General features: G+C 37.5%; 7 protein-coding genes across 7 annotated transcripts; 5 read left to right on the top strand and 2 right to left on the bottom strand.

Annotated features, from left to right (window-relative positions):
- The first annotated feature begins 34,668 nt into the window (after window positions 1-34,668).
- On the top strand, window positions 34,669-37,719 carry lingo1b (leucine rich repeat and Ig domain containing 1b). Its single transcript, XM_087794427.1, has one exon. The coding sequence runs from the start codon at window positions 34,700-34,702 to the stop codon at window positions 36,539-36,541; it is 1,842 nt and encodes a 613-aa protein (XP_087650553.1). The 5' UTR covers window positions 34,669-34,699; the 3' UTR covers window positions 36,542-37,719.
- A 41,441-nt stretch (window positions 37,720-79,160) lies between these two features.
- On the top strand, window positions 79,161-140,813 carry kcnq1.1 (potassium voltage-gated channel, KQT-like subfamily, member 1.1). The gene is made up of 17 exons (XM_087794429.1): window positions 79,161-79,415; window positions 94,693-94,783; window positions 103,754-103,880; window positions 104,244-104,322; window positions 105,269-105,365; window positions 116,400-116,528; window positions 118,297-118,407; window positions 120,289-120,384; window positions 120,487-120,588; window positions 122,566-122,686; window positions 130,861-130,914; window positions 131,091-131,175; window positions 134,928-135,003; window positions 137,265-137,359; window positions 137,461-137,507; window positions 137,597-137,658; window positions 139,325-140,813. The coding sequence occupies exons 1-17, from the start codon at window positions 79,177-79,179 to the stop codon at window positions 139,523-139,525; spliced, it is 1,812 nt and encodes a 603-aa protein (XP_087650555.1). The 5' UTR covers window positions 79,161-79,176; the 3' UTR covers window positions 139,526-140,813.
- An 896-nt stretch (window positions 140,814-141,709) lies between these two features.
- On the bottom strand, window positions 141,710-143,049 carry cdkn1ca (cyclin dependent kinase inhibitor 1Ca). The gene is made up of 2 exons (XM_087793246.1): window positions 142,674-143,049; window positions 141,710-142,592 (listed from the first exon to the last, which is right to left on the bottom strand). The coding sequence occupies exons 1-2, from the start codon at window positions 143,047-143,049 to the stop codon at window positions 142,498-142,500; spliced, it is 471 nt and encodes a 156-aa protein (XP_087649372.1). The 3' UTR covers window positions 141,710-142,497.
- A 5,611-nt stretch (window positions 143,050-148,660) lies between these two features.
- On the top strand, window positions 148,661-177,946 carry trpm5 (transient receptor potential cation channel, subfamily M, member 5). The gene is made up of 24 exons (XM_087793244.1): window positions 148,661-148,763; window positions 148,826-149,006; window positions 156,496-156,662; window positions 156,777-156,954; window positions 158,508-158,572; window positions 158,971-159,156; window positions 161,721-161,820; window positions 161,946-162,064; window positions 163,695-164,042; window positions 165,107-165,250; window positions 167,159-167,282; window positions 167,394-167,539; window positions 168,357-168,469; window positions 168,545-168,655; window positions 170,616-170,874; window positions 172,927-173,045; window positions 173,108-173,240; window positions 173,307-173,481; window positions 174,925-175,093; window positions 175,172-175,350; window positions 175,459-175,591; window positions 175,672-175,744; window positions 177,724-177,814; window positions 177,879-177,946. The coding sequence occupies exons 1-24, from the start codon at window positions 148,683-148,685 to the stop codon at window positions 177,944-177,946; spliced, it is 3,462 nt and encodes a 1,153-aa protein (XP_087649370.1). The 5' UTR covers window positions 148,661-148,682.
- A 143-nt stretch (window positions 177,947-178,089) lies between these two features.
- On the bottom strand, window positions 178,090-183,102 carry traf6 (TNF receptor-associated factor 6). The gene is made up of 8 exons (XM_087794426.1): window positions 183,045-183,102; window positions 181,958-182,283; window positions 181,711-181,861; window positions 181,380-181,538; window positions 181,242-181,313; window positions 180,921-180,998; window positions 180,357-180,668; window positions 178,090-179,867 (listed from the first exon to the last, which is right to left on the bottom strand). Exons 2-8 carry the CDS (start codon window positions 182,281-182,283, stop codon window positions 179,262-179,264), a joined length of 1,704 nt encoding a protein of 567 aa, XP_087650552.1. The 5' UTR covers window positions 183,045-183,102; the 3' UTR covers window positions 178,090-179,261.
- A 1,125-nt stretch (window positions 183,103-184,227) lies between these two features.
- Window positions 184,228-197,205, top strand: ttc17 (tetratricopeptide repeat domain 17). The gene is made up of 25 exons (XM_087794428.1): window positions 184,228-184,405; window positions 184,798-184,887; window positions 185,779-185,948; window positions 186,018-186,129; window positions 186,680-186,811; window positions 187,021-187,130; window positions 187,239-187,386; window positions 187,621-187,760; window positions 188,271-188,431; window positions 188,604-188,716; window positions 188,818-188,967; window positions 189,089-189,204; window positions 189,300-189,456; window positions 190,143-190,214; window positions 190,500-190,724; window positions 190,910-191,129; window positions 192,894-193,013; window positions 194,233-194,522; window positions 194,597-194,750; window positions 194,835-194,955; window positions 195,113-195,272; window positions 195,355-195,438; window positions 195,584-195,703; window positions 195,781-195,924; window positions 195,984-197,205. The coding sequence occupies exons 1-25, from the start codon at window positions 184,244-184,246 to the stop codon at window positions 196,113-196,115; spliced, it is 3,603 nt and encodes a 1,200-aa protein (XP_087650554.1). The 5' UTR covers window positions 184,228-184,243; the 3' UTR covers window positions 196,116-197,205.
- Window positions 197,206-209,119: 11,914 nt separating this feature from the next.
- Window positions 209,120-225,646, top strand: hsd17b12b (hydroxysteroid (17-beta) dehydrogenase 12b). Its single transcript, XM_087794424.1, has 11 exons — window positions 209,120-209,404; window positions 215,333-215,379; window positions 215,513-215,588; window positions 216,921-217,028; window positions 217,173-217,237; window positions 217,870-217,914; window positions 218,894-218,928; window positions 219,106-219,187; window positions 220,493-220,558; window positions 220,669-220,818; window positions 225,411-225,646. The coding sequence occupies exons 1-11, from the start codon at window positions 209,227-209,229 to the stop codon at window positions 225,516-225,518; spliced, it is 960 nt and encodes a 319-aa protein (XP_087650550.1). The 5' UTR covers window positions 209,120-209,226; the 3' UTR covers window positions 225,519-225,646.
- The last annotated feature ends 45,316 nt before the right edge of the window (window positions 225,647-270,962 follow it).

Genomic DNA, 270,962 nt, shown 5'->3' with positions numbered 1-270,962 from the left:
AGAAAAAGAATGGCATTTATAGATTTTCAACATTAGTGAAAAGATTAAGCCAAGGTTTTGTTGGCAACATACATGCCGTTAAACAGAAGCTCACGTAGTTTGAGGTTCTCCAATTAAGCTTAAATCCTGCAGTCAGACGGACACGAACATACTGAAACTAATCTAGATTTTTTTTTTTTCCCACAGCACATACACCCTTAAGTAAGCCAGGATAACATTGAGACAGCTATAAGTACATTACAGCTTTAATCTTAATGAACCATGAAGCCTTAAGTTCTCACTGAGGGAATTTAACACTGAATAGCCACTTTCAGGATTCATGACAGATATAAAAGTGAATTTCACAATATCAGCGATTGTTGGGACCAGAGTACTTAAGGTTCTATGTTCTCTGTGAGAAGTAGATACTCCCAATTGTATGTCATTTGATTCAACCAGAGCATCAGAACACCATGTCATAATAAACATATTATTGTTTTCATCAGCTGAATACAAAGAAACTCCTTGTTTTGTTTTTTAAAAGGATTCAGGCAATGCTTGGATTTATATCATTTCATTATCTGGTGTTTATTTTCATTGTGTGTCATCATTGAATTGAATAAACATCAAAAATGTAATGTATTGCAATACCATGGAAATGCTTTGTGTGCTGGCAGCAGCATCCACACTACAATTCAAAAGTGTAAAAAGTTATTATTATTTCTGCCAGTGATTATTGAACCAAAAGAAGTCTGAATTATGAACAGAAGTATTTTCCTGGAGCTAGATCCATTACCTCTGTTGCCCTCTAACACTGAAGGACCGACCTTCAAATTAAATGTAGAGGTTGTTGCCTGCTTGTTTTACACAGAAAAAAAGAATGTATTGGCCCCAACAATAGAGTGCAGGTCATATCACCTCGGTGTGATATATTATTCCCATTACGGCTTTAATGGAGGTTGGCATCTATTGTCCTCTAGGAGGAGCCTATTCTCAGTGGAGGAGGTCAATCAGCAATTTGTTGGGTTTAATATGAAGTTCATGCATGGTAACGCATTGTGACCGGACGTAATGAGTGTGCTAGACCACAGCTTCCTCCGGTTAGTCAGCAGAGACCCCTCAGTGGAATCCCGGTAATGGATCACATCACTTACCGGCTTAAGATGAGATAAAACGGAAACAGGATTTTGACGAATACCATTTTCCAAAGTGTCGCCAATATGTTTAAAGATGTGCTCGATTAATTCTGCCCGTTTGTTGCTTTTGTTTCAGTCGTGGCGCATCATTACTTTAAAGCAATGACCCGTCGCTCTTTGTCTTTTAATGATCTTCACATTTCCAAATTGCAACGTTGATTTGACTCGCCCATTAAGTCATCAGCAGACGGTTTGTGTCGACACAAGGTGGATTTGAAGACACTATTATGCACATTTACTTTCTGATCATCAATCTGTCATGCTAAAGTGGAGTCGGATAAAATAGTGATTTGTTTGCCCAGATGGAAAATAACATCATCGCCTGAAGCAAAAAAAGTGTCTGAATAATCTGCCATGATGGATGCAAGAATTATACATTTTTACTTGGACAAAAAAAAAGTTGAAATGCATTGAAGAGCGTGTTTCTCAACTGTCAATGTCTCATTGAAGAAGTAGTGATGAAGCATTTTGAAGCAGATGTTCTACTTTCTCACCAAAACGTTACAGAGCACTGACCTGACTGATCAGTCCAGTGGGCGATGAAAACGAACGCACTTCCTGGTGACGCCTCTTCACTCGTGGTTGGAGCTGCAAGTGTCCTCATACCAGTCGTAAGTGCATTTGGTTGTCAAGAGGCATAAATAGTCCTCCTTAATATCATGAAATATGCACGTCGTTGTAAATGACTAGGCAGGGATTGTCTCGGCATGACTTGATAAAAGAAGGGAGGAGATGTTTCCATCCCATTCATAAGCTGTTTAGTTTCATTCTTTGTATTCATTAATTCATCAGTGGAGCTTACATGTTACACCATTTCTAATTGATGCAGCCTCATCCTCAACATCGTACGACTGCAAGCAGAATACACCCCTTTTTTCTATTTATTTATTTGTGCATGCATTCCCTTTGGAATACCTGCATATTTGATAACAGGCCATTTTCCATTGTAGCTGTCCTAATAATTCACAGTGAGATCAGAGAGCTGAAAAAAGACCTAAAAACCCTGTTACACACTCATTTTTCAATCATAAAAAGAGGCATTTTGGTGATCTCAGAGACATTTCTACCCAGGAAGATAAAGGCACTGATGTCTGTGTACTGTGTCTTTTTACATGAAGACTCACAACGTCGTACAGAATTGGATCCATGGAAAAGAACATTTAAATTTAAAAGATAAAAGGATTTCCCATGCCCACACTAAATACTCAGTGTTATGTCTGACATGTTTAGTTTAGTCAAATTTCAGTGACTCCTAAAAGATGTGATCTATCAAGAAAATTCAAGGATCATTTTAAGTAGGGAACCGAGGCACATTCTGTTTAAGCCACAAGAGCTTCTCAGGACCACAACCATTGTGGTGCTGTAAAAAAAAGAGTGTTTATTGAGCTTGAAAGAGTTAAAAAGTGATTTGATAACCAATATTATTTGCAGGTTAGAAACCATTTAATTCTTACAAAACCTGCTCAAAACGTCTGGAAATTGACGATTTTATTTTTCGTTACACACTATAAAATGAAAAAAATCTTATTATTTTTTTTATATTTGTTGCAATGAAACTGTTAATAATTGTAAGATCTGTAATTGTTTTACATTTTGATAATGTTTTTCTGCAATTCAATAGCAATACAATTGAAATAAACTAAGTCAGATCCATGCTCACGCCACAAACACACTTTTTTTTTTTAATGTGAATGAATTTGTCGTAGAAAGAAAACATATATTGAGATTTATCTCAACAGCTATTCTTAACCAGAGCCGTCACAGAAACTTCATACTGTTGATACGAATCCATCCCATAATTCATAATCGCACAGACAGATAAGGTAATTCTGGTGCCATGGCTGAGGGGAATAGACATGTGTTGATTTAATGTCAAAATATCGCACTGGAAGAGCAGTTTTGTGAACAATGCTGCAAAGAGAGATAGAGAGAAGAGTCACATAATATCAGGGTGAGTCACAAATAAGACACACTTAAACCCCGGGCAGCATCTTCAGTCAAATGTTAATCACACAGGATTCTCGGTTAGAAAATGGGTCAAACATTGTTTCCACGAAATCAACATTTGTTAACTAAGTAACACAGCAAAACTCATTTCCTGCTGGCAACACTACATGCTCGGAAATGTACGAAGAATGCGTTCGGAAATAGAGCTCTGATGAAGGTGTTGGATTGTTAACCAAGAAACTGTCGCGCGTTTTCGTTCAGATTGACTTGTCAACAAGGCCTGTTGTGTCATCACGGTGAAGAGACTATCAACAGCAAAATAAATGCTGCGAACCTGCTGTGTGGTTTGACAGCCCATTGTGTGATTACGCAACGCCCTGACAACAGAAATAGAATGGATCTCACTCTAGAATGGACTCACTGGTTGGAGATGCAGCATGTTGAAAAATATCTTAAAACAAGTATCTCACTTGGAATTAATATCAATGCTTATTAAAGGTTCTTCAGGATCATGAAAGATCTTACATTTTCTCTTGTAAACCCTCAATGTAACAGGTTGTTTGAATTGACCTGCTCTGCGGGAGAATCAAAAAAGAAATCAATAAATGAGAAGTTTCATTTCAAATGCCTCCTTGAAGTCTATAAACCTCCATTGTCTCCTGTTATGAAATAAAGTTCATATATTTAACACATTTGAACAAAAGATTAGGATTTTTCACCTTCTTCTGTGAGGAATGTTGGGTGCATTTGTGGCCCACTAGGCTTGACATTTTGGGTCTGTATATATTGGTATAATCCATATAGCATCCAACTGTAGTAGCCCATTGGGTGCAATGGGAGCCCAAGTAGGACTCCACATAGCATTGGATGGTTGGTGTTAACGTGAATAACAGTCTTGAAAGAAAAATGTAAGCAAATTTTTGGCAGACAAAAAAATGTGTCCTGAGCTTAAAAACTTTCTCACTGGACCCATTTTGTATAAAGGAAAAACCACGAAAAAGCCAAAGAAATACTTTGAATTAAACTTGTCAAATCTAAAGAAAACTTTGGAAAAGAAGAAGCAAAAGAAAAAAAAAAAAAAAAAAAACTTTACTTGTAAGAAATGTAGGGGTGTTATAAGTTAAAGGACGGAGGATATATGTCAGGTATCGAGAAGAAGAAATGAGAAGTAAATGGAAAGAGTATATGTCACAGTACAGATTGGAATCAAGTATAATCTGTAATCCTACTAGTGGATTCCAGGAATTACAATCTACTGTACTAGTAGGATTCCAGATCCTACTATTAGAGATCGGAATTCCAATCTGTACTAGTACAGACTACTGAACTGGGATCTGAATATTGGTATTCCAATCTGTCCTAGGAGGATTCCAGATTCTACTAGTGAATTCCAATCTCTACTAGGAGAGATTGGAATCCTAATACTGTTTTGGGATCTAAATATTGGAATTCCAATCTGTCCTAGGACAAATGGGAATTCTACCAGGAACATTTCCAATTCTAATAGGAGAAATTCAGATTACATCAAAATGTTTTGTAAAATAAACTGAATCGTTTCACACCTAAAATTTCAGCAAAGGTAAACCTACATTCACCATTACTATTGTAGGTGAATAAAGTCACAGTACAGATTGGAATCAAGTAGGATCTGATATCCTATAAGTACAAATTGGAATTCCAATCTGTACTTATATGATTCCAGATCCTACTGGATTCCTATATGTACTGTGACATATACATTGTTATTTAAAAAAAAAGAAAGAATTCTTTATGAAATTCTGAGAAAAGAACGATAAAAAAGACGGACTAAAACCAAGAAGAAGAAAAAAACAACCAGCAGCTATGCAATAGAAGAGGTGGACATCACCTCAAAAAGTGATGCAGAAATAGAGTAGAGCAGTTAAAACCACTCTCTTAATTACCTGAATATTTAAGAAAAACGTGTACAAAAAATTTGTGCAATGCAACTTATTGGGCTATATAGCGCTTATGGAAGATATGATATAATGCGTTAATAGAGACAGATAGGGAAAAAGAACAGAAGTGACCAACCAGCAGCAGCAGAACACCCACATTCAAGGGCAAAATGCCAGGTCACCCTCTTTAGAGCCTCCACATTTGCTGCCTCCCACATGGAGCTGTTGGAACACCAGGAGAGCAGAAAGGCATATGTTATGGTGAAATACAGACACACAACTGGTTGACTCCACTGCTACGGTACCACACACAATATGGAAATCAGGAGTCAATTCAAAGCCATAAGGAATACTAGAAGCATTGTTCTCAAGTATTGTTGACTCTGGTACATTGGCGTGTTCCAACAGCACCCCAGAGCCCAGAACCACATTGTTGCTGCCATTGGAGAAGAGCATTTGTGGGGGATTGTGTCTCCGTTTTATTGTAATTCAGTAAGTGAGCTACTTAGCCACGATCCTCTGAGTGAGGGCAAAACCGCTCAACGGCATTTTTATTAAATTATTCATCCGGAACTGCTGAGAGAATTATTTCGTTTATTTGCTTAATTGTGCATTATCAAGTCTAATAGCTGCTTATTCTTCACATTTAGCTGTGGTTGATTGAATAACTTGCATCAATTTGAATCCGTCTAAAAGTATTTCAGCCTTTACTCCAAGGTAAATCTCACGCCAGTCTTTTTTTCTACTTTCACGAGCTGAAGCACCTTTGCCGTATAACTATTTGCAATCTCACAGCAAAACGTATTGAAATTAAAGACACTTATGCTCATGAGTACGATTTAAAATGTCAAGTTGCTCTTTGAAGCTGTGTCCTTATTTGTTAGAGTTCATGAGATGGAACTCTCCTTGATAAGCTATATTCAATGAAATATAAAACATTATTAAACATTTTATTTTAAATATCAAATTTTAATAGTTAACTCAAGAAATGTTCTAATTTTGAACTACACTTTGTATAAATCCCAGCGACCACAATAAGCAAGCATTTTTTTACATTTGTCTTTTAGTACTTTCATTACATCATGCTTTATTTTTCATCTGTCGGAGATGCAACAGAAAAATAGTAGACACTTTGTGGGAAATCAATATTTTCAAACGCTTTTGATGTCAGTTCTGGCAAGAGAGCAATTTGCTAAAAGCTATAGGGTGGTCATCTCTGGAATAAAAGCCTTGGTTTTTTTCTATGAATAATAATTGTCTGTACCTACAAAAAAAACAAGTGAAAGTGGTTGTGTTGATGCGAAGAGATTATATTCATGAATTAATATAGTGTTGATTTATGCTCCACTTTTTATCCAAAAATGAAATGCACTGCTAAAAGTGTTGCTTGAGCCAAAGCTGGTGAGAGAATCAGTTCATTTTTCACTTCTTACCTCTAATTGTCGCACTTTCAACAGGGCTGTTCTGAAAAAAGGTTGTGTTAATTCACTACTCCAGAGTGCTGGGAACACTGGAGTGCTGGAAGAATTCAGACTTAATTGGCTTTTTCATTTTTTCTTGTGTAAAATAATTCGAGGTATACAGTGGGCGAGATGCTGGTTATATCTACCAGTGGACTTTTACTACCATCTTCAGGTCAAGTATTACAATTGCAGTACGGTGTATATGAAACAATTGGATTTAATTCAAAAGTATAACGTCTAATACACGTCGTATATATAATATACGTCTTTAATACAATATTATTTTCGTAAATGCCATATTATGGAATAGCTATCTGGTAATAAGAAATATGATACAATCCACTTTAAATGTCTATACTATATTCGGTACTGGTGAATTAAAACACAATACGAAAATTAAAATGAACACACGCTAATTTAACATTAATTTATCCCTTTATCTTTACAAATTTTAAGATTCAGGACAGGATTAAGACCAAGTATTGCCGGTGATGGAGAAAACTGATTTACTATTGGTGCACAGAGTCTAACAAGAAAAAAGGAATTCAAATAAAACTAATTTAGAAACTTCCTTTAATGAAACCACACATTTTAACGTACTCTTTTTTAAATATAAAAGCAAAAACGCTCCAAAAACGAGGCGCCATAAAGCGTCATCAGCCCATAACTACTTTAACTAGCTTTTTAAATCTATCGTAAGCTAGTTCATTTGAACTTCTAAGTAACTAAATATCCACTTCAACTACATAAGTACAAATGTCAAAACTTTTAAACTGAAACTATTTCAACCCCTTAATTTTATTAATGCCATCAGTGCATTATGAATGCGGTGTCAAAACCATCTAAATAACCATGTTTCTTGTACTTCAACAATCTCCCAGCCTGACAGGGCTACAGGGTGCGTGATGGGGTGTCATTAACGTTTCATAGCTCCTGGACACGCCTCATGTAGCATTTCCATAATGCAGCACGTTGAAAGAGTTTGCTTCAAAGTCAGCACCAACAGCTCTCTGCTGTGTTTGGAAACTTTGAAAGTTCAATTTTTATGGACGATTATACGACGCTTTACATTATTAAAAGGAGGTTCGTTTCATGTCACCTTGGTTTATGCTAGTTCGGGAGACGAGGGTGCATCTGGGGATACGACCTTTCCTTTACGACGAAACATATATAATTCAGATTTAACTTATACGTCTGATGTATATACTTGGCGAAAGATTAACTATTAATTGGTGTAAGAAATGTGTCAAAACAGAGGAAGGATTATTGGTTCTTCTATCGTTAATTTTTCATTCACCGGGTCTCAGAGGGGCTTGAGTCTATACCAGCTACATAAAGCAAGCCTGTTATAACTAGTTGAAGATTCATGAAGCAGGTCATGGTGTAAGAGACGCTTGTGAGGCCAGACCTGAAGAGTGATCCAGGTACATAGACATTATTTTGTTGTGATGCCATTGTTCCTAAATAAGCACACCAATTTTTTTATTTAATCCAAATAAAAGTTAATCTCCAGAACGGCTGGTGATATTCTTGTTTGAAACTAGTGCACAACTATTCCTGTCCTTTTCGCCTTCCAATAACATCGGCCATTCAGCCTCAGCAGCTGAAAATAAATGACTAATCTATATGTTTATGAAGAGGAGACTATTCATGTTTTCCACTTTCCTGTTTCCTCCAAACAGCACCAAAGGCCATTGTGCGGTGTTTGGGTTTAGAGCTATGTTCTGTGAATAACTGGGGAATTGGTTTCTGGTCTTGGGGTGGGCAGTCATTATATGATTAACGACAAACACAGAAAACTCAACTTTTTAACAAGGTTCAGTCAAATGTGGCACCTTTTCTATCACTCTGTCATTGTTCTTTGAGGGTTTGTGTGTTGGGGCGACGGCATGATCACGTGAGACAGTAACCAGCTGGACAGGCTGATCAGGAAATGTGTGTCTGTGATGGGGAAAAGTGTGGGAGCAGTGCTGTAGAAAAGGATAAAGGCTCTTATGCAGGTCATCCGAACTAACCCTCGATACCCTCTGCATGTCACTATGGCGGCTCAGAAGATTAACTACAGCAACAGGCTCCTCTCCATGCACTGCAGAACGGAACGTTTTAAGACATCCTTTATTCCTTCTGCCATAAGATGCTACAACAGATCCCTCATGTTTGGCGTGGACTTTTACTTTTTGTTAGTAACTTTAAATGATTTACTTGTCTTTTTATGTTTAAATGTATTTATTGAATTTATGTTTACATTTGATTGTATTGTATTGTTGTTGTTGTATTCAACTGAGAAAAATCTTAGGAAAATGTTGTCGGAACATGATCTGGAGCTTGTAATTCATGCGTTTGTTTCTTCTCGTCTGGACTATTGTAACAGTTTGTTTTCATGTCTTAACAAGAAGGAGCTGTCTCGTCTGCAGTTGATTCAGAACTCTGCAGCGAGAATTCTGACCAGCTCAAGTAGGAGAACTCACATTTCTCCGATCCTTAAAACTCTTCACTGGCTTCCAGTTTCTTTCAGGATCAACTTTAAAATTCTGGTTCTTACTTTCAGAGCTATTCATGGTCAGGCTCCTCGTTACATCACTGATCTGATCCAGCCTTTCACCCCAGCTCGGGCTCTGAGGTCTGTGGATCAGAATCTACTTATGGTTCCACGCACACGGCTCAGGACCAGAGGAGAGAAATCTTTTCAGGCTGTTGCTCCTAAGCTTTGGAACGATCTTCCTCTCTCTTTGCGCTTGATGGAGTCTACTGACTCCTTTAAGAAACATCTTAAGACGTTTCTATTTGTTCAGGCTTTTCCTTGAATTTCTCGAACTCCTGTGTTGTTCTCAGGATTATCTTGATCTTTAAAGTATGTACTTTTTTGAGTATTGTTTTGATTGTCTAAGCGCTTTGTGACCCTGGTCTCGAAAAGCGCTATATAAATAAATATTACTTACTTACTTACATACTTGTATTGAATGTATTTGTGGATGTTTGTATTTATGGATGCGTTATTGCGGCTGGACAAAATCATTTTCCGCCCGTCCGTCCGTCCATCCATCCATCCGTCCGTCCATCCATCCATCCGTCCGTCCATCCATCCATCCATCCATCCATCCATCCACCCATCCATCCATCCAACCAACCAACCAAGGAATCATATCAATAAGCAAGTAACTGGAACAAGAAATAGATGAGAAAAAGGTCATGCTACAACCAAGTCGCCTGGATACTGAATAGGAACATACACTATATGTGCAGAATAAAACCTGGAGACTCCCAGAGATCTCAAGGGACTTCCAGATACAGTCTGATAAAAATGATAATAGCCAACCAACAGGATATTTTGATCATGGATAAGCAACAGAGGAAAGCTGTTCTAGAGGTAACCATCCTGACAGATAGCTACACCAAGAAAAGTAACATTAGAAACTTGAAATACAACAGGGGCTCAAAAAAGAGCTAGAGAAAACTTTGGAGGTGAAGGCAAGTAGTGACCGGGGTTATTGGAGCACTTGGAGCATTGACACCCACACCGGAGAAGCAGCTCCAACACATCCCTGGAGAAACATCAGTCAGTGTAGAATTACTCCCCGGCTTTTGAAGTATTACTCCATAATCACAAAAAGATTGTGAGTCGTTGCTGTCGAAGTCCACCGTCTGAGTCACACATCACATGACCTAAATACACACACCTCATTGGTCAGCAGCAGCTCTGCCTCACTTTCAAGACTGTGTCCAAAGTTATTGATTTTTTTCAAATGTTCAAGATTTTATATTGTGTAACCACTTACACGTGTACACTTTGACACCCTATACATCTACTGTATATACAGTGCACGTTCATGCAGCAGTTGACCGCAAGCAATGTCTGCAACAAAGACAAACGATTTGTCCTGTATCTAAATCATTTTGAAATTGAAGGTCTTAAATGAATCCAGTTTCATCCACTCGTGCTCACGTCCACTACTCCCACATGCTGCCCACTCACCGCTTGGTCCAGTTACCTTCTATTCTTATTGAATTGCTAAATTTGCCAACTCAACTACCCACCCACACCATCTAGCTGCCACACTAGTGTTCCATTTCTCATTTCCTTCATCCTACACAGCTCTTAGAAGCTTCATATCAGTTTGGTATTTAGCCAATTCCAACTCCTGTCATCTCATGCTCAGTGTTCTTGTCCCTCCATTCTTTAAACAAGAATGTCAGGCAACCACAGAGAAAATATTATTTATTTATTTACCATGACAACCTGCTATTTCTGGACTATTTCTTCCCTGTCCTTTTTTTTGTCCACCCAGTGTAAGGTACATTTTTTCATGACGTGTTTGAGATTCATTAAAAGAGGTTGAAAACATATTTTGTATGTATGTTTGTATTTTTATTTTGAAAAACTTCATTACTTCACAGATGTAACCTGACATTTCATCGTGCAAGGTTGGCTGCTGTCCTGCCCAGAGGAACCACCTCTCTTTCTTTCTTGCCACGCAAATCTCCTGCACAGCTTTCTCCCGCTCTGACGGACATTCTATTGTCTATGACGCTAATCTATCTATCCTGCCTTTTCTACATGGTTGGTGCTGGTAGAGTTATATTAGTGGAGGACATTTTCTTACCACATTCTTTATTCTTCCAATTTAGCATTTTTTAAGTGCTATTGCCTAACAGCAAAATGGTTGCAGGTTCTCAGCCAGCTTGACCAAACCAGAGCACTCAGGGATAGAACAGTTATTCACAAGAGGATTAAAAGTTTCACTAACTTTTTCGGGTAATATTTAGATGGAGGATAATGCTGATGTTGAGATGAAATGCCATGAAGCAGTGTAAGTGGCTGTTAGGCTGTGGCTGAGGCAGGATTCATTAAAGAAACACTATAAACCGACTGTGGCAAAAGACCTCCAAAAAAAAGACAAAAAATATAAGAAAAAATGTTGCTCTCTAATAAAATAAAATGGCAATAAATCTTCTCAGGCACTCAGGCAACAAATCAACTTTGCAACAAAAATCCCTCCAAATAGGAGGAAGAAAAAAGCTATAATCAAAACTACTCTGATCAAAAAAATACAAACAAAAAGTCACTCACTAAGGAGGATCAAAAAAATGTAAAATAAAAACTTGAGCTGTGTCTCAAATCGCATACTTGCCTACTTAAACTTGCAAAAAATGTAGTGCTTTTCTCAGTTGATTTGGTGCTTTTCTCAGATCAGAATGAAAATTCTCATAACTATTAATTCAGCCTCCGCAACATTTAGTTATTTGAGAACATCATAGTAGCAATTTCTTTTTCCTCTGATCACATTGCAAATGCTTTTGGTCACGAATCAGTTGCTTTCATACAATCCTCTGCTGTTTTATAACATTGTCATTTGCTTATGTCATGTCAGTCAAAATGAACTATACTTATGGATGCTGAACAGTCATAAAACTAATAGTCTTCATTTTATTGCTTGAGTCATTACATACAAAACTAGTTATCAAATTCTATCAAGCACATTTTTTACCTGTCTTTATCATTTTATTCTGGAAATGTCTCCTAAATTGAACAATTGCTCTCAGGTGGACTTCAGCTTTCACTCACGAGGAGGTGTGTGGACCATGTTGTCAATCATGGCCTCACAATGGCTGAGGCTGGTCGGAGGGTGCAACCAAATGTTGGAAGAACCACCTTGAATTAAAACATTCAAACATTTCGTAGGGAGAATAGGTATGTAAAGTATTGGACAGTAATCCAACATCTCATAATATCTCATGTGTACTGTACATTACTGTAATTTTACTCTGCACCACATAGGATTGAAAACAACCCTGCAGAGGTGGAAGAGGACCACTTTTCACCCCGCAACAAGAGGAAGCCATTTGTGCAATGGTGATTGCAAACAATGCAATAAGGTTGAAAGACATTTAAAGCGCTGTCAAAGAAGATAACAATGTATTTGGCAATATTGAGTGTGAAACATACGTATTCAGTGTCTTGTACTCACTTACGTAGTTTTCAAATGGCTGTACAAGTAGTGTATAGTGCTGTCTTGAGCATTTTTAGGAAGTGTCACCGACTTCTGACCTTTTTTTTGCATTGGAAAACACTGAGAGAATAAACTGTCATAATGAAAACATGACTAAGTCATTTGACTCTCTTGTTCATAAACTATGGTGTCAAGACTTCTCATTTGGATGACACTGGCAGTTTCATTGACATGAATACGTGATTTTGAGGAATTGACTATCCATTTTGAGCAAGTGACGTACTTTTGCAGGTTATCCACAAGGTTCTGCAGTTCGTACTAATTGTTTTGAGAAATGCAAACTGCTGTGCAAATGTTAATAGTGATGTGAGAAAAGCACCAAAGCGACTGAGAAAGACTGTAAAACACCCACAAAACTGAGTATTGATCGATGGACACTTTCTAACCTAAACGGCCGCCATCTTAGTGACGTTGACTTTGTAAACGGAAGTTACGTCACTACCACTCAAATGGAGGCGGCAAGAGAAAATGTGAAAAAATGTGTGAGCGACGCCCCCTTGGTTAATATTTCATCTTTATACCGATGTAAGTTTTTCATGTCATATTTTTGCACTATTATTGTTGTATAGAAGGCGTCGTTTTTTTATGTGTACTTTGGACGAAAACGCGAATGTTAATGTTATTTCACTAGTTTGCGAGCAAACAATCACTTAACATACGTCATGACATGTACGTTAAGTTTGGTGCTTGTGTGTGATAAGTTGACGTCTGTACTGTAGAAGATTGTGGTTTTAGATGTGTGTTTACAGCCGAAATGCTAAAGCTAGCGTATCAGCACACAGTGAATAAACGGTATTGTTTTTACTCTTCTGATTATAGATATTATTGTATTTATTTTCATTTAATAATTAATTTATTTTTAAGGGGCAGATGAGCCATCACTGGCTATGAGTAAGAGAATGAACCATGTATTTTATCATGCTAACATATATGACACGTTTCATAACTTACATGTTTGTAGACATTGATGTTACTGTAAGGAGTGTCATTGCATAGTTATGTCCTCTTGTATTTCAATCAAGATGTTCATTAATGCTCAGGAGCTGGGGGGAAAGGTGACCCCAGCCTTCTTTAAATAAAGTGGGAAAACCTAAAGCAGGCGTACAAGGTTGGTTTTCATTACCGCCATCACTAAAGTTTTATGTGTGAAGCTGTTTGTGGCTGACGCCAGAGCAGAAATGGAGAGAGATGCAGAGATGAGGAGAAATCAGGGTTCCGAGAAAGAGGAGAGGAGGTCGAGGGAGACCATGAAGAGAGAGGAGCGTATGATGAGGGAAAAAAAAAAAAATTGAAGCTAGTGTAGTGTTGTGACACATTTTAATAAGGATTCGTGACTGCTATGTACATGATTTTATTATATGTAGTCATGCTCAGGTGCACAACAACACAACATTGCCATCCTGTGCCGGTCTTCTGCTCCACAGATGGCACCTGGGGTTGCTGGTTCTGGATGATGGTGGTCTCCTCCTGCTCCTTCCACCTCAGCATCATCTGGCTCCAACTCATCGCCGTTGCTGAGGCAGATGTTGTGCAGTATGATGCAGCAGGCGACCACCTCCGGGACATAGCGGACGTCCACCTTCATAAAGATGGACCTCCACCTTTTCTTTACGATGCCGAAAGGCTCTCTCCACAACACATCTGGCTTTGGACAGGTGGGCGTTGTAGCGGGCATGAGGATGTTTGTGGAGAGGCTGGCGGTATGGTGTCAAGAGGGCGATGGGCTGCAACCAGCTGTAGGAACACTATCGACACCTGCTGGCAGCACGTTTTGCAAATATGAGAAACAAAATATTTACGCTGGTATCAGCACCGAAGACGTGCTGATAAACTTTATTTATTTGAGTGGTAGTGACGTAACTTCCACTGTCACTAAGATGGTGGCCGTTTAGAGTAGAAAGTGTCAATCGATCCATACTCAGTTTTGTGGGCGTTTTAGTACGCCATGGCATGGCGCACTACATTTCGCATACTAAGAATTGAGACACACTTATGCACTAAAAATACTAAGTTTAAGTATGCAAGTATGCAAATTGAGACACAGCCACTGTCACTATACACCGGAAATTACTCGACAGCTTCTTCTTCTACTACTTTTTAACACTGATTGCTAACGGACGCTGAAACACTGTCCCCAAAACTTGACAGCACTTTTATATTAAGTTGTGTTTCATTGTGATAATATTGTTGTCGTGTTGTTTTGTGGTAAAATGTGTGTTTCCTTTTACGACATTTACGCCGGTAAGAAGCATCGTAGCTTCAGTTTAGCGTCATCTTCGTCACTAAGATGGGTGTTGTTGAGGGTGGAAATGTCCATCGATCCATACTCACCTTTCTGGCCATTTGAGAGCACCAATTTAGAGCTCATTGCGCACTGAATTTAAGCACACTGGTCATTTGGACGCACTTGTGCACTCAAGTGTAAGTGCAGGGGGCGGGGCTTAATATTTAAATGAAAAGAGAGTTTTGTACAAACAGACACATACTGATGAGTACAATACAACATCTATTTAAGACACACTTAAATCAACACATTAGTTGCCCTCTGAAACTAATGTGAGGTTTCAATAAAATAGATGTTTAAAGCAATATATAATAGAGCGAGAGTTTCTAGCAGCTCAAACGAAACACCTTTATACCTGCTATGTGTGTTTTGTGAGCGAGTTTACATAATGGTTTGATGACGTTCTGTCCAATTAAGCATATTGCAAATAACATTATTGCAAACCTACACATTTTAACTACATTTTAGATAAATACATTTCTGGCCACAATATTTGGTTAAAATGATTATTATTGTTTAATCTTGAAAGGGAATTCCTGTGCTCTCTTTAGTGCTTTACTTGTAAGTGATTTTGGCAACTGTTTTCTCCAAATATTATTTATAAAGGTTTGAACTATTGTCCGTAAGAATAGTACGGTCACACGTTTCTGTTTGACTATTCATCAGTAGTCTTGCTCAGCCCGGAGAAGGTGGTTTTGGGATCAACCTGTCGGTTTATTTTATTGTTATAATTAAAGTTTATATTCCCCACTTGAACCTGGGGGGTTCAGGCTGTGCGACCATTTTTAATTCTCCACCTAAATCTTCAGCACGGAGATTACATTCTAAAAGAGGTCTTAATCATCCCATTACTCCAATTCAGATTCCTTTTATTTTCCATGTTAAATGTAAAAAATATATATTCAGTATAGGGAGAAATGAACGGCCCTGGAAAAAGTTCAACACCAACCCCTGAAAACAAGACATTAAATCAAAACATGACAAGAAAACCTGTATTTCATGTTGCGTGAAGGAGAATTCTTTTTGATTCGAATTGATAGGCTGGGAGTAGCCCATAGCTTTTTAAGTAAAGGGGAAACACATAAAATCAGTCATGCAGAGCAAGTTTGTCAGTTTGCGATGTGATTGCATTCCCTCCATGCTTCTGGCAGAATTCCTGCTCGAGCAGAGCCCAAAACAGAGGTGGAATCATTCAAGGAGCAGCCATTACCTAAGCCAGTACCTGTCGACAGCACAAGACTAGAGAAAATACCCTGAAAAGTGGTGCTGGAAATGAACAATATTTTGTTGCTTCATATGTACAAACTTCTGCTTCATTATTGTGTTGAAGAAACTGCATCAGACCTCGCTGCAGTCCTAGATGTGTGGAATACCATAAGATTCAGAGGGAGATATTCTCTCAGAGTAGAAGCTGCTGTCATGTCATTTAGCTTGTCTCCGCTTTGCTACGACCACACTTCGCACAAGAGCGATGAGGCAATAGCGAGTCTCTTTGTGCCAACTGAGAGGAAAGAGTCATCAGTTTTCAGCCTTCATCAGAACGCACTGGTGTTTAATCTCTCTAGTAGATCACCAGATACAGTTTCTTAGCTTCATAAGTACTACTCCAACTCAATACAACACATAAGTACAATTACAATTTATACAGCACACAAGTACTACTCCAACTCAATACAACACACAAGTACTACTCCAACTCAATACAACACATAAGTACAATTACAATTAATACAGCACACAAGTACTACTCCAACTCAATACAACACATAAGTACTACTCCAACTCAATACAACACATAAGTACAATTACAATTAATACAGCACACAAGTACTACTCCAACTCAATACAACACATAAGTACTACTCCAACTCAGTACAACACATAAGTACAATTACAACTTAATACAACACACAAATACTACTCCAACTCAATACAACACATAAGTACAATTACAACTCAATACAACAGACAAGTACTATTCCAACTTAATACAACACAGAAGTAGTACTCCAACTCAATACAACACACAAGTACTACTCCAACTTAATAAAACACACAAGTACTACTCCAACTTAATACAACACACAAGTACTACTCCAACTCAATACAACACACAAGTATTACTATAACTTAATAGAACTCACAATAACTACTACAAATTAGTACAACACTTAAAGTACTACTTCATCTAACTACAAGACACACTAACGACTTAATACAACACACAAATACTATTATAATTAATACAACACACAAGTACTACTCCGACTCAATACAACACACAAGTAACACTGACACTTAATACAACTCGCAAATACTTCTACAACTTAATACAACACACAAACCACTTTAACTGAATACAACACACACTTACAACTACAACTTAATACAACACACAAGTACTACTCTAACTTAATACAACACAAAAGTAATATTATAACTTAATACGACTCACAATGACTACTATAACTTAATACAACACAGAAAATACTACTCCAACTAAATACAACACACACTTACAACTACAACGTAATACAACACAAGTACTACTACAATTAATACAACACACAAGTACTACTCCAACTTAATACAATACAGAAAATAAATGCTGCATCTTAATACAACACACACTTACAACTTAATACAAAACACAAGTACTAATCCAACTCAATCCAACACACAAGTACTACTACAACTTAATATAACACACAAGTACTACTAAAACTCAGGTAGCAGTAAAAATTATTTTAACAACACATTCCACCATAAGTCCTCTTTCATTGGAGACACTAGCAAAATAAAAAGTTAGATCATGGTGACGTCAGGATGCGACGCAGCAGTACCAGATGGCTGATGGTAATCTGCTGCTGAGAGACAGAGTGAACGATGGTGTTGACAATGTGATGGTAGAAATCTGTCATGTCTTGTGTCACTGTTTTATTACTGTTTATTTATTTTTACATAATAAATAAACCTGTGTTTTTTTATACATTTGTGTGAACTAAAACTGTGAACTATGAAGTGAAATCTAGATTTATATTTTTGCAATTGATTTAAACTTAAAAAATATGTCTGATTACTTGACTTTTCTGAACAGTATCAAAGGCAGTGAACATACGATGGATTGGTGACTTGTTAGAAAGTGTGACTGTAAATTATTTGTATAATTATGTGATGATGAGTTCACAGAGAGGGAGCAGGACAAAGAGAGGGTTTGGAAAAGTAGTTTTGAGTTGAGATTTAGACAATGAGCTGGACAGTGTAGTGTGATAGAATGGAGAGAGGTAGTCAATTTGGAGATGAATATTGGGAACAGAGAAATCAGGTAAAAGATAAGTCAATCAAAAGATAATGGATATGGGAAAGGAAAATATGAAAAGGATAAGTGCGACTAGAGAGAATATTTGTTAACTTGTGGTGAAGGTTGTCTTGCTCAGGGGGGAATTAGACAAATAATTGCGGAAGTTTACACCAAATACGCTATATTTCCATCATGAAAATAATAATAATAGGTGTTATTTTAAGTAGTAGTAGTTGTTGTTGTTTGAGTAGTTGTCGTATTTACAAGAAAACGTTAAATGTAATTGCATGTATATGCGTGTGCATCAGTGCTGAAGAAGTCTGACTTGAGCCTGAAATGAGAAGCAAAAGATGGAGCATGTGTTTCCGTCAGGTAGGTAGTAGTGCATGCACAGGCTGTTCTTGACATCTCCTCTCTATAGTCAGCATCATTTTTTTCCTCTTTCTGCTGTTCAGGGAGGATTCCCATGAATAAATATCTGCACATGCCTGAAGTGACCCCTGGTGTGAACGTTGTTTGTCCACTCAGCAGCTGGTATTGGATTACAACAGCAGATCCGACAATACAACATTGGACACAAATGGAAGCAGTTTTTGTATTTTATAACATCCGGTAATTACCAGGTTGTCATTGATGTTTGGATCCACTAGATGGCAGCCTTTAATAGCGTTTGGCAAACAACCAATACTTTCCCTCAATTAAAAGAAAAATGTGATGTAATTAAAAAAAAGATTGACAATTAGGCAGATGCTAGTGATTTGTGGACACTTGTGTGTGTAAAAGTGACTAAAATATTTGTAAACCTGAAGCTACTCATTTTGTTCAAATATTCATGTAATTAACCTCCACTGCACAGTTAGTCTTTAACCCTTTGATTGTATAGATAAAAAGAACAGGGTTTATTCCAAAACAAATTAATCTGTAATTACATCTCATAGACGGTAAAGGTAATATAGAGAAATGTATTCCAATAATTCTGTTTTTGCAGAGCTTTTTTCTTTTTTTTTGTTTAAACTTCAGCAATACAGAACCTTCCGACACTGCTGTTATATCTGTCAACAAAGTTGCATTTGGAGACGTAATTTACAAAAGAACAGCTCTTCCTGCTGCTGTGACTTTGCCAGGGAACAGAGCAGAGAAGCCCTGAGGACACTCATGCTTAAGAAATGTCATATTTCTTCTCCGTAATAAGCATGGAAATGCGAATGCTCCTACTGTTCTCTGTGGGTATATGATGACATGATCCGGCCCTCATGTGGGTCAGCTCAGCAGCAGAGCGACACTTCTGAGTTTATTTTTACATGCTGAAGTTTAGAAATGTGTAAAAGGTACCGGTGAATGTATTTGTTACATCACGTAAGGAAACAAATCCTTGAGAGACGTGTCTCCAGTCAGCATACTTGTGTACAAGAAACCAACACAATGCTGTCTCTGGAATGATCATTAGATAAAGAAAGACGTTGATGTCTTGTGTTATTTTATGAGCTGTATATCAAAGTTCTCTAAATATCTTCCTGATTAAAGCCCAGTTGATTCTTTTTCATGTCGAGCAACAAAACACGCTTGAAATGTTCTATTGATTCATGCAAGATCACACGTTATACTTATTATTCGTTTTCAAAACAGACGATTTGCAAGGGAACAATATTAATAGAGACAGCCAATCAGGTTTATTTCGAGGTGTCTCATTCGCTTATTTTTTACTAATAATTACACTTTAATTTTATTTCCTCGTCATCTATCCTGCACTGTTTTTTGGCAAAACAAATATCAAACCTCAGCAGAGAGAATACCAACATAATAGAACATAAATGATTTACTGGTTTTCATCTTTGCAATTTCTCAGTGACACTGTTCTGGGTCTTCCATTGTTACCATGCATTGTTCTTTTTCCTTTAACATATAATAGGCACTTCATTAAAAACATAAAGCATGCATTTATTATCAATAATTAATTGTCTGTTTGTCTTCAGATCATCCACAATTTGATATTACAAAATACAAGATTGCAAGGATTGGAAAAGTAATCCAAGAATAGAGTGCAGAGAACGTACATACCAGGGAGTGACGATGTAATCTGGCGCCTGTTGCTGCAGGAGAGGTTGGATTTAAGCTCTGCTGCCGAGGTGATGATTGCGTGACGAGCTGGAGCTGCTGCCAGAGCAACAGTCGCCGTGGAACTCAGGAAGGACGAACATAACACGTTTCAAAAATTGATGAAAATGACACCTCCTCCTCCATTACACTCAACAATGGCTTTCTTTAGGGCTGTGCGCCTCTCTCCTTCCTGTTCACCCTGGCGATATAAGACTCCTTCGTTCGGTAACCGTGCTGTCATATTGAGAAGTTCGCCGGCGAAACAACAGCTTGCGGAAACATCAATAACAATTACTTTGATTAGAGACAGGAAGTGGAACACTCGTTTTGGATCACCGTTGTTTGAGGGGAAAGAAAGAAGAAACAAAAGGGGGTTATTGTAGACTTTGGAAAAGGAAATGTTGGTCAAACCTTTTGCACGTCAGAGAATTAGTCGTTAAAGTCGTCCTTAGCTAGAAATATCCGAGTATTCACGTCATCATCACATTACCTGGAGCACTAACGCGATCCCGCGCGGCCAACAAGGCTAACCAGCCGCTCGTCTACCTCGGAAGATTGAGGAGTATTGGCCGTGAAAGCTGCTGTCAAACTCCTCAAGCTGTTGTGCAGGGAGTTTGAGTTTCGGAATATAAACACGGCGCTGACAGCGTTTGCACATTCTCAACTTTTTTTAGATAAACTTAATATGTTAAGGTGTCAGGCGACAAACGATGTCGTCTATCAAACAGGTTAACAGACGGGAGTGCTGATGGCTGCCGGAAGGTGGGTTCTGGTGGACTGGGGGTCCTGGTGGACCCTGGTGGAGGTAGGTGGGCGATCAATCAATTCAAGGCAAAGAAGAAAACCAGTTAGCTACAACAATCTGGGCGTGTCTGGACGTCTCAGCCGTGACAGTGATTGAGAGGATTTGATGAACCTCGGCTGTGTCGATTGGAATGGTAAGCAGGTGAGTAAGTCAGGCAGGAGACTGATTATAGACCAGTCCTTCCATAATCACTCACAACCACTACGGAATGTTCCCGAAGACGAATGTTGTTGCAAAGTCCAATTCCCAGCGCTAATCCGTGATGGTGTTCTTGCAGAATCTTCTATTGAGATTGATACTAAACGGCTACATGTTTGTCTCCCTCGGGGTTGTCTGCGTTGAATTGATTCCGAAGTCTGACCGGCGTCTGCTCGGACGGCTCATTAAACGAATTCAAAGTTTGTAAATCAAAAAAAACTTGACGGGTTGACGGGCGAAAAGTTCCGCTCCTGACTAACATTAACGTCAACAAGAATCAAGCGGAAATCATCGGCGCCTTCTCGACAAATCTGGTGTTACACCTCTCTGCCTTCCGTCTAATGGTGGCCGGTGTTTCTCACTGTCAGCTCTAATTGAAACAGAACATATGCTTGTCTCCGTCACTCTGTCAATCTACGGTGCCGCCGCCGCGAGACTGAGGTGAATTAAGCAGCTAGGATTTAATATAATCCCCTGATACTGTTATCATATCACAGAGTCTTGCATTTTTTACTCACCTTCATGTGACTCTTTAAAACAATACCGTCTGGAAGAGTTATACTGGCTTGAACATTAATTGAACATGCATGAGGCGTTAAATATATTTCACATTTTATTGAGGAAATAAAGCGGCAAAAACCATCTGTACAGAACCCAACGCATCACCCCGCTCTGTCCCTTCGCCATCTATCTGCTTTTATTATGTACATGAAGCATACGTCTTGGCTTTTTCATTTGCTGCGTACTGGTCACTGAGCAATAAATTAGCTTTATGTTGTGTTAGTTCAAAGTGAGTCCCATTAAATGTCTTCCTTTGTAAATTATATTTCCCTCATATGTTTTACTGAACAGCAGAGATGTGCCGCTCTCTACATAACCTTACGTTTGACTGTCTTTCCGCGGCAGAGTAATGATAGCCATATGTCAAGAAACAAAGTTTAATTTCAACAATTAATGACATTAAATAGTGTCTTTAGATTCAGTTCGGTTGGCTTTTCAAAGCAGCTATTTGTCATCATCGTCATCATCATCTAGCTTGAATGAACGAACATCATCGTGATGTGTTTACGGACCTTAATTTGTATTTATAGTACCTGGCATTGCCTGGGGGATTTTTAGAAGGCCACGGAAAATAATTGAAATGAAAAATCCAAAGGACAATTATATTAATTTAAAGGTTTTATTGTCTATTTAAAAAGCTTGCGTGAACTAAAGTCGTTACTAGCACATCGCAACAGATTCCTAGAAATGACGCAGAAGCCACTAAGAGTTAAACGAAGGCCAAAAAACGTTGGAGTGACTTTTAAAAGACTGTAATTGGTTAATATTTGAGCTGCAGGGCTCAAATTAAGTATAAACCTTTCTTGGAATAAGATTAATAAAATAATCATGGGCATAGCACCATCGTTTCTTTCCTTTTTGGCTTTTGGGGAGGAATACTGGCGCAGCAGACGACTGGCTTGGTGCTTAGGTTTTGTTTTTCTATTCCTTATTTTTGGCATTTTATTTTGTCATTACTTTATTCTGTACTGCCACGACAAAATATCTAATGTTGTGTTTACAACACTGGCAATAACATCTACTGATTCTGATGAGGCTGAAAACGAAGAATCTTTCTTAGTCCAGACACAGAGCAGTTCATAGCCCAAGAAGATCTCTGTAGCACCTGTGAGAGAACCAAGTTGACTTAAGTGTCTATAAAATAAGATTATTGCTGGGTACACCCAGGCAAGACCTCAAGTCTAAGACCATGGTGGTTAATGGAACGACCTTCACAGATGTGGTCCAGAACGATCATTGGAACAATATTCCAATGTTCCAAGCTACATGTTCAAAATGCTGATCTTCAGATCATCTTGAGGGGTGTCGGTACTCGTCTTGAGTACAAACCTCCTCCAACACTCATTTGAAATGCAAAACTCAATCATCTGGCAACAAGGAATAAGTCGCTCGCCATCCGTGCCCAGCAGGTACCTCCAGAAGGTTATATAAAACATGAATTATCCAAAGTTTAATTTACGTTTTAAAATCCCCCAGAAGTGCCATTGCTCCCTCCAACCCCCCATTAACACCTGCTTTCACTTGATGCTGCTCTCTTACTTGGACATCCTCCCATCCCTCTGAACAACCTGTCTCCTCATGAATCAAATGTTCTCCATGAATCACGTGGCTGAGACAAAAAAGGGCAGACTCACGTTGAAGCATTTTTTTTTTTTGTGTGACTGCAAACCTTGAATATGTCTCATTTCTGTTCCCACTCTTTCCTGGGCTCTGTGCCGCTTATTCTCCCAGAGCACTGCAGCTCCTCCTTCCACCTCTCATCCGCTGCCCCTCCCTCGTCCTCTCCATCTCTGCGAGGTGCAGCATGTATGTGAGCGTGTGAGCCAGCAGATCTGCCCGTGTGTTTACATGTCAGCCTATCAGCGCAGCTGGATTTAACGCATCTGGAGAGGACAGAAGCATTTTTCAAATGCCTCGCCGACGAGGGATTTTTCCGGCACACGTCCCTCCTCACAATTTAAAAAGAGTGCGTCTTCATCCCTGCATTCCTGTCTCCATGCTTTCGGAGGCATTTTGAATTTCCTTGGCAACATGGAGCTGCCTGAATTAGAATTCTCTGCATGACAGTCCTGGTAAGTACCCTTTCTCTATGGTGGTGCTTTGAGCACTGAGGCATTGGATCGGATGTATTACAGTGCAGTGGTGGCATTATGGGATGTCCAAAGATCACATTAACAGCAGGGATAGAATTGTGTTGAAGTAATAACTGGAGGGAATAGAAAGCCAATAGTTTAAAGCAGACTCTTCCTGTCGTTATTACAATGTCATCGAGAGTCATTTTATGTGTCAGACTTTCACACAAGTAGACACACATGTGAAGTGATTTCAACTCACACTATATTTCCTGTTTGCATAATGTATGAGTGCCCCCCCCCCCCCCCTAAACACGCAAACTGCCACTTTCAAATATATATCGGAAGGTCTGAGACTCAGAAGACGGACAGTTAAGCAGCGTCACTAAGATATACGTCCTAATTATTCATATCATTAAGATCGGCGTTCGTACCTCGACAAGAGTCACCTTTTGTTTGTTTTTGAAATGAGCAATGGCTGTTGAGGGATTCATTGCAGGTGTCTCATTTGCCTCCGGTCAGAGAGATGGGTGATGATGGCGGAGGGGGGTGATGGGTGGCAGTTAAAAAGGAGGGAGGTCTCTATTGACAGGGGGACTCTGTGCCATTTAAGAAGGAGGGGGGGGGGTGAAAACAATCCAACACATTTCTTCATCTGCACGCTCTTTGGCGAATCATTACTGCAATGCTCCATCAAGCAGACAGCAACGAGGACACTCACTCACGGAGTACTATTGCAGTATCAACCTCTGCAAGGCACAGACCTTTAACAAGGTCTGAGTAAGGGCTTTGCTCTTCACATCAAGTCCTTTCCTCTGCGATGTCTGAGTAAGATAACTCATGTTCCCGTGCCTGCAGGCCATATACTAAGGGTCTTGTTTTTCTTTTTGAATTAGAAGTCGAACAGATCATGACCCGATATCATAATGAACGTTATCTAGCTGCTACATTTTCGATCTTAATGGGAAAAATCGACACAAATGCTTTCAGGATATCTTTGAATCTGGAAGATTAGGCTATCTAGGATTTACACTGGTCAGGGTGTTGATGTTGTTCATAATCTTGTTTGTTAATCTTGTTTTAATCCGCCATGCGTTTTCTGTTCACCTCCAGAGAGCGAGGAAACCGAAATATAAATGATTTAATTTGAAACTGCATTTAAAGATTGATACGTCGATTTCCTCATGTTTTTTTGATAAATCCTCAATCGAAAAACAGTATTCTATGTATCAATCCATCAAGTTCTAGTAACTAGGGTAACAGCCATAAAGGAAATAACTTCCCTGTCCCTTCCAACCTTTGGCTTCCTCGGGATGTAAGTGTGTCCTCGTTCTAGACTCATCACAGTTAAGCATCTTCATAAACATTTAACGATGGCCTAAAGTTTCTTTGTGTCTTGTGTCAAAGGGCGATGATGCTTCTAAAAATATCTTTAAGGAATCACGTCTAATCGGCGTCACTGGGACCCCACCCTGAAGCCAGGCCCGTGTTACAGGGCTGTAGGCACATACATGGTGGCTGCACTTCCTCCACGGGGGCCTGGCAAGAGCGATATGAATCACTCTGCTCGCGGGCCCACTAGCTATGAGAGGGTTCACGGAGGTCGAACGCTGTGTGGATTAGATGTCGGTCAAAAGGGGAGACCTTGGCGGTCCAATCCTCAGAGTCCACCTTCACTCATTGTACATCAAATATCATCACGGCGATGGAAATCATTACTGGCTTTCTAAGTGGCTATTCCAGCATCTGCTTTTATATCCGCGCGGAAAATCAATCATTTGTTTTGAGAATCGTGAAGCCGTCATGTTATCTTTCAGAAATAAAATGGAACTTCATCATAATGGTTTCAAAGGAAAACATTCTCTAATGGTAAGTAAGTAAGTTATATATGTAGAGCGCTACAGTCAGCGTCAGAGTGACATTGAATCCACTTCAGTTCTTTCAATTCTATTATATTCAAAGTGTCATATCATAACATCTATCCATAATATCTGAATCAGCGTGACAGTGGCGAGGCAGAAGCCTCGAGCAGAACCAGACTCAGTGTTGACGGCCTCCTGCTGCGACCGGATAGGGAGGGTTTGACAGATGGATTCTTGCTAAGGAAAAAAACATTAGACGAATCACGTATAGAGTACACAATTTAAAAGTCTCTAATAATAATAAAAAAGTGTTTTTTTTTAAATAAGCTGTATCAAGTCTTGTTCTGTTAGAGGCAATTAAACTGGCTGTAAACTTTCACAGCACAGCACAAATTAAATGTAGCCACTCTACAGTTAGAAATAAACTCTTGTTCCTTGAGTGTGTTCTCTCGCTAATGTTACCTTGTAATGTGTCTGTTCATCCAATGCACAACTCTTGTATTTGTGTTGGGGAAAAAAAGAAACCCAGTAACGAGCATTCTGGTTCATCCACTGGCTTCTACAGTGACTGCTGATATGTTTCTGGGCACACAATAACAGTTTGATCAAGCGTGATGTGCTTAAGCCCTGAATCTAACATGGAGCAGCAATAATCCAACACTAATATGGGATTTGCTTTTAACGGCATGAGGCCCGATCACACGTGTACAAATGGAATCTGTGGCCGACATTGAAACCGAACATGTGTCGTTCCCTGTGCGTAATACCGACACCTTGTTCTGTTCAAAACATTCTGAGGAAATTAGATTCTTCCCGGTCGATGTCTTTAAATACACCATGCTGCTAAACTGCAGTAGGTGTGATTAGTAAACAAGGGAAATGAAAAAAAAGAGGTAATAATGCTGGGTATGTTTTACCCTCAATTAGGTTTTTGTCAAAGGTATAATAAAAAAAAAGACTGAATCCCAAAGCCCTGAAACATAATGTTCAAAACAAACAAGAGAAAGACATACATCTCTCTGGTAGCTGCAAGTATCAACCTTTTTTTTTTCTTTCTTTTGTTCTCTTAATTTGTTCGCTAGTCTCCCATTGTTTATGTCAGTGCTGCAGCAGAACTCCAAACGTGGGCCAATTTTCCCACAGTAGGGATAAATGAGACTTATCAAAACAAGGTGATGTTTTACCACAGAGCAAATCCCCGCAATTTGGAAACCATAATGATCGAGCTGATGGAGCACAAATTAAAAAGGGGCAATTACTTTAATGGGGGTGATAAGTCACGTTGTTAAAAAAGTGACACATGATCCCTTTGGTGGTTACCCAGCTTTTTCACATTCATTAAAAACAAAGTTTCATCGTAAGAATAGCATCTGAGGAACCTGGGTGCAGTGAGAATCAAACGCTTCATAAATGCCTGAATCAGACAGAGGGTTACATCCTCCACCTCTTAAAAGGAAATGCCGTCGGCATGTTAATATTTTGTCTGCTGCATGGTGAGGTGACAGACGGAGGCGAGTCTGCTACAGGATACTCGCCCTATATAAACGCCTTTCATGCTTTGTGTTCCTAACCTTCGCCGTGACGCTCCAGCATAGACTTTCATTTTCATTGTGTATTCGTCAGGAACACATCCTTGGGTCTGTACCCTGTCTCGTTTGATGGAGGACTTATTCTCATCTGCGACTTCTTGGCTGGTCATAATTGTCTGGCAGCGTGCCCGGCTTTTCCCGAAAATAACTGGAATTATTCAATATTGCTGAACAAATGTTAATGAGCCATTTAAACGCTCCAATAGCGTTAAAGTTAGAGCTTGGTTTGTCGTAGTATAAGATTCAATCTTTCACAAAGTCGGCCAGTGTAAAAAAGGTTTAAATAAAAGGAGGAAATTAGGAGTTATTTATGTCAAACAATCAATTGTGTCAATTTCAATTACAACGAGGCTCAAATCAGGTGACGAACCACAATAAATGTAACCAAGAGCAAACCAAGTATACAATACAATACAATACAATCAAATGAAAAGTCCAGAACAGAAAATACAGCACTGTCCGCAGATATGTAGCAGCCACAAATGGAAGAGGGAAACACTGGAGTCAGCACAGGAGGGAAAACAGTCACCGGCTTCTCTTGAAGAACAAAATGCATTGTGATGGTTTAATTAAAACACAAGAGTACCAGATAAACAAGTACTTATAACATCAGGTTAATACTGGAGGATCTTTAATAGCAGCCAAGTGATCGCTGGAGAAGCTCCAGATGCACATGGTTAAAAAGAAAAAAAGAAGGTATAGTGATAAAAATGTGATGAATTTACATTACTTAGTCTTTTGAAACCGCACCTCCTGTTTGGACTGGAAATGCCATTGATGATGTTTTCCGTTTTAAAAGTTTTTACTGTTTCAGTGCAGTATGACGTGACAGTTTATGACTGGATACGTTGCCAATATCTTCATGGATTGACCTTCAGGTAAAAAAAAAAAAAACAGCAAATATGAAGTAAAGAAATGTTAAGTGCTTGAGTGGTAATAAATCTCAACATAACGCTGGATCAGCGGGAGCTCTTGACAGGTTTCTCTGCAGCAAGATGTTCCCATATATGGTTCATTTGTAAGTTTACAGGGTTTTTTTATAAACCTAACCAACTGTCTTTCACTTTCACTTTTTGAACCTCCTTTTGTCTCTGTTGTCTCATCCATCCATCCATCATGCATTTATATATCCATCCATCCATCCATCCATCCATCCATCCATCCATCCATCCATCCATCCATCCATCCGGCCATCCATCCATCCATTCATCATGCATTTATCCATCCATCCATCCACCCACCTATTCACCTATCCATCCATCCACCAACGCATCCACCTCTCCATCCGTCCGTCAGTCCGTCCGTCCGTCCGTCCATCCATCCATCCATCCATCCATCCATCTATCCATCCATTCATCCATCATGCATTCATCCATTCATTCATCCACCTACCCACCCATCCCCCTATCCATTCAGCCACTAATGCATCCACCTATCCATCCATCCATCATCTATTTATCTATTCATCCTGTCACCCATCCATTCATCCTTCCATCCATCCATCCATCATCCATTCATCCTTCCAGCCAAACATCATCCATTTATATTTTGACTTCCAAAAATACATATGCAGTGGTGGAGATTGTTCATCTTGACCCAGAGACAACACAAGGGATAGCACTAACACATTTGTTTTCAGATAAAACCAACTTTTAGACAGTAATAATCAATACAACAGAAATGAATGAGTGTTAAAATTGTTCTGGCATTAAATATAATGAAATACTTTAGTAGAGACAATATTGCAGGTGCTTATGATATCAAGAACACAAATCAGATGTATCCCATAAACATATTAACACAACTCTATTGCTGCACTCCAAATGCCAAATTAAAGCCCAATTAAGGTATGTGTTTGATACAAGCACTAAACCAAATTACTCTTGGGAGTGTGAGAGGGCTCTGGTGCTGCTGAATGAATAGTCATGCTCACAGCCCTGAGCAGCTCTCAGCCGCTCGTACTTAAATGTTTTGGTTCGCTTGGCCGTCTGGTTGATTTCCTCTGGCTCTCAGTGGCTCAAATTGTGGTCAGTGAGAAAGCTTTCAGGCTGAGAGGATCCATGCACCAGATTAATATTGCAATGTGTCAAACCCCTTTAAAACATGTGAGAGAGACAAGGCTTCTCTTTAAATATACAAATGAACAATGATACACAAGAACCCTCAGCTAAATAGAGATTTGAGGTAGGGTTCTTGGGAAGGGGAGAATGCATTAGTCAAGAAAATTAGAGTGTATTAGAGCGCGACACAGATGGTGAAGCATTTGCTGAAATGTACAAGGTGATCTCCCACATGGTCGCGAGAATGTTTGTATTAGTATTGGGCGAGATGACAGAAATTAAAATGAAAGCCTGAATTGTTTAATGAAGGATATTAGGTTTAAGAAACGCTCTTGCTGTCCCACTGTTGTGGTCCAGATTGTATTTGAGTGGACAGTTCCACTGCGGGAAGAAGGTCAACATCTGCCAAATTTAATTAAATCAGGCTTAAGAGCTATAGTAGTCATATCTGGAGGCACCATTGACTTATCTAATTGACTACTTAAATAAATCACGGGGCTTTAAGAAATCAAAGGTTTTCTGACTTTGATGTGAACTCGTCGTTCATTTCGTTGTATAACAGAATTTAAAGTGAAGATTTTCTCTCAATAGACTGATACACGTATAATGTTGTATGAAATGAAACAATGGGGATAGAACATAACACTTATTCAACAAGTATAGGTTGAAACATTTATTCATTCATTCATTCATCATCATGCATTTATCCATTCATCCTTCCACCCATCCACCCAATCCATACATCCATCCACCTATCCATCCATCATGCATTTATCCATTCATCCATCCACCTATCCATTTATCCATCATGTATGTATCCATTCATACATCCACCCACCCATCCATTCATTTTTTCACTCACCCTTCCACCCATCATTTTTCCACTTACCCATCCATTTTTCCATTCATCCTTTCACAAATCCACCCAAACATTAATTTGTTCATCCTTTCATTTATCAATCCATCCATTCATCAATATGTTCTTCCATCAATTTATCCACAGATCCACCCATCCCTCCATTTTTTTGTTTTGTTACCCCTGTTTATTGTAAGCAGATTAGAAAAAACAGCAAAGCTAAAATGATGTTTCAGATCTGATATCTCTAAGCAGAGATAAACTGAGGTCAATAAAAGTTTAATTTCATGAGGGAAACCCAAAAGAGCAAATCATAATAAAGATTTATGTGCAGCCATGTTGTACTCTATCAGCAGACACGGTTAACCTTAATAGGCCTTTTTTTTTCGCTTTTTGAAGTTTAATACTCTCACAAGGGTGAATTGGTCATAAATCAAGAGCAAATCCAAATTCCGGCCCAAGGGCTATTTATGGCCCTGGGCAATGTCAAAATGCATTATTAATGGAGAATAAACAGTGTATGGTAATTTATATTAAACCTTAAAACCAAAATTAAAATTGTAAATCAGCAAAGATTTATGTAAATAGGCTCGTTGTATGTTCTTTTCAAGACTGCCTGTGGTTTTCTCCAAACAAGCTAAAACTGTCGGCTGCTGGGAATGTGGGTGGGAACAGTCAGTCTAGTACTTCTTTCACTTTGAAAATAGTGTGTTGCTATTCTTAACACACTTTGACTCAAATTTGGAAACTTTCAAAGTGCCAAAAATGCCAATTCCCATTCCCCGCTGAGATGCTTGGGTGCATCCCAACTCACTTTTCTCAGCATGGTGATTTACGATATATAATCCCTACAATATTATGATAATATTGTTTATTTTGTGCACTCTGATCATAATGTTAAATATGTGCAACTAATGTGAAACCCACCTCTCCTGACTCACTCACATGTTTCAAATGTTGAAATCTTTCTCTCCAAGATGCAGTAAGTCCCTCATCATAACCATGTTTTGAACTTATTACTTTGTAAAGTTCTCCCCCTCACACCCTGCATTGTTTATACAATGAGTCTCTTGGAAGTGCTTGACCATTTACAGCAGAGTGGGTTTGGTTATGGTAAACAAGAAAAAAAAACAAAGATTTCAGTGGGCGGAGTTTAAGAACATTTTCTAATGTAAATATTTCAATAAAAAGAGAGTTTTTTTGCAAACAGACACATACTGATGAGAACAATAGAGGTCCAAGATCAACTCAAGATACACTTAGATCAACACATTAATTGCCCTTCGATGACATAAGATGAAGATACCGATGACATCTACTACTGTTTGTCTTGCTGAGTCAGCGAAATCAGCTGGTCGACCCATTATTTTTCATTCAGATGAAAGCAGTTTCTCTTTGACCACACTTTTGACCTTTCCATAGTAAGGTAAGGTAAGGTAAAACTTTATTGATCCCTAAGTGACCCTTGAGAAGCTAGTACAGACTCTGAGTGACCCTGGAATAAAGGAAAACATATAGAGAAACTTAATTGATTAGAGAAAAGCTTGTTTGCAACAAAGAAAATGTAAAATCAATCATCATTTTAAAGCCAATGCAATATATTGCTCGTCCACATACTTGTATGGAGCGTGATCTGAATCCCAATCGCATGAATGGCATTGAATCATCTATCACATTTGTTCCTCCCGTATAAAAATCACCCTCTTATTTGCCCCTTTTGATAGTGACAGCATCAACGGCTCGCTTCCTCATTCATATTCCTGACTAGATAAGACACAAATCACAGTGTGTCTGAAACAAACAAGCATGTCACTCACTTTGAGGAACAAAAAAATCATCTGAGCAACATCAATTCTAACAAGGCCGCTCAGCTTGTGTCACAAGGACGTTCACAACGTTGGATGTACGGATCGGAAACAATCCTGAGGGAAATTGAAAAGCGCCAATTCTATATGCCTTTTCAAAGCCCGGATGATGGAGGTCACCGAAGATCAGTAGATGAAAAGTTTATTCCATCTGCTCTCTCAATGCTCCATGCACACTGCTTTACACAATCTGCCTGACATATGAAGCCGACAGAGTGGAGTGGATCAGCAGCAAGTGAAAATAAAAGCTACAATTACAGTTTGACTAAAACTACTGCAACAGCACTCTGAGCTGCCTCGGTCTAATGGCCTTAATTGACTTGGTGGGATGTGTTAAGTGGTAAAAATTTAATAACAATCGGTCTTGTCTTCAGTATCAAGTTTATCATTTTAATATGTTTCCACAGTTTGGTCCCTGAAATGGCTTTTATTACCAGCGGATTGACGACGTAGCGCCCTGTAATCTGAACTATGACTTAATTGAAAACAAGATTACTGATTATGAAGCTGCTGAAAAGGGACTGGATGTCTCAAGATTACCTGAGCGCAGCTTTTATCACGTTTAAATGAAGAAGCAGGAAGAATACTGCTGGAGGTGCTTATCATATATACTGGTTATTATAATATCAAGCTAATTGGGGTCATCGAGGCCTGTTGAATTACTCTTTTTTACAATATTTGACACATTTACGGATTCATTTAGTAGCTTTTAACACTATAAAAGTCTTTATGTGGACATTTCAAATCTGAAATATTTTAGTTATTGCCAATAGGTCTAATGAATTTAACAATTAATGTGTACATTTCAATTTGGTGTCCACGTACCTCTAGGAAGCCCAGATCACTGCAACCTATTAGATGCATAAAAAAAATATATACTGTGCATGTCAATAGGTTTATAAAAAAAACTTTAAAAAAGCGTATATTCACCTGTGAGTGTAACGTAACAGTTTGGATCGATATCTCATGAAGGTCTTGACATGTGGAAGGGATTTTTAATGTGAGACAAGCTCACAACATACTTCACAGATTCAAATCAAGCAGTCGAATTTGTTCTTTTTAAAATGTTTTTTAGTTTGTTTTTTTTCCTTTTCATTATTTAACACAAAAAGAAGAAACAAATTAGGCTCCAGTGTTTTAATAAAGTGAAATCGGTACAAACACTGATTTCATAAATTTTGGCTCACAAGTAGAAAATAAGTTCTCAAAACACAATATTATTACTAGGAAAAAAAAAGGTACTTGCTTTAGAATGTGTGAGAGTGTGGCTGCAACAGTGCTGTGTGTGGTGTTCATGGCTAACTAATCTTCTTTAAAACACATGTTGGAAAGTGTCCTACGTTTACAAACCGCTTATAACAGTTTACTTATAATTCAGAATTCATTAATTAACGCATTTGGTGCTTAAATATGACTAAGATTAAGACCATCTGTGTTTGTGTTTTTAAGGTAGAATTTCAAAAGGTTTGGTGCACCAAGGCAAAGTCGGGCCCCTCAGTATTGTATATATAATATGTCTGCAGCCTAGGAAATAATCTATTTTTTCCAAACAGAGAATAATTAAATACACAATTATAAATGTGGAAAAAAAACACTTTAAATATCACACAAGCTTTTAATGATAGGTTTGTGTGACAACTAAAAACAGCAGAAAATTAAACTTCTTGGCTGACACTAATTCCTGAAAAAGCACATAATGAGATATACAGTAAATTGTATCCAATTTTGCACCACTCATATTCATGTCATCTAGTGTGGCCCTTGGGTTTGAACATCACCACCCTTAAGTGGGCCCATCATTTAGTCGTAAGTAGAAGATTAATTATTTGCACAGCATGTTTGTCCGTCCAATCTTAAGCAGCGCCAGTTGATCAATCAAGTGCCCGACGAAAAGATTGATGGGTTAATTGAAAACAGCTTCACTTTTTAATCCATGCATACAGTGAGTGATTATTTTCATCAACACAAAGTCCTAGATTAGACTTGCTTTATTAAACTGTGGATAATAGCACCCCACTGGGGCACATGGTTTTGAGGGTGACATGCTGAATAAGCAATGCAGCTGCAGTTATCAAATATTAACTACAATAAAGAGTCTTTGATGTTAATGCAGATTTAAGCAACACTTATCTTATTGCAGAATCTTAGAAGCTGTACCTTTTAACAACAAAATGTTGTTTGTTCTAAACTCTACCACCACAACGCTGAAATAAATACAAGCTACACAGTGGTGTGTAGTTGTTCAAGCACAATCACTTGTTTTGGTCTCATCTTTGGAAAAAATACACCATTTATTTTCCTCAATACATTGTTGCAGCTTCGGTCTGGACTTGTCTCAACTCAGAGGTACAGGCGGCTGGTGTGTGGCTGAGCCCTTTTATTGATTGTCTGATTTTGTTACATTGGAGAGGAATGCCACACTAACGTCATTTAATGGAGTGGGAGGAAAGAAGGCTCATAGCTTCACAAATAGCACCAAGACTTTCCAGCCGAAGACTGGGAGATTTTGTCCAGTGTATTATTTCAGTTTGTATATTGTTTGTGTGCATATTTAGATGTTGTAAGATATTGGTTAAAAAAAAAACTGCATTTATTTCAACTTATTTTCCTTTTTTTGTTTTTCTGTAGGTCAACACTAGGATGCTGGAGGCCGGAGGGCACAGCTACTTGATGGCATGTTGGCAGCCCATTCTGTTCCTAATGCTAGGCACAGTCCTATCCGGCTCAACCACCGGCTGCCCGTCAAGATGTGATTGCAATGGACAGGAGCGATCTGTTGTCTGTCATCGGCGGAGACTGGCCACTCTACCGGAGGGCATTCCTACAGAAACAAAGCTTCTGGATCTCAGCAAGAACCGTCTGAAAATCCTAGGCCCCGAAGAGTTCATTAATTACCCGCTTTTGGAGGAACTCCAACTTAATGAAAACATTATTTCATCCATCGAGCCTGGGGCTTTTGGCAACCTTATGAATCTGCGGACTCTGGGATTACGGAATAACGAACTGAAACTTATACAGCTGGGGGTTTTCACAGGTCTGACGAACCTCACTCAACTGGATATAAGTGAAAACAAAATCGTTATTCTACTGGACTACATGTTTCAGGAGCTCTACAACCTGAGAGCTCTGGAAGTCGGGGACAACGACTTGGTCTTCATCTCGCCTCGATCTTTCCACGGCCTCAGCAGTCTTGAGAGTCTCAGCATCGAGGGATGCAACCTACCCTCGGTTCCTACCGATGCTCTCGGCCATTTGCATAACCTGATGTCTCTACGATTGCGCTTTCTGAATGTCACTGGGGTAAGAGATTACGCGTTCAAGAGGCTCTATAGGCTCAGGGTGCTGGAGCTTTCACACATGTCCAGCCTCGATACCATGAGTCCGAAAAGCTTGTTCGGATTAAACCTAACTTCACTGTCGATCACAAATTGTAATCTGACCGCCATCCCCTACCAAGCTATTAGCCACCTCAGATACCTTCGCTTCTTGAATCTGTCTTTTAATCCCATTCATACCGTCGAAGGAAATCAATTGCACAATCTACAAAAGCTTCAGGGTTTGCATTTGGCAGGTGGAAGTCTGGCAGCAATCGAGCCCTATTCTTTCCGAGGACTAAACCATCTTCGCGTACTTAATGTGTCCCGCAATAGCCTGAGCACACTTGAGGAGTCAGCCTTTCACTCGGTAGGAAATCTGGAGACATTGTCCCTGTATGACAACCCGTTAGCCTGCGACTGTCGCATGCTATGGGTTTTCCGTCGACGATGGAGGCTGAACTTCAACAGACAGCAGCCTGTGTGCGCTTCTCCTAAAGTGGTGGAGGGGAAAGAGTTCAAGGACTTTCCAGACGTTCTCCCCGATAACTATTTCACCTGCAAGAAATCGAAGATTGTGGATAATGCCGTTCAAGAGCATCACGTAGACGAAGGGACCACGGTCCATTTTCTTTGCCAATCCGAGGGTGACCCAGCTCCCGCTATAAAGTGGCTTTCTCCTAAGAAAGAATTCATAACTACCAAATCCGCGGGATCGAGACTCACTGTGTCGACCGAGGGAACTCTGGAAGTGCGATACGCCCAAATCCAAGACAATGGCACCTACATGTGCATTGCGAGCAATGCTGCAGGCAATGCTAGCAAAGCGGCTCATCTTTTTGTGCATAGCTACTCCCCCAACTGGCCACATCAGCCCAACAAGACATTTGCTTTCATTTTAAATCAACCCACTGATGAAGGTGCTAACGTCACGCGCACCAATGTTGCTTTTCCATTCGATGTGAAGACCCTCATCATCGCTACTACCATGGGATTTATCTCGTTTCTTGGAGTTGTCCTTTTTTGTCTTGTGATTTTGTTTCTCTGGAGCAGAGGAAAAGATAACACAAAATCAAGCATAGAGGTAGAATATGTACCACGGAAAGAGGAGACGGAAGAGACAAGTACAGGGGAAGATCCCGTACAGTTCAATATGAAGATCATGTGAACTTCTCAAAAAGGCCATAGACTCCAGTCTGGATATCCACCATCCAACTATATACTCCTTTGTGAGGGATTGCAATTGCACAGCAGCCGACGCATCTTGAAACTACAACCCAAGACATTTTTTTTGTACCGAAGAGACTAAATATGTAAAAGAAAAAAAAAATCAATGTATGTGATTGTGTTTTGACAATACTCATTGACTGTGTTAACATGCACATGTTATCCTGATGAATACCGTCATTTTTATCAAAGTGTTTCAGATAATCAGACGGTAAAAGCCTCCTATCAATCTCAACACAACTATATTAATGCTCTTTGCTGTGTTCTGTTCTCATCGATTTAGAAAGCACAATACTTTCTTTGTAAGAGCCTAATTCCTGTTACTTGAAATATTAGCACAGGCATTTTGAACAAGCGCATCAGAGAGTAAAGAGAGGAGCAAACTTAATGAATCATAGATAAGCACAGATATTGAGTCCTATTAAACCTGAAGCTCCATCATCTGCTGATGAAATATTACCACATTTAAACACTCTGGTCTGCAGTCCTCAATGTTTAAATTTCCTAAATTGGATTTTGTTCATTTTCTAATAAATTCTTCATTTATCTGATTACATAAGAGACACATTAATGATGTGCATGTTAACGTACATAAATACATGCTAGGCCTTCTGGGAAGTCTGTCCCTGATGAGGACTGTGAGTAATCTTTCTGTATTATAGTTGGGTTTTTTTCCTCCCTTGTATTATATGCTACAGCACAGTACTATTGCTTTTTGCAACTGTGGGTTTTAGAGACGAAATACAGATAAGAGGAAGTTTTCTGTGAAGATGTTTCTGACGGGAATTAGAAAATCTTATTTTACATTAAGGAAACTGGTCAGACGCAACACTTGGAATTGGTTAAATTGACCCCGTTCTGTTTCAACGCATGAACAAACTGCCAATTTTCAAAGGTGACAATGTCGCAGTGCATCTAAGCAAAGTGAGATTAAAATGTTGCCTTAAATAACATGGTCAGTATCGAACCGAGCAAAAACCAAGTGTAAATGTCTCAATGGGTTAATCCAATTTTACATTTGTAATCTCGTCTTAATCTGCTCTGAATTGTTCATCCTGAAAAGCACTTCAAATTAGTGTTCTGATGGAAATATAATTAAAATAAATATTGTTTTATACATTTTGTGGCCATTTTTGTTTGAAGCCAACCATGTAGATGATGTTTCAGCTTGAATTTCTCCTCATTAAAATGCATCACATTTTTCAAGGCCTGGAAAAAAAAAATCCATAAAAATCCTTATTTCACCTCCAAATTAAAGGATGTCGTGACACAGACCTGCGACCTGGTAAACAGAATATAAATCATTTCTATGAGTCACTCCATGTTTCTCACCTACTGAAGATAAAGTGTTTTCATTTAGTGAAAATAAATGTGATATAATACATGAATCTCTAATCGATCAGATGTGTGTGAAAACGAACATGCCGATGTCTTATTAGAGAGCGGCGGTGAAGAAAAAGCTACAAAATGAAAACATTGGTTCAGTCAGTCCGGAGGAGGTAGAAACAAGAGGTGTTATTGAGGACTAGCATGTGGGAGTGTGATTGTACTGTGAACTTGCTGTTCGGGTCGATAGACGATCCATGTTCAATGCAGTCACAAAGCATTTGATATAGGTAACAGAGAAGGAAAGTGGATCCCCAGAGCTTTTCCTGTTCCTTTGGTAAAACGCACAGGAAGATCACTTTGAATCTCACACAAATTTCACATTTTCACACAATTATAGTGTGAGGAATGAAGCTGTCTTGACAATTTCTTTCCCTTAATAATATGTATGTCATTTGTGTTTGCGTAAAATCAGTACAATTGAGAGGATCATTTATTGTCTTCTTTTAATGGAAATTCTTCTATTACTACTCCACTACTGTAGAAAACGATGAGCCCTCGACTTCCTGTCAAGACACCCGCTATATCCTGCTACATTTTTACAATTAAAAAATAATTAATTAAAATAAGAAGCTATCCAAAAGAATAATAAAATGCTTTACAAATTAGAAATCGATATTATAACCTGATGCGTATCAATAATTGATATGCACCATTTGTAGTGCGATGTTATTTTTTTGTTTTGTTTTTTGTAGAAAATTAATCCATGCCTTTTCTGCTTCAAAGCCAAGAACCCCCAGAGCGCACATCCACTGGATTGAAGGAGTAAAAATTAGATCAGAGAGAACAAGAACGAGTGTGTGGGCGGTGGAGTAAGTTGGTGGATGTGTGGGCTTTTCTTTTCTTTTTTTTTTTGGAGGGGGACTGGCCCATGGTTGGTTACCTTTGCACAGATTTCTCATTGTTTGAAATCAATAATGTAGTTTTAGAAAGTAAGATATGCAGAAATGATTTCAGCCTTAAGATATATGAAGCTACATTTTCAACTAAAATTACAGAGTTAGAAAAGGGGCATCATGATTCTAATAAAAGTTATCAAATGAAAATATGTGCATTGAGGCTGCAACACTAACCATTAAACCGTAATCGATGTAAGATGTTCAAAGGATCCATCTCTTTTTTTGGCCTTAGACTTGATCTTATCTTTAGCTTACGTGGCTAAGCTCCTCTGAAATTGCATCTGAAAATGCTGCCAATGAAAACTGGATCAGGGACAAAGTGCAACCATAGAACCAATTCTCTCTCAGGGTTTCTCTTTTTTTATTTTTGTTTTTTATTTTTTGCTAATACCTTCAACATCATGAGCGTTTTGTACTGATTTTTACACAATGTTTTCCATTAACCAGCAACCATTCAACTTTGAAATTCATTCCCAAGTGTGACATTTCATTTGACCTGGAACCTTGTATCAGCTTTTCTTTTTCAAGATGCGGTAGTGAAAAATAAAATGTCCTCATTAGTTTGAGTTTCTACCGGGAATGACGGTTACATTGCAAGACGCCTCACAGGCCCTTAGTTTGCACTGAAAACTGAGGCTAACAGAACTAATGAAGCCGGGTTGTGGTACAACGTATCTAAATTTGAACATTTACTGAAACAGAAGATCTTTATCAAATTATTTCAAGGATTTTCTTGACAATATCTATGAGATGAGATAAGACTGAGAAAATTATGTAACATCTAAAAAATACATATTTTAACCATGTTACCAAAATGACGTCAATGAAGTTGTTTAAATGCATACTTAGTTTGAGTCATCTGCGCAAATATTGGTTACACTTCTTGACTATAGTGCTGGTTTTGTAAGGTTTTAGGGTTTTTTTGTACCAATTTTCTTCCATCCAGGTGTTGAATCACATTTACAAAGACGTGTTGGATAAATTATGTGTTTGTGTTTAAAGGTTTAACACCACCGGGAAAGAAAAAGGCACTAAGTGTAATTAAGCGTATAGCTTTAGAGGTTTTAGCCACATGAAAATACAATCTTTCCCACCCAGTCCAGCAACATTTAGGATCTCAAAGGAGTCGTTTAAAATGTGATTTGAAATCCTGGCTGTGCCCAACCTAAACATAACAACTGCCGCCGTCGCAAACTATGTTGTCACACAAGGCAAAGAGACACTTTAAGTGCTTTAGTAAAAGTGAAAAAACTGACAGATGCAGCCATGTGTTCTGCTGGTGCCGGCGACTGTGTGTATCTCAGGCTGGCACACAGCGCCATGTACCGTCCACTTCAAGCAGCATTTATAACTCACCACTGACCAGCCACTTGATTCACATGTAGGACAACATCCCCGATAAAGATTGCAAGTCATAACACAATTGAACACTCATAGGATATTCAATAAGACATTGGTGCTGTCATGAATGTCACATTCGCCACTTGTTAATGGAGTTCTATTTAAATTGAAATGCTTTTTTTTATTTCTCTCAAATAAGAAAACGGAAATATTGTGTTTAAAACCCAAATAGATTTTCAATACAGCAAGGGTCACCAACCTTTTTTTTACACCGCAAACCAGTTAATGTCGGCATTATCATTTAAATCCACCTACATATAAAAGCAATACAAATAAAATAGCTTGACACACAACAAAGTGGATGTTAAGTCACATATTTCTTCTGAGCCGAGAAGAAATAAGAGAGGTCTGGGATGGTGTTAAAACCATCACTGGACACAAGACCAAGGCCTCTCTGACTGCAGTGGACACGGTGGATGAGGCAAATGGACTGAACAACTTTTTCAACAGGTTTGAGCAGGTCACCTCACCCTCACTGCTGCCCGCCTCAGGACCTGCCCCACCTTCTTGTGCCCCCCCCAGCTCCACAGAACCACTTCCCAGCTTCACCTCACTCCAGGTACAGGATGTACTTCGGAGGATTCGTCCAGGGAAGGCTGCTGGTCCTGATAAGGTGTCTGCTCGACTGCTAAAGACCTGCGCTGCTGAACTAGCTGAGCCACTCCAGCATGTCTTCAACCTCAGTCTACGGCTGGGGAAAGTACCAACTCTGTGGAAGACTTCCTGTATCGTTCCAGTCCCTAAAAAGATCCGACCGAGTGTGCTGAACGATTACAGACCGGTGGCACTGACTTCGCAGCTGATGAAGACACTGGAGCGGCTGGTCCTCAAACATCTCACGCCACAAGTCCAGCACGCGCAAGACCCCCTGCAGTTTGCCTACCAGCCAGCAGTTGGTGTGGAAGATGCCATCCTTCACCTCCTGCATCGGACCTACTCCCACTTGGATAAAGGAAGCGGTTCAGTGAGAATCCTGTTCCTGGACTTTTCTAGTGCCTTCAACACTATCCAACCCACTCTGCTGCAGGACAAACTGACTAAGATGCATGTGGACCCTGGTCTGGTCTCCTGGATTACGGACTATCTTACTGATCGACCACAGTATGTCAGGCTGAAGGACATCAAGTCTGACACTATGGTGTGCAGTACAGGAGCACCTCAGGGGACAGTACTGGCCCCTCTCCTCTTCACCATCTACACTTCAGACTTCTGCTACAACTCAGAGCTGAGTCTCGTCCAGAAGTATGCTGACGACACTGCCATTGTTGGATGCATCAGGGACAACAGCGAAGACGAGTACAGGAGTCTGATACGTGACTTTGTGGACTGGAGTGAGAGGAATCACTTGCAGCTGAACACCTCAAAAACCAAGGAGCTGGTCTTGGATTTCGGGAGGTCCAGGACAAAGCCACGTCCAGTGTCCATCAGAGGCGACGAGGTGGAGATAGTGGACAACTATAAGTACCTCGGTGTGTGGATGGACAGTAAACTGGACTGGTCCTGCAACACAGACCATGTGTATAAGAAGGTTCAGAGTAGACTGTACTTTCTGAGGAGGCTTCGATCATTTAACATCTGCAAGAAGCTCCTCTGCATGTTCTACCAGTCTGTGGTGGCCAGTGTCCTGTTCTATGCTGTGGTGTGTTGGGGTGGAAATGTGTCCAAGAGGAGTGTCAACAGGTTGGACAGGTTGATCAGGAGGGCTGGTTCTGTGGTTGGAATGAAGCTGGACTCACTGGTGACAGTTGCTGAGAGGATATCATTGAACAAACTACTGTCCATCATGGATGATGACAGTCATCCTCTGAACACTTTCATCAGTGAGCAGAGAAGCAGAATGAGTGCACGAATGCTCCTACCCAGGTGCAAAACAAATAGACTCAGGGACTCATTCATCCCTCGGGCTATTAAATTGTACAATTCTGAGTTCGGGGGCAGGAGTGGAGTGAAAGTATCTGGATGTTCTGTTCCATGTTAGTCTTTGTATCTTTGTCTTTGTTGTTTTTCTTTCCTTGACCTATGTCCTTTGTCTTTGTCTTTAGACTTAGATTGTGTCATCTTGTTCTTCCTCTTTATGTTCTTCTTATTTTATTTTTTATGTATTATTTTTTTTTTTACTGTTTATGAAAAATTGCTGGCTATTGGTAAAAAATAATTTCCCAAAGGAGACCTCCTGAGGGATCAATAAAGTTTTACCTTACCTTACCTTACCTTATATAGATTTTATGTCGAATGGTTTTCAACCTATTTTTGAGAGGTTTTCACTAGAACACATACCACATAACAGTCTAAAATCAAAGTGGTTTAATCACAATAGTTCCAAAAAGAAAGGAATGAATAAAAAAAGTTCTCAAGTGACTAATTTATTGTCCAAAAGAAAAGTGCACCACAAGTCAAGCGGAGAACAAAAAGAAAAGAGAGAAAAAACAAAGAGAGCGATGATTAGAAAAGACACACGCTGAAAAAAAAGAAAAAAGGTTCAGTAACTAGGAGAACCAAAACACTTTGAATGAGAAAAAAAGTAATCACAGAAAAGAGAAATATAGAATGTACTGTACGTACCCAGGAGTTTCAATTATAATCTGACGCCTGTTGCTGCAGGAGAGGTGGCTTTAAGCTCTGCTGTTGAGGTGATTGTTAGACAAGCTGCAGCTGCTGTGAGAGCAACAGGTGCCGTGAAACTCATGGAACCAAAAACGACATAGAAAAGAGGTTTTAAATAATCATGTGAAAAGACAATTCTCTGAGCAAACTAGACAAAAGAAGTGAGACTTGAATCACCGGCTAATGAGTTGGGGGGGAAAGCTGGTCTTCTATTAAAAATAAAACACATTCCAGATAGAATTTATCAAAACAACAGTCGTTAAATAAAACATTTTTTGGATCTCTGTGCTCTCCAGTAACAAATGCATCATAGACCAGCACCAGGCCCTGGCACAGAGGTCGGGGTCCACTGTTAAGGGTCGACACATCCAAACAAACAAGCTATTTTGCCTCTTTGAAAGGAAGAAACTACAGCTCATTTGTATATTTTAACAATGTCTCGCTGCTGGTGTGGACAAAATGGCTTCTTTAGCAAATGTAATGAAAAAGTCCATATAGGCCTTAAAAGAAAGGATGAGTTTCAAATGCAATTCCCAGCTGTCTCTTCAATCTTGCTATGCTGCTTTCAAAATGGCAGCTGACGGTGCAGGTTTTTGCCTGCACCAAGGGGAACTGAAGGGGAGGAGAAGGATGACATGCAAAAATGACACTATTGTTTAAAATTCTGGGGCTCCTTTTTTTTTTGCCAAGATAGGCAGAGCTGCTTTATTTCACAGTCCTGACATCTTGGTCTCCATTTCATATCTACCTTCTCCACTCAGGAATGCTGGTAATTCCACATCTGGATATTGAGTGATTGGATGAATATTACTTGTGACAAAAATGCAGGTCGTTTTCATTTAGGCTGTCGCACTGAGGCTTATAAAAATGTTGTGTGTGTGAGTGTTTGTTAATATGCACCTGTGATGGACCTCAGTTTCCGCTTCTATTTCCAACTATCTTAGTGAACAAAAAAAACAGAGCTTAATGATGTTTTAAAAATTCACATCACTCTGCGTGATGATGAGTGAAAGAACAAGCAAGTGGACTAAATTGCATCAAAGCAACATTACAAGGAAAATAGAAAAACGTTATCCTGACGGAAACATTTAAATTGGTTATAATTGGATCCTAAACTAAAACCTGAAATGCTTGCTGTTAAATTGCGGTTGTATAATTGTTAAGGGATTTCAAACTCACAGAGGATATCCAATGATTTAATGGAGTTGAAATGGAAAAATAATGATAATATTTTAGATATATCCAAATGAAAACACATTGCTGTTTTCAGAGGACCATGACGCATTAAGTATAAATAAATAACAATATTTAAAATCAGGTTTGTTTCGTTTATGATTTAGATATAAATAATTTAAATTAATTTGACCATTTCTGTAGCATAGTTTTATAAGGACAAGAAGGATGTACCGAAAATAAAGTTGTATAACTAGGAGCAGGAAGCAGGTGATGAATGTTTCATGAGTGCTTTTCATGCAGATAATCATTTTTCATCTAGCGTGAGAGTTCAACACTTTTAAATAAATATATCAAAATAAATAAATATAAAGGTTGCTTATATTTTTGTTAACCCCCATTTGTTTTTTACGTTGTTTTTCAATAAATTGACCTTTTAGCGTTAAAAGAAACATTACTTTGAAGCAAACAATAAAAATCTGACAGCAACATATGTTTATACATCTTTGTCCATGAGTCGTTTTTTCCGTTTAGTGAGTTGAAACTTTCTTTCCTTATCTACTCAAAGTATTTTTGAAGAATAAAAACAAAATGTTATGGGGCTGCTTTATAGTCCCGGATGTTCGGTTCACGAACAGATGAAAGAAGTGTGATCATTAAACGATGGTAGTATGAGGCAGAAAGGAGGGACAGATGACACACCAAAGCTAAAGAAAAGTGATAGAGCTTCTCTGGTCAGAATGAAGGGCATCATTAAAAAAACAAACAGATGTTCCGACATAGGCAATCACTTACAGCTCCAGGCTTTGCCCTTGAAAATGACTAAATCAATCTTGCACTAAACAATTATAGATGAGAGACAACATGGCAGTTATAGTAAATATATTCCGTGATGAAAGATAAATAAACCTTCATTTCTCCATTTAAGAACATGTATCAACATCAGCTCCTGTTTGAGACAGATGTAGTGTCGACAAACTAAACAAAAATAAAAAACAACTAAACTATGGTTTCAGCTACAGCATTTTTTATCGCTGCATTAATAATAATTTAATGCTTTTTTTATTTCTCAAAACCAGTCTTGGTCTTAAAACCACCTGGCATGTTGCTTGTATTGGTCTTTGTTTGGAGAGTTGGAACAAAACCCTACAATTGAATTGAAACATTACGGTCTTGGTTATGTCTGTTTCACCTTACCTGGTCTTTGGCTGTAATAGTTGTGGTGAAATATGAAAGGGCGACTTATCTGTTGATTTAAGTGTCTCTTAAATAGATGTTGGACCGCTATTGTACTCATTATCTGTCATTTTGGTCAAAACTGTCTTTTCATTGAAATATCTACATTAGAAAAACTAATTGAAAAAACAAATTGAAAAAGCGTTGTTTTTCCGGAGATTGACTTTGTTTACCATAACCACGCCCTCTGTGCTGTGATTGGTTAAACATTAAGGTCGGTCACTACATGTCACTATCGATGTCTTCACCTGAAAAGCCAGCTGCGTAATGATGGGCTGGGCTCTTGTAACCTCTTGTTTGCAGAGAACTTTATAATAACTTCAAAGTAATAAGTTCAAAACATCATCATGATGAGGGACTTACTGCATCTTTAAGAGGAAGACTTAAGATTTGAAAGATGTGAGTGATTCAGGAGAGTAGTTTAATATTAGTTGCTCTTTAAGGACTTATTTCTGTTGCTTTAATAAAAAAAAGTTTGCACGGCCGCTCCTCAGAGACCAATAGAAAATCAAAATTACAGCAAGTAATTGTGTATCTTATCTAAAGGGGGTTTATGGTTTGTCTCGATATGAACAAGTTTTATTCTCGACTCGGTCTTGGTCTTGTCTCGATCTTGGTTCTCGACTACAAATCTACTCTGAATACAACCAATCAATTATTAGGTTCCCACTCTAAAGAAAGGTAAAAAAAAAACTATTCAAAACAAGATATGTCAACATTGAATGATATACCATAACCAAAAAAGATGCAAGCACAAGAAGATTTGTTGGATTTAAGAGCCAGAAATGTGGTGTATGATATCGAGGGAGGACAGCAAGTACACGTGACTAACAGCTTTTACTGGAGATGAACAACATTAGATACAAGGGAGAAAACAGCCTGTCAGACATAAAAGGGTAAAGAAAATGAAATGGTTTTAGACCTCGAGATGAATACCTCTCGGCTCATTATATCTGCTGTTGAAAGACCATCAAAAAGAAATCCAACATCTTATCACTCTCAGCAGTGATAATGTGTCAGTGAATGAGTCAGCACACAAATTTAGTTGCATCCAATTGCGGCAGCTCACCAGAACCACCACCTCCACTACACAAGTGCATCTCTGCAGCGAGTTTTTCTTTTTCGCCCTGTCTAAAGCGACTGGAAGGTTAAGTACATGCAAGAGGACATGAATATATAACCACCCACAGGACAGAACCCAAGAAGAGCAAATTACCCAGGGAGGATCACACGAGGATACACAAACTCTTACTGACAATCTGCTTATTCCAGTTAATATTGAGGCTTTTTATTCCGAAATAAATGTTTAATTATTTCCGTATGCATTAATGATTAACGGTTTTCGAGATGAATACAACCACCAAATCTGTATTTGAGATGTATTCTCTCCATATAGTCATATACGATACATCACTTCCTGGACTGCAGTGCAAAAACATTATTTTATTCAGTCCAGGACTACAATTAATTATTAGTATTATTATTTAGGGTTTGATCTTTTTGATGTTGATCAAATTGTGGCTGCTCTTAAATACCTGGAACGAGCTGATCCTTTCTGTGAGGGAATAACAGGACCATTCTTACCAGAGCGAACAGGGTATAAGGATTAACCTTTTCCCAGACGTACGCCTATCTTGATTCTTATAGTGTTCCCATAGGCAACAACAATAGTCTTAAGAAAAATACTGGCAGTTATCTGCAGCTCCCGAAGGCAGTGGAGGAGTGGTGTTGTGTGGCAGAATTTGATGCTGAAGTTAGACCAGCGGTCGCATTCTGCATGAGCTCTGACGGTACAAGACGGCAGACGAGCCAGGTAATAGTTGCGGTTGACAAGTCTGTCCATGTCGTTTAACACAGCTCCACAACTACTGGTTTGTTGGGAATGAAGCATATAAAAAATAAATCTATCATCAGCTCTATTGCTAATTCTATTTTGCATTTGCTGTGATTCCTATTAAAACCTGACAAGTTCAATTGTAAGGGTAAATTTGTTCTCTAACTATTACGTCTAGATAGAGAACAAGGCACGACAGAGTAAAGATCAATGAGCATGTTATTTTTAGATGGTTTTTTTTTCTCTCTCCACTGTCACATCTAAGATTTCAGTCAGTGTTCCGAAACCTGCTTCTGCAATCAGCTCAAAAAGTCTCACAGATGACATGATGTTATCTGGCAAAACCACCAATCTTTTTTCCCCCCTGGTAGATCAGGCATGAACTCCAACACAAGGATTTTCGTCGTACCCTTCGGTCTGGCCTAATGAAATCAATTGAAGGCTGTTTGTTTAAATCATTTGGTGTTCTGTCTCTCTTCATTTAACTTGATTAAATCTGCTCACTGAAGTGCAGCAGTGCATGTTAAGTGTTTTGTCTACTTCTTTGAAATCGATTGATAATTATGGAGTAAACAAACTTAAAGTAATTTAGCAATTCAGGGTTTAAAGATATTGAAATGGATATGTGTTTCTGTAAATGAACGTCTAATTCTGAGGTGTAGGTTTGGAGGTTGACTTAACTTTCATATGTGTGAAGGTCTACCTCAAGGGAGATGAGTAGAATGCAGGCTGGGTGGGACATGTAGTCTTTTTAGGGGTGGTCCATTGTGTTATGGAAAGGGTCCGATGTACAACAAGTGTCTGGCCTGTTACCTAATGATGACGTCGCATAATGTAATGAGATAAAGTAATGTGGTAAGAAACATCAGAAAATCTCTGAGTGATTTTAGCGAGGGGAATCAAGTACAGCAAAAACAATAAAGGACCCAGAACAGAACTTTGAGGGACTCCACACAACAGATCCGCCGTTTCAAATTTCATTTGATTGGCAGATACACTGAAACTGTGCCCAGAAAGGTATGAAGAGAACCACTGTAACACAGACCCAGACAGTCCCACTTCATCCCTCAGTCTTCTAAGCAGGATCTGGTGATAAACTGTGTCAAAGGCTGACTGATGACATCCAGCTCTACTGCTCTTTTGATCCAACTGAGCCCCAGAGGTTGAACAGCTTAGTCAATTGTTTGCTAGAAATCAAACAATGAGTGAAAACACTTTGCAGCTAAATGTGGAAAAAACTGAAACTGTGGTTATTGCTCCTGATGATAAGATTCCAGGGTTGAGTCAGTACTTGGGTGACTTAGGTCAGTCTGTCAAACTGAGCCTGAGAAACCTGGGTGTTGTATTTGACAAAGACATGTCTTGTTCAACACTGCAGAAAACTGACCAGAAACTGTTTCCTTCAACTGAGAAAAATCTCTAAATTTAGGAAAATGTTGTCACAACACGATCTGGAGCTTGTAATCCATGCGTTTGTGTCTTCTCGTTTGGACTATTGTTACAGTTTATTTTCATGTCTAAGAAGAAGGAGCTGTCTCGCCTGCAGTTGATACAGAACTCTGCAGCAAGAATTCTCACCCGCTCAAGTAGAAGAACTCACATTTCTCCAATCCTTAAAACTCTTCCCTGGCTGCCATTTTCTTTCAGGATCAACTTTAAAATGGTCTGTGGATCAGAATCTACTGATGGTTCCTCGCACACGGTTCAGGACCAGAGGAGAGAAATCCTTCCAGGCTGTTGCTCATAAGCTTTGGAAAGATCCTCCTCTCCCATCTTTTCAGGGCATATATTTTTGAGTATTTTTTTTTATTGTTTAAGCGCATTGTGACACTGGTCACTAGAAAAGTGCTCTATATAAATTACTTACTTACTTACTTACTTATTACACATGAAAATGTTATATACACAATACATCAATATTTTCCTCAATCTGATCATTTTAAATGTCCGTTCAGTTGGTTCCTGGTCTGACGACACCTCGAGAACTGTAGTTCATAGTGCATTTTACCACGGTCATTTAATAGAACGACAAAAAGACACTCCTCACTACTCTGTAATAAGTGGGGCTTTTAAAAGAAAAAGTCGCTTCACAATTGAATAACGTCCTTATTTTAAAGGCTAGATGACATGGACCGGTTCCGAAGCGTGAAAATAAAGTTCAAAAGGTTTGTTATGTATAAAAATATAACCTGTGGTGCTGACTTGTCTACTAAGAATTCAACACTAATTCATATGTGATGACAATGAAAGAGCAACTAATGTAAGAACCCAACTCTCCTGACTGAAGTTTTTCTCTCCAAGATGCAGTAAGTCTCTCATCATGACTATGTTTTGAACTTATTACTTTATAAAATTCTTAACCATTTTAAATATTGGCAAAGGAGAGGTTATGAGAGCAGAGTCCTTTATGAGCTTCATTATCAGGCCACCCCGCTTAGTTTATACAATGAGTTCCTAAAAGGTGGAGTCATCCTGGATTTATGATGCGTAGTGACCAACCTCGATGCTTGACCCATCTCCATGGGCGTGGTTATGGTAAACAAGATTTAATATCCAGAGATTTTTTTTTTTAAATGGGTGGGATTCCAACACATTTTCTAATGTTAATATTTCAATGAAAAGAGAGTTTTGTACAGACACATACTGATGAGTACAATAGAGGTTCAAGATCTATTTAAATTAACATTATCAGTTGCCCTTTAAACAGCAATAACCCGAACATATCAGCCAATCATGAAGATCAGAATGTGACAAAATCGGCAGTAGATTAGAAAATGATATGATTGTTTTTTTGCTTTGTTCTTTTATATTAAAAATGTTTCATGTTTGGTACAAATAGTCCTTAAATCTTTCATTTGAAAATGTCTGCAGAGTTAAATGCGATACCTTAGCAATCAGTTCTGGGAAGAAGTCTGCTCCCTCCTAATCATAGGGATGTGCTCTTTTGGACTTTGACGCAGATGGAGGCCATTACTCCACCGACGATTATCTCGTTGACCTTTTCCAGCTGGATCTTATCTTTCACACAATTGTGTCACTATGTTGGATACGTTGAGAAGAGGCTGAGCAATGAAAATGTATTTGTGTACCTTGCTTTTGTCCTGCCATGATCTTTATACAGGTGCAACTATTCCATGAGGTCTAGAAACTCACCGTGACAATGAAGAATGTGAGGGCACACACATTTTATGTACTTCTTTGTAACCCTAAAGGGCGCTTTCTTCTGACTCTGAATCAACCTTTCTGAATATTTGAGTATGGGTATGAAATGGAGAATGAACAGGAAGTCCGTGAGGTCTGTGTTTTTAGACAGCAGGAGGTAATTCTAGCTCACTGGGTAACACATCTAGGGCATTAGGTGAAGGTTCAGCATCCTGGTGGTATGCCTCCCACACGCCAACACTTTTCTGTTGCTTTGGATTAAAGTATCTCCTCAGTCATAGCACACACCTTTTAAAGCACATTTTGCTCCAGTTGTGTCCTTTTGGAGCTTTTTTTGAGTCCAAGATAGCAAAAAAAGAAATAATCCACTCTGCTTGACACCATATATAAAAGTAGATTCAGTGATTATACAATTGTATATAACCGTTTTCAAACAGTCCTTGGATAGACAAATGCGTTGTGACATATTCAGGCTTGTGAGAGTGTACACAAAGGTATGCAGAGTTTGTAATATTTATCAAAGTTTCTTTTGATTTGTCATTTTCAATCTGCAAACTCTCAGATGCACAGCTGTGCAGCAAACAATCCGACAAACAAGACAACAGATAAAAATAAACGCACATAAGAACGGAACTCAAAATATAGAAACAGCTCTTGATAAAATGTGTTTGAATTGTACACCCAGTGCTCAAAAATGATTAAATCATGTTTAGTTGGGTAGAGAGGTGGGTTCACGGCGGAGGAGGATGGCGAGATGATAAGCCTGACAGCCTTCAGGAGGAAGTAGCTCTGCCGTCTCCTTATACTTCTCACAGATAGTGATAGGGTTACGGTGATGGCAGCAGCGCTGTGAGAGCAGAACTTCAAGACAATATTGCTGAAACAGAGATAAATCAGTCCGTCTGATTAAAAAAAAAAAGTTTTATAAATTATACTTGTTTTTTTTTTGTTTATTTCAAACTCATCACATTAACTTGGGTTTAAGTTATTCCTGCAAAATGTATATACTGGACAATTGTACTCTTCAGAACATACACAAGTACAATCCTACAATGAATAACTGATCAAACAATGTTTTGTCAAGATTAAAAAGGTTAGAAATTAACAGATTGTATTATTTCCACACCTTTATCATACTACTTTATTTTATTGACCATAATATTGACTTCGATTCTCAATAATATTGTTTTTATTGATGTAACTGACTTAGTCTGTGTCATATGATCATTGCTTGGTCATGTGATTATTTAGATATTACTCATTCTTATTGAGGCTTTTTATTCCGTAATAAATGTCTAATTATTAATTAAAATTATTAATCTTAGTTATAATTTCTCATGTTAAATATTCCTGTTGATTTTGTAACACATTATGTACATTGTGTTTTAAATATTTCATTTATTGTTGTATTTATAAATATTTGAGTATAATTATTATTTAAATGTGTTTAAATGTTTTCTATTGTGTGTTTGGTTAAATATTCATGAAACATTTTGTGATAAACAGAAACTGAACATGTTCAAGATTAATTTTAAATGACCAAAAATCCTTTACATTGAACTTGTCATCAAACACAATATATCCACTAATTCACATAGTTGACGTCTGATCACGGATCACGTGATGTTTTCCAGTGTGTCCCTTCAGGAAAATAGATAGATATAAGGTTGGAAATTTTATTTTCCTGAGATTGGGGCGAGGGTGGAGTCCTGCTGTGCTTTATTGGCAAAAGGGGTTGTGTTGATGGTCGAGGTGAGGTCATCCTCAAGAAGGTAAACATGTTTACTTCCCGCTGCTCTCTCACCACCATGGTCCTGTTAAAGGTGGCGAGGTAATTGTTAGTCTTTACACAACCCTGTGTTGTGACGAGAGTTAGACACTTATGAAGAAAAATACATTAAATCGACATAAATTAGTTATGCATTTGGACATTAAATATGGCTTTTTAGCTACAAAATATAGGTTTTCTGAATCGTTTTGACTTTCAAATGGATACATAAAGTTCTATGAGTGCTAAATATTACCATTAATGCAACAGAAGATATGATGTTCACAAGGTCAGTGATGGATGGATGAATAAGTAGGTAAGTAAGTAAGTAATAAGCTAAGTTATGAGAGGTGAAAGAGATCAGAAGAGACAAGAGAACATTCTGTTGGAGTTGAGAACCGGTCAGCCAGATAATGAAGGTCTGTGAGTCACACTCCTGCTAATGACCACATCCAGTGTCCACTCAAGACACTTGTTCTTGGGAAAATGATGCACCATTTGAGAGAAACAATACTAAAATTGTGTGTAGAAAATGAAGTCAACAGCTGGTTTCAAAACGTTAATACACAAGTGTATTCATCCCATGCATATTGACAGTGTAAAAAGTGAGTTAAGAAAAGGATGATGCTTCTCAATCACTAGTCAACTCCTGTGCTGTCCCCCTTTTTACCTGGGTACACCATGTGTGTGGGATCAAAATAGTGCACCTCAAATAGCTGGATACGTGAGGAAAATGCTGATGGTTAGGTGAGTACTGCACTCTGATGAAAAGTACTGCCCGACTGCCACATAAACAACCCAGGAAACGATAAATTTGAGCTAAAACACGTGTCAGTGAAGGCATCAATGCTCGGGTTGCAAAAGAAATCCACATTTTTCCCACTAGACAAAAGACACTTTGAGAAGCAATGTGGACGTGAGTGAAATAATGACTAGCAAGGCGCATCACAGTGAGACAATTTGACAGCTCCGTGTAATTTGCCAACAACCCGTCCTTTAGAAGAAACTCCCACAGGAACTCAGACTCAAGGCCTGGATGAATTTATAGATAGCTTTAGACTAGCTTAATGCGCAGCCTTCTAAACCAGATTTGATCATCTATTCCACTTTAAGTTGATGGTTTGTTTGGCATGTTGTATGTTGTTTTAAAGCTCAACGTGACCTGCTTTTACAACAGATCCAGCTGTAATGGACCAAATATTTATCAGTCAAATACATGTTTGCTCAGTGACATTTTGTAAGCCTTTACATATTATTCAGGCATATTGTTTATTAGTGAAGCGTGACCTTTACAAACAAGACACATATTCATTCTAGGTCTGTTATCTGTCTTTTTTAAACAGCAAACTATAAAAGGTACTACATAGAGTTTATAAAATGTATAGAAAATATGTTTACTGGTCGTCTCTGTTATTTTATCTGGAATCAAGGAGATTCTAAAGGTTTTTATCATTCACTAGTATAGCTTTTCCTCATACCTACATTTGTTCAGGACTATATTACTCAATTTAATAACTACTATTTAATGTGATGAAAGTCCCCCAAGAGATTGTCCCTGAAAGTGGAATTATTTTACTTAATATAAAGCTTATCAAACAAGCCAATAAACATGTCAGTAATTGATCTTGTAGATGTTCCCAATTATAAAGTGTAATTTATTAACCCTAAAATGTGGATGTATAAAATCACATGAGCTACAATCTAAAATAACAAATTAAATAACTAAAAAGCAAGTATATACAATTTTATTTTAATCTGCAATTGTATAGTTGCACTTTTACTGCTATCTACTCTTGAAGTAGAACATGTAATGGATGGACATTGGTACTGAAGTGTCTCTGTCTCTACCAAATGTTCTTGGAGATTTAAAAACATATTTGACAGAAGATGTTTGGAAGTAAACTTTTGTCAAACGAGCTCTTACAGATACAATTTTTGGATGAAAGAGTACGTAATGTATTTGACGTACAGTGGCAGAGAAATGTAGCGAAGAAAAAGCGAGTTAAGATGATCAAATGTATGCAATCATGATATGTGTAATGTGTAATGTTTCGTCCTTGTTGTGAAATATATTTTCCAATCTTCCACTAGTTTTCATTTCAGTCTCTCAGTGTGTCAGCAATATACTTCCCTGAACTCAGAGTCCATCAGTTCCTTTGAGACTGAATGCTGCAGTGTTTTTGCTTTTGCAGGTATTTTGTTGGTTAATGTTGTTTTGTGGCTTTTCCAACTGTGTCGCGGCGTTGCATTTGATGAGAGCTTTCTCGGCCATCATTCTGACGTGACGTCGAGTACATTTCTATTTTTATATTCTGGTCATTTAATATTCAGCATTCATTCCATTATATGTTTTTCATGATTAAACTCGGTGGTAGACAGTGATGCGACCTTTTCAAATGCTGCTGGCATGTTTTTTTCATTAGCCCAGCCTATTGATAATGGTGGATTTTAAAAAAGGAAACTGTTATCTGCTCTTACCTGAATGCATGTCCCTCTCTTCTTTAAATATATTATAATTACTTCACAGTTCAGTTTTGAGTTACAGGCCACAAATAACAGTTGATTCAAAACTCTGAAGCGAGAATTCTGACCTGCTCTAGTAGAAGAACTCACATTTCTCCGATCCTTAAAACATTTCACTGGCTTCCAGTTTCTTTCAGGATCCACTTTAAAATTCTGGTTCTTACTTTCGGAGCTATCCATGGTCAAGCTCCTCAGTGATCTGATCCAGCCTTACACCCCAGCTCGGGCTCTGAGGTCTGTGGATCAGAATCTACTCATGGTCCCTTGACACGGTTCAGGACTAGAGGAGAGAAATCCTTCCAGACTGTTGCTCCTAAGCTTTGGAACGATCTTCATCTCTCTTTGCGCTTGATGGATCTACTGACTCCTTCAAGAAACATCTTAAGACATTCTTATTTGTGCAGGTTTTTCCTCCATTTTCTGGAACTCCAGGGTTGTTCTCGGTGTTATCTTGATCTTTTAAGTATATATTTTATTGAGTATTGTTTTGATTGTTAAGCGCTTTGTGACACTGGTCTGGAAAAGCGCTCCTATAAATATAAATGACTTACTAATTTATTTACTTACTTACTTACTTACTCAAGTGACTCAAAGCATCCTTATAATCAAATGATATTTCCTAATGCTTAACCCTTTTATGTGTCTGTACACCAGTAACTATAGTAAGCAGTAATAATAATAGAATCAAGATTGTGATTAGTGTATTAGAGAAATATAATTTAACATTCATAATCAACTGAATCAACATTATTTCATTCTTTTATTCTGTAATGACGTCGTAGAATCCTGCGTCATGTTTACAACCCTGGCAATAAAAGATAATAATATATATTTAGTATGGACTATTGCCGCTTCTTGTGTCACGTCCCCCTGCCGGGGACGTTTACTTTGTATTGGTTTTTCCGATCCCTTCCATTTTCTCTCTCTCTATTGACAGTTCCCAGGGCTGCGCTCCGCTTGATCCACAGCTGCTGACAATCGGGCGATCAACGACCAAGAATAAAGCCAGGACACACCCGACAGTCCGCTTCAACAGGTTTCTTCTGATACCCTGGTAAATCTTGCTGCTGCCCGACCTTCTGGATACCTATTTTGTTCTTGTTCCTCGATTGTTGACTACTTTTTGAGTCAGCGTTTTTTTTGTTCTCCTCGGTGAGTTGCCATCCAATTTTGTTTCTCCTCTCCCCTAGTAAGTAAGTAAGTAATATTTATTTATATAGCGCTTTTCGAGACCAGGGTCACAAAGCGCTTAAACAATCAAAACAATACTCAAAAAAGTACATACTTTAAAGATCAAGATAATACTGAGAACAACACAGGAGTTCCAGAAAATCAAGGAAAAGCCTGAACAAATAGAAACGTCTTAAGATGTTTCTTAAAGGAGTCAGTAGAGTAGTGGAGTGCGCGTCTTGCAGCCACACCAACCCTGAACTGTCTTTCTCTTTCTTTTTGGACATTTTGTTGGATATCGCGAACAATTGTTTATGAACTGAGAAACAGGACGCTAGAGCAATACTTTTATCTTGTGAATTTTTGTTGTACTAAAGTGCGTATTTAGTTACCTTGCCGTTGTTATCTATCTTTCTTCCGCAATTGGGTCTTTTGTTAAATAAACCGTAACATATTGGGGCGAGAGGCGGTGGGCACCCCTTAAGTTGACATTGAACTCCACACAGAATGGAGGCAGGTTGTCTTTAAATGAATAATCTATTATATAATCTTTATATTTATTCAACTCGCCACCATTACTCTTCCCATGAGTCAAATTAAGGGAAGCAACAGACGATGTAGTCAAGTCGTTGTAACTGAAATTCAGGAAGCTTCGTGCCAATTATTGTTCCCATTTTTCTCTTCCTGCAACACCACCTCATCTCACCGCTGTGCGTGTGTGTCAAAGAAACACAATGAATAGGACAAAAGTATGTAATTATCAATCCTACCGTCTTTTTTCTGTAAGCCGTGAACACACAATACGATTACCGTGGAGAAAAATAATTATGAGTAGTTCTGTGTCTACCTAGATTAGGTAGAAAATGGAGCACTGCAGTCCAAGCAGTGAATAGATAAAGTCAGTATATTATTATCAACATGAGAAGGTTTTTTTTTATGTAAATGTAAGAATCAAGCAGCAACGAAACACATCGTGCCACAACTTATACTTTATAATTTCATCGTCAAATGCAAATGGACTGGATGAATCATTGTTTTGAATCTCAAGAGGTGTTTTTTTTTTTAGACTTTCCCAAGTAAATGATAAAGTATATACAAGAAAAAAAAGGAATTGGGCTTTAGCAAGCTGTAAGCGATGTCTCATGTGTTGCATAGAAAATCATTTTAGTGACTAAGTTTATAAAGATTAGCCCGTGACCAAGAGACCGTGAATGAAAGCAGCTAAAGCGGGTTTACATGTACGGGTAATAGGCTTCTTTAAGGATTAAGTATGGTGATTTTTGAGAAGAAAAAAAAAAGAATTAATTTGAAAAGAGGTCATTTTTGTTTATGATGGACTGGAGTGTGAGAGCCAAAGGAAATGACTATAGCATAATGTGTTGTGTTCGTCTATCCATCTATATATCTGTAGGATTATGTATTTGTCAGTTTATCCATCTATCTCTCTATCCATCTATCCATTTATTTATCTATCACGATCACTGCTGAAATACACCTTTCGCAGAACAGTTGTCCAGTTATCTCCATTCTGGATTTCTACAGGAATGCTCTTCCCTGAATGACAATAATGCATTCTTCTTTCCAACTTCTCCATTTACAGTACATATGCAGTTACATAGCCCGAACACCTTTTTTATTATCAATATCCTTTTTGCACGGCAATACCAGAGCAAGGCTATACAACCTGCACGATATACAGCATCTCCAGCTATGGATTCTCATGAATGTATTTCCGCCACACTAATGGCTGCCTTGGTGCTTGGTTCTGTTTTTCTGTTGACTTTTTTTGTGTCCTCTCTTGTTTCATTATTTTATTTTTTACTGCCACACTGGCAGTTCAAGTTTTTAAATCTGATTCTACAACAGGCGGTAAATTCGTGCAGTAGTTCTTGTGATTTAAGCGTGACAGTTAATGGTCCAAACTTCAGTGAAAGATCAGTCACAATAGTAAACAGCTGAAATCCTTTTTTGACCGTGGAGGAGCTGGCCAGCTCCTTCAGTGGCAGGCTCAGGCACCCCCAGTGTAGGACGGAGTGTTATAGAAGGTCCTTCATCCCAACTGGTGTCAGGATATTTAACTCTCTACTTTAAGTATCCTGATGCTAATCCGTAGTGTGTTTTTCTTTTTCTTCTTGTGTGTTTTTATTTTATTTTATTTTATTCTATTTTATTTTGTTAATAGTGTTAAATTTCTAATATTGTAAATAATTTGTATATTTTTGAGATCGTTTTATTTTTTTTTATTATCTCTTATTATTTATTTTTTCCTTGCACTTTATTTTTTTCAACTGTGCTGTTGTAAAAGTGTGTTTCCCCTCTGGGGATGAATAAACATATTCTATTCTATTCTTAAGTTAGATCTTACAACAAAGAAACGTGTTTATCCCTTGTGTTAGCTCAGGTTCAAGTTGACCCGAAGACAGTGGTGGAGGGCGTTCGGGTCTCCTTGACCCAGAGATAACAAAAGGGATAAACACATTTCTTTTTATTAATTCATAAATCGCTTTTCGCATCTTTCCATGTTTGCCAAAATCCTGGTTATGAACTCAGCAGATAGCGTGTGTATAAAAAAATAAAAAGTCATAAAATCTTCATATCTTTTAAGGTAATGAGCACATTCACATTTACCATTAGGTAATTTATGACTGTCATCAGACTGCCATGAATTCTAATAGGCATCATTATACTTTGGGAACAGATGGTATCTTCAAATTACAGTTCAGCACATGATGTTATAAAAATTAGAACATTGATAGTTTTTGAGAGTCATGGTGTTGATTTAAGGACTAATGAAACACAGAATGTGTTATTGCCCATTAACAATTGCCTCTAATAGCTGTATAAATGTTGTATATTTGTACATTGAGCCAGTTTCTGAGGTACAGTTGGATTTAATTTTTCAATGTCGTTGGTTATAGATGTTAAAGGATCGGCGTGGATGACACACTAGACGCCTGTGACATTGGACTTTGTACAGCTGCTCCTCTCCTGTCTGCGCAAGGATTTTGAGAATTAAGAGATTATTTCATGGCACTTGAGACAGTTCAACACACGGGAGAGAAATGCAGTTTAATCCTCAAGTTTGTGCTTCGTTTCACATCCAATTTAGCAGTGGCAAAGTTGAAGGTAGTCACATTAGTGACAAGTGAATCTGTTTGAATTGTACTTCATATTTAAGATTCAACATCTATTGATGATTCACTATTCATGCATTATAAGTAGAGCGCAGCAGAAACAGAATAAATTCATATTTTCAGTGTGAAACTTGCTACTTATGCACACTCTTAGACACACACACATTCATTTACACAGCCGCAGCAACAGATGATGTAGAGCCTAGTCAGGGAGAGCACAGTTGTGTCGAAGACCAGGACCTGAACCACCTGAACCTTAAGCGGCATCATGGGTGGCTACTACTGAAAGAACGCCTCGTAATCCTTTGAAAAGGAACTTTAAATGGCAGCTAGAGGATCAAGTTCACGGAGTCCTGTAAAAAAGGGTTAATTAAAACGTTTTCCACATGTCCTTCCACTCAAAGCCAGATTAAAAATGCATGTACAGTTTTCATTTAAAGCGAGTGTGGTGCTTTAAAGTAGGAATCAGACCACTCAAAATTTTCTAAAGCACAGTGCAGTGGCCATCAGGCTGTTCTTTGGTGTGGTCTGCCGAAAGAAGAACGCATCAAAGCTGCAGGGACCAACAAATTTAACAAGTGTAGCAAGGTGAAGAAGGTCAGCCTTTTTTTCTTTTTTGTTGGACTTAACCAGGAATGTGTGGAGAAGGTGATAAATGGAAGGGTGAGGGACAGAATTAAGTGCATGTCCACCTGACAACATACCCCTTTTATTGATGAGCTCCTGCAGATGGAGTGCACCTTTATACACGGACCTCTCACGTAAGGCCACTAATGTACAGCTGATCTCCTTAATGCTCGCTGCTTCTGAAACACTCACAGTGTTTGATGTTTGTATGTTCTTCCCTGCTTGTGAAAGTTTACATCCTGCACTCCGGTTTCCTCCCGCCGTTGAAAAACCCACATAGGTTTTGCAAAACACAGCAAATACTTCACTTACAGATTCACATTTCAATATTTATTATTTGTTAAGCATATTTCTGGCAATCATGGCCACTTTTCCAAAATACTGTAAAGCGAATATTTGATGTATTCTGCATCAAATTTTGGAATACATGGCCATCATATATTAGCTTCTTTTTTTTTACCAGCGTGCAAGAGTCTTGTCCATTTTTTGCATTCTAGCTTGCTACAAGCTACTTGGTCATGTGCAAAAACAGCCTGGTTAAAGGCAACTAATATTTTGATTTGAGTGTTTCTTAAATGGATCTTGGACCTCTATTGTTCTCATCCGTATGTGTCAATGAGATTAAATCTTGTTTACCATAATCACACCCACTCTGCAGTGATTAGTCAAGCATCAAGGTTTGTCATAGCGTGTCATTAATCCCGGAAGTCTCTGGCTCTAAAGGATTCATATATAAAGAAAGAAGCAGGGTGTTCTTTGCAGCTGCTGAAGGAGTGAAGCCCATTATTAAATCATAATAGACTCCGCTCACGTAACCTCTCGTTTGCCAAAATTAGAGACGGGGTAGAACTTTGTAAAGTAATCGATCAAAACATCATCATGATGACGGACTTACTGCATCTTTGAGAGGAAGACTTCTATATTTTAAACATGCGCGGAGAGTTGGGTTTTATAATTAGTTGCAGTTTAAGTACAATCATAAATTTGAGAACCAGAATATGGAGTCAGTTTGCGTGTTGTATGTTTAGGGCAGATGGTTAAAACATATTTTATTTATTATATTTTACATTTTTACTACAACACATTATATTAAATCCATTGTTCAGGCTGTCCCTCGCTTCTCGACCTCAGGAGCTGGGATAGACTCCAGCCCTTGCTAAAGGAATCAGCGACTGAAAATAAATGAATACATTTCTCATCCCCTGGCACTGTGACCAGTCACAGGCCTGCTCAGTGAGGAGCTGGGGTTAGAGACTGAAAAAAAAAGGGATCATGCAGCTCAGGTGTGAATGATGTATGGATTAGACAGCAGGGTTCCACCGTGATCACAGAAGTGTCAACAGATCGTGAGCTCACACGTACATCACTGAGTTAGATATGACGCTTTTCACACATGTATAGCAAATGACAGCGCAACAATTGTAACAGTCAAAAATGTGCATATGTTTAAATGTTAAATATTGAAAAGGAACTCTTGAATATTAACTGGCTAAGCAGTGGGCTCTTGCAATCAAAGAGACACAGAGGCACACAAAAAAAAACGACAAATTGAAAAGGAATATTACACGTGTTTTTACATGGGAATCAAAGGACTTTAATTAGCAACTTAATTAAAAATGAAAAAAGTGCCGATTGATGTTTTTATTGAGATATTTTTTCCTGTTTTGCAGCAAAAGTCTCAGTTGTCATTTTTGAGGTCATTTGAAGAAGCTCAGTAAAAGTACAAATGAAAACGTTTTCAAGAAGAGTTTTATTTGTACACGATAGTTACAGAGTCACTTATTGATAGATTTACTGTAGTAAATCTATCAATAGATCTTGACCTTTAATAGGAGTGATTTGTCATATTGACGCATTTATTCGACTTGAGCTATTATTGATGCAAGTTGACAGATCCATTGACACAGTAAGTTGAATTTCATTCAACACTTCATACCGCAACGTAAAATCTATCACAACTGATCAACTGAGTTCATTATAATTATAACCGAGAAAGGTGTCTTTGTATAATTTTACTTTCCGAATCTTATCTTGGATTTTCCTATCACTCTAAGACAAATTATAATAATTTAGTAGCGGCGATCATTCAAGTGAGCTCGGCTGGCTAAGGGTTGCTGGATAAATTTTAAACTGCTCTATTATAAAAGTTGTTCGACTATGTGTGACAAATTTCAATGATAGTCCTGTGTGTTAAATATATTCCAACAGTTAAATACTGTAACGTATCACGAGCCGTGGAATACTGTGTGTGAGGTCCCACAGCTGCAGGCTGACAGCACCCCCTCTTCAGGAGACCGTGAATCTCTGTCACTGAGGAGGCTGTACAGTGATGTTAGTGACTGTGGCAGGTGGGAAGGGAACTTAAACATGGATAAGTGCTTTGCCGACAAGTCGGTCTGTAACACTTCTGGCCTGAGCGAACTTACCAAACCTGCCTTTTTTCATCACTTTGTTGAGTCCATTCTCACGGGCTGTTTTGATGCTGCTGCTCAAGCCTACTATGGAGGTTGTTTCTGGTTGGAGAAATAGGTTCTAGTCAATTTTACATTCCTGTCCTGAATCCATTGCTCCATTTCTAGGGCGGAATTATACATGATGAAACAGGTACGGAAAGAACAGGTTTAATCCGAAACAAATCAGAAAACAATCTGAATTTGATGTTTTCTTTTTGTGGTAAAATGAGTTTGACACCCCAGAGGTACAGGTAGGTTGCTTTGAGACCAGTGGAAATCCACTTCTAGCTGCCTGGTATTCCTTGCACTCAGTTAAAGGGTATAACATGTTAAGCTGGAAGTATGCGCTGGAAAAATTAAAGTAAGTAAATAAAAGTTATTTGTAAAGTGCCTTTCTAGACCAGGCTCACAAAGCGCTTGAAGAATCAAAAGCAATACACAGTTAAAAATAAATACAGATTTAAAAACTCTTAATGGCCAAGACAACATCAGACAAACACAGCAGTCCCAGAAGATTAAGAAAAAGTCTGCACGAATAAAAATGTCTTAAGATGTTTCTTGAAGGAGTCAGTAGATCGATCAAACACAGGGAGAGGAAGATCGTTTCAAAGCTCAGGAGCAACAGTCTGGTAATATCTCTCCTCTCGTCCTGAACCTTGTGTGCGGAACCATAAGTAGATTCTGATCCACAGACCTAAGAGCCCGACCTGGGGTGTAAGGCTGGATTAGATCAATGATGTAAGGAGGAGTCTGACCATGAATAGATCTGAAAGTAAGAAGCAGAATTTTAAAGTTTATCCTCAAAGAAACTGGCAGTCAATGCAGAGTTTTAAGGATCGGGGAAATGTGAGTTCTTCTACAATAGCAGGTCAGAATTCTCTCTGCTGAGTTTTGTATCAACTGCAGACGAGACAGCTTCTTCTTGTTTAGACACAAAGTGATACATTATTCAAAAATCAAACTTTGCTAATTTTCTACTCACCCTAATTTTGATTAAATGGATTACGCTAACAGAATAGACCTAAGACTGGAAGCTCTCGCGACATTTACCTGGAGTACTTTCTGTCTCTGTAGCTGTTAGCCTTTTAAGTTTTGCTATTAACAGGCCTAAGATATAGACTTGTTTAACATTTTCTGGAACAATTTCTCTTCTTAATCAGGACATTACAGAAGAGCATGGAGATGGAGCTATTTGGATTTTTTTAATTGTGTCTTCAAGGACAAAGGTGAAGACGAAAACAACGGAGAATGGTTTGCTGCGTTAAAATGGACTTAAAATGTTGCCTATAACTCGAAAAAGAAACAGTCGACATGAGGTTGAGTAGAAAATAGTCTTACCCTTTAATAAATGTATTATGGTTAGTTTTTTGCAAATAATTGAAAAGGTTCGTTGAGGGTAGAAATTATAATTAAAAGTAAGTAATAAGTAAATTAAATTTATAGAGCGCTTTACAAAAAGTCTGTTTTAAAAATATAACACTTAACTAACCAATTATGTGCAAACATGTACCATAATACCCAACTTTTTTCAAAGTTTTATTTAGTCAATGTAGGGGGAAAGGACAGGCCAGTTGCATAAGTTATACTTCTCATGAATTCTGAGTTGGCCAAGGCTGATGAGCTCAGGATCTGCTAAAGAGTCCTCAGGCGTGTCCTTCACCAGTATAGACTGGACAAATCTATGAGTAGAAACCACATATATTTAATACTAGTTATATATTATTTAAAGCCTTTTTAACCTCCCTGTGCTTTGATAAACCTCCCACACCTCCTTCTTTCCTTTAACCTGTCAGAGAATCACCTGCTAGTAAGCAACTGCCTCAGGCAGGTTCAATGCCACAACTCTTGGATTACTTTGTCATCGACAGGAAAATAGTTTCACAAAAACACAATCGTGCAGAGCAAGAGCATGTTGTGGTTGCAAAATAGACAAGAAGCTGAAGGCTGAGGCTCCTTGATACTACCGAGCTGAACAAGTAAGTACTACTGAACACCAGCTTATGATCTCACCTGCACGCATTAGCATTAACTCCATGATGGAATTACTTGACAACAGTGAAAAACAGACTCTTCTATGACCCTGTAAAACATTTGACAGTTTGATTGATTGACACATCGTTTTATTATAATAGGGTTGGGATTATTTTTACACTATTTTTTTTTTCCGAAAGAGCTGTAAACAAGAGTTTCCTGCTTTTTCAATTGATGATATACACAAAACTTTTCTGCACCTCTGAACAGAAAATTAAAAGGAATACATTTTCAATACGATCAGCACATTTTTACCTTAAAGCGTTTTATGAAGATTACTGCTGTGGTAGTGAAGCCTTGTTCTGTAACACTGCACGTCACTCCATCATGTAAATGCATCGCAGACAGAGTAGAGTGCTTTTATTTTTTTTGCTGCTTCGTGTCTCAGTCTTACTATCGTTCTTTCCTGCTGACAAAATGAGAACACTTTTTTTTTTGTCTTGATTTCATTGTTCGCTTTTTCTCCTCTATTGAAAAGAAATGGTTTTCATTTCTATTTTTTGCATGAAAAAAGACAATTGTCTCCTTCTGAAATCCTCATCATTTTACAGGAAAATCAAACCCACGCCTTTCTTTGACTAAATGGCTGACAACAAATATCAACTAGAATTAATAGTAATAGATATTTTTTACTTGTGTTTCTCAGCAAAAAAAAAGAGAGCCTGCATATACAGTATTTGCAAAGAGGAATCTTCAGTTTTGCTGAATAACAAATGACTGAAAACAGAAAGAAAAAGTTAAGTGAATCTAAACTTTAGTCATGAGGCTAACTTTAAATTAAAATACCCGATTATTATTAGAAACTGGATTAGTTAAGCCTTCACATTTATATTCCTGTGTGCACACATTATAACAATAAGTACGGGATTCATTTATTAATATTTATTTTCCTTTTCTTTCTTTTTAACATATTATCTTTTATATTCGGCTCATTAATAACTAAAGGGCTTTAGAGTTTTAATCGTTTATTTTTAATAAGTTCCCGTTAAAATGCAGCTCACAATAACGTAAGTTGTTAAAACACCGGAAGAAAGCAATAAGAAGTTAAGAAAAATTAATTTTAATTAAACTGATCTCAGGGAGTATTGTTGAGTTGTTGTTTTTTTTTATCTTAGTTCCTCATCCAATTAAATGCCCACTCCAGCTTAAGGCCAGGAATCACAGGCATCCTCAAGGAGATTAAACCAGGATACATTAGTATTCTAGCTTTATAGTGTTTAAGGTAGATACATCGGTATTATGGCTTATCAGAGACTTCATCAAGCTTTGGCCTTTGATCCTTTTATAGTCTTGATCCAATTAGTTAAGCAGCTCTGTATAAAAAGCTCTTGATCTCAATACACTCACTAATTCAGCTTTCACTTTTTTTTGTACCACACTGTGCTCCTCTGGCTATGTCTTTATTTCTTTAATTTAGAAAAAGCTCTCTTTTTTCTTCATCTGTAAACACTGATTGTCTGTCTTGCCTTTTGTTTGCTTTCCATTTCTTTTATCTCCTTTCTACTCGCAAAAGTCTCCCTCCGCGGACAGGAAGTTGCTGAGTGATGCTGGAATAAGATGCAGACATTTCTGTTCCACAACACAAAGCAAGACAAACACACACAATGCACATCTTTTACAAGCCGAGTATGTTGACTCGGCTTTCCTCACACTGAGGAAGGCATTTTTTTTAAAAATGTGACTGCCAGCAGGCTGAAGCGTTGCCTAAGTCGAAGGCTGGAAAATGGAAAATAAAAAGCTGTAGTAGCCGTGAGAGGAGACAGGACACGACAGCCACCAATGTAGAAACTATTCCTACATGTATCACATTTATTTGACGTTGACTTTCTTTATTAGCTCAAAGCTAGCTCATAGTCAGTGTCTTGACATTGTTGTATTAGCGTCGTGTTTGTCCAACTAATCTGAAGCTAACATCACTAAATCATTTAAACAATTTGCATCAGGATAGTTGTTTGTAATGGTGATGTACTGCTCATGGACACTTTACTATTTGCACCACTTGGAACCAAGGTGTTCTCTTAAAGAATTGTTTACTTGAATGTGTTGACTGCAGAGACGCAGCAACGATCCCCCAGGCTTCTTCCCGAGTCTTTATGTTGGAAATGTGTTCATCTCTTCACAGGCTTGCAGGCTGAATGCGGTCTGGCCTGGTGCCCTTGACAATAATTAGTTCATTTCCCCCTGAGTCTTTGCTATCGAAACGTTTGTTCATCAAATGTGGACAGAGAATAGTGTGACAGGGTAAAAAAAAAAGACATTCCCGGACACAGATAGGTCAGTTTATAAGATGTATAGGTCTCTTAATATCTAATAAATGACAGTGGCCTAGTTTCCCAGATTATTTAATGCTACCTTCTTAAAGGCGACTAAATGATGGAAAAATGTTGGACTAGAGTATGTCTATTAATTTTACTTAATCACATATAACTTCATTATGACTCTAATTCTCTGCTGGTATTGTTTGTCCGCTTCATGTGTGACAATGGAATTTGGGGAGCACAGATGTCTCTAGGAACTGCTAGGAACTGGACTCTAAGGGGTAAACGCCACCTCTGACCTTAAGCGAAATAATTTATTTTAAAATAAATAAATTCGATGCTCATGTTTTAGCGGAAAGTAAGATAATTTACGGCTTGTGAAACCGGAATGGAGATACAACAGCAACCTCACCTCATTGTGCCTCAGACAGAATTCAGACATGCAACCATTGAGACAGCGAGACATGTATGATCTGTTCTCTTTCTCACTCACTGAAATTTCGTTTAAAAAAACACAGCATAGAGTGATTGTATAAATATAAATATAAATAAGTTATAAATAGTGCACTATAATATAAACAGAATAAATAAATGTTTTAAATATTGCATATGATAAATGTATATAAAAGTATAAATGTAAGTAAAAAATAGTGCAATATATATATAATTAGAACAAATAAATAATGTTTTAAATGGTGCATTGCTTGAAGTTATATTGCATTCAGCAGCTGATGGCCAGAGGGAAGAAGCTGTTGCTAAATTTTTCTGTTCTGCAGCGGATACTACAGAACCTTCTGCCAGACGCAAGGAGAGAGAACCGTCCATAGAGGGGGTGGGTTGGGTCGGGTCGGACAGAACTCTGTGGGCTCTGTTCAGGCAGCGTGATTTTGCAACGTCCTGGATGGGGGACGTTAGGATGGGGGACGTTCTCCAAGTCAGTTTAACGCGAGACTAACATACAGATTTAAAATGCAGTAAGTCCGTCATCATGATGATGTTTTAAAGTTAATGCTTTATAAAGTCCTCCCCCGTCTGAAATCTCAGCAAACGAGAGGTTACGAGAGCTGAGTCCAATATGATTTAATAACGGCTTCACTCCTCCTCCAGCGAGCTGTAATCACACCTTGCTTTGTTTATACAACGACTCCCTTGGGGGCGGAGACTTTCTGGAACCGGGGATGCTTGGTGGCAAACTTGACCAATCACGGCAGAGGTGGGTGTGGTTACAGCAAACAAGATTTCATCTCCAGAAAAACAAAGTGTTTTCGTTGGGCGGGGCTTAAGCACATTTTCTAATGTTAATTTTTCAATGAAACGACTACACAATGAAATGTAAAATGAGACAAAATTCTCAGTGATCAAACCACGTCAAGGATTTTTATATCCTCCACTTGTACAAGTACTTTTTTTTTAACAGCTACCACTAAGGGCTTCTTTGGCTTGATCTTAAGGTTCTTCTAATAAGTAGTGTACTAATTGTTAGTATGTGTTCCCCATTCTTATGTGTTACTGAAGGCAGTAAAGAACCTTAGTTATGCTCTTTACCCTTGTGTTATCTCAGGGTCAAGGTAAACGACCTCACTTGCTTCCATACATACATATGCAGTGGTGAAGGTCACTTACCTTAAACAAAAGGCAACACAAGGGATACCACAAACACATTTGTTTTTTGGAGTTCTGGGTCACCTTGACCCTGAGATAACATGAGGGTTAGGAAGAATCAAATCTAACTTTTTTCAGTAGTGGGATGTGGCACATTATATTTGTTGGGTAAATAAAATTCTGTTTGTCATATACAGCAACTTTCACTGTGTGACTGTGCAGTTTATCAAATTTATGTCATCCTGTGTCACAGTCCTGTACGCTTGGGAGCAGATTTACTAAAGATATCCACGTACTTTAACACCAGCCATACCGTTTTAGATCTGTTCTTTGTCCTCTATTATGCCAGATGGCGTCATATGCTTGAGTCTATCTAAAGTCACCCTGGTGAAAAGTAGGAAACAAATCTGATTTAAATAGACGTGTTTGCCACAGTTGAACACACAGTAATGACATATTGGTGTCCCACCATTGTCACAAACGCAGGGAGTGGTTTGGGAGGAGGAGGATTATTCACTCGCATTTGAATCACAATATTAAATGGCATTGCTTGTTATGATAGGAGCAATGGGTTATCCATTCATAAAGGCATAAGTCAAGTATTCAAAGATGAAAATAAAATGTTGAAAGGCAAGAGTGACAAAAGAACTTTCAGCTCTCTCAAAAGTAAGATTGTAAGATACTGATACACCACCTGAAAAGAAACTTTTGCTGCATTTCTATGCTTCTCTATTTAGTCCAACGATGATATTAAAATACAAAAAGAAATAAAAAAGATTTTAAAAAATGATTGATTGGAACCAGTATCAGAAAAAGCCAAAGAGAATACCCATGCCTCTTCAATAGAGTCTGGGTAAGAGGTGGAAATTGATTTCCGACACATTTGGCTCCATATAGTCAATGAAAAGAGCAGATACAGCATCTCATGGTAGTGGGTATGAGTCTTGCAGCAAAACGTGATTTCCACGCTCAAGTTAAGTGTGTATATAGAGGATTATTGTCATATCCTTCAATGGGGCCTTGAATTCCTGGCAGCGCCCCTGGCCATGCTCTGAAGATTTTGCACAAATGAGGATCTAAGTTAATCTTCTCCGACATGCCTTTATATTGAAATGTTGTCGTTAGAATCTTTGTTGCTTAAAAACAAATGTTTATGATTTTAAAGTAAAAAAAAAACCTACTAAATCTTCACATAATGTGGTATAAAGAGTCGCATTTTAAAGATGGTCATTTATCTTTCAAAACATGACCGTAAAATGTAATGCAGACAACGTCATAAATATAAAAGATTGTTTATTCAGGTAAATCACAGGTTGGCTTCCGAAAACACAAAATTATGTTTACAGATAAACTCATCCATCTTGCTCGTCCGACAAATCCCAAATGGCACAGGGTTGGATTTTGAAATAAAGTTACCAGCTGGCAGGCAAGTCGTTCTACTGCAAGGAATGATTTATTGTCCGTGTTTGTTGGGGATATTTTGTTGGCATCATGAAGTTACTGCAGCAGGAGGGAGGTTTATCTGCATTGTTTCAGATTTCTGAGGTCTATCAATTTAGACTGCAAATGTCCGCAGAGGGTTGGTTGGTACTATAGACTCCAAGATGGTCACTATCCGAGTGCAGTGTGACCTCAGCATGAAAATAAGAATAGATATTAAATATATAAGCTGTACCGAACTGTCACAGTTCAGAAACGATATGGTATCCAAAAGTCACTGTCTCTTAATTCAAAACTGAATCCAATTTGGACAAAAAACAAAACGGAGTAAAAAATGCAGGGGCACGGCTGGAGTGGAACTCAGACGACAAACTAAAAAAGAGAAAAAACTCAGTAACAACTACATCAGGAACAGTGTCAGGAATATCCAAAATTCAATTTCCCGAAGCAAACAGGGTAGAGCCAAACCTGGCCGGGAGATGCAATCAACTCTCGATCTCTTCCTGCTTTGGAACACCCAGATCAGAATCAGCTGTGCCCTAACCTGCGCCTTATCCCCGTCTATCACAACCCCTTCAGTTCTAATTAACCACGCCCCTTGGAACTCTACTTAATCCTACCCTTTGTCTGTGTTCATTGTGAGGTCTACGTCTTTCCCTTTGTCTCCCACAAAACCCTTTTCTGACCTGGATTAAAGACTTTGCCATTCAGAACTTTTGCGCATACCTGCTTTTTGAATTAACCACGGAGGTGTTTTTAGTTACATCGTGCTGGACACGTTTGTTATATTTTCCCTTGACAAGTATATTCTTATTACTCTATGCAAGGCTTACGTATTTTGTTTTCTGCAACATTCATTGCGTAAAACATACAGTTTTGCAAACCTCATCAAGTTGTCCGTCTTGAAGTCTGTGACAGCTATTACAACAAGGCAGAAAACTAACCGAATAAGAAGCAAACAAAGATGAACAATTTACAAGGATCATGACACTTTCAGTGCTTTTTTGGTCACTGAAACTGACTCAACAGTCCGCCAGTGTGGACTACTTTATCTCAAATGTATTGACATACAGTCCTCACTGTTTCACTCATCAAATTCTAATGAGGCAGGTTTGGAGCTGACAATCACAGAAAGAAATATAGTTGAAAATTCAAATTATATGACGAGACAAATATTAGAATTTAGATTAGTCAGTTTTTCTGATAATGTCTGCTGTCAAGAAGCAAATGTATCGTGTATCCTGGTAGCATTATTTTTATTTGTCTAAGCTTACATTAATAATATTATAATATTATATTTTATTATAATAGGATTTAGAACCTTGCTCTATCCTCTGCTTGTACCAGAGAATTACCAGATAATTGTCTTATACTTGTGCCAAGCAGCCTTTTAGAAAAAATGTTTATCTTAACCGTTTGTTCAATGCGAGGGGTCAAATTTTGGTTTAAACAAAAATAATAATGTTCAGAAGTTAAAGAGCTTGTTGGACAGATTGCATGCCAAAACTGTTGTCAGGGCGGGATTTTATTAAGCTAAGCCAGCATGGCAAGCAGGGATGAGTTTTTTCTTTGAACACAAGCCAGTTTACAATTCTATGAGTTGAACAAACACGCTAATCTGTGTTTTGATGAGCAGGCTGCAAGCTGAATCAGACAACATTTCTTCACACGTTAAGGCTTCTGACACTGATGTCCGACACTGAAAAAAGGCTAATGCAGAAATGTGATGAGGATATAAACTGTAAATACACTTTTTATTTTCAAGTTGACATTTTCCACTGTAGCAGTTTTTCAATTGAACATAAAATAAAGCATTTTCTATTAGTTGGCTTTGTAGTGCGTTGATGACTAACTATGGTGTCAGAAAGTTCCCTTCAAGGTAGGGAGGGAGACAACTTTTGACCTTTCTGTGTGTGGTTTGTATGTTCTCCCCGTGTTGCGTGGGTTTACTCCGGGCACTCCGGTTTCCTCCCAAAGACCAAAAACATACAGAGATTGATTGGGAACTTGGGGAAATTGTCTGTAGGTATGAGTGTGTGTGTGTGTGAATGGTTGTGTGTCTTTCTGTGCTGTACAACAGACTGGCATCCTGTCCAGGGTGTCCCCCGCCTCCCGCCCAATGAAACTGGCATAGACCCCAGCCCCCCATGACTCCCATAAGGGAATAAGCCGCACAAAAAAGGAATGAATCAGGGCTTAATAGTTCCAATCATGAATCACATGTTTGGTTTTTTTAAATGGAAAGATGTTCCAAGGTCATACCAACCTTTAGATAAAAGCATCAAAATTACATCAGAATGAATGGCACAAAAGGAAAATCCAGTCTTTAATTCAAGCTAAAACCTCTTTCAGAAAGCAATAATCAATACAATAGAAATTAAATAAACTGTGTAGATTAAATGTCCAGGTCATGCTTATGAAGAATGCTTCAAAACAATGAAGATGTTCTCATCCGAGAGGCTTCTTTTGATCGAAATAACTGTTCTGAGAAGCCGGTGTATATCTTAATAGTGGTGAGTAAGAGAACAATTGTGAGGAGTTTGGATCAATGCTAGTTATAGAAACCCATCAACTCAGCACCGACAAAGGAAGTCCGCAGCTTGGAGAAGATCTCTTCTTCTTTAACTCTTTTACTATCTTTCCTCTCTAGCCCGCCTTATTCCTATGAAGCAGTTAAAATAAATAATTGTTTTCTTTATTTCGCTATTTTCTCTACGGTTTAGTTAATTCCCAAATGCAAGTTCACCGAGGATGGTAGTGTTTGCTTCATGAAGATATTTGGAATAAAGATTCCATACACTGCTTGGTTTTATCTGTCTTGTTCATGGTGTTCAAAACACAACCACAGGTTCTGAGACACACAAACCACTTAACTTAGAGGTGGGAATTGTAATAGATCTAGAATAGAATGCATCTGTTTAAGGAGGCTGTAAAATCCCGAATGACAGACCCTAGAAATCACTACAAAGGTGTTGCTTCTCCAGGAAAGCAGTACAGAATAAAAGTGTGTGTAAAAAAAGATGTGAGGACTGTTACCCAGAGAGTCAAGAGATTGTGTGTATCAGAGAAATCGCTCGATCGAGTGTACTTTTGTTGTTGAAAAGAACAATTGTGTTGGATTTATTTTCTTTGAACACATGCGTATTACTTATGCCACACACGTTTACCTTCAGATGATAGTCAATGACACACAAACTCAGAGCGATAGCCAAAGTCACAGAGCAGAAACTATAAAAAAAAGCGTTTTTTCAGGCATTGACTGGAAATCAATGCAATATTCCCCTTGTGTCTGAGCAGCAGCCACCTTCGTTTCAGCTTCAAGTATCTACATGTCAGACTCTGCAAAAACAAGACACTTGTTTAAATCCAGACAAAGGACACTTGTTTAAATCCAGACAAAAGTTGTGCTGTGAAGAATTGTGTCATCTTTGGTTTTGAAAGTCAATGTCGGCAGAAGCATCTAGATTGAGCCATGAAAGGATTTGAACTGAGCCTGACACGCTATTGTTTTTTTTTTAATTGGATTGAGTCAAAAGTGATTGAATATTCCCTCATCCATGAAAACTGTAATGATCATGTTGCTATTAAAATAAAATGAAGGCCGATCCCACCTGATTAGCGAATAAATACTGAAAGGAAATGTCCAGACCCATCTAAGAATAGAAGCAGGGAGTTTTAGACAGACTGGTTCCAGACATGACGCTGTGTCTAAATGAATACAATGATCCAAACCAGTATGGCTTTAAAAAAAACAAAAACTATTTTAACATTTTTATCATTTGAAGAGTAAGTTCACCCAAAATTCCCTCATTTTATATTCACCCTTGTCGACTATGGGTTGGGTAATTTTCAGAGTAATTCTTTCCTTTTTAGAGTTATAGGCAAATCTTTTTGTTCATTTTAATGTAGCTACTTGAGCTCAGTAATCTTTGTCTTCATCTTCCTCCAAAAGGAAACACTTAAAATCATACGAATAGCTCAGTGTTGCTCGTCTGTAACGTCCATCTTGTTTTGACACCTGGACATAAGAAATTGTTCCAAAAAACTTAAATAAGTCTACATTTTGATGTTTTTTTGTAGCTGAAGTTATCAGTATCTCAGTTACTGTCTGACGTCTTTCCTTATCGAAAAGGAGGTTTTAACATCTTCAGTTTAACAAGCTTAAAATATAGACTAGTCTACATTTTTTAGGAACAATTCCCCTCGTTGAGGCTTCAATACAAGATGGATGTTACAGATGAGCACCCCAGAGGTTTTCTAAGTGTGTCTTTTTGGAGGAAGATGAAGCTGATCTAACAGCTAGCCTAGACGTCTGCTACTTTAAAACTGACATACATTTTGCTTCGACTCTGAAAAGGAAAAGATTACTCTGAAAATAATCCCAACCCCCTGACATGAGGGTGAGTAGAAGTTTGAATTCTTGGGTGAACTAACCCTTCAAATGAAAACATATACAATACAATATTAGAAAAATATTTGAGATTGTCTCATTTTCCAACCTATTTATATGGTTCCATATGTATTTTGGACTGGATGGTTAATTTCCACAATCCCAGAATATAATGTTGCCCTTTCTAGGCCGGGAATCCATCTCCAATATTTCTGTTCTCACTTCCTGTCAGCACATAAAAGTCCCTACCACTTTTACTCCCATTCATCTTCCTCCCTAAACCTTTTCTGTCAGGCTCCCTACGTTCAAGATTCCACACTCACATCAACTTCTCCGCCCTTTCCTTTCACCCTCTGCCACCCAATTCTTCTTCCACCTCTTTTGTTCTGTCCTGCTCACCCGACTGTGTCCTGCGGCAAACAACAGCAAAGACAGACCTTGTTGACTCTGTGATGGCTCATCCAGTATTGTTTACTTAATTCTGAATTCAATGCTTGTTTTCTGGCAGACTATCATAGATATCCATTTCTTGAGAAAATGGATGTTTTCGTACGGAGTGGATGAGCTTTAGTTTCTCAAACGGATATTAAACTGAAAAACTGATTCCGCCTGATCCGCACGATGTGATCAGTGAGTGGGATGGTAATGCAGAATCATTCTATCTCGATTAACTGTGAAATAAAAATCTTTAATCAGCTGGCAGGGACACATCTATTCAAATATATTGATATTTCAGATTCTAAATTTAACGGTTTGCTGTTTCAATACGTGCACATTGGTTTCTTAAATTTATATAAAAAGGGAATAACATTTAAATAAAAAGTTAATTACATTCCACGTAGAGGGACTGTTAATGTATGTGTGTTTAATATCTTTCTAATGAAAGAGCAGATGGGAAACCTTTTAATGCTAATAATTAGTTTGGCTAATGCAACATTGGTACCGTGGGAGTCGTTTTCTCCTGTCAAATTATAAAGTTGCATATTCAGATGTATTTAAATTGCAAATTTAAATTGCCAAAGATATCTCACTTGATGAAATGGTAATGTCAAGAAACTCATAAACTATTGTGTCGTAATCCCTGGGACCTCTTGGGACACACACAGAGCTGCTCTGACTTTGCCAGGCTGCGAATGGACTTTCACTGACCTTGACCACGAAAATACTGGCAAGCTCAGAGCAGGGGATTTTAATCAGTGTCAAACGGTGTCCACGTGATGACAGGTTCTGTCGCCGGACACAAATGAAACTACTCACGAGGTTTACGGTGGTTAAAAAAAAATAATTAGGAAGACTTGGAAGTTTTGTTGAGTTTTCTGTCAATAATTCACATAATAATTGTTGAAATATAACAAATAATTGTTTTAATATAACAAAACCAATGGTTTGTGACTTCTTATTTTTAAACCTTTAATTGATTATTGAGCTAATATCAAAATTAGACTATCATTAGTCTACTGACTCCTTCAAGAAACATCTTAAGACATTTTTATTTGTTCAGGCATTTCCTTGATTTTCTGGAACTCCTGTGTTGTTCTCGGTGTTATCTTGACCTTTAAAGTATATATTTTATGCTATTGTTTTGATTGTTTAAGCGCTTTGTGACCCTGGTCTGGAAAAGCGCTATTATAAATACAAATTACTTACTTACTTACTTACTATTAGCATCAGTAATAGTCTAGTAGTTGGTCTGAATGTAGTTCTAGTCAACTCTAGAACAGAAGTCAACTTTTGTCTTTTCTCTCTTGACCTTGTGCTACTTTTCAAACGATCCTCTGGTTTCCTCCCTCAGATCAAAAAACAAACGGGCGCTATTTGATCAATGTGAATGGCCTTTACGTATGTAGGTAAGTGTGTTTAGGAGGTTGTCTGTTAAAATGTGCTTGGTGATGGTAACAAGGTGAACCATGTTCAGTTTTTGCACCATAATTGACTATAAATATAACATACCTGTATCTGTTCTAAACCTGTTCAGATTTTAAACCTTTTTTTGCACGTTTATTTATTTTTTAGGTAAGACACCTTGTAAAAAAAAGTTATTGTTAACCAGACAGCAGAGAACTGGGGAAAGCCAAAAACATAGAGCTGCTTTATCAAGTGATTTGTGTTGATGATCTACCACTTAACTGGTGTACGGGTGTCTTAAGCCAATCCCAGTTAGATAGGGCAACAGGCAGTGGACACCCTTGGCATATCACCAGCCAATGCAGGGCAGAGACAAGCACTTGTTCATGCACACACCTATGGACAATTTAGAGTATTCAATTAACCTGTCCATGTGTACTACTTTGGTCTACAGATACACATTATTTTATAGTGCACTTTGTAGCCTTTTTCTGGTTTTATGTGGGATTTATGTATGTGTGTAGCCACTATTGTGAATAATGAAAGTGTATTAAAAGACAAGAAGATTTTACTAGACTACACATGTATTCTCTGTTTTTTAATTAAATAAATGGTTTTGTTTAAATAAATCTATATCATTTAGCGATGTTAGATATTTGGAACAAGAAAAAATAAATCTTCTTTTTAAATGACAAGAAGTAATAAGGAGCAAGAATAATAACAATTCTTCTCTCTGCTGCTTTTCAATCTAAACATTTTAAGACGTAAATTGTTTATTTACAGTTGAAAATTGTTTGATAACTGTTTATAATTTGATTTACTACATTTTAAAGTATTCAAGAAAAGTTAAATATTCTATGGTTGTACATGGTTTATTCAAAACAAGTATGATTCAAAGTGTACAAACGTATAAATATATGTAAACTGATGTAAAGGACAGGATAAGATGTAAATAAATATATATTATACATAAGAATATTGCCGTTGGATCTGGATAGAATCACATTGTTGGACTCTTGTTAGTCACAAAAGAACACATTCAGAGGAATCTTTTTGTTTTTACCATGTGAGCAGACCGCTGCATGTGAGCAGAGAGAAAGGTATTTGTTCTCTTTCTTTGGAAATTGAATTGAATTCAGAGGCCACTGAGACAAACGGGCACTTGATAGAAAAGCAGAGCAGTTTCATTCAACCGTATCCTAACCCCATACTTAGACAAGATTCACGCAATCAGAGTTCTTAATCAGTACCTTTACATCCTGACGTCTACACCTATTCACAGCAGGCTCCAAAACACTCACCTTTTTCCACTTCTCTTATTATTCTATTATTCTATTATCTTCCTGGAACTGTTCTTATCACAGATAAATGCATCATTTTACATTTTAACACCGCAGAAAAAGTAAAGAGCAAGCATTCTGTTTAGAGAATGAGAATTTGTTATAAGAGGTTCTTTCATTTGCTGTAACAGCATGTATTTCTGCGACACGACTCCCACTTTCGCTGTATCGTCTTGTGTGCAAATGCAGGATTTAATCATCAGTGTGTTTGCCTGTGGTAGTGGATTTTTCTTCTCCAGTTGTACCACAAACCTGACAATATTTCTTGATTCCCAAATTTCCCTCTGATTTATTGAGCGGAGCATATGGTCAAAGCCAAGAGAAAAGTAAATTGGACTAAATCAGAGGAGGTAGAAAACCAAATGATGCAATCGCTTGAGAGATTCCTCAGTGAATAATGTAACTTTCAGAATTTTATCGACTAGAATTAGGAAAACTAAACATATCTATATAGGAGGAGTAAATTAACGTAGAAGCAAGTTAAAAATTGGATGCAAGACATGTGTTACTCTGCAAAACTAGTAAACAGAGTGTAAAACAGCTATGTGTGTCTGCATTATTTACCGACCCTCCTTCCTCTCCAGGGATCAAGGTTCTACTTTCTTTCACCAAGCGCAGGAGAATTATGCAGAGATAATGGTAGGGGGGTAGTAGAGGAGAGACGGGTCTTCCTCTGCGCATCCTTTGCCCTGTAAGACATGTACAGGTATGTGTCTTGTGGTAAAGCAGCACTTTTACCTTGTAATATATGTAGTTTTCTTGGAATTCTCCCTTGTTGTAGAGAAACCTGCCTTATTCTAGGGCTGTGGTGATCGACCAATCTTACGATATGATTTAATACTATATATTCAGCTAATACAATTCGATGCACATACATACATAATACATCATTTATGTAACGATTTTAGCAGTGTTGAATTTTACCGACATCTTTTGATTGTTCCACCCTCTTTTGGATGAGTTTATAGAACTGAAGCCAAAATATACCTTAACATCAGCTTTAAATGCAGTTGGAAAGCATTCTCTTGTCCTCAGTCATCGCTCAGATCTTGCTGGATTTCATTGTTATTCAGCTGCAAAGGACCTAATACCTGCTGCCCTCTAGTGTCCGGAAGTTTAATTGCAACACAGAAATGAACAAATGCATGTTAATTGCAAAAAAAATTAAATTATTTTATTTTACAGACACTTAATTGAATATGAAATAGCCATGCTTAAATGAAACATGATTTGTAAAGTTAATACCTACAAAGCATGGTAAAAAGAATATATAAATATATACAATTGATTTCCTAAATCTCCTACTTCCTACTGGGTTAGGATAGGATTGTTGATATATTAATGTTGGTCGACACTGTTTCACCTGCAACACTTCTATGTATGTTAAAATCAAATAGTCTTGTATTCATACGCAGTTTCTAGAAAACATGTTTCATGCAATAAGACTAGTTAAGGCTATCTGGTTGATTCTGTCAGGGACGCATCACCCTTGCACGACTGGTAGACTCATTAGTCTGCTATATAGGATATGACGATAATAATAATAATAATAATGTCTATTTGTATAACGCCTTTTTAGACCAGGGTCACAAAGTGCTTTAACGGTCACGCGTTCCCCCATTCACACATTGATGGGAGTATGATGTCACCCACAAAAGGAGACTTCAAATTTTTAAAGGCCACTCAGATTTCCTCCCATAGTGTTGCTTGTTTGTCTATATGTGGCCGTTACAGCCTGGCGAACTGTTCAGGGTAGCTGGGATTGGCTGCTAGGGGTCCTGATAAACAGTAGAGAATGAATGAAAATACAAACATCAGCTGCCAAAATGAGAAAATCCTCTTTTTCCTCTATGGTTTCCATCTATTTACGTAATTTCATATTCATACATGACAAGTACTCTTAAGGCCTGTAATAATAATGATTTATAACATAAACATGTGGCTTAGAGATATATCCAGCGTTATTAAAGGGTTAGTTCACCCAAAAATTCTACTTACCCTCATTGTCCACTAGGGGTTGGAAATACATTTTGGGTGAACTATCACTTTAACAATGAGTGAAAAGAGTTGTCCTTTTCTCAATATTTATATATGTTTGTCGTATATATTTCGTTATTTATTTAAATATGCGGATAACTATTGATATTGCAGTTTTCTCACTCCGTGGATTCCATCTAAATGTTGCGCAACAACAACCAAAACAAGGCGTCGGATGAACAGGGTTCGAGCAGAGGACTCAAAGGGGCGGATCCTGGCCCCTCCAGCGTGGAGACACGGTCTTGTGGTCCCGACGAGTGACCATGGAGCTGCGGGAGAGAACTTCTCCCAACATCGACTCCAGGAGAGCGAGGATGGCGGAGGGGAACAGTGTCCCGGAGACCACCGGGGTCTACCTTCACTCCTACTTGTCTCATCCGCGCGCGTCCGTCTACAGCACCGGGGCGCGTCCCCGCCAGAAGTGCGCATACATCCAGGGACAAGTCTACAACTTCTTGGAGAGGCCGTCAGGATGGAAGTGCTTCGTCTATCATTTCCTAGTGTAAGTGATCTTCATTCTATCATGGTTTCTGTCTGTGTCTTTATTCAGAATCAGAATCAGTAAACCTTTATTAGTCCCGCGAGGGGAAATTCGGTTTAACAGCTCTTATAAACATGGAGAGAATGGCTCTGAGTGTAATAACTATTTACCCTTAATACTTATTTTAACTGAAAGTTATACCAGAGTTTAGAAGACAAATCGAACGATGACCCTCACAGATACTAATAACTTTAAAACTTAACGTTCAGCTGTTCCTTGTGCATCTGTTTTCAATTACTTGGCTTGTTGTGTTCGTTTGTTCTTCCATGATCTCTTTAACACATGCCTTCACTTTATGGGAAGTTACCAGTAGGGTGGTCATAGTACCAACATTTCAGTAGTCGATACCAGTATCACTCATTTTAATCATACCTTACAATACAATGATTACTAAAAGGACACAACTATATTAAAGATTAAAACCAACAATCAATAATTTCACTTAAAAAAATATGTTTTCTTATAAAATCCAAACAAACAGCTATTGAAAGTGTGTGATAAGCAGCCTTCAAGTATAATAACAAACTCATTTGTTTTCTGAATATGCAAAAAATATATATACAGACCTAGAACCATCAAATGTTCTAACAGAGATAATGTAATGAGCGGCCTTCAAGTATAAAAAAAGGCTTTTTTATTTTATTTTTCCTTTCAAAGATTCCATTTCTGACTCTCTGCTGCAGTCTGTGACTCTCTCGCTTCTGGTCAGTGTCATCAGACTGATTGTGTAAATGAAAAATGACCTCAGATATAACATAACATCAGCTTCCCTCAGAAAGCATCTCAATGTCACTTTCCATGATGGTCACATTTGCATGGTTAACTATCAATGAAATATAAAGTATTAAAGACGTGCACCTCTGAACTGGCTTGGGCTTCTCACTAAATATGCCATCCTACATGCATACAGCTGCAGGGATGAGTTCACTGAGAGGAGACAAGAGAGCTGAAGGTGAAAGGTGTTAAAATCTAGTTAATAAAAAGAGCTGTCTCGCCTGCAGTTAATACAGAACTCTGCAGCGAGAATTCTGACCTGCTCTAGTAGGAGAACTCACATTTCCCTGATTCCTTAAAACTCTTCACTGGCTGCCAGTTTCCTTCAGGATCCACTTTAAAATTCTGGTTCTTACTTTCAGAGCTATTCATTGTCAGGCTCCTCCTTACATCAGTGATGTGATCCAGCCTTACACCCCAGCTCGGGATCTGAGGTCTGTGGATCAGAACACGCTTCCGGACCAGAGGAGAAATCCTTCCAGGCTGTTGCTCCTAAGCTTTGGAACGATCTTCCTCGCCATCTGCGTTTGATGGAACTACTGACTCCTTCAAAAATAAACTTAAAACATTTTATATATATATATATATATATATATATATATGTATATGTTATAGCGCTTTGTGACCCTGGTCTAGAAAGGTGACGTACAAAAAGAAAAACTTCACTTACTTACTTACTTACTTACTTATTAGACACTATTTATTGTAATAAACATGTATTTTATTTTAATCAGAAGAGTAGTTGGACATTGTTGTTTTCACATCATAGAAACGGCGAACACTTGAACACAACCCTTGGTCCTCATTCCTGAGCAGTATGTATTTGCTTGTATTCACACGGAAAGTTTACTTTAACCATCAGAGCTTCTTATCTTTCATTGGCACGTGTAACAAAATATTAATTAACAAACAACACCAACCTTAAAACCACTTACTCTAATATCTTGGAAAACCTAAATAATACAAGGCCAGGTGCTGGAGGTCTTTTTTCCATTTGAACTGTTGTTACACAATCGGAAGAGTGTTGCTGGAAAATAGCCTTGTACAGAACATTTCGGTTATCATTTTTACAGCCTTGAAGTCGATATAAACGGAAGTGAACTTCACATATGTGTGGTTGGAAAAAGCTTTTAACCTTAATGTAGTTTCCCAATTTTTTTATTTTCTTTGACAGACTGTCACTATAAGCCGATGCTTTAATCACATGGTTTCAACCCTGCAACTTATACAACAACGTTGTTATTCTGTGGAACTTTACGGGTTAACAGCCTGTACCAGGGAGCAAAAGAGTGAAACAGTTAATGTGCTGAGGAAGACGAATCAATTTTGGAACTATGAAGATGATGAAGTTAAAGGAGAGCTATACAGAGAAATATGATGCAGAGTCTGCATGTAAACAAAACAAATGATATTGTTTCTTTTTACCTAGTTGTCTCTATAGTTAATAAATGAATCTTGTGCTTTATATTGTCAGGGATGGATTATATTTGTATATTTCCTATTATGCTTGTATAGGGTTTGTTTTGTTAATGATGCACATCTGCTTACATTAGCTATTACGATCACAGCTGTGGCAATGTGCTTCTCTAAAGAACCACACTCAAGATAAATGATCAGCCCTTACTTGTGGTTCATACAGCTGAAAAGAAAAGGTGGAAGAGGAATTTACCAGCATGAGTAACAGAAGGAAGACCACCAATGAGGTTCATGAATAAAGGACCAAATTAAGGGAATAGGTTTGGTGAGGGATGAAACACTAGATGAAAGAAGCATATTTGTTGTGACAAACCCTGATGTGAAACTTGAAAAAAAAAGAAGAATACAGTACTTCCCTTGGTGGCTCTTGTTTTATTATTCTTGTTATCGTCTGAGACCTGTCTTTGTCATCCAGAACCTTGACTGCTCTGGGTTAACGTGTGAGAATAGCAAGTCAAACCCGATGAATATTTATGATCCTGCTCTTTGATGGTCTGGGATGAAGGCTTGGATCACGGCTGTGTTGCATGATGGGGTGTCACGACGAATGAGCGCTGGAAAAGTAAATGAAGAGTCCTCACTGGATTTCAACATTACCTCTGTGGGGAGAGTGTGGCGATATCACCACTTTTCCTTTAATTAAAAAAAAAAGATGGTTTTGTTTATTTTGTGTGACTCAGTCACAGCTAAAAATATTGGATGTCAAACACTACACTCCAGTCATGCATTTTGCCTGTTATCAGCCACATTTGAAACGTTTGACAGTTGAGTGGCTCTCGCCTGAAGCATGCAGGCAGTGCTCGGGGAATGTGGGTTATGATCTGCCAGCTCACCTCGATGTGTGCTGTCTCTCCCTCTTGCTGGTGGAGATAGCAGACAGCTAAACTTGGATGTGTTCCTTTGTGTGTGTGTGTGTGTGTGTGTGTGTTCGGGGGTGGGGGTTGCACTGCCACCCAGTGACCCTGCTGTGGAGGAGAGCGGCGCAGGGGAATGCAGCCTTGTCGAAGCGGGTTTCATTCTTGGTGAGTCAAAGGAAGAGTCAGAACATCATGTTGAAAGAAAATACTCTGCCTATGTGATGTGACTGGACACCAAATGTGTGTGCGCGCTTCAATGTGAACGGTTAACAGTATGAATGAATGGATAGATTAACCCTTGTGTTTTCCCGGGGTCGAGATGAACGACCTTCCCCACTGCATGTGTATTTATGGTCGTTCATTTGGATACACAGATGGCACATGGGATACCACAAAGAACCTTTTTCTTAGGGCCACCGGGTCACCTGACCCACAAGCAGCACAAGGGTTAACAATATACACAGACGTGGAAACACAGAGAAAATGTTTTATGTAATTACACAGTAAAAGCCCAATGTTTACATGCAAGGCAACACAATAATTCGTATTCGCACCTTTAGAATAATACAACTTGAGATAAACCTTAGAGTTTAATTATCTTTCTCACTAAAAAAGAAGAAGAGAAAAACAGCCGTCCAACCATCTTGATACCTAACAGCAATTAATTATAATTACTAATTAAGGGCAATATGATAAAATAAAAAATTGGATTCACATTTCTTTTCAGAAAAAAATAAATGCAAATGAGAGATGACTCAAAATGATCTTACTTTTTTCATCATAACCTAAAGCTCTAGCTTCAAACAATGCCACAAACATAACTCAATTAATATTGTGATGCATTCATTCTATTATTATTATTTACTTTATTAAAGAGTTATTTCGATATATATCACCTGTCTATTATAACGATATATTATATAAATAATATTTTATTTTTTATCATGGTTCTTTTATGGTTTACACTACAATAAAGTGTGTGTAAAATAAAATGATTTGATTTTTTTATTTACAATTAAATATTAAAATATATTAGTATAAAAGAAATAATACAAATATTGACGACATTTGTTTATTTTTGTGTTGCATTTAAAGGAACTCAAATCTCTTTCCTGTCTAATGAGTTCTGCGCATTCGTTTGATCCAAGGAAGAGTGACATTTTAGAATTAAGACAGTCAATTTATTAATAACAAAGTATGATTACCAAAGTAGGCCTTACAAGACCTTAAATACAACAGTTAAACAAAGAAATGCAAATTATTCAAATTGTTCAAAAATACCACAGTTCCAGCGCTTGGTCCAGTCTCTGTCAGTCATCCTGGCTCACCCAGGTCCTCCCAGAGAGTGGCACTTAATCTTTAGATCGTCTCGTCTTTTAAAGCCCTCAAGACACTCATGACACTCCCAGAACCAAATCTGACTCCATAATGAACATCAGATGTTGTTTGATCTGATCACTAATCTAAACAAAGAATCTCCTGACCTCCTTCACACCTGTTATCTCCAACCAGGTTCGTGGACCATAAATTCTGTGTCTTGATACTTCAAAAGTCGGGAACATCCTTGTCTAAACAATCACGACATTTGTTACCGTGGCTTTATCCTTCCTCACCCAATACATACAGTATGTTATCTTCACAGTCAGCACTTCTAACAAAATGGCACCAAGGTCCATAAAAGTTAAGACACGGATGGCCAGAGCCCCTGAGCCCTGGACCCCTGCTGTGGGAAGGGAGCTGTCGTAAAACACAACACAGGATGTTTAAGATCTGAACAAGAGATGACATTATCAATGTTTAACAATTGATTACACAAAGGACATACATTCAACTCATCAATGGATACACCTATAGGAAAGTAATTTAGAATATGTCTTCACAGTAAAACACACAGAGGCTAGATGGCAGCAGTCATTATGTCTTAGGCATCTAAAGAAACAATGAAATATTTGAGATCACAGAAAGACTGATGACAAGAGGATACAGTCGACTCCGGCAGCTTTTAAAGCTAAGTATTGGACATAATTTGGTGTATAAACAAGTAAAAGCAGTTACGACTTCATCAAGAGTCATGTGGTCAGTAAATAGTCAAGAACTTGAGCAATACTACAAATGTATCCTTGTTCCTAAATAATCAAAATATATTGTTTAGATTATTGACAATACACACCAGTGGACAGACAACAAATGACACACATTGTTAAGCCAGCCTGCACCTTAAGAACAGTATTCATAAACCATATCATATTTAGCAGTGTGAGCTAACAAAGGTACATGGAACAAATCAAAAAGCTGTGTGTTATTTGTATTTAAATTCAATATAAATAATATTTCTCTCTTCTGTCTTTGTGCGTGGATGAGAGATAGATGAGCGACAACAGTAGTGCTTATCATAGATACAATTAACGGTAAGAGACAGAATGTATAAAACAACAACATCTAAATGTCTTTTATACAGAAAACAAGAACAAACAGGTGCCATTAACACATCTAGCTTCGTAATGAAGTCGTAACAACTCAGTGAAGGTCAGAAGTCTTGCTGATTCATAAGTCTCTACTAATTATTCTTTACTATCTGCACCATTATACATTATCTGAAATTCATACATGTGATTTCCTGGATTCCTGTTAAAGACATAAGTCTTGATAAACCAAACAAAAACCCAATAAAGATATAGAAACATTTATTTACTAAGACTTTTAATCTTACAAGGGAATAAAAAGTATCTGATTATACCATTAAACCTTTGCTTAAACCCAGAAATGGCTGCCATGGCTATTATGCGGATGCAAAATAGTTTAATATGCTTCCATACAGCAGTCATTCTTCGGATGAATTACTGCCTTTGATTTATTGTCAAGACAAAGAGCAGTTTGCCATCTGCCTTGCATCTTTCTATGGTGTTGGTCTTGCTTGTGCACGAAGAATCTGATACAAGCTTTTGTCATTTTCTTGAGAGAGTTTGCCGTCTATAACAATACACATGCTTTAATGAAGAGCATGTAGGTAAGTAGACATTTCACAATTTGAGACGATTCACATATTCAAAACAATCAACTTTGTTTTGATGTCTGCTGTCTCAACACGCTTAAATTACATCTCATGTTCAATCCGTGGTTTTTTAAGTGTAAAATGATTCAAGCAGGTACAATTATAAAATTGTGCTTAAATCTTTCAACATTAGAAAACACAGATTCAATTACAGATGTAATGGAAGCTTTTTGAGACCCCAGTACAAAATACAAAACTGTGTATTAAAATATAATAGAATATAATATATATTTTTAATTAATTCAATTATTTAATGAATTCGACCGTTGAAATAAAATGTAATGAATTCAATCATGTGAATATACTTATTTGAAAAATACATAATTGAAAATGTTAAACTCAACTATACTATATTCTGAAGCCACTAATATACTTGTTCAGTCATCTGCTGCTGTCAAGACACAAGATAAAAAAAATACACTTATTCTATTATAATCAATTTATGATGAAATTCAAAAGAAAAACGTAAGAGTTTTATATGTTTTAATAAAAGCAAGTGCTATCATGTCTTATTTAGTGATTTTCAAGGCTTGTCTGTAATTATATAAAATTCACTTAAATCTAATTAGAGGATTATCTAGAACAATTGCCACTATGCACAAACAAAAATAAACATTGTGGCCGTTTCTTTAATGATTCTTAAGGAGTGAATGTGTTTAAAGTCATATTCCCGTTAAAAAAGTGTTGTGTGCACAATGACATTTTGACTTTGTTACCCACATATACCCGAATGTCAAGAGGAATGATTAAAATAACACTTTAAGTCGTGTACTCTGACAGAAACACGTCCTAGTCCGTCTGTGTATTTAATATCAATTTAGATTTTACAAAAGTAGTGCCAACCCATGTACAATGTAGTGCAAGAGTAAAAGTACAAATGTTGTGTGAATACTTTAAGTTTTCAAATTGTACTGTGCAGTGAATTTACATTAGGCAAACTGTGGTTATGGCTCTTCTGCTCAGGAGTATGATGGCAGCTGTGAAAAAATAGTTAAATCTGGAGGTGCATTTCACACTTCTGTACCTCCAGCGTGTGTGCGTGTGTGCGTGTGTGCGTGTGTGCGTGTGTGCGTGTGTGTGTGTGTGTGTGTGTGTGTGTCTCCACTCTGCACTGTGGATGCGGGGGGTCTCGAAGCTGGTGTAGAAGGTGTCGAGTTTGTCCGGTTTGCGATCTGCGGTGCTGATATTGCTGGTCCCGTAATTTGTTGCAGGCCTTTACACATTCACCCGGTGCTTGTGGTGGAAATCAAGAAACTCAGCATCTCTCTGTACGGCCCTTTTGGCCGCTGTGACGTCCCTCCTCCGTCTGAACACCTTGGTCCTTCGCCTCACTGCCTAATCTGCATGCGAGGCAGCGGGCACGCAGCGCGAGGTGTTCCTGACTGTTTATCCAGGGCTTCTGGTTGGGTAGCATTGCAACCCCATAATGTGGGCACGATGTTCTCAACACAGGTGTGATGTACCCAGTTACACACTGTGCTCTGATAGAAACACACCCCAGTCCGTCTGAGCAAAGAAATCCTACAGGATTCTCTTAGTACCGGGGGGTCCAGGGTTTCATTTGTCTGGTGACAGGATTTGTTTGTAAGTAAGTAAGTAATATTTATTTATATAGCGCTTTTCGAGACCAGGGTCACAAAGCGCTTAAACAATCAAAACAATACTCAAAAAAGTACATACTTTAATGATCAAGATAATACTGAGAACAACACAGGAGTTCCAGAAAATCAAGGAAAAGCCTGAACAAATAGAAACGACTTAAGGTGTTTCTTAAAGGAGTCAGTAGACTCCATCAAGCGCAACGGGAGAGAAAGATCGTTCCAAAGCTTAGGAGCAACAGCCTGAAAAGATTTCTCTCCTCTGGTCCTGAGCCGTGTGCGTGGAACAATAAGTAGATTCTGATCCACAGACCTCAGAGCCCGAGCTGGGGTGTAAGGCTGGATCAGATCAGTGATGTAAGGAGGAGCTTGACCATGTTTCAGTCTATGTCCAAAGTGCGGTGGGGTGCATCCCTGTGTGCACTTCATATGTTGTCCAGTGTGTCTGTAAAAAAGGGTGTTATGGTTCACAGTATTTCGGGTAAACATTCTTAAGGCTTCTTTGGTTGGAGCCGGCAGTGATATAAAAGGTCAGGGTTTGTATTGCGCTTATGATGTCATCGAGTTTGCCGGGGGCTGCCGTGGAGTTAGCTCGGAGGGGTATGTAACATCGGACGAAAACACAGCAGTGATCGGTGGGTAGGAGAGGCGGCATTTTCAGCAGTGAAAACTCCACGTCTGGTGAACAGTGTTTGTGTTTGTTCTAAATGACATTCAGAGTCTCGCCGCGCTGTCTGCGAATCACTCTCCCGGGGTCATCATGCTCACTCCAGCTCTGTGCTCCGGGACCTTCCTGGGGCTGATGGTGGTGCTGTGTGCAGGAGCGAAAAAAATAAGTTGAAGCTCCAGTGGCATGAAAACAATGAATTGTGCATGTTCTTGTGAGTTGGCAATGTCCAGCTATGTCGGTCCGTGGAAGTGTGTGTGGCACTCAAGCATCACAGCAGAAAAAATCTGGGAGCAGGTCGGACAAACATGTCTGCCTGAGGGGGTGCTATGATGTATACCATCTGGCATCACTAGTTGGTTACGTACAACAGTGCTTCCCATGAGGACAAACGATGCATTAAAAAGGTACTGGTTATCCCAGACGTAACATTTTGGAGCCGGAAAAGTTTGTCAACATCAGAGAAGGTATTGGAGCCAAAAGCTTGAGAGAGAACTTCATTATCAAGTATATGAGAGTGTGTTTAGTAAGCAGACGAAATTTAACCGTTTTTTGTGTCCAATTTTATTTTAGTAGGTTCAATCTCTTCATAGCTACTAACAAATAATAGACATGCTCCTGATCAATTAAATAGCTTATTGAAATTCAAGAATGCACATTCGCCATTGCAAATTTTATTTTTAATTCATACTGCGCTTTGATATGTCAGCAATGTGAAGACTACTTTGAAAAACATGATATTAAAATAATATAAGTAAAAAATATAGTAGATCCAATTACATTTGTTGCAACAAGCTAGTTTAAAATCCAGTTATGGTCAAAAATGTGAATTTATAGTACCATATAGTAGATTGACTCAATAGATTCCACGTTATTTTTTAACAAGAAAATAAATAATAAAGAATTAGAATATACTTCAATAATGAGCTTAAATAACGACAATATGTAAACGTTTAATGTAATGTGTGTTTTTTTGCTGTGCATCTTATGCATTTCTTTGCCTCCAGTTTCATGTCAACAGTTTACATATCACCTGTATATGTTCGATGTTGTACGAAGGCAGGACCAACAACATCTGTCACCTTCCTCCAAATCTGTGCTTTGCCTGTTCCTGTCACAACACCACTACTAACAGAAGACATTTTTTTATAACTCCAGTTCACTCCTGAAAAGATTATTCTATTTTCTCTTTCTTCATTAGCGTCATGGTCAACATGAGGCATCTAACCCTCCTCATAAAGTGATCACTGTCTAGTCATGGCCACGCTTTAGGGATGCAAAGATTTAATCGATTATCAGGTAATTGTCAATAAGAATATACTCAATTAAAATAAATGAATTGCAATTCATTTTTTGAACCAGTAATTCCTGGCACAAGCGACAGAGAATAAAGAGGGCAAGACGAAATGCCTTTAATTTATTTTAATTTGGTTAATGTTGTCAAAGACGCCACTGACCGACGAACTAACAACAGAGCTAACAGCAGCGGCTCTGCTGCAGTGTTGCTGTGTGCAGATGTTTGGAGGATAAATCCCTCAACAGGATTCATCTCCACTAACTTAATAAGTATCTAAAGAAGAATCAAGACAAAGAATATGAGAAAGACGAAACAAAACAAAGCAGTTAACTTCGCTGTTCTGTAGAGACGAGAGACATTTTCAGTCGACAAAAACAAACGTTCTTGTTAGTGTCAATGTTGACTTTATCTTTGGAATCTGGCTCATTCAACAAATAGTGAGTTTGTGTTTAATACAGTTTGGATAAAAGCTGACGGCGCAGAGTTCCGTGCTGGTGAATGTTTCCAATGTCTCAGATGAGAGATGAGTGTTGCGGATATTTTCTATTCAGAATAGGTTTGATATGCTACCAAAATGTTATTCCCTGCCCTCAAGACAGTCCAGAATAAATATTTGATTATGGAATATGATTTGCATTTTTCATTTATAACATACCGCTTACATAGCGCTTTCATTTTACATATACAGTAGACAGAACCTATTCAGAAGGAAATTCAGGTTCTCAGAAAAAAATGCCGCTCGATACAAGATGAAACAACTATCGATGATGGCATTCATTGATGCACATGCTTTAATGGTTTTCCTGGTGGTTCATTAATCTACAATAGTTTTTTTGTTAGAGTTCATCGCTGCACATACATTTACTCCTCCTCAGCCCACCACTACAATTCACTGTTAACCACTGTATAAAACCCTAATTCCGGATGTCCACCAAACCTGAAAAAAAAACAAAGCTGCATGGAAGATAGAAAACAATCCTTAAACTCACTGGAACACTCACACAAATAGCAGGGGGACAATTTTCTGCAAGATTCAATCCTATTTTTTTTCATCATGTCATCTTGTTGGCACCACTGTTGAAAAAATCGTTTGGGCAGAAAACATGTTAAAAAAGTGATCAAAAAACTATTGGCAGATGTTGAATTACACTTAACTAATGAACTTTGTTGCACTTGAAAAAACAGTATCAGCCAGTATCTCTCATATTTGAATTGTGAATCAACCTTTTTGTGGGTATAGCTCTCTCTAAATGCAGTGTCCAGGGTAGGCATCACCAGAGGGGCACATGTGTTCTGCTGGATATGTCTTTTCTCTTAAATCAGTGAAATGTCTGAATTCGTTGCCCGAAAACCTGGTTAAAGGGCGGGTTATAGTCCACAGACACGTTTGAAGAGGATCAAGACTAAGAGGATAGAGAAATCCAGGATTAGTGCCAAATGCAGGGTGTGATTTTGCTTAGCCGGTGAAAAGTTTCTGAACCACTCAACGGTTAAATGTCTTGAAGTTTTAAGTGATAAAAGGAATTAAGTTGCAGCTGAAGATGTCAAGAATGACATTATAGCAATGATAAAAAACTCTTTTTTACCAAAAAGGTAGAAGGTTTGGGTGAGGTAACCTTTCCTATCTGCAGCCTTTTTATTCAACCTCTCGATTTTATTTAATACAGGTTCAGTTAAAACTGACTCTGTGTTCTTTTGGCAATAACACTTGGCTCCACAAACAAATATTGGATTTGGTTATATTCTGTGACAACAGCATTTTCAGCACCTTAATAAAAATGCTTTGTTCAATACAGTATTACGACCAACCTCTGTCAAGTATGTGTGTGGATCGATTTCAACTCCAAACATCTCATCTGTTCAAAAATAAAAAGATAAATATACGTGAGTGTAATCAATTATTTGAAATACATAAATCTCCACTATCGAGTGAATGTTCATATTAGTTAACAGGATGTTTTTAAGTAATCAGTCGAAAGAATTTCTGTTTGGGATATTATAGCAATACAAGTTGGTTTGTCCACCCTGCAGTCTCGATGAGCTTTCTTGGGTTTCCACAGATTGCTATTGTTTTTGTTCATATTTTCTCGATTTATATACTGAACTTTTTAAAACAAACATATTAAACAATCTTCTACACATTTCTTAGTCCAGCTTTATCTTAGAGATGTTTATTTTCACATGTAATCCTTAACCCAAAAATCCAGCATGAAGTAAAAACAACAACATGTAAATTAACATTGATTGACTGAAGTGAAATTGGAGGGAGCTGCGATGGGTTTTCCACTATGTTCAAGGCTTGTGCCTTCCTGCGGAGCGGGGGAACATCTGACAGCAGGGGAGCTAAACTCTGTTTAGCACTGGTGCACCAGCGCCTCATCAGAGGTGAAGAGTAAAGAGGTCCATTTGCCAGATGACACAGAAGAGTTTTTCGAGTTCTGACTGACTATGTGCCCTACTGTGAATGTGCACCAGTGTAGAAATGGATGGATGGACGGACGGATGGATGGAGAGATAGATAGATAGATAGATAGATAGATAGATGGATAGATATACTATATAGGTTTTGTATGGCATGATAAAGTTAAACCCAGCCTGATAATTTCCTTATTTTATTTCCTATATCCATAATGTTGAACTAGTGAATGCAGTTCATCTTAATGAGTCAAAGCAGTTACCTAGACCCTCTATGATACAACAAAACCTGCAAAAAGAAAATGATCGATTAGGAATCAATCCAGGAAAGACTCCCAGACCTGTCCGATCAATGTGAGCCGTTCGCAAGTCAACTCTCACCCAAGCACAAATATTGAAACGCCAAGCACTTCGGTCCGCCTCTATATTACCGACTCCATGTCCGTCCTCTACCATGACTTTACTTTCACCGCATAGCCCGACTGCAAGGGAATCTGTCCATCAATAATGGATGGCAGAGAAGCTTTGAGCTTTTGTTTAGAGTTCAACAACGCCTTTGTAGCTAAGCCAGTGTATTATTGTGGCTGTTGGTACTCGGAGCCCATGGGTGCCGGGTGTATTATCTATCAGCCGCAGGGCAGGGTAGGGGAGGTGAAATATGGTGGTTCACTTCGCATTGCGGTCGGATATATCCTCAGAAGGATTAGAGATCAAGAAAGATAATGTGTTTAGCATACTAAATATATAAATATATATTACCCATCCTGTTCTTTACCATGACAACATTCCTGAGGAAGTCAAGGATGTTTGTGTTGATGTGTGGCCTCATTGTAGAAACCAGTCCATCCCTAACTAGGCCTCATTGATAAACACCAGCTGGTTGACTTGAGACTAATGTACCTCCTACTGTCTGAACATGTGGTTTACTCGTGTGAGACTCAATGACCCATGTATGTGTGTTATAATGGTGTGTTTAGTTCGAGTTTGTGTTGCAATTTTGGGCCAAAACAATATTGAGAAACTTGTTATTCTGCTGCGCTCATTTACTTAATTCCAACCAAAGTAGATTTATTATTTTTTCATCCATCTCGAATCCCGTCGAGTTAATGTTTAATAATGTTTGCTTGTCATAAAACTGAATGGAAAATAATGAAGCACTGCTGGTACCTTGTAGCTCGATACAGAAGGCAGAGATAACCAATAGATTCACCGAGTTAACAATCAATTATCTTTGTCTGAAGTAATACCACTGATACAGCAGACAACCCGTGGTGCAACTTTAATAGATACTTCTTTTTTTTTAAGAATAATGAGAGAAAATATTGTATGTAACACTAATGACTACATATGCCAAGACAGCTTCTTCTAACGGGGAATATTGTACAATACGGTAAATTAATAAAAACCTTGCTAGTCAATGAAACATCTGCTTATACTACCAATTCAAACGTACATAGTGTTGATATTAAAGCATTAAGATGTTTAAAATTTAATGTAAAATTCTAAAACAAATTATTTATCAGATCCTTTTTTTATTTAACATTACTGAATAACATGAGAAAAAAAAACATTCTCTTTGCGTTTATAAGTTTACCCTGAATAAAGAGTGAAAACAGCAGCATTCATCTCGGAGCTCAAGTGAGTTCAATTATTTAACGTGAAAGAAGAAGCTGCTAGAAGGAAAAACAAATAAATAAGGGGACATTAAATCTTAAAGTCTTTGTTAAAAAAAAAGAGCTTTAATGTGTCTTGTCTAGAAGCTGAATTTTTTTATTAAATGAGAAAAACAAGAATAAAGAAGGTGGCTTATTTAATTTCATTACCTCAAGGTAATATTAGGCAAGTATTAAATCTTAACTGTAAGAAAAACTAATTGGACTAACGAAAAATGACGAAAAACACTCTAGACTCTCACTTTTTATGGTTTAAATTCTTGATTTTTAAGTATCCAGACCGGCTGTATATTAAAGATACTAAATAAAGTTTTTATTATGTTTTTCTGGCAGAATAAGAGACCAGGGGGGGAGACTTGCGCTCCCCGGCTGGAGACTCTGTTCCGATGTAAAACTAATATTTTTCTTCCAATTTCACTGCAGCATATTGTACATTAATAGGAAGGACGCAGGGGATGCTGGAGGGAGTGTCTTTGTCCATTTGTAGGATATCAATCCATTTGTAATCGATGATGAATGTGTACACGTCCTATCTCTTATTAATATGATATTGAAAAAAAAGTGAGGAATTCACATCCTTATACTCTATTTAAGTTTGATTACTATGTCACTAAGTTGTTTTTGTTGTACATAATGTAAATAATAATAATGGTATATACTGTATTTGTAAAATTAAATATGGATCAGCTCCTGATCAATTCATATTTAATGATTAATATGAACTTAGGTGCACAATTTGAAAGGAACAATAGTTTTGAAAATATGTATTTATAGGATGTCAGCAAAATGAATGATATAAGGCCAAAAAAAAAGGAACATCTGTTTTTAAAATGCATGTTTTTCTCTTTTTTTTTGCAGGAGATAAGAAATGTTTTTGACCTTGGTGGGAATAAATTGTGTGCTGGGCAACATTTCTATGGGTCTCTGTGGGTTTGTGTGTGCCCTCAAACGTCGACTGTTGTTTGCTGTTAAATGCATTTATCAACACACTGTTGCCTTTAAAAGGTTAAGTTCAAAAGGTTTTACCACATCTCATCTCTCGTTGGCTGCTCGCTGAAGCTGAGTCAGACGAAGTACATGACACAAATATTAAGTTGTTTTATGCTCCCTCGAAAACTTTATTTTGGAAGTTGGAGTTCAAAACCTGCGCCAGACGGCAAAGCCGACTGAAGTCTTGCTGTTTAAATCAAAGACTGGAATATTGACATAAATATGAAATAGTGTGAACAGGGAATGTGTTGGCGTGCCTTGACTGTCAAATGAGGAAGGAACCAACAGAGTGGATTGCATATTTATCACATCGATTCATGCTTTAATGATGTACATGGTTAAATAAATAAACGCAGTGACCTTTGTTTCAACTCTACCATCATCAATGCAAGAGTGTCTCGGCAGAAACGTTTTCTTTTTCTTCATTTTTTTCTTCTAGGTTCCTCATGGTTCTTGCTTGTCTGGTCCTGAGTGTTCTCTCCACCACGCCTGATTTTGAGGAGTTGGCCTACACACACCTCTTCTGGGTGGTAAGTCCAAAAATTAGGGTTCACTTCCTGCTTCCTTTCTTGTTCTGTTTCACATGATATCAGATAAAAAAAATGTTTTGCAAAAATAATGAATGCATTGTGAATCTGAAGCCACATGTTCTTCTTCTTGTATTATCATTTTTTTATTTGCAACTGTGTCAGTAAGCTCACAACAATACAAGCACAGAGAACCAACTTCCTAGTCCTAGTGCTCATCGCCAAGTAATACAGAGCTTCTACTCAGGCTGTGAAAACATTCTTAAGATTCTTCATATAGTTCATATTTGTCTGACCTTGCTTCACCAAAACATTTCCACGAAATAGTCCTTGAATTGTCCAACTAATGACCAGTTGAAAAGGAACTAAGTACTTGTTCCATTTCGAAACATCCTGCTCGCACAATCCACTTCATTCATTGGAAGTATTTTTCAGCGACCTTCAGTGTGTCACGTCCTCTCATGCATCACGGTGCTGAGATGACATGTGACATGACGGAATGGTTGCAGTTAATAAGTCCATGCTCTGAATACTTTAACATTTGAAGTTGAATTGAGATATATTTTCAAATCCGTCGTTTTCAACCGAGTTAAATGCTGAACCAGCTATAACGATGTGTTTCATGTTCTGTTTTGATGTTGTATGGGCTTGTCGTCAAGGTAACGGGGAGCTTGGTGAAAGCATAATATCGTAACCACAAACACAGTCCCACGCAGAGACACAGAGGAAGACCATCACACACCATTATTAAAACCTGCTACATGAGTTATTACTCCGTATAGTGTCCATCTTATCCAGGGAGGGCAATTTCATTTCTCTAGGGGCCATATTACATACCTTCACTGTCGTGATGGGCCGTCAAGCCGAATAGAATCCTTACAATTATCTGAAAAGAAATGCAGATACAAATTGGGGGAGAAATGACGTCCCAAAGACAGGTCTGCTCTAAGCATTCATTGTAATTCTTTATTAAAAAAATATAAATAGTTTTTAAAATTGGAGTCAGCTTATCTCTTAAGGAAAGTTTTGTTCTAGTTCCACTCTGGGGATTGTAGTGTGGGTTAAAAATAACCTCATTTTCTGACGCACTTTAGCAACGGGCTCCTAAATTATGAACCACCCTTTTTGTTACCTTGCAGATGAGCAAGCATTATGATCAAATTTCGAAATGTATTTTTTTCTATTAGAATTCCAAGTTGTCCTAGTTTCGCTTCTGAGAATTTTACATCATCCATGGTTTTCATTCTGTGTTGTTTCATGTCGAGAAAATAGCGGAAAAATATACAGAATGATATATAAAGTGTGTCGGTGGCCTTGCTATAACTGTAGCTCTGGAGGATTGTGTGTCAGAAAGTGCTGCTCTGTGTGTGTGTGTGTGTGTGCCCTTGCATCATGTCAAGTGCGTCCCTTATCTTTTGATGATTGAAGTTAGGATGAGAACAGCCCGCCTGTGACCCAGAAAACAATTTAATCTATAAACATGCAAATCAAAATTCCAAATATAAATGGAGAGATGTCACGCTGAAATAAAAGTACATAATTTTACAATCTTGAACACTTTTTTCTATGTCAAACTGCCCCTCTTCCAAAATCTTGATATTCAATGATCTTAACCCTTGTGCTGTCTCTGGGTCAAGGTGACCCCAAGCCCTGAAAACCAAAACCCCAAAACAAAGACAGAAGAAAAAAAATCACATTCATGAGCAAAATTAGGTGGTGTCTTTAAACTTTTGAAACTTAGCTAAAAGTATTAACTTTTTCTCCTAAGTTCTCTGGCTTAAAATGATTCTTTATTGTTTGTTTCTAAGTAAACCTCTCATGTGTATGTGTACGTTGAAATTGGGTCAAATCTGTGCTGTGGCAATAATGGGTTGAATCAGTAAAGCACTCAGTGTCACCGTCACTCACTCACACCGCTGCATTAATGTGGTGTTGGAACATCTGAGTTGGCAAATCTCCAGCAAACTAGCAAACCTGAAAAAATGTCAAAAGAACACACATTGTCAACACAACCATATAAAGGTTGTTGATGTGATTGTGGTGATTTTTCTTTTTTTTTATACTCCTGATCACAGCACAAGAACCCTACACAAACAGTGACGAATCCTTCAAAACACTCATCGAATCTAAACCACCACCATATCCTCTTATGAAAATAATAAATGAAATCCATTATCTTCTTTTTAGCGTTACACTGCAAACTTTCCAAGTGGAGTTTGTATGTTCTGCCATTGCCTGAGTGGTTTTAATCCGGGCCTATGGAAGTACTATCAGTGTATCAGTGCTTCCGAATATTGAATTGCTAGTTTTAACATTTAAATAGTGGAAACTTTTTTTTAATTTTTTAATGTTGATGTTTTATAATCATTGAATTTTTATTTTGAACATTTAAATTAAAAAGATTCTATATTAAAAAGTGGATTATCTTCCGTTTTATTTTGATAACCCAATTAAAAAAAGCAGAGCATGTTCTAAATTATATATAAATATGTACATATATGTATATGTAGCTATATTTGATATTCTAATTTTAACATGGCAAAAAATACATTTTCTGAAAATGTTTTTTTAATTTTAAACTTTTAAATTCAATATAAAAATGTTTGTTTATTGCCAAAAGACAATACCAAAAGAATTCCGAGCTACTATTTCAAATTGTCAGCCAATCTAAGGCTAATAATAAAAAATATAAATATAACCTTTGAATAAAGAAGAAGCTGACTTTCAATATATATATTTAAAAAACGAAAAAAACAAAATAAAAAAAACAAACATTTGAGACGTGAAAGTCATATTTCTGATGGCACCAATGTACTGTATAAAGGCTCCAGTTTTCTCCCACGTTTGAAAAACATACAAAGGTTGATGGATAAATAGATTCACAAAAAGAAATATTGACGGATGGATAAAGGCAGAGGTATACTAAAAAAGTGAATATATAGTCCATTTTGTCAGGTTCAAATTATCTGTCAGACTCCTTTATTTAATAGTGAATGAAATCATTTGTTTTCTTTGCGAACGTAGCAGTTAGCATTTCCTCCTCTGATATACGCTGATGAGACATTTGAACCAGAGCTGCAGGTTTGCTTGTCTCACACTGATTTATTAGGCCATTAATAAAAAAGCCAGATACTCGTGGAAAATAGAGAAACAAACATAAAGCAAACGACCACTGTCACTGTTTCCTACCGGGTAATTTAGCGGCGACTATAATCAAAGTCAAACTCTTTATTCCTTTAATTAGTTTCGGGCGGGTTTGTGTGGCTTTTTAATTCCAAAAGTGGTTGAAATCAGCAAAAGTTGAAAACCTTTTAAATAAGGGAATTCATCGTGGAGCTGTCCAATGACAATAAAGAAGACTTTCTGGGTTGCCTACTGGCCCCTAAGAGGGCAAAGGCCCCACGCAGGAATCAATAATAAACGGGATTGACTTAACCCTCAGCCCCGAGCTGCTGAGCACAGCAACTGTTTGGCTGTCGGCTGCATCAGTCAAACTCTGAAAAAGCGAGATGAATGGGACTATAGGATTTTCTCTGCTAAGGACTGGAGTGTGCAGCGTGTGACAAGTTCACCTTGGCCCGAAGATAATGGGATAAAACGGCCACGGTCTTTGTGAAACACTGAAATCTTACCTCCTGTGTGTTCCTCGTGGGATTTAAACAGATTGTGCTGCAGCCAGATGCTCCCACCAATGACTTAAACCCTTTTTAAGGAACAAAAAACAACCATCAACCACAAAATATAAAATAGAGAATCCGCGATTTGAGCTCTGCCTCCAGATACAGTTAATCTTCTTTTTCTTGCTAGATTATAAAATCAATAGTTGCGTGCGGCTGAATGCCTCTTTTACATTATTTAATTATAATCGTCGTAACTTCAAATCTCAAGTACGCCTTGTGTCGTTCGACTCTCGCCACTCTTGCCTTCAGACACTGTGCTCTCAGGTCACTGAACCCACGTAAGCCCCTCTCATACGATTGTGTTTGACTTTAGAGGAAAGTTTTTTTGAGGATGTTTTTTATTTCTTTAAATACAAATGGGGAACAGGAAACTTTAAAACTTTACAGCCTAAAGATGTGGTTTACACGTTCAGATCTACCAATTACCGTATTTTCCGCACTATAAAGCGCACTTTAAAGCGCACTTTAAAGCCTATAATTTTCTCAAAAAACGAACCTGGTGGGTGACTGGTTTACAAACACTTTCATGACTCTGCGCCGACTGAGCCGACACGCCGTGGGCGGGATTACGTCATTGCATCGTCACAGGGTGTGATTAATGATGCACCTCACATCATGGCGGACGTCTATGGAGTGATATTACTGCTACCGGTTTGAGCGAGTGTGTCTTGGTTGTTTTACACTCAAAATCACTCTGCTCTGCGCTCAACCAGTCATACACGCGCGCTCTAGCTGTCATACACGCACTTAACTTCACTGCTGCTCGCTCAACATTTGTCTGCGATCAACACCAGTCTCACGCGCTGATGCTTGAAATTTGAACATCGTTACCGTGGAAGCGAACGGAGTTGTCAGAACACTTATTAAAGTTTGACTTTATCTGACATTCCCTTTAGCACAGTTATATCTAGTGGATGCATAACGCAACCACAGTCAAACGTTTGACTGTATCTTTTATTCCATGCGCCTTATAATCCGGTGCACCCTATTTATGAAAACAGTTAAAAAATAGGCCATTCATTAAAGGTACACCTTATAATCCAGTGCGCCTAATAGTGCAGAAAATATGGTATGTTCTACTCAAGTATGACTCATGTCTAATATTACTGTAACAGAAAAAAAAAAACGAAATCGCTTCCCAGCTGTTGCTGTTCTTTATAGCAGGAAATGGATGCTTGAGAGAGGTTTGTCTGAGGCTGGTGAAACAAGTCTTTCGAGTATTATTTATCCAACATACATATCATATAATTCCTCACTGGAATACCTTTATGAAAAACAGCTTCCACTTCCGTCCACGTTCCGCCAATATAATCAAACATAACGGATGTTTAGCCTCCAGTTATTGGCAAAATCTCATTTATATGCTCCCCCCCCCCCGGTGGGAGTTTTAATGCCTCACAACGTCACGTGACGACACGGTACCTCCCGCTATGTGACTTTCAAGGCTGAGCTGCTGTGTGAGGCTTTTCCTGAACGATGCGAACCAGGTGGATGGTCCCACGCTCGCTCCTGCTTAATGTGATAAAAATTCAAATCATTGTTCCTTCCTGCGAGGATATGAAATTGATTGGTGGGACTCTGTAGGACATACTAATTAAGTTATTCCTCCTCCTAATTTTAAGGTGGGGTAGATGCTCTTCAAAACGGTGTGAAAAAGCTACATTTTGCACAGTTGTACCCTCAACATGTGACTACAAAGTTTTATTTTTGTGTCAAAATGTTGTTAAATGTAAGGATATTAAACAATAAACTTTATATTCAAGTAATTAATTATAGAGCAGAGAGTGCCATCTAGTGGGCTCTGAAAAAAGGACACTGCATCATGAAGGTTCATCAGACTATAAAGCCATGAAAAAAGATTGTACTGATCAAAAGTTTATTTTAGGATTAAGCTTTTAATTAAAAATAAAAGCTAATACGAGCTAGAGTTTAGTTCATTAGCCACAACCGAGGTCAAAAAGTGAACTGACTTGTATTTTAATGAGATAGACAACTGAGCAAGTCTTCAGAATATCATGTGATGCAAGCCTGACAATCAAAGTGAAAAATCTGACAAACCTTCATCATACTGCATTGCTCAAGTTCCACAGCTATTCACAGAAAGGTTGTTTTTGTTTTATTTCCTAACCATGTTAGACGCTACTGTTTTTACACCAATACTTATCTTAAAAAAAGAGAAAAGAAAATGTATGTATTGACTCTAACTCCCTCCAGATTTGATGCTCCTTGCAGAGCGTTCAGGTTTCAATTTCAAATCCATAAAAGATTATTGATTCACTCGAAGTCAGCCTCAATGTAGTGCTTTGGAAAGAGGCGTGTGAAGGTTATTGCGTCCCCTTTCACACTGGCCCATTCATTTCCTCAGAGCTGCAAGTTTTGAGATGCGACTGATACATTTTTTAAATCCTCTTATCCCCCGAACAGATGAAAGGGACTTTTGAAATGAGGCTTTTATATTTACATCGGACATGTGATGCTGCTGCTGGAAAGACATCAGTTGATCTAATTGTAAAACAGCAATATTTTTTGCAAGACAATTATTCCTTTGAAAAACACTTTGTCTATCACAGGCAGTTTCTTTTATTAATGATCCTTCCTAACAAATAATGTTTTTCAAAGGAAATGTTATGATAAATACCAGTGACTGGTGAAAAATGTTCTAAGTGGGGCTTTTCCGCCCTATACTATATATTACATGTAAGAATCAACACTTTAAGTTAATGATGGATAGTAATGTTTATGATGCCCTTGTTTAGATACAAATGAAAACATGTTTTAATTACGCTCTGACGTACATAATACAGAATAAACTTAATTATTCAAATCTAAAGGAAAGCTTTTAACAACTTGTTACCTTTGCATCCGAACACAATATTAAATAAAAACTTCAACATCAGGGTCACTTTTACCAGCGCCCCAGAGTCATAGTCCGAGACAGCGGTTCTCTGTTGCTTTTGTGGCGTGTATTAGCTACAGAAACCTGACGTCACTGATGCTCAAAAAGCGACCCCTAGAGGACACAAACCAAGATTATAATCACAGCGTGAATCAATTCAAATATAGTTTATCAACGTGAAGACTTCTACAAGGAGGGAAAAAGCAAAAATCACACTGACCACTGCAGAATCCCATCGACAACAGTGCATTTGCTGTACAAATTGGACACGATCCCTGCGACCAGAGGCCAACTTTAAAGAGACTTTTTTTCTATTTTTACATTGTCACCTTACTGTGCAAAGCCATTCCGACAGAAAGTCTTCGAGGAACGTTTTTTTTTTTTTGCCCCGGACATCTTTGTTAGCTTAGTGAAGCTTTAAGTCCGGAAGCACAGTTTAGTTCTGTCAAAAGTAATCTAAATCAGTCTGAGCCTTTGTGAGCCAGGAATGAATAATTTGTTTTATTTTTTTTTCCAATCTTTTATCATTCGCTATTTCTTTCAGTTGTCCTTCATCACCGTAGATCATTTGACCTCTTTCAGTTACCAGACTGTTTCACTTTATTTTTCCTTTTTTTTAATGATGACTTATCCTTTCACTGTAGTCTGTGGAGCCACATAACATCAAAATAACTCTATTAATACAAGTAAATGACTTATATTATATTCGACTATACCTGAGATTTTTATTCCTCCTCAGTCATACAGAAGTTTTTAATGCACAGCGTGACATTTATATTAACATTTATGTAGTTCTTAATCATAGATCACATATGTTAAATAAACTTTAATTTGTGTTAAACGAATGCTAAAGCTTCCCTGTCCACTCTGTCTGAAACACACACTGATGACTCTCATGTATAAAGTAGTAATAGTCTGATGAAGCTTCATGAAGCAGTGTGATGTTGTTTAGAGGTCAGTAGGTGGCGCCATCAGTTTAAAAATGATGTGATGTTTCATTAGAACACTTGTTCAAAACAAAGAAAAACAGTGCAGAGACTGCCATCCAATGGACTCTGAAAATAATGACACTGCTTCATGAAGCTAAATCAGACCTACTACTATTTATCTCTTCTCAGCTTGGTTTCCAAGAATATATTCAAACACCGTTCTTCAGCGAACCAGAAGCTGTTATAACTTGTGTTCAAATTATATTTTGCACATCTCTGCTCGACACGTTCGGATCGAAATGTGAAAATTGCAACTTTTATCTCACTGAGAGCCTTCCGCTCCATCTTAAAATACACACAACTGAAATCCACTGCCTATGTTTTAAATTGTTACTGTGACCACAAATCCTGCACTTTATGTTTGTCTAGTTGCACTCTTGTATTTCACTGTTTGTTTTGTAGTTGTTGTAGACTTTGTTCAACTACGCTGTGTGCTACTGCTTTTCTTGGCCGTCAGGACGCCCTTGTGAAAGAGATCCTGATCTAAATGTGTTTTATCTGGTTAAAGAAAGGTTAATTAAATTAAATTAAAGTAGGCACTTGTTTAAATACTAAGTACTAAGTAAATCCTTTGTTAATACTTGGTTGTGGTGATAAACTATGAGGCAACATTTTTTTCTTGCCCAGATAAAATTGCCTAAGCTCCTGAATACAGTTTTCAAAATATATATGGTTTTATGATTATGTAATCACCACCAAATATTACTGAATTATTTTCAGTACTATGATGACTGTGACACTATGCTGATCATTTCAGGGCTTTTTAAAAATATTAGTGTACACAAATATACTCTATATTTTTCATTTTTTTTCATTTTCATCTTGTCCTTTACATCTGTTTTAGTAGAGCTGGTATATTTAAAGAAAAATCATTGATTTAGACAAAATCACATTTAAACATATATTCATAGGATACAACGACAACTACAGTTACATATTGAATCAGTTTTCACCAATTGAACATTAATAACTATACTAATCCAGAATTTTTGTTATATAATCATCAAACAGGTTAAATCATTGAGTTTTCAGCTACACATTGGAACCTGTAATCAACCAAATCATAAACCGAAGTCAACCAATTTTCTACCTGTATTAAAAATTCAGCTGATTAAACATGATATTTTTTTTAAATGTAAGGTAAATTTAAAACAGTATTTTATTATTCTGCCTCCCTAGTCAACCATTCTCTATCTTCATTATGCTAGATAGGGGGGTTAACCATAAATATTATATACGTATAAATATACATATTTATCAATACAAAGTTAGAAATACAAGAAAAAGCCACATCAAAATAATATTAAAAATAAAATGATGAAGTTTTTCATGTACATGAATTGGTACTAGAATCAAAATGATGAAATGTATTGATTCAACATAACTAGTAACACAATTCTCCCGGCAGGAGATCTTCCTTATCGTCTTCTTTGGACTGGAATACTCGGTCCGCCTCTGGTCAGCAGGTTGCCGCAGCAAGTACATCGGCGTGTTGGGCCGAATACGCTTCGCCAGAAAGCCGATCGTCATAATTGGTAAGTGCTCAACATGCGCACACGCAGGAGGGCCATCAGGTTTTTGACAAGAGCCACCTGGGAAACTGAGGCCACTGTCGGAGATGTAAACTAATTCACCGCCGGGCCACAGCTCCTTGAAATATTCTAAATAAGTAACAATTAACTTAACTCTGTAATCTTTTACACACAAATCAACTTTCTTTTTCGAGCTAAAGTCAAGATAATCTTTTCCTACCAAATGTTCCTATGTATGACAGATTGACATTCATTTTTCTCTCCTTTAATCAAACCAAATATGGAACTAAAAGTGTAAGTGTTTTCCATTCTAAATCCAAACATTTTTATCTGAAAATTCTAATTTTTCCTTTTACTCTCTCACAGACCTGATTGTTGTCGTCGCCTCTTTGGTTGTGCTCTATGTCGGATCCAAGGGACAAGTTCTAGCCACATCTGCTGTGAGGTAAGAGTTTGTCTGGTTTTACTGACATGTGTGAGGTATTTTAACTGCCAAACCATTGTTAACAGCCCAGACTTCATGGTGGTTCTATATCACAACGTTTGAGACCTTAAATATCAGTCAAGTATTGGTAGCTTTTATAGGGCTCCTTATCTTGTCATACCATCTTTTTCTGAGTTTCCAAGTGATCATCTAGAAGTTTAGAAGTAAAGTTGTGACCATAGGGACAGATTCATCAGGCTAAGAACCATTTAAATAAGAATAAATAAAACACTGATTTAGGAAGAAAGAAAATAGCAGTAGTGTTGTCATCTCACCATCAACTTTTTAATGTCAGATAAATTTCATGTTTTAAGTTGATAAAATGAACTAATCTGTGTTCATCTCCCTGAAAAAACATTGACTGTTTAACTGGATGTGTTGGGGCTGACTTTTATTCTCCACACAAGGGGTCAGTTTGTAATTACAGGTAACATATTCTTGAAATTAAATCCTCAAATGGCTCCAAAAGATGTTTCTATATGAACATAGTTTAATAAAAAAAATGGGTACAGACTTTGTGTTAGAGTAATAAATGGTGGTGAAATGAGTGAATCTGTGTGAACCGTCACTCAATCGACTGAAATGCAATTCTGACCACTTATGAAATGATTGCTTCATTGGATCATTTGGACCGTATTATGTAACATGAGTTCGCTATTACAACCCACTGCAATGATCATTTCTGGTCAGGAAAAGTTGCATTTACATTTCACTATATTACTCCTGAAAGATGACTTATTCAACTCCAGTTATTACTCGTATGTCTGAGATGGTGTCAGCAGCAGCTTGAAGTCTAGACTGACTGTCTCCATTAGTCTCACTTTAGCGTTTGTAGTTAAAAATGTCTGCTCTCTCTCCGACTTTATTCACCTCACAAGTGAACTTATCGGCTGATTTCTTCCTGCAGGGGGATACGTTTCCTTCAGATCCTGCGGATGCTTCACGTCGACCGTCAGGGAGGGACGTGGCGTCTCCTGGGATCTGTAGTTTACAGCCATCGGCAGGTGCAGACATTTTGTTTTGTTCTTTTGAAATGAATAACAATTGCATAACTTGCCGAAACATTTTTTTTTCATTAAGCTACTTTTTAAATGGTGACTAACATCTGTTTACATGAGATGCTTTGTGTTTTTATTTAAAATACAAATAAATGTAGTCGTTATTAAGATGTTGATAAATAAAAATAAGCTTTAATTGAACTTTTTTTTATTTTATATTTGGTATCTGGGTCAGATTATTCAAATGCTTTTGGCATTAAAGCCTCTAACAAGGAAACATGGACACTCTGAAGGCTTTAGAAAATTTAATTAACTCAAAAGAAAACAATCAGAGGAAACATTTGTCAAATTCTGAATTCAAAATGTAGCTTGTTCACACTGTTTTGAAGATGATCTACCCTGCCTTGCATCAGAATTTTTCATTCATCCTGAAATTACAACCTAAATACCAATATAAATCCCTATTGCATTACATGGGATCTTATACTTTGTCTTGCGTAATAGACTGAATAATTTAATATGTAGTTAAATAAAATAACCACAGAATAACTGGAAAATCATGTCACTTTATTAAATGTTAAATAGTATAACTCTTGAGTAGACTGAACTAAATAAATGTAATGCGATAAAGTCTGCTTTTTCATTCTAGGAGGCTACATTCAGTTTATTCTGTTCCCCATAACCAATGTCGAATCAAAAACTCACACAATAACAAACATGTACTTTCCATCTCTAGAGAATGACGGGTTTCTCTTCTTCTTGCTTTACCCTTGTCTTTCAGAGGTTTCCAGGCTTATTTTTTTAGTAAACTTAAAAAGGCTCATGATTTTGGCAGATTCACAGGGTTAATGTTAGATTATTGATGTTACGGTTAAAAGGGTAATTTTTTTTAAAACAACAAATTGTAATAATAAATACAACAAAAAAAGATACACATTTTTCTTTCGGTGTTGCCCAGTAACAAATGCATTAAGGACCGTTTTTTTGTTTTATTTAGTCTATTGTGTAATTTTTCTACGTACAATAGATGGAAAATTAGCATTGTTGCTATAATTTGGCATATTTAGATCCTCCATTGTTGAAGAACGTATGCATTGTCCCCATCAAATAAATAAATACATAAATTGTAATATTCCTAATACAGAGAAAACTTTCTTAATTAAAAGGCAAAAAAATAATAATAAACTGAGACACATTTATGGACACTAAATGTACCACCATTCATTTAAAGGAAACATTTTCATATACTGTCTGAATAGGGGAAAAGTTAAATAAGAAAAATAACTCGTAACTGAATGATGAATGAATGTTTTGCAAATTCTGCAAATCCTTGAGCCTTTTGCTGTTGTATATTAAATTATATATGTCTGTGTTGAATAGGAAGTTACATCTAAGAATATCCAAGTATATTCATCAGCGTGTCACAGGTCCTATTTCCTATATTGTCGTGTGTTATTGAACCCCAGCTTCAAATTATAAACCCCACGGCAGCGTTTTTAATCTCCAAAGAGGGACGCCCTCCTCAGTGGCCCACATTCAAACGAGTCCATCATTTGAATTGAACAGAACTCCAAGGTGGAAACCCACGTTCAGAGGATGATAAATATGCAGGTGTGAATGTTTGTTGTGAGTCCGGGATTATAAACTCCTCTGTCAAACACGGCTGCTGGTTCCTCCAGGGACTCATTCATCTGAGAGACAGCAGCGTCGGCGATTATCTCCTATGGCCACAACAGTTGTCTCGAATGTTGTCGTACAGAGTGTGATGAACGCCGCACCAATGCATTTGTGCACATGGTGTTGTCCTCCCGGTTGTTTATATCGCCCCTCGCTGATGACCGCGCAGCCCCACGGCCGAGGCCGGTCATCAACCACAGTTGACCTCAGATGTAAGAAAGTGTTGTCCGCTTGGCTGCTGAGCTATTGGCCTCTTTCCCCAAAATGACCGCTGCCGGACATTTCCCCTGGACCATCCATCCGTCAGGTCACTGTCATCGAGTGTTTACCCAGGGCGGGATTTTTTTTGCTACACAATGCTGGTCCTGAAATGATATTAAGTCAATAGTTGTTTTTTTTAATTGACCTAACAAAGGTAACAATTCAAGGCCTCGTTTTAAGGGAGAAACTAGAAGAACAGACGGAGGAGGGAGAGAGTGGGAGGAGAAGGAAACGAATGAAGGAGATAAGGAAGGAAGTGAGATTGAAAGACAGAAGAGATAAAGAGCTGTGACGTGTTCAATTAAGATGTTGACTGGGATGGAGTAAATCTAGACTCTTGGGAAAAGAAGAACTTAAAGCGAGGGAAGAGAGAAAAGGACAGTGACACCAGCTTGTTTTCCTTCAAGGGGTAGAAAATGTATCTAAACAACATATCGTGTGGAAGTTTTCTCTCTGTGTTCATGCAGCCCTCATGAGTAAAACTGTGGAACTGATCATGTTGAATCAATTCTCACAGCAACAATTGTTTAAAATGTCATAGTATGACTTTATTTACTTGTGTTTAGCAAGTTCCCATTTTTGTTCATTTTATGCAAGAAAAATGGCCGACCCTGTCCAAGAGAATCATTTGTATTGCCATGAAGCGTGAATTATACTAGTGTGATAATTGGGAGCCATGATTCCTAAAATGCTAACACATGCATGTCACAATAATAACTCATTAACTGGATGAACCATCTGTTTCGTCCTTGGCTCATTTCAATTTGCTTCTTTTTTTTGGGGCTTTTTCATTCCTCAGCTCTTTCAATTTGTTTGACCTTCATTTTTTAATTGGTCTCTGCTACACTACAAAAATTGATACAGAGTATATTTTTTTTCCAATTTCTAGTCAAAGTATCTCATCACACTATAAGTTAAGACCATCACATAAATATTATCATTTAAGTCAGATAGAGAAAGTTGTTTTCATACTGTGCATCTTGAAAAGTGATTATTCCTTGTTACATTTGCAGTTTTTATTATTTTTTTATTATTACAAGCAACGCAAATCCAATACACTGAGATCATGTTTCATGTCTGCATGTTGAACTTTAAATTATTCTGCAAAGATTTGTTATGTAACTTTTTTTTCAAAAGCTCATGTAGACTGTATTTGAATCCTTAGATAGACTTTATAAATCCCTCTGGAGATCTCTTTCGGGAAATGAGGTTTCCTGTTCACAGCAGATGAGCGAAGGTACAGAGGATTCATAAAAGCAAGAACAATGTTCAAATAAAAAGAACAAAGGGCAAAGATATGACAAAGTGCAAAAGTGAAGAGCACATATCAAAGGATGAAAACTTAAAAATAAAATCAAATGTCAAAAAAAGGATCCAAATGTTAACATAAATTACATCATCTTTTAACTCTGCTCCTGCCCCCAAACTCCAAGTTATAAACTACTAAATCTTGAGGAATGAATGAGTCCCTGAGTCTATTAGTGTTGCATCTGGGGAGAAGCATTCCTGCATTCCATCTGCTTCTCTGCTCACTGATGACAGTGTTCAGAGGATGACTCAGCAACTGTCACTAGTGAGTCCAGCTTCATGCCAACCACAGAGCCAGCCCTTCTAAACCTGTCCAACCTGTTAACACTCCTCTTGGACACATTCCCACCCCAGCACACCACAGCATGGAACAGGACACTGGCCACCACAGACTGGTAGAACATGTAGATGTTAAATGATCAGAGCCTCCTCAGAAAGGACAGTCTGCTCTGAACTTTCTCATATACATGGTCTGTGTTGCAGGACCAGTTTACTGTCCAGCCACACATCGAGGTACTTATAGTTGTCAACCATCTCCACCTGGTTACCTCTGATGGACACTGGACGTGGCTTTGTCCTGGACCTGCCAAAGTCCAAGACCAGCTCCTTAGGTTTTGAGGTGTTCAGCTGCAAGTGGTTCTTCTCACTCCAGTCCACAAAATAACATATCAGACTCCTGTACTCGTCCTCACTGTTGTGATTCATCATTAAAGGCAGTGAGATAAGTGTTACTTTTCTTAAAATAAATGATTTAAAAACTATTTATTCAAATTGTAAGTGTATGTAGTGGAATATCTGCTTTTAACAGTAATAGTCAGATGTTTATCTTTGTAATTTTTACTTTATAAAACCCCCCAGTTTATCCAAGAATCAACTTCCAAATGCAATTCAATAGTTAGATTACAGGCAAACTAAGAACAAAGTGGATGTGCAGACGATTCATCTCTGGTGGCAAGTTAAAGTTTTCCCCCTCATTAGGTTGTTTGAAAATGTTCCCTTCCACTTTCAGGATGTCAGAAGTTTAAAGTCACTTTGCATTTTTTAGACGAATGTAATACTGAATCTATACTGCACATCTCATTTAATACCACACACTAACACTCCCACGCTAGCTGACTATTCCTCAATGCAAAGCACATCACTTGACATTTTAATTTCAATCATGATCTGTTTGTCATCATGAAACAAATGAGCCATCCAGAATATTGAGATGTGTGTGATGTACAGGAGAAAATGAAGAGTAGAATAAAATGCTTTCTTTCAAGATAGTTTTTATTTCAAGGCATGTTTTTTTTCTGCTGTGTATGCACTCCTTGTAGCTATGTGTAAACCGTTGAGACAGGCTTTATGCTTGAATGCGATGGGGTTAAGCACACGCTGCTGCACAATAAGTCTTTACTGGTCTCATGCTGAAGCCGGGCATCCACTAGGGGGTTTTGTGTTGACAACCTCGCAGTTCAAATTTTACTACTCGCATCATCCTTTGATGTAGATCACTTCTGTTGGAATCCGTACCAAAATAATGTCACAATATTAACCTGCAGAAAGTATTTTTCTTTTAACTTTTATTATTTGGAAACAGATATGGCGAGTTCTATATTTTGAAAGCTCTTTTAAGTGATGAAGCTTCATGAAGTCGTTTTTTTTCAACCAGCAGCTTGCGCCCTGAGTTATAAGATTATGTTAAGTTTTAATAAATAGCTGTTTAAAGTAATAGACTTTAGAGAAGATAGTGCCATCTAGTGGGCTCTGAAGATAAATACACTGCTTCATGAAGCTTCATCAGCACATCACTACTTTAGATTAAAATTTAGACGTTAACTTAATCTTTTATTATGGACGCATTTATAAGACATACATAAAGAAATGGTTTATAATTCTAAAAACGGTATTACTCCAGCCTCTATGATGCTTTATCATTTTATGCTAAAATAATTTATTCAAACACAGAAAATGAAGCGTTTGGAGACAACACACCACAATTATAATTTAGTTTACTTATAATATAACTTCTCAGACGAAGGCTTAATGTTCAGTTGCAGAAAATAAATCATGCTTTTATAGCCTAAGTGAAGTGAAAACACTGTCTTAGCCACAGTAAAATAATTTGTGCTCGAAGTGCATCGAACTCATGTTTCAAAGTTTTGCAGAAATTATACTTAATCTTTATATGACATGGAAGCTTCCTGGCCATAAATTTAATCTTTTAAAAAATAGTCACTAAATAAATTGCTGCCTCTAAATCACCTGTTCGTCGTTAAATAAATATAAGTGGACTCTGTAGGCCCTGTGTGTCCTCAAATGAAGCTGGGATTAGATCCAACCTCAGTTGTCACTGCATAACAAGCAGGCGTCTATGAGGGAATAATTGTGGACGCAATGTCCCTGGATATGCATTCAAACTATACTAACTGGTAAACCTCTCCTCTTTATTTCAAGTGGTTTAATCGCAGAACAGCGGCCATCAAATATTTGTGTAGAAGTCCTCCCCGGACCGCAGAGGGAACGGTCAAGCGTGAGACATATGAGATCATGAATAAAAACATGTACACACGAGTGTATAAATATCAAAGTAAGACTGGTTCACCCCGAGTGTTCTCTGACATTTTACTTCTCTCAACTATGTTACTTCTGCTCTTTATTTTATGACTGTCTGCGCTTTCCACTCCGGCTCTGTAGGAATGTTTTTCTCTTTGTCTGTGTTACACCTTTGACTAGAAATGTACTGAACCTTCAATTTTAAGGAGCATGTAGGTGTACACAAGGCTCAGAATCTTGCCAAAAAGTTGTTGCTTTTGTAATTTATAACTCAGAAGTATGCTTGAGGTTGAGGTGATTCTTTTTATTTTTTAATCTTTGGGATGATGGCTTTACTATACTTTAAATAGTAAGTAAGTAAGTAAAGATTATTTGTAAAGCGCCATTCTAAACCAGGGTCACAAAGTGCTTAAACAATATACACAATACACAGTTAAAATATATACTTTAAAAGATCAAGATGCATAAGAAAAACACAGGAATGTTTAAAATGGATCCCGAAAGAAACTGGCAGCCAAGAGTTTTAAGAATTGGAGAAATGTGAGTTCTCCTACTAGAGGGAGTCAGAATTCTCGCTGCAGAGTTTTCAACTGCAGCTCCTTCTTGTTTAAACATGAAAATAAACTGTAACAATAGTGTAAACGAGAATACACATATATTACAAGCTCCAGATCCATGAGAACCAGAACAGTGTTTTTATCCAAATTAGACAATACAATATATATACTTTATTACATATATTTATTATGTACATCTATCAAGAGAGAGTTTTACATTGTATTTAACAGCAGAACAAGACATATTGTGTATTTAACTGTAGAAACAAATATTTGGATTATTTGTTTGCCATTTATTCTATGTGTAATCTAATAGTCCTGCCCAACTATCCCAACCTTTACCAATGCATACATATATTGACACTCAGCACTTTTTTTTAGTAAAATCAGTCTATTTCAAATTACTTTACATCCAAACTGACTTGCAATAGTTTAGGTTGTTATTTACTAACTTGGTGATTAGTTGTGATTTAGTTATTTTATTAACTTTTCTCAGCTCTTGACTACTTGCAACATAGTAGGCGTAGTATGGACGGGTTTAGTGTTTACTGAATCCAAGTGTTTGAAAACAATCCAAAAAGTATTGCCTTTATTTGATTCGTGGCTATGGAAGGAAACTGTAATATAGAAAACTATATGTAAGTACATTAAGTATGGCGTTGTAAGAGGAAATGTAACCCCATCTATATTTTTGGATTTCTGTTAAATCAGGAGCGCTTCATGAAAGGATCTAGATAAGCACGACCGATCAGTGATTTGGAAGCCTGTCGGTCTTTATTTTCTACTCTTGAAAACACTATCTTCTAAGTGACGTCAACGTTCAAATATAAACTCGGCAGCACTCCACGACTTATAAACGTGGAGACTTAGTGCAGCTCCTGGCAGATCCGTTAGCATGTGGGTGGCTTTGACTTTTAAAGGCTGCCAGGTCACAGAAGAAGATTAAGGAGAACACCAATTAAAGAAAAAATGTATATTTATTTCCATGCGTTTACATTATGGTGATACACATGGTTGGTTCTGAACCCTTTATCAATGTTTATATAAACAACAACTGTTGCATTAAATAAGATGTCATTACAACACAATTCAAGAACCATTATATACAATTTCAAACAAGGATTTTGAACTCACTCACACACAAAAATATACATATACGTATATGATCCTTAGCAGTCATTTGTTTTAAGATATGTAGATGTGAATGGACCTTCTTTTTTTTTACATTTAAGTAAATAAAACATCATAAAATACTAAGTTCACTAATTTTGTACTCACTAAGGGTTGAGATTATTTTCAGAGAAATACGTTATTTTCAAGAGTTAAAGACAAAAAAGTCCCTTTTAATGAAGTTACTGAAGCTTAGTTGTCTTCGTCTTTGTCCAAAAAGACAAACTTAAAAACATTCAAATACCTCCATGAGGCTCGTCTGTAACGTCCATCTTGTATTAAAGCATCGACAAGAGTAATACATTTTTGCCTATAACTCTAAAAAGGAACAGATTGCTCTGAAAATAATCCCAACATTTAGTCGACATAAGGGTGAGTAGAAAATGAGTGAAGTTTAAATTTTGAGTAAAATAACTTTAATTATTGAGATGTTTACCTAGTATCATGGGTGAGCCCTAAACCGATACACAATACTTAACTCATGTTACGCAATGAGTGACTCTGAAAAACGAAAATAAACTCTCCATCAATGCTTAGTTTCACTAACTAGCTTATTTGAAGTTACCAAATAATATTGAGAAATGTTTCGACAGTCATGAAACTGATCAGTATGGTAGCGTATAAAAGTTGTTACGTTATATTATCGATAAATATAAGCTAAAAAAAATCTACTTCACCCTTGTGTTGTCTCTGGGTCTAGGTGAACAGAAGGGATACCACAAACATATTTGTTTTCAGGCAACAGGGTTAAGAAAGTATTCAGAGGGCACATGGTCTTGCATAAAAGTTGGGAGTTAGGATATCACTACGCTGCCACGGAGGACAACCTACAGTGCATAGAATTAAATATTCCAATAGTTAATCAAGTTTCTTGACATTTATCGACTTTTCATTCTGGTCCGACTTTCAATCTATCACAGCCCCCATCTGCGCTCAACAATAAATATCTTTCTTCTTAATTATCTGAAGTTCATTCCTGCCGTTGCCTTAAGAGATTAATGGGTTTAATATTTTTGGATCCAATAACGTCTCCGACGTTTAATCCTCACGATCTGAGCTCAATTGCACAGTGACTTACCCGGGGATTTAAAGTACTCGATGGCGCAGCAGGTGAATACATGACCAACAGCGGCCAAGATAGCTTGTTGACAAATCAGCAGCACAAATAAGCGCAGCAGGTTTCCAAAAGCAATTAGACCCTGAGAGTCACCAATAACACATTAATAATTGTATCCAAGCGGCAGAGTGCCTTCGTATTAAATAAGCATCTCATCCCGATTTATCATGATATAAAGAACATGCTGGAGATAAACGGAATGAATCTTATCTATGTAAAAATCCCTGATCAATTATCTCTTTATTTTTAAAAATGCCCTGAATACAATAATGAATTATTGTCTGATTAAATCAAAATGGAATGTTCTGATAATAAAACAATGTGGTGCTTTTCATCTCATCTGCATTTACACTTTATCTGACCGTGCACCTTAGCTTCCCTTATTAGCCTCAATTATAGCCTTGACCTTTTCATGCTGTCAGAGCCACGGATTCATCGCCATAGGTGAGAATGGGACTTGCATAGGTAGGAAAGAATGCTGGTTCTCATCTGTGAGAACACCACTGTAAAATACACTCATTTGAGATTGCCCTGTGACTTACACAAGTTATATTGGGTTCAATTTACAAACGTTATATTGGATTAAATGGCTGCCACATTAACTACACAAATATACAATACTCCAGGCAAACCCACAATACTTCTTTTTCAACTAATCAGAAATATTAAATACCAAAACATTTATATTAAGCTTAAATGTAACCATTGATTACATTTCTTGCTCTGCTTTACGCTCATTAACATATTAGAATACGCTATGATGCTAGCATTGTAGTCTAACCTTTTTCAAGGTATTTTTTAAACAGCACTGAGACAAGACTCAAGTCACGCTTCTCAAATGTATTAAAGATTGATAGGAAGAGCTTGACACTCGATAAACAACATGAAAGTGTAAATGAAAGTACATCAACTGAAGATGATTCTTTTTAAAATTAATTTAAAAAAAGTTCTTAAAAGGTTGCTTGCTAAGATACAGCAGATCTATTTGCAGCCGTAGCCCATTTTCTTTTCTCGTGAAATATCCCACCAGCTTTCCCACGAGTGTTCGGTTGTTCAGATTCTAGTTGCCACCTCATTTTTAACAGCATCAGTGCTTCGACAGCGTCAGCTCAACACACTGAGCTCTGCTTTTTTGGATTTAGAAAGCCATGACTAATAAAGTCTGAATTGAACTTCGTACACATTAGACAGATTCATTCATTCATTTTCTTTACCGCTAAATCACTTATGGCATAGCGGGGGACTGGAGCCTATCCCAGTCTCCACTGGCGTTTTGCGGGGGACACCCTGGTCAGGACGCCAGTCTGTCACGGGGCACCCAAAGACATTCATTCACTCACACACTCATACCGAAGGACGTATGGTGGTGGATTTTGACCAAATTTTAAGTAGTAACTTATCCATGGTTTCTCTCCCTGTCTGGTTTGAGCTCATTATTCAACTGAGTTTGTCGTTACTGCCACCAAATGTCAGGGAGGTGTATTTTAACTGAGTTTCTCTCAAGATATGAATGTATTTTATTCACAGGCAACCATGTTCTTTTTGTGTTAAGCTGTGTTAATATATATATATATATATATATATATATATATATATATTCCCTGCAATATTTATGTCATAAAAAGTTTCTTCTTACTGAAACTATTGGTAACTCTTAAAACAATAATAAACCCTCTAATAAACTCTCCATCTTATCTCAAAATGAATAAACAATGATTTTGGGACCTAGAAGAACTGCTAGACTACAACCTGTAAAGTGTCTCAGGCTACCTTTTAAAGAAATATTCAAAACTGTTGGCCAATAAAGAAGCAACAGCTGGGAACAGAAAGCGGTTCTTCTTGTTATACTCATAAATAAGAAAACATATTTTGCCTCCACATAAGTGCAGACAAACTTTGAAGAGATTAAGATTTGGGTCATTTAAAATCCCATGTTCAATGAATTAGTTAAAACACAGTGTATCACCTTTTAGACATGTACATACATATAGTGTTAAAAATCTATATTACTGCTTCTTTCTAAAACAAGGTTATGTAGGTCATACGTGTCGTCTTCACCTCCGATGTGCATCAACATGTCCTTGTTCTTCCTTTTTCTGTGTTGCTGACACACGTTCATTTGGGACAAGATCTTGCCAGGGGGTGTTTGAGGAGTTCACCACAGAGAGATCCTTTGCAACTTTCTCTGTCAAAAGTCACACTGTAGCCCGAGAGTAATCAGCGTGATAATGTTCACAGTGTTTTTGTTATCGTGTGTGTGAAAACATAAACTTACTTACAGGGGGTTCAATTCAACTTTAAGATCACATTATCACAGACATTGTTAAGAGTCAAGTTGATACTATGTTTCCCTCTATGATTTAAACTGTTAATTCCTTTTATTGTAATAATGTATTCATCTCTGTTTTGCAGGAGCTCATCACGACCCTATACATTGGTTTTCTAAGTCTGATCTTCTTCTCATACTTGGTCTATTTGGCTGAGAAAAGAGGTGGAAGCGAAGCGTTTACAAGTTACGCTGATTCCCTCTGGTGGGGAGTGGTAAGTATTCGTGATTGTTGTTCATCAGAGTGTAATTGTGTTCTCAAAAATATGAGTTGATTGATGACAGTTTTAACTGAAATGTATTCGAACATTTTGAGCTATAGACGGAGTGAGTTCCTCATTTGAGTTGGCGTCATTTTCCCTGATGAAATGTGTTACTAAAATATAAACACTGACTCTGTATTTCGAAATGTTATTATAGAAGTAATAGATTTTATTAAGGGCTCCTTTCTTGGCATTAGTTCACTATTCAAATGCATATAAAATACCAGATCATGTTAAAATATAATTTAAAAAATAAGACACATTTAGTCATTGGAGGCAGCAGAAAAGCCAGAAAAAAATGTTGTCATGATGGTAATTCAAGCCTTTACACATACACAGATAAATAAGCTCCAGAATGATAAATAACATCATTTAGACTAAAAGAAAACGTTTAGAAATATCACTTTTTATTTCACCTAAATGATATCAATCCCTTTTTATTTGGAAAAGTTTTGATAAAATGTTAAAGAGGCCAAAGAGAGATGCATATTGAGCCACCAGGAAATGGAGAATAGGAAGTCCCAGGGGGCTGACTTCCTGTGGCGACTGCAGAAAGAAAAAAAATTTAAATTCAATCTAAACTTATTCTATTTATTTTTTCTTTTGCCTATCTATTTTTTCAAACCCAACTGGGTGCCACACTTTCTTGTGATGACAGCAAGTGTTAAATGTGTTATATGTTTTCCTATTACTCTCGAACTTTTCCCTCCGGAATTGCATGTTTGTGTCCTGCTCATGTCTGCACGCTGACCCAAACAACACACTTGTTGGTGACATTAATACAACAATAATTAAGGTGTGCTTCGGGATTTAAGGCTCATTACATCACATTGAAAATGCTGGTAGTCTCCTCCAGATATTGACTTCTTGTGGGCAGTGTTTAGCAGATAGAAAAGGTCAAATATAGATGTTTTTAACAATCCATCTTGTTCCGGTGGGTGTTCAGTGACAACTCCTGGGTATTTCCTGTGGGCTGCGACCACAAGTGGCGGAATCAGCAGTGTGGGGAAGACAGGATGAAATTATGTTTCAAGATAATAAATCACCACCCACTCTGCCTCTCACCAAGTTTCGTGACACAAGCAAAAGCGCACAAAAAAAAACAAAAAAGAGAAATAAACAATCTGTCTTACTCCCTCTGAGAAATGTCTTCTTTTATGGCATCTATCTTTTTAACGGTGGCAGGGAAATGAAATATATTGTTTAATAAGCAGGTATGTTTTAGCCATTGATTTGTGGAGATGGATTTTAGTCGTGAGGCAGATGAAAAAGACATTTGTCCAAGAGCCCAGTGGAATTGTGGTAACAGTTGTAGCCTCAGAGTTGCAGCCCACAAATTTCATTAAGATTGAGGTTCATGAAGTTCATTTATTTGTAGGGTTTTCCCCTTGTATGTTTTTGGATTTCTGCCAGAATCTCCCAAACTAGATCATGCCAACACAATGATAAAATGATATTTTTATGAAGTCTCAAGAATCTGAGTAAAAGTATGACAAATGGCCCAATAATTCTTGTTACAAAAGATGTTGGCCATGTGAACAAAAAAGAAAAGTGTTTTTAATGAAGTCTAAAAAACCATTTAACTGTCGATCTCTGGGTGTATGTGTCTTTGTCCTGGTTAATCTCTGTGATCCTTGAAAAAGCAACATAACAAAATAATGTTCAAGTATTTGCTCAAAGTCATGGAATACATCAACTGAGATATTTTGTGTTTTTGCAGATAACAGTGACCACCATCGGCTATGGGGACATCATTCCTTATACATGGATGGGAAAAGCCATCGCGTCGTGCTTCTCTGTGTTTGCCATTTCATTTTTTGCACTTCCTGCTGTGAGTATAAAAGCCGACTCTCGTCCCAATAGTGTTCCCTTGATATTCCGCCTGACTAAGAGAAATAGTGTATAAATGATTCACCTCAGAAGAACAACCAAATCAATCTTATTTGTGTATCAAGGACAAAGTGAAATGGAAAGTTGAGCCTGTTGTTATTTGAACTTAAAATCCTCCTAAATGGACCAAGAACGGATCTAAAAGACACATTTACAACTGAACAAAAACTATTTTAATAGATTGAAACAGAGGATTGACAACTATAACAAAATCACATTTATATTATTAAAGCTTTTTTAACTTTTGTAAATGTATTTCTCTGCGACGATTAACACAAAAGTTTCAAACTATATTTCTAAAGCCACTGATGAAGCCGCCGTTGGCTCCAAAAGTCAAATTAAGTGCAAAAAAGTGACCTGCAACCATCATGCTGTCTCCAAGATGAGCACTTCAATCAATACAACTCTAGCCAAAGCAATTATTGTTTCCTTCCGTGCCAGGCTATTAATCATACATGGCTCTGAGCTTCACACAACCACTACTTTTTATTTGTATATCCTCTAAGTGAAGATTGGATTTGAAATGAAACGATGTAATTCAAACCTCAAAATACGTCTTGCAATATTATCAGGATTCAAGACGGTCGTGAACCGATTCTGCTGTAGGTGAGATTCAAAGACGTGCGGTGAGGTTCACGGTTAGTGAGGCACTGACTCCTTTAGTTTCAGTTTTAATTGTTGTGATATGTTGGGATATTATTCTACATCCTCTAGATCTATGGCAGTCATTGGTTGTGGATAAATATTGATTTATAGCTTCATAAACTTGTCATCTTTAACATTGACATGAGAGTCAAAGCTGAAATATTATGTTTTAATTATCAATGTATTTAAAGTTATGTATTCAAAATCTTTAATCTGCTATATTTAATGATCTGAGACCTTTTAATTGGCTGAAAATCTAAATTTGTTTTAAACAATCAATGGAAAAAGAAAAAGATGAGCAAATGTGGATTTAAACAGTATAGACTATAGAGTATGAACGTGATAGTAAAGGATTACAAGGAAGACGCAACTGATTCAATGCTCTTAATTTGAAAGCCGAGCAATTATTTCCACCTATTAAATGGCGTTTTGGGAATTTGATTGGTTAATATTGTGTCAGGCCTAAGCATGAGAAAAACAAATCATATTCTATTAAAGGCCAAAATGTAGTTTTTAAAATACTCTTCTAAATCTCTTTTTTATACACTTGAAATTCAACTGTTCCTGGTCTTAATTTTATCTGTAGATAAAGTCCATGCGTCTTTCCTTCGCCACACAAACTGCCGTTACTTTGTTGTAAAAGTCCACCTTATTTCCTTTAGCTTTAAAAGTCTCTGCCTCAATGGAGATGTTTGTGGAGGCTCATTAGTGTGTGCCTCCAAATGTATCTTTTCACTGCGGTTGTATTTCCGATCAGCGAAACTAAATAAGACCCTTACAAACATTAAACTTTAATGGTTAAAGACATCAGCCAGACCGCAGAAAACCAAGGCAAATAAATCTGTCAACATTATATTGGCGAATAACTGAATCAGTTTCATTCTGAATCTCTGCATCTGAGACACAGCAACCGGCGCGCGTAAATTGCATGTATCAACACAGTTTGTGATGCATTGAGAGGTGAGGCACTGCCTCACCTGCCTCCCCTGACCGCACATCCCTGGTGAGATTCAATAATAGCCAAACGAACTTGTTAAAACAATATATTTTTAAATTCTAACTCATTTAGAAAGAATTCCATCATCTCGCACAATTATTGCTTGATTTGTTTGCATTTCCTCTTTTTGAATCATCCAGCTGTAGGGTTGGAATTAACAAGCGTTCTGTTTATTCACAGGGAATTTTGGGATCCGGCTTCGCTTTAAAGGTGCAACAGAAGCAAAGACAGAAACATTTCAACAGGCAGATACCTGCTGCTGCAAGTCTCATCCAGGTATTTCTAAATAAAATAAAGAAGCATCACAACGTATCATCCTCTGGGCCTGAATCCTGTTAACACAATCATGCCTCTGTACACATGATCCTGCCGGTGTAGACCGCCTGGAGATGCTACGCTGTGGAGAAAAAGGATTCTGCCACGCTCAACTTGTTTTTAAAAAGGAAATTCAACTTATCTGATTCTTCTGCCAAGAAAATGGTGAGTTACTATCTCAACAGAATATATTTAGCTAGCGTTGGGCAAATTGATTGTAGAGGTTGCTGATGCAAAGGATTCAAAAGTTAATGATAGTAGCTGCCAGGAGGGTTGTTGAGTGTGTTAAAAATAATATAACAAATACAAGAGATTGAAGGGTGTTCAAGTTCAGCTGTTCATTGAAGTAAAAAAAGAAGTGTAAAGACAGTGCAGTAGAAAGAGTTTCTATTTAGAAAACACAATATTTTTCAACTGTTTTGGAAAGATTTTCAGAGATACTCAGAGATGGTTTGCTTTAAATGTGCTTGAATGTCTGTCTAAATCTATAATTTAATTCCCAATATTAGCAATTGTTAACCTGGTAAATAAATACAAGTTATAAAAATAATCTGAAACAAATTCGGTGCCAAAAATTGTGCTTAAAGAATGGATGCAAAATATGAACAGAAACTTTAATGAAGAGATGTTGAATGTTTGCGACAAAGAACATGTATATTGAGATACTGTAGGAACAAGGATGTATTTGTAGTATTGCATAGTATTGTATTGTAGTATATACTTGACTCTGGTGTTGTAGAATTTACATACCACATGAGTCTTGACGAAGTTGTAACTGCTTTCATTTTTTTTTAAACCAAAATATATCCAAACAAAAGCATTAAAAGCTGCTGGAGTCTGTCTGAACTGTATCCTCTTGTCCTCAACCACCTCCAGGATCTCTTGGAATTTAATTATTTATTTTGCTGCAGAGAATGCAATGACTGCTGCCACCTAGCAGTCTAAAGTTTAATTGCAACACAAACATGAGAGAACTATGGTAAAACATGTTCATATACAATTTATTTAAAAAGAAGATATAATTTTTAAACTGATGGCGCCACCTACTGACGTCTAAACAACATGACACTGCTTCATGAAGCTTCATCAGAACATTGCTACTAGTTACTACCATTAATGTCTGAACTGGTGTTAGGTTAGGTTAGGTTAGGTTAGGTTAGGTAGAACTTTATTGATCTATCTTGAAATTGTTTCATTATAGTATTGAATATCAATGCCCATGCCAAGTCCTCAAAATCTTTAAAATGTGAAAATCGATATTGAATGTGTTCATGTGCCAATGTTGAATAATATTTAAAAAAAAACAATTGTTTTTAATGAACCTTTAATATATTAAAATACAAATAGCTTTTTATAACATAGGAAGGTTCACAGCTCAGCAGGGGGATCATTAAAGCTTTATTTTAATCCATAATTTAGTTAAAATTCCCATTTCCTTTGTTATCTAATATCTGAATATGTGCTTCGCTCATTTCAAATGAAACTGAATCAGTATTTTCAATGTATTAGAATCACAGCTGGATGCTTTTGATTGAGATGAGTTTGATTTATTCATTATATTTTACAAGTGCACGGTGGGTAATTTCCAGAGATGATTAGGTTTGAGCAATATGTGCCGTAGTTTGACAATATTCCAGAGGATCCTTTTGGCTTATCTATTCCTCTCCATATGCTCACCATGCAGCCTGAAAACCTTTTTCTATTCCTGTTTCACACGCAATCATGTTTAGTTTTTAAAACTAGTCGAGGCCAAAATGAATTAAATAATTCTATTTCTTGCATTGATTGTATGAATGCTTCATGTCACACTCCATGTTGACCTTGGTCTCTGCCAATCCATTTCGAAATATGTGTGTCTAAAGCTCGAGGTCAAAAGGAATGTTGTGTGTGGACTGCATAGGTACTACACAAATCAAGTCAATCTCATGCAATATTGATCGCTACCAACTAAAAGTGCCTTCGCAGTTCTTTGTTGCGTCACCTTGAGAACAAAGACGCGCCAAAATTAGAAGTGTTAAATGTTTCAAGTGCTAGAGGAGAACATCACGAAACTGCTCCTGGGGCACCGAAGTGTAAAACTCAAGTCATGCTTTCTAGGTCACTTTTGTCTTTGCTGATGCATTTGCCTCTTCTCGTTTGCAGGGGAAGTCCAAGAACAAGACCAAAGTGGTTGAAAGGGACAATGGTGCAAACATGTATCCCACAGTTACATTTGACGTTGGATGGGAACCTCAAGTGGTCACCAATAGCTCTATTGGAACAGGTATTTTAAAAAAAAAATATATATATATATATTGTGTTCTTGCATGTTTAATATGGAATGTTAGCAATTGCAATACATTAAACTATTATCAGTTTGGCATGTATTGACATTATTAAGGATTGAGTGATGAAGCAGTACCCTAACTTTTATGGCGCCCTCTAGTGCTGGTCTGATGAAGCTTCATGAATCAGTGTCATTACTTTCAGAGCCCACTAGATGGACAACTGTTCTAATGAAACATCACATCATTTTTAAACATCTACTGACCACTAAACAACATGACACTGCTTCATGAAGCTTCATCAGCCCATCATTCGCGCCCTCAGTTTTAAAACAATGTGAGGTTTCAATAGAATATATTTTAAAATCAATAGATCATAGAGCAGAGAGTGCCATCTAGTGGACTCTGATAATAATGACACTGTTTCATGAAGCTTCATCAAAATGAAGACTATTCTGTCACTGGTCAGTATTTACTTAACGACAGACATAATAAGGATATTTTAATTCATATTATTGTGCATCAATAATAAAATAGCAGATATCAGAACTCAAGGGGGGTGAAGAGGAGAGTGCAGCCAAGGTGGAGCGAGAAGAGACGACTGACAAAAAAAGATAATTTGTTGGAAGTTAAATTGTTGGATAAATACTTTTAGAAATAGAGATTCTAGGTTAAAGGAGAGGAGGGAAAAAAAAACCTCTCAGTTGCTGTGGCAACCAAGGATTCAAGGTGAGGGATGGAGTGAAATTTGTTTCAGAGGTGCAGTGAGGACGAAGCAGCATAACAAACGGTACAAAAAGAAAGCATTAGTTATAATGGCACTAAGAAATGAGATCTGCCTGAAAGCTGCGTTCAATTTTCTTAATGATTCACATATCTATAGGTTTTGGTTTCACCAGTGTGGCATATCTAAAAAACAGACCCACATGCACTTTTTTAGACACACACTCCGAGAAGAGGCACCGCTAGGACATTGCAGTCCGGCTTATATATTTCCACTATTGCTCAACCCTGTCATTAAAAGACACAATACCGCATAGAGATATTTAAAGGCCCCATTCGAGACATTTTAGGGTTGTCATAGCGCAGATGGTAGAGTGGTTGCCTGCAGTCCAAAAGGTTGCAGGTTCAATCCCAGCTCCTGACAAGCTTGTGTCATTGTGTCCCTGAGCAAGACACTTTACCCTGATTGCTCTTGATGGGAGATTCGGCGCCATGTGGTGCAGCCTACTCCCATCAGTATGTGTGAATGGCTGTCAAAGCGCTTTGTGACCCTGGTCTAGAAAGGCGCTATATAAATAGAGATTATTATTATTATTTTCAAGGAATTTCTTTGCCATTCCATTCACCAGAAATGAAGCTTCATCCAATAAAGTTTACAAGGATTTAAATGGAGTGAACATTTAAAAAGTGCGTGAAGAATGAATTAGACATTTTGTATTGCTTTTCAGTCTAGTTACTATCATTTATCAATGTTCAAGTTCATTGAATAAAAGTTCTGAACCCATTCCATGAGGTTGTAGAAATCGTATATTTCTGTGCAGAATTTTACCGGCCACTTTCAAAAAGAAAATCTTTAAATCTATCAGGACTGCAAACACATTACTGCTACTGTGGACTGAATAGACAGAAATACTGCCCCGTTGAAATCTCTAAAAAAGATCATTTTATTGTATTTCAACATTCTTATTTTATTTATTTAGTTTCTTTGAATCAATCATTTTTGCAATACAACTTTTTCCATTTTAATATGACAATGAATCTATTGCATATTTTCAATGTTAAAAGAGATAAACTAACTAATGCCTGGTTATACATGTACTATTGCATTTTGAAAAATAATAGCGTGAAGTAGCTTGTTGTAATAGCAACTTTTGGAATTATAATCTTAACGGAACTTTGAACTAGTTCACATAGAAAAGGGAACTTTCCCAACACGGGGCGCTATCATGGTACAAAGTATTGAGACCCATAAAAGACAGATAAAACTCCACAGGGTAACACTCTTACTGGGCTAGACTGCCTCCTCCAAATAAAGTAAATTCAAGGACCATTCCACTCCAGCATGCGTCCTCTCACGTGTCTACTCAACCACACTGTCTGATAGTCAGTCATGTGTAGCGTTCAGCCCCATGTTGGGCTCCACTGTGGCGAATGGCTACTTTGGTAAAAGTGCTTAAAATGAACATAAATTGTCTCAGAGATCAGTTTCAACACACAAACTTGGGGGAAAACACTGTTGGGATTCCTCCCTCTGGTTCGCCACACATCACTGCTCTACTGCCAACAATGTTCGGTTAAATCTTTGCTGAAGTAAAGTTGGCAGCAAACAGCAGACATTTGTATTTCACTGCTAACGGAGCATTATCTGCTGGAGATAAATATTCCTGGGCATCATTTGCAGATACGGGAAGAACGCAGAACAATATCTGAACCGCAAAGATCGATGAGCAGCAATAAATTTAAGCCTGATGCAAAACGAACTGCACTGAGATGAACTCCACACATCAAAGCAAAACCTGATCGATACCCAGGAGATGACAGTGGTGGTAGGAATCGTACTCCATCATGTGCTGGATACAGTAAGTCAGCACAGAGTGGATGACAGGCCATTTTCTGATAAGCTTCCTTTAAAACACTTGTGTTTATCTGAATCTAGACTGTTACCGCTGCTTGATTTTGACTCATGAGAGCTGTTTACAATCTTCCATATCGGAGAGAAAGTTTTAAATCTGAGTTTATGGAAAATCAATACGGTCTTGATTACACAGCTTCACAGCTGCATTAGATGCTGTGGTTCAATATCACTCTCTGGTGGTTCACTCACTTAGATTTGGATAATAATTGTTGAGTTGGACGGTGTATTAAGCAGCTTTTGTTTCGGTTTATCAATTGTATTTACTGTTTTTCAGTCGTTATGTATAAATCTGCAATAAAACAGCCATACCTGCATCTGTTATGAATTCAGGGAAACTGTCCACAATCTAGTTGTTATTGATTTTCATTTGTTATTTCTGTGTTTTCACAACACCATTGAAAAAGTGATCACTGAAGACATGCTAAATATATTTTAATACCATGTCCAATACAGCAGTTTTGCTATTTTGATAAACAACATTTATTATAATATGTTATTTTTATATAATTTACTGAGAAGTGTGATCATGACTTTGGCCTGACTTTGCCTAATATTGTGGCGACAGCTGGTACTAATGGTCAGTCTGATTTTTAATAAGAAGTTCCCCCTTTTCTTTCATAAGCGCAGCTGTTAGTAGATATTGTGCATCCAGTACCACCCTTTTCCCAGTCCTACTACAAATGTAGATAATAGATATGTTTATAACTGTAATTTAAAATCACCCAACAAATGGAGCCATTACAAGTCTATTTACAGTCCCCTGTAAATGCGGTTTTAGAGGTTCTCCAGGCTGTGTTTGCACATGAAAATGAAATTAATATAGTGAAAGTATACACTAAAAGCATTTCCGAATTGAAAGTAGCTCTTTTGATTTTTTCTTTAAACACGCCTGGAGGAAAGCTTAGCAACTAGATGAAAATGAGTTGAAGCTGAATATCATCCACTCGCAAATGTATTAGGCAAGAGTGCCAATGAATCCCCGAAGAATGAAATGTGCTACGGCGCCTCTGTTGCAACTTCCTGAAAGATGGCCAATGAATGTTGATTAAATCCATAATGCATAAGATTCTCTCCTATGTTTTCAGAAAGGAAGCTTTAGTTTTGAGAGTTCAGAAATGTAAGGAAAGAAATGCCTTTCATGTCCGGTAAATGCGTCCCTCCATCTGAGGTTTTCATCAAAAAGGGAAGAGATTTTGATTAAAAAAAGTAGAGTTTGAGTTCAGTCCCTTTGCTTTGAGTGACAGGTGGGATATTTTCTCACACTAAAATTGGACTGTAATTCTCTGAAAACTCATTTTCTACTATAGTTAGATACAGGTGGTCAGGCTTTATTTTTGATTTTAATGGGAAACCTTGACTGTTTAGAGTAAATCTCTATTCCAAAACCTTTTTTTCACCACTGACTAATTATTTTCAGCAAAAATAAATGACATGACCGCCAACAAAACAAAAGTTAAGTGCTTAAGTAAACATGTCAGAATAACGCTGAGTCAGCAGTAGCTCTGCGCAGGTTTCTGTGCAACAAAATGGTTTATACTGTGTGTTACTCAATTTCTCTAGTTTAAAGGATTATTTAACTTAAACACACGTCCTGGAATCTCAAAGCTTGTTTGGCTTTGGAGAATTCTTGTATTGTGAACCCCAGAATTGACAGGAATCCGCAAAGCGAGATGAACGATTTTAAAATATATTTTCATAAATATTTACAATTACAGACTTTCACTGATACACGTTTAAGATTAGTATGCATTGTAATGAATTATTTCTCAGTTTAACATTTTTATAAACATGTTTTTTTAATGAAACTCATACATTATTAAATTCAATAACCAGGCTTGAAACAGTTTATAGAGTCAAACTAAAACTAGCTTCACATCTAGTTCGCTCTTGATGAGTTCACCAACTGTTCATGCAAAGTGCTGTGCTTTCAGAACCCATTACATTCTTTTAATTGTGCCATTCGGTCCAGACTCGTTGTGTATTCTCTGTGTGAAGAAGAAGATGGTGTGTGTTTGGGCATCAGTACTGCAGAAGTGCTGAGAACTTATGTGTCTACAGATCACACTTATAAACATAAACACACACATTATAAACTGGGCTGATGGTCAGAAAGTCATGCATGGATAGATAACAAGAATGTAAGTTTGTTTCGTGGCGTGAGGTCAAAGGAAAGGGAACATGTGGAAGGAAGAACAGAGGAAGCTTCAGGAATTAATAGCTTGAAGCCAAAGTGCCCTTGAATGCTCCTTTTGGGTTTTCTCACTTGTTATGTGTCAAACAAAACAGATCGCCTCGCCACAAATAAACTACAACTGGGGCTCAGTCATGTTTTTTTTATTTTTTTCAGATTTCTATGAAGATGTTAAAAAAAGACATTAAACAAACTGATATACTCTGTAAAGCTGGTATTACAACAATATTCTTTGATATCGCTTGACTTGACAGGGCGTCATCTGCTTTACTTTGAATGTGATAACACTGTTTATGCATGAATCTGCCAGTGCTTTCATGGCCTCTGAGTGAAGCTGCTGGGATTTTAACATCACAAATGTCTCAGACACTCAAAGACTGCACAAACTTGTTTACAGACTGACAGGAAAGGGATTATATAAGTCACTTTTAATGACTCATTGCTTGTTTGTTTTTGTGTTTTTCTCTCTCCCACATATAAAGACCTAAAATATTGTATATATATATATAAGTGTGTGATAAAAATCTTTACATTAAAAAGCAATGACTGTCAATCACTCATGGGAAATAGGAAACAATATAGATAATCACCAATTATTTATATACCTTTCATTATGCAGTTAAAATGGAAAAATAAACAACATAACATTTGATTAAAAAATCCAAGAATATATATTAATCAAGAAAATATAAATCACATTTAGGTCGAACACCCACAACCTGCTTTCCAGTCTTTACATGATGTGAAAGTGTAGCCTTATGCCCTCATTTTTAAGTTATTGCTGTTTCAATTTATATCGTTCAGGAGCTTTAATTCACTTTTTGGTTTCTGACTTGACAACTATGTGGAGCACATGTGTGGCAACAAGCTGCTGGTGACGCACAAATTGTTCTGCAGCGAGGAGGGAAAAAATAAAGAGATGGAAAATCATATAAATACAGGAAACTTGTAATAATAATAATTGCATAACCATTTAGTAACTGCTGACTCTGATACAGTCTTGTTGTTGGGTTAAAAGTGCTAATGTTTTGATTCAAGTGTGTCTTAAATATATGTTGGACCTCTATTGTACTCATCAGTATGTGTCTGTTTGTACAAAACTCTCTTTTTAATTAAATATATTTACATTAGAAAATGTGCTTAAGCCCCGCCCACTGAAAACATTTTTTTTTTGGGAGATGAAATCTTGTTTACCATAACCACACCCACTATATTGTGATTGGTCAGGCAACACTGTGTGTGTGTCCAAAGTCTCCACCTCCAAGGGACTCGTTGTAAAAACAAAGTGGGCGTGATTAAAGCTGACTGGAGGAGGAGTGAAGTCATTATTATGTCATTATTTGGCGCTGCTCTCGTAACCTCCTGTTCGCCGAGATTTCAGATGAGAGAGAAGTTTGTTAACTTTAAGACATGATCATGATGAAGGACTTACTGTATCTTGCAGAGGAAGACATTTGAAACACGTTAGTCCGTAGAGTGAAGTTTTCACATTAGTTGCCCTTTAATGTTAATTCTTTTCATGTATTTTTCATCATCTATATAATACATGGATGTGAAATCAATGTTATGTTTCAATCTATAATGTGCTTTCTTCACAAAGTAAACACCTCTCTCTGTTCTCTACACCTGGAGCACTCATTCAAACACACAATAAGGCTTCTTGAACCTTAACTATTTCCATTAAAGTACGGATCTTCAAGGGTTAATTTATAGCTTCTAGTGAAGAGATGAAGAAGACAGATTCGTATGTAAGCAATCATGGGAGTTAAATGTAATTTTATTACATACTGTTCCACTCCACTGGGTCAACATCAATTAAAAAAAACAATAATTAACTAAATTAAGCTTTTAAGTTGTGAGAAGAAACCAAAATAACATTTTCGAGGAGCTTACCAATGTTTACATTTGCACTATGCGGGAGTGCCTGGAGGACAACCCACACAAGAAAGAGTGTATGTTCTTCCCAGAGTTGCCTCAGACCAGGGATTTCTGGCTTTGAGCTACATTAGTAATCACTATGTCACCGTGCTGCCTACAGCCAAATAGTCCATCTTCAATTACCGATTCAAAGTTCACAAAAACAGCCCATGGTAGGGCATGTGATGTTTTAATAAACAAACAGAGGCACTAAGAGAAGCTTAAAAAAACGTTTTTATTAAAACAATTTTCTTAAACCTTGTGCTATCTCAGAATCAAAAAAACACATTTGTTTTAAGGCCTCATGGTCCCCTTGACCCGGAGATAAAACAAGGGCTAAGAAAAAATGTTATCCAAGCTCCAAAAAAACTGAACCAGGTGAGGAATTTTATTTTATTATAAATTAATAATTTCAGTATACTTTAAACGAAAACAAATGTTTGGAAATACTCTTTATATTTTAATCAATGCAAAATTATGTTATTTATATATGTTGTTTTAAGTGAGTTTGTATATATATTCTGGAATAAATTATTCAAGTAAAATTAAATTTGTATGTTACATTTAAATTCAATAACTTGCTGTAAAATGACGACTTCAAAATGACATTTTTAAATATTTTTTAATGGGATAAAACATAATAACTTAATTTAAGTAGATGGAAATAGTTAATACAGTTCAATTGAACTCTTTGTTATCATTTTTGAATGTAAGTAAATAATGTTTATTATGTATTATTATTATTAATAATACGCTAGCACGAGATGTTAAATCCGGCTGGATTTACAATGAATATGGACACAAATATTTGGACCATCAATATCAGGCTGCTCACATTTTTCGTATGCTTTTTGAGGAAGATTTCTGTGTCATTTCAAAGGTGCATTATTTACTCAGCGACGGTGCCTCTGAAAGTGAAACCGCAGGGCCGTATTAAAAGTTGAACTGGCTCTCCTCTCCTGCTGGATCCCAGTACAACATCCAGATTTGCATATCGTTTTATTCAAGTTCAATGAAAATCAGTGTCTTTGATTCGATGCTAAATTGAGTCTGTAGGCTCAGCAGCTTATCTCCAACACACCGCTTTAAGCAATGAATCATTTAACTTAATTTCCTCACTGCCATCTGGTGTGTGGTCGGATGAACTTGATGCACACGGCGCCTGTGGGAGAACAGAGAGCCTGTTTTTAAATGTAACGTTAAGAAAAAACAGTCAGCTCCAAGTAGTTTTCTGTTGTCATTTGTGACACTTAAACACAGTTTCACTACCAAGCGAGTGAACATTTAAAAATCATGAAACATTTAGCCACCTGGCTCACGTCGTCCGTTACCTGCCAGCTCTCCTTCTCGTCAAGATCGCTTCGTCAGAGCTCATCCGTGCTCTGTTCCTGGTATCGGATGTTTAATTTTCATTATATATGTTGCAGATCGACAGCAGTCCGGGGTGCCATCGTCTCAGCGGCTTCCACCAACAGCATCTGGTAACATACCGCTGGATTGCCTCTATCGTCGACACTTATCACATCATTTGAGGCACTAATCTGAGTCTGCCGAGACGTCATGTGTTACTTCTGTTATATCAGCCGTCATTAAAAAGAATGGCTTCATGTTAATTCCAGCGATCTGTTCAATGAGTTTGCATCTTTACGTTCTCAAGGACAAATGGAACAGGACTCCCCAAGCCTCTCTGATCAGGAACCGGAGCTTGACAGCCAACTTGTTCCTGCAACACGACCATCAGAGTGAGTTGGATTCAACTGTAATTAACTATTATAGCCTCTCATACCCCGGAGCGCTCTCAGGGATGCTGCGATAGGACCGCTCATTTGGGGAAAACAACACTGTTGTGGCATTTTCCGCAGCATGATAGGATTGTTAAATACAACTCGCTGCTGCACAGCGAGCGAGACTCATCACACATCAGACCTGTTTTGTGTAAATGTTGTGGTGAGTAATACAGATGGAAAAACACATCATTTAACATGTGTTGCTACAGTGGTTATTTGCATCAATACGTAATGTTTCTGTATCAAAATTGAGATGAATTTAACAGGTTTTAGCTTTTAAGTAATGCTTTCACTAAAAGCAGGCAAAAGACATTGACAAAAAGCGACAAAACATTGGCCAACTGAACTGAACAAATGATATACTTGAGCAAAACACCATAGAAGTTTGACGTCACGACAGAGTCTGACAGACAAAGGAGGGTTTTAAACACACAACAATCAAGGGGAACAGGGGTCAGGTGAGACGAAGACACAGGTGACACGAATCAGGAGCACAAGAAGAAGTTAACAAGACAAGAATCAGGACTCCACAATAAAACTAGGAAGTGGGACGAAAGGGAACTTAAATAACAGGATGACTATAATAAACTGGAAATGCACTGAGACAGCGCATACCTCCACCAAGGAGATATATTTTTTATGAGATTATATTAATAAAACACAAGATATATTAAAATCGATTAAAAAAAACAATTTCCATTTCAATTTGTTTTTAAACGATTTCCCCTAATCAGGACCTGATCGAATCCATGCCACTATACTATAACACTATAGCCTGTGAAACTGACATAACAGAATTCATTGAGTTGTATCATGTAACAACCCTAAAACAATGTAGAATTTGCAATAGCAACCACATCACTTTAGGGATTCAATGTATGCTGCTGCTTCATCAATTTTTTTTACTTTTTTTTAATGAATATGTGAACAAAAGTAGTGCAAAACCTTGAGAATTCAATGAAAACCTTCCTAAAGTCAAACATCATCACACGATTTCTCACGATTCACACAAAGTTTTCTTTGTAATATGTTCAGAACTTCTTAATGATACAGACACAGAAAAAAAGAGATAAAATCCGACAGATACACGCCAACAATCACAATAACATCAGTGCTAAAAAATGAATAAATAACTTCGGAGAACAGCTTACAGTGATCCACACATTTGTTCTTGCTGGAACAAAAGCGATGCAATGGCATCAGTCTTAAACACACAATTCAATTTCAGTTCATGAATTGCTATTTGACGGTCGGTTGATATGCTAGGCTATAATATCACACACTTTATCTCCCTAATAAAGGGATGATGGTGAGAGAGGCTGCAGCCGATCAAAACAACAAATCAAAATTACAGCACAGACTTCATTCACCCCGCTCCTTTATATGTTTTAGACGTGCTTAAATAGATTAAAAGTGATGCAGCTGAAATCTAATTCGGTGTGTCAGGTCTAAATGGAGAATGTGGCGAGCAGATCGAGCTTCTGTGATTTAAGGGTTGAGCAGCTGTGTGCTGATGGAACGTTCTTTTAATGTATTTGGGTCTGTTCCATTTCCATCAATTCATTATGTCACGAGGTACCTTTTGAGATTCAATCCTTGTCTGAAAAGCCCTCACTGATGAGATTTTTAGATGTGAGTTATATTCTGTGATATGTATATACAGTATATATATATCACAGAATATCACTCTCATCTATTTGTATTGTGTATTGTATTTTATTTATTTAGATGCAATTCTGACAAGCTAGAATGTGTTGAATAGTAAATTCAGCAAAAGGAGTTGTGAGAATGTGCAAAATGTGGCACACTCTGCTGCAAGTAGAGAGATACTGGAGATTTATTCATTTTTCACTGCAGCTTTATTAATCTGAATTCTTCTGTATGTGTACCGTGAGCTTCACAGCTGAGCCTTCCCCTCAGCCATTACCCATAAAAACAAACATCAATAAAACTCTCTGCAACAAGAAATCTACTCAGCCAGTTGCCCATGAATAGTGCAGATAATTTCCTGCCTTAAAATGCCTCCCATTTTATTTTGACACTAACTCTGGAATTGGTCTTCTGTATTCTATAACCTTGACCTGAAAAAGGAAACACCACCAAGTTAGCCACAACGTAACTCATTTTTGTCTATATTTAAAACTCCCCCTCTAACCACTCTACTGAGGCAACGATTGATCGTAAGACTGGACTCTAATTGCTATTATTTGAAATGCATTATCTTTATTTCATATCATGCATGTCCCTCACCTTGTTAGAGATTAAAAGCTCCAATTAGAACAAATTGTCAGTTTAGATGCACATTAGTGAGGCTCAGATAAATACACATCCATCCTGTGTAATTAAAGTGAAATATGGCGGACGGAAATAAAGTTCTCATTTGATGCGAATGTCTGCATTGAGTTATCTCTATGGAAACAGCAGAACAGTCGTTACTGGTCTTCTGCTGCATACATCATCATGCATAAAACCTAACTTGTTTTCAGCTTCAGGAATGTTAGACAAGTCTTTGAACAATATATTGACCTGAGGTTTCGCTTTAAAATATCAGTCGTGCAGAGTTAAGCAAATGTTCTGTCTGGAAAAGCAGCATATTAGATGTAGTGAAGATTTGTAAAACACATACAAATCCAAGCGATGAAAGAAAAAGAACAGGAGTATGGATGTTCTGACCCATAATGCTGGAACGGAGAAGCAGGTGGCAGATGAACAGAAGAAAATGAACAAAATAAAAGCAAACACAAACGTGTTTCTTATTTAGCTATATTTGTGGTACAGGATAATGACACCATGAATGTAGCTAAAATAGCTTGTAACGTCATTGCCATTGATTAATGCATTGTAAACAATCTATTGATGAACCATTACTGCCATAAGATCTTGGTCGAATAAATCCTCTTCTCAGTATTGACTTCCATTATGTCTCTGATTATATGTTTACATGTTAAGTGTGTTAAAGACTCTCAGTTGTGTTGCCAATAAACCTTGACAAAACATAATTTGATTTACAATCAATAACATCCATCTATCAGCTTTGATCACACAAGTGTTCTTAATTAATAATATGTACTACCTTATTAGATTCCTGCCTGTTTTTTTCTGTCTGTTACCAAATAACTCAAATATTCTTGCACCTTTTTAAAGGAAATGTTGTTATTGGGTTCATGAGTTTACCAGAATTTTGAGGAGATTTGACTGAGATTGACTCCATTCAGAGCCAGCAATAGACAAAGAAATAAAATAAAATAATAAATGAAAAGCATAATTTAATAAAAGAGAATACAATGAATCAGTAAAATAAATCCACATTCAATAAGTCAAAATGTGCTCGTTATAATATGATTCTGTAAATGACAAATAAAATTAGAATGATGTTTTAGAGTTTCACTCATTTGAGCAACGAGAAGGTCATGACTTGAATCTCCAGACAAGCGGTATTGATTTTGATCTTACTGTCAAAACCTAGATTTTATAAATGTGACACATTATCTATACAAATCCTGTGAGGCGGGGGATTTGTCATCATAAGCCAGACTTCTTAAATAACTGTCAACTGCAGGAATGGACTGAAGAAACGTAATAATGATGTGAATGAACACACATTTTTATAGCTGAGAGGTTTTTAACTGAGTCACAGTGGATCTAAGTCGTTTTCAGATTGTACTGGTGCTGTGATCCTCTTCATGTTTATGACATATGATCCACAGGTTGACCAATTCTCATCGGAGAGCGATCCGAGTGATTCAGAGGATTCGCTTTAACGTAGCGAAAAGAAAATTTCAGGTAAAGACCAAGTGTAAGACATGGTAAACTTTTAAACATCTTCCTTATTATTTAAACATAACGTTACGTAACGTTGATTTTTAGCAAACAATTGACTAAGCTGTTCAGCCTCTGGGGCTCAGTTGGATCAAAGAGCAGTAGAGCTGGATGTCATCAGCAAAAATGTGGTAAAAAAAACATCAGGAAATCTTCGATTTTACCCAGGGGAATCAAGTACAGCAAAAATAATAAAGGACCCAAAACAGAACCTTGAGGGACTCCAGAGTGATGCACTAAATGTATCCGTAAGATCAGGTTGTCGCAGGAATAGAGCAAAATAAACGTATTTGAAATTCATAGGATTATAGAGCTTCATGAAAAAACTGTCTTTATTTTCAGAGCCCACTAGACCCCTTCCATAATCTATTAATTTGAACCTGTAATCACTTATACTCTTATAGGACACTTCTTCATGGATCTACACATCACTAGATTTGAAGCGCCCATCAAATTATTAAGACAAACCCAAAGATGGCATTAGGAGACTGATAGAATATTCAAGGCATCCCACTAGTCAGAGTCAAAAATTGCCTTTTATTGAAAAATGCAAAGTCTAAAGTACAGGGTGTTCACAGCTTAATGCAAAAAGGACATTCCAAATAATAATGTGCAAAACCACAATAAATGCTGATTTTGTTACCCTGCAGCTCTCAAAAATGTGTTTTGGAATCCTTCAGAATTCTCTTTCATTATTATACGGAGAACAAAGTGCTTTTGAGGTAGACAGAGCAAGCTGAGGTGAGGAAAGAAATAAACCTCTTATATTTCAACGCGCAATAATTCAACATAGGAATACAGATGAATGTCAAAAGTCCAAGTCTAAGAAATAAACAGACTAGCGTGGTGTTCTTTCATAAATTATCCTTTTAAAAAAAAAGTTTCAATCTAACCTTGTCATTTGTCTTTTTCAGTAGGATTTCTTTTTTTTAAGGCTTTGTATACTTCATACAATCCTGCAATTCACAACAAAAATCTGACGTTTTCAGATTTAAATAGTTTTAAACAATATTAAACTTCAAGTCATTCACAATGATTGTTCTCTAAACATCATACACGTACAATCCTAGAGTTTTAAAACTACCACCTTAATTAAACCAACTTAAAAACTGAAATCAAACTGTTTACATCTGTGTTAAAACAATTTGTTCAGCGGAGAGAAGAACATTTTTTATTATTTCTGATCTGTATTTTACTTTTCTTTTACATTTTGTTTGTCATTATTGATGTTTAATGATGCTATTTTAAGCTATATCTTAAAATCATTTATATTATCTATATTTATTTCTCAAAGTCATGTGAGTATTTTATGTGTAATGTGATCATAATTTGTGCCGTGTGATGATTTATGGGTTTCATGTGAGCAGTTTATGTTCAAATTGAAGATCTTTCAAGTCATTTTTACTTCTCTGGAGTATTATTGAAGTATAAGTGCCAAATGCGTGAAGAATTTCACACAGGTTAGTTTTTTCATTTCAGTAGGTCGAGTGTTTTTACTCCTTTTTCTGAAGTGTTCATCTGCCTCATTGAAGTTCAAATATATGGTAGATTGGAAATTCCTTCTACATCTGTTACGCTCTTCATCGGGTGTAAGTTTAAACAGCATTTGAAGATGATCAGGTTAAACTTGCTCTGCACTCTCGAGACAACGTCTGTCTTACCACATCACTGATGAGCTCTTATTAAATTCACTCTTGTTTATCAGGGGACACAGATTTTAGTTGGCCCAAGTTGTAACAGGAGGTAAATCTCAAAGCGTCGGACGTGATTGATGACAGCGTGTCCTTAAATTGTTTTTCTACCAAAGTAAGTTGGAGAGGTTCCCAAAACAAGCCCCCTAGATTTCACTTTGTTGTTTGATCTGCATCAATTTGGCGACTGTGTCTTCTGTGCTCTGCTGAAAAACAAATGTTCGGCTGAAATGAAGAAAAAAGCCTTTACCTCATGTTTCTTTTAAGTCTATGTTACCCTTATTTCATGTGTCTAGACGTATAGAAATTCAAAAGCAAGATAACAATAGATAAATAAGTGAACGGAAGACGGCGGAGTCAAATAAGTTCACGTAACTTTTCTTTATCAAACAAGAATCTCACTTAAAAGCACGTCTGCTCCAGTTTTCGAGCAGACATTTGGAGTGCAAGTCATCAGCTGGATACTTTTATAAGAGTGTGTTTCTCAGTGCTTCTAAATTATTAAACTGACATGTATACTTTTTGATTGAACAGCGAGCACGGAAGCCATATGACGTCCGGGACGTGATCGAGCAGTACTCCCAAGGTCACCTCAACCTTATGGTGCGAATCAAAGAGGTGCAGAGGAGGTAAAATAATAAAAAACAGTGATTTTGTTTCTTTTTTACTTCTTGGAATTGGTGTCCTTGAAGTACATTGATAAAATATTTATTCCGTCTCTATCTAACAGACTGGACCAGTCTTTAGGGAAGATATCCCTGTTCCAGATAAACCCAGGTAAGAGAAATATAATTCAGACACTCTTTGAAAATATGTTTTCAAGGACAATAGATTCTGATCTTAACGTTCACTCTTTGTTGTTGAAGATCGAACCGGTGATCAAAGCAGCAACTCCATCGGATCCAGACTCAGTCGAATGGAGGACAAGGTTAGTTAATCAACACCTTTATCTTTATCTAAAGTCAAGAAACCCCTCAAATGTATTTTTCAAAAGAAAAAGTCATCATCAGAATATGTTGTTTTGTTTTACTTGTGAATAATAGACACTTGAACACAGAATCATTTTCGTTGGATTTGATATGTCAGAATCACCTCCTGCCGTCCCAACACATGACCAAATCAATGTCCCTGGACCAAGCTAAAAAGAAACATGACAAAAGCTTTGTGGGAGGCAATTTGTTGGGAGTTCTTTCTCAAACTTTTTATTGAACTATGTTCACAAACGATTTTCGTGTTGTGACAGTAAAATGATTTTAGCGTCTTGTAAGTGCTAGAATTAAGTCTATTTGTAACACAGTTGGGGTCGAGGTGCAAGAATGAGCAATGCTGCAGTCTTGGAAAATACTTGCTGGAAATCTCTTTTAGCTGTTCGGAGCAAACAGCCCGAGGATCTCAAAATCCATCTTCAAAACACATTTTGACATTCTCACAATAGATGTTTGGGAAGTAGTTGAATCTGCAATTTATGTTTGCATTTCTTCTATTTACCAACCCCCGTTTTGCCAAACAACAAAAAACTTTACATCTGCGTTATGTTTGTCATTTCAAAAAAAGACCTTGGATTCTCTATTTAAAGGCAACATTTTTCACTCTTGAGTTCAATCTGAACACAAAAATGTTTGACCCTGAAAGTAAGAGTCAGGATGTCTGCGACTAAAAGAGTAATCTAAGAGATGAAAAGGGCTTCAATAACATCTACTTTTTGTATTGAATTTGTCGTTGAGATTCAGATGGTTTCAAAGAGTTTGAATTGAGTGTCACACAAAAAGATATATCGTTGTGTAAATGGCAAAAGGTAAAGAGAGATAATTTATTTTCTTTCAATCCTTTAGAAATTATTTAAATACATTCTTATATATATATATGCATCTTGCTTTGTAGGAGGAGTTAGATAACATAAACGTAGGTAACTGTGGATGCAATATAGACTATTTGATGCTCTAGTTCTAACAAAGACACAATATTTTGTATTAAAAAGTGAAGCCGATGTGGAAGTCCAAAAAGCTGCAGTTCATTAAGTGTCCACTTGAGGCTGACTGCCGAAAGAAAAAAAGTCACAAACTCCCCCATTGAAAAAAAATGACTTTTACGACATTCAAAGGATTCGTAAAGCCTTTTTTCATCGGCCAATTAAAAATTCAAATTCCCAAACTCCGCCTCTTGGACTGGGTCTTGCTAAACCAGAAGACTGCATTTCCAAGATGGCCACGACTGCAGATATAAAGTATATATATTTACACATCTATACAAGGACAGCAGAGTATAGCGACTGATAACAATTAATCAATTGTTTCACACAAATTGTGGAAAGCAGATAAATTATTGTTCATGTTTGTGTTTTAGTAGCACAGCTGCTAAAGCTTACTAAGGCATTAATCTCATAGTATCATTAAAATTTATGTTGCGGTTAGAAATACCAAAAAATAATAAGAAGAATTAAAATGAGTACAGCCTGTGCCGGCAACTGGGTTGGTAATCCCTCCAAAGAATTGAGCAGGAGAAAAATACATTAAGAAAAGAGCAATTAAGCAGAAAAAAGTCGAATTTTCAATGCATGTTTTGGTGATTGTGGGCATTTTTCATGTCCAAACTAGATGACGCACATGGAGAACACGCTGAACAACATGTCGAGATCACTCGCTGCACTGTGCGGCCAAAGGGACATCGCGGGGATCAATGCAGAGGGAAGGACGGGACTCCAGACGCCCGACGCCCATATTCAGGAGAGCCTGCCAAGCTACAGCCAGCTGTCGTCCCTGCCCTATGGCACGGCGGGCAACGGCACCATCCAATAGAACAGAGGCTGATAACATCTGTGTACTGCTGATGTGGTGAAATTGATCAAGCGGCACTGAAATGTTATGGTACTTTTGATATCCTGGATATAACCACTATTGTAGTCCCCTATGATTACTCCAAATATTGAACACTTGTATTAGAAAACCCTTCTAGATTAGATTAGATTCTTATTAGAAAAGTCTTTTTTTTAAAGCTTTGTATAAAGTATAAGCCTTTATAAGAGTCGTGAAGGGGGCGTGGTGTCACTGACTTTTGTAAATGACAAAAAGCATGGCTATTACCCTGGTCTTTAAAGATCTGACCCAGGGGGCAGCAGATGGTGACCCCTTCCTTGGCCGGCCATCCATGGGGTGTCCATACATTCCGTCACACAAGTGGCCGCGTGGATAAAGGCACAAGTGACCATCTGCCTTCTGGTGTCCACGACAATGGACCCCACCCTTCTAAAGTGTGCTTCGTCCACTGGGCCTTTGTGCTGATTTGAGGAGGGGCAGCCATACGACTGGGTAATTGGTGCTATCTGTTGATTGGGAAACCACTGCAGCTGTCATCAAGTTGCACAAGAGTCGACCAAGATTCCTTTGCAACCTTATAAAAGTGTACCTCTAAATGCCTTTAGAGTTTAATCTACCAGCATTATATTAGCTGGTTATAAACTACCCTTAACATACATTCCTTCAAACAATGTCTAATCTTTGCAGTACTTCATCCCCAGAATCAGAAAGAACAGTATTTCCAGTGTTGTCAGAACAAAACAGGATTTTTTGTAAAAACAAATTAGGAATTTATCTTTGTGAATTGGAAAATGTGAGACAATCACCAAGGCTGCCATTTGAGCGCAAATATTAAACTGAAAACTGTTCTTTCTTTTTTCTCATTGAAGTTAAAACAAAAATCTGATTGAATTTAAAATGATTTGTTTTTAAGAAAGAAAAAAAGAATATTTCAAGCTATTGAACGACAATAATTACACTGGAATTTTTTGAAAGAAGTAAAAAGAAATGTTTCTATAAGGTGACAACAACATACTTCTTTAGTTCCTTTATTTAGACAGTATTCTCGTTTTTAAAAGAAAATGTTTGTTGCCCCATAAGTAGAATTAATTTACTATAATCAACTAATTCTTAGTTAGAATTCTATGGTATTTTTGAACAGCATTTATCTTGAAAATGTGACAGTAACACCTGAGTTTCATTATAATATTAATTTCAAGTGTGTGGTTTTTAACATGAATGTGTCTTGGCGTTTTAGTCTACAATTATAATAAAGTCATCAAAGCTGTGATATTTTTCCCCCCACATATATTTTTTTTAATTTACTTTCCTTTCTTTCCTGTCGATGCTGAGAAGTAGCAGCTGTATCATTCCGTGATATCCTAATTGAAATTCATCAGAGCATGATATTGTTTCATTCAGGTCACTAATGGAAGTAAATGCATAAAGACATGGCCAAGTACAAAAAATAATCATGGCTCATTTGAGTTTGCAATTAACATCTATTAATCAATCTGTGATGTAAACCGCCCCGGAGAAATATTGATTTCTGGCTAAATTAAGTCTTCATCTGTGGTCGATGAACTAAGCAGCTAGTCATTTTCTTGTTTTCAGAAAAACAATTGCACCAGGAGAGACCCAAGGGGGCTTTTTCAGACCCTCGGGAGCTTCATCCAAATGCATCGTATTCTTAAACAGTTCGAACAGTATTGATTCCGTGAATAAAGAAGCAGTTTTTGAATATTTCTTATATATTATATCTATTTCTTACTTTGCATAAACATGGTTAAGCTGATGTAAGGAAACAGTAGGTTTGGGTCGGGGCACATGCCATTAACAAAGGAGGCTTAAGAAGTGAATTAAACAAAAGAAACACTGAAAGAAAAGACCTGGTGGGGGGTTAGAAGCCCACGGGCTGATTTGCAGGTGAAATAAATGGCACACTCTGCTTTTGTAGCTATTGTGCTCCTGTCTGACCAGATGGCCTCCTGCGATCCTTCAGGGCACAATGACAAACTATATTCGGGGGGGCGGGGGGGGGGACTTATCGATCCAACATTCGTCATCGTTCAAATTTAGGTGCTTCTGATAAGAGCAATCTCATTTAAACTGCGTTTGCTTTGACTTTTGCATGTTTGCCAAATCAAATAAATGTGTTTATTTATTAACACTTGATCTAGCGTTGAATCTCAGGCGGCCATTTTAAGTCAAATTAGTAATGGTCTTTGTCACAAATGTATTGAGGCGAATCTTTCTTCTGAATAACGTGAAAAACATTAAATTCTTAAACAATGAAAAAAGCTAACAGTAACAAACTAACTGGTATGAACCTCTATATTTCAAACCTTCGACTCAAACTATTATCGTAGATGCGTCTCGCAACAACAACTGTTAAATAACTGGATCAAATATGAAGTCAATTTGTTACCTTATGTAACATTTCATAAATGCAAACCTGTAGAGAGTAATAAGTGCAGACTAAGAGTCTCAAAGCTGAAAATAAATAAGACTTTCAAAAGGTCTGCAACACCTCATTAGTCATTACATCCCATCATCAACACACATGAGAGCACCAACTTCATTTCACTTTTTTTTATTAAAATAGCAACATCTTTTGTTTTGAACGAGACAGAAGATCAGTCCCTCGTGAACATTTAAGAATTCAAAAATAGTGCTTTATATTTGCTCCGAACGAATATTTCACCAAAGGACAAGAAACAAAACAAAGAATTACATTAAACCATAAATAAAAAAATAGTTTAAATAAAATAAATAAAGCAGAAGGACAGACATTAAAGAGAAATAAACATCCAATAATTAACTTGAGGCATATTTTTCATTGCGACAACAAAGAATTAAAACAACTTAAAAAGTAACTCCAGTCAAGGAATCGAGTGTGTGTAGCACGTGGGCAAAATAAGATAGTGCAGTTATTATCACAAGCTCTGGTTTTGTAAAAGAGTCCAATCGGTTTTTCATCTGATTGTTTTGCACGGTGACGTTTCACTGGAGCTCGTGTGTTGGAATTTCATCCTCAGCTCTGAAGTCCTCCTGCGCTTTACGAAGAAGTCTGTCAAGAAAAATAAAACATATATTAGAGTGGTCGGCGATTAAAGATGTTTAGCTAACCGTTGTTGTTTTTTCCTCTTACCTGTAATTCTTGCATTGCTTCTTGACACGTCCAAGGATTTCACAAGCTTCCTCTTGACGCGGACTGGGGTGATTTCTGTGTTTTTCGTCGGTGTGTTTGAGATGCTGGAGCAGTTCTCCTGGTCAGTGCCTTCCTCGCAGCTGACCACACTCTTGCTGGACTCCCTATAGATGCTAGCCGCAGAGTCTTCCTGGATTTCCACCCACTGGAACCGGCCTGGAAGTGGCGAGTCTGTCTGGAAGTTAAAGTTCCAACGATGGTTTTCTTGCTCAGAGATCTCCTTCAGTCTTTGCTTCAGGTCTTGACGCAGACTGTCGTGGTCGACTGGTCCAAACAAACTCCTGCGGGCGGACTCCCCTTGTCTGATGCCGGCCATCTTCAGAAAAGTTTGGAAGGGAAGATGTTGTTCTCTGGGTTTATCCTTGTTGCTCTGGAATCTTTCCTCCTGCAGAGACATTTAAAGGCTGCAAGGCGCAAATGTCTGTTTGTACACAAAAAGAGGTGGATGCTGATTGGCCATCGATGGCTGAATAGGAAGGATAAGGTATGGAGGAGGGGTGGAAAGGTGGGGGTCATTGATTTTGAATGGGAGACAAGTGAGGCCTCAACAAAAGGTCATGTGTTTGTTCTTGTTTGTCTTCAAGCGAAACACCCAGGAAAGCATTTTTTCTCTCAATAAATTCTTACTTTTTTATTAAATATTTGAGTAATAAGCCTGATATATAGGATGGTGTTTTTTCATGTTGTAAAAATTGCTGAGTCGGGTTAAGAAAAAAGGTAGAAGATTTAAGCTACACACTGCTGACATATCATCCAGAGAACCTTGTCTATGTGTCCTTCAATCAATTCACTTGAATAAGAAATAAAACAACCCTTCAGTAAGACCTTGTGTCGACGATGTTTGTACACGTCATCCATCTATTGTAGCCAGTTACCACAAATGCCTCTTCTTGTTCAATGTTAGCACCACTTTCAGACCAATTTACTGTGAATGAATGCAACCTGTCATTTTTTGTTACATGTTCAGATCCCGTTGAGTCTCTCTCTTTATACATTGTTGTGAAATAATCAACATGTTAGCACCTTCGCTGCTGCTGCATAATAATAAAACAGTTCAGATTTAGACTTATTCTGTTTTCTTTAAAAAAAACAACAACGAATTATCCTGCTCTACATTTAAAATCCAAGACCAAGCATCAACCCGAACATTTTAACATAACATTTATGCATTTATCAATGTATACTAAATTAAAGAAATAGACATAGACTTAGAGATTTATGATTTAACCGCTGACATTGTTATCTTTCTTGAGTGCTGTGTGTGTTACAGGAAGTCAGTTAGAGCGAAAGAAAAGCTCATTGTGGTAGAAAGCTAATGTAAATGTTTGTAGGTCCACAAACAGTAGGTGAGTGGGAGGGAGGGAGTGAAGACTAGAACTGCCTTTGGAAGTGTTTATTAAGTATTTGTGCAGAAATTATAATTAAATAAAACATGCCACAAATATAAATATATAGTACTTTATATATTTTTATTTACATTATGATGGTTGACAAAGTAAAATGCTGAACATAATTCAATGAATCTTCATGGAAAGTTTAAATAAAAAATATATTTAGTGTTTTAAATTGATTTTTGTAAAACCTCACATAACGTTTTGAGCTCAATCATAATTAAGGACTTCCAACCTGCTCAAAAGTAACAATAAAATGTCTCTGAAATCACTTATTTTCACTCACAGGAGGGATTTTCTGTGTTATGCTAGAGCAAAATTAGAGGTTTATGCACAATTGGCCACATGGGGAGTAAAAAGAAAAGTTTGATTGAAACCTTTAGTGACGCATGTAAAACTCAGAAAGTAAAATTCACTTTTTTTTGAGTAGATACTAATAAGCAGGGTTGACAACACATCAAACGGCACAAAAACACAAGACGAGAGCAGACCTGTCCTCATTCATCATGAACTCCATCTCATTCCCTTCTATTTCCATCAATAGTTTTACATTTTGGGGAGAATTTTTGACAGTTACAATCTCATCTTGCTAAGGAATTCTATTCATTTCCCCTGTCGCTTATCTTCATGTTACAAACCTCAAAATCATGCAAAATGAAATAGAAATATTTCTTAGAATCATATTGTGCCGTGTAAGTATTTGGGTTCGTCATGCCAGCCCAGTTTAATGACAATCTCTGCAGGGTGACATGGATTTTCCGTCTCAGGCTGAATGAAGTGACATGTGACTGACATGCAAATTACCACGGAGAGTGATTTACCTGACCTCGGTTTTGTCTGAGTAAAAGAGTGTGAGGTTGAACTTTACTTCAACTATGGAGGGGAGACACGACATGGCTCTGGTGAGTGTGCTGTACATTATGGACGCTGTACTAACTATTGAAGTCAGTTATTGTACGTTTTTTTAATATGATAATGACACACTTCTGTACACTCAAGTTATTTACATTTAATGGATTGAACAATATCAGTGTTTTGTTAAATTAGCGTTAAAGTAATTTTCTTAAAATCTCCAAATCCCTAATGACCAATAAGAGGCATTAACGTTTTAAAAGGATTAAGAACGCTAAATGAGGTGGAATATAATGGTCCATCTTTGAAAGGTTACTAAAAATAGCAAAGCTGCTGTCAGATCGAACATGTTCATTTCTGTCAGTAGAATCAAAAGGTCGAACTAACGCTGATATTTTTCAACATGATGTTCTTTTCCTTCAATTGGAACCGTCTCACTCCAGAGGTGAAGGATGTTAAGGGGCTGTCGAAACGTGTCTAATATAGACGTCAAAATCTGGGATCAAATCCAGTGCTGAAAATTATATATCACTTTTTAAAATCCAGTATCATACACATAGCTTCATAATACACATAATATCCATTTATTATATTTACATTCCAACTGCCACATATTTTAATAGTCAAATGTCACTTTATGATTACCTTTAAATGACACATATTCAAAATGTATGAATTGTTTTCCACTATTAATGGTCCACCGTAGGATTTATGAGCCCCCTAATGAGGTCAGGACACACAGATTTTTGCATCCAAACCATCATGTTTGCATGTCAGACGTCCTTCCTTTCCAGAGCTCTAGCTGGTAGTCAAATACATACACTCGCCACAAGGAAGAGGCTTTAACACAAATTGGCTCTCCGTCTGTCAGACCGTCACCAAACACTAGAAAGGTCACTCTGGTTTAATGATCTCATCATGAAAGTTAGGAAGTCCATGTATACACACTCTAAAGCAGTGTTTAATCAAGACAATGACATTTATTTTTGAGATGAGAAATATGTCTACTAGCGTTCAATTATCATGTTAAGAGCTGGAAGTGTTTTTTAGAATTCACTGAAATGACAGATTTCCAGTTGGGTAGTATGTATGAAAGAAGGAGAATAACTCTTTAATCCTCAGCATTGAATTAGAATCATAAACAGCTTTATTGACAATTATATTAACAACACACATGGGATTTTTCTCTGGCTGTTTTTGTCTCCTTAGGAATTTCTATTATTGTATTTTTTTTGTGCAATCAAAACGGAAATAAAAACAAGATTAAATAAATGAATGAAAATATACAAGAAATGTGCACAAACTTTAAACTCTCCTTTTCCGCATTGCATGAACACTTTCATCTATTGTAACCAATTTGTTTTATTGACTTGTTTTATTGACTTGTTTTAACGCGTCTGCCTTCTCATTTTATTTTATTTCATTTTTTGTGTGTTTTATTGTATTGTGTTGTTTTAATGTACAGTTTTGTTTTATTGTTTTCTTTGTAAAGTTAACTTTAGTGCTCAGAAAGGAACTTTTAGATATCATTTATTATTATTAATATTATTAATTAACACTTTGTCTCTGGGTCAAGATGAACGACCTCCACCACTGTAAGTTGACCCTGAGGCAACACAAGAGATACCACAAACAGTTTGTTTTTCGGGCCTTCGGGTCGCCTTGACCCAGAGACAACACAAGGGTTAAAATAGTGCAAGACCAGCCAAGTGCAACATGGAATAACATCTGATCAAAAGTCCCAGAAAACTATCAGCAGAAAGTCCAGGGTTTTGCACCACAAAGACACAATTTCCAAGGACCGCTGTGCCGTTTGCGACGAGATAAGAAGATGCTTGTGTGATTTTAGGGAGCGATGCAGCCTCAGACGAGGTGTTTGAGATGTGGCGAGGTACTGCAGTGGTCCGAGGAGCACAGGTGAGTGCAAATGAAAAACAATCACGACACAGACGGTTGCATTCGTAGTAGACATGAGTCGTCAAAGGTGTTTACACTAGAGAGATGCTTCGGAAAGTAACGTCAGATTGATCTTACATTTAATGACACACACTTAAAGCTCCTTGATTACACCGTCATAAAGCAGGAGCTTCTTGTACTTGGACATGATGAGACACACTTTGAATGGTGCCTCGATTGATGTGCTGGCCTGCAGCATCTCTTGAAGTCAAACACTAGACGTTCACACGAGTGGAACAGAAGGCACCGTTGGATAGAAAACGTTCATCTTGTTCATGTATTAATGTTTTATTTATGCTTAGTATTTAATTTTGCATGTTGTTAAATATGAAATTACTGTATATTTATATTCATAAAAAATGTTATTGGTTGCATTTTATATGTTGACTTCATTGGATTCTATTTTAATTTGCTATTTATATTTAAACACTTCTGGTGTTTGCTCACATAAGAACAGCAACTGCAGTCTGAGTCAGACTAGCCGTGCAATATAAACTAATCAGAAGCAACAACAGGCGGGTCGATCTGTCATTACAGAACCACTTGGGGTTCTTCACTCTTGAGCCAAACTTAAATCGGGAGAGTTCTCGCTAAACTTTACGATAAATTCCCAAAACGCAAATTTAATATGAAGAAATAAACGCTCGGCTTTCAACTTAAGAGAATTGAATCAGTTAAGTCTTCCTTGTAATCCTTTTACTACCACGGTCATACTCTATAGTCTATACTGTTTAAATCCATACCTGCTCATCCTTTTTTAATTATTTATTCGTTCATCCATTTTTCTCTATATCCATTCATTGTTTAAAACAAATTTGGATTTTCAGCCAATTGAAAGGTCTCAGATCATTAAATATAGCAGGTTAAAGATTTTGAATTCATAAATTTAAATACATTGATCATTAAAACATAATATTTCAGAATTGACTCTCATGTCAATGTCAAAGAAAGTTTATGAAGCTATAAATCAATATTTATCCACAATCACTGCCATAGATGTAGAGGATGAAGACTAATATCCCACAACATATCACAAAAATTCAATATAGACTTGTTGAGAAATAATTAATTAAATTACATATTTTTTAAACTTCATATTTGTGTGAAGAATGCTGATGAGATATGAAATAATCAGTAGCCAATTGAATAAGCTTCACATTTGGGTTTATATACTTGTAAAACTGAAACTAAAGGAGTAAGTGCCTCACCAACCATTATAACTCACGTCACTGAGTCTGACTGCTGACTCAGTTCTCCTTATCTCAAATGTTAAGTCAACACTTTACAGATAAAGAATATGAGATTAAGCCGGATAAAGATGAAGAGTAAAACATCTGAAGTCCGTAAAAAACCATATCCTCCTCATGGTTCCTCTGGCTCAGCAGGGAGTCGCAGCAGCGTCGTGATCATAAATGAATGAATGCTGCGAGTTGTGTTTTACTCCACATAGAACCAGTGCCGTGATAAATTAGACGTGAAGTAAACAGAGCTTCTCTGTTGCACATAAATAACAGTGACTGAGTTTTCTATCATCACTGTACGCCGGTGGGAGGTAATTAGACTCAATAATTCTACAATTTTACCCTTTTGGGACAAATTATTTATAGTGAAAACTCTTTCTAATATGAATGTTTTATTCTTATGAGCACTATAAACCGGTGCATTGTCATGTAGTGTTCTGCTGGGCTGCTCATGCTGCTCCACCGAGGATGAGACTCTGGAGAATGCAGCCAGAGGCCTCACGGGCAGAATGAAGAGAGAACGCCGACTCTGGGCAGCTGGACGAGTGGGCGACATTGACTTCGTTGGCCCGACAAAGACACGAGGGAAGGTAGTGGACATCATGTGAGATTCTATAATGGAAAGCCAACTTTCTAAGAACATGTGATGCAGTTCATGAGGGTCGGCAGCGACACGGATCCGGTGCAGATCTTCCAAATGCTGACAGAAGACTGGGGTCTGGCCGCGCCACACCTGGTGGTGGCCTTGGTGGGCGGAGACGAGCTGGCCCAGATGAAGCCCTGGCTCAGAGACACCCTCAGAAAAGGTCTTGTGAAGGCCGCACAGAGCACAGGTGAGCAGTGTTTGAATATACTCAGTCTTTGTAAGTATTTATTCCTTTAAAAAAACATATTTTGTTTCCATTTACTTGGCATCAATAAGTGGCTGTTTTAATGTGCTGCATATCAATCTGATGCCAGAAGCTGGAAGCTGTCAGTGCCAGTTACTCATTCATTTAATTTAAACCATAATTATTTTTTAAAAAGCTCAACATTGTAAACAGCTGTGAAGGACTTTATTTAAGACAATTAACAATTGGCAGATTATGACTTCAGTGACAACTCGACGCAATTCATGTTTAATTACCTTCGCATGATTTACCGTTGACTAACGATGAAAAGTTTCTGGAGCACCAGCTTTGATTTGACATCAGGTCAGAGTAAAACTTTTAAAGTCAGATATAAGTTGTCAGCAGCAGACAAGACAATTAACACCATCAAGCTAATTAGCAGAATTGTTCTTTGTCATTGTTGTAAGACTGATTATAGTTGTCAAAATATCTAAACTGCATCTCTACAATGAAAAAAAGACATTTGTATATGTGTCCTAATCTTATGAGTCAACAGTTTCATTTCAAACTCTTCATTTATAAAGTCCACTCTTATAATGTTGGTGATTGTCTTGTGCTATTTCTTGTAATAGCCTTCTTAGATGCTGCCATTAGTATTTAAAACAAATATTTGTCTCCCTTTTGTACAATATTTGAATTTATGCCCAAATACAATACCGAACTTAAATGTGGAATATTATTCCCCAAGATATTTTCAATGACTTTAGTAATATTTAAGTAAGTAAGTAATATTTATTTATATAGCGCTTTTCCAGACCAGGGTCACAAAGCGCTTTAACAATCAAAACAATACTCAATAAAGTATATACTTTAAAGATCAAGATAATACTGAGAACAACACAGGAGTTCCAGAAAATCAAGGAAAAGCCTGAACAAATAGAAACGTCTTAAGATGTTTCTTAAAGGAGTCAGTAGACTCCATCAAGCGCAAAGAGAGATGAAGATCGTTCCAAAGCTTAGGAGCAACAGCCAACAAAAAGATTTCTCTCCTCTGGTCCTGAGCCGTGTTCAGGAACCATAAGTAGATTCTGATCCACAGACCTCAGAGCCCGAGCTGGGGTGTAAGGCTGGATCAGATCAGTGATGTAAGGAGGAGCCTAACCATGAATAGCTCTGAAAGTAAGAACCAGAATTTTAAAGTTGATCCTGAAAGAAACTGGAAGCCAGTGAAGAGTTTTAAGGATCGGAGAAATGTGAGTTCTTCTACTAGAGTGGGTCAGAATTCTCGCTGCAGAGCTCTGAATCAGCTGCAGACGAGACAGCTCCTTCTTGTTAAGACATGAAAACAAACTGTTACAATAGTCCAGACGAGAAGAAACAAACACATGGATTACAAGCTCCAGATCATGTTTCGACAACATTTTCCTAAGTTTAGAGATTTTTCTCAGTTGAAGGAAACACCTGCCAATATTTCACAATTTCAGCACAGTACCAAAAAATGTGAGCATGAACTACATTGTAAGTAAGTAAGTAATTTTTATTTGTATAGCGCTTTTCCAGACATTGACATCAATTGCTCAAACACGGTTGATCGGATGACAGTTGCCTACTTTTAGTTTTTTGTGTAATAAAGAATCTAATGATGTTTTCACAACAATGTTCAATCCAGATACGGGAAGACATTGTAGATTGTTGCATGTATACTATGTATCCATTCTTTTTGAGAAATATTGATAAAGAACTCCTTTTCCCATTTTTCTTTTACATAATATGTTGTTTTTCATTTGTACCCAGAGAAGGAGCCAAACGCATCCATCTGTTGTATTATTTTTGGAATACTCATTTCTGTGTCACGGGGGGCAGGTCAGAAGGATAGTGGAAACAGTCACAAAAACAAGAGTAATTCCAAAAGTCAGTGTCTTTAATAAATGATATCCAAAAGTGGTAAATCGAAAATGGGCTCCAACATGGGCAAAAACAAAATACAAAATCGGGAACACAGGAGGCAGGGCACGGCTGGAAATGAACTCAGACCGGCTAACTAAAAAAGAGAGAAAAAACGTACTATAACAGTATCAGAAATTTCAAAGTTCAAGTCTTGGGTAGCGATCAGAGTGAAGCAAAACCTTTTGAGGAGACGCCATCAGCTGGTGATCTCTTCCCGCTTTGGAACTCCTTAAGAAGAGGGAATGGACCACCACAAATCAAATACCGCCGTGCACCCGACTCATGCTGAAAGGTTACAAAAAGCAAAATAAAACACTGTACAGGATTCATGACATTCTAGGTCTTGCAAATAATCATCTGCAAAAAAGTCCAATGATTTGTTTTTCATTTTTGATTTCTATACCCTTTAGTTCTTCATTTTGTTGGATTTCTTTGGCCAGTGGTTTGATACAGATGGCAAAAAGAGGTGGTGAGAGGCAGCAACCGTGTCGAGTGGATCTCTCGAATGTAATGTAGTTGGATAAAGATATGCATGGAACGGACAAAGATACCATTTATTCTTATTCTGGCAGTCGGTTTTTGATAGAGGGATCTTATAGATTGTACAAATTTCTCTAGCACAAGATGCAAGAATGGCCAATTCATATTATCAAACGCTTTTTCTGCATCAAAGCTTATTAGGACGGGTGAAGTGTTATCACGATCTACATGATCAATTACATGCAAAGTCCTCCAAATATTGTCGTGAGTTTGAAGTCCTTTAATAGATCCCGTCTGATCGTCATCAATTATGTCCTTCATGAATGTTTCATATCTTTATGCTATAATAGAGAGTAGAGTTTATAATCTAGTTTATATAATGTTTAACCATGATATCGGCCTATAATTGGACTAAAATGATAGCTTCGCTCCAAGATGGAGGGATCACACCATAATTAGAGCATGTGTGTAGTAGTGGAATCAACTGTTCACTGAATATATTATACCATTTATACGGTAAACCGTCACTACCTGCTCTCTCTATTTCCATTTTTGGTGCCATTAGAAGATCATTTTTCTTTTTGCCGATGCATGTTTAGTCAAGGAAAAGTTCTTGTTTGACTTGAGTCTGCAGAAGGTGGTTGTTTGTGAAAGTTTTCATAATCATTTTTAAATTGAGTTTCTATTCCTTCTGGATCAAAAGTAACCTGGTTAAGTGTGAGTATTTTTTTATTATGAACAGATCGATCCACTTTTAAGTCTTTTTACCTAAAGTCTAGTTCCTCACGGCCCCATCTCATAACATGACTTTTTTAAATACTTTTTTTTTCTAATTCTGAATTTAATTGTCTTTGTATGTTGTTCCGACACTTGAATCATCGGAAGTGGAGCGGAATCCTGGGTGTTTTTGTGTTGTTGTTCTTACCTTGATTTGATTTGTCAGGTGATTGTTGTTTTTCCTATTGTTGGATTTATATAATTTACTATTAAATACCACATTAAAGTCTCCTCCGCAGAAAAGTATCCCATCCATTTTATGATATTATATTGTCAAATAACTCCTTAAAAAAACCTTAGCACTGAGCATAAACACAAGTCACATTTTTATTTATTTAGTTTTCCTATTTTTACTATTATGTATCTCCCTCCTTCATCACTTATTTCTTTGGATAAGACAAACTTCAAAGATGTATGTATTTGTATTGTAACTCCTCTCTTACATCCATGTTCAAATGAACTATAGTATGTATTTTTAAATCCGAACTTCTTCAATTTCTCGTGTTCTGATTTTGACAAATGCATTTTCTTTGTAGGAAAATGGGATACGTTTTTTCTTATTTCAATTTTGACCTTATCCTTTGTCTTTTTATACGATTGTTTAACCGTTTACATTAAAAGACTTTTAATAGATTCTGTCATGTGTACGCATGTCCCTAAAATGCAATCCCCAACAAAAATGCAAAAACACACGGATCGAAAAAGAAAACAAAATAACACTCTGACTTCGAAAGGGTTGGGTGTAAAAGCCCAATTCTTGTGTTCCCTGTTGAAGGGAGGAGGAGAATGAGCTCCAGAGCTGTCGTTTCCCTCCCTAGTAAAATAAAAAAGAAAACAGAAAAACCTCTAATCCTATTCTAAAATTGTCCAACATTAGGTACCTAAGTTTTAATTTACATTTTAAACTTTGAACTAGAACTGTCAATTGACCCTTTTTCACTCATCTCATCAACTCTGTCATTGTTCATTTCGGATGTCATGTCTGAACTCATTCAGCTTCTCTTGTGCACGGTGAGCTGCCTCTCTCTCGCCTGATCGCCATGGCAACAAGTCACCCAGTCGCTGCAATTAGGGGGCGGGTCCTCTTCGTAATGGTCACCTGGATTCCACGTTCGTTGAAAGCTTGGGCCGCCTCCTCCGCGCTGTTGCAGTTGTGTAGTCCTGAATCCCAGAAGGTCTTTATTTTGGTGTAGGGCGTGTGGTATTTGATTCCTCTCTCTTGCAGCACCACTTTGATTGCCCCGTATACTTTCCTTTTCTCTACTACATGTGCTGCATAATCGTGGTCAAAGAACAGCCTTTTGCTTTCCTATTCAATTGTTTTCTTTTGCCATGATTTCTACAGGATCAACTCCTTCACATGAAACTGTAGGAAGTTAATAATAATTTATCTGTGCGGCGCAGTTGCTGCCGGCTTCGGAGTCAGCCCTCTGTGAGCCTGCTGGATTTAAACAGTTAGGAAGTGCAAGTTGTTTTTTTTTAAATACAAAAGTTATGCAAAAGTTGGGTTAGATTTATTGACAATTTGCTCTAACTTTATAAAAGATCACAGCAACACGATTTGATTTCCTATAGAGATGAAGACATTTGAGTGTTTTCCTGACAAAAATTATATAGTTTTATGTAAAAAATGGTATGCGCAAAAGTTTGTGCACCCTTTTAATCACTTTCACTTCAAGATCCGTGGGGATTTATCGCTGACAGGTTGCGGCACCAAATTGCTTTGAATAGCTTGTGAGACCTTCAATTACAATAACAGAGGTAATTGCTGGCTGTGCTTGTCCTAGGTTCCTTTTTAGAGAGTGGCAACATGGGGGCATCTAAACAATTTCCAATGACCTAAAAAACACGGTCAGAAATATAGTGCAGAAATAAAAGGCCACAGTAACAGTCCTTGTGAAGGAACAGGCGAAGGACGGTTAGAAGGGTCACAGACAAGCCAAAGAAGACGCCTCCAGAGAACTACAAGAACATCTGGTCTGGCTACTGATGGTGTAGTCATTTATCGATCCACAATCCAGCCTACTTTGCACCAGGAAAAGCTTATTGGACGGGTGATGCACAAAAAGCCTTCCTTGAGTGTTCGCCACAAGAAGAGTTGCATGAGATATGCAAAAGTGCATCTGGACAAGCCAGAAGCATTTTAGAAAAAGAACACTATGGTCAGATGAGACCAAGAGAGAGATATTTGGTCAGAACAAGAGGAGGTATGCATGGGAGAACAAATTCCATTAGAAGAACTAATGGTCTACTGTGATATTTGGTGGAGGGTCCATCATGTTATGAGGTTGTGTGGCTAGCACAGAGACTCTCAGTATTAGCAGATTCTTGACAAGAATGTTTAAGAATCGGTCACAAAGTTGAAGCTACGTCAGGGGTTGCATTTTACAGCAGGGCAATGATCCTAAGCACTGTTTAAAAATCCACATAGGAATTCAAGCAGAAGCACAAGTACACTCTTCTGGAATGGCCATCCCAGTCCCCAGACCTCAACAAACAGTGAAAATGTATGGATTGATTTGAACTGTTTGGTATGGAGGAATGATCCAAAATACCACCTGCCAGACTTCAGGGACTTGTCTGTGGCCATAGGAGGCATCTACAGGCTCTACTTAACATTAATGGAATTATTTCTTTAGGGTGCCCAAATTTATACACACATAAAAATGTTTCGGTTGGACCAAAAAAATGATTTCACTACTGAGATGTATATTTAATTGTATTTGTAATTTATATTTGTAGAGCACTTTTCTCAGACCAGGGTCACAAAGCGCTTAAACAATCAAAACAACACTAAAATATATGCTAAAAGGTCAAGACGACACCAAGAAAAACAAGCTCAACAAGTGACAAAAAGGGGTGCCTTTTACAAACCGCTGTAATTCTTTGACAAATTCCGTCACTGACTTCCCCTCTCTGTCTTCTGGTACTCCCTAGAACTGAAGGTTATGTCTTTGGGAGCGGCTCTCAAGATCAGATCTATTTTCTCCTGCATCTTTACATTTTCTTTAACCATCGCCAGGAGGGTCTCCTTCACTGCAGTGCAATCTGACTCCCGTTTTCCGCTGTTCTGCCTCCGTTATTCTTGCCTTTTGAGTTTGTAAATCCCTCAGTAAGTCTACCTTAAATGCTTTAAGTTCAGCTTTGAGTTGGTCCAGCAGGTACCTCCAGTTAGCACTCGCTTCGGTGTTAGCATCTCGGACAGCCCCGTGGTCTCAATGTCCACAAAGTCCAACAGAATTATCACCTAAGATTTCATTTTAAATTCCTAACCAAATTTCCAATTTTTTTTGTTGTTTTGACCATGCCATTTTGACATGTTTTGATAATAACAAAGTTATCACCTCTCTGGAGTGACATCAACAATGACATTAGTGGAGCAAAACACAAAACATACTGCGGATGAAAATCATGATCACAGAGTAACACTAGAAAAAACTCATTCAATTCAATTCAATTCAATTCAATTTTATTTAAAGTGTCTTTTCATAACAAAGTTATCTCAAGTCACTATACAGTTGAAGTAAGACTATAGTTGATTAAGGAAAAACAGATCCAGCAATTCAATAAGTTATAAGCAGCAGGATGAGAAATACAAGAATATAAAGGGTTGTCAAGGTTGTCGGCACATGAAAGGGTAGATCTGACACCACGTACTGGAACAAGCATGTTTTTGTAGTTTGCAGCTGGAGATAATTACTGATATGGATATATTCATTAGACAGGGAAACTGTAGAAACTGAAGAAAATAAGTGATTTTTTTTCTTCACCTGCATCTTAATAATAAATGGTATACATGCATCCTTAGCTAGTTGAAAGCTATATTTCTGAGTTAAATTGACACCTTAGTAACGATTGTGTATTTGTGCCTTAGATAATGTGAAGGTTTTAAAAAATAATTTTCATCCTGTGAGTGATTTCGTAGAAATGTCCAGGGTGAATAGTATTTACCTTCCTTATATGAATAAGCACAGTGTGGTCGTCTGTTCCCACATAATAATCAGTAAATCCACTGTCAGCTGTTCAGGGCTCACATTTTGCCAAGGTGAGAAAATATTGATTAGAAGTGCATTAGAATTAGCTTTAAATTTATAATGGGTAATGAAAGTGAATTAGAGATTAAGATGGCATTATTGACATTTACACATCGATAAGTCTCTATCTCTGATCAGTAATGAAAAACCTGCTCTCGCACCTACACGAGATGAATGGATTCTAAACGACAATCTTTTAATTTCTCACACTGTGATACGAAAAAAAAAGACTCAAGTGTTTTTCCATCCACTAGGGGCGTGGATCCTGACAAATGGCTTTCGCTTTGGCATCACAAAGCATTTGGGCAAGGCTGTACGAGATCACTCCTTGGCAAGCACCTCTTCAAAAGTTCGTGTTGTGGCCATTGGCATCGCACCCTGGAATATGATCCACAACAGAGAGGCACTGCTGGCGGCCAAGGTTTAAACACAGAAATATTCTATAATAAACTGCAGTCAGCAGAATCTACGTGAAGATGATGAAGCTTCTCTGCTCTACATGGCTTGTGCTTTCCCTCGTAATTAACTGCTGTAGGTGGATGCGCCAGCTGTCTACAAGCCTCAGGATCTGCCCCATGGGTCAGTGTATTCTCTGGACAGCCACCACTCTCACTTCGTGCTGGTAGAGGAAGACCCCAACAGACCAGGAGCCACCAGTGAAATGAGGGTGAAGCTTCTCAAACACATCTCTCTTCAGCGCACTGGCCATGGAGGTAATGATGCAACCAACATAAACAACGGTTTAAAATCAATCAAACCAGCAATTATCGACCAATTCTTAGCTGAGAATCATTTATGCAATAGCCCGTATAGAAATTGAAAAAACCGCCATGTAGTTATATTAGTCGCACTGATGAGTTTTCAAAGGTCTGACTTTTCTTCCCACCAACAGTATATACATTATATGTACTGCCTTTAACAGTCACATAATAGTCACATATTTTACTGACTTGATTGAATATTGTATTTTTATTAAGTCAGACCTTTTTTTGCTAGTAGTAAAAAGTGAGTAAACCTTCAAAATATACCAATCATCGAGATGAAACAAAATTCTATTTTAACCATTTTGAATATCTTATTGAGTTAGTTATGCTTATAAATAAAAACGTTTTCAATTCCATCACACTCATACTTGAACATGAACACGCTGAACGCCACTGCTGTGACCTTCAGTTTTGAAATCAATTTGTCCAATTATGCCATGCACTTGTTAATGAATTGTGAAAAAAAGTTTTTTTTAATGAAAATTGTTCTCTCTTTGAAAATCTGACAGGAGAACAAAACCCAGATCTTAGCTAGTGGAGTCCAAGACTCGAACGTGGTTATCAATTAATAGTGTAATGACACACAAATAGCAAAAGGGAGCACATGATAACCAAACTTAAAAAAACATAAGGGGGAAATCTTAAAGTAAAAAGCATCAGAAATCAGTACAAAACATAATTAAACACACGGGTAGAAAACAGAAAGGTTAACAGAGAAAACCGTGGGGTCAATACAGATGTATTCTAACAAGGACAATAATAAAGAAGCAGCTGACAAAATGTACTGTGGATCAGAATCACAGAGTGACACTAGAAAAGAACCAGGATAAAAAATACACGTATATTAAGGGGGTTCATCATTGCCAGCACATGAAAAGGGTCGATCTGACACCACGTACTTGAACAATGAAGCTTTTGTAGTTTGCAGCTGGAGTTCGTTGCTGATCAGTTCCAGACGGATGTCATTATCTCTTAAGTAAGACACAGAAGGAGCAGAGAGTGAGGATAAAAAAAATAAAATAAAAGATCATGAAACACAGCACTTGACTAAAACATTTGAATGTTTTTTACTAATAAAGTTTAAAGATTATTTTAACAATTGTTATATCTAAACGATTATGTTCTTCAATCATTTCAAGTAACCAAGTGGAAGTAATTTAACTCGTGTAGCACAGTGCACTGGTGTGGTTAGTGCTGTCACCTCATAATAAATAGGTTCTGCGCTCAATTCCCAGTGAAGCCTCTATGTGTTGAGTTTGCATTTTCTCTCTGGGCTTCGTGTTGTTCCCGACAATTTTATCACCACATTCTAAGCACATTGACACAACTTATCATCCTTTAGGTTTGATTCCGATGTCAATGTTCATTTGCTTTGAAACAGAATTGACAAGTGTTCATAGAAATGTTCCGCGGACAGAGTAAAGTTTTTCTTTTATATAAATAAGTGAAGCATCTAAGTGTGTCTTTGCTTCCAACATCAAATTCTGCTTTGTCTCATGAAGGAGCAGGAAGTTTTGAGATTCCTGTCCTGTGTCTGTTGGTCCATGGAGAACCTAAGATCCTCAAGGTTGGTTTTACAAGATTATGCTGGCTCAAAATGTGACGGGATTTAAATACAAAGCTTGAAGAAGAAAAAAAAAATCTTTTGAAGTCACACTCATATTGGCTCGTTATTTGAGCTTTTCCAAAGCAGCTCAGACTTGAGAATTGGGCTTTGAGTCAAATCTTTGTGCCACTTTGTGATGCAGCATCCAAAACAAGACAGAGAAAAACAAATTATTTCCTTTTCTTTTTCTTTCAGTTTTTTCAAAATAATCCTGTTGCCAAATGTTTGATTGGCACAAATGAAATAACATGAAACACGGAATAATTGATGAGTTAATGGACGATGGGCTAAACAGTCTCAATATCTGTGATCGCGTCGATCTGGAAATGATTCATCTGAGTCTGATACTTTCCCCACAGAGGATGTTTAAAGGGATCGGGAATTCAACGCCTTGGTTGATTTTGGCCGGATCCGGAGGAGTTGCGGATATCCTTGTCGCACTGTTGAACAGAGGTTGCTGGGATACTGACTCTGTTCACGAGCAGCTGCTGGACACCTTTCCCAGTGCACACCACAGCAGCGACATCAGCAACTGGGTCAAGCTTGTGAGAGCAAAGAGACACAGACACACACACACAAAGCCACACAGACACACAGAGGCTTTATTATTGGCATAAAAAATGGGGCACATTGAGGAAAATTCTGAGAGGCTTAGGTCTTATTACTTCCAAATAATAAATGATGCCCTACTTAAAAACATTAGCGAGAATGAATGAATATATTCACATTCTTTATATCACACAAGACCTTTTGTTTGCAGAACATAATGAGCATAATGATACAAATCATTACGTATCCACACACTCTCTGTGGATTTGTGTGTGTCTTAAATGTGCTGACAATGAATCCATACGTGATTCGCTTACACATCCAAGTAGAAACCAGTCAAGAAAATGCTTGATTGCTGTAGTAGCAGCAGATAGAGTCTACACGGGGGGTTGGTAACCCGTTGTTCACTACAGACCAGTTTAATGTATGCAAACATTAAATTGACGATACACAAAATAGAAGATATTGGCGTCCGTATATGTGTAAAAAAGTGTAACAGCAATGTTATTGATTTCACTAACACTATTAAATGGACAACATCTAATGTTTGTTCTTAAATAGAGAAAATGGCTTTTTTGTCAGTTTGTAAATGTATCATCTTTTTATCTAATCTCAGTAGTTCATATGAAAACCCTTTCTCCGACGCACTACTCTAAATCAGTTTGGTGGTCACATGACTTCCCCTTTTCGGGCGGGTCGTCCAGACAAAGTTACTGAAGTTAGTTAAGATGATTGTTATTATAATAGCTAGAGATTTAAGATATGGTTGTTCTTTGAAAATAATATTTATGTAATGATGTATTATCACATTTAATGCACAAACCATACAACTCACCATAACTAATTAGAGCGTTCAAAGTCATACATTTAATTAATTCAAGGTAAATTATATAAATTATACTAAAAAAAAGGTTGTTTTCTGAGAAAACTAATTATATTGCCGAAAAAAAAACAACAGGTGCGTATTACTTTCTAACTCTAATGTTCACTCTGAGTTGTTTAACTACTTTATTCAAGGTCCTTTGTATCCTTTTCTTTTGTTATTTTATATTCTTTATTTTGCACTTTGTTCCCTTATTTGCTCTTTTTTCTTGTTCTTGTTTTTATGAAACTATTCTCTGCTGTGAAATGGAAAGCACATTTCTCGAAGGAGATCTCCAGAGAGATTAATAAAGTCTAATCTAATCTAATCTAACAAAAATACAAGAAAACAAAGACATTTCTATGACAAGGGGTTTTAAAACTCTGCCTAAACATACCAAAGAGACGCACTGTACGACCAGTCCTGCCTAAATGCTAAAAGAAAGTTCTGATATCATAATCCAACTGCTCACAGGTTCATACAAAGGGCAGTTAAAATACTATAAAGCAAATGACAGTGGAGGGGTGGAGTTTAAAAACGAAACAAATTACTTACATTAATTGCTATGATAGACTAAACATCCAACCCCAAAATAGTATGACCCCAATTATCGCGAGGATACCAGCAGGAGCCCGAGGCAGCCTGGTTTGATCATAACTGATGAAGGGAACTTGCTCCTTTCCTTTGTTTACCACAACTGCTGCAGGGCCTTGATATATTAAGAAGCTCCGACTACAGCGATGCTGGAAAGAGTAACAGCAGCAGATTGCGTTGAACTGGATGCTATCTGCGGATCTTTAGATGCTGCGAATGTCAAACTAATTTACACCACTTCCCTCCTAGGTGAGAAGGTGCAAATGTATTTAAACCAGGTATTCAGTATTAATCAATGTTCGGATCAGCAATCGTGCGTTCACTTTATCCACCATCTCCATTTCCCGTATCTCCGTTATTTAATTAATTTTCTTATCCACACATTGGAAAGTTTCACAGATGAGTAAACGATAATCAGCCTGCAACATAATTGCATTATGTTTTACATCATTAATCCCATCACGCAGCGGTTCTGTGTGATGAGAATATATTTTTCAGCTTTATTAAAAATATATTAACAATTGATTTAACTTGACCGTTTTTAAAAAGCATGAATCTTTCTGTTATTTATATGTTAAAACAGTGTAAAACTAAGTTGGAAACTCTAAACTAGGTCCTTTTTTCACAAAAGTTGTGACATTTTCTTCAAAATCTTTAGAAATGCTTATCACGTTGTGGTTTACTTATTTTGGACAACAATACCTTCATGATGTACATTAGCCATTTCCTTTTTTTTTTCAAACTTTTTGCAGCAAAATGAATTTAGTACCTCAGAGACAACATTTCTTTAAGGTATTTTCGTTTCTAATTCTTCATTTATTACCAAGACAATAAAAAATGATTGAATTCCATGAAATCTCTTGATCGGGTTATAGCTATAGAATGTACAAGTCATGGTATCTGTGACGTTGCCAGTCTGTTACTAAGCCACAGTTTTTACCGGCAAAATGTATGCAGATAGTGAAACTATGGTTTAAATGTATTTTTAACCATACTGTAAATATGGTTTTTAAAGCCGTAGAAGTCATTTGTTCCATCTTCCCTAAGCTGCTCATGGATGTATTATTCTGATGTTATTATTCATTTTCCTATTTCTTCTCATAGATCCAAAGGATTCTGGATCATGGTCATCTCCTCACGGTTCACGACCCAGAACAGGAAAGCTCTGAGCTTGACACTGTCATACTTAAAGCTCTTGTCAAAGGTACAGTTTGCTTCGTAGTGTGTTACAATGAATGATTAAAGGTTTGAGTGCTGGTGAGACTATTGACTGCTTTTAAACCTGCTCATTCAAGTGTTCATGTTCTTCACATGTCCGCTGCATGATAGCGTGCAAGAGCCAAAGCCAGGAGGCCCAAGACTTCCTTGATGAACTGAAGCTCGCAGTGGCCTGGAACAGAGTGGACATTGCCAAGAGTGACATCTTTAATGGAGATGTTGAATGGAAGGTTAGCACATATACAAACATCATTATTTCTCTCTGCATTTCCCAGATGGAGTTGCAGCAGCCTGTCGGCCTTCTCCACATAACCTCATGATTAGCCTCTCCAGTCACACCTGTCCTCTTCATGTTTTCTTTTTACCACATCCATCAACACCACTGCTTCTCTTCCTACTTCACCCTCTTCATCCATTTTCACATCCTTCAATCAACATGTCCCCTGTTTCTCCTCAGCATGTGTTCAGACCTTTCTGTTCTACCATACCATATGACTCATCATTAATGACGTCATGTGATTACCAGTTGGTTTGCTTAAAGATGGTGTTATATGATATGGTTTTGTGTGAATATTGTAACATAGTTCTATATTTGAAGTATGTCATATATGACATGGAAGAAACTTTTATTGACCAAATGAATTTAGTTTTGATTGTGAAACAACATAAATAACATCATGGAACCCAAACAACGTTAGTATTCTATTTGTATTTTCTTCTTTTTTATACCTGTTTTTAAGATTAGCTTTACATTTCTAGAAGATGGATGGATGAAATGGCTGGATGGATTGGTCGGTATTGGTTTGTTGTTAAGCATCCTGGTCCGTGAAAGGCAGTTTAAAAATAAAACTCACTTACTATGGAGAGAGGGTGTGATGAATGGAAGGAAAGGAGGGAGGGAAGAAAGGAAGGAAGAAAGAGATGTAATGGATTGGTGATAGATGGATGAATGGATGGAGGAAGGTAGTGAGGGAGGAAAGGATGAATGGATGGATAGTACGGTGTATAGATGGAAGAAGGGGTCAAGGAGGAAGGGAGGAAGGGAGGAAGGGATGGATGGATGGTGAGAGAGAGGGATTGTAAAAGTACTTCTCCTCCACAATCAAGCTACAAAAGCTCATAAATACATCAATATTTCTGAATGTACTTTTATGATATACATGGAGCCACTTGAACCAAGAACATTTTAGATTTATAGCTTTAGCTCTTAAATCCCTGAAAGTCATATAGGCCAACACACACACCTAGATGGGGAATAGTAAAAATAGGATTCATAAAAGTTTTTTTTCCCACAACTTTCCTAGTGTATTTTCACGGGTTTCTGAACACCCTTATACAAAGCTTTCAATAAACACCTTGTTTTTACACGTGCAGGATCAAATGATCTACTGGCGTGCACTTCAAGTGAGGCGAGAGACTGATTCACTGAAGTTTACGAGTGTCTTGTTAACATCCTTATATTAATGAATTGTTCCTTTCGTACGTCCGAGAAGCGAAGGTGTTAATGGGAAGTGGTGTTTGCTCGTGTGTGTCTCAGTGTAGAAAGTCAGGCAGATTAACAGTGTGTGTTTTCTTTGTATTTTATTAAAACACAGAAGATGGCTGTTGTACCATTGTTATCTTGCAGATAAAGGTTGTGGTAAATATGAAACCATTTTGCACCAGTTACGATGTGTCTAGACATCTAAAGGACAAAGGAATAATCATGAGCATGAAATGAATAATTCAAACAGCTGTAGAGACAAACAAACTTTTATCTGTTATTTACGGACACCCATGAAGTAAAGATTTCTTTCATGAGTCAAGTTAGGATTTAGGGATTTCGATCATCAGGGTTATAGTTGTGTGTGATCTTTGCAGGCCTGCGACCTGGAGGAGGTGATGATGGACGCGCTGGTCAATGACAAACCCGACTTCGTGCGACTCTTTGTGGACAACGGCGTGAACCTGGGCGAGTTCCTCACCTACGGCCGCCTGCAGGAGCTGTACTGGTCCGTGTCAGAGAAGAGTCTCCTGTTCAACCTCCTGCTGAAAAAGTACGAGGAGAAGCAGCTTCTGCTCGGAGCTTCCCGGACCCACGGTCCTCCCGGTCACCACCCGCCCGAGCAGGGCGACCGCAAGCCGAGATTCACACTGTATGAGGTCGCGAAAGTACTGAAGGACTTCCTCCATGAATCCTGCAAAGGCTTTTACCAAAAGATTCCCACAGTGAGTAACAAACCGCCGACGTAGACGCGTGAATCATTGAGACTTCACTGAAGCACATTTTGTAATAATGCATGTAACTCCCAGTGGTGTACTCTGTTTGTCTCGCTAAACATTAAAGTGATACACAGCCTTCATTACTCAAATGTTTATTAAATATCTGAGTTTCAATCAATTAAATTGTCCATGGATGGCACATTCTTTCATATGATTTAATTATATACCTAAATTTATAATGTCTCTGAGCAGTTACTTATCGTTGTTTTAGTCACTTTTTGTACTTGACTGCAGCACACAAGGGTTCTGAAAGTGTTTTTAAAAAAAGAGAATTCAAGCAGGCTAATGCTAAAATGGCCTTTGTAAGAGTGGTTAGGGTGAATTAGTTTTAAATCTATATTGTCTGGGAAATGCAGAATTAATTTACAAAGTCTCTGAAACAAATTAAAACCAACAGAAAGGAAATCAAACATATTAAACTCGTAATGACTTTAATGAGAACATTTATTTCAGGATTTGGGACATTTCTTTTACAATGTGTATCAGAAAATTGTAAGTCTGTTTCTGAACCTCCCGGCTACAGTGAATTCCAAATACGGTACACAAGATAGAAAAACAGAGGATTGTGAAAGAAAACAGGGGAATAAAAAGAGTGATAGAATGAAGCCAAAAGAACAGAACAAACCCTTGGTTAAATCAGTAAAAGTTTGAAATAAATATTTCACGGTAGATGATTTTAATGAAAGAACACAGCACCGCCTTAAATCACTGTCAGTGTTTAATTGACTGCTACATGCGGTCTGTACAGTACATGAACACTAAAGGTTGGTGGTTGAACTTGTCCTCCCTCTATGTTCTCTTTGTGCTTTCATCTAATGATGGGATCATAAAAGTATTGCGTTGATTGAAGATAAATTGCTGATTATTTCATCAATGCATAGATTACATCAAATGATTAACACGGATCATTTCCGGTTGAAAATAGATGGAATGATTAATCTACAGATCAGCTGTGTATTTGCAACTTTATTTTTCACACTCGTTCATATATGTTTTATGTTGTTTTCTAGGAGAAGCCTGCGAAAGGCAGACTGTTCCACCAACAGAAGAACTTGGCTGATTCCGAGGAGCGATGTGAGCATCCTTGGAGGGATCTATTCCTCTGGGCTGTCCTGCAAAACCGACAGCAGATGGCTAACTACTTTTGGGCCATGGTATGTGCCTGTGTGTAATAGGTCCATGGTATCCCCTGTATCATTCCCTGTGTAGCTGGGCTATGTACACATAACATACTTTACTTTTTGAAGCCTCCAGGATGAGAAAACCAACCCATAAAGAAATAAATAAACAAATGTTCATGACTGACTGTGGTGGGGGACTTCAGTTTTCACAACTAATTCAAACATTGGGTTGAACCAAATCATGACGTGGAAAAAAACATTTTTCTTTTAAATTGATGATTGATTTTAAACAGTCACGCTTCGCTCTTTGACTATTATTTCAGCATTCAAGAAATAGATGTTTGCCTTATTTGTCTGTCGATTCAGCAGCGATATAACAACGTAAAAGAATAACAAAATAAAGGTAATACAAATAATAACAGTGATAATAACAGTTATAAAGACAATAGTAATGTTTATCAGTTTGACAGAAAAGGAAAATAGAGGTATTGAAAATAATAACAGTGATAATAACAGTTATAAAGATTACGATAATGTGCATCAGTTTCATATAAAAACAAAATATAGGTAATGAAATAATAACATTGATAAAAACAGTAATAATGGTGACGATAATATGCATCAGTTTGACAGAAAAACAAAATATAGGTAACAAAAATAACAACAGTTATAATAACAGTAAAAAAGATGATGATAATGTGCATCAGTTAGACAGCCGGGGGAAGGAAGATGTCCCCCTGTTTTGTTTTACTGTGGATGAAGGAAAGTGCGAGAGTGCATATGATGGATGGCTGGAGTCCTTCATAAGTAATTCCGTCTCACAGTCACTTGACAAGTAAACTGCTTTACAGTACAATGGGTCAGGGAGAGTGTTTACAGATAAAGTACTAAAATACTTTTTGAATTCACCAAGAATATAAAACCAGAAACTGACACAAAAATATTCTTTATCTAGAGTTTCAAATGCTTTTTTCAAATGGTAACATCAAAACCGAGAATTGTCATCATTGCAGTTACACTTTTCCAACATTGAGGGAGCCAGAAACCCTTTTTCTAATCCTACGTATTGGCCCTTTAAGCGATTTAAATACAATATTGGATAAATAGTCAAGTGGGCAATACCAAAAACAAGATTCATCGATCACGTCACATTAAAAGGTAACCTGTTCCAAAAAAACACTTGATTCTTGTCGCATCTACAATTTAAAAAGTCATACAAATCAAATACCGTTTTCACAAGCCAGATTGAATCCTTTCACCCACTTTAAATTATATTCCAGCGACGTCTCGCATCCTCTTGTTATTTTCTTAGAAGAAAGTGAGTAACTCCATAGCATATGCCTGTTTATACAGTTGGAATGACACCAATCAGCATCAGCTCGTAGTCCTCAACACTTGAGAGTACTTTAATATGTTTGCCGGAAAAAATTGGAGCTGATTAGTCTCTCAAGTGGTCACCCGGATGTGCCCTGTGTTATTGTTTCTCATATCAAATATTATTTTAAATTATGGTAATTGCATTGAGTGTGTACATTCCTCGCCGCAAATCATTACCATTCCGACCACTGGCGGGGCTGTAGCTGAATGTTTAATGTGATTCTTTGAAGTGTCTCAGTCGATGTGGTCTCCATCACAGCTAGTACGCAGCTTATACCTATAATTGTGATGTACATTTGCATATCCTGGTGAAGCTCGCGCATGGAAAGCGTGCTGTCGTGTGTAATGATCATTGATGATTTGACAGAAGAGGTCTGATTCAAGTGGGATAGACTGGAGATTTTCCTGATTTCACGGCGCTCTTCCAAGCAGCTGTTAGAGATGGATTTGTCATTGTGTCTGGATGCAGCAAATACATTTACAAAGCAACATATTTAAAAAAACGTATCTGTGTTTGTTCACTTGCTTTTATACGACTCCAATATCCCCATATTTATTCTGCAGGGCCCTGAGGCTGTTGCTGCAGCGCTGGCGGGTTGCAAGATTCTGAAAGAGATGGCACGTCTTGAATCAGAGGCAGAGTCAGCGCGAAGCATGAAGGAGGCCAAGTACGAGCAGTTTGCCCTTGGTGAGTAGAAGGTGGCTCCTAGAGACTGAAGTAGGTCTGTCTGAAAAAAAGGAGACCAAAAACAACATGATGTATGTTGTTTATCTCAACGCGACATTTGCATCAGGACAGATGTCTTCGGAGAGTGTTATTCCAACAGCGAGGACCGAGCTTATGCATTGTTAGTGAGAAGAACACATTGCTGGAGCAAGTCCACCGTCCTCAACCTGGCCACTGAGGCCGACGCCAAGGCTTTCTTTGCACACGACGGAGTCCAGGTATTGACTGGCACGAACACAACCCATTCTGTCACTCATAATCACATGCATTTCGATTTTTGATGATACATTTGCTAATCTGGCGTAGTTAAAACTCATCTTCCGCATTTCTTATTCCGAGGATACACATGTCCTTGGGCGAAACTCGGAATGGCATTGTGACAGCCTAGAATTACATTTTCCATTAGGAGATAATTGCTGCTGCTCTTGAACGGTAAATGAATACGTGTAAACATGAGATTAATTGAGAAGTGATTCACCAAAAACACCTGAAGCTCAACAGACTGAGTAGAATTATTGTAAGAAGAATAGTGCCCTCTTGTGGTAGGATCACATTCTAATGTTAATGAATATCTTACTTATAGTCTTAAACTGAAAAGTGTCTTCAGATAAATTGAATTGAATTGAATGGATTTGTTAATATCGGACATTAAAACAAACATTTTAAAACAAACAATATACTGTATAGTGTAGGTAGAAGTCAAACTTATAGGATCCTGTCCCTTTGTTACTTATTACTATTACTATTTTCACCAATATCCCAAGTTGATATTATTAATAATAGGTCATAATTGTATTATAAATAGTTTCACAATAAGTATTAACACTCAAGATGTTATTCTCAACCAAACACATACACTATTTGTCCTTTTTTAATAAACACTTTTTTTCCTTAAGTCAAAACCTTCCTCCATAAAACACTTTTAAATGAATGCAACAAAACAGTGTGTTTGTGTGCTTGTTGCTGCTTCCAGGTAAATGAATGAAAGGAAAGTCTGCTGACGGACACCTAACAAAAACATGTTGTCGAACGCAGGCACTGCTGACAAAGATCTGGTGGGGAGCCATGAAAACAGACACAGCCATCTCCAAACTGGTCGTGTCTTTCTTCTGTCCTCCTCTCATCTGGACGAACCTCATAAAGTTCAGGTGATTTAAGTGTCACAGTTGTGTAACATGTTGTGCAACTACAAGGTGCCTGAACCCCTGAAACTCTTTGTTAAGTGACGAGGAGTTGGATAACCGCAGTGGCAGGGAACAGTTTGTGGAGCTCGACAGTCTGGACACAGAAAAAGCTCTGCTGCTGACAGATGACGATGGAGATGATAACACGCTGTGAGTGAGCACACGTCAACACAGTGAATACACAACGGTACACAGTTGCTTGAATTTGAAGTTTAATAACACCCCCGAGTTATTTTACTTGTAAAAAAAACAAAACATCATTAAACCCATTATTTCCAATGCTTATAATCTCTTAATCTACAGCAAATATAGCTTCAGGATAAAATGTTGTCTGTAAAGCAGAAAAAGGAAATCATTTGAATGTTCATCCACAGAATACAGTCTAGTTTATCTATCTGTCTATTTGTTCAACACATAAAACAAACAGGATGGCAGATAAGAAGAACTAATTCCAAAACACGAAAATGTATTTATCGAGAGTGTGATGGTTTATGTCCTTTAAATGACATTTTGAAAAGTTTGTTATTGTGAAAATGCAATTTTGGTACTATTTTACCAGTAGTAATGGGCTGATGAAGCTTCATGAAGCATTGCTGTCCTTGGTCTATAAGCTTTTTCCCCAAACAATTCGGCCTGGGGGCCAAATACGGCCCTCTTAGTGAGTTAATGCGGCCCTCATGAGGTCACAGATCACGTATAAAAGTTTCTACTGGCTTAAATATTATTACCAAGTCTGGATTGTTTTCTTTTACTTTGCTTTTCTTTATTTGTCTGTTTTTTGGGATACATTTTTGTTTCTAAATGAAATTATAAAATGAAATAATACAAGATTAAATACAAGTGAAAGATTATGGTGTAACTACATGATGTTGTTGTTGTTGAAAAAAACATATTAAGTATAGAATTGATTTCACTTTACTTTAAATAAAATAAATGGGTTCAAAGTGTGTGTATGTGTAACTGTGTGTGGCTTCAGTGGGAAGTAACTTACAAAAGATGAAATAACTGTATTTTGGATTCAATTTTGTTTTGTTTTCTTGTCCTCTAAGAGCTTTGTCTATGACACTTTGCTGTTATGTCAATAAAGTGACTCTAGGTTCAGTAGTGATGGGTTGATGACATTTCATGAAGCAGTGTACTTTTTTTTGAGCTGTAGGTTTTGACCTCATTTAAAAAATGATCTGAAGTTTTAATAAACTAGCTGTTCAAAGCAAAAGATCATTGAGCAGAGTTAGCCATCTAGTTTGATCTGAACTTAAGGACACTGCGTCATGAAGCTTCATCAACCCATCACTACTTTTCAGAGCTCAGTAGGTGGCGCCCTCAGTTCGATGTGAGTTTAAGATTATAGGAGGATCGGGTTTTGAAAAAGAGGTATCTGCTTCAGGAATCTTCCAACATGCTGAGGTTTATGACGCACCAAAATTATAATTTGGGCACATTCAATTTTGTGCTTTTGTCTCCTGAAATGAGTCAGACTGAACAAACACGTGGAACTCTAAATAGAACACCTGTTCCTGCAATCTGAGTAAACCTTCTGCAAATCAAGCTTAAGCCCCAGAGCATGTGAATCTACATTAGTGCACACAATCTCACTCCTGGATAGATCTTGCTTCTTTCGCTTTACATTTTTTTTTATAAATGTAATATATATATAGAAGCAGGCACACACTTTGAGTCACATCATGTTAGAGATACACCCAAATAACATTCAACACATGCATAATTTATTATTTATTTATTATGCACATAAATATACTCCAACAACTTGCAAAACACTTTGTCATCGGAGGAGAAACATTTACTTACACTGTACCAAGCAAGGAAACTTACTTTTATGTAAAACTAGTGATAGGTTCGTGAAGCTTCATGAGGCAGTGTTTTTTTTACCAGCAGGTGGCACCCTGAGTTATAAGATTACATTAGAGAAGATAGTGCCATCTAGTGGTCTCTGAAGATAAAAGACACCGCTTCATGAAGCCTCATCAGTGCATCACTAGTTAAAACATACTTGCTAACCTGATTTAAACATCAGAAAGTAAGTAAGTAAAATGTAAAAATCTTGTGTCTGCAGATAAATAAAATTTAATGTGTTCCGATGTCGAAATAGGGAAAGTCCTGCTGGGGGTCCGGTGGTCCAGAGTTGTGCATCCGTGTGGTGGAGGTTCTTGCTCCGTCGCTGGCGTCGCTTCTGGAGCGCCCCCGTCACCGTGTTCCTCGGCAACGTGATCATGTACTTCGCCTTCCTTTTCCTGTTCACCTACGTGCTCCTGCTGGACTTCCGGAGACCGCCTCCGTTTGGCCCCGGCGCCCCTGAAATCATGCTCTACTTCTGGGTTTTCACCCTTGTGCTGGAGGAAATCCGTCAGGTGAGTAGGTTTTCCACAAACACCTGATGAAGTGGCTCTTTCAAATGATCTGTACTCGGACAAAACAATTGTAAGCTTCTGCGTCTGAATTGGACTTATTTCTCAGGAGCATCTTAAGAACTCTCAAGCCTTGTACCTTTTCTCCCTGATTCCCTGCTTGCAAACTAAGTCTGTGAGCATTATCTTTTATCTCAGTGTTCACAATGAGCTTTACCTCTCCTGGGCACAAAAGCCCCAGATGTGCTCCTGCTCTTCTCCCTCGGCTGACTCAGACCGTCCTCCAGCTGAAAACAAATGGAGCACAGGTACCCCGAAAAAAGAACTGTACCGCTCTGAGCATATTCAGAAGCTAAGCGACGCCTTCAAAGAGATGACCTGAGGATAGATGACTCTCTTCAAAGTGAGACACCTCAGGGGGTGCTGAATATATCCTGCAGAGCGGTTTTGATCCAGAGAGTGTAGGTTCTGATCACCTGGAGATCGTAATTGCCTATTTTACATAAAGGTTGAGGGGCTCTTAAACTCACCTCGCCAACTGTTTTTTTTTGCAGATATCCTGACCTATTTTGGGTGGTTTTGGTTTACCTACTAACAGGATTATGTAAATATACCGCGACAAATTGGATAAAACATGCTTGAGGCGTACAGCAAAGGAAGACCTCATTAGAGCTCGTGGATTTCTGATAACTTAACATATCTCGTGGTAAAGTCCTGTGTCAGCCGTCTCTACGTCTGCTTGTCTAGCTTAGCAGAGTTTGAAAACAAGCCTGGTAGTCATTTTTAACTCAGCATGAAGCTGTGGCACAGCAGCACGGGGCATAAATGCCCTGGTGGGTTAAGATTATCATTAAAAAAAAAATCCAACATAGCATTTAAAATAAATAAAAAAAAGTTGCATTTGTGAGAATTCATTCATTGGTGGGTGTTTTTTATGTGTCTCACTCGCACCAAGAAAGACATTTTTTATTTATTTCTTTCTAGAGCTGTCTGTCAGCTATTTCTATCAATTTGGATTTTATTTTTACCCAAAAAATGCTGCTGTACATTTTTTAAATATTGGTCCTTTTTTTATATTTGCATTTGAAAAAAAGGTATTGATAGCAATGAGTTCAATCTGATAAGAGATTGCATTAGCATTTGAAAAAACTCACCTTTACTAGGGGCGGATGAAGCTTCATGAAGCAGTGTCATGTTGTTCAAAGGTCAGTAGGGGGCGCCATCAGTTTCAAAATGATGTGATCTTTCATTAGAACCGTTGTTCAAAAGGAAAGAAAATAGTTCAGAGACCACCATCTAGTGGGCTCTGAAAGTAATGACACTGCTTCATGAACCTTCATCTGACCATCACTATCCTTTAGAACCCACTGTAGACAAGAGCAAGACCAGCTCCTTCGTTACCACAGAGAGCAAGACATGATTCAGGATTTCAGATGTCGATCCCAGAAAAAAAAAAAAAGGATTTGACAAAAATCTGTTCATAAACATTTTGGTAACAGACAGAAAAACAGAGGTTATTAAAAAGATGTGATTTTAATGCTTCATTTATTTTCCTTACAATTTGTTTTATATTGTCTGTCCGTCTATGTGTAAGCAATAGAATTAAAAAACTGAGTAGGATTTATTTTAGGAAGTGTGATAAGGTTACAGGCTACCATCTTTGTCCGAGAACTCATTACACACATGGAGTGTGAGAACTGAGGCTCCTCACTTCAGCTGTGTGTGTGTTAAACGCTGCCACCTGCTGCCTCGTGTAGCTCATTGCCATCAACAATATTTTAAATTGCAGATTGCCTTATTATAATTATTTAAATAAAGGGCATTCATGTTTGATATAAATTCACAATATGGGTTGAAATGAGTAGTTTTCTAATAATAATTTAAATATTGATTTGCTAAACAAATGTGTGTCGAGTATTTTAGTATTCTTGCTGAGTATTTTCAGAGAAAGTCTCACAATATAAATAAATATTAAGAGATGACAGATTCATGCAAAACCGATGTTTTGTTCCAGGATCCTGGGTCTCTAGAATAAAAAACCTTTTTCCATTTTAGAGCTTTTTCTCAGATGAAGAGATGAACATATTGAAGAAGTTCAAACTCTACGTGGAGGACAACTGGAACAAGTGTGACGTGGTGGCCATCCTGCTCTTTGTTGTAGGGGTATCCTGCAGGTAAATCACAGTTTGTTTGTAATAGGAAATGATGCACTTGTCAATGGGTTTTACCTTGACAGGATGGTGGATGACACATACGAGGCCGGGAGAACCGTTCTGGCCATTGACTTCATGGTCTTCACGCTGCGCCTGATCCACATATTTGCCATTCACAAGCAGTTAGGCCCAAAGATCATCATTGTGGAGAGAATGGTGACCCCCCAACATTGTAATGTTATTTGTCGTCTCCATGTGGTGATTTTCTTGTTTTCTCTTCAGATGAAAGATGTCTTCTTCTTCCTCTTCTTCCTGAGTGTGTGGCTGATTGCCTACGGTGTGGCCACTCAGGCGCTCCTGCACCCTAATGACCCGAGAATTGACTGGGTGTTCCGCAGAGCTCTGTATCGACCCTACCTGCACATCTTTGGACAGATTCCACTGGAGGAAATAGACGGTAAGGTAGCTGATAAATTGTGTTGATGTTTTTTAACATGCGCCCGTGCTGCGCCTTCCACTACTTTTCTGTGAGGGCCCGAGGGCCTTGTGTCCAAAACAGTCTGGCTGCAGACATCTCTTCTCAGGCCCCTCCACACCTCACTCAAGCTCCTATGCTCCAGGCTTCCCTCAGGCCCCTACCTCCGCTCTCAGGCTCCCACCCAGATAGCTCCTACTTATAGAGCATGTTTCTATGCTTTTTTTTTTTTTCGCATACACAATCTCATCAGGAGCTGCGATTGAACAGATAACTTACAACAACTCTACCATCTAAGCCAGACCTGGGCAAAGTCCAACCTTATCTATGTGGCCCGCGTAAGGTTAAAATAATACATTTTAAAACTAACTGTTTTTAAATGTTTCCAATGGCTATCTAACAATTTTCATACTAGTACAGCTGTACATGTAACTTGTTAAAGATCTTAGTTGTTTTTTTCTCTCTCTCTCTTTTCTTGAAAATGTTAGTTTTAAGAGAATAAAAAGCTTTTCTATCACATTGAAAAATTGAATTTATATTAAATGAAATATTACAAAACTTATTTTTAAACTTAAAACCTATTGCATTTTATGGCATAATGTGTTTGATACACTTTATTTTTTATTTAGAAATATATAAAATGTAATTCTTTTTTTTTTTTAATTTTAAATAAAATACATATTAAAACTGAGTGATATACAATCAGATTAACACCAAAACTTATTTAATAATTTCCTTTTTTTTTGTTCTTTCTTTTGGCTTGACGGCCCCTTATAACAGTTACAGTATATAATGTGGCCCTTGAGGATCTTTTTTTGCCCACCCATGATCTAAGCTATGATGCCCGCAGACCCCCCATCTCTCCTCTCAGTCCCTGCATACACACTGCATATAATAGTAGGTGTGGCCATTTGACTGTCCAGGGGGTCCGCAAAGGGAGACTCCACCCCTAGTGATGGGCTGATGAAGCTTCATGAAACAGTGTCTTATTTTGTTTTACCAGCAGGTGGCGCCCTCGGTTTAATAATGATATGAAGTTCCATAAAATAGCTGTTTAAAGCAATAGGCTATGGAGCAAATAGTGCCATCTAGTGGGCTCTGAAATCAAAGACACTGCTTATTGAAGCTTCAAAAGCACATCACTACCCACGCCTACCAATTCAAATAAATCTAATATACTGTAGATACAAACCATGTGTATAAGTGGGAACATTTTGGTCTGTTTTGCTTGTCTTATGACTTGAAGTACTGTTTTTTAAGATCCGGATTTGATTGGACTAGACCTCTACTGTTTAACACACGAATCAATGGACAAAATTAACTGCGACTTGTTGGTGGAAGCTATGTTAAAAATTTTAACATAGTAAGTAAAATAAGTTTATAATATATCTTGTGTCATGTTTATCGTTTTTTTGTATCACAAAGCTGCTAGAATGCCTGAGATGAACTGCACCAACGACTCAGATGAGATCTATATGGGACTGAGACCACCTTGCCCAAATCTCTACGCCAACTGGCTGGTCATCCTGCTCCTGGTCATCTTCCTTCTAGTCACAAATGTCCTCCTCCTCAACCTTCTGATTGCCATGTTCAGGTAAACCGCTAAAAAATCATTCTAGAATCAAATAATGACTCATAATCTCCTAATAAAAACATATTTTTCTTGTTGCAGCTACACCTTCCAGGTCGTGCAGGGCAACACTGACATATTTTGGAAGTTCCAGAGATACAATCTGATTGTAGAGTATCACAGCCGCCCAGCACTGGCACCACCTTTCATCATCATCAGCCACTCTTCCCAACTCCTGCTGAGCCTTGTCAAGCAGCCTGATTCCAAACAGGAGCATCTCGGTAGAAACATGTTTTTATGCTAGTTCAGCTATTTCTTCCCGCCTTTTAGCTGCTATACATGTTGTATCCGAGGTCCGTTAAATTATTTTTTTCCGTACATCTTCTTAGAGAGAGAATTACCGGCGGGACTTGACCAGAAGCTGATCACATGGGAGACGGTGCAGAAAGAGAACTACTTAGCAAAACTGGAACGACAGCACGGGGAGAGCAGTGAGGAGCGACTCAAGAGTACCTCATCAAAGTGATTAACATTGAGACTAAATATAGACACTGACTTTGACGATATTGCTTGATTTATGTGCGTTTGTCTTTGTGTCACAGGGTCCAAAGTTTGCTGAAGATAGTTGGGGGTTTCAAAGACCAAGAGAAGCGACTGGTCTCCATGGAGGCGCAGGTATCACGATTTGTGATTAACTGAAAAAAACTGCACACTGATAGTAATATTTAAACCCAAGTACAACATCTTAATGGGCCGTTAGGTGTCAACTTGCCAAGGAAAGTTTGGCTTTGAAGAAAAGGTTGCTCTGATGATGCCATCATGTCCTCATTTCCGAGCTATGTAGGTGACGCCCTCAGTTAAAAATTGAAGCGATGTTTCATTAAAACCCTTGCATAAAGCCAAAGATTATAGAGCGAGCATTGCCATCTAGTAGGTCCTGGAAATGAGGACACTGGCTCATGAAGGTTCATTAACTAATCGCGATCTCTTGGATTCTCCAGAAGCTCAGAGTGGCTTCAGAGTACACATAAATAATTCCTCTACAGAGCCTACTTATGAACGGAGAGACTCCAGTTATGATGCTAATCCTTGTTTACAGGCAAGTCGATAGCACGACTGTAATGTAAATCCAAGTTAATTGGCTGCGGGGACCATCAGGAGCGTTGACTGACGTGTGGCTCTTAATCCTACACATTTACTTGCAGCACTTTTAGATTCACTGAGAAAACGGTCTTAACTTTTTATTTGCATAAAGATAGAGATGTGTCGCTTTTGAATATAAGTTGAAGCGCTGTATGGTAATTATGTTTATTTAACTCGAGTGTTCAATCCATTCATTTTTATTTATTATTTAATAAGTGGTGAATGGCAATCCTTTTGTTTTTGTTTTGCTGAATACATTTAAATATTGTTAATTTAATGTTATTAAGTATTATTATTATTATGTTATTAAACTGTCAAGTGACTTACAATTTATTTAAACAAAGAATAGAAATCAGATGTGGTTTAAAGTCACACATTTGACTTGTATACAAGTGGGAAAGTAGAACATGTCTGTCCAAATCCTTTCTGAAGCACGGTTGCTGTTAGGTCGCTGTTATGTCTTCACTCCAGTCCCACAAGCTGTTAATTATCTTCAGAGGTTTCCACCAAAACGCAAGCTTGCATGAGTTTTATCCTCAAGGGCAAAGGGTGGCGTTAACTGCTACAGAAACCGGTTCCAGGCGCAAAAAAACATCTCTTACCTTACATTCCTTTCTCACACATGCAGTGATGAAGATACCAGCAGCGATACAATTATAATAATATTACATGTTGTTGGGTCATTTTGATTGATTTGGCTCATAACTTACCTATCAATAATTCAGGTTTTGAGTTTTATTATTTTGGTACGAAAGCATCGCTCTACAGTATTTGTAGGTAAATTCCTTGAGATCATTTCTGCTCTTGTTGCTAAATAACATTATGTAACTGAATGACAAAAAATAAATTTAAATTATATATATATTATAATTATTATAATATAGAAACTGAATCAATCGAACAATGTTTAAAAATATAGATTTCTTTTAACAACAAATTGATTTAATATAATCATATTCCAACGTTAAATTGATTTTAATTACTACTGTCAATAGAAAAAAAAACCTAGTCTATATAAAGCGCTGTAAGTTATCGCATAAAAAAAGTATTACAATATAACATTCACCGGAACAATGTCCACTTCTGGGTGTGACTGACCTTTGTTTTCACGCCGCGAACTGAAGAACAAGAAGAACAACTCTAAAGAAACAGGTAATATGCAAATTAAAGATTAAAATGAGCGATAATCAATGTCAGGGTAATTCTTTGGTTCTACCACTAATGATCTGAGCAATCTAAATAATTCCAAAATTATAAAAGTATTTTAATGAATATTTTAGAAAATGTTTCTATGAAAAAAAACATTTGCGGGTGTTTTGATTTACCATCTTGATCCACAAATGATTTGAAGGGTTTTCAGAACACAACTATCTCCTGTTTAAAAAATGTATCTTATTGGGTAACAATATTTATTAAAAAAAAAATCCCAATACTGGTGTGAATGAGCAGCTTGGCAGAGGTCTGCACTCTATTAAGTGCTTTTCTTAACTTCTAACATTGATTCTCACTAGGTGAGATATTGTGGGGAAGTGCTGTCCTGGATGTCCGAGTGCTTCGCTCAGAGTACCCTGAAGTGTGAGAAGGAGGTTCCTCGAGCTCCAGGTAAATTCTTAATACAATGATCTGAGATGATTCTCTCAATCTCACGTATTCTGTTTCAATGCAGCATCTTTGACTGGATACGCGGATCAAGACGAGAAAGTGAACCAGGACAAGCAGACGTCTGTCAACTGAAGCAGCTTCTTCATGTAAAGAAAACATAAAATTACAGAAGAGAAACAATTGAAGATCCTTTATTCTTAAAGCAGGCACAAGATAGGTCAACATATTGTAAAGCAACAGCAGGAATATTTAGTTCAAATGTGTCTTTGTGCGTATTTCTTTATAGCGATAGATATTTAAATCATAATATATATTTGTATTTTCCTTGACTCACAGAAGTTCTGCATTATTAAAAAACAGTTCAAGTAGCAGCATTATGGATAAACAGTAACTGTCTATGGAAATAATTTTTTGGAATGTGGAATTGTCTAACATGACAAATAAAGTGTGTTTTGAGTTTTTTTTGTTTTTGATTGCTTTTTTTGTCTCTAATAAAGTCATTTTTGATTCTTTTTTTCAAAGTTTAACAACATAATTTCTGTAGCACACGTAAACAATCTAATGCATTAACAGAATAAACACAAATAATCCCATACTTTGAATTGGAAAGAATATAGAGACAAAGTGTGAAAGAACAGAGAAAGGACAATCAATGTAAAAAAAAGAAAGAAATAGCCTTAAGATTCAATAGAACTCTGATTAGGAAATGCGCATGTACTTTGACAAATACTTTATTTTTCGCTTTAAAAAAAGGCACCAAAGTAGATATTTTTAAAAGGTTTTGTGGTCATACCATCCTCCATGTGTTAAAAAACAACATTAATATTTTTTTCATTCGTAAATTTCTTTACGTTTCCACCAAAATGAATGCTTCTGAATTGGTGATAGAGGTAATGTAAACATTGACCAGATAAAGCAAGCATTGACATAACTGATAAATGCATGGTTAGCTTTTAATCAGCAATCAGCTTTTAAAGGAAACCGTTTACCAGTGTTTACAGCTGCTGTGCAACCGATGCATCATATTATCATCATACAAACAAGTCCGAACCAGACTGTACCGCATCTACCTGGAATGATGACTTCAGATAATGATCTTGTTGTATACTTTTGTGCGACCATATATTATCCTGTAACTGCCCTTTGTTTGTGCTGCTTTCATGGTCTTGGAAAAAATAAATTTCATTTCTTTCAACTTTATATAATGAGTTAATAAAATGCTATTTTTGATTTCTCTGAGATGTGTAACTTAGAATTGTTACATTGTTACTCAGGCTGGTCCACTGGTTCCATTTCATTGTATTTAGATTGAAAACTGTTCGCTGAAGTAAATATGTTGTCAAATTAAAGGCATAGTGAAAGTTCTATATTCAGCTGTGTTTCAGAAATGTTTGAAATCCCACGAAGAAGCTTCAGTTTTGTATCTGAGAAATGTAGCCGCCTGAGTTCAGTCCCGAGCAGCGAAGGCCTCGGGCCCCCTTGGCTGCATCGCAGGCCCCTCACGGTGAAACATATTGTCAAAACGTGGCGTGACCTCGCAGCGGATCAGAAGCGTGTCATCCTTCACAAAGGCCCTCTGACTCAACTGATGCAGATTCAGAAAAGTCACATAGCCAAAGCCTTTGTTGTTGCGATGCATGGTGGGCTTCTGAAACGCTTGAAGCTCCGGATTCGTTTCCATCACTTCCATGTGGTGCTGACCCTCCGGGCCCTGGTCCAGGATGGCCAGGCGGATGGTGCCCTGGAATGGCCAAGTTAGCTGTCCGTCGAAAGCCCCTTGCATGGTGTGAACAAAGAGGGAGATGAAGTTGGAGCAGCGCGGGGCGTTCGGAGTCTGCAGGTGTAAACGCAGACAGAGTTTGTAGCCTGGTTGGCCGGTGTAGAAGCCTGGACTGTGCTCCACCACGGGGAGGCCGGCCTCCTGGTTCCTGAGCAGAGCGGAGAACCCCTTCAAAGGCCAGATGTAGACACCATGACACTGCTGGGCCTCCAGCTCCTTCACAGTCTCCTCCAACACGGACACTTTTCGCTGGAGATCTGCAAGCTGACCCGCCTGAGGAGCAGATGCAATTCAAGTTTTTTAAAATAGTCTGGAAAGAGGGAGTTAGAAAATAACTTGAGACTGTGTGGACACTAGTGTGATGGTCAGCGGTTATCCGTCCGTCTGTCTGTCAGTCAGAAAGATAAACTATTTGATTTTCTGTTGTAATGGATGAAGTGATCGGTTGATGAAGCTTCATGAAGTATTGTCTTGTTTTATTTTTTTTTACCAGCAGGTGGCGTCCTCAGTTAAACAATTTGTAAGGTTTCAATAAACTACCTGTTTAAAGCAATTGATTACTTAGCAAATAGTGCCATCTAGTGGGCTGTGAAGATAAAGATACCGCTTCTTGAAGCCCCATCAACACATCACTACCGTTTCTACAAAACTCTCTTTTCATTAAAATATACATTAGAAAATTTGCGTCATAAATCCAGGAATTCTCCACCTCCAAGAGACTCGCTGTATAAACAAAGATCATCACAACAAAGTGGAACACACCTGGTTATCCTTCAAGATGATGAGTTCACGCAGCTGGTGGTCTTGTTTCACCAATCGTGCGTCCATGTCACGGATCCTCAGCATCTCTTCACTCGGCTGACCGGCGGCACAGTTGATGTTGCAGCTCATCGATTGTCTAAACATCGGCGTGGACGCGGCGCCTTGGTCTTCGCAGGACAACGAGGGGCCCAGGGCGCGGAGGGACCTGGGTGCAGGACTGCTCAGATTGAGGCCGGTTATGAAGTCTGCCAGGAAGCGCATGTGCATCTGCGTGAACTCCTGCATGTGCTGAGCCAGATCATGGCGCTGCATCTGGGAAAGGAGCAAAAACATTCTTCAACCCTTATGCTATCTCAGGGTCAAAAACAAATGTGTTTGTGGTATCCCTTGTGTTGTCTCTGGGTCAAAGTGAACAGCCTCCCTGGCTTTCAGAAATACATATGCAGTGGTGGCGGTCGTTCACTTTCACCAGAGACAACACAAGGTAAAAATTCTTTGGTACAATTTCCTTCAGTCATTACGTTACTAAGTCATTACATTATGTAGAACATCAATCAAACTCACCCTTTCTTTACAGCCAAAGGTGCTAAAGTTACACGAAATAGGTGCTTTTGGGCAATCAGTTTCACAATGAGATTCCATCTGTATTGAGACAAGAAAGCACATTTAATATTTTCATTTTGTTTATCGCTCAACATCACAACAGTGTAATTATTCATGAAATAACAGATTTATATATGCACATATACTAGATGAGATGTTAGATGAGACCAGGTTTAATAGACTTGGAGTAGCAGTTGTTGGATAAAAATAGAACGGCTTTTATTTGCAATGTTGTACAGCAAACCTTTGTGGTAAAAAATTTACCAAATGACATTTACTGACCTGGTCTCTTATCAAATCCAGGTCGCAGTACTGGCACTTTATGTTGGCAAAAGGACACTGCAGGTAATGAAGCTGCAAAAACAGAAAACAATTAATAATCGTAATAATTACTTATAAATAAACAACAAAAACATCTACCTCTTTCTCTTCATAAACAAAGCAGGACACGCAGTCAGGACATGACACGGGTCTTCTCAGACACTCTAGACTTTTATGCTCCTCCAGGTAACTCTTCATCACGGAGAGGTGACACTGTGGACACTCCGCAGTTGCAAACTCGCATTGTTTCAGATGATTCTGTTAAAAACACAATGGAAAGAAAGTCAAACAATTGATCAAAGAAATGGTCACACTTAATATATGTATAAGAAAAACAGTTAATTGTACACTATATTCAACACATTAGAGATGTCACAGCATGAAAAATAATTATTTGATTCAAAACTCCTGTTTGTTTGAAATGTCTGACCTCTAATTGCCGCAGTTCCATTTTGTTCGTACAGCCTGTGTTCTGGCAGCAAACTGTTAAGGAAAGGATTTCTCTGTTGGCAAAGTTGTCGGGAAATAGTTGGTCTTCCAGCAACATTTCGTTGTCCACCGGACACCTCTGTCCTGCATCTCTGTGGTACAGAGGAAACAGAAAAGGGAGGATAAATCACTATCTTACATGTAATCGTTGTGAAGTTCTAAAATAAATGCGTTTAAAAATGTTCTACCTGATCGACTTCCTAATGCAGTTCTTGCAGAAGCGGTGACCACATGGCGTTTGGATGGCGTTCCTCAAAGCCATGAGGCAGATGGGACACTCGTATTTCCTCTCCAGAGGCGGATCAAACTCTACGTCGTAACCTTGTGTGATTTCAGCTGCAGGGAGACTCGAAGATGTGTTGCTGCTGCTGATGGTGGTTCCAGGACTCTCTGATGGACTTGGCAGGGATTCTCGTTCCTTCTCCAACATCGCTAAGGCACAGCTGGACAACTCCACACCAGCCGTGTAGCTGTCCTCCTCAAGGCTTCGCTTACTCCCGTCGAAGTTCGCCATCTAGTAATGTTGCAATCATTGAGAATGAACGTGAGATAAATCAGTGGTTTGTGAAATTTTGCAATACATCATTCACATGTAAATGACACCACAGTTAACATCAAGTCACTCCGACCTCATTGTGTGCAACTTCCTCATCTTTAAAGCAAAAGCTCACATTTTAAACCGGTCGAGAAAGATGGAAATTCAAAACACTAAGTCAAAATCTTATATTCCTGATGTATATATTGATGACAATGTTAGTGTTTTCGATTCTTCACCAGAGCTAAATTGTTTAACTTGTGCAACCAACAAAACTTTAGACCGGGTTCACATACTTCCTCTCTGGTGTTAATGCAAACCGACTTTATCGTTGCAACTAACATTTAATAAAAACGAAATAAACTAACACGTTGTGTTTATTTGAGACAAATAAATGGTTCGAAATTCAAAACAGCATCATTATAGTGTAAAACTGTCAGCAACAGCATTTCATTCACAGTATTAAGTCACTCCCTGTATAATTAGATTGAAATTAAAATACCATTAAAGTGCAAACTTTAACTCTTCAATTGAATCTAGCATCTAAAAGAATACTAGATAGCGAAAGTTCCCGAGTTCAGAAGCATTGAGTACAAGGAAATGTAACTGCAGTCATTACTCAGTAGTATCTTAGCTACTATCAGAGGAAGATGACTTTCGTTTGAAATTAAAATAATATTGAAAACGTAAGGAAACGTTATACAATTTCAAAAGTGCCACTAAAATAAAGAAAAAAGTACTTTTTATGAAGCTCCTGGTATCTTCCTCGATCCAACCTTCTTGCTCGTTGGTAGTTCCAGGGCAATCTGGCTACACATCGCCATCTGCTGCACGAAACATGTAGGCATTTAAAAGTGTAATACTATAGAAGTATATCATAATAATAATATATATATATATAATAATAATAATAATAATATATTGAATTATTATTATTATTATTTTAATAAAACATATTATTATTATTTTTTTTAAATGTTATGTATCAAAAACGTTGAATTGGTATTATTCAGTAATTTAATGAAACTGTTTAAAGGGTGATTATTTTTTCCTTCAATAATTGAATTTAAAAGAATTGAATAATTAAAAAAAATTAAATTATTTTTTTTGTTAACACATAACTTGATATTCCAATTCCAATAATTCAACAATACATGTTCTAAATTCAATATTCAAATATAAATATGTATATTAAATAATTGAAAAAATAGATATTGAATTCAAAAGGCTACGAATTAAAATATACTAAATTTACAAAATGTTATAATTTCAATAAAATAATTGCAATTAGAATATTAAACGCTAAGTGTGGAGAAAATGTTTGATTTTTTTTTATACTATTTCTAAAAAGATTAAGAATAAATAAAACTCCACCCTTTCAATATTTTATTTATTGCATTCAATTATTAAAAATAATAATTATTAAATGATTAAAAAAGATAAAAATGTTTCAACTTGTGAAATGCTAAATACAAACATTCATTATTATGATGGCTGTTAGATACTATCATACAAAAAACATTGGAATTAAATGTTGCAGTTTATCTATAAATCAGACTAAGAATAGAATCAGCAACAAAGAAAAGTAACATTGAATCATCGCTCGACTCAGTTGAACAGAAATTAAAGAATAATTTAAGAAAAAATGGCAAAAATGTTTGGAAGAATAAAAATAACCAGTAGATGGCTAATTAAGTAAAGAGAATATAAAAAAAAGTTTAGTTAAGTTTTTAAATTACCACACTTCATCTATGTTTATATTAGTATAAATAATGGAGAAAATTTGATTCTGTTTACACTCCATACCAGTTGGTGGCAGTAGTGCATCTTAACGTGGTTTGCCAAACGCCATTAACAAGAAGCAGAAAGAAAAACGCCCCCTCGTGGCTGGCAAGTGAACAGCGTTGCCACTCAGTAAAAAAAAAACAGACACCGAAAAATGGCGGAGCTCAGGAGGATCTGTCCTGTGTCTTTGCCCTTTCGTCCACGAAAAGCTTTACTACATGTGAAGCTTTTCATCCTCCTCTTGATTCTTATAGTGGATTCCGGCAGCGCTACCACCCACTGGGTCGTCACAGAGGACGGGAAGATCCAGCAGCAGGTAATGACAGTTAGCTGCTACACAAGCTAACGTTTACATCAGTTTTTATGCTTGTTTAGCTATTTTTCTTATGCAGTGAGAAGATTTTATGGACACGGTTTCTATTGTAAAGACTATTTTATCGCTATACGTATACGTCTTATTTGTATTTAGTGTAATAATAGGCTATGAAGTTAAGTTGTGAATCTGTTAGCTTTCGGCAGCTACATTAAACCTGATGTCAGCAATACATGATTGGGGTCAAGATCGCCATGCCCTGGCCAGCTCACTGCGGTTTTAGATGTCTATAATGTACCCGCAATATGAAGAAAATGGTGTCTGTTCACTTGTTTACTTGGCATGACCTGGTTGACAAATGGACTGGTCTTGATCTCCTTGTAAAAATGTTCCAGGTGGACTCCCCTCTGAATCTAAAGCATCCACATGATGTAGTGATCTTCATGAGACAGGAGGCCCGTGTGAACTACCTCAGGAAACTCGAGGTGGGTTTTGATTTGTTTATTGTTTCGCCCACATGATTATTCTATTGCATTCTGACATGATGTCCTAATAAAACCCATTTACACTTGTCAACAGTGAAGTAGAATTACTGGAATCTAAATCAGAAATTGTTATTTACAATAAACAAATCAGATGCTGTAATTTCTGATATCTACCATTCAAGGGATACATCTGAATAGCAGAGACTGAATTAAACAAAAACAAAATGTTAACTGTCAATTGGCTACTTAGAGTAAGATTGTAATTTCTATTTGTAGAGCGGTTTTCCAGTAAAGGCTCACAAAGCGCATAAACAATCAAAACAATGCCCATAAAATATATACTAAAAAGGTCAAGATAACAATCATTAATAGATAATTATCATATTAGATCAGTGTCATGTTACAATCATATAAGATAATTATCATTACAATATGGTTCCAAAGTGATTAGTACATCTCCAACCAAAAATATTTAGATGTGGGTAATTCATTTCAAAATATTCACAATCTATAGTAATAATTACAGATTAACTCTTGTGAGAACATTGCATTATTGCGCAAAAGGGAAACTAATGGTGGTTAAGAATTGTATGTCGAAATGTTTTATTCCAAATCACGTTTTATGTCAAAATAAACATTTGGGTTAAATTGTCCCAAACCCTTCTTAATGATGTGGTGAATATTTTTCTTTTTAAAAATGTGGTATATTGTTGATTCAATTTTAAACTGGAATTAAAAGTCTTGAATTAAAAAAGTAGAAACCCTGTGCAAGGTAATAAAGGCAAATAAGAGATTTAGTTAATTTTCCTTGTTTAAATTTAGTTTTTTATATTTTGCTGTCCATGTTTTTCAATTGATCTTACGTTTTGCTTTTTTTCTACAATCCTGCAGAAGCAGCTAGTTGCCCAGAAGATTCACATTGAGGAAAACGAAGACCGTGATACTGGGCTTGAGCAGCGACACTACAAAGAGGATGTAGACTGTGTCATGGCCAAAGTGCCACTGGGAGATCTAGATCTATACGATGGCACGTATATCTCAATGGAAAACAAAGGCATAAGGTATTATGATTGCATAATGAAAATGATGTCCTAAGGTTTTAAACAATGTATTATTTTTATCTTCTGCAGCCTTGAAGATTTTGTGGATTATCGCTCAGCTCTTCCTCCAGACCTAGAAAAGCCAGATTGTGCCAAAGTGTTGGAACTACCTTATAGTGTTCATGCGTTCCAACATCTCAGGGTGAGATGCTTGAAAATTTTTGCCAAATTCTAGGTGTACACCAATGAAATAAGAGGTGTTGATGCTAACGGACAACATCTGTGGTAGATTCCCAATCTTTCCAGAATAAAACATGCCTAACACCTTTAAACAGAACATTTTACAACCATCATCCTCTTTCAAAAAGTATACACAAGAAATCTGTTGCTCTTCTGTCACACATCCAAACCCTTGACTTGTACGTCCTGGTGATGTTTTTCTACTGGTGTTGTCCAGTGAATTGTCTTGTGAATTAGTCTGTGGACAACTGTTACCATCATTATAAACAGATACTTACTTATTACATATTATTCAATTGTCACAGTTGAAATGTGTCCCTCTATTAATTAGATGGATTATTATGTGATTAAGATGTGTCATACGTTTCTTTTGCAGACTTGAGTTGTGCAGTGTGAGTTAAAGTAGGAAAACTAAAAGTATTGGACCAAAATATTGGATTCATTTAATAATCCTTATCGTCAACATTTTGTGTTAACTACCATTTATTGACTCTTCTCTGTTTTGTGTCAAGGGTGTTCAAGAGAGAGAAAATCTAACCTCCCCACTCCTGTCAAAGGAGGACCCAATCTTCTCTTCACTTTCTCATAAATTGGGCCGTAATATTGATTTTGTGGGTCACCGCATCCACCAGGGCTTACTCAAGGTGAGTCTTTGCTTTTCAGATTTCACTATATGTATTTTTAATGTCTAGTTATAAATAATGGCCCCATTTCAAAGTCATTGTGTAATTTTTAAGCTCCTGGTTCTCCTGTTTATCATTGGGCTTATTGAAATACATCAATGTCGATCTTGCTTATTTCATATTTGATGAGCGAGGGGGTTGACGGTAAATATGTTCCTGTTGTACGGCAGAATTCATCTTCCTGGGTCTTGTACAACATGGCGTCTTTCTACTGGCGTATGAAGAATGATCCTCAAAGGGCTCTGGACTGTGTGGTCAGAGCACTTCACTTCTCCCCGAGGTATTCATCGGATTAGTCTGTCAATGACACAATGTTACCGCTGCTCTTGTGTACACAGATGCTTACGCTCTCATAATTATTGTGTGTGTGTGTGTGATCCACTATTAGGCAACACAAGGATGTGGCCTTGATAAACATGGCCAATATTCTGCACCGCGCCCACTTCTCAGCAGATGCTGCCATTCTGGCCCATGCTGCTCTGGACCTGATGGCCGACCTCTTCACCAGCCACTACACACTGGGCAACATCTACGCTGTAAGAATTTACAACATTAAACAGCAACACCTTGTAAAATGCATACTTTGAATGTCCACAAAAAATATTGTGATGTGTTCAGAGAAATCTATTCTACCTTCCATTGTTTATTAAGTCATGTAGCTCTTTGCTTTTATTATACTATCTGCTTTTATCAACATTATGTTTTCAGCCAAAAGACTTGACTTTCTAGCTTCCTGTCATTCAATGTCCGTCTCCTGTTTCTCTGGCCAGATGCTCGGGGAGTACAACCACTCCGTGCTGTGTTATGAACAGGCTCTACAGGCCCAACCGGGCTTCGAGCAGGCTCTCAGAAGGAAACATGCTGTGCTCTGTCAGCAGAAACTTGAGCAGCGCCTTGAAGCGCAGCACAGGTGGGTGAAACTTTGAAGGTGCCTCCGGAAATATTAATCAAACTTTGGTCATTTTCCTTGTGTTGTTCCTGGAAGCTTGTATCATTCTTGCTAATCAAACATTATATTAAAAAAAAATGTTATAGACAAGTGGACTGATGGAACCTTTTAAACATCTTAAGTCCTTTTCATTTGTGCAGACGTTTTCTTAATCATCTTGGGACGGCTGTGTTTATCAATGCGTTGTCTTGGCCCATTAAAGTTTCCAAATTTGTATGTATATTTAACTGCGTATTGTTTTGTTGTTCAAGCACCTTGTCATCCTGGTCTAATGAAAGGCGCTTTACAAATAAAATTTAATTACTTGCTTAATTGATCCCTTGGGAAAATTCCATTGGGAAATTTGCAATAAGTATATATTTAAACGCATGTTTATAAATATTCGTATAATTTCCTCAGGCCTTCACATTGATGCAAGAACAGTTTTTTGTAAACCTCCATTTTTTTAAACTTAACAATTTACTTGTTCAGATCCCTGCAACGCACACTGAATGAGCTGAAGGAGTACCAAAAGCAGCATGACCATTACCTTCGCCAGCAGGAGGCGCTAGACAAACACAAGCTGCTGCAGGAGGAGCAGATTCTTCGCAATATTATCCATGAGACCCAGATGGCAAAAGAGGCCCAGCTTGGTATGGACTTCCCTGCTTCTTTATGTTTTTCTTTGCCTAAGAACAAAAAAGAAACGCTGTTATGTGGAGGCAGGAGACTGATGAATAAATAGGCTGCGTGTGTATATTTTAACATGAAATTAAAAATGATTATTTTGGCTGCTGAAGTTTATGTTTATCGTCTGAATTCCAGGGAATCACCAGATGTGTTTACTGAGCCAACAACAGCGCAGTCTCTACTGCCCTCATGATCTGCCAGTGCGTTATCACCGTGGTGATTTGTTTGAACATGTCCACTTTGTTCAAGTAAGTGTTGAACTGGCTCCAAGCAAAACTGGAGAGGATTTTCAGGATATCCTGCACTTGCTGTAACAGTAGTTCATGTCATTTCCTATTTTTATTCACAGTTTGGAGAAGATGTTTCTGTAGCGTCCAGTGTTGCACTCGTGTCTCAGCGCGGCTCAAATCAGACTTCAGCGAGTCCACAACTTCATCCTTCTGTTTCTGGAAACCAGGACGCTGTGGCCGCTCTCTGGGGTGGCAGTGATCACACACAGGCAAGAAGACTTTATCGAAAAAGATAAAAATATATATATTTTTTTCCTGCAATACAACTGTTGGCTCCTTTTGAATTGAATTTGGAAAAGATTATTGATGCCGTTGTTGTTCTTCCTGTAGGACATGCAGAAGATGCTGTGGCCTCAGAAGGCTGACTGTGCCAACACATTTCCGAGTGTCCCCCCAGCTGATCTTCTGCCAACATTCTACTTGTCCCCCCAATCCCAAGGCCTAAGGTAGGGTACGATTCCCTTTGTGTGGATCACAGATTCTCATGAATGTGTAACAATTTGGGTCATGACAAATGATGATTTTCAAATGTTCTTTGTAGCTCGGTGGCGTCCGTCCTGTATAAGAGTGGCAGTCCTCCGAGCACAATGGATCTACCAGAGTGTGCGCCAATCCCCCAATCACACCCCGCTCTTCTTCCTACGTCATTAGACTGGCTTTTAGAACAAAAGGAGCTGCAGGATCCCTTTGCAGTTGAGGTAATTTTCCATTAGAAAAGTACATCTGATTTACAGTGGTCCCTCGTTTATCGCATGGGATACAAATCTGTCTAGCCCAACACATTCTGTACTCCCTTAGCTAATCAGGACACCGAACGCAATGTGTGATCATACTGAACGCTGTAAAGGGAGCATGCAAAATGACATAAAAAAAATTATCTGCGAAAGGCCGCAATAGGTGAACCGCTATATATAGCGAGGGACCACTATAAATAATTATATATATGAGAAATAATTACATCCTATGTCTTTGATTTTGTACTCTTTACTGTCATACCTGCCTCTTAAACCTCACTGTAGAAATTAATTTACAAAAACCCAAATGTAATCAATACATTTCTTTTTGCCTCATTTATTTTATTTGTCTCTTTTCTGTTGCATGCTCCTTCAAATGTTTAAATAGTCTTTGTCTTACTTCTTTATAGCTAAATGCTAAGCACCATGAAGAAATTTTATTGAACGTTTTTAAGCTTTCATAACAAGAATCTTTGTTCTTGAAATGTGTCATGAAAGCAGAATTAAATGTTTTCTTTTTTGCGAAAATGTGTTTTATCGGTCATATGCAACAAAAAGTGAGTCTTAAGGGTTGCTATTTCATCAGTCCCCAAAACTAGCATTAATTCAGTAACCAAGCAACATAATCTAATTGTCTTTTTTTTTTACAGATCCTACAATCTCGTAGTGAAGGGTGGACTTTGGAGCAGATCGGTGCCAGAATATCTCAAGTTATGAAACAGGTGAAGAGCTACAAGTTTTCACTGATAAAAACCTGTACCACACGGGGTCTTACCCCTTTCAGTGGGTAAGACCCCGTGTGGTATCCCTGACGGTGATTATTAGAAAGATCTAATGGTCAAGTGTTTATTAAGCTAAAATGTGATCCAATAAATAACTTCTATTGATAGATTTTTAGGTTGTGTTTGTGTCTATTTTGTCTCATCCTGTGTGATACTTTATTATGTCATTGCAGTTCAAACTATTCAGAATCATATAAAAATACTATTCTACGTCTTTCTCTTTAGTCTGCTCTCCCCAGGTGGCAGGTCTACAATGAGGCATCTTTGTTCTGGCGTGCAAAAGGCAATGGTAGTCACGCCCTACAATGCCTGCGGCATGTATTGATTTCAGCCCCATCCAACCACCGAGTAGTGCCGCTCACCAATGCTGCTAACCTGCTGCTGCATCATGGTTTCACAGTCCAAGCACAGCCTCTGTTGGAACAAGCTCTGGCTCTCAATGCCTCAGAGGTACATTTTATATTCACTTGTTTTAAATTGACCATAGATCAGTTGTTTTTACATATTGTTAAGATATGTTCTATTCTCTACTGTCTTAAATAGTGATGGAAAATTAAATGTAGTTGAATAATATTTTGTTATTATTAAATCTGTTTAATGTCCTTCACCTCAATAATGGTTCTTCTCTGTCTCAGCCTCACATCTTGCTCAGCCTTGTGAGTCTACAGTTGGCCCAGGGAAATGTGACAGGTGCTTTGGACTTGTTCCGTGACATCCTGCTGACAGCCGTGTCCTCCGCGACTTCCTTCTCATCCTTTGCCGACTGTGAACAGTGTCGCACCAGCGTACCTTTGTTGCGTTGTCTGCAGTTCTACCCTTTCCTTTACAACCTGCCGCAACGTCAATCTTGCACACGTGAGTAACAAGCGTCACAGTTTGAGATGGTATTCAAATGTAATTTCAGATCAAAAACATTTTGTACGCAAGTCATGATGTATCATTAGAATCTTGCGTACTTACACACACCCTGATTGGTTAATGGCTACTTTTTAATCTAAACATAAACAAAAAAACAGGTATACATGTTTCATGCTTTATCTAATATTGAATAAGTGGTTTCTAATAATGCAATTAATTACAGTTATCATTTTTGAATAGACTTATTAAAATGTAAAATCTGACTTTTATGTTTTCTTTTATGTTTTTCTTGAATATCAATCTTTGGATTTGACACAATCATGAAGTTAACTGAATACAACAAACTGAAGACTTTTCTCTGCAATTTTCAGCTGAGATAATAAAATAAATTACATCCATTCATTTAATACTAAAATAAAATCTCTAATTATCTTCAGAATCAGAAAATCTTTATTGCCAGTGTTGTAAACACAGGTATTTTTGTGGTGGCAAAATACATTATAATTACATATCAATAATAGTAAAATAATGAATACAAATAAAATAAAACAAAAATAAATGTAATTTAATTAAACAATATTCATGATCCGGACAGCAGACAACGGCACTTAATTTGATTAAAGTGTAACTTATCTGCACTTATAAATTAACAAGCATGATCAAATTCATATTAAAAATAAAATCGTTAGTGTATAAATAGGATGATCAGGTTAACAAATCGTACAGTGGCAGTCGTTTGTAACCTAAGATAAGTAGCACAACACTTTATTAAAACGATAATTCTAGAGATCTAAGGAGTAGAAGAGTCCAAATAAGTTACTTCCTCCATCAACCTTGAACTTGACCATTCATTTTAACTTCACACACATTGTCCCTGGAAAGCGTTTGCATTCACACAGTCAACCTGTCATCATTCCTTGGGGAGAGACGATGTTTATGTGTTTCTGAGGCAAACACAGACTGTACACATTGTATTATTCACATCAGCAGGAGTGATGTGAAAGTGCTTTGAAGCAGAGAAGTTTTTCACTCAATTATTCAAGCGTCTGAAAATAGTTCCGACCAAATTTAGAAAAGTCTATATTTTACACTCCCTTGCTAAGTATTGTTCCCACTGAGCACACAGAGTATTAGTTAAAACATGTGACTAGAAACAACTAGTGTAACCTTGAATATATCAAAATGTTTCCTTGTTTCAGTGTCGTTAAAAGGTTTCACATCATTTTGTCATTCAGTTAAATATTGTTCATTAACCAGATAAAGTTGGGTGGGAGAAAATAGATTATTCTTTTTCTCTTTCCCTAAAGTGTGTGAACTGTGAATATGGATTCTTGGGAATGATGCAACACGTTTTTCAAACCTGTATTTGGGGATCCTCTGCCATTATACCTTGCATAACCTCTTCAGTTCTGTTAGTTTGAATGTCCTTCACATGTTTTTTGGCAAACTCTATGCATCAACAGAGTGAAGTACTCGGACGATACTACAAATATACCCTTGTTCCTGTAGTGTCAGAATATATCGCAATATATTGTATTGTTGTCCCTGTGTAGTCCGTAAATTCCGCAACGCCAGAATAGAGTACAGTACTAAAACATATAGTTTCATAAATATATCACAAGATTTGTGCTACTACATACCCCTAGTAAATAGTAATACCGAAACATTCAGTATATTCAATATACTTGCCGTTCTATCATTTCAATGGCAACTAGGTGTCTTTATTGTAGGTTCAATTGATGGACTGTTGTTTGTACGTAGAGGGGACCACCTGTTTGATCGACGAAGACCTTGGAATACAGTTGGAAGAGTGGGAGGGCAGTGATGAAAAACTGGAAACGCCTGCGATCTCTGCCATCGAAGACTCCCTGCTGTTTGAAAGTGAGTATGTTGAGAAGGTAAAATCATCAAATAGTTTTCTTAAAAGAAAATGGAGCAATTGAAGAACTTGAATGTCGGTCTAAACAATCAATACAAATAAAATGACTGCTAGCCCAATTGAACCTTTCCCTTATGTTCTATGAAAATATACTTGCACAAAAAGGTAAGTAAGTAATTAAGTAATATGTATTTATATAGCGCTTTTCCAGACCAGGGTCACAAAGCGCTTTAACAATCAAAACAATACTCAAAAAAGTACATACTTTAAAGATAAAGATAATACTGAGAACAACACAGGAGTTCCAGAAAATCAAGGAAAAGCCTGAACAAATAGAAACGTCTTAAGATGTTTCTTAAAGGAGTCAGTAGATCCATCAAGCGCAAAGAGAGAGGAAGATCGTTCCAATGCTTAGGAGCAACAGCCTGAAAAGATTTCTCTCCTCTGGTCCTGAACCGTGTGCGTGGAACCATCAGTAGATTCCGATCCACAGACCTCAGAGCCCGAGCTGGGGTGTAAGGCTGGATCAGATCACTGATGTAAGGAGGAGCCTGACCATGAATAGATCTGAAAGTAAGAACCAGAATTTTAAAGTTGATCCTGAAAGAAACTGGAAACCAGTGAAGAGTTTTAAGGATCGGAGAAATTTCAGTTCTTCTACTTGAGCGGGTTAGAATTCTCGCTGCAGAGTTCTGAATCAACTGCAGACGAGACAGCTCCTTCTTGTTAAGACATGAAAACAAACTGTTACAATAGTCCAGGCGAGAAGAAACAAACGCATGGATTACAAGCTCCAGATCATGTTCCGACAACATTTTCCTAAATTTAGAGATTTTTCTCAGTTGAAGGAAACAGTTTCTGGTCAGTTTTCTGCAGTGTTGAACAAGAGACATGTCTTTATCAAATACAACACCCAGGTTTCTCAGGCTCAGTTTGACAGACTGACCCGAAGTGTTGTGCTATTAGTCGCCATGACTGTAGTTTGATCTTTATTCCGTGTTACGGTTAATCGCAGTTGAACTGTAGCTAACTGATAAACATTGAGTGTTAACGTCCCTCAGTACAATAAGAGTTGCTGCAGAGATACGGCTAGCCTTGAGCTGTCAGCTCCCACAAATGCTGCTGTCTTTTTTTTTCAAGACAGACCGTGAGATCTCGAAATGTGAGCGACCTTCTCGGATTCAACTCTGTTGTGATAAAGCGTTTCTGTTCTCATGTCAGAGGTCATTCTGGACAGCAATGGGTCCGGAGAGGCTGCCGCAGAACCTCGCAATTCTCCATCCCCAACATCCAACGTGGCCTCCCCATTTGTCAGCGGAGGGGTAGAAGTGGAAGAAGAGTGGCAGCTGAAGGAAGACCTGATGGGTGCATTTGAAGGAGCCTTGGATGCCGGCGGTAAACCGGGAGATTTGCGTGGTATCCGCGTGCTGAAGAATGACCGGGTGATGGGGGCTCGTGCTGGTGGGGGACCCTGCTTTGGAAACTGTGAGGACGACGAAGGAGCTGAATGGGTACGTTTTATCCTGGAATAAACATCATGTTGACGTTCAGAAGTTGATGTTTCTCCTGCTTGTCCCCGTGGTAGATAACCTTCCAAGTGAAACGTGTCAGGAAGTCAAAGGGAGACGGATCAGAGACGGTCTCGACCTATGATGAGGGCCAAAGCGTGGAATCCCTGCAAGGCGGTCACTCTATTTTAGAGATCAGCGGGCCAACAATCCCGTCCCCGGGCCCTTCTGGTACGCCGCCGTGCTTCCACATGTCAAAAGGCTAAGCACGCACTCGGAAAGAAAGTTGCTAATTCCTTGTTTTGTTTGGGGTAGGACGCTGGAGGGATTACACCAGTCTCGGCTGGCCCGGGCCAGAGGAGTGCCAGCGGACACGCAGAGTGGACCTCACCACTGTAGCTAGCACGTGGTTAGCTGTGTGTGCTAAGAATATAGAGTGAGTTTCCTTCTGTTTGTGCGTCACTTTTGTCTGGTCAGGACGTCTCTTCAAACAGTCAGGAGAAGCCGTGTGCATCTCTTCTTCACCACAAATACTTTCATACATGTATGATCACATTTCTTCTGATAATAAACTCAATTTTCCCTTCATTCAGTATTACCGAGCACATAGACTTCGCCACGCCTCTCCAGGAGCCAGCTGCCGAACCTTTATGCAACGCCAACCTGGCCGCCAGCATGCACACCCTGGATCACCTGGCGGGCATGGCCAACAGAGCGGCCATCCACTACACCGGAGAAAGCCAGCTGCGTGAGGTCAGACACCCGAGAGAATCTGATCATTTTTACAGCGTCAGGAGCTTCGCACTCACACTTTCCATCGTCCCGCCATTGTCAGGTGCTTCAGAATCTCGGCAAAGAAAAGTTCTCGCCGCAATCCTTTGAGCAGGTCGGAACACGCATTGCTAAAGTTTTGGAAAAGGTAGGTATTTAAAGTATTGGTGTCCAAGTCTGGGCCTAAATTGAATCAAGTGTTTCCATATTTATCTTATTATTTACTGTTCTTACGAAATAAAAACTGACCACAATATATATTGTTAACATGTTTAATTCCTTTAAAAATGCAGAATCAGACTTCATGGGTTTTATCCAGCATGGCTGCTCTCTACTGGAGGGTCAAAGGTCAAGGCAAAAGAGCAATAGACTGCTTGAGACAGGCCCTCAACTACGCCCCGCATCAGATGAAGGCAAGTCAATGTTGCTCCCGGGTTGACTGATGAACACGATCACTCATTTCGTTTCCTCTCTCCCTCCATACGAGCAGGACGTGCCGCTCATCAGCCTCGCCAACATCTTCCAGAACGCGCGCTTATGGGAGGACGCGCTGACCGTCGCTCGCATGGCCGTCGAGATCGCCCCGCACTTTGTCGTGAACCACTTCACCCTGGCGAACGTCTACATAGCGATGGTATCTCACTCTCAATCCTCCTCTTGTGGACGCGCCTCACCACGCTCTCGCTCTTGCAGGAGGAGTTTGAGAAAGCCATGCGCTGGTACGAGTCCACTCTGAAGCTGCAGCCGGAGTTCGCCCCGGCGAAGCAGCGGCTCCGGACCATCCAGTGTTACCTGCTGACCAAGAGGGAGCGTCGGCAGCCGTGAACCACACACACGACCCCAGCAGCAGCCCCCCGCGGTCATACACGTGCACGCACTCATGTTTTTAAAAGAAATCAATATTTATATTAAATTGATATTCACTCTTCTCAAATAATAATCCGCGATTCAAACTGTACATTTACAGTTGCAACAGGCATACTTTAATGTGCTACTGTGCTTAGCAACACTTTCCCGAAGTGAATCAAACGCTGCAGTGTCTTCCACTGCACTCTCTATTTAGCTCCTGCAAACATGAGTAAAGGTTCGGCTACAGTGTGCACATTGAGACACATTTGCAAACCTTCAAAATGGGGAAAAGAAATCAGCTTTTTAAGCCATAGGAACTTAACTTTGAAAAGAGAAAATCTAAAGTGAAATAGGGAAATGTATGTGATTTCAAAAGATATCCCAATTGAACTGTGTGTGATGGTGTTTTTTTTTTTGTTTTTTTATCCAACCGTTAGGAAAAGATTTTAAAAGGCGTGAAAGGTTAAACAACAAAAGTCCTCATTAGTTTAGTTTTCTGCTTTATCAAACGGATATACTTTTTTTTTCATGATTTGCACATTTTTGTCATTCCTATTTATATGGGACCTACAGATGATACGTGAGGTGATAGAAGAGAGAAGATAAAAGATGCTTATACTTGTAATTTAAGGAACTCTCCAAGCACAACCATAAGTTATGTCTGGCCATGTCATTCAGAGATGTAAAGAATGTTCTCATAAGGCGGTGTTCTCAGTGACCTCACAGGCTAGTTCTCATGTTTGAACTGTGAGGGTTGAACGCAAATGTTGGAACGTTGAACACGGAGTTGTATTTTCTTAATCATCCACATAGTGGCAGTGTTGTGATGGAAATCTGTTTTTTTTCTTTTTCATTGTCTCACATCTAGGAGAAGATCTTGTGAATGTGCTCTCAAGTATGGTTTATTATTGGATGCATAAAAAATATTTCTCATCACGTTTTTAAAAAGATAATGGTAAACTTGAATTACTCGTTTTTACATTCAATACAATTCGCATTGCTATTATTACTATGATAATAATGAAACCTGAAGCCAAATAAAAGCTTTATGCCATGAAATAATCAAGATTCTGTTTAATGTATTTGTTTACGAATGAAATCCATCATTTTACTTCATGTTATTGACATCAATGAATCATATTTTTTGTCTCCCTCTTTTCCTTTTATATGGTTCATACCGAGCAAATCCTCAGTATCTCTATGAATTTCAAAACAACCTTTACCTATAGTATTTATATGAATAGTAGTAAGGTTTATCTGTTTATGAGTATGCTGCATCTATTAAAGTCAAAAACACACTTCCACAGCGTCATCACAGGCCGCATTGATTCTTTTCTCTTTCTTCTTCTTCTTCAACAGTAATAGTCTTAGCATATTCGATATATTCAAATATTCCCTTTTAATTCTTGAAGGCTGATCCAAATTTATTTTTCAGTGTAAAAATTCTGAAATTCTTTTTCCTGGAAGTGAAGAAAGCACATTGATTTCACTCACTTAAGGCGACATCGCTTCACTTTGCTTTTAATTGACCAAACTCATCATTAATGTGATCAAAGGTTTTATCAAGGTGTCAACTATCATGCAGACCACAATCCTGCCTGCCTTGTTCCTTAAGGTTTACACATATAATATAGTTTTAGAAGCCTGTCTTTTCTATGCAGAGAATAACCTGATAATTATTTGTCCAAGTGGATTTTCTTTCTGATCATTTTACATCTATTCGTGACATAAAAGGAAGAGTCGATTAGACTGAGTTTAGTTTAGTCTGTTAGTTTAGTCTTTTGTGTCAAACTCCTGCCTAAAAGACTCTTATGTGGCCCACAAGCGTTAAACCTCTATTCAATTCTAACCCTCTAATAATTCAAATTAAGATTGACTTGGAATAAAATTTAAATTTCAGTTCTCATTTACAAAAAAGTTTGAGATACAGTTTTGCACTTCTTCGTGCTCTTCATTCATTTATAGAACCAGTGGCACAACAGGTAACCCGGGGTAGGATTAACTGCTGGATTTCTTATAATAATCTAACTCTGAGCTGCTGATCCTCATCCAAGAGAGATACAGTCCTATAAGATGATGGAGCCAAAGAATGTAAGTTTTCAAATGGTATTATACTCGCCACATATTCTAAAAATGTGAACACCTGCAATGAAATAAAATGTCCACATTTTAATTTTTTAATTGCATTCAAGCGATCCTCTTAATGGCCCTTTTCAAACAATGATAGAACAGTTTGTTCATTTGTGCACATCCGCATAGTATCAATGTGAAACAGCACTTTTTTCCCTCCCCTCCCTCTCTACTTGCATATCAAGACCTAAAAATGGCACAAGCACAGTGCGGATTGCTATTTTTAGAGAAGGAACAAGATGGTTGCAGAGAGTCCTATAAATACAATCACACGAGGGCAAATTTGCAGCTACGATCTTCCTTCTCTGCAGCTCCAGTGCCGCTGAGGACAAACAGTCTGCTGCATCCGTTATTGTTAACCCCTCGGTTCGTGCTGTATCGCTGAACCCACATCAACTCTCCGAATTGGGAATGTTTCTCAATGAATAATTGACTGGGGAGGTATTTTTGACCAGCCCCGTCTTGGGTGCCGTGTATAAATAGCTCATGTGCAGCAATGTGTGCACGGATTGTCAGGCGTGTTGGGCTGGGGAGTAGGAGTTGTGTTATGTAACAGGCATGTGAGCTGGCACACCTCGGAGACACTGCAGTGAATGAGTGTGTTTGAGTCTCTGCTCTCATTGAGGGTTTTTTCGCTGTGATAGAATCATCTCTGGGATTCTTTGTTGAGTTTGTTGCAGGCTGTCAAGATCAAATTGCACCGGCAGAATAAGCACATTATTCCCCTGACTACAAGCTGTATTTATGGCAAACACTTTTCACTTTATTTGCAGGACATTTAAGACAAAGACAATTTGAGTCTGCGGTTTCAACTTCCTCACTGTTGGTTTCAGGTTCCAGCTCCAACAGGGACTTCCAAACGTTTCAGGGAAATACCATTTCAGCAAAGAGCGACTGAAGGATCCTCTGCAGTTTTCAGTCAATTTGCTAAAGTCGAAGCTTATATTAGCTCTAATCTGAGTCACTGACGGATGACAGAACTCCTCACTGATCAGAAATGAAAATGTGTCACATCCTTGATCTTGTCGTCACGGTTCAGACTCATGCATCATGACATCACTATAGTTTCTGTCTCGACATTGACAAAAAGACTGTTATCGACACTATTATTCTATACAACGAAGAACTATGGTTTTAGACTTAGAGGTGCAGCATATTAATTTTAGCACTAATCTAGGATGATGCTAACTCCTATCTATAAAAATATTTAGCTTCTGAGAGACTTTCTAAGGTATATTAGAGCTTTGTTCTGCAGTGATGAAAGGATGTGGCTTGATGATCAATGAAGATAATGGTTTTGTTTTCTCTGGCCTGTACTTTTATATATATATATATTTGTTTGTCAAGGTAAGTAAGTAACTCATATTTGTAAAGCGCTAACCAGGGTCACAAAGCACTTAAACAACGGAACAATACACAGTTAAAATACATTATTTAACAGGCTAAGACAATATAGAGACAAACACAGCAGCCCAGAGAAAGTAAAGAAAAGGCCTGCACAAATAAAAAGCTCTTAAGATGTTTCTTGAAGGAGTCAGTAGATCCATCAAACACAGGGGGAAAGAAGATCATTCCAAAGCAACAGCCTGGAAGGATGTATCTCCTCTTGTCTGCTCAGAAGCATGTTCAGGAACCATCAGAAGATTCTGATCCACAGACCTCAGAGCCCGAGCTGGGGTGTAAGACTGGATCAGATCACTAATGTAAGGAGGAGTCTGACCATGAATAGATCTGAAAGTAAGAACCAGGATTTTAAAATTGATCCTGAAAGAAACTGGCAGTGGCCAGTGAAGAGTTTTAAGGATCGGGAAAATGAGTCCTCCTACTAGAGCAGGTCAGAATTCTCGTTGCAGAGTTTTGAGAGAAGGCCGAATTGGTTTGGTTGTGCCTTATAAAACTCCTCAGTATTACCTCAAAAGAGTTGAGGAAGTTGAGAAGACACAAGTTCAAGAGAAGATACAAGTCATCCACCATCATTTTTAGGTTGCAGCCTCACTTGGACCAGTACAAGACAATTTACTAACTACAGTGTAAGACCCTTGTAATCCTGGAATCTAAGATATAATTTAAAAAATATAATCTTTACACAGTATAAAGTAAGTTATGAGCATCACTGTTTATTCTACCAAAGATAAAACATTTTCTGTCCATTCATGTTTTCAGCACCCTCAAGTTTGACGTGAAAACATGCATATTTCTGCACAGTTACTCCAAATAGTTAGTTTGAGAAAGTCCCACAGGATCTTTTTTGAAGTTTCCATTTGTTTTGTCTTCAACTATTTTTGAATCACTTGGCCATGTTAAAAATGTTTCGGTGCACATCACAAGTGTGTAGTTATATTTGGCTCCTGGATGCTGAATATAGAAACAGTGAATGGATGCTGCAACATATTACATAAGTGCGCGTTAGTGACATTTCAGTAGCTGCAGCAAAATAATCCTGAATGGAAGCAGATCTGACAGTGCTGTGTTTTGAAATGTCCCCTGAGCGTTTTATTATTGCTGTGTTGGCCACAATTAACCATGTTTATTACTATTATTGTTGTGATGATGTTTCATATTGGTGCAGAATTCTTTATTTTAGAAGTGACCAGCAATTGCATGTATAATCTGCATAAGTGGGATTAACTAAAGCGTAAGCATGTGAACATGAAGGTTAAAATGTAATGCTTGAAGTAGTAGGTTACTAATAGTAGCATCAACTGCAGCTGAGGTCAGCTGAGGACCAGCTCCACGTGGAAACACAACGGACCCAAAGACAGAGTGGCTTGGGCCGCAGAAGGCTGCTGTCCATGGTGCTAGTGTGAGTGAGCAAGGAAACAGAAACTCAGAATTTGCAGGCCCGTGTCTGTTAGATTAAGTTAGAAGGAAAATAGTTAAGACTGTCAGATTCATTAATTCATCTCTTTTCCTTCCATCCAAATTCATTTTTTTTCTTCATATTCTTGGAAATGGTTGGTCTAATTTTGAACACTCCTGATTCATGTAGTCAAACTCTCTAGCTATTATTTTAACAATGTTCTTTGGCTTCAATATTTCTTTGTCACGTGACCATCAAACTGCTTTGCAGCACTGGGTCAGGGACGGTGTTTTCAAAAGAAGTACTAAAATACTTTTTCAACTTACCAGAAGATAAAACAACAGAACAAGTCTTTATCTTGCCCCGTAAACAAATTCTTACATGCTGTGTAGCAACAGCGCAACAGAGGTTTCACAGGTGCACAGTTTCTGGAACTCCTGTTGTGTTATCAGTTTTATCTTGACCTTTAAAGTATATACTTTATTGAATATTGTTTTGATTGTTTAAGCGCTTTGTGACCCTGGTCTGGAAAAGCGCTATACAAATAAAAATGACTTACTTATTTACTTACTTACAGTTCTGACACTAGGGGGAGACTGAAATAATATTTCTATATAATGCATTACTGTTGGAAGGACAAATATCCACAACAAATCAGAAAAAAAATATTCAAAGGGAAGACCATTAAGAGCTGGGTGTCATCATCGGTTACGAAATGAAGACAGAGACACAAAAAGAAAAGACAACAATTTCATTTATAGCTCTTTGGTTATAAACAATACACTTAAGTCATGTTGGTAGTGCTCTGGTTAAAAATAAATTGATAGCGTCAATCTTTTTCAAATGGACTGTGGGATCAAACTCTACCATTGCATGAACTGTTGGAGTGAGTTTATAGACATGTGAAAAAATGTTTAAAGTTAATTTATTATAAGTAAGTAAGTAAGTTAGTAAGTAATTTATATTTGTAGAGAATGTAAGTTCTTCTACTAGAGCTCGTCAGAATTCTTTATCAACTGCAGGTGAGAAAGCTCCTATTACAATAGTACAGACGAGAAGACACAAACGCATGGATTACAAGCTCCAGATCGTGTTGTGACAACATTTTACTAAGTTTAGAGATTTTTCTCAGTTGAAGGAAACAGTTTCTGGTCAGTTTTCTGCCATGTTGCACTAGAGACATGTCTTTATCAAATACAACACCCAGATTTCTAAGGCTCAGTTTGACAGACCGACTATTGACTAAGATGTTCAGCCTCTGGGGCTCAGATGGATCAAAACAGCAGTAAAGCTGGGTGTCATCAGCAAAAATGTGATCAGAAACATCAGGAAATCTCTGAATGATTTTACAGAGGGAATCAAGTACAGCAAAAACAATAAAGGACCAAGAACAGAACCTTGAGGGACTCCACACAACAGATCCACCGATTCAGACCTCATTTGATTGGCAGATACACTGGAACAGCGCCCAGAAAGGTATGACAAGAACCACTGTAACACAGACCCAGACAGTCCCACTTCATCCCTCAGTCTTCTCAGCAGGATCTGGTGATCAACTGTTTCAAATTCTCTATTCAATAAATAAACATTGACATTTTTCTGTTGCTCTCACCAATTCAGCTGCATGGTTTCACTCCTACTATATCCAGGGTCATTCTGAGTTTCCTGCTGAATTTTATCGACACCAAAATCATCTCAGATCTGCTTTAATTAAAGGGTTAATGTAGGAATTTTGCCTCAACAATCTGTCTGTTCTTTTCTTTGTGTTTAATTATGGTGTTGTGTTCATATCATTTTTGTGCTTGGGTTTGAGTAAGACAAGCATGTGTGATGTGCACGTTTGTGTGGGCTGAGGGTGAGTGTGTGGGGTGCACCTGGGTTAGAGAAAGTCTGCAGTCAGCTGTAGGAAGGCGTTGATAAAGAAGATGATGGTGAAGAGGCGCTCACATGTTCCTAAAGATGGCGTTTGTCCTTTTCTAATAAATATTATAAATATATTGTATGTTTTTTTATTTACCACTACTGAGTTAAGAACCGGCTAATAATCCTGAATGATTTGAATAAACTTGCCTTTCCCCTTTAAAACACTCTCCAGTTTACTCTACCAATGCTCAGGTTACTATAGTAACCAAGAGTGTGGAATAATAGCCAAGTGTGTTTCCTCTGGATACTATTAAAATATGAGAATCTGTTGCACAAAATGGAATATAATTCATGGTATATTCCATCTGCCATTCACACATCCATCCTCCTGTGTGCTTGGTGGGTCTCCTGCTCCAGTAGTAGGCCACCTCGAGCAGAGCAACCCGTAGCAGCAGCAGGCATGGTGAGTTAAAAATAGCAGCATCAGTCGGCCAAGCGCTGCTCCGTTACTACGCGTTTCAGCATTCTGCCCTGTGCAGTCTGCAGGACTCAGAGAAGCCTCCACCTCTTCTACGGCTTTGGATCCCCACGTTGCTTTCATTCTGGAGATGCATTATTGAGAGGACAATGCACAAACTGCATATGATGTCGCATCTATTAATACAAATGTTTTTTATCTATAAACGCTCAAATTATTCCCACATGACATTCTGTTGTGTTTGTGAGAGGGAAAAAAAATGGTGGCTCAACGTTCCCACCATTGTTCCATTGTTCCTGGTGCGTTAACCTCTCAGGCTCCTGATTCCTAAGTAGGAGATTCTCTTCTTGACGTCATTGCCCGCTGACGGAGGCAGCCTCAATCTGTCTGTCTGTCTGTTCATTGGTGGATTTCCTTTTATCCATCCACCTGGCTATCCCTCCATCCTTTCATTATTCATATAAAAAATCCAATTCCCTTGTCCGCCCAGCTTTCTTATTTATGTATTTGTATCTATCTATCTATCTATCTATCTATCTATCTATCTATCTATCTATCTATCTATCTATCCATCTATCCATCTATCTATCTATCTATCTATCTATCTATCTATCTATCTATCTATCTATCTATCTATCTATCTATCTATCTATCTATCTATCTATCTATCTATCTATCTTTCCAGCCATCTAGCCATCTATTGCATATAATAATCTATCCATCTTTCTATCTGAGAATTGTGGATTTTGTCAAACAATTTTTGAACGTATTTTTTTGGAGTATGAGCGACTGTGAAAGTACTTTTCAGTTCAAAATCCCTCCTCAAATATAAATCTCATGTAGCCATCAGTGAAACCCACAGTCCGTCCATCATTCAATTTATATTAGTACATCTCCAAACATTTCACCCTCCGTGATTTGTCCATCCATGTGTCCGCACATACACACACAAATATACACCCTTACACCTGCATATAAAGCTATACACGCGCGCGCACACGCATGCATATATTACAACATTGCTTGCATCAATACACCTTCTCGTATCCACACACACACGCGCGCGCACACGCGCTGTCACTGAGTGATTTTTTTATGAAATGATAGTGAAAAACACTAGAATATAAACGACACGTAAAGCAGATGCCTCGGCTCGCGTCCGTGCGGTCACGTGGTCAGTGGTGGTTGATTTCCATTAATAAAGAGTCGGATCTCGTTTACTTTCCATCAGTCGGTGGAGGACGACTGTCCGCTGGGCGCGCGCATGTACAACACAGCATGGGAGGGAGGGGGGGGGGGGTGAGGGGCTGAGGCGGGAGCGCGCACACAACGCAGCGCGCTCGAAATTCCTCCAAGGAACCTCTGCGAGATTTTCTTTTTTCATCACGCGCGGGCTAAAAATAGAAACGAGGTTGGATCGTGATCCAGAAATAGATAGGGGGCATCACTCCTATAAAAAAGGGACACCATTCAAGAGTACAGTGTGTGCACGGTGTGAAGGAGCAGCAGCCACAGCTCCGAGAAATGCTGGAGACCCTTTATTTTTGCTGCATTTTCCAGCACTCTTGCCGCCACCAGAGGACGGACCCCGGTGCAGCCATGGTGAGTGACATCCTCCGTTCTTATCATCCACTTCTCTTTATACACCGCATTTAATGTCGTTTTTTACACACATAGATTCGCTTAGAGTGGGAATCCAAGTGCAAACATAAATGTTGGATGGATGACTTCGATGTTAGATGTGTCTGTGGTTTTTTCAGTGCAGCTTTGAGGGGATCACCTCCATTTTTGACGTGAAAAAATGTCTGTTTTTTGTCTTTTTCATTGTGAGCGTTTGTGAGAACATGCAGCACGTAGTGGGGAGCTGTCCACCCACTGTGGTGCTGAACTGCTCTCATCCCTCGTCCATCCAGTCTAACACATCGCCCATTTAAAGCGCTTGATTTTTTTTTTTTTTTCATCAAGAATTTGTGATGTTCAACCCATTTCTCTTATTAAAACCCTTCATCTCAGGCTGGTTCAAAACACATCTTTTTTTTTTTATTTCACTGTATAATCTTTGCAGATATTTTTTTTTTCTTCTTATGCACGATGAGTGCCGAGTCGTGACTAGTAGAAGTGAGTGAGGAAAAGCGTGCTGCGTCAGTGCGTCTGGTTCGGATGGAGAGAATCGTGACCGGCTGCAGACACGTCCACGCGTGAAAAGTCTGGACCATCCAATGAGAGCGGAGAGAGGGTGGGGCCGCTTCTCCAGCAGCTGGAGCCAAAATTAACCGTTAACGTAGATGTGGAAAATGTTCCCTCCCGATTTTCTTCTTGCAATTAAAAAAAAAACAAATATTAGTTGGAAGAAATGCAATAAGACATTGTAAAATAACAACACCACAATTGTAATGCTGAATATTCGTATGTGTTTAACCATTAATGCCATCGATTGTTTCACTGTGAATATTGAATCTGGTTGAACAAAAATGCAAATGGTGAAATATTTTGTCTGCAATTGAAAATCAGCGGTTCACGACATCTTTAACGATTGAATAGTATTAAATTCATTTAGGGTTGTTTTTCTTCTTAAAGGTGACATCAGAAGATCAGAATTTGGATGGCCAAAATTCACTCTTTCATGCTTTTTTTTAATTTTGGTTTTAAACCTCTGCGTTTTTTGGGAAGACGAAACATCTACAGGAGAAAATGTAATTTTTTTGTTCCGTAATCATTTTGTTTCCATGTTAAGCTGACAACATTCTCTTTGTTGCATCTCTCTAAAAACTTAAGTTGTACCAGTCAAAATAATTCATTCTTGCAGCTACATCTTTCTGCTAAAGCCTTGGAGGCTGAAGACCCTCAGGATTTTGGGAAAAGGAAGGGAGGGGGGTCTGGTTGTTTTGAATGTGTCGCATTTGTCCGTCACGAATCTTTTTGCGGTCTGGGCTTGCTGTGCATATAAAAAGATGGGAAGCCCTTACCCCAAAAAGCATTTGTGGAGGATAGGAACATCGTTCATTTTGTTGGACGCTCGGATAAATCAAATTGATCAAATGTGAACAACTTGCTAAACCGTACACATCGAGAAAGAAAACGGCGGATCTATGTGTACGTTAGGTGGTACTCTTTTATTTTGACGACTTGTATCCTCGTATAACCTAAAACGCCAACGGTCGCTGTGGTGATCAACAAGCTACGCAACTGAATTTGAATGTCTGGATTGCGAATCACAGTCAACTGAACCAACCTGCATGATGAATTTTCCGTATTTGTTTAATGTTCATCTTTCTTTCTACAGGAGTATTTATACTTAAAAGCTGAAATGACAAAACACCTTCATCTCAATCTGTCAACAAGGAGTTTATTTTTTGCTACTTCAATGTCAATTTATGACTAAAAGGTATACTTTTGTTGCACCTTTGGGAAATTAATTAAAATAAATATTGAACACGTTGTACATATTTTAAATAAGAGGTTGTTTGATCTATTGGCATCACATTATGGGGAAAAAATGATCTGCACACATTTATCTTTATAATGTTACGTAGGGTTATTCCTCTACCTTCAGAGACAAAAAGGATTTAAATAAAAAAGAGTAGATGATTAATCTGCTTCTTCCCTTTTCTTCTTTCTCTCACAGATTCTTCACCTCATGAAACAACGCCTTCCAAATGACAGCAACACAGCTCCCTATGAATTCATTAGTATTTACAGTGGAAAGTAAGTTGGAAAAGTGTGCACAAAATCACAACTTTTAATTGAAATTAAACTGATTACAGAAAAAAACAACATATAAACAGTTAACTACAAAGAATAGGGAATACAATATAAAAAAGATGTTCCAAATATCATAAAGGAGAATAATATATTTATTATTTTCTTAGCTATTAAATAAATGGTTAAAAATGTACTCTTTGCTTGACTTTTATATGTGAGTGAGCACAACACCGCAAATTACATTTTACATTTCACTTTTACAAAAGCGCTTTTTAAATGTTTTGTCTTTTGATGATTTAAGACAATTGTGTACCAGTAACCCTCAAAATCTGAATTATTTTCTCTCCCTGTCATGAAGAAGTGACTTACAGTTGTTTAATCTGTATTTAACTTTAGAAAACATTTGCAGAAACAAACACTTTTTCCACCAGTTTTCCAGCAAAGGATCAAACCTTTTCCCTGAGAGAGAGTCATGTTGTGTGACATGTGAATGCAAATATAGCAGCTACATTCCTCCCCCCTGGTTCCTCGAATATATATTTAGTTTAATATGGATGAATAAACGACAACCACGACTTATCTATATGATTCCACATCTGACATCTTTATAAACTCCACCCACTCACTCACGTGTAGTCTCCTGGTGCCTTGTTTCAGTCTGCCGCCTTCCTCAGCTCAGAATCACTCTCTGGTCCACGTTTGAAGCTTTTAATCAGAATTTCATTCATGTTCTTTTGAAAGCTGGAAGCCAGCGGTTCAGACTCCTGTTTACCATTGCTGCATTTCTATTTTTAGACCCACACTCTTACGTAATGCTCCCCCTCACATTATGGACCAGTGCTGTCTGCTCTACTTGGCATGATTGTTTATCCCATGTGCTTCCTAGTTACAATCATAAATGTCTTATAAGTTGTAGATTCAATCCTTGTTTAAAATGAAAAAACTAAAAAATACGAATAACAATTGAAATGTTCAAATGTTAAACAGTGCTCATATACACGTAATGATCACTATTTATTGAAATGTTCTCCCTCATATTGTTTATTCTAATAAAGTTTCATAAAGTCTTCGGCTTTTTCAATGTCTTTGTTTGTATCGAAGGTGGTTTGAAAATAATGAAGAAGCAAGTCTCAAATAATATTGAGTACACAATGTTTACTTCATCACATCATAGACACATGCAGATGAATTGTGAGGATGAATAGTTTTTCTAAATTTGAAATGATTTGAAAGGAGACAGGTTTTAGGAAGATAAAGAAAATATGACCAACAAACATTTCCCAAGGTTTAGCTCCTACTGTCAGACATTCAAAGACGACGATCATGGGTCGCCTGGTGAAGAAGACGAGGCTTCAACTCATCGTCTGATGCTTCGACAACTTTATTGAGGATGGTACAATTGTGTGTAAGTTAACTTTTTGCAGTTAGTTACTGATAAACTTTATAATTCATTTGTGAATGCTTTTTAAAAAATATATTTTCAATGAAACTCTTCGAAAGCAGATGAAAAAGAAAATCTTCAGCTAACAACTGTCTTTACGTGTACGACCATGAACAATCTCTATTTTAATACAAACACGAACACATAGTAACGTAATAAACACCTAATAACAGAAAGGATTCTATGTGTCTACGTTTTTTGCAAATGGAAAATCACTTAGGATTAGGAGGAATAAATACACCTGCAGGTGTGAATAAAGAAATTACATTTCATCACTGTATGGAACTAACGAATTAAATGTTAATATTTTCTTCATTTAACGAAAGTTGAGTGACTTGCATGCAGAATAAAACTGAATCAAACTCCCTTCATTTAAAAAAGGTCGCAAAATAAAATGCAAATAATAGAATTGAAGAGAAAATAAAACTTGATCATAAAAAGAAGAAGAAACATTTATTTTTTTAAAAAAAGGGTCGTTTCTCACCCATTACGGTGCGGGTCTACGACAGGAAAAAGACGAAGAAGAACGAACAACCAATCACAGAGCACGAAGCCCCGCCTAACGCGGAAGCGACTTGTGAAATCTTCTTCGCATGCTCCTCTGCACTTTAGCCGCACAACTTTGAGTTTAAAGTCCAGAACAGCCTCCGCTAAGACACTCTGGTTCTCAAGCATGTCTTCTAGCGGGGAAGCGGTTTTGCGAGCGGTGGAGAAGCCGCTGTTCTGGCTCGGAGCCTTGACCGCGGCCTGGCTGTCAGTGTGCGCGGTGTACCGGCTCCTGTCCGGCATCAGAGTGTGGGTGCTGGGCAATGGACGGACGGTGACCGCCTCGAAACTCGGGAAATGGGCAGGTGAGTGTAGTCACACCGAACGTGTTGGGAATGACCGACATGTTTGAGCCACAATGGACTTGTTTGTTGAGAGACAAAAGCCTGTACAAGTGAACGTCACAAGTGTCTTATTGTGGGGTGAGGATGACGCGCATGCGCAGCAGACGTGTTGTGAAATCCTAGCTGTCAGAAAACGACATGAAGGTCCAGTTAAACCAGTCGAATATCTTACATCAGGTTTGATGGCACAAAAATAAAGTCAAAAGCATCCACCATATAGTTAAAAAGACCTCAAAATGGTAAGTAATAAACCCTTCTCAAATACAATAATACTACTAACAAAAAAGGAGCTACGTTGCATATCATTTTAAAAATATTTCTCAATTCAATTTTATTTAAAGTGTCTTATCATAACAAAGTTATCTCAAGACACTATACAGTTGAAGTAAGACTATAGTTGATTAAGGAAAAATAGATCCCAGCAATTCTCTATCATTATGTTGCACTTAATGCTTTAATACAAACTCAAAAGTGGGTTCATAAATTGAAGGAATTTTCTAACGGATATTCTTCATTATCAGCAAGTAAGTAAGTGATAAGTATTTGTAGAGCGCTTTTCAAGACCAGGGTCACAAAGCGCTTAAACAAAAAAAAAATACCCAATCAAATATAAACTTAAAAGATCAAGACAACACAGAGATAAACACAAGAGTCTCAGAAATTCAAAGAAAAGCCTGCACGAATAAAAGTGTCTTGAGCTGTTTCTTGAAGGAGTCCGTAGACTCCATGTGACTCTCAAGTCCTTAAAACCATGTTCTTTTAACCTGAAAGACAGGAATTGTTTTAGCTCGCTTTTCTCCTGCAGTTGCCCTCACTGGGTGAAGGTTGCATATACCGTCATGAAGGAGGAATGAATTTGCTTGTTGTAACAAGAAGGTAACAAAAACAGAGAGGAATGTCGAGAACTCTGACTGCATTTCAACTTGGCGTGTTGATAATTCAGGACTTGGAGATCTATCTCTTTTTTTTTTCTAAAAGGTACTATATCAATGTTCAACAAACACTATCGACTTATTTATTTTCTTTTTTGTGGGGGCTTTCATGTCATAGTTAATTTATGGTTTGTATTTCATCAACTTGTTTTTCCTAATAAAACAATTCGAATTTGTATTTATAATTAACATATTGCAAATAGTCACACTGTTTGTTCATTGTAGAGATAAGACTATTGTTTATTCTTAATCTAATCTAAATCTCATAACTCTGGTTTTAGTTTTCAAGTGAACAAACAGGTTTTGTTTGTTATTTCAATATTTTTACAGATTGATTTTTTTTTTGTATTCCTGGAAGTGGAAACTTGTTAGGTTAGGTAGAACTTTATTGATCCCTCAGGAGGTCTCCTTCGGGGTAATTGTTTCCCCTGACTTGCTCGCAGGTATTGCCTATAGATGCATCTGTATTCAACACCATGTTTTGCTCAAATGCCTTGGTTAAGCTTTGTAAATATAGTGAATGAAGGAGGGTCCATGATGTGCTTTGCCATGTGAGTGTAACCAAGATCTGAGGTAGGCTGAAGAGAGCAGTTCATTACATAATAGTGAAGTCAGCGGCAGTTAACTGCAGTACATTTGATTTTAGGCAGCATATTTCAAATGTGTTGTGATAATAATTGATGCAGCACAAAACTTATGCTACGAATTACCACAGAAGTTTTTTATTTGAGCCACAATGTCAGTATTTAGAATCCAACTAGAATCCAAGAGAAAGTATAGAAAAGTAAGTTTGTGATGAAGTTATGTGTTATGTCTGTTATGAAGGGTATACTCTTACCTAATTTAAGTGGGTTTACAACAATAAATTATTTTTGTCTGATAACTACTGGAAATGCCTTTCTGTAACGCAATTCAGTGGTGTTTAGAAGGAGACAGAACCCTCTAGTGGTTATACAGTGCAACTGCGTGTAGCCTGGAAAATATTAATAAGAAAACGTTGAGGTGTGCTTCCCTTGTTTTCTCCTTTTTATATTGTTTTTAAATAATGTATTTTGGGTTTATTATTCCGTGTTGTTGGTTATTGTATTTTGTCATGAGAAAGTGAATGAGGTGATATTTCAGGGAAAAAAGGGCACAAACTGATTGTAGAAAAAAAAGGTGGTGAGTTAAAAAAGGATCGATGACGATGTATATTTTTGTAAAAGACACTCCTCAGAGGCGCACTTTAGTAAGTCCTAGAGCAAGCAAACCAGTGAACAGATTATGTTTTGTGAGGATTATTGAATTAGATTGTAAACTGTCCATCTGTTCGGTCTGTTGAGCCTTCAACAATGAGCGACTGCCTATATATTGATACCATGTGTTTTCTCTTAATTTAATTACTGCAGATAAACAATAGTTTTATTTTTGTCTATATTTCTGTACTTAAAATCTATGTTATAGTGTAGAATCATTGGTAACGCTTTTGAAACCTGTTATTCTTATCACCCTTCATTAACTTGCATTAAGTGAAATGTTTGACAAACAGTTCATAACTTTTCATCAATTCCTCTATGTATTTTTAATTTGCAATTGAATCCTTCTGCTTGTGACGGAAGCTTTTTTAGTGCAGCTAAAAATGGAACCGCGTCACACCTTTTTTTTTTTTTTTACTTTTAAATTAGCCATGCAAAGTGATTCAGAATATGCAATGAAGCAAACAAGCTCACTGGCCTCATTTGGTTCTGTTATTCACAAACTTTGTTGGGCAGAAGTGCACTCGAGTGAGCGACTGGACCGGTTATATAACGGGACCGGGTACATTCATGAATGGGTTTTTTTTTTTCTTCCTTCGTGTCACACTGGATCCTCAGGATTCTGGTTCACTGGTGCCAACGTCACAGACTGACTGATTAAAAGAATTTGTAGGCAAGTGAAGCTTTAAAATGTTTCTATCAAAGCAAACATGATTCATGTTTTCACAATTTTGCATGTTTTTGTGAAGCAGGTGGTCACATTTCTTTCCAGAGGAAAGTGTAAATGTAGCAGCAGCGTTTAGAAACACGCATCAAAAAAGAGTAAAATAAGTTGCACTGAATGCAAAAAAAAACTGTGAATCAAAATGTTATTTTTATGTGAATGCCGGGTTAAAAGTCATCTGAGGATGAGCTTCGAGTCGGCTTTTGGTTCAGACCGCGCGCGTGCGCTTCTCAAATCCACGTCACAAACCCGTGGTTCTCTGTGTTATGTAACACATTGTCATACTGGCGTGCAATCCAATGTAATCTCTTCGACCAACACGAGCCAATGCATACATGATGCAAGATTATTTAGAAGGTTAAAATCCTCAAGGATCTTGTCATTGATATTTTGTGGACATATTCCTGTAGCTTCTGCAAAAGTGGTCATGGACATGAGGTTAAAACCACAAACATTAGGTGTAAAGAAATTGCAGAAAATCATCCTTAAATGTGAAATTTGATCTAGATAGATCATTTTAAATCAAACTCTAAGTAGTGTGTTTATCCTGCTGTTACAATCCTTTAAATAGGTATTTTTATTCTGAGTGAGGGTGCTCGGTTGAAGTCCTGTCTTTTTCTTTTTTTTCCTGGCGACTGCAGAAAGCTTCATTTTTTTTCACAATGGCTAAAAATAACACAGCTTATGTTTCCCTCAACGTCGTGCCTGTAGATTTTCTCCCACTCCTCTCCTCCGTGCTATATTTAGTCGCCCCCAGGATCCCCTGTGTTTGTTGTTTTCTCTTTCTCCATCCTCCTCGGTTCTGTTTGGCTGGGCTTAGGCTTGATAGATGTTTAGTAGTTTGGCGTCATTTGTAGTCAGAGTTTACCCCAATGACAGAGAGATTCAAGCACAACACAACAGGAATAAGACGGAGGCAGATGATTTCATGATGCTAGCAGGAACAGAATCAGCTATAGCAATGGAAATGCTGGTCAGCTAATAGGATGTGGAGTTGTCTGGAAAAGGAGGAAGGAATTGCAGATACACTTTCTTATATAGTTTTATGTGACTGTAGTAATATGTGGACTGTGTCAGACACTGCTTTGAGCAGTTTTATCTAAACTAACACCTAAAACTAGCAGAGAATCTCATCTTTAGTTAAAATAGCAGTTTCTTCTCTTCATCATTTTCATGATATTGTGTTTGTATTGGCTTGTTCATGCTTGGATTAAATCCTAATGCTGGTTCAATACATACAAACATTGTATACTCTTAAATATTCTTATCCATAAGATGATTTTTTCCCTACATTTTTATTTAAACATTTATCTGGGTAAAAAAAAAAAACACTAATGGCTGTCTCATTCAAATTCTATTTTTTTTGTACATTTTTACCTGGTATTTAACTAATCAATTAAATTCAGTACAGAAAATACACTGACAGTGCATTCAAAACCCATCCTTCAGTTTTGGTCTTAATGGTTCTTGGTTTTACGTGCATTACTTTTAGTAATTCAACTTTTCATTTTTGATGTGTTTAGAAGTAAAGACACACTATTTGAAAACCAGATCTAAATACAAACACAACTTTGCATCTTTAATAAAGTTTAAATAAGCAACATTTTGATTGAATGATTTCTTTTTATTTTCACACCAGTTTCTTGGTTTGAATCTATTTATTTTTTATTAATGTGTACACAAATATGAATTGATTATTTTAAAATTAACAAATATAATCAGCGAATATGATTTTATATGGCTTGCCATTTAGATAAAGACATTCAAGTATGTGTCTTTACTTCTGCATCAGTTATAACCTATAAATGCGGTGGTTCCAGAAGACCCATAATCACTGTCCTCGACAAAATATTAACGCCATAAACGAGAGTTGATCAATAAATCTTAAAAGCTAAAATATAAAATAACAATAAATAAAAATAAAAAAACAGGAAACACTTTTCTATGAAAAGACTTCAGTGTTTACATACAAAAAAACCCTCAAAACTTTAAATTGCTGGTCCTCAGATAAGCTTTTTCTCGAGAGTTTTAATTCTGCCTAAATTAATATGAAACGTGGAATCATCAGTTCTAGTTTACATTCAGCACACACTGGAATTCATTTTATTTCGAAAGCTGCCATCTATTTCTGTCAGATGGCAAGAAAAGAATAGTTTTCTCTTTTCTAAAAATAGAATGATGCTGCTGCTTGTGCTTGAAGGCAATTTCAAGGCTTCTGCTCGAGTCTTTCAGATGACGCTCGGGACTTCTCTCCAAATTTCTCATCAGCGCACACATACCCCAATCTGACCTGTAACTCTTCCCTACTACAACAGAATGTTGTCTTTGACAGAACTCGCATGTTTCTTATTTTCCATTATGTTTTTACATCAATGTTTTCCTTGACACAGGGTTTGGGTTTAATCTTCCCTTGTATGTAAAACATTTCATTAAGCAGAAGCACCTTTTTAAGTTTGGATTTAAAAGAGAAAAAGATTGATGAGAATGTTCTACAAAATAAATAGACCCTTCAGTTTGTATGGTGTAAGTTATTATTATGAATGAAAAGCTTTAACTCAAGAAGCTTGGTTTACTATTTGAAATTGAAATCTTCCCCATTTTTTTAATCTCCACATACAATCATAAAAAGGGTACAAAAGTGAGAAGCGTGTTATCACTCTCTCTACAGATAAAAAAGAGCATTTTGAACTGTGTACTCAAATAGAAAAATGGTACTTTGGACAAACCTGTATGACAACATGTCAAACTATATATCATATAAGTTCAGTTGCTTGGTATTGACAAATCTACCTAGTTCTGCACCATTTTTAAATTTAATAAACACTTTATTATTTGGTAAACTATTAAATGTTGAATGCATTTTGTACTATATCATAGGAATACACGCTTTTATCAGGTAATGATTCCAATATCATTTTGTGCTATTTGTGATTACGGTTTGTATGTCGTTGTAAACTGGTCATTATTTAAACACTAACTTGCTTCCTTATTCCATCAGTTGTGACGGGAGCGACAGACGGGATTGGAAAAGCCTATGCAGAGGAGGTAAGTTCTTTGAACCAGTCTATCCTTTAATGCATCCATATTCTGACTTCTGAAGAGAAAAAGCTGATTTAAGATAATATTCCTTAAAATAATTGGTAAGAAATTCGTAAGTAAATGTGCATTTTTTTTGCAGCTCGCTCGAAGAGGCTTTGCTATTGTGTTGATCAGCCGCAGCCAGGAGAAGCTGGACGATGTTTCCAAGGCGATTGGTGAGTCAAATGTTTTCTATCCTCTTGTAGGCATTAATCAATCAGTCATATTCTTTGGAGGTTTTGTTATCGTCACCTTATGAACATATTCTGATTAATCTTTCATTATAGTGAGACGATAAATAGTTTAGTGGTCATTTGTATTTACAGAGGTGTCGTCATAATGGGCTCCACTCTCGTAACCTATCGTTCGCCAAGATTTCAGACGGTGGAGACTTTTCTAAAGTATCTGAAAAACATGATCATGATGAGACTTACTTGGAGAGGAAGACTTAAACATTTGAAACATGTGAGTGAGTCAGGAGAGTGAAGTTTTCACATTAGTTGCCCTTCGAGTTTACAATTAATGTGCAAATATTCAGTTTCTTCGTTATTTGTTGCAATTCAACTTCTGGCCGCTAGTTGGCAGCAGTCATTCCCTCCATTGCAGCTCACGGAACAATTAAATCCTGGCGATGACTGAGGACAAGAGGATAGTAAACGGCCATCACTAGCTGCTTTTAACGCTTATTTAGGGAAATATTTAGGATTTCAAGTCTATTTATTCAAGCAAAGAGAGTGGAACTACATGTATGTATGTAACAATATGTCACTAAAATGTACTTTTTTTTAAAATTATTCAAGTGTTTTGAATCGTATCGTGAGCTGAATATATTGTATCGAATCATATTGTGAGCTTTATTAATAAAATCATGTCGTATCATGATAGTTTATAGCTATAGCAAAAATAAATCAACTTATTTCTTTTTTGTTCTGAGCCAAATAAATTTAAAGGAAAATGATTTAAATGTATTTGACTGTATGCTGTGTATGTGAAATAAGGCCTTTGGCAGAGGTATGCATTATCTCAGTGCTTGCGTTGTAATTGTATGTGGTCTATATGAAGGTGTGTCTTATTGGTGTGTTAACGTCATTGCATTACGTAGGGTATCAAAATAATTGTTATGTATTGTCTTGCTTTCCAGGATGTCTATCCAAATCCCTTTTTCCACTCACTGCTTGTGATCCACACAGCAGTACAAAACGGCCTGCTGGCTCTTAAGCTAATGTTCCATTATCATTCAAACACGCCTTCTTTCTTGAATGATCTCAGCACGACATGCTTTAAAAATGTGTTTCATGCTTCGGCTGGAGCTAAAAAGTGTTTCAGTCCAATTCAATGAAAGCTCTGTCTCCTCTGATAGATGACGGATTATTTCGGGGTTTAATCCTTCATTCTCTCGGTTCTGCTGTTTTCAATTGGCCTTTGTTAGATATGATGTCATTAAAAGTCATTTTGCACATCAATTAGTCCTCCGATTATTCTTTCTTTCTCCATGCTTGTGTCTCAAGAGTCCAAATTTGGTGTGGAGACCAAGACAATCGCTGCAGACTTCAGCTCTGTGGACATCTACCCTAAGATTCAAGAAGGAATTTCTGGGCTGGAGATTGGAGTTCTGGGTAAGAATGATATTTTACTGAAGACAAAACTAGATTTATTTATTTATTTCTGTCCTCGGTGTATAAAGCAGTCTCGTTTTTTAGAAGATCTTTGCTACCATCTACTGGCAAAACTATAAACTGCGTGTCTTTTTCTGTCAACAGTCAACAACGTCGGAGTATCATACGCTTATCCTGAGTTCTTTCTTGAAGTCCCAGATCTCCGCAATGTAAGCTGAAGCTTTTTCATATTCAGTAATTATTGGTCAATTGTTGTCATTAATTCACCACTTATTATTCACTACAAATGATATGAATTCAATATGAACTGAAATCATTATGTTTTTGGCAGAATTGTGTATCTTTAATTCACACAATCACCACAGTGCTTGTATTCAAAAAATAATAATAATTGTAACATTGAAAAATAACAAAAATATAACTACGTTTTTCAACATGTATAACTGGACAATTAATTTGATTATTATTGAAACTCAAAATCGGACTTTAAAGTTACATAGTCACAAAAAGCTTGTTTAAAAATAGAGTAAGTTATTTTATTGTATTTAATTTATTATTGTATTTTTGGGTTACACATATATCAAAATATCAAAATAAAAAATGAAATGCAAAAATATATATGTCAAAATGGTCAACCATCAATATAACTGACTGACTAAAAACATAATTTGTAAAAAAATTAGTTGACCTTAGATTCACTGAAACAGTTTTATTTACACTGGAGTTAACTTAATTCTGATTTCATACAATGAATCTCATGTTTTTAATCTGGTTTCATCTTATAAATGGCCAAGATTTGCATTAATCCAATAGTAAATAATATATATTTTTTTCATTTCAGGTTATCGACACCATGGTTAACGTCAACATCACTTCAGTGTGCCAGGTAAGTGTTCAAAGTGACTCCACTGTTAAAAGAAATATGGTTTTTTTCTAGATAAGATGTTTAGTAAATAAGTAATAGTTATTTGTAAAGCGTCTTTCTAGACCAAGGTCACAAAGCGCTTTAACAATCAAAAACAATACACGTTTAAAAATACATACAAATTAAAAAATTCCTAAAAGGCCAAGACGTAAGACAAACACAGGAGTCCAAGAAGACTAGGAAAAAGCCTGCACAAATAAGAATGTCTTAAGATGTTTCTTTGAAAGAGTCAGTGGATCCATTAAACGCAGATGGCGAGGAAGATTGTTCCAAAGCTAAGGAGCAACAGCCTGGAAGGATTTCTCTTCTTCTCGTCCGGAAGCATGTTCAGGAACCATCAGTAGATTCTGATCCACAGACCTCAGAGCCCGAACTGGGGTGTAAGGCAGGATCAGATCACTGATGTCAGGAGGAGTCTGACCATGAATAGATTTTTAAGGGTTGGGGTAATGTGAGTTCTTCTACTAGAGCGGGACAGAATCCTCGCTCCAAAGTTCTGTATTATTATAATTATTTTATTTTGTATTTACTGTTTAGATGTTAGATCATGTTCAAATGAGTGAAAATGTGTGCCTTAAGGATGTGAAAATATTAGGTAGACCAAATATAAACATGTAACTTTAAAATCGCATTTTCCGTAATAAATCAGGTAAGACCAGGTGGGATGAAGGTGACGAACTCCAAAACGTTAATGTCCGCCTTTTATTTCTCTTTAATAAATTGTCGTCATTAAATACCGCAGTTGTCTCGGTGTGCTCACTTCATATCAGTCAGTAAATCTTTGAACGCCAGCTCTGTTGTCATTATCATCCATCTCTTCTCTTTGTCTCGCAACCCACACACTCGCACGTAGGAGCACAACCACACATGGTTTCCTGCGGCCCACACACACTCTCTTCCTGCTCCACTGTCTCTAACAGCACTCACTTTCTCTTTGTAGATGACGCGTCTCGTTTTGCCTCAAATGGCTGAGAGGTGAGTTCATCCTGATTTATTGGGTTTGTGTTAAAGACATCTTGGCACCTCAGAGAGGGAATTCGTCTTCTCTGACTGATGAAGTCATTTTTGAGTACAACAGAAAACTCCATCAATACGGCTGGTGTCAAGCCAACGCGTCGCACAATGAAAAAAAAAAAACGTGTTTCATTTCAGAAAAAAGGGTGCCATCCTGAACATCTCCTCGGCCAGTGGGATGTACCCTTGTCCCCTTCTCACCGTCTACTCCGCATCCAAGGTCAACTATTCTTTTGTTTTCAGGTGGTCATGAACCAAGGTGTGCACACAAAGAGCCATCTTGTATAAGAAGACTATTGTGAGGGGAAAAGAAGAAACAGAGGAAAAGGGTGTGAAGGAAAGGGAATATTTATAAAAACTTAAACAAATAATTTTTAAATAGATCTAATCATGAAGCACTAAATAATAATGATAAAGTGTTACTCTGACCTTATGAGGGCAACAATCATACAGACTAAAGGGCCACATTGATGCAAACTAAAGGGCCACATTGATGCAGACTAAAGGGCCACAATGATGCAGACTAAAGGGCCACAATGATGCCGACTAAAGGGCCACAATGATACAGACTAAAGGGCCACAATGATGCAGACTAAAGGGCCACAATGATGCAGACTAAAGGGCCACAATGATGCAGACTAAAGGGCCACAATGATACAGACTAAAGGGCCACAATGATGCAGACTAAAGGGCCACAATGATGCAGACTAAAGGGCCACAATGATGCAAACTAAAGGGCCACAATGATGCAGACTAAAGGGCCACAATGATGCAGACTAAAGGGCCACAATGATGCAAACTAAAGGGCCACAATGATGCAGACTAAAGGGCCACAATGATGCAGACTAAAGGGCCACAATGATGCAGACTAAAGGGCCACAATGATGCAGACTAAAGGGCCACAATGATGCAGACTAAAGGGCCACAATGATGCAGACTAAAGGGCCACAATGATGCAGACTAAAGGGCTTCCACTTGCCCAGATCTGATCTATACACTTCATAAAGTAATGTATAGTATTAAAACATGCTTAATCAGCTAAAAAGATGAACTGTGATTAATATGTATATGTATATTATATAAATTAATTCAAGATATAAATATAGCAACGCTGGAGTGCATGGGTGAAGATGAACAGAACAGATGTAATGCCTAGTGAGGTAAAGTTGTCGTACCTACTGTGTCCACCTGGGGCTGCCCTTAAGACATCATCTTCACTCCGCTTTATTTCCTCCACCACCGCAGTATATTTAAGTGTGTTTGGAGGTTTAAAAGAAAGTATAAATACTGCCTAAATTAATAATAATAAAAAAAAATCTGTTATTGATTAATTGAAAACCGTTTGAAGTTTTGTGAATGTAGCTTTTGACGAATATTTTCAAGAAAACACCTGCAATATAGAAGTAAAATGTTGAATGTTTTTTATTTCTGTTAAATATTACTGTCAATGAGGGAAAATATGCTATAGTCAGATAAATACATTTTCTGGAATATGCTATTAAATGACTTTTCTTTTCATTCAAAGGCCTTCGTTGACTTCTTTTCCCGAGGACTTCAAGCTGAATACTCCAGCAGAGGAATCATCATCCAGGTATGAATCCAAGGAGTTTCAAGAATACAGTTCCCTCAGTCAGATTTTTGATAATTAATTAAAAAAAACTTAATTAAAATATTAAAACCTTTTTTTTTTTTTTTTGCCAGAGCGTTCTGCCGTTTTTCGTTGCAACGAAGCTGAGCAAAATCCGACGGGCGACGCTGGACAAGCCGACTCCGGAGCGCTATGTAGCTGCTGCTCTCAACACTGTTGGGCTGCAGACACAGACTAATGGCTATTTACCTCATGCCATCATCGTAAGTGCTCATTTGTCAACACTTTTGTCCGCCCGGTGTGTACGCTGTGTTATTCCTTTTCCTCATTACATCAAAGGTTTGACCACATTTGAGCTCTAAATGTAACACAGGACTAGGCAGAAAATATTCCAACACAGTTTCTTACTTAAGATTTGATTTGTTACAAAACGTCTTTGCTGCTGAACAGGTTTATCACAGAAACCTGAATCTTTATTGTGTGCATTCACCAGGGTGGACTTGGATCTGATAATGCTGTGTCAGCATTTCTCCTGCACATAAAAATGCCACCTTGTACTTGTGAAATGCACCACATCCCTGCAAAAATTGGTCAGAGCCTGATACTTCTAAACTTCTAGCTCGATCTCGGTGCTGAATTCTTCCTTTTTTCCTTCTTTTATATTACTTTTTCAGCAGAACTTTTATAAAAGACACTAAGAATGTTGTCAAGGACTCGCAGCAGATGAACACAAACCACATCAGAATACAATCTGACTTCAGAGGAGCTCCAGCTACAGTGAAATGATGTTGTCAACATTTTCAAAAGCTACATTTTTTTTAGCTCCCATCCCCTGATACAAACTCTCCAAGACAGCAGATGCGTTAAACATAAATCTAGTTTTAGCAGAGGTCAACGACAACATCTGTTCTCCACTTAATGTCGGGCACAGTCTGGCTTATGACTTGAATATCAATGATGAGAGCATCTCCGTGGAGAGAGACGAGGAGCAAGTTTTGTTTATAACAGACGTTCATGACTTTATATACACATTTCTGAATCTTTTTTTATTTAATCCTTGTGTTGTCTCTGGGTTAAGATTAACAACCTCCATGTGTATTTATAGAGGTCGTTCACCTTGACCAAGAGACAACACAAGGGATACTAAAAACTGATTTGTTTTTCGGGCCTCTGGGTCACATTGACCCTGAGAATACAAGGCTTAACCTTTTTGATCATTATTTTCATCTGGCTCTCTTTTTTTATCTGTGAACATTCATGACACATTTTTGAATTCCACTGTTAATGATTTAAATTGTCGACAAGAACACTGATATAAATTTTACTCCCCTCTCGAGTCATTATGTCAAAATGTCTTGGGGAAAAAAAAAAATCCCATAAAGATTTGTCAGACTCCTACTTTTACATTTAACTTTATTACTATCGACTCTATTTATCAGGACTTGACTTTATTAAAAATGTCAACCACATATTTTAAAAGAAAAATGAATCAATCTAATTCTGAAAGTCAATCTTGGAAGTACTCCTTTTGTCTTTAATGACACCACAATTTAAAAAACTTCAGACACTTTGACTTTCAAGGCGTTTGACTTACCACATTTTACATCAGAGTATAAAATTAATTTCTTCCTATTACGGCTTTATATACATTATACAAATGAATGGAAATATTTCTCTATCGGTCATATAGCTCTTAACAGAATGAACAGCAGACCAACAGCACTCATGTGGAATCGAATGTTTGAAACTACTAGTAAGAATACTTCAAGTATGACTTTACATAAAAATGGCACCGTTGAAGGAATGGATATACACTTAGTATTTAACTTAGGAAGTTAATGTTTCTTTATACTAAATATTTTAAAACAAATCCTGTGTTTTGGAACGATCATAAGTTAATAGTTTTTGGTATGTTCAATTACGAAACCGCTCTTTCATTCACTTGTGCTGTGGCGACTTTAATTACTGAATGAATGATGAATCAACAACATAAGACTACATCTTTGTCCGTGTTTATTTTTATTCCTGCAAGTTTCTTGTACTAAAAATATGGTCAAGACTATGATCCAAAGTCTTTCAGATTAGTCCCACCTTGCTTTGTTGTATCCTGCTGCATATTTGAGGAAGTGGACATTTTCACTGGATGTCTTCAAAAGAGCTCCGGATTAAATATTTAGAGTTTGTTCATTAATAAATGACTTTAATATAAGAAAAGCCTGCATTATCAGTCTCCAAATTCCAGTCTCTCTGTCTTCCCACTAGCTATTCTCACTGAGGAAATTATCCCAATAAATAAAAGAAGGTTCAATTTTTAATTCTGGAACAAAAATATTTGATGAACTTGAAAGGAAAACGCATGTATTAGTTTTGACTTTGGATAAGAGAATAAAGTCAATGATGCAGAGCCCCGAGGTGCCTTCAAAGTGTTTAGCAGCTTCTTGGCTCCAACCCTCTTGGATTAATTGAAATGGCACAAATACTTTCTCTGGCAGCTGCCTTTACTGGAGGTGCCAAATGTGTTTTTACTTCTTGAAAGTAGATGTACATCTAAGGCATATCCAGCGTGAATTAAACTACTTTATTTCCGACCATTAACTTGTAACTTTTAATCAAAAGGTTAATGGGGGATTATTGTTCACCTGCCGGCAGCAAACACCTGGGAAGTTGTGAACAAGGAAGTTTATTTAAATTTGATAGAAAATCTTTAACATTTTAATTTTGTTTTTATGGCTTGGGCATATTTTTAGCTGTCATCTACCTTCTACCTCTTATTGAAAGTTCAAACGTGGCGACGATGAATAAAGCAAAGCCTCCTTAAGCTGTTTCTGGGGAATTTTCCGGGAAAATTCAGGCAGAAATTTCCCAGCCAAACAAGAGACGTATCACAGTCTCTCTAGGGTTCAGTGGCCTGCAGGCATCCTAAAAAGGGACGCGAGCCACAATCAACCATTTGGGTTCAGAACAAAGAAGCTTTTCCTCTCAATCACGCCCCCTTCAGGATGCACTGCAGTTGCGCACAGGGTTGTTGAAGTCACTCAACAGAAGAATGGAGTCTCAAGAAGGAGCACTTTCTAGTTACTGATCCTGAAAAGGTGTGGACTCTGATCTGGTGTAAACACACTTCCACACGGAGATACTTTGTCATATATACGATGATAAGCCCTGGGTCGAGCGTAGCCTGGTCTAGCTTGTCTCCTCTGACTCAAAAGTCTTTCCACTCTAGAGCAGATTGGTACTAGAGCCCTGTGTTGTCGGGGAGACCAACTATTTTAGTCTACCTCTAAACCTTACCAGGTCAGTCTCCTCCCTGGCCATTGAAGTTACATTCCAAGTTTTGACAGCAAGTTTGGGAATCTAGGGATTGGACCAACAAGGGCAAGATTGATATACCTAGAAGCTCTTAAGTGCTACAATCTTCTTTGGAGTGCTCTTAAGAACGACGTAAAAGAAGTATGCGTTTTCCAGCGTTGCTTTTGCTTAAGAAAATCTTTCACTGAGAATGAAATGTAAGATGGATCCGACCCACAGTCTTCTTACCGTCAAAATGCTCAGTGATCAAACCAACCTTCTTACGAACCACCTCTGGCTCGATCATAAGGTTCTCCTAGGACTGAAAATGAGAACACGTCTGGAAAACACCCATGTCTTTGTGGTCCGTCTTAGCCCAACCCTTCTTAAGAGCCTTCTTAAGATCGTTCAAATTTGGGAAACATCTTATAAGGTCTCCAACCAAAATTGTTGCCCCAAATCCCTCAGGTGAGACCCTCTATGGTCCTTCTGACTGGTGGTGTGCCTACATGAGAGCAGATCCATGTTTTAAACTGGGTGTCATTGATGGAAGTCATGGTCTTCCTTCTGACTTGGCCCCGTTTTAGGGTCTTGGTGACTTACATTCTCCAGCCTTTGTCTGGTCACTCACCGACAGCCTGTTTGTCTTTGGAAACCCAACTATTGTCTCTAAATCATCGAAAAAAACAGTTTCAAAGACGAATGCAAGTACAATTTCCCCTCACCTTTTGTGGCTAATAATAAGGATCTGTAATACTGCTGTAAATGATGAACCTGGAGAGAGAGACAAAAGGTTTAAAACATGGTGTAACTGCCCACCTTCTCCTACATTTCTCAAAGAATTTAATGATACATTTAGTTTGAATCTCTCTGAATGTAATCTGTGCTCTCATGGAAGGTTTCTTTCTTTCTTTTCTTGAGGCACCATGCTGACAGTGTTAAATCCTTGGTGCGAGGGGGTCTCTGGGTCGAGCCCATCTTGGCAACTCTGGGTTGGGGTGAGATGCAGAGGTTAATTGGTGACTGTAAATCATCCATTGACTCCTGCCTCCTGCAATCCTAGCGTGCCAGGAATAAGTAGATGGATAGATTTCCTTTTTTTTTTTCTTCCCAGCGATGTGGTTGAAAAAGAGCCCAGACATGATCAATGTTGCTCAGTACCCCAGAACTGAAGACTGTCTCCGTCACCCAGAGGGAATTTTACTCATCACAGTCCACGATATGTATTTGTTGTTGACAAAACCATCTGCTCATCAAGTTACAAATATGCTTGTCGTCTTTCGCACACATTCGTTTTAATTGAGCAACTTGTCCAATTAGTTGTATTTGGACGTGAATACTCTCGGCTCACACTAAAGGCTCGTTGGAATGAATTAGACAATATAACTTGTGAAAATACTGATCATTTATCCTTTAACCTTCTCTTACTACTTAACAAATGATGAATTTATGAGATCAAATGTCTTCTTCAGACGCGTCTTTTGAATCAAACCTCCTTGTTACCGCCAGCAAACGTCTACCTGAAGTATTTTCATCCGTGGTTTGACCGTGATGTTTCCTGTGACAGGGATGGGTGACTACAGCGCTGGTGCCCGTCAAGCTAGCCAGCGGCCATTTCATGAAGATAGCTCTGTCCCAGCGTGCCCGGTACCTGAAGAAGCAGAAGTCGGGCTAGAAGGCTCCTGAGGAGAGGCGACGTCAGAGTCCGGACCAAAGTGTGCATCGATCCAAACATTCGTCTCTAGAGTTTGACCTTTGAAGTAGAGTGGTGTCAGTCTTCGAATAAATTCCCTTTTGACCATTTGTCTTTTAGCAGCGTTTTTTACTCATTTTTTAATGATTCCCAATAAGCCAGCCCAAGTCTCAGCCGAGAGAGATGAAAATATTAGTTTTCACCATGTTTAAGAAGTTTAAAAGGCCACCAAGCTTTTTTTTTAGCTAAAGGTAGCTACTAGCATCATCTGATGAACAGAAGCAGAACTGGTCATTTTCCTGTTCGTCCAAATGTAAACCTTTGGATTTTAATTCCTTTACTAGAGGCTATTTACTCTGACTCAATTCTGATGTTTTTAATTGGTAATTGCATCAGTTTAAAGGTTAGGATTACATTAGTTTAAAGGTGAAATAAAGGTAAACTGCAGCCGCCTGTAGCTAGAATCAGTGTATAAACCTTTAGCTCAAATATAGTATGTATACATGTTTCTATTTAAACTCTCTTCTCAAACAAATCAATTTAATCCGTTGACTGTCGGCTTAGAAGAGAGCAAGTAAGAAGCAACATTTCTCCTGTTGAAACCAGCGTTCTGCAGTGAATGGGTTGGCTTATTGGAACATGTTTTCACATGAAAACTCACTGCCGTTAATCTAGTATTAACTTGTTTCACACTTTTCTACCTGAATTTGTGTTATTGGTTTCATTTATCTTTTGTGATTAACAAAATTTAAATAAAGCATGTTACTTAATTGGCAACTTGGTCTGATATGATTGGGTAATACTCGCATTGATGCATTATACAGGTTTGTTGACAACAGCGTTTCTAAAAAAAAAAAAATGTCTTTAAATTCATCAATATAGAAATAAGCTCTTAATTGGGACTAAAATGTCTTAAATGTCTAAACATGTCAAGTAAGGTTTTGTGTTGGTTTCCAACCTCAAAATATATGTTAAAATACTTTAAAAGAATAAGAAAAAGATGTAAATTACTTTGAACGTGGCTTTAACCAATGTTTTTATCTATGAATTTTTGCAGGATTTTCTTTTCTAAATCATTCTGATGTGGAAGGGTCTATTTATTTAATTTAAACTCATGTTTATTTTATAATAAAATCAACATGCTAAATAAAATGTAAGTTTGTCGCCAAGTTGGTCTTAAATTAATTTCATACGGTGATTAAAAAGTGTTTAAAAGTCTTGAATGTAACTCGCCTGAAGCTGTAGGAACCACAGTCGAGTAAAGATAACAGTCAGAGTTGATCATTCAAACTTAATGGCGGAGATTTAAAACTATTCTATTTAAAACCTTCAAAGTGTTTTTTTTTTTTTATCTTTACATAAAACCTGATCAGGCTCCTACACAAATTTGGACTTGTCGGTGTTCAACAGTCACATCCACCTCCTGGTTCTGACTCAGTGTGTGAGCGCGCCCACACGCAGCAGCAGCCGTGCATGCCGACTCTAATCACTCCTAACAGTCTTATCTCTATTGTTCTCATTCCCGTGTTCCTGCGAAGACTCTCGCAAAACAATTTTTCACCCAAAAAGAACAAAAAAAAAAAAAAAAAGCCAACAACCAAGTGAATTATTAATTCAACCTTTATTTCTGCACACCTGGCCTCCCCTGGGCTGAGATGACCCAGATATGCTTTCAAATCTGTTTCCGTCTAATAAAGGACACAATGGCTGGAGACTGAATGTTAATTTGCCAAAACAATTAAAACAGACAAATGAACGAGTGAGATTTCCTGTACGTGTTTTGTTGTAAACGCTTGCAAATAAAAATGAACGAAGCACTACATTGAAGACGATGATTAAAAATGACTTGTTATACATTTAAAGACCTCATTTATTAGTTCCTTCCCAAAATATGGACCAAAAAAAAACTTCACTTTATGATCTTCGGGATCCATTGATAGACTTCAATCTGTAGACATATGAGTGAACTGGGAGCGTTGCCAAAAGGTTATTTGTTAAATAGATGGAATGCAGTGGTGCTGTCCAACGTCCTCATGTAATACAGAGCTGCAGCCTGATGTCGATGCCAATTTACAAACCGTGTCTCTATCGATCCACTACATCAGGGCGTTGAGCAATAAGAGCACGAGTCCTTGCCCTTGAAGATGTTGAGGAAACTTTAGTTTCACCTTCACAGGGAAGTTTGAAAAGCCTCGTCGTCACGTCTCCTCCGCTGCCAAACTACACTGGAGCTGCTTTTAACCTACTCACCCCAGATCAGTGTTTTACCAACGCAGGTTTAAATCTTGATTCTTCTTAGAAGTTTCTTTAGCCTTTAGCTGCATGTATTCTGGACCAGTTGTTATCAATCATTTCTTGCTGCACTCTTGTGTTTAGTCTTGTTTCTTTGCCTTGTTCATATTTGCCGTCTATTCAAGTATTTGTTCTCAACTATGAATCATTTAGATCAAGATCTAAGAAAATATTTAAAATGAAAAACGGTTAACAAAACTTTTCTTTTAACTTCTTAAACCTTTATATATTTTTAATCTGTTCTTAAATATCACGGCAACAATTTGCAGCCTTGATAATGTGCACGACTCCTCTTCACCCCTAGGGCCGTAATAGTAATAAAGTAGTAGTGATTGGGTTGATGACGCCTCATGATACAACTGTGTGTAGTGAAGAACAAACTGTATCATGATACAGTGTTCATTTTGAAAGGCCACTAGATGGCACTCCAAGTTTCAAAACTTTCATTGGGATTCAATGACTCAGTCGATTAGAGCCAGAGAGCAGAGAGTGCCATCTAGTGGCCTTTTATAATGTAGACACTTTTTAATGAAAGAGTGTTCTCGTATCACACAGTTTTATCACGAGGCCTCATCAACCCGATCACTAGCCTCAAATGTTTTTAACCTTACCTAAGAGCACCACTACGGACGACTCAAAATATTTGTTTCTAACTTTTAGATTAGTCAAATGGCAAAACTCCTGATGTCAGGGAGAAAAAACAAACAAGATAAATGTTCTTGTTTGTTGGGTTTCAAAATACAACCATCAGTTCCTCAGTCATGATAGAAATGAAGGCAAGAGCCATCTCCAACACACTCAATGAAAACACAATTTAACCAGTAGCTTGATAATTGCATTGCAAAAAATCAAGGAAGTGATTCTAAACTGAGTCTTTCCTGGTCGACTTAGAGACATCAGGCTAGCTGCTAGGCCTGCTTCATCTTCGTCCAAAAAGAAACACTGAAAAGCATGTTTGGATGTCTGGATGTTACAGACAAACACCATGGAGGCTTTGGGATGTTTTTAAGTGTATCTTTTTTAGAGGAAGATAAATTCAAAGACAACTAAGCTCCAGTTCTTAAAATGGACTTACAGTTACCTTTAACTCTTAAAAAAAAAGTATTATTTTGAACATGAATCCAACCCGGTAAGTAGAACATTTTTGAGTAAACTATCACTTTAATGGATTAGTAGGGCTATAAACTGTGCACATAAACAACAACTTCGTACTAGGCAAAGCAGAGAAGAGAAGCTTCCGCCCAGAATGTCGACAACGAATGGGAAGTTTGTCAATAAGTAAAAGGAAGTTCGGGCGATTCTCTACTGAGACTTCTGGATGAACCCACAGTCGTTGGTAGAGCCAGCAACGAGCCAGCCAAACTATTCGACTGTGCATGAAGCCATAAGGCACAGTGTGACACAGTTCAGCCATGTTGGGAGAGCAAAACTCTTGGAGCCGGTTCCTTAACCTCTACTACTGATCCAAGGAAATGAATTCCTGCTTTAGGGATTTGATAATCACTGGTTGCACTTTCCCTTCAGCCATTTTATCCATTTAAATTTATATAAATGAGTTATCAGCATTTATTCCCTCTGCATTTGTCCCCTCCAACCTTTCCATTTAAAATTTTAATACATGTTTACTTGGATATATTTATGTCATGTGCTTTAATTGGTCTTCTCAACAGGCTCGTCTTTAAACTCACACAACGATGCATCGTGTTCTCTTCTAACAACATCATTAACTATCATTTTTATAGTCCATGCAAATGTGTTTTTCTGCTGGATCTTTGCTCTCTCAGCTCACTGGCCACCGGTTCCCATGCCAACAGTTTCTGGGAGATAATTCCGTTGCTCTGGTATGGAAGCTGCCGGAAGTGTGTCATCATTCAGGAAGTGGGAGGGGACAAGTGTGTGGAGGGATGCCCAAAGGAAGAGGTGAGCGGAATGTAGAGAAGTATAAAGAGGATCTCGGCTCTGCTGTCAAACATTCTCACTCCAGACTGGTGTCGCTGATGGTTGAGGATTCATCTGATGAACAGAATAAATCTGAGAATCAAGCAGGTCACGCTCGGATCATTTCCAGAATCAGGAGCTTCCACTCAAGCATTTGTTTTCTGTATTTATGCCTCATCGTCTTGAGATCTCCAGCTCCATGGCGACCAGCATGGACACTCTCCCTGCTCATCTGCTGCCCCTGGTGATGGAGGAGTTCCCCCAGCTGCTGGTCACGGCCTGTGTCTGCAGGGCCGGGCAGCGAGAGCCACGCCTCCGCTGCCTTCAGTGTGGAATCATAGAGGAGGAGGAGGAGGACTGCTCCTCTCTGGAGGAGGACCAAGCCCTGCGTTCCTTCCTGCAGACTGTGGAGAGCCTGAGGAGGAGCACCAGATGAAGACATCCTGGGAAAACTCTTTGACTTCACCACATCCGGGCTGGAAAGACAAATGAAGGATGCAGATGTTGAAGTCGGTCATCCATCTGTGTTGAGTATGGAGCTCCAAATACGGATTGAACGGAGCCACAAAAAGAAGAAATATATTTTATATATGCTGAAAATCCATTTTAAAGGTTTTTCTCCAGGCTTGGCCACTTGAGATTGGATTTTTTTTTTCTTTTTCTTGTTTTTCAAGCTTGCTGCCTGTATTTTACATAAAAAAACAGACACAATAAATGCTTTTTGCTAAACGATGGAGAAGTCACTGTTTATATCTTAAATCATGTGCTTCCGGTATTGCTGTCAATGTCTAATGTTTCCATGTGATGGCACTGTGGAAACACAATATGAAACATGAAAAAGCCTTTCTTTTTTCAACAATCTCAATTTTTAGATCTGTATCATCCACATTCCGCTTCAAATCTAAGCTTATAACCCGCCTGTTCCATCCTACATACCCTTCATAGCTTCTATTTACTCTCCCTATTTTAATCGTGCTGATTTTTGGCTATAGCTTTTTTACTTTTTGTTTTTATGTGACTTAATTTTCTTGTCTGATTTTAGTGTTCCTCTCTTTACCTGTAAGGTTCCCTTGAGAGTCGCGAAATTAAATTAAATTAAATTAAATTCATTATTGTTATTATTATCATCATTATTAAAAACAACTTTTAGGATGAACTTAACTTATAATTAAACTCTAAGAAACGTATCTTAAAAAAAAAAAAAAAGTTTTGTAGCATTGATCTTTAAAAAGCAAAAACACAACACTTTATTTGTAAATTGTGTTCAATAATGCATACGAAAACAACTTTGAAACATCTTTTATTGTTTTTTATTATAAGCTGTTTCATCTTTTATTAAAAAAAAAACATGAAAAAAAACATCTTAAGCAGAACCTGCAAAAAGTCATCTTGTCATTTTTTTTCAACTGGAGAATATAGTTAATATTTAAAATTACTTGCTTATGTTATTTTTGCTTTATAAAGTGATTGTGCATTTCAGCCATTATTAAATGTATTGTTTTAATAATGACGTTGAATAAATAATGTTAAAGTGCTTCATGAAACTTCAGAAACAACTTTTGTGAGTGTAACGTGTACCTTTACGGGAGAAGAAGTCTGTCAGTGTCACTGAAACATCCCTCAAACCTATGGACAACAACAATAAAACTTGAGTTGTACTTGCATTATTCATTCAAAAAAGCTATTCAGCTGAAGAAATGGTGTTGCAGGAGAACAGGAGAGCAATAACATCCACGTTTGTGTCTCTGTGTGCGGATTTTATACCTGAAGGAAAGATGAGTGAGTCACAGACTTGAATGATAACTGTTGTGAATTGTCATTATCTAGTTTTGTGAAGGTATTTCGCAGCCATTGGCTTAAAAAATAGTTAAGCATGGAGTCGGACTACGATCATGGCCTCTGAGGAAATGATCAGGTTGGTTTATTACGAATGTTATGTCACATCTGGGTCTCTCTCGTCTCCTTTCAATGTGAAGTGTCTGAAATTTTCATGAGACACTAAATGTTTAACAATGGCCACAACAACACAATGTTTAAAAGTTATTTTCATAAATCGGTACCATTGTCTGAAGCTGATGTCTACGAGGCTGGTGTTCACTAGGTTTAAAAGATACTGAAACAAATCTGGCACATTTAATGGAAATTGGAAGTCTTTGGGCTAAATGAATAATTTCTATTACAGTTTTTCTCAGTAGATTTGTGTTAAATATGATCTTTTAATTTTACATATTGGCTACATTATGTTGTAAAAACAGGAGAGTAAAAAGAGTTACAGTATTACTTTAATATAATAATAATAATAATAATAATAATAACAATAATATTACGAATGATAATAATAATAATAAGAAAAGGAATACGAAAAAATAAGTAGAAGGGATAAAAAAAAAATAGAAACAAGTGGAAAAAAAATTATGAGATAAAAAAGGGGAAAGAGAAGAAGAACAAATTAAAAAGAAGAGAAGATGGAAAGAGAATAACTAATAAGAAGAACAAATAAAAAAAAAAGAGAAGATGGAAAGAGAATAACTAATAAGAAGAAGAACAAATAAAAAAGAAGAGAAGATGGAACGAGAATAACTAATACGAAGAAGAACAAATAAAAAAGAAGAGAAGATGGTACGAGAATAACTAATACGAAGAAGAACAAATAAAAAAGAAGTGAAGATGGAACGAGAATAACTAATACGAAGAAGAACAAATAAAAAAGAAGAGAAGATGGAAAGAGAACAACTAATATCAAGAACAAATAAAAAAAGAAGAGAAGATGGAAAGAGAATAACTAATAAAAAGAAGAACAAATAAAAAAGAAGAGAAGATGGAAAGAGAATAACTAATAAGAAGAAGAACAAATAAAAAAAGAAGAGAAGATGGAAAGAGAATAACTTATAAGAAGAAGAACAAATAAAAAAAGAAGAGAAGATGGAAAGAGAATAACTAATAATAAGAAGAACAAATAAAAAAGAAGAGAAGCTGGAAAGAGAATAACTAATAATAATAAGAAGAACACATAAAAAAAGAAGAGAAGATGGAAAGAGAATAACTAATAATAATAATAAGAACCCATAAAAAAGAAGAGAAGATGGAAAGAGAATAACTTAAATTCTCATTTAATCGTTTATAATTTTACTGAAAATCATAAAAAGAAACTGACATTAGACCTATACTCTCCAAGAGGCAAGAAATACAAAAAGGTTGATAAATAAAATTAATAATAATATACAGTAACAACATACAAACTTGGAAACTGATGAGACTACAGTATTAATAATTCGAGTAATAAATGTATACATTTCTAATTTAAATAAAATGACGATTGTGAAATCGTTGGTGTGAGACAGGAAGTGACGCTCTCCCGCCCCTAGATGCCAGTGTTTTCTCTTTAGTGTTGACAGAATCTTTTCACAGAAGATAATTGATGTGAGTCATTCTTCGTTAAAGAGCCGCTGAAGAGATAATTGTAAGCAAAGGTGTGGTAAAATAACTATTTATGACCAAGTGTTTTTGTTTTAAATAGAAAAGAAAAGTCTTATTTTCCTGGGATGAGACACTTTCAATTATTGTCGACATCAAACTGATTTAACAATGATGAATTTATGAAGTCAAATAAAGGGCTTAATGATCCTGCATTCACAACTTTCAATAAATATCTATTCAGTCTGTAACTGTTGGAATATTAGTCATCAATCAAAAAAGAGCCAGTGGCTAAATTAATATAAGGCTATATTTCTAACGTCAAGTGAAGGCGTTTCTCAGGTCTGCTACGATTTTAAGCTCACTTATCGTACAAGCCAAGCGGAATGCAACGTGTGACTCACCTGTCAGTGCCAGGGTTAGATATGATATAAGCTAACACGCCTCAGGCGTAACTAGATAAGCTGAGAAAATAGGCACCAAATGTTTTGATTAAAACATCTGAACTGACCTATAAAGTGTGATGTGGGTGTTGCAGGATAGGTGTCAGAGACTGATGTGTCAAAAAAGGAAAATCAAACCTTTCAACCTCTTGGCGGTTCCGTATCCTATACGGAGCTCATTAGAGTATTATTGGTTGCACTGGTGCTTCTAGTGCCTTTGGCTAGTATCTTGGTTTCCAGCCACAACATCCCGGCACTTCCTTCTGTCGTCACACAGTGAGTCAGATATTTTTTCCGAGGTATATTTTTTTGAGATTGTCGTCAAGTCATTTGTAACGTGCGTTCGCTTCTAAAGAAAGGCGCCTGGTTCAGAAGAAAGGAAATAAATACAGTGATTTTCATTCAACCACTTTTTCCTGGATGGATAGAAAAATCTGTATGTTTTTTTTGACTGTTCAAGCTCTTTGTGACCCTGGCCTAGAAAGGCACTTTACAAATAACCATTACTTACTTACCTTTATGGAAAATCTTCTCTAACAGCAGCTGTTTGCAACTGTTGCAGCTTTGATGGACAACAAAAGATGCTTGAAGGGTTTGTAGGCTGATGCAATCTGACAGTCTCAACATGTCCACGATCTGTGTTGCCTACAAATCAGTGGGCGTGGACGGTAAACCGAATTAGACCCAACTCATTTGAATCCAGTATAATTTATGGACAACCGCGTCCTTGAAGCAGATACAGTCCGTCTCTGTAAATCAGTCTCCTCGTGCGGTAATATATCTGCCAACACTTGTAATGAGGTCAAAGAGGAATAATGAACATGACTTTACCAGGATTCTCTCCGACACAATTCATGCGGCTTTATGGGAAAATAAAGGAAGCGCTAGATGGACACCGAGCGACCGCGTTAGCCCACCGCATTTCGAGTGACCGGACGGCCGAGCTGTATTTGGTCGGGCGTTGTCGACTTCACTTCATCCTTGCGTCGCATGCTATTAAGGGGTTATTTGTATAATTTACCACTTCTAATTCCAAGGCTCAGCCATATTGGCAGGAACATTCAAGACTAAATTGAGTGTGAAGATTGAGAGGAATTAATGTCTGCTGGACTGTGAGCCGAGTGTGAGCCGTCAGTAGGCCGTCGGCCACCGCAAGGACAAGCGTCTGAGCAGGATTTGTGCGTTAAAGGTTGACTTAGCAAAGTCAATAATTGAGCTACTCTGTGGGACTCTGCCGCCCCAAAGCAATCAGCCATTCTTCTTTTGTTGGATCAAAGAAGAGCAGGGAGGAAATCTAATAGGGCTATAAGAGGAAGAAAATATATACAAGAAGAAAAACGGATTTGTCAATGATTTAATCACTCAAACGTCTTTTGCCAGCTGTTTATTTGAAAGCTCAATGTAACATAACTGGATGTTTAACTGTATTACTATAATCTGCAGTAATCCTTAATGTCATGCTTTAAACAACTTTAATTAAACAATGATTTGTTTCATGTTGTTGTTGTTTACAATAATTACTTTTGAGACTAAAAAAAAATCCACAACATCAGACCATAATTAAGTAATAATTTCTTGCGGGACGGCGATTACGGACAAATACATTCATTTGAAATTCAATAAAATCTGTTGATTTAATCTAGTATGTTTCTAGTATACATCTAGTATATTTGTAAATCATTACAACACATTATGATTTAGTATATTTGATTTATTATGACTTGAATATGTTATTATCATAATAATTGATAATGAAAAATGAAACTAAACCTTTCCTAATACGAGAATAAACTCTGTTATTCACTATTTTTAACAAATTCGAAGAACCAATACAGCTCAGTTCCAGTTTTTGTCATGCATCAAGAGTAACAGAGGCGAAGAACAAAGTGCAGACATGGGGGAAAGGCCGAAAAAGCCTCAGAAAAGTGGCAACTATAGTGAAGGGAAAGCTTTAAAGGACAGCAGCGGGACATGTAATGTGGTAAAGTTTAGAGACAGTAGCTGTTACACGAAGACAAGACGCCGAGTTAAAAGAGTCAGAGTTTAAGATGCTCCGGTTTTAAACTAAAAGCACATAAAAAAGGTTTTTATCGGTCAGACAATTGAAGTTTGCAAAGTAAGAAGGGCCAGACTAAGATGGTTTGGACACATGGAGAGAAACAACAGTGTGTTGCTGTGGCAACGCCTGATCTATACAAGAGCACAGAGACTGACTTTTAATTTGTAAAGCTGTTTCAATTTTCCTCGACCAAGATGCTTTTAACATAGTATGGCTATTTTGAAAAGAGTACGGCGAACAGCCTCCAGGAAGCACGAGAGTGTAACAAAAAAGATAATGAGCAGAGGAAGACGATAGATTCCTAAACAGGAGTTTGTGGTAATTCGCCAGAAGGTGTGAGCCAAACCAATGGAAAGAACCGACACAATGCTAAAAGATGGCAAAAATGTTCAGATTAAATAAAAGCAGATGGTCTGACCTTGATAATGGATGTGTTCTTAAGGACACAAGAAGGCTCTTAAGAAGGGTTTGGCTGAAAAGTGTGTTTCCTATGCCCGAACCTTAATATCAAGCCAATGACACTTCATAAGAAGCTCTTAGGAGGTGAATCCTCTGTGTGCCTTGATATCTGTGAAATGCCACAGGGTTTCTTTGTTATTTACTATTAGCAGAGAAAATGTCCTTCTTAGTGAAAGTGCTTCTTAAGTAAGTAAGTAAGTAATTTTTATTTATATAGCGCTTTTCCAGACCAGGGTCACAAAGCACTTAAACAATCAAAACAATATTTAATAAAGTATATACTTTAAAGGTCAAGATACAACTGGAAAACACAACAGGAGTTCCAGAAAATCAAGGAAAAGCCTGAACAAATAAAAACGTCTGAAGATGTTTCTTAAAGGAGTCAGTAGACTCCATCAAGCGCAAAGACAGAGGAAGATCGTTCCAAAGCTTAGGAGCAACAGCCTGAAAAGATTTCTCTCCTCTGGTCCTGAGCCATGTGCATGGAACCATAAGTAGATTCTGATCCACAGACCTCAGAGCCCGAACTGGGGTGTAAGGCTGGATCAGATCAGTGATGTAAGGAGGAGCCTGACCATGAATAGTTCTGAAAGTATGAACCAGAATTTTAAAGTTGATCCTGAAAGAAACTGGAAGCCAGTGAAAAGTTTTAAGGATCGGAGAAATGTGAGTTCTTCTACTTGAGCGAGTTAGAATTCTCGCTGCAGAGTTCTGAATAAGCTAACGGCGACTCTGGGAAAAAACATCTCTCACAGTGTTCTTAAAAGTGCATCATAGAAGACCATAGTACTTAAGAGCTTCTTAACCAATCTCCAAAACACGGTCAATGACTGTTATTTATTCAATGTTTTTTATCCCACTGGGTTACTGCTGTGTTACAGAAACTGTTATGTATTTATTGAAAATAAAATACTGTAAGGGCAAATGTTCAATTTCTATTGGTAGAACACTTGCAGCCTTTAGTCAAAAACATTCAATTTTATTTCAATATTCTTTCCTATATTTATATACTGTACATGTTTTTTTCAGTGGACAAAACATACAGTTGAGATAGAATACTTGTCATCAACAACAGATAGAGTAACTGTTAATATGGCTCTCATAAAAGCATGTATGTCTGTCTATTAGACTTGTTAAGAAGTGGTGTAAATGTTAGTGTTGCAGCCTCAGTAAAGGGGTCCTAGGTTAAATAAAGCTTAAGGCAACTCTGGGTTTGGTCCAAACTGATGTTCTATCTTCGTTGTATGTTCTCCCTGCACTTCCGTGGCACGATGGTTTCTTATTGGTGCCTCTAAATTTCTCATGATATTTGCAACCTCGAAAAATCCCAAACTTGCGTAGATTCACCGACTGTAACTCGCTCGGAAAGTCAGCCAGGCTCGTGACTGGAATACTGGACAGTGTTGCATCAGCGCCCAAATGTCTACTTTGACTTCCTGCCGGTTTAAAGATTGAATTCAGGATCTCACTTGTGGTTTAGAAGCATATGGAGGATTTTGGAGGCTTTTAAGTATCTTATGAAGCAACCCAGACCCACGAGGATTCAGGAAAGGGTTTTTAAGTTTGTTCCAATATCAGTCGACGCAAAGTAGAATTTGGTGATGAACAAACCTGCAGTATTCTCAAGCTATTCATGCAAATACAAATACTCTATATATTGTGTTTACAACCGCTTTAAATGATTATAAGGTTTAAATTGGAATAATTTTTGAATGAAATGTTTTATTTAGTTCAATTTCCCACCATGATCATAGCAACACTGAAGTGGGATGTTTGAACAGCCTGTATCACCTCATCTGATTGCAAGAAAACCTTCTAACCTTGTAAAGTCACGATCCTGCACTTGAATTTGAATTGCTCTTTGGAGAGTTCGGCTAACAACCTGCCAGGGAATTCTGCTCACAAAAGCTTATTTGAATTGTTGACCATTTTTAAAAACACATCATTGTCTCCCATAGAAAGAGCACACATCGTCAATGATCTTCTTGACTCAGGCGTCAGATATTTATGGAAGATGCACAGTTCTGTCCAAGGATGAACCCAGATCACCTTGACAACCAACACCTGAGGGTATTTAAACATTCACGCTATTAACACTTTATGTCTGTGAAAGCTCTTTGGCTTTATAGTGCAAACTGTTTCTTGTCATTCCCAATGTCCTTGTGTATTTACTTTTATTCGTCTCAGGAACATAAACAATGATCACCTCCTTTGTTTTATGCTCCAATGTTTGCTTCCATAACAATTATGAGAGGGATTTTATACTGGTTACAATCCTGGAAAAATCTTCCTTTTTCTCTGAAACTTCCAAATGTATGATCATGCTGAATCCATTTAACACATTTCTATACGTATGTAACACTTAAATCATATCTTCAAGCTGATTATCCAGTGTTGTTATATCAAGTTGTTTAGTGGAAAACAATGTGTGCGCGGTTTGTTGTGGCAAGTTGCAAAACATTGACATAAATACAGTATATTTGATGGAATGGGCTTTATTCACAGTGGCAGTTTTTGAAAAAAAAGCTGCTTCCTTGATTGTTCAACTATTTAACTTTTGTTTTGACACCACATCTCACCATCAAACTAATGATGATCATCAATATTTGCATCTGTCACTAGATGACAACATCCATGTTTTATTTTCATGTTTTCATTCGGTTATTGTGTGTGATTTTGATCGGCTGATTAAAGATTTGAATTAACTTTTGTGTTATCTCAGGGTCAAGGTGACCCGGAGGCCCGAAAAAAAACATCTGGATACCTTAAACACATTTGTTTTCGGGGCCTCCTTGACCCACAGATAACATGAGGGTTAAGTGGTAATACACAAAGAGGCACTGTTTATTGTAAAACATAACCTGAATTAATTATGTATTTCCTGTTTTATACATAGCTATATATATAATGTACAAGGAATGTATACAACAGAAGTGCTACAATTATTTTCCATCATCAAAATATTCATATCATTTGAACAGAACATAAAAAACCAGATAACACACCATAAACATAATAAATAAATAATTGTGATCTTTAATTTGTTTATAACTTCACTCAGTTGGTCCATTTATTTATTAATATTTTTAGGATTTAGAAGAAAAAAGGCTTTGTTTCCAATATACTTTGTTATATTTTGTTAAAGGATATTTGGTGAATAATTAAGCTTGTTTCAGTCTTCTTTTTTTCCCAATTACAGATGAATCCCTATAATTACCATGGTATTACAATGTGTTTACTTCTTTTGCTACACAATGTTGATCTGTGAATGTAACAAAACCCTGGAAACTATTTTAACTATTAAATAATAACAATTTATTATACAGTATAGCATGAGAAGTTGAGGAAATAATGAGCACCTAATTCCTACTATCCCTGGACGACATCCTCTTTTTGTTCCTCTATCAAAGTCTGCCAAAACAAAACCATTAAACCTTGATGCAAGGAAAACAAGCCCAGGACTAATTATGACATAAATGCACAGGGCAGTGAAGCCCCCCGCCCTCTCGGGGCCAATGTTGTCTCGGCCATCAAACAAATGTCCTGCTGTCTTTGTCAAAGAGTCATTTCCATCACATCGTTAAGCCAAAACAAAAAAAAAAGAAAAGAAGAAATCCTTTTTTGTGATGCTTTTCTTGTGCCATGACAATCAAAGTGCTTGGCTGTGTAATAAAGAATGAAAAGATTTAGAATGATATGGGAAGAATATCATAATATGAGGCGGCCACATAAACATTTGCATGATTCTGCTGATTATCCTGCAGAGAAGATGCTTGTCCAGCAGCCAAACTGATTCCAATCGCACCACATGCCCGAGCTCTGTGCTTGGCAAGAAATGACAAAACAGCTTTTTAATTTTCTCTTTTTGTTTCCTCCCCGTTTCTTTCTTAGTTGGTAACAAAGACCTGCCTGGTTTAGATGTGTTTGTTAGGAAACAAATAAATAAACGAGGAATATCTTGGCAAAGCTTTTTAGAAGATGCTTTCTATACTGAATTGATTTCTGGTTAGTGCTCTTTTTATTTCTTTCTGTCATGATATTGAAAAACATTTGTATACCAAAGTACGCTTGATACTATTTTTAATAAAAATCACTTTTTACCAAAAGCATGGAAAGAGAATGGATAGAATTAGCACCTAACTTATATAATAATATATATTTTTTAATTCTACATTCTTGATTCTAAACTATATTTTTGTGGCGTGGCTCGTCCCGTTCGAAAAACGATCACAAATCTCACATATGGCAAGTCAACTTGGCATTTATTCTTCCAGTCCAATGGTGTTTGATATATATATATATACATATATATATATATATATATATATATATATATATATATAGTGAGAGGAAACCAAAGAAAATCCCAAAATATTTACAATAAGACAGAACAAAAAAACATAACCTGATCCCAGTTCTTCTGTAGCTAGGGTTCACCAACAGGTTTGTAACGTTCTCCTCATTAAATGTGGTTTGGATCCTTGTTGCTCCACTGTGCAACTCAGGAGAAAGAGTGACCACTTCTGCAGCCGACATGCTGCTTTTAAGCCCCTCCCAGTGGTGTGGTTGAAATAATTCCCCAATCATAATAATAATAATAATAATAATCATAAATGATTTAACAATAAATGGTAACATTGGGCTTTCATGATGATTAATTATCATTCATAAACTAAATAAAAACATGTTCCAAAACCAATTATGAAATAATTTACCCGTCAAAATAAAGCGATAAATAAACAATATGACGCCTGCTCACATGACCCACGACCAGGTTTCCACTTAAGCCCCTGATTAGCTCCGCCCTGTCTTGCCAGTTGTGACTTCTGTGGCGTCATGCCACCAGGTAAGCTCTCTGTGTGTGTGTGAATGTTTGCATGAATACTAACCAGTCCAGGGCTGTGTCTCAAATCGCATACTACTCTTAGTATGCTAGAAGTTAGTACGCATCACTTTAGTGTACGTACTAACTAGTACGCAAATTCTCCACAGATAGTATGTCTCAAATCAAACACTGAAGCTACACACTAACCGGAGATAACATGACCGCTTCTTCTTCTACTACTATTTAACGTTGGTTGCAACCAGCTGTTTGAACCCTATCGCCGACACCTGCTGGCAGCACGTATTGCAACTTTGGAAAAAGAAATAAAGAAAAAATATGAGAATCTAAATAATCGCGAGATATTTAAGCTGGTATCAGCAGCGAAGACGTATTTATCCTCCTACTGCTGCTGAAAATACACATTTAAGTATATGCATATATATGCATTTATATATGACGTAACTTCCGTTTAAAACGTCACTAAAATGGCGGCTGTTTAGTATGGTTATTGTCCATCGAACCATGCTAGTTTTGTGGGCGTGTTAGTATGCCAATTTAGTATGCATGGCGCACTAAATTTCGCATACTAAGAATTGAGACACACTAACGTACTAAAAATACTAACTTTTAGTACGCTAGTATGCGATTTGAGACACAGCACGGGTTTCCACTTAAGCCCCTGATTAGCTCCGCCCTGTCTTGCCAGTTGTGACTTCTGTGGCGTCATGCCACCAGGTAAGCTCTCTGTGTGTGTGTGAATGTTTGCATGAATACTAACCAGTCCAGGTGTGCACCGCTAGCTGGCTATGCTAACTGTGGAGGGAGGGAAAGATGAACTTAGTGAGTTTGGTTACGATGAATAAGGAGGGGACAGAGGGAATGAGTGTGGCGTATATGTGTGTGCGCATGTGTATCATTGAAGCTCTCCGCTTCCTGTAGACGGAGGCACTCCGTCACAATTTTTAAAAAGAGATTAAAATATATTTGTTAAAAATCAAGATACATGCCAGTACCATCTATACATAAAAAGACATAGTTAAATTCACATCAAACTCAGCAGTTGTCGGAGCCAAGGTCTCAGGCAGAAAAGCCCAAATTTACACATGATTGTATCTGTTTTTTGGCAAGTTACATATAGTCTGTTAAGCTAAACCAAACCATCTGCAGCCCTTCATTAATATATAAAGAATAATTTATTTTTTAAATTGTTATACAAATTTGCATTCGTTTTGAGGTCAAATCTGATCCCCTGTGGCTTTACTGGGTGGTACTAGATAAACTTGATAATATTTTATATTTCTTTTATAATAAATTATTATTATGCTTTACTTTTTTTAATTGTTTTTACATTTTTTGGAGCTAGGAAAAATTTAGGGAATTCATGTTATGATCCTCTGAAGAAGCTTCATGAAGCAGTGTCATTACTTAAGAGTTCTAATAAAACATCACATCATTTTTTTTAACTGATGGCGCCACCTACTGACCTCTAAACAACATGACACTGCTTCATGAAGCACCATCAGCCCATCACTAGGATGTAGATATTAATGGTAAAATGGTTTCTGGTCCAACATTTCTTTTTAAAAAGAAATAAATATGGCTTGAAAAACCTTCACGCACCCAACATACCTGACAGACCTTTGTTTGAATCGTTTGATTATAATTGTACACACAAATAAGTGTGGTAAACAATCTAATACCATTCAAAGTCTGAACACCTCACTCTCTGGAGGCTGTTTTTCAAGATCTTGACTGAATTTCCATCCCTTCTTCTTCCTTTTATCCCCCAGTGAAGAAATAATCCAACAACGATATGCAAACAAACACATTTACACTCTCCAGTGTTTCTTCTTTCACCATCAAACACCTAGAAGTTGTTTTGTTTTTTCATCTCAACTGGGAGGAGAATCATTTAAAAGTTGTGATGGACATTCGGCACCTCGAGGACCTTTTGTCTGTCATGTTTTGGAATGACAGCCAACAGGAAATGTCATCAACATGCAAATCAAGCGGTTGTGTGGAAAGAGACTTGAGGTGGAGAAAGATAGAGTACACATTAACCACAGTTTTTTGGTAAAAAACACGGACACAATCAAGCTTTTTTACTGCATTTTAACTGAAGAATTTGTTCTTCCAGCATTCTTGCTTTAGAGTAGCAGGTCAGTTTGAATGATGTCGCAGAGCACAATAGCTGGTGTTTTTTTGGCTGAAATTACAATGCAGGCATGTTGACAAAAGCCGTCGCAAGGTCACTTGTCACAAAGGATTTAAAGTAAAACTCAACATGATTGACCTCGGAGAGAAGATGAATACTTACCGCTCCCTGATTCTGCAGACACAAGACCTCCACACAGAGGACAGCAGTAATTGATTTGTGTGCTAAACAATCTTTATATCCGAGCATTCGCTGTCTCCTACCCCATATTAACTAAACCTGGAACTGGGATTGGGAACCCTTTTAAAAATATATATTTATTGTACAATATTATGAAAAGAAAATGAGGTTTGATTAAAAAGAAAAGATTGAGAATGGAGACTGAATGAATCCACCTTCAGCTTTATATCCAAGAATGTGGTTTTATCTTACAGACATTTAATTATGATGTAGGTGTATGATAGAGTAAACATTAATGTATTCTTTGTTGAAACGATAAGCATGTCTAGCAAAGTAGATTGAAGGGCAACTAATATAAAAACTGAACTCTCCTGACTCACTTGCGTGTTTCAAATGTTGAATCTTTCTCTCCAAGATGCAGTAAGTCCCTCATCATGTCCCTGTTTTTAACTAATTACTTTATAAAGTTCTCCCGTCTGAAATCTCAGCGAACGAGGGGTTATGAGAGTGGATCCATTATGACGTAATAATGTTTTTCCCTCCTCCTCCATCCAGCTGTAATCACACCCCGCTTTGTTTATACAATGAGTCTCTTGGATGTAGAGACTTCTGGGATTGATGTGCGATGACAAACCTTTTTGCCTGACCAATCACATGAAGAACAAAGCGTTTTCAGTGGGCGGAGCTTATGCACATTTTCTAATGTAAATATTACAATGAAAAGAGTTTTGTTCAAACATAAACATACTGTTGAGTACAATAGAGTCCAACATCTATTTAAGAAACACCTAAATCAACACATTAGTTGATCTTTAAAAATGAAATCTAAGTTGAACCTATCAGGGTTTTACTTTCTTTTTTCCAATGCAAAATTGTTTATTTATTCATCTTTTCCTTTTGAAATAACAGCATTTGAATTTAGTTTAAAATCAGATGTATATAATTGATAGTATCATTGAAAGTAAATATAAACAATAAGAACTGAATATTCATATTAAAACAATAAGAAAAAACATGTTCTACGGTGACAGGTAATGCATTGATTTGAATTTGAGGTCAATGAACTTTCACAGATGAATTAAATTCATAATGTAGTGATTATTTAACTTCTGTAACTGTACAAGAGGGGATCCTACGCTTAAATAATTGCTGGGCCACCCACACTTTTAGAAACCTTGTGCTCTAACTACTGCTTTTGTTCTCTGGTATCTTTTACCGTTTCAAGACACTTGTTCCTCAAATCATTAACTGGACTCCCTGGTCCTTGAATTGAGTTCAGAATCTTGACTTTCTACAACTTGGCCGGCATTCATTTATATTTGACTTGCGTGTTCCACTTTCAACTTTTCATCCAATTTATGCACAGGGTCATACCAATAGCGACCTCTCGATCACGCCAACATATGCCCTTCAGAATAGAGCGAAGCAGAATCTAACCGCAGACAGGCTGAGAATACATCTCCTCCTGGGGCTGTTTCCACCACCAAACTGCCAACCTTCACACGGTGGATGCCACGAGAGAGCTGTCTCGAGGAGCTAGCATACCGAGGCGTTTCACAGTAAACTTTATTAAACCTAATGAATGATTTACAGAGATTTACTCCGGTCTGAAAGAAACATCTTGACTGTGTTTTTGGTCACTTTAATTGTGTAAATTGAAAGAGAAAAAAAGTCATGGACAGTTGAAAGCTTTTTGTATGGATTTGTGTGTGAGAGGAGACGGGAAGATGTCAAGGCTTTTCCTACGCATGGATTACTTCTTCTTTTTTTCCCCCCCCTCCTCCTACAAGAACAGCCTGATCTGTCACTGGTGCTTTCTCCCACTTAGTCTCTCACTCCTGTATAGAAGGCTTCGTTGCCATTCATCAAGGGCACTATAAGCGGTCATCAGAAGGCCAATTATTCCTCCATTCTTCTACTCTTGTCTGTCTCATTTGATTCCCATCAGTGGGGTCTTGTTCCCCGTCTCTCTCTGGCCCAACTTAATTAGCCTCCGAGAAGACACAAAGGGGAAGTTGCGATAGCAATGCATAACAGGAAAGATTCTTATTTGGAGAGCAACTAACTCTAGAGAGACGCAATCTTGCTTTCACCCATAACCTCTGCAGCGTGGAGCTTGTTTTATCTCGGATCTAAGTGAGACCCTCACAGGATGTTTGATTTATGGTTCACATTGACACTTGAGCAGAACTCCTCCAGTCTCCTCTCGCTGAGCGGCAGCTGACATTTAGGGTGAAGGTCATCGTGAGACTAGGCTTAGTAAAGCGATTATGGTTGATATACATTGACGCACTATTAATGTAATTAAAAGCACTATTGACAACTGATCACTTTTGTTCCTGGACAGTATCTTTGAAGGAAAGTTCTGTCAATGTAGAATCAAGGCAGCTCCAACAATAGCAAACCTGGAGGTGTGCGGTAAATCGAATTACATGAAGTATAACAGAATGAAGCCATAACCAATATATGAGAAGAACATGATCGCATTTGACTGAACGGATCAATCGTGTGCAACAAAAGTAAACTTCTGAAGTGAATTACGTGATTAAAAAAACAACAAATTAACTTATATAAATACATACATCACCGCAAACCCAGATTATATGATGTTTACATAACTGAATTAAAACATGTGTTTTATAACAAGTAACCATGCTCAAAGGAAATAGAAATATATAAATGAATAACAGTTGGTTGAGGCGGGTTCCAAGCCTTTTTTTCTGTTAAATGTCATTTGTTTTCAATATCATCGGTTTATTTAAATAGAGTAAAGCTGAAGAGATATATTAGATTACCTCTTGTTTTGTCTAATTATCATTGAAAGACAGCTCATTGAAATGTTTATTCTATATGTCCACACAATGGTAAACGGCAGTGATTTGGCTTGAAATGAAGCCTTTGAAAGTACACTTGTGACTCTCTTTTACCTCAAACTAATTTCCACGGAATGTTTTGTATAAAGAAAAACGTATGCACCTTGATCTACTTCATGCAGGAAACTAAATCTGTGGATATACTTTTAAGACAGGGTTGGCGAATATATTCCATAAGGGCTGACGTGGCTGCAGATTTTTGTTTCAGTGTAACCAATGAGGTTTTAAGCGTCACCAGATATACAATCCTACAACACCTAATTGGTGAAAAGTGTCCTCTGGATTAGTTGAAAACAAAGATCAAAGAAAAAGCAGTGCACACTAGAATGTATGTACAATAAAATATACCTGAAACATAGTGTAGTTTCTGTCAATCCAACTGTTTTTTATGACCGTGTTTAACACTAGAAGTCCCAGACAAACCATTTGGATTTTTGACCTTAAAATGCCCAGGTAAGAGCCCATTGGCTGGAAACCCGCTGTGTATATTTATTTTGTTATGTAAACAAAGTGATCATTGTCACACCACAGGAGGGAACATGGTGAGTAAGTGGTTAAGGTAATAAAAAATAAAAAATAAAGAAAGGTCAGTTACAAAATTGAAATAGGAAAACAATACAGTTGAATATTTGAGAAAATGGTAATGTGAAAAAATAATGAATGCATGTTCTGGAAAAAAAATGTTCAGTTCAGGCCAGTCTTGTACTAGAAATGTTGGTGTGGAAGTCTGAGTCTCAATCTTGTGAGCCTATTGTCTTGGTCGGAAACTATGGCGGAAGAGGGGAAGAAATAATGATAAGGGAAAGGGGTTAAACTAAGTTTTAAGGAATTATAGAAAAATTGGTTAAAATAAGGCTAAGTGTTGGGGTGGGAACATAGATAAGGTTATTAATTAGTTAATTTTTTAGGTTCATTTTTTTTTTCTTGCAATAATGAACACTCGTTGTTTTTTTTACATTATTTTCTAAAATATTCATCTGTATTTCTGTATTTTCTTGTTTCGATTTGTAACTGACCTTCCTTTACTTTTCTCCCCCTGATTTACCTAAATCTAACTCTGACTGTATCCCTAACCCCTTTCCATTCAAGACCATTGGCTCAGACTTGGACTCCCACCTCAACAACCCAGCCTGAACAGTAATATTTTCCCCAATAATATGAACAATTTTTTTTTTACTTATCTTTAATATTTAGACATTACATTTATTTTGTATGATTTATTGTTGTCTTTGCCTACATATGTCTGTATTGTTTTCTTATTTCAAGAGAGGGAACCTGGCTACCTTCTCAATGAGGCAATCGTGCTAACCACTAAATTGTTCTTACAAAACAAGATAATGGTTCTTGTTTCCAATCTAACTTTGAACTGAAAATGTTTCTCAGTACTTTATAAAAAAACTCTCTGTCTCTGCCTCTGACACAATGCTGTAAAGTAGTTTGATGGTCACATGACACTCACAGACTCTCCAGTCGGGCCGTCCAGACACGGTTATGTAGCAAAGTACATAGTCAAAATAATAGCTAGATATGAGTCATGACTGCTCAAAATGAAACCAATCTTTGCAAATAAAGATGTACAGAAAAACATGTAGATGACAAAATGTTCCGTATTTCTATTTTCTTCGCTGTATATGAAAATAGCGCCATTACCTGGAGACAAACTTCAAATTGCGATGTCAAGAAAATAGATTTGAGTGCTGTGATGTTGTTTCCGACTGAGGTGAACTGAACAAGCACCTAAAATAGAATCATTATCCTATTACCCACAGAGATTCATCATTCCCAGCACTTCAGTGTTTTCTACACAACTGGATTAGCCAGATTACTCATTTTAAAGTGAATAAATGGGTGATTGCAGTCCCCCAGGGAGACCAACGGATAAGAGGATGGATTGACAGTTCAGGAGGTTACAGCTACATTATCATTTATCTCAGAACGTCTGAGATGAAGTTCACATTGAAGCCAGATAATGACATTTTGCGCCTAATAAGCTAATGGATCCTAAATCCATTTTTTAAAGGCGTGCATATATAGGGTGAACACTATTAGCCTAATGGTGAGGCACGGAGCGTCGGATCAAACATTGGCGAATGCTATTTCGATTAAATCCACTTTAACCTCAAACATGTGGGGCCCGGATTATAACGGAGGGACCGACAGCCTCCACAGTCAACTCTGCCCCTGGTAATTAGAAAAGATCTCTGAGGGATTCTCTAATAATTGACACAATTAAGACACTAAACAAATTTTAGCGAGGGTGAAGGAACATGCAAGTGTTTTGTATAAAAAAATTAATTTGTTTTAATCATCAGGAGCAAAAATTCCAAGCAAACATTAAAGTAACAGATCAATATTTAGGTTTCATTTCCAAGCACAAGTAGATTAGTTTGATTTCAGATGTTTTGTTGTGTTGTTTTAATGTTTTTTTCCTTCATTTTATTACAAAAAGACAGTTATGTGTTTATATATTTATAAAGTTTCTATTATATTTGCAAAACATTTTAACTAAATTAATTCTGATCACCTGATGAAACAAATTGGTTTATTTTATCCATTTAGAAAATGCTGTTAAGTGCAGTCTTTATTCTTGTATTTTCTTTATTAGATTTATTTTAAATTGAGAGATTAATTAAGCATATTATACTATCAATGAATATAGTAAAATTATTTTGCTATCGCACCTTAAAAGAGATAAGTATGGTGGCCCAGAAGTGCAAATATAAATTCCAACTCCCTGAAACAGGTTGACAAATCCTGAAACAAATGCTCAAACTGAGAAACAAAATGAAAAATGTTCTGAAACAAAATTACAAACTGTGAAAAAAAATTACAATTTCTGGGCCACTGTAGAAGAGCCCTTGACTTCTTTAATTTATATATTTTTTATTTTTATTTCATGATTGTTTCAGAACAAAATATTGATAATAAAAAAAAGGTCTTCATAAGGTGGATACATTTTCTCGGAAGTGAAGGCCTTGTTTTAAAATAGGAATTCTAAGTTATGTGTTGTCATCTTAAAATCAGGGCTGTTTAAATGCACCTCTTTTTTTGTATGTAACCATGCGTCACCATGTTGGTGAGGCTGTTCACCAGGCCTCAGAAGTGAATTTTTGCTTCTTTCCTAGTGAAATAAATCAAATAAATTAAAATGTATTAGATCCACTGGCTACTTTGCTGCTTATGTTTTGGTCAATTTGTCCTGAATTAAGTTCAATTTCTACTTTGCTCTTCATGTGAATGTCATTCTGGGATCATCAGTAACAAACAAAGATGCATTTCTATGCATCTAGAATTGCCAATGGAAAGCATTTTCTTTATATCTTATAGACTCTTAGAGTGCTCGCTGTCAATTGTTTAATCCACAAGCTGAAGGTTGAAAGCCAGAGAACCAAGAGGATGTCGGTTCATCAGTAAACATCATTGCGTTCAGAAATAAAAGGCCTTTCATAGAATTTCTATTTTAGTTGAACTTGAACTAATGGACGTTAATTAGCGTACATCCAATATGTGTTGCTATGGAAACATGCCAACATTGAAGAATCAATGGATCAAGATCATTGTCAATGAGTGAACAGAAAAGTAGCAACTACAAAGGTCAATGTCAGGAATAATAATAATAATAATAATAGTGATCTACTGCTATAAAACCATGTGCTGAGACAGATGTCATTGTTCTCTTTCTCACATGGTTTGGTTGTAATTCTCTCACGAAAGCTGGAGAGATAAAGTGCTAATCTTCATAAGAAGTGAACAGTAGATTCAAAGTCACCGGAGAAGCTGCTGAACTCTCTTTAAATGATTAGTAACTCCTTCAGAGGAGACTAAGCCCTGAAAGAACGAGAGAATCATTCCATCACCTGTGCATGAGCTTCTTTAAAGTATGTCGGTGGATGATATGGAGGAGCACGACAGGGGATGAGAAGGAGGATAGATCAGGTGCCAGAGTCTAAAACATTGCATTTCAACACTTTTTCTATATTTACAGCCCAAAAAAGCGGACATTTTCCCATTTGATCATTTTATGATCAAAATATTGAATAAATAGACGTTGGAATTATGATTTACTGCAGTTCAAACGCGCACACTCATATAAGATGTGTTTTTGGTGTTGTAATATTTTAGCGGTAATAGTATAAAATACAAATTCTTGGCAGCAGCTTCAGCATCTACGTAGCAGCTATGGCAAGATTAAACATGAACTCTGGGAAACCTTTCTCTCAAACTGAAATTAAGCAAGGCTAAATTAAGCGTTAAAGATGGCCTGCAGCATCTGTGCGTGCCTTCCTCTTGCATATTTAGATTTAATTTAACGATGACCTTAAGTGACTTGGATTATATATTTGACTTGGATGGTATCTGTAGGATGTTCTATGAATTCTAAGACGATTATTAGAAACATCCTTTGAGCTCGAATAGTTAGGAAGAGGTATAAGCATTTAACTAGTAATTAATCAAACTTTTGTATATAAAGACAATATAAAAAAATACTTTATGTTCGTCAAAATAGAATAATGAAAATCACGTGAACAAGAAGGTAAAGATCAAAAGATGAGGTGGAAAATAAGAAAAATATCAGAATCAGAAACAAAGAAAATTATAAACAAAACACAGGAATTTGTGGTGGTGGAATTACAGAAAATAGAAATGAAATAATACGAATTAAATCAAAAGAGACTAATTAAAAAAATTAAATTAAATAATTATTATACTAAGAAATAAACAAAGAAATATAATGAACTAATCCCTTGGTCACATTCCAGTACTCCTGGAAGACTAAAGACTGTATTTATTTAAAATTGCAATACATTTTAATCCTTTATTTAACTTTTCCAAACTCCCTCCAGTAACATATGTTTTTGTCTATGAACGTAACTAACTTTCTCTGGCTCTTCCACCCTTGCATCTCTGGGTCATGGTGACCCGGCCTGAAAACAAATGTTTCTGGTATCCTTTTTGTTGTGTCTGTGTCAAGATGACAACTTAAGGATAATAGTTGACACAAACAGGTTTGTTTTAGAGCCTTCGGGTCACATTGACCCAGATAACACAAGGGTTAAAGACATAACACTGCATTATGTCTTATTCATCATTATTTTACTGTAAATATGTTTATTCTTGCAATCATATCAAAGAAGAGGTTAACCTAAAGATTTGAACTAAAGCTGGACAAACTTATGTATTTTTTATGCAAGATTATTATCAGGATGTTTCTTTTCAATGTGTTTAGGAGAGAAAATGCACTTTAAAAAAAACTCAGATTTTATTTTGGACATTGAATTCAATCAGCCGGCATTAGTTCTGTCCATCTTGACATCAGCACCTGAAACTGGGTCTCCTTCAGTAATGGTCCACTCGGCATCTTGCTCAGAGCAGTTGTAAATCAGACGACTTGTGAATTCACTCGAGCTCATTCTCAGACCTGAGTAGTTCTCTGCATTCAACGCTAGCCGAGCACGTCATCTTAAAAACAACGTTACCTGTCAGCATCGCAGCTTACTCATTATTTAGACCCTCACATTTGAAGGAAAGCGTCTGTTCACTCTCTCCCTGATGAATTCACTATGAAAAGATGCCAGAAATAACTATCTTGTAAAGATTCTTGACAGACACCCAAAATATAGAAACTTAATTTGAAAATAAAAACATGATGCACATATGAACAGCATGAAACAGTTAGTATTAGCAAAACCAACAGTATTAAAATGTAATTAACAGCCTCACTAGGATTTAAAATATGATATTGGAGCATAGATTTGTTATTATATATTATAGTTTTTTAATTTATTATTTATATGCTGCCATTAAGTTAAGCTATTAATAGAAATTTTTTTTCAGAAACGGTGACCTAACCATGTCAGAGTATTGCTTTTTATGGTATAATGTTTGTCTGTATTACCAAAACAATATTGAAAAACACATTATTTTATGAAAGCCTCACCATTCTAACTTAGAAATATAAAATAAGCAGTAAGTAAGCACACATTCCAACAAGTATTGCTTACATACTTAAATAGTACTAAAGTAAAGTAGCCGCTTTGAATTTAACAGAAGACTACTACTATTACTATTTACTATTACTATTTATTACATTTTATTGAATATACTTGAAATGAAATCAGGTTCTCAGAAAGAGAGAGACAACTTAATATGCCAGGGTTAACCAGAGTCATTTAAAGTGAAAACAATGTATAGGTATTGTAGTATTTTGTGACGCTAATAGAAGATAACAAGCATTTCTTGTTTGGATAACCTTAGAAAGAATGGTACACATTACTTAAATTATTTATATTCTTACAATGTCTTGTATTTTGAACAAATGTATTCGACTTTATTTGTGTCAAGATGCTAACCTAAATGTTGATGCTAACCTAAATTGGTTTTTACAGATTCAATTAAGCTGAATTTACTTCACCTCAGATCCATTTTCATCAGTATAGACACTCAGACACTAGTGAGTGTTTGCTGTACAAATATTAAGTGACACCTTGACATCCATTTATTGTTGATAATGACGGTTTTCACCTGTAAACAGTTGAACGCTGAAGAGGAAGCGCTGCTTTCTCGCGACGGCAGGCTGTGATGAAATGATTTAATGAAAAAAAGTGCTTCATTTCAGCTTGACAGAACATGATTTAAGCTGTTTTGCGACACACAGAATGTGCTGCATCCTCCATGGGGGGAGAGACGCTCCCTGATTTACGGGGCTAGAGAGTGGATTTACTCACTCGTCAACCTCTCTATGGACGACAGCACTGGTTCAAAACCACACTAGTTACGAGTTTGTTAAGTGATTAATATATTACCCGTTATTTTATTTCCCTTCTCTGTTGCATAATGTTCCGCACTGTGATACAAATATTAAGTGAGGCATCCTAACATCCCACACATACACACACCCACGCCAGCACACACCCACACACACACACACACACACACACAAAAAAGCGTAATCTCACCACCCACGAACGCTCGCCAGCACTTATCAGAACTCTGCACCACTGAGCTGATAACATTTCAGCAACTGCTCAGACCCGAGAGGGGAAAACTCTCAAAGCATCTTCTTTTTGGAAAGCTAACATCAAGAAACATGGACACTGTGAATGTCATTCATAGCTGATTGATATCTGCGGCATGTGTGAGGCTCAACGGTGGGTCACCTTTACCTCTTCTAGATAACTAGTACACCAGTTATGACCACAATTCAGACTAAATAGCTCCAGTTAGGTGTTTGTTGATGATCTATATTTGCCTCAATCGATGTTGAAAACAACATTTAAATCTGTTCTTAATATCATATATAAATATGAGAAGGAACACATGATTAATATTTGTCATTCACAGTATCAGACAAAAGGTTGAAACAATAAATGAAATAAACAAAAACAAATAAAAATAATACATTTTGTCTCAACAGGCCTTCACAGATCTCTGCCCATTTAATTTCCCTTGGAACTTAAAAACACACAAATGTCTCTATTATTTTACTGTTTGCTAAATAAATAACTTGTAGACAAAAGTGAAGTATTTAAATCACATTTCTGTCTACAGACAGCTCCTCTTTGTTTGTGCAACTTTTGCACATTTTTCATTGTAGTTTTTAGTTATACAATGTTTAAAATGACGTCTGTTCTTGAATTCTCCATATCAATCACATCGTCATTGAATTAAAAAAATAGGTGCAGTGAAAGTTTGTGTTTCTTGCAGTCTACCTTATCTATGTATCCATTGTTAGATATACAAATGAGTAATATTATAAAGTTCTTATTTTCTATCATCGCATCAATACATTCAGAGCCACATGTAGCATGTGGCTTAAAATGTAGCACTTCCTTGAATGGTAGTGTAATACTCATGTACCACCACTAAAATGAAAACAAAAACATTTCCTCTGTAGGAACTAAACAAAAACGCAGTTTTCCGTAAATAATTAAATTTCAGTCAGGAGGAAGTGTTATCTGAGTTTGTTTCAAAAGTTTTATTGAAAAGGAAAGCGACTTTTATCTGGGAATCACTACACATTTGCAATGCATTATGGGACATTCATGAACATGCAGCATCTGCCATCTTGATGGGTCTACTTAGGTTCAGCACTTTATAAGCAATTATTTTTTAACGGGCCTTATTTGTAAAGTCAAATAAATATAACTTGAGAAATAGAAACTTTACAATTGATACATATAATATATATCTGCCAAACAAATGTTAAGGTTTTCTTTTCTCTTTTTCATACATAAAAATGTTATGTATTCACATGAAGCTACTATATTAACGATGGTTGTTTGTTTTATTTTGATCTTATCATTCTACTTGTGTTTTCTCAGTACCGCCAGTATCTTGCAGTGGGAGTCATGCTAGCTGGGTTGCAGGGTTCATGACCGTATTCTCTGCAGGCTTCGTTCCTCCTGCGATGACGAACCTCCTCTGCGTTCCCAGATCATGCCTTTGAATCTCTTTCTGGCGTCAAGTGGTTCTAAGATGGCTCCCTTCTCGCCTCCCGACATGAATGTATGTGTGTGTGTTGTTGTGTCCAGAGACTAACGGGGTGTATTGTGTGTATGTATATATATAAATATATATGTGTGTGTGTGGTAGTGTGTGTGTGTTTATGAACTGTTTTCCCCCCTCATTTTAATTTGAAAATTGCGACCGTACAACAAATTGTTATGATTTGCACTCTTCAGGCGACTGCTTTTAGGAAATTGGCTGGAGAGTTTGTTTACAAAGGAGTTGTAAATATTAATACTGATCACATTTTTCATTTGCTACTTGATTTGTTTATCAAAGCGAAACAGTATTTATGAGAGACATGCTCGTCTTCGCACTCCGGTTTGTTCAGCTCTCAGAAGATGTTTGTACTTTTCAACAGTCACCTCCTTCCTCATTGTAATTCTCCCCAAAAGGGATGTTGATTAATCTATTAGTCGCGAGATCCGTCTTCATTATTCAACACATGCATGGAGTCATCAGCCCTCATAGACATTGACAAATACTTCAATATGATATTTGGTTCAGTTCGAGAGCTACTTTGTGATGAAGTGTTTGATTTAAACGACTAAATTTGGCCACGCGCCACTTCAGTGTTTGATTCTTACACTCATCCGAAGTGACAGAACGATCTGCAGGGACAAGGTGCTCAAACACATTACTTTCAATCAAAGTTGGACACTTAGAAATGGGAATGCTTCACCAATGGGCAGCAAAAACTGGAGCAAGTGTTTCATTGTTCCGTAGTCTGGTGGCAGCAATGCATTGTGGTCCTTTGATGCCTCTGTCACTGGAGTAATTGGTTCCTCGGCCTTCTTCACAGCGATTTCTACTGACTTTGGCCGCGCTCTGCTGCATAATAGTGAGTAACAAAGAAGTCTAATCATCAAACCAGTCAGCGTGAAAGCAGGTGAAATCTTTCCTCGCTGTGGACTGACCGAACGTCACGGACGTCATTTTTAAAAAACTCTCATAGGTTCTTTCATAAGTTGATTTTATACACATCATGGTTACAGCAGCTTTCAGACTTAATGTACATTTTCCACAGTCAGCACACATTAAAAAAACATTAACCAAGAGATCTTGGCTTAAGCTACAGTTTGAAAAAAGTAAAATTAAATGTTTAACGTATATATTGGCATTATTGGTTCCATAAAGATGTGATAAGACCCCCCCCCCCCCCCCCCCCCCCTCTGCAACATATTCAGCCGTCAATACATTTTTAAATCACATTACTTCCCCCATTTAACACCTTTAATATTATTATTATTGTATATATATTATTTTTATTTTACATTTGTCTCCCCTCCCTCTTGTTCTTTAAAATATAATTATTAGTAATATCATTTACACAGATTAACATTGTTGCACAATATGAATAAACATATTCAAAGGACAAGGTGTCAAGCGCCTTGTAAAGAGGACACCGGCCTCCTCTGTCCCATGAGCGTTGCTCTGTCATTCCTTAAACTGTGTGATGGGAGGAGTGCAAGGTCATATAGCCAGGGAGTGTTTTCTTATCGCCATGGTGTGATACTGTTTAGCCATCTCATTACTCCCCGTGAATTTGCAGAGACGCACACGAACACACACACGCACACACACGCCAGCAAACGCACACCCTTGTTCTCTGTTTCTCGACATGATGGAGTGCTGTTCCCCGGCTCTATTATTCCCTCATTCCTCTTGTCTTGACACAGAGTCCCCTTATGACACCATTTTGTTCTGGCTTCATGCTCTATTCTGCTTCTGACAGGTACTTCTCTTGAAGGGGTTGCAGGTTTCTGACCTAGATGTGAATCCGTTATCTCCGGGTAACCACAGAGCAGCACATTAAGCTTATGTTAGCATTGCACTTTTCCCAGGTGAGCGCTTGTTTAACAGCCCGAGGTGCTGGACACACATTTGTTTATGGGTGTAAATGACTAATGAAATGTTCCATCAGGGAAGCGGCTGCTTGTCTGACTCACTGCAAATATTTAAATCACAATCGTACCATTTTTCTTGTCTTAGGAAAAATAAATAAGATGGAGAAGTGTCTGCTTGTGGTGTTGGATTAAATCACTTGTAATAGAAGATTGAAACCAACATTTACTCTTTATTGTCCAACCTGGTTGGAATGATTCTCGAGTCTCCTTCCCCAGGTAGCTGGGATAGACCCCTGTGACCTCATTAAGGACGTGAATGAATAGCAAAAGTTTCAGAGTCCTGAGGTTTTTTCAGTTTCTTTTCTCTAAATGCTGTCGGTTGCCTCGGATCAATGTGTTGTGGGAACATGAGCTGAAACTATCACAGCATGAGAATGTTTTTTCACAGCATCTCTGCTGGCAAGAAGGTCCTGCTGCTCTCTGAAAAAGACACTACCTCTGTACTGCTCTCAGTAAAAGAACATGAACACACCATAAATACAACATTCCACATGTCTTCGTAACGATTGTCTATGTAATATCTTTCAAAATTGAAGATTAGACAAAATAAGGTTCATGATATGCAGAACTGAGCATTTCTGAGAACAGAACAGATGCTTCTTCACATAAGTTCATATGGTTTGACTGAACTTGAAAGATGCAAACTGACATTTTCAGGTACATTTACCACATGAATACAAACGAGCAGAAGAACACAGCGTCCCAACAAACTGAGGTATAGCCATCGTACTTTTTTCTTTCATTATGATATACACAGATCAAATCAAGTGTTTACTCTGAAAAATATTGTGTTTTTAGAGAAGTGCAGAAATGGGTCAAAGCTGGCTGAAAAGACAGTGGAGACGTCACTGATGTTAAAAATAAAATGAATTGATGACAGCATGAGGTGTAGTTGCGAGTGTTGTAGGAAGACCACACATATTAAAACGGAGGCATATCTTGGTTGTGGGTGAAAGTTTGTATCTGTGTGGAGTTATTATGTGTTCTCCCTATGCTAGAGTAGGTCTGGTGAAGAAGATGGTTTTAAGATTAAAAAGTTCAGTAAAAGTAATAATCATAGCAACACAGAGATTCAGAATATTTATCAAACTGTTACTGGGAGCTGCTGCTAATAGCTGGCAGCATATTGAGCAATTTTTGTATTGACTTCTCAACCATCATGTATTGTCTAAACATCCACTTCTAGCAACTCTGACTCAAAATGCTGAATAATTATCTGCTATTATGGAATAATCATTTATCGTTTACGTTTCATTGCTTAATTTTAATGCTTAATTTGTGCAAAAATATACAGTAGTTGATGACATTTCTATTATGTATTTCACTCTGTGGTATTCTGAGACTTTTATGGAGCATCATACAGAAGACCTGTTGGCAGACATGTTTTGTAGCAGATGAGGGTAACAAACATCTTTTTTTTTAAATCAAGAGAGATTCAAGTGAATCAAGTCCAAAGTGATTGTCTGTACCCTGCAGCAATAATTCCACTGTGTGCCGCTCAGCTGGGTAGAAAGAAAAGCTTTGACAAAAACAAAACTTATGGGAAAGTTGTGTTTTGTAGTCCTTGGATGTACTATTGTGAACAGTTTTAACTGTGTCATTCCACTGTCGGGGTCCTAAAAGAGCTGAAGGCATCTCTTCAGCCCCGGAGGTAACATGTTCATCCAGTCATCAGTCTCAAGACTGGTGACTCAATAAGAACAGCTACACTTGCTACAGAGAACTATCTAAACTGTCCAATGAGAAGTTGGTTTGTACTTTTTGTGGTGTGATTGAAATGTAGAGGGAAATAGAGAAGTGATCATTACACAGAACAAGTGCAGAACAAACGTATATAGTGGTGTTATAATGAACAATAAAAAAATAAATTAAATAAAAATGGCAATGATGAATATGATACCATTAAATCAGTATGATCATTCTTCAGTCATTTTCTACTCTCTTGACGACTCTTGTTGATTATTTTCAGAGTATATTCTATAGACAAAGTAATAGACAAAAACAATGTTCATTTTAACATGGTGACTCAAGCTTAGCTGTATTCATATCTATCTTTGTCCAAAATGACCCACTTAAAAACTTAAAAAATAGTTCTCAAAAATACCTAAATAAGTTTGTGCCTAAATCTTCATGTCGAGGCTTCAATACAAGACGGTTGTTACAGAGTATTATCATAACAATGTTTTGTACTGTATATTTACTGCAGTTTGTTCTGATAGACTCATGTTTACCTATACATCATAATAATTGTATCATTATTATTATTATCATTTCAACAATGCAGAAAACTTAATGAAATGATTGTGAAATGAATCTGTATTTTTTTATGTATATCTTGATTTAGATTCATATGTAGATCTATATAAAGAGAAGAAATAGTTTATATGTATTTCTCTCAACATGATTTTCTGGACACAAAAATGTCAGGATTTTAATTCAAGTGGACTTGTTGGAGATACTCGTGTGTTTTAAACTTGAGAACCCAGGAAGCCTTTCAGCAGAGACATGAGCTTCTTCGACAGCCTAAAGCACGTGCAGTTGCCTTTTCATGCTTAAGTGTACTGTGACCTGGTTACCTTAGAGACCTCCGCCGTCTTCCCCCGAGTGCCTATCGTTAAATTTTTGATTTCCAAGATTTTGTCTCAGCTAGAGAGTAGTGCGGAGCAACAGTGCATGAGATTCAAGAAAGACAAAGGCTTCTCATTTGATTTCACTGAATCGCTAAACTTCAGTCTGTGACCTCAGACCACGATAAATCTGTCTTCCATCAAAAAAAAAGAAGATTAAATCTTGATGAATTATTGTGTATTCTTCATTCATTCACAAGAATTGTTACTGATTTATGTCTGACGTATGTGTTGTCAGACATGTCAATGTTTGATGCACTAGAAACACAAAAAAATAATGTTTTAATTCATCTTTTGTAATTTCTTCATCCATTGTGTTAAATAGTTTGCATCCGTTTTTGACAGTGGCTTGACAGACAATAATTATTTCTCATGAGTTTTTGTTAGGGTTTATTTCTCAGTCTGCCAGTCAAAAAGTTTACACCTGACATGACTGCAAATATTGATAAAGGGACAAACAGACGGAAGCTGCAAGATTTGTCATTCACTTGTATGGCTTCTCACTGCTGCTGCTCATACAAACCGCTACTTTCAAAAGAACAGAAACACAAATAAATCAACTTGCGTGTGACTGTCTTTACAAAATTTATTTGCCAAAGAAGGTTTTTGCTGTCTTAGCGCTGTTGGGTTTTTTTAGATGCACACATGCTCTGCCAGGTGTCTAGATTTTGTATAGCATAGAGCATCTTGTAATTTCAGGAACCTTACCACAGCATTTATACTCCTGTTTTGTTCTCAGTGTTTTGAGAATATATTTTATTGAGTATTGTTTTGATTGTTTAAGCGCTTTGTGACCCTGGTCTGGAAAAGCGCTCCATAAATATGACTTACTTACTTACAAACTGAGACTTATGCCTTGTGCTATCTCAGGGTCAAGGTGACCCGGACACCCGAAAACATGTGTTTTTGGTATCTCTTGTGTTGTCTCTGGGTCAAGGTGAACGACCAAGAGTTAAGAAGTACCTAAAAATGTAGAAAAAAAATAAAACATAGGCTAATTCGACAACGATGTTTTCTTCAAAACATATAATATCGAAACAAGAATATTGTTGTCGGCAGACAGACTTTCGTCCAACAGATAAACTCCAGCCTCTTTAGCTTCATGATATTGATATTTTCTTGTACTGTTGGACTCAGCATGTGAGGGTTCACTGCAGGGTGTGCGACTTTGTCCATGTTCAAGAGACTCCACTTAAAAATGAAGAGCTGATTCAATATAATTTCTAGTTATTCTCTGTCTTCGTTTAAAAGGCTTGTATGGTGTCCGAAGTCTGTGCCATATCATTAGGTCTAATGACTTATCTTTTATGTTTTAACTGTAATCAACGTGAGCAGACATTGTAGCTAGACATGGCAGAGTTGAACAAAACCTCACTTGCAGAAAATTAAAAACATACATTATACATATCTTTGAATCTTTTTATCCAGACCAGCAGTTCCAAATAACATCTCAAATCATAAAACAAACCAAATTAGTCACAGTAGTGCAATGTTCATTTAAGCATTAGCCCTGGTTTCCAAAAGTCATAACATCCAAACACATGGTTAACATGTTTCACATCCATTCCTAATTTCATTCATAATTTGTGCGCATTCTTTAAAGACAACTGCATATATGTTTGATAATATCCAGGGAAATCACCTGAAACTCCAATATCTCAAAAACAATGAAAGAAGAATAAATCATTATAAATTAAAAATGTTTAAAGGCGACATCAAAGTCTGTCTGTTTTTAATTTTCTCCCATGTAAAACATAACAACCAATGTTATTGGTGCCAGTAAAAAACATTGAACAGGGTTAATAATTCATATTATTATACCTTTTTTTATATATAAACTGTGTACTGTATGTCTTCACTGGAACTTTAACAGAAATAATTGCTTTTTGGTTTCTAAACACAAGTCAACTTTTTTCCCATTCGCAGAAGGTGCACTCGGGCAGTCAGTGCGACATGTGTTTAATTAAGGTTTCACATATTATTGGTTCCTCGATGATGGTGAAACTACCTGTGCATGAACTTGCTGAAGTGTGACGTTTCTACTGCTTCTATATTCCTGTATTTTCCCCAAAAGTATGATTTCTGAATCCAGAGAATCGCAGTCTTTATGTCACAGTCGAAATACAACCAAAACAAATTAAAGATAAGGTGGTTCACTCCTTTGTTTCTCTTCTTAAAAAATTGTAAATTCTGCGGCAGTTTGTAACCCTTGACATACGGAGCGCGGTGAGAGTTATATCATCTTTCTAAGATAGATAGATTTGGAATCGATGTACAGCGGTTCGGTCCGTCTCATTAGAAAACAAACCTTGAGAAAAGACTGACCCGGCGTGAACCCAGCGAGCCAAAGCTTTGTGAGGGTGAAAAACAGACTTGTAAGAAGAAGAATCAATACACACACAACAGACTGCTTTAAGAGGTGGCTGCTGCACTTCAACTGATCCTGGAAAAAGCAGGCTGCAGTTTTTTTTTTCCCAAGCTTTCGGGTTGTGGCTCTTCATATATTCCTCTCATGGAAAAAAAAATGCTTCACATACTATTTTTCAGCAGGGAGTGATTATTCTTTCAGGCTTCAAGTACAGAGGGGGAGTTTAATGAAGAAAAGCGCCTTTCCTTTGAAGAGGAAGAAGATTTCTGAATCTCTTCGACGCCTTTCAAGTCTTAAACCTGTTGGTGCTGATAAATGTTACTCTCCCCCCACAAAAAAACCCTTCACATTTATATTAAAACTGACCTTTTGAGATTGGTTAGAAAGAACTACAGAAAGTATCCAACTTGTTTTATCTTCTAGGTTTTCTCTAGGAAAAGTTAAAAAATAATTGGACACTGCAGATTTATTTATTTAATTTAAAACAAATTTAAAAAAAGTTGGTGTGTCCCAAATCACTCACCTCGACACTTACCTTTAATATTTTGAGCGCAGTATGTGAAAATGAAATGAAAAAAGAGTCCCTTAACAGCCGCCATCTTAGTGACGTAGATAACGTTAAACGAAAGATACGTCACTTACTACATGTCTTCGGAGCAGATACAGGTGTAAGAAAACACTAATTTTATCATAAAACGATCAGTATTTTAAAAAAATAATAATAATAACAACTTGAAACACAACTTAATAACTTGTTATGATTGGTGAAAAGGGCTGTCAGGTTGTAATCAGTGTTAACAATTAATAGAAGAAGAAGCTGTCGAGTCATTTCCTGAAAGTGTTTCATTTGAGACAGTACTACCCTGTCGAAATTTGCACACTGCACAAGTAAGTGCCCTATCTTACAGTGTACAGTAAAGCAGTGCACTTCGAGATGTGCGAGACTTGAGACACTAAGCTATGGGAGACTTTTGTGACCTCAGTACATCTGGTCACTTTTAGAACTTCTCAAAAGGGAGGGTTCCAGTTGATGAAATCAAAATTGAGGGACAACATTCACAGGTTTGTTCGGTGGAGTTTAGACAGTGTTGAGCTGTTTCTGCAGTATCAAGTGTGGAAGTTAAATGGAGCCTGGAGAAACAGAGGGCAACATGTCTTTGAGATACCAGCCATAAACCAATTAACAGCTGCGCCTGTGATCTCCACACAATCTTCAATACAATTAAGAATTAGCATTAACAACGCTAAAGGCGGCACTTGTGTATTACAGATAGTCTAGAAACCCCTTCAAAGGTCATTTACGACAAATGGAAAAAAGTAAAATCTGTTGTGACTGTAGACTTCATGCTTTCAGAAACATTTCCAGCGCTGAGCCAAGTTGCGAATGGGTATTTAAGGTTTTAAGTTGTCACTTGTGATCAGCGACTAGTACCTGACAGTAAATGAAAGTGGCTATGAAACATGTACAGTTTGAACTGTGCGGCTTGTCACTTCAATTTTCCTTTTGCAACCTGACGCTTCAGAGCTGCAGTTTTTGTCAGCGTGATGAGAATTCAAATAATTATGACAGTATATGGATTCATTTCAGTAGCAATCGTTTACCCTGGTTTATCTTTGAAGAAAACCACTTGCTTATCTTTTGCATTTGATCAAGCTTCATTTAATTTACAAATCTGACTTTCCTGCACATTGTTAAATAAGGGACTTTCATCTTTTAAATAGTTAAAATGCTATCTTAGATGTGATTACTATCACATCTAAGATACCATGTGTGATAACTATTTATTTTTTTAAATTTCATTTAATCTTGCTGAGATTATTCATGCCATAAATCTGCCTTAATTCATTTTAAAATGTATACAGCTATACATTTTGAATAAGGTATTAAATGACATCATTCTAGGATGAAATGAGAGACATGCTTTGGAGGGAATATTACTCCTCGAAGGTAAATATTCATACGGCACATACATGCAGCGGCGAGACACGGGCCGTTGATTGTGCTGCTGATGATAAATGTTTCATGCCAGGGTCTTTCTAGCATATTTCAAATTGTCCTGAGCCAAAGATTTGACACCTGCTGTTCAAATCTGCACATTGAAGACTCCATCATCAGCCTTCAGTACTCGCTGTCGCTTTGCAGAGTGACTGCCTGCTCGTCAACAATCAGAACTCCAAGTGTGCACCAGTGACTGGCAGCTCATTTAAAGCCGGAAATCTAGGGTGAACTTTCTTCTACAACTATATAATTACTGAGGAAAAATAACAGTTAAAGAATTTTTTTTAGTGGAAAACGGTTTATTCAAACTGAGACTTACGTTACAATGCCACAAGAATCGCCTTCACTATTTTAGATAAATATACATCCACAGCGCTTCGTTCCTCTTATTCTTATCAGGATAATAATCTCTCAGAAAGTGATCTTCACTAACTAATATTTATTGAGGTGTAGAAAGATTCTACAGAAGGAAGGGTACATTGTTTCTTTAAACCTTTTAAACACTCAACATTTCAAAGAGATCAATACAAGGACTATCAACCCTTGTGTTATCTCAGGGTCAAGGTGACCCGGTGGCCCAAAAAACAAATGTGTTTGTGGTATCTCTCTTTTCACATTGACAAACAGATTTCGGGTCACCTTGACCCTGAGATAACACAAGCGTTAAGAAGATAATGGACCTTGTTTTTTGGTAATAATCAATATAATTTTTAAATTATATACAGTAGGACATAGCGGTCATCGAACATTTATCGTGATGCTTAGTCATCCCATGTGTTTTAATAGTCTCTTCTGATTGGTCAGGGTGGCGTTTGCACATGGAAATTCAGCAAACAATGTGTACTCTGTAAGGAGCAGTGAGTTTCTACCGCCTCTATTAAAGTCTCTAAGGTGTGTCTCAGTTTAAATACATTGTACCACTGACCTTGGTAAGTGACCCACAATCTGTGGATCCAGCCATTTCCAAAAACTTGACAGTATACACAGTACTGTTGGTATCCCCGCATCTTTAGCTTTAAATGCCTCCAAAACATTGAATCTTCTGCTCAGCAGTAATGACACACTCAACATGTTCAAGAGTTTAATAATTATAAATCCTCCAAAGTCCTCTATAGTACCAATTTATCTAATTACGTCTGAAAAGAGGGAGCTGTTTATGTGGGAAGTATTCGGGCATCCTTGTAAATGACTGATATCATTGATTCGTCACAATTTGTGATTAATTGGAGCAGTTCTGAACGGGTCCGGCTGTTGGACCCACCCTGAATGAATTGCTGTGAAATCAAGATTTCAATGTATATGTGCTCAGGAAAAGGTCCGCAACTCACCCAAAGTGGCTTCATGACCCATGTGGTCATGAAATCGAGAAACCCTGTTTTAGATCAAATATACAGTGGGTCATGAATATTTAAGGAGACAAAGTTATGGAACAAAGCTTAGTATTGTAAACATTGCATGGCATTTGTTAAATACAATGTCAATAGACCCTTCTCTCTATGAAGCCTTTTTCAATTTAAATGTACAAGCAATATGTTTCTACAGGCTAATAATAAAATGTTGACATAATAATAAACCAATTTACTAATAATAACAATAAAAACAACAAAAACAACAATAATTACAATTATAATAATATAATAGTAATAATGATAAATTGAACAATGCCTTGAACTACCAAAAAATGTTAATTAAGAAAACTTATATACAGTATATTTATTATTTATTTATATATTTAAATACAAGCTCCTTTTTCTATACAGTGATCTACTGTGTGTTTGAGATACCTGGCTGTTTACCAGTGTTTTATTATGAAGATTTACCATATCCCTTAACTTTTATAATGTGACCTGACATATATCAATAGCGTGGATCTCACCGAAAAATAGGGCCTCTGCTTTTCATGTGAGTCGCTTGAAGGATTGGCATTAGTACTATTTTTAATGAGGCAAAAAAAAACTTGCCTCTACCGCTTTTGGTGCGAGTCCTGTGCTAGCAGTACGCGTTCTTGACAATACTGGTCGAGTAGTCAACTGGTGTTGCCTTGAAGGCCAAATCGAATAATGCTGCGGGCCAAACAGCAGCTGAATGGAAGCTTTATAAATAAACAACAGGCTTCTAAATAAATAACAATACAACCGCTAATGAAAAGAATAATACTACACAAAATGATTCACATTTTTAACAAGGCTAAAACATTCACAAGGAGCAACCAGAATGGTACTCGACGTAAATATCTCAAGGCGATACATAATGAAGAGCAAAAGAAGTGCGTAGACACATCTGCCACAACCTGTCACGTCTCTACGTCACTCTAGAATGCAGCACATTAGCATCATGGCAACCTTATCGCCATATTTCCATTGTGCCTTTCACATTAAAATGTGTAAAAATATGAGTAGAGTGAAGGAGCAGTGGAAATAGAGTATCCTCAGGGACAGTACTCACTCCTTCCAGAGCGACCTGTCTTAAATAAATCATTCAATTTCCATGCCCAACTTCCCTATCTGTCTTTAATCCGGTGTGGGAGAGAGCGGTGGAAGATACAGCAGCAAGCTGTTTGCCTTCCTAGCTTGTCTGTGTGTCGCTTTAAGCCTTTGGTAACTCGAGTTCCCAAACTTTATTTTATATATTTATTTTTTTGACCCACTTAGATGTTACAGTAAGCCTGCCACTGAGTTGAGCAGTAGAGGGGGTAATATGAAGGGATTATCCGTCTGTAAACGTGATGGCTTTCAGTCCACCACCAGGAGAACATGTATTTTGTTGAAAAGGTGAAATCTTTATATCTTTGCACGACAGTCCCTAAAGTCTGGTACATGCATGAGTCCTTAAATTGGAATTTGAGAAATTTTAATTTGCAAAAAATACATTGAAAAGGATTGAAATTCTCAATTATTGCACTAAGATATGGAAGCATACTGCATACATGTGAAAAAGAAAATATAAATATTCTTGTATTTAGGGTCATTTTTTTTGGTAATTCTTTTTCGTGACATATGTTTTGAGTCTAGAGTTTATGAGTCAGGAGCAATGACACACTGAAAGTAGTTTTGGGTTAGGGTTAGGTTAGGTTAGGTTTTAGGGTTAGGATTAAATAATTAGCATGAAAAACTGTAATAAATCTCATAAAATACAAATTACTCCGGAAATTTAACTGATAAGCACAGCAAAAATATTTTTTTTTTCTTTCCTTTAAGAGAATGCAATACACGTCCGTACAAATTGATAAATTCACCAATAATAATTACATTTTCCTCTTTTTAAATCAAAAGTCCAAGTCTATATAAATGCAGATAATTCATGATTTACACATTGTGAAATTAGCTGGCATTTCTGCAGCTAGAATTGGAACCCGCTCTAGTAGAAGAACTCACATTTCTCCGATCCTTAAAACTCTTCACTGGCTGCCAGTTTCTTTCAGGATCAACATTAAAATTCTGGTTCTTACTTTCAGATCTATTCATGGTCAGACTCCTCCTTACATCACTGATCTGATCCAGCCTTACACCCCAGCTCGGGCTCTTAGGTCTGTGGATCAGAATCTACTGATGGTTCCTGAACACGGTTCCGGACCAGAGGAGAGAAATACTTCCAGACTATTGCTCCTAAGCTTTGGAACGATCTTCCTCTACCTCTGTGTTTGATGGATCTACTGACTCCTTTAAGAAACATCTTAAGACGTTTTTATTTGTGCAGACTTTTCCTTGATTGTCTGGGACTCCTGTTCTTGTCTCTGTGTCTTGGCCTTTTAGAATTTTTAAATCTGCATTTATTTTGAACTGTGTATTGTTTTGTTGTTCATGACCCTGGTCTAGAAAGGCGCTTTACAAATCACTATTATTTACTTAGTTATTAACCTACTCTTTTTCACACAGTGGAGACATGGAAATGGTCCCTGTTTCATAAGAAGTCCCATAAACCCCACTGAAGTGTGCAACAGTGGAAATGTAAGATGACTGCATGACAGCTTGGAGATGCACCAGCTGAAGGTGAAGGTCAGCACTATCAAGGTCCCATTGCCCTTTCTTGTTTGCAATGATGATGGACAGGTTGACAAATGAGGTCAGACATGATTCTCCATGCTGTTCACATGAAGTCGTGATCCACAGTGAAGGTAGGCAACTAGAGAGTAAAGGTCATCGACCCACAAAAATCTTAGTGAATTAGAAGTTGAAGTGTAAATGAAGCCAGTGATTTTTCTCATTAAAGGGAGTTTAAATGGTTGGATTTAAAAAATAATGCAACAAACACACATTTGAAGAGAGAGAGAGAGAATATATGTGGAAGAAATATAAATATATATATATATATATATGTGTGTATATACATAATCACTTGATATAGGGGGCTCCAAGGGGTGCTGAGGCGAGGTCAAACCTAAAAGAAGAGTGATAGAGAAACTGGTAGAGTGATATAAATAGAACATTTCTTCTTTAAAACTTGTATTTTTAGTAAAAACAAAGGGCTACACTTGAAATTGGGCCATCATTTGCAACCGTTGTGTATGTGTAATTGAGCGTAGTGCAATAATAATTATCCACCACAGCTTCTTCTGACGGTGTCGCTCTTTACTTGCTGTAAATCAAAACATTAGAATTCTAAGTCTCCAATACTTTGCTCCTGTTTAAACATAAAACTATAATATCTTTTCTCTATAATAATGTGATTAGTAGTAACACAATTTGAACTCATTCTTAAATCCTTAAAGTCTCTTATATTTATAATATATCTAATATATTTTGCTCTTTGCAATGTTTATATATTTTTGTCATTAATTTTTCATTCAAAATTGATCCAGTGTTTGCTTCTATTTTTAAATGAGGATTTGCTTGAGATGACAAAATGATAATCTTGAATACAAAGTTGAGTTTTGCTGACTGCATGAAAGTACAATTGCACTACTTAATTTGTGCATTTAGAGTATGGAGTCCTATAGGAATGACAAGTGAGATTTGGAGGTCAGCCATAGCCCTGTGAACACTGAGGCTGTTCATGAGCGTCTCCTGGCACATCCTGAAAAGTGCACATACTGCATAACAGATCAGTTGACCCTGTCAGCTGCTCCTCACCGTGATTGACGCTGCACTCCTGGAAAGCTGCACTCGCCGAGAAAGCCGTCTTACACTAGTGCTGACAGGACAAGGTTCTCCCTCACAAGTTTCTCTACCTGGAGACCCTTCACTCTTTTATCTTGTAATCTAGTCCTGCATATATCTTCTCGCTTTTGCTGAGTCAAAAACTGCACAGAGGATGAAGTTGTTTTCATTAGCCTGCATGAAAACACTTTTGAAAAGCAATTGACCCGAACGCAGGTGTTGCAACAATTTACGTCTCCTCAAATCTACAGAGAAAGAAAGCTGGGAACTCCTGCTGTTCCACAGAAGCAGGTCGCCTGCAGAAGCGACAGTCACAGCCAATTCATCAGGGTTTTTTAGTTGTTTGGGGGCACAAACCCAACAAGCAGATGCGTCTGTCTCTTTCCCTCCATGTGCATTTGGCTGCTTCCCTCTGCGTTGGTGAGCATGAGAATCATTGTCATGGCTATCCTTTTAAAACGTATATCTATTATTAAGTGATCGTCTGGTGAAGAAGGAACTGCCGTCTTATGATCCTCAATGTTTTCTTGAGGCACTAGGCTGTGAATAATTTATGCACAAGGGTTATTTATGAGATGACCGGTGGAGAATGTGGGCAGACGTGTCTCAACTTAATTTCCAAACCGATGCCGTGTCATCCTCAACTCATTTGAAAATTAAATAAAGAGCATTTTTCATTATATCAGTTACTGGTGGAATTGTGAGGTGTTTGTTTCTCAAGCCAGGAGACCATTTGGAGTCTGATTTGAAGGATCTTTAGCAACATGTAGATGACTGTTAAACTGTGTCCAGGAGTGAGGACGGATGGAAAAGTACAAGAGGACTCACAATGAGAAAAACATGCCTTTATCACAGCAAATTGAACTTAAGCTGGAAAGTTTCTTGTGAAGCTCGTAATGGTGCGGGGACTTTATTTAATTGGGATAAATAGTGTTCTTGTCCAGTAAAATAAATACATGCGGCAAATGTTTCAGTTCAAAAGTTGAGAATCTTGTTTCAAAGCAAAATGTCACAACATATTGTCCAAAACGGCAAAGAAAATAAAAGAAATAAACCTTGTTGATTCCACTCTTTCTAATGAATCCAGTCAATTCCTGTTTTAGAAAATATTATTAGCGATAAAAAAAATTGTAATTTTAAATAAATTAACTATTATAACTAGGTGACCTTATGAGCTTTAATTGAAGTGCGCTTGATGGAGTCTACTGACTCTTTCAAGAAACATATTTTTTACACGCTTTTATTTGTTCAGACTTTTCCTTGATTTTCTGGGACTCCTGTGTTGTTCTCAGTATTATCTTGACCTTTAAAGTATAAACTTTATTGAATATTGTTTTGATTGTTTAAGCGCTTTGTGACCCTGGTCTGGAAAAGCGCTCTATAAATATAAATTACTTACTTACTTAATATGTAAATGATTTAAAAAATATATCGATTTTTTTATTTGTAATAACATCGCAATTGCAGGTGAGTGTTCCCACTTTATTTATAGTTCTTAACTTCCACCACTTATAGCACTTATATTAAAGATTCTAATAAATTGACATACACGAAAATAAACCATAAAGCCTTGTGACATCATTATAATCTGTTTTATGAATGTGTTTGCACTTAGAACGTGTTACCAAATATTGGAATGTATATGGGTGCATGGGAAAATTGTACACGTTCTTAGAAGGAAAAATAAAAGTGACAAAGTCAGGTTAATATTTATAATTATATTTGTTTTGTGTAATTTACAACACTTAAATGAATATAAAGGGAACGTTTTAACATTTCGAGAGCATCTGAAAGGGAGAGGATACATAATGTCTCACCGTTTAATCTGTGCCTCTCGAAAAGCAGTTCCATCCATCCACAGCCGTGTAGCCGAACCAGAGACCGTAAATTCATGATTGCAAAAACGGCTGCAGTATTTCTAATCAGCGCTGGACGCAGAGCCTCACATTAATGGATCATCAATCACGAGTAGAGCGCCATAATTAATCTGCTATTGTATTTCAAATTCAAAGGCTTTAAATACAAATGCATTCTCAACCATACATTATGAAGTCCAAAGTAAATGATTATCCTCTGAGTCACGGAAGTGTGGTTCACACATGTACATTGAACTTGCCTCTTCTGTGAATCACAGTTCATGCGTTGGGGGAGTTAGTCATTGTTTATAATAGTTGTTCGGTGAGTTCTTAACAAACGGTTGTCAAATGAATCAAAGCCAAACATCACTTCAGTAGTTCATAGGTAAGAAGAGAAGATTGATATCAAATAAAAAGACATTTGTCGTCA

The sequence above is a fragment of the Callionymus lyra genome, chromosome 6 (assembly GCF_982586985.1).
Source record: "Callionymus lyra chromosome 6, fCalLyr1.hap1.1, whole genome shotgun sequence".
Taxonomy (NCBI): domain Eukaryota; kingdom Metazoa; phylum Chordata; class Actinopteri; order Syngnathiformes; family Callionymidae; genus Callionymus; species Callionymus lyra.
This window is presented reverse-complemented; position numbering and strand designations above follow the sequence as displayed.

Bases quoted from the DNA above. Each gene is read 5' to 3' on its own strand.
- hsd17b12b (XM_087794424.1), top strand. From the start codon at position 209,227: ATGTCTTCTAGCGGGGAAGCGGTTTTGCGAGCGGTGGAGAAGCCGCTG. The intron at 218,929-219,105 runs GTGAGTTCATCC...GTTTCATTTCAG, and splicing joins TTGCCTCAAATGGCTGAGAG to AAAAAAGGGTGCCATCCTGA. The intron at 219,188-220,492 runs GTCAACTATTCT...TTTCATTCAAAG, and splicing joins CCGTCTACTCCGCATCCAAG to GCCTTCGTTGACTTCTTTTC.
- traf6 (XM_087794426.1), bottom strand. From the start codon at position 182,283: ATGGCGAACTTCGACGGGAGTAAGCGAAGCCTTGAGGAGGACAGCTAC. The intron at 181,862-181,957 runs GTAGAACATTTT...TCTGTACCACAG, and splicing joins TGCATTAGGAAGTCGATCAG to AGATGCAGGACAGAGGTGTC. The intron at 181,314-181,379 runs GTAGATGTTTTT...CTGTTTTTGCAG, and splicing joins TTGTTTATGAAGAGAAAGAG to CTTCATTACCTGCAGTGTCC.
- cdkn1ca (XM_087793246.1), bottom strand. From the start codon at position 143,049: ATGGCCGGCATCAGACAAGGGGAGTCCGCCCGCAGGAGTTTGTTTGGA. The intron at 142,593-142,673 runs GTAAGAGGAAAA...TTTTCTTGACAG, and splicing joins AAGCAATGCAAGAATTACAG to ACTTCTTCGTAAAGCGCAGG.
- ttc17 (XM_087794428.1), top strand. From the start codon at position 184,244: ATGGCGGAGCTCAGGAGGATCTGTCCTGTGTCTTTGCCCTTTCGTCCA. The intron at 187,761-188,270 runs GTGGGTGAAACT...TTACTTGTTCAG, and splicing joins CGCCTTGAAGCGCAGCACAG to ATCCCTGCAACGCACACTGA. The intron at 189,205-189,299 runs GTAGGGTACGAT...TGTTCTTTGTAG, and splicing joins CCCCAATCCCAAGGCCTAAG to CTCGGTGGCGTCCGTCCTGT.
- trpm5 (XM_087793244.1), top strand. From the start codon at position 148,683: ATGAAGAGAGAACGCCGACTCTGGGCAGCTGGACGAGTGGGCGACATT. The intron at 165,251-167,158 runs GTATGTGCCTGT...TTTATTCTGCAG, and splicing joins CTAACTACTTTTGGGCCATG to GGCCCTGAGGCTGTTGCTGC. The intron at 167,540-168,356 runs GTATTGACTGGC...TGTCGAACGCAG, and splicing joins TTGCACACGACGGAGTCCAG to GCACTGCTGACAAAGATCTG.
- lingo1b (XM_087794427.1), top strand. From the start codon at position 34,700: ATGCTGGAGGCCGGAGGGCACAGCTACTTGATGGCATGTTGGCAGCCC.
- kcnq1.1 (XM_087794429.1), top strand. From the start codon at position 79,177: ATGGAGCTGCGGGAGAGAACTTCTCCCAACATCGACTCCAGGAGAGCG. The intron at 116,529-118,296 runs GTAAGTATTCGT...GTGTTTTTGCAG, and splicing joins ATTCCCTCTGGTGGGGAGTG to ATAACAGTGACCACCATCGG. The intron at 130,915-131,090 runs GTAACATACCGC...TACGTTCTCAAG, and splicing joins GCTTCCACCAACAGCATCTG to GACAAATGGAACAGGACTCC.